At 38.7% G+C, this 288358-nt stretch overlaps 1 protein-coding gene across 1 annotated transcript; it reads left to right on the plus strand.

Moving 5' to 3' along the window:
- The first annotated feature begins 28706 nt into the window (after window positions 1–28706).
- ABCA12 (ATP binding cassette subfamily A member 12) lies at window positions 28707–218346 on the plus strand. The gene is made up of 53 exons (XM_003406079.3): window positions 28707–28994; window positions 48796–48889; window positions 97446–97599; window positions 108486–108577; window positions 110875–110972; window positions 113802–113987; window positions 115830–116008; window positions 122226–122338; window positions 127748–127823; window positions 131101–131219; window positions 132217–132323; window positions 134745–135001; window positions 135097–135209; window positions 136592–136716; window positions 138509–138682; window positions 145079–145243; window positions 145578–145788; window positions 146803–146942; window positions 149120–149239; window positions 152942–153032; window positions 155169–155348; window positions 155906–156221; window positions 159665–159779; window positions 167788–168117; window positions 169266–169335; window positions 169424–169558; window positions 170825–170971; window positions 172005–172191; window positions 174305–174523; window positions 175746–175942; window positions 177266–177426; window positions 179415–179651; window positions 180066–180216; window positions 182771–183023; window positions 183607–183693; window positions 184514–184607; window positions 186953–187080; window positions 188634–188721; window positions 190423–190528; window positions 195574–195628; window positions 196189–196366; window positions 197838–197953; window positions 199006–199165; window positions 200245–200498; window positions 203335–203539; window positions 204482–204591; window positions 205075–205216; window positions 206123–206257; window positions 210674–210777; window positions 211890–211982; window positions 213067–213172; window positions 216043–216180; window positions 218239–218346. The coding sequence occupies exons 1-53, from the start codon at window positions 28926–28928 to the stop codon at window positions 218344–218346; spliced, it is 7788 nt and encodes a 2595-aa protein (XP_003406127.2). The 5' UTR covers window positions 28707–28925.
- The last annotated feature ends 70012 nt before the right edge of the window (window positions 218347–288358 follow it).

A 288358-nucleotide genomic window follows, 5' to 3' on the forward strand; every position in this document is an offset into this window, starting at 1 on the left:
AAAAAACAAAGATGGAAATTGAGACCATGAAACAAAGCCAGTATTCACTATTATATATATATTACAAATGGGCACATCCTGGTTCCTTGAACCTTAACCCCTTGAGTTCTGTTCCATCTCGACCACTTGAAAAACATTAACCCCTTAAACATTGGATTTTAGAAATTCGATGCTGGTAAAATGTAATTGTTTTTAAAGATAACAGAATATTTTCTGAGTTTCCATCTGCATCTCAGCTTTAATTACATACAAGCCAAGTTCCCTGGAGTAGTATAATGAGAGGATCTTTACAGCAGGTCTCAAGTTAGAAACCCTTGCAGTCTCAAGACCCATCAGTGTGCTTACTTCTTCAGCAGGCTCCAGCCCACACAGTGCTTTCTTTGCAAGCAACCCTTGGTTGTTAATAAGTCTTGCTATGTGGATATTGTTATCTGTAAAGTACAATATTAAAACTCTTTTTCTTGTTACTCAAGAAGTCTCATATATTAGGAAACACCTAACAGCTTCTATGGAGCTCTGGTGGCCCAGTGGTTAAGAAGTTCTCTGTTGCTAATTGAAAGGTTGGCAGTTCAAATCCACCAGCTGCTCTGCAGGAGAAAGATGTGACAGTTTGCCTCCATAAAGGTTTACTGTGTTGGAAACCCCAGGGCGGTTCTACTCCATCCTATAGGGTTACTATGAGTCGGGATTGACTTTGATCGCAACGGGTTTGGTTTTGGTTTTTAATAGCTTCTTTTCCTTTTGCTTGAACATCTTATGTAAAAATACGACAAGAAGTTCTCAAATCTCTTGTATGTCATAAGGGTTGTTTCTGGTGGAAGAAGAATAGTAGGAGGGACCCGCTGTCTTTCTCTTTATGGCCAGTATTTCTGCTGTATTATGCTGTTCTATTATCACTTTCTGAACACAAAACTGAAAAGTGTGAACAAGATATCACAGGCATCTGATACCTATTTGTGCAGAGCCTTTATTGGGTTTGTCTTGTTGCCCATGACAACTGAGTGACACTTTCCTTACTAGTTGTCTAGCTTATATTTCTTTAATATAATCCACAATGGTTTTCTCTTTTTTGAGACCTAGAAATCTCTTGGGAGGCAAACGAAACAGAAGCATTGTTGAATTCATCATTAATTCACCAAACCTAAAAAAGATTGATAATATTTTTTATATATTCAAACAGCTAATGTACAAGATAGAAATTCAATAGTATCACTAGCATTTTAATTCATATAATATCACACATTTTGGGAGAATTATAGCATGATATGATATGATTCAAGAAAAAGGTGTTCAACAACATGTTTTCTAGAAAAAACTGTGTGCCTAGGATTCATAACTTGTCAAATTGCAAAAGTCTTTCATCTTTAGCTATGGACAGTGTTAGGCAGTCCACAGCCTTTTCTGTACATTTTTAGTCTTCTGAGACCCTGAACTATTAGAAATTGTTTTCTTAAAAAAAGTCATCATAAAGCCTGTTGTTTTGTACTTTGATTAATGAGAACAAAATGGGTTTGGGGTGCCTCATTTATCTTTAATATTTTCTTCCAGAAATGGTTTTTATTATGACATAGCAATGCCTGTGAGGATGGCGCAGGCCCAGGCAGTGTTTCGTTCTGTTGTATGTGGGGTTGCTATGACACGGAACTGACTCGATGGCACCTAACATCGTTATGACCAAATCAAAGAGAATATATCAGAGATATTTTTATACACAGTGTTAGAGGCTTTTAATCTGTTGAGTATGAAGAAACCGAGTTGACATTTTACTTTTAATTCTCCATCACAGAATACGAAGAATTCCAAACTAAGACTTTTTCTCGAAGTATCAAGGCCTCAGTGTAACTAAATAGCTAAAAGTTAAGTGTAGGTCTTCAGGGTTATTTTATTTAATGTTACAAACAATACTACATTCAGCACTTCTATAAAGATTAGGATCATGATATAACCTGATCTCTATTAGTCTTTCTTATATTAGCACTTAATTTTTTAAAACATTTTTTGGGTCAAGAAGTATTATATTTGTAACAGTTATCTATTACTACATGACAAATTACCCCAAATTTAGTGGTTTAAAAAATAGACATTTATTATCTATACAGTTTCTTCGGGTCAGGATTTGGAATGTCTGATCTGAGTGGTTCTGGCTCAGGGTCTGTCTTGGGATTGCAGTCAAGGACTTCAGTCATCTGAAGTCTTGGCCGGGGCTGGAGGATCTGCTTCCAAGATGGCTCACAAATGACTAGTAAGTTGGTGCTGGTTGTTGGCTAGGAGCCTCATTTTCTCCCTACGCGAGCTTTTCCACAGGCTAGTTGAGTGTCCTCATGCATGGTGGCTGGGTTTCCCCAGGACAGGGGATCCAAGAAGGAGCAAGGTGGAGCTGCAATGTCTCTTTGGCATAGCATCAGAAGTCACACACCATGTAATTATTGTTTACAGGGGTCAGCCCTGTTCAGTGTTACACAAGGGCATGAATACCAGGAGATGAGGGTCATTGGAAGCCATGTTGGTGGCTACTTACTACAACAGTCTTCCTAAAGGTAGCAAGCTTGTGCATTCTCTCTTAACATTCATATTAATTGTCAATCTATTTTCCTATTTAACTATTTCAAAGTCCTTAAAAACTGTTTTTGTACATTAAATGAACAATGTTCAAAGCGTACCATTGTAGCAACATTTTATACTTGCATAATAAATGTAAAAAATATTATAGAGCCCTGGTGGAGTACTGGTTAAGAGCTAGGCTGCTTACCAAAAGGTCAGAGTTCAAATCCACCAGCCGCTCATTGGAAACCCTATGGGGTAGTTCTACTCTGTCCTATAGGGTCACTATAAGTTGGAATCTACTCGATGGCACCTAACATCAACAACAGCATAATAAATATTACAACTCTGGTGGTACAGTGGTAAGAGCTCAGGTGCTATCCAAAAGGTTGGCAGTTCAAATCCATCAGCAACTCCCTGGAAACCCTATGGGGCAGTTCTACTCTGTCTTATAGGCTTGCTATGAGTCGAAATTGATTCTACAACAGTGGGGTTTATAATAAATATGGAGTCCCTGGGTGGTGCTAACTGAAAGGTTGGAAGTTTGAGTCCACCCAGAGGCACCTGAGAGGAAAGGCCTGGTAATCCATTTCTGAGAAATCAGCTATTGAAAACTCTATGTAGCACAGTTCTACTCTGATACACATGCGGTCGCCATGAGTCAGAGTAAACTTGATGGCAACTCGTGGGGTAATGCATATACATTTGTATGTCAGTTGGCTTATAGAATTTCAACAAAATAAGCACAAAAACAGATATTGACTCCAAGTTACATCTAGAAATTTTATCAATATTTTAGAGGAACAATTCAGATAATAACAATAAATCCAAATGATATGTCTTATTCATATTACTGACAACATAATTCTGGTTAGATATAATGGTAACACACATGATGACACAACCATCAATCACGTGCAGATTTAGGGACTTTCGAAACAACATTAACTTAGATATTTGACTCTTCATCTTCTAATGGCTAAGGCCATAGAGCAGACTTGGCTGAATAATGCAGCCAAAGCCAAACATCAGTACGGCTCTACTACATAAGGCCTTTGGTGAATTCTGGTATGACTCTCCATTTCCTCCTCACGAAGGAACCAGTGCTGGACCTACAGGACCACAGATGTCTTATAGGGGGGTCGCCCTGGATTGTCTGTCTTCTCCCTCCAAATTTGCTCTATGCCAAAAGGCTTCATGTTTAAGGTTTCTAAAACTGTAACTCTTGATTATAAATGATTCTTAACCTTTGCTTGGTAGGGAGAACACTCCTGTGCTTTCAATTTTATGCCACATGTTATCATCTGGGCATCAAGGAAACTCTGCTTGTACTCAGAGCTTACCAAAATTTTTGTGAACATTTCTGTCCGCTTTTGGCCCTCAGCCCTGTAACATCAGTGACTCAAACTCAGTTTAGGTTGTCCAAAAATAAACAGATGCCACGTATTCCTTCCATTATCTTTCTATTCTATCTCATCTGTCAACTAACCTCCTCCCTCCTGTCATAGTTACAAAACAAAAACGGTAGGCATGTTCCTGGGCACTAGTTGGGGAGCAGGTTTGGAGAATTTTTTGACACCATTAGTACCTCCATCCTATTCTAGTTAAAAAAAAAAAGCCAGAATACTTGTATAGCAAGATTGCAAATTGATTCGTAGAGTCATTAAATTGCACAAAGAAATGCAGCTGCTTTATTTCCTACAATAGATTGGAGCTTCCTTACCAGATTTTATTCAGCTGGGTAACATGGAGGAAAAAACGATTTTATAAACTTGCTAATTTGTGCTTTAACAGTCTTTTCCAGTTTACATAATCTCTTACGATGGCTCAGTGTCTTTGGTATCGGTTCTTACTGCCCGTGATCCTCTTCAAGAATGTGACGGGTTTATTGAGGGGTGTTTTTATGATCTTGAAGTATCAGTGTCCAAGGTATCAGTGAGGTTGGGGAAATGGGAGCCTTACAGATTCACCTTCATTGGGATCTCCATTGGGCTCCACTCTAATGACAGAGCTTTACCAGTTTCCAGACAAGGAACTGCTGTGATAGTGCTGCCTGATGTTTGAAGGGATAGTTTTCAAATACAAAGTTCTGCTGGATGCAAATATTGATTTGAAATCAATTCTTTATGATTGCTGTACATCCACGTGTCATCAGGTCATTGGTGCCCTGTATCAATTAAGGTTCAACCACAGAAGCAGAACCAGTAAAAAAAGTAGGAGGTGAATATTAAGAGGTTTATTGCAAGGAATTGCCATATGAAATTGGAGGGGCTGGCTAAGCAAGTATGAAATCTGTAGGGCAGGCCGTCAGGAAGGGCAGGTCTTTGGGAAGGGCAGGCTGGAACTCTTGGACTGAAGCTGCCATCTTCATCAGAGAAACCTCGGCTCTGCTCATCAACCTTTCAGCTGATGGAATCAGGCTCATCCTCATTATGTGGGATAATCCTCCTTACTTACAGTTAACTGATTATACACTTTAATCACATCTACCAAATACCTTTGCAGCAACGCCTAGTTAGCTTTTGACTGAGCAACTTGGGACTGAGCCTAGCCAAATGAACACATCAAAAGACTACCACAGGCCCCTCTATGTTTGTGCCCAGAGTTTCTCTATGTTGCCCATGACCCGTTACCTGGTTATATGCCCATCAATCCCTTTAGTCGTAGGGGATCACTGTCGTATTTACTCAATGTCTTGGCTATGTAAATGGATTGATTCTAACCTATAGGAAGAGTTAGTATAGTCAGTATATTCTAAATGTAGAAAATGCAGGTTCATATAACTGGTACGTATGGTATTGATGATTTTAAGGCTTTGTTTGCTAATTCAGTCATTACATTTAACCAGAACCTTCCAGGGAGCAGTTTTATGTGGAATTTAAGTATAACCGCAGATAAGAAAACTTGTTTTTGTTTTTTTTTTCAGAAAGTCATGAACAAGTTATTTACTGCTGATTCCCTTCAGCAGTCTGATGGCTGACTCCGTGATAAAATTACAAATTTTTTATAACGTTTGAGTTGTGCACTTGTCTGGAGTCTCTGGGTGGTGCGAATGGTTAATGTGCTTGGCTGCTGACCAAAAGGTTGGAGGTTCGTGTCTACCCAGAGGTGCCTCAGGAGAAAGGCCTGGCAATCTACTTATGAAAAATCAGCCATTGAAAATCCTACGGAACACAGTTCTATTCTGACACACGTAAGGCTTTCATGAGTCAGAATGGACTCAATGACAACTGTTGCACTTGTTCAATACTGCTGTGTATGTATCATTTCTGTCTTAAGCCCACCTCATGCCCCCTTGAAATTAAAGTGGCATTTGCTTTGCTTCACTATGTCATGTTAATGATGTCAAGTCAAAGTCTTCATATATAAAATAAGAAACATTGCAGTTATGAAATATCATTACTAAAGGGAAGTATTTGCTTTATAACTTGTAAAGGAATTTAATGATTGTTTTGAACTTGAGTTACACTAGCAGGTGTATAACAATTGCTATCATTTTCACATAGGGACATGAGCGCCTAAGTGGAGCCAGATAGGCTTATCAATTCACTTAAAAGTTAAACATTTCTACTACAGATGAATTAGGAGCCCAGGTGGTACAGTGGTTAAATGCTTGGCTGCTAACTGAAAGATTGGTGGTTCGAAACCACCAGCCACTCCATGGGAGAAAGATGTGGCTGTCTGCTTCCGTACAGGTTACAGCCTTTGAAACCCTATGGGGGAGTTCCACTCTGTTCTATTGGGTCATTATGAGTCAGAATTGACTCGACGGTGACAAGATACTGTAGATAATCAGAGTCTCTGGATGGTAAAAATAGTAAATGAGCTCTGCTGCTAACCAAAAGGTTGGAGGTTTGAGTCCACTCATAGGTGCCTCAGAAGAAAGGCCCGTTGATCTCCACTTCTGAAAACTCAGCCATTGAAAATCCCATGGAGCACAGTCCTACTCTGACACACACGGCGTGGCCCATAGTCGGAGTCAACGTGGTAACTTTTTTTTAAATAGATAATCACTTGGTATTTTTTTGTTCATAAATTGATCACTGCACATGAAGCAGAAGAGAGCTACTTTAACTTTTTCAAAGGCTATCATAAATGTGAAAACAATAAAATGTTAAATCTTCAAAGAGAATTTACAGGCCCCTGAGAATATGCCGCAGATCCCAAAGGGTCTGCACTTCTATTCAAACTGTGGAGACTATATGGGAAAATAGAAAGTGACAGTATTTCAGGTGTCTTGATATGTAATTGAATATTGCTTTGAGTTTGAAATAATTGCTGTGGATTTAATATCGTTATCTTCCTTGATTGTCATTGTTCTGAAGGTTCCAAGTGATCAAGCATTATTTTAGCCGGTAATAATAGTAATTAACTGTAAGGAGTTGCTAAAAGTTTTATCCTCTTCAGAGCTGCTACCAGGGTTTCTCATGGGGAGAGAGCAGCCCTCTTTCCATGGACTCCAAAGGTGCATCCCTCTGGAGTCGGGAGGTCAGGAGGCACTGAAACTTTAGAGAAAAGGATAGGAACTTAATTGTTCAGAAAGGTTGGAGGAAGAACAGATCGACGAGAAGGAAAATATAGGAGGGGGAGAGAGAAAGAGTCCATTTGATTAGTTTGTGAGAGAACACATACTCTACCACGTGTGATTCTGCTAATCTCCAATAAAACCCATTGCTGGCCAGTCGATTATAACTCATAGTGACCCTCATAGCTAACCTCCAATAAGGGCACTTAGACTTACCAAGCACTTTGTGTGGGTTTTTTGCTTTTGTTTGTACATACCACCAAGGGGTGTTTTCTCATCTGGCTTGTGTAGAGTGTTAACAGAAACATCACAACAATGGACGCAATAATTGAGGGGCAGAGAGGCCTTAGCTAACATCTAGGTTATTTCCATTTGTTTAATCCTATAGTTTAACCACCCCACTAATCTGTGTACTTGGCATAACTATTATTCCCACTTTCCAGATAAAAGTAATTGAGCCCTAGAAATCCACCAGGCCACAAAATGGCAGAGTGGCCTCAATACCTATCTCCTTACTAGAGTCGCTCTGCTCTTTCCCTCTCAAAACTCTCTGCCTCTTCCTTAGTCAAAGCAATCTCCCCTTAAATAAACCATTGTGGTGTTTTCTCTCCTAGCAGGAAGTTACTGCCTTCTCTTTTGACATGATTTGATGTTTCTTACATGGCTCTTGGTTTAGGGAATGAAGTTACTATGTCAAAATGGCACCTTGCCAATGACCTCCTAAGGCTACAGACCCAAAGAGTCAACAGAACTCCATTTCTTGGGCTCCTCACACTGTACAAAATGCTTTTGTTTGCTCTAAGCAATGAACTTTGATTATTGAAGGAAGGCTGAAGATTTGAGGGTCAAGTAGTAGGTGAGAGCGGGACTGTTTTTCTTAAGAGCCTTAGTGGTAGGAAAGTTCGTGCAAACCTCTTGGAGAGTTTTTGGACAAATTTCTTCTTTATTATAGCCTATATATAGATCACAACCAGCTTTCAAAACAAGTCCAAGGTCCCGAAAGAATGTATGGGAAATAATAGAATGGGCAAGATTAACTTCATTACTGTCATTTGAATTGTTGTTTTAGACTGAGATATGTTAATTTTGTATTGTATGTGATGCTTCCCCCAGGGAGAGGGTTAATGTATAAACTTGATGTTAGTAGTCAAAGCAAAGAAGTAATTTGTGGATAGTTATGTAATTTAGAATGGTTTTGAGTTTGTGTGTTTAGAAATATACTGTGGGTGAATCTATTAGCTACAAAATTCTTTTCAAAAGATTCGTTCAGTTCTCTGTAGCCTGACTTTACTAATATCATGGCCATATGCTCTGTTTGTTACATGCTATCATTAGAACACTCATTAAAATGCATATTTGGAGGGCCAGATGTTTCCTTTTTATTATATACCATTTTCTTCACATTTACAATCCATGCATGCTTATGTAATGTATAAAATTGTGTGGAAGTGTGTTTACATACTTATGCATTTGTGTCTGTATCTCTAGCTACACATTTGTTAAAAGAATACGTGCATATATTTATGCCTGTGTAAACAATACAAAAATGCATGTTTTCGAGCGTGGACTTGTGAATTCTTGTTTTTGTAAGGTGCCATCAGTTGATTTTCGACTCAGGGCAACCCCATGTGACAGAGTAGAACTGCCCATAAGGTTTCCTAGGCGGTAATCTTTTTCAGAAGCACTTTGCCAAGTCAATCACCCAAGGAGCTACTGGGTGGGTTCAAACCAGCAACTTTTTAGTTTGCAGCCAAGGGACAATTAGTTATTCCCTTCCGGTTTCCCCTGAAATCTCTCTTCTCCTTTGTTCAAAAAATTTCTTGTAGGGGCCCTAAAAAGAGGGTGTGCTATTAAATGAAGCCATTAAAAGGGACATGAAAAGAAAGACTTTAATTATTTGCAGACTGGCCAAATAGTGCTTGAATCATCAGACTCTTTCAATTAAAATATTTTATTATTGATTTGAATCCAGATCATTGGCTAGAGTTTCCTCCCCAGTCTTATCCTTTTAAAGTATTTTGGTAGCAATTGCTCATAAAAGATCTATAGAAAAATTGTGTGTTGTTCAAAATTGAGGCGACAGACAATTGAGTGATTATTTTCTCATAATGAAGATTTTTAAACTTTAAAATGTTGGAGACAATTATTTTATAGCTTATTTAAGAAAACTCAGTATTTCTAAGATAGTAGCTATTGTGTTCTAGAGAATTCATTGTTGTTAGTTGCCATCAAGCTGATTCCATCTCATGGTGCCCCCATGTGTGCACAGCAGAACTGCTCCATTGGATTTTCAAAGCTGTGGCTTTTTGGAAGATCATCAGGTCATACTTGCAAGGTGCCTCTGGGTGGGTTTGAAATGCTAACCTTTCAGTTATTAGTTCGGTGCTAAATCATTTGTGTCTCCCAGGACTCCTGAGAATTCATGCTGCCATGTAAATGTTGTTGTAGTTAGGTGCCGTCAAGTCGGTTCCCGAAACAGAGTGAAACACTGCCTTGTCGTGCGCCATCCTCACAATCGTTGCTATGTTTGAGCCTGTAGTTGCAGCCACCGTGTCAATCCATCTCATTGAGGTTCTTCCTGTTTTTCACTGACCCTCTACTTTACCAAACATGATGTCTTTCTCCAGGGACTAGTCCCTCCTGATAATATGTCCAAAGTACGTGAGATGTAGTCTTGCCATTCTTGCTTCTAAGGAGCATTCTGCCTGTACTTCTTCCAAGACAGAATTGTTTGTTCTTTGGCAGTCCATGGTATATTAGATATTCTTTGTCCAAAGGCATCAATTCTTCCTGGGTCTTCCTTATTTACCATCCAGCTTTCTCATGTATATGAGGCGATTGAAAATACCACGACTTGGGTCAGGCATGCCTTAGTCTTCAAAATAGCATCTTTGCTTTCCAACACTTTAGAGAGTTTTTTTTTTTTTTTTTTTGTATCAGATTTGGCCAATGCAATATGTCATTTGATTTCTTGACTATTGCTTTCATGGGTGTTGTCTTTGGATTGAATTAAGTTTCCCCAAAAGTGTGTGTATCAATTGAGCTGGACCATGATTCCCAGTATTATGTGATTTTCCTATATGTTATAAATCCTGCCTCTATGATGTTAATGAGGATGGCATTAGTTGTATTAGTGAGACAGGACTCAACGTACAAGACTGGATTGTGTCTTGAGGCAATCTCTTGAGATATAAAAAGAGAGAAGTGAGTAGAGAGACAGGGGGACTTCATACCACCAAGAAAGCAGCACCAGGAGCAGAGTGCATCCTTTGGACCCGGGGTCCCCATACCTGAGAAGCTCCTTGACCAGGGGAAGATTGAAGACAAGGACCATTCTCCAGAGCCGACAGAGAGGGAAAGCCTTCCTCTGGAGCTGACACTCTGAATATGGACTTTTAGCCTAACTTACTGTGAGGAAATAAATTTCTCTTTGTTAAAACCATCCACTTGTGGTATTTCTGTTATGGCAGCACTAGATGACTAAAAAAAAAACCTAAGACAGGTGTTAATTGTGGTTCCAAATAAAATGAAATCCTTGACAACTGCAATCTTTTCTCCATTTACCATAATGTTGTTTATTGGTCCAGTTGTGAGGACTTTTGTATTCTTTATGTTGAGGTGTAATCCATACTGAAGTAAAGGCTTCAAGTCCCCTTTGCTTTCAGCAAGCAAGGTTGTGTCATCTTCATATGGCAGACTGTTAATGAGTCTTCCTCCAATCCTGGTGTCCTGTTTTCCTTCGTATGGTGCAGCTTCATGTTTAATATTGAATGATGCAGGAAGCATCAAAAGAAGATGGAAAGGATGCACAGAGTCTCTGTACCTGAAAGAACTTGTCTATGTTCAACCATTTCAGGAGGTAACATGTGATCAAAAACTGATGGTACTGAAGGAAGAAGTCTGAGCTGCACTGAAGGCATTGGCAAAAAACAAGGCTCCAGGAATTAAGAGAATACCAATTGAGATGTTTCAACAAGTGGAGGCAGCACTGGAAGCACTCACTTGTTTATGCCAAGAAATTTGGAAGATGGCTACCTGGCTAATAAAGTGGAAGAGATTCATATTTGCACCCATTCCAAAGAAAGGTGATTCAACAGAATGCAAAAGTTATTGAACAATATCATTAATACCACACAAAATACAGTTTTGCTAAAGATAATTCAAAAAGAGTTGCAGCTGTAGATCAACATGAAACTTCCAGAAATTCAAGCCAGATTCAGAAGAGGACATGGAATGTGGAATATCACTGCTGATGTCAGATGAATCTGGGTAGAAAGCAGAGAATACCGGGAAGATGTTAGATTATCTGAGTTTTATTGACTACTCAAAGGCATTTGGCTCTGTGGATTATAATAAACTACGGATAGCATTTCGAAGAATGGGAACACTTAATTATGCTCATGTGGAACCTGTACGTAGACCAAGAGGCAGTTGCTCGAACAGAACAAGGGAATACTGCATGGTTTAGAGACAAAAAAAATGTGTGTGTCAGGGTTGTATTCATGAAAACACAAAAACCTCTTGTATTTGTGTGTACCACCAAGCCATGATATTTTCAATCACCTCATATACCTGTGAAAGGTGGACAATGAATAGGGAAGACCAAGAAGAATTGATGCCTTTGAATTATGGTGTTGGTGAAGAATACTGAACACACCATGGACTGCCAGTAGAATGAACAAATCTGTCTTCAAAGTACACCCAGAATGCTCCTTACAAGTGAGGATGGTGAGACATCATCTCACTTACTTTGGACATCTTATCACTTTGGACGAGTCCCTGGAGAAGGACATCATGCTTGGTAAAGTAGAGGGTCAGCAAAAAAACAGAAGGATTCTCAAGGAGATCCTCAGTGATCACAAGGGATCAAACATGGCAATAATTGTGAGGATGGCACAGGGCAGGGAAGTTTTTCTTTCTGTTGTATATAAGGTCACTATGAGTCAGAAGGAAACTCTGGTGGTGTAGTGGTTAAATGCTACGGCTGCTAACCAAAGGGTCAGGAGTTCGAATCCACCAGGCGCTCCTTGGAAACTCTATGGGGCAGTTCTACTCCATCCTATAGGGTCGCTATGAGTCGGAATTGACTCAATGGCACTGGGTTTGGTTTTTGGTTTGGTTATGAGTCAGAACAAACTCAATGGCACCTAACAAGAACAACAATATATGTGTTATTCTTTTTTAATTGCTTCTGGAACCAGGTCGTGCACATTTTTTTCCCCCCATAAGACAAGAAGAGATACTAGATAGAAACGGATTTCTCTTTTAAGTAAGACCACAGCCTTCAGTATGGATTGTACCTTAACATAAAGAAAACAAAAGTTCTCCCAACTGGACCAATGAGCAACATCATGATAAAAGGAGAAAAGATTGAAGTTGTCAAGGATTTAGTTTTATTTGGATCCACAATCAACAGCCATGGAAGCAGCAGTCAAAAAATCAAAAGACACATTGCACTGGGTAAATCTGCTGCAAAGGACCTCTTTAAAGTGTTGAAGAGCAAAGATGTCACCTTGAAGACTAAGGTGCGCCCTACCCAAGCCATGGTATTTTCAATCGCATCATGTGCATGTGAAAGCTGGACAATGAATAAGGAAGACTGAAGAAGAATTGACGCCTTTGAATCGTGGTGTTGGCGAAAAATATTGAGTATACCATGGACTGCCAAAAGAACGAACAAATCTGTCTTGGAAGAAGTACACCAGAATGCTCCTTAGAAGCAAGGATGGTGAGACTGCGTCTTACACACTTTGGACATGCTGTCAGGAGGGATCAGTCCCTGGAGACGGACGTCATGCTTGGCAGAGTACAGGGACAGCGGAAAAGAGGAAGACCCTGAACGAGGTGGATTGACACAGTGGCTGCAACAATGAGCTCAAGCATAACAACGAATGTGAGGATGGTGCAGGACTGGGCAGTGTTTCATTCTGTTGTGCATAGGGTCTCTATGAGTCAGAACCAACTCGATGGCACCTAACAATAACAACAGGTTTTGTAGTTGTGTGTGTGGAGAAGGAAGACAGAAGTTGAGAAGAAAAACAAGAGTAGTTTTCATTTTTATTTTTACAATTTTCACAGTAAAATAGAGAATAGGTTAAAATTTCCACTGGAAAATTGGGGGACAGGGTCTGTGATCTTTCTTCATACCCTTCTTCAATTCTTCCCTTGAGTTTTAATATGTTGGCCAAAAATGTACCAAATTTTACAAGCTTCAATTATTTCTTATCCCCAGAAGAATATAGCAACACATATAGTAAAATTAATTAATTCAACATACTCTACCAGTTTAACCAAGCAAATTCTTATCCTGGGCTAGTAGGTGAGCAATTCTTTGCAAGATTGTAAATCACTCTGAAACTCCCAGACTCACACGGGTCAATGGTAAGTAAGATAATCAGTCAGATAATTGCACTGGCTCTTGTTACAAGACTGTGGTATTTGTGATGAGGAGTTCTGTACGTTTGGATTATCCTGTGAGTGAGTCTTGTTTAAGCCTCCTTAATATATCTTATTTCTTGGTTTTTTGGATCAGATTCTTACCAGTTGCTTCGTGACACAGTTCTCCTATCATCATCATCTTTGGAGTGCTGATAAAGCACTTGAAAATCCTGAATCTGATACCTTCCTCACACCTACCTGCTTCATAGCATAGGCTACCACCACCTGACATCACAGGTAGATCTTGGGTAATGAGGGATTAGCAATCGATGCCTCATTATGGTAAGCCTTCTGGTGGAGTCCCACCCTCCTTGCAAAAGAAGGATGCTGTTATTTTTGCCATGAGTTAGCTTCAATTTCCCAACTTATTCCACATTTCCACCTGGGTTAAATGCATACACTTGCCATGTTTTCTCATTCGTGTTTGCCTTTTGAGGGTGTAATGGAGAAAAGCCTTTTCTCTAGACACCTAGGTTCTAATCTCTATTCTGACATTCATTTGTTGTGTGACTCAGGGGCAGGTACTTGACACGTGCTTCCTCATCTATAGAGTGAGGATAGCAATGTCAACCTCATGGATTTGTCATAAAGATTAGACCCTGCATGTGAAGACCATACCATAACACCTTAATGGAAAAGTCAATTAATGGTGAAAAAATAGTAAATTGTCACTTACATTATGAACAAAAACTTGCTTGATCATGAGGGAGTAAAATTAAAATTCCATTAAAATTAAAATACCCAAACAATTTCACTGTAGCATTGACTCAATTCCACATCTCCATTCAAAATAGGGGTTTTGGTTTTCAACTTTCAATAATCTCTACTTCTATGAACATTTTAATCTTCCACAAGTATCAGTTTTATAATACTCTATCTTTTTACAGAGAGCATTGGTGGTTCAGTGGTAGAATTCTCACCTACCATGTGGGAGACCTAGATTTGACTCCCAGCCAATGCACCTCAGTGCAGCCACCACCCATCTGTTAGTGGAGGCTTGCATGTTGCTATGATGCTGAACAGGTTTTAGCAGAGCTTCTAGACTAAGACAGCCTAGGACGAAAAGTCTGGTGATCTAATTTCAAAAAATCTGTGAACGAAAACTCTATGGATCACGACGGTCTGACACCATTGTGCATGGGGTTCCCATGAGTCAGGACCATTTTGACAGCAGCTAACAACAACATCTCTTTAGAAGACTTGACAGGAACTTCCCACATTGAGGATTTAGTAAATTTAGGACAGTTTCCTAATTCCTCTGCTCTTTAGTGTCAAGGTCTTCAACTTTATATTCTACTACTTGAAACCAGCTCTTATATCTAGTCAGGTCAGATTCCTCACCATTCTTCAGAGATATAGAATTATTCCCCAATTCTTGACATTCCATAAGACACAGTTCCTGTCTTTAGGTTGCTCAGAGCGTAGATTGGGAGACAGACTGAGTATAACAGAGTGTAATGACGAGTCGACTATCTTTAGGAACAAAATTCACTGTGAGAGCAGATGAAGGGGTGATTAATTCAGCCAGGGGTGGGGACGTGGTAGGTGGAAGGGCTGGAAAGGGCTTCAGAGAGGAAGTAACACTTGAGTCAGTCATTGGAGAATGAGCATGATTTCCTTTTGGGCAGAGGGAACAGCATGGTCAGAGCCTGAAAGTGAGTTGTCCTTGTCCAAGGCATGACAACAAGACAGCAGGAGTGGTAGCCAAGGGTGAGAGACATACCCGATGAAGCAGTCAAGGGCCAGGCTGGGGAGAACTTTCATGCTCTACCAAGAAGCCTAAAAGAGGACTCTTCCTGAATTCCTAGAACATGTATTCTTGGTGTACTCATTTTGGCATTGATTTGTAGCCCTCTGAAGAAATAGAAAAAAAACCTGAAATTTTTTTTGTCCTCCTCAGAATGTGGAACCTGGATTGGAGGCAGCACGTCCAGAGATGAAGAGTACAGGCAAAGGGCTTCAATTTTCACTCTACCCTTTCCACCATTCCCACTTCTAACTGGGTGAACTTAGGCAAGTTATGTATCCTCTCGGAATGTCACTTTCTTCCTCTGAATCTGGGGACGATGACAGTTTCTATGTCACACGGCTCCTGGGAGGGTCCAGTATAAGTGCTTAACAAATGTTTGCTACTCAGTTATTCAATGAGTATTGATTGATCATGCACTATGGAGCAGGACCTGTTTGAGATTCCTTTTATATAGTGGTGAGTTAAACAGATAAGGGCATTGTAGTCTAGTAATTGTTATTATTATTAATGTAGGGCTCTAATAAGTACCAATAAAATGAGTCAGTGTGTTTTAACCACACAAATGACCTCTCTGTGGTTGAACTCATTCTCTCTTGTTGGGATCCTGGTCCTGCCATACCCTTTGCTCATGGAGCACAACACCACATGGTTGTGCAGCCCTGGCAGAGCCATCATCCTAACTGCCTTCAGTAGGCAAGGTGACCTTGGAAAACTGGAAACGAGGCCAACCTTAGGAGGTTGATCCTGTATGCTCAAAGCTAGCCTTGGGCATGGCTTAGCTAAATCCATGTTTGCTGTGGTATTCTCCAAAACTTGTGTTTACTGGAGTTCAGGAAAACAGAACTCTGGAGTCCTGGATTAACTATTTTCTGTGCAGGCTATTCCTTGATAAAGCTGTATGTTTATTTTTACTGCTGACAAAGTGAACACATAAAAGCAAACATACCCTCACTTTAGGCAGATGTGATAAAGGGATGTACCTGTTGATCTTCAAGAAGGAAGCTTCTGTGGGAGGGGGCCAAGATGGCTGACTAGGTAGACACTACCTCGGATCCCTCTTGCAACAAAGACTCAGAAAAACAAGTGAATCGATCACATACATGACAATCCACGAACCCTGACCAACAAACACAGATTTAAAGAGTTGACCCGAGTGACAGAGACCGAGAACAAACAACTACGCAAAGCAGCAACTGTTTTCGGAGCCAGCAGCCAGTGTTCCAGTCAGGAAACCTTGGCACTGGGCTTTGGACTGGGCACAGGGGAGCTGAGCAGGGCATCCTGTCACGGTGCAAACACGGGGTGCAGCCCTACCCCCCTGAACTGATCGCTGGAGGGGGCGCAGCCGGTCCACGAGGGCGGCGTGGTGACCCGGCTGGCAGGAGGAGAAGTCCCCAGGAGGCAGCGACTGGTTTCGGAGCCAGGAGTGAAGTGTCCCAGGTGGGGAACCTTGGCACCGGGCTTTGGACTGGGCGCAAGAGAGCTGAGCACCACATCCTGTGATGGTGCAAACACGGGGCTTAGCCCCAGCCCCCGGAACTGACCTGGGGGGGCCCAGCTGGTCAGTGCGGGTGGCGCAGTGACACGGCTGATGGGAGGAGAAGTCACTGGGAGGCAGCGACTGTTTTTGGAGCCGGGAGTGCAGAGTCCCAGCCGGGCAACCTTGACGCTGGGCTTTGGACTGGCAGCGGAGGAACTGACCGCGGCTTCTGAGACAGCGCAAGCACGGGACGCGGGCCTGACCCTCGGGGGCAATCTCTACCCAGCCAGGGCACACAGGCAACGCGCCCCTCCTTAATCTCAGATAAAACAGTCATCCCAAGCAAGATAAGTAACTTTGTCTATATTCTGGGGTGCAACTCTCTCCTGTTTTTCTGAACCCTCACCTCCCCTTCCGAGGCGGCTTCATTAACATTGGAATTTCCTGAGCCAGAGGGAGAACTGCTCCGCGCTTTTATTGTTTTTGTTTTTTTTGGTCTTTGCCTGAGAGAAGCAACCACAAAAAACCTGGGGACCAAAAATCCTTCGCTAATTGGACTAAAAACACAGAACCAGCTCCAGCCAAGCATATGTGATCCACAGTCTCAGGCTTTCATCCCTACAGGGAACAAGGTGGCTATTATAATGCAAAGGCAATTCTGATAGGGATCTGACTACATTTTTTTTTTAGCGGATTTACTGGAAAAACAAGTTTCCCAGGTCTGATATCTCTGCGCATTCAACAGAGCCCTCACTGACCCACAACAGGGAACTGAGGGCTGAAGCTCCCCCCAGACCACCTAGCCTCCTGCCTTAGGGGTCTAAGGAGGGTGACACCTACCAATCTGTAGAGGTACTTGCATTGGGGGCCTAAGGTACAGCTGCAGAGCCCACCCACCAAGGTGCTTTAGGAATAGAGACACACCTACCTCACTGACACTTGGGGGAAGCCTGTCAGCATCCTGCCCTCCCTGGAGTGTGAACCCTAGCTGCTAATAGAATCTGGTGCACACAACTATCACCACTACTTCTCAAGGTGGATAGGTGAGAGGGTGCATCACACACTTGATGACCCAAAATCAGATTCTACTCAAGAATAGTGAATGGACTCAGGCATATATATCTGGTAACAGCCCAAACCAGCTGGTAATAGGTCATAAGTAAGTCAAGGGCTACAACAATCAAGACAGCACAATCTAGTAGCCCATCCACATATACTGAAAGAAAACAAAACAAGATAAGACTCAGCGAGCAAATATAGAATAAATCACTACAATATCTTAGTGATGGCTCAGAGACAGCAGTCGATATCAAACCACGTAAAGAAGCAGACCATGACAGCTTCTACAACCTCCCAAACAAAAGAATCAAAATCTTTCCCAAATGAAGATACCATCATGAAATTATCAGATACAGAATATAAAAAACTAATTTACAGAATGCTTCAAGACATCAGGGATGACCTCAGAAATGAAATAAGGCAATCTGCAGAAAAAAGCCAAGGAACACACTGATAAAACAGTTGAGGAACTCAAAAAGATTATTCAAGAACATAGTGGAAAAATTAATAAGTTGCAAGAATCCATAGAGAGAGAGCATTCAGAAATCCAAAAGATTAACAATAAAATTATAGAATTAGACAATGCAATAGGAAGTCAGAGGAGTAGACTCAAGCAATTAGAATGCAGAGTGGAAAATCTGGAGGACCAGGGAATTAACACCAACATAGCTGAAAAAAAAAACAGATAAAAGAATTTTAAAAATTGAAGAAACCCTAAGAATCATGTGGGACTCTATCAAGAAGGATAACTTGCTTGTGATTGGAGTCCCAGAATAGGAAGGGAGGACAGAAAACACAGAGAAAATAGTTGAAGATCTGCTGACAGAAAACTTCCCTGACATCACGAAAGACGAAAGGATATCTATCCAAGATGCTCATCGAACCCCAGTTAAGATTGATCCAAAAAGAAAAACACCAAGACATATTATCATCAAACTTGCCAAAACCAAAGATAAAGAGAAAATTTTAAAAGCAGCCAGGGATAAAAGAAAGGTCTCCTTCAAGGGAGAATCCCAGGGATAAAAGAAAGGTCTCCTTCAAGGGAGAATCAATAAGAATAAGTTCAGACTACTCAGCAGAAACCATGCAGGCAAGAAGGCAATGGGATGACATATACAGAGCACTGAAGGAGAAAAACTGCCAGCCAAGGATCATATATCCAGCAAAACTCTCTCTGAAATATGAAGGCAAAATTAAGATATTTACACATAAACACAAGCTTAGAGAATTTGCAAAAACCAAAGCAAAGTTATAAGAAATACTAAAGGAAATTGTTTGGTCAGAAAACCAATAATATCAGATACCAGCACAACACAAGGTCACAGAAGAGAACATCCTGATATCAACTCAAATAGGGAAATCACAAAAACAAATTCAGATTATTTAAAAAAAAAAATGCTCAAAACAGGGAATCATTGAAGTCAATACATAAAAGATCAAATCAAAAAAGAGGGACTAAATACAGGTGGCATAGAACTGCCATATGGAGAAGGATACAAGACGATATAGGACAATACAAGTTAGGTTTTTACTTAGAATAATAGGGGTAAATATTAAGGTAACCACAAAGAGGTATAACAATTCCATAACTCAAAATAAAAACCAAGAAAAGCATAATGACTCAGCAAACATAAAGTCAAATACTATGAAAATGAGGAACACACAATTTACAAAGAAAAACGTCTCTGCACAAAAAAGTATGTGGAAAAATGAAATTGTCAACAACACACATAAAAAGGCATTAAAATGACAACACTAAACACATACTTATCTATAATTACGCTGAATGTAAATGGACTAAATGCACCAATAAAGAGACAGAGAGTCTCAGACTGGATAAAGAAACACGATCCGTCTATATGCTGCCTACAAGAGACACACCTTAGACATAGAGACACAAACAAATTAAACTCAAAGGATGGAAAAAAATACATCAAGCAAACAATAAGCAAAAAAGAAGAGGAGTACAAAATTGATTTCTGAAAAAATAGACTTTAAACTTAAATCCACCACAAAGGATAAAGAAGGACACTACATAATGATAAAAGGGACAATTGACCAGGAAGATATAACCATATTAAATATTTATGCACCCAATGACAGGGCTGCAAGTTACATAAATCAAATTTTAACAGAACTGAAAAGTGAGATAGACACCACCACAATTATAGTAGGAGACTTCAACACACCACTTTCGGAGAAGGACAGGACATCCAGTAAGAAGCTCAGTAGAGACACGGAAGACCTAATTATAACAATCAACCAACTTGACCTCATTGACTTATACAGAACTCTCCACCCAACTGCTGCAAAGTATACTTTTTTTTCTAGCGCACATGGAACATTCTCTAGAATAGACCACATATTAGGTCATAAAACAAACCTTTGCAGAATCCAAAACATCGAAATATTACAAAGCATCTTCTCAGACCACAAGGCCATAAAAGTGGAAATCAATAACAGAAAAATTAGGGAAAAGAAATCAAATACTTGGAAACTGAACAATACCCTCCTGAAAAAAGACTGGGTTATAGAAAACATTAAGGAGGGAATAAGGAAATTCATAGAAAGCAACGAGAATGAAAATACTTCCTATCAAAACCTCTGGGACACAGCAAAAGCAGTACTCAGAGGCCAATTTATATCGATAAATGCACACATACAAAAAGAAGAAAGAGCCAAAATCAGAGAACTGTCCCTACAACTTGAACAAATAGAAAATGAGCAACAAAAGAATCCATCAGGCACCAGAAGAAAACAAATAATAAACATTAGAGCTGAACTAAATGAATTAGAGAACAGAAAAACAATGGAAAGAATTAACGAAGCCAAAAGCTGGTTCTTTGAAAAAATTAACAAAATTGATAAACCATTGGCCAGACTGACTAAAGAAATACAGGAAAGGAAGCAAATAACCCAAATAAGAAACTAGATGGACCACATCACAACAGACCCAACTGAAATTAAAAGAATCATATCAGATTATTACGAAAAATTGTACTCTAACAAATTTGAAAACCTAGAAGAAATGGATGAATTCCTGGAAAAACACTACCTACCTAAACTAACACAATCAGAAGAACAACTAAATAGACCCATAACAAAAAAAAGAGATTGAAACGGTAATCAAAAAACTCCCAACAAAAAAAAAACCCTGGCCCGGATGGCTTTACTGCAGAGTTCTACCAAACTTTCAGAGAAGAGTTAACACCACTACTACTAAAGGTATTTCAAAGCATAGAAAATGACGGAATACTACCTAACTCATTCTATGAAGCCACCATTTCCCTGATACCAAAACCAGGTAAAGACATCACAAAAACAGAAAATTACAGACCTATATCCCTCATGAACATAGATGCAAAAATCCTCAACAAAATTTTAGCCAATAGAATTCAACAACGTATCAAAAAATTAATCCACCATGACCAAGTGAGATTTATACCAGGTATGCAAGGCTGGTTTAATTTTAGAAAAACCATTAATGTAATCCACCATATAAATAAAACAAAAGACAAAAACGACATGATCTTATCAATTGATGCAGAAAAGGCATTTGACAAAGTCCAACACCCATTTATGATAAAAACTCTCACCAAAATAGGAATTGAAGGAAAATTCCTCAACATAATAAAGGGCATCTATGCAAAGCCAACAGCCAACATCACTCTAAATGGAGAGAGCCTGAAAGCATTTCCCTTGAGAACGGAACAAGACAAGGATGCCCTTTATCACCGCTCTTATTCAACATTGTGCTAGAGGTTCTAAAAAAAGAAAAAAGCTTTTTTCTTTTTTTTAGGTCTTAGCCAGAGCAATTAACCTAGACAAAGAAATAAAGGGCATCCGGATTGGCAAGGAGGACAGATGACATGATCTTATACACAGAAAACCCTAAGGAATCCTCCAGAAAACTACTGAAACTAATAGAAGAGTTTGGCAGAATCTCAGGTTATAAGATAAACATACAAAAATCACTTGGATTCCTCTACATCAACAAAAAGAACATCGAAGAGGAAATAACCAAATCAATACCATTCACAGTAGCCACCAAGAAGATAAAATACTTAGGAATAAATCTTACCAAAGATGTAAAAGACCTATACAAAGAAAACTACAAAGTACTACTACAAGAAACTAAAAGGGACCTACTTAAGTGGAAAAACATACCTTGCTCATGGATAGGAAGACTTAACATAGTAAAAATGTCTATTTTACCAAAAGCCATCTATACATACAATGCACTTCCGATCCAAATCCCAATGTCATTTTTTAATGTGATGGAGAAACAAATCACCAACTTCATATGGAAGAGAAAGAAGCCTTGGATAAGCAAAGCATTACTGAAAAAGAAGAAGAAAGTGGGAGGCCTCACCCTACCTGATTTCAGAAGCTATTATACAGCCACAGGAGTCAAAACAGCCTGGTACTGGTACAACAAGAGGCACATAGACCAATGGAACAGAATTGAGAACCCAGATATAAATCCATCCACATATGAACAGCTGATATTTGACAAAGGCCCAGTGTCAGTTAATTGGGGAAAAGATAGTCTTTTTAACAAATGGTGCTGGCATAACTGGATATCCATTTGCAAAAAAATGAAACAGGACCCATACCTCACACCATGCACAAAAACTAACTCCAAGTGGATCAAAGACCTAAACATAAAGACGAAAACGATAAAGATCATGGAAGAAAAAATAGGGACAACCTTAGGAGCCCTAATACAAGGCATAAACAGAATACAAAACATTACCAAAAATGACGAAGAGAAACCAGATAACTGGGAGCTCCTAAAAATCGAACACCTATGCTCATCTAAAGACTTCACCAAAAGAGTAAAAAGACCACCTACAGACTGGGAAAGAATTTTCAGCTATGACATCTCCGACCAGCGCCTGATCTCTAAAATCTATATGATTCTGTCAAAACTCAACCACAAAAAGACAAACAACCCAATCAAGAAGTGGGCAAAGGATATGAACACACACTTCACTAAAGAAGATATTCAGGCAGCTAACAGATACGTGAGAAAATGCTCTCGATCATTAGCCATTAGAGAAATGCAAATTAAAACTACAATGAGATTCCATCTCACTCCAACAAGGCTGGCATTAACCTAAAAAACACAAAATAATAAATGTTGGAGAGGCTGCGGAGAGATTGGAACTCTTATACACTGCTGGTGGGAATGTGAAATGGTACAACCACTTTGGAAATCTATCTGGCATTATCTTAAACAGTTAGAAATAGAACTACCATACAACCCAGAAATCCCACTCCTCGGAATATACCCTAGAGAAACAAGAGCCTTCACACAAACAGATGTATGTACACCCATGTTTATTGCAGCTCTGTTTACAATAGCAAAAAGCTGGAAGCAACCAAGGTGTCCATCAACGGATGAATGATTAGATAAATTGTGGTATATTCACACAATGGAATACTACGCATCGATAAAGAACAGTGGCGAATCTGTGAAACATTTCAGAACATGGAGGAACCTGGAAGGCATTACGCTGAGCAAAATTAGTCAGAGGCAAAAGGACAAATATTGTATAAGACCACTATTATAAGATCTTGAGAAATAGTAAACCTGAAAAGAACACATACTTTTGTGGTTACGAGGGGGGGAGGGAGGGAGGGTGGGAGAGGGTTTTTTACTGATTAATTAGTAGCTAAGAACTACTTTAGGTGAAGGGAAGGACAATACTGAATACATGGAAGGTCAGCTCAACTGGACTGGACCAAAAGCAAAGAAGTTTCCGGGATAAACTGAATGCTTCAAAGGTCAGCAGAGCAAGGGCGGGGGTTTGGGGACCATGGTTTAAGGGGACTTCTAAGTCAATCGGCAAAATAATTCTATTATGAAAACATTCTGCATCCCACTTTGAAATGTGGCGTCTGGGGTCTGAAATGCTAATAAGCGGCCATCTATGATGCATCAATTGGTCTCAGCCCACCTGGAGCAAAGGAGAATGAAGAACACCAAGGCCACACGACAACTAAGAGCCCAAGAGGCAGAAAGGGCCACATGAACCAGAGACCTACATCATCCTGAGACCAGAAGAACTAGTTGGTGCCCGGCCACAATTGATGACTGCCCTGACAGGGAGCACAACAGAGAACCCCTGAGGGAGCAGGAGACCAGTGGGATAGCAGACCCCAAAATCTCACAAAAAGACCATACTTAATGGTCTGACTGAGACTAGAGGAATCCCGGCGGTCATGGTCCCCAAACCTTCTGTTGGCCCGGGACAGGAACCATTCCCGAAGACAACTCATCAGACATGGAAGGGACTGGACAGTGGGTAGGAGAGAGATGCTGATGAAGAGTGAGCTATTTGTATTAGGTGGACACTTGAGACTGTGTTGGCACCTCCTGTCTGGAGGGGGGATGGGAGGATAGAGAGAGTTGGAAGCTGGCAAAATTGTCACGAAAGGAGAGACTGGAAGAGTTGACTCATTAGGGGGAGAGCAAGTGGGAGTACGGAATAAGGTGTATATAAACTTATAAGTGACAGTTTGACTTGATTTGTAAACGTTCACTTGAAGCTCAATAAAAGTTAATAAAAAAAAATGTAATTACAATTTGATAAAAGTTAAAAAAAAAAAAGAAGGAAGCTTCCAAGGGCAGAGAAAGGGAGTGGAGGCAGTTAACATGGATAGTGATTTGGAAGTTGTCCTTAAAGAGAATTTGGTTTATCGGCCTCTGGCAGAAGCCCTGGAATGAATGACCAGTACAGCAGAGTCCTGCTAAATACAGCAACAATAACTTCTTAGTACAACTCTAAAAATAAAACCTGTGAACAGCTGGCAGGTAAACCTATTCTTTATGGATTGTGGTGGTGTATCTTAAAAAAGCCTCTGTTTATTTGCTGCTCAGTTTATGTTTTTGGTTAAATTTTTTTTTCAACATCTATGCACCCTTATTATTTCTGGATGACCAAGTTATTCTCTCTTCCCTCAAGGAGAAAATTCCAAGATGTCTAACAACTGCACCCTAATCTACAATCAGGAACAGGTACAAATTGACATCTTCTTCTCTGCAAAAAAGATTTACTATCTTTAATCTCTGTGCAGATTCTTTCTCCCACTTCCTTTCGGTTGGCCTAGTAATTACTTTATGTTCTGTTCTGAGCAGAGGTTATGTTTCCTGCTTTATGTAAGTTGTAGCTACCAAGATTAATGTTAGGCAATGCCTTTTCTACATCAGAATTTCTAAAAATGCTTTTTAAAATTGCCTTTTAAAAGAAATTTTCAAACCTTAAAGGAGGTACCTAAAGAAAATAAGGCCAATCTAGGTGCCCAGATATAGATATTCAGAGTGGGGCAAATTTTTGTATATCCCAATTTAAACTCTTTTGTATTATGCTTTGTAAAAAATTGCCCTAGTCCCCAAGGAAGTATGTGTGATGTTTTGAGTAGGCACTCCAGAGAGCAGTGACAGGGTGTGCTTTCAAGTATAAAAGCAGATCTTGAGTATGTTAAGCACCTAATGTATGGCTTTGAAGAATGAGATCTCCTGGGAAACTATGTGCTATAATAAGATACATTATCTTCATCAGGAAATTAGAGGTAGTGGATGAGGTGTCTAAGCAAGGAGACAGCCCGAGAGGAGAGTCTTTAACCAAAGCTAAAAAAACAACAACAAAAAAATACACACACACACATACCAACTCAATTTCATGATTACACTGGAGGGGTGACAAGCAACTGCTAGGAGAAACCACTTGGTATTTTTTGAGCTGACCTCTCACCTGCATTGGCCCTGTGTGAGTCAGTACTTTTTAACCTGAAGTACCCTGCCTGTGGAAAACCTGGTGGCATAGTGGTTAAGTGCTACGGCTGCTAACCAGTTCGAATCCTCCAGGCGCTCCTTGGAAACTCTATGGGGCAGTTCTACTCTGTCCTATAGGGTCGCTAGGAGTCGGAATCGACTCGACTGCACTGGGTTTGGTTTGTTTTTTTTTTTTACCCTGCCTGAATAAAGTGATTCTGTGCCTGTAATGTTCCTCAGCCATGTACACTCACACCCCCAAATCCCACCTTGCCATCACAACTGAGTAATGTTTATTTGTGAACCAAACCATTAGTGAATCGTAGACTGTGAGGAACACAGAAGGTCGGGGTGGGGGGAAGAAGGCAGGGAAGCAGGAGCTGAAGTGATCCTTAAAGCTTAGAGAAGCCAGAAAAGTCTCAGACACAGCATTCCAGGGTAGCAAAGGAGGGCATTATCTTGGAGGCCCTCAGCTGTCTGAAGAGCACCTTTTCTTTAACCTTGTCTGAAAAAAATTAAAGGGCAAAATTCTCGATATTCAGGACTGACTGCCTCATGGGGGTTGGAGAGCTACATCCCAGTACGGACAGAGCCAAGGTTGAGGTAATGGGCATGTGCCAACACGGCTCCAGTCAGCACCAGGCTGGCTGCCATCGACAACACAGAGTCTGCATGGAGGTCAGGAAGCTGAACCAGCATCGCTGCACTTTTGAAGGGAGAACTCCAGCATTCCTTTAATTTATTTCACGGGTAGAGTCTAGATCAGCTGTGGCAAGGTGTCGGGGTTGAAGGAGCTTGGTTCCAATAGTATATTCAGTTAACTTCAGTAGCGATTATTGAGTACTATTCATGTGTAAAGTACTGTGATACATAATAGTCCATGCTGTCAAAGGATTTACAATCTAGTGGGACAAATAAGATGTACAAAAGCAACAAAGCAAAAATATAAGTTCCTTGAGAGAGATATAAACAAGGAACTATACTGGATTCAAAACAGAAGATAGCATATCCTATTTAAAAAGGCTTCATGGAAGATGTTAATTTAGGGATCATTTTGAGAGGTAGGGGTCTAAGATTGGAGGCGGACTCATTGGAGGAAGACTCATTAACAACCAGTGATACACAGATGACACAACCTTGCTTGCTGAAAGCGAATAGGACTTGAAGCACTTACTGACGAAGATCAAAGACTACAGCCTTCAGTATGGATTACACCTCAACATAAAGAAAACAAAAATCCTCACAACTGGACCAATAAGCAACATCATGATAAATGGAGAAAAGATTGAAGTTGTCAAGGATTTAATTTTCTTTGGATCCATAATCAACACCCATGGAAGCAGCAGTCAAAACATCAAAAGACGCATTGCACTGGGCAAATCTGCTTTAAAAGAACTCTTTAAGTGTTAAAAAGCAAAGATACCACTTTGAGGTAAGTGCTTCTGACCCAAGTCATGGTATTTTCAATTGCCTCATATGCACGTGAAAGCTGGACAGTGGATAAGGAAGACTGGAGAGGAATTGTTCCCTTTGAATTATTATGGTGCTGGTGAAGAATATTGAATATACCATGGACTGCCCTGGTGGTGCAGTGGTTAAGAGCTACAGCTGCTAGCCAAAAGGTAGGCAGCTCAACTCTGTCCCATAGGGTGGCTATGAGTCGAAATCGACTTGGCAGCAATTGGTAGGTAGGTAGCCAAAAGAATGAACAAATCTGTCTTGGAAGAAGTATAGCCAGAATGCTCCTTAGAAGCAAGGATATGTTATCATGAGGGACTAGGCCCTGAAGAAGGAAATGCTTGGTAAAAATGTCAGCAAAAATGAGGAAGACCCTGAATGAGACAGATTGACACAGTGGCTGAAACAATGGGCTCCAGCATAACAATGATCATGAGGATGGCATAGTGTTTCATTCCGTTGTACATAGGGCCACTAGCTGGATGGCACCTAACAACAACAACAACAACAAGAGGGATGCAGAGAAGGAGAAGTGTATCCCAGGTAGAGGAGAGAGCATAAACAAAAGCCAAGGACCAGAAAACAGAGGTTATGTTCAATCATTGTAACATATACCAATTTGACAGGTGGCCAAGCCTTTGTAACAGACGAGGAAGATAAGATTGGAAAATTAGCTGGAGCCAAACTGTGAAGGCATTGACTATCAGAAGGAATGGGTTGTCATTGAAGGTGTTTAAGCAAGTTTACTCCTAGAAACCTTTATGCCACAATTTTCATTATATGTCCCTTTAAACCACAATTAAGAGCACTCAGTTATAAAGCACTTTGAATAATTCAAGCATGGTCTTTTTTTTTTTTTTGCCCTGATCTACAATAGTTTTCCTTTGCCAAGGCAGATTTTAAGTGCAGAAGAACACCGTTATATCACGAACTAACAAATATCCTGAGTCAGTCTATGTATCCTGTAACCATAAAAGCTTAAAACAATAGGCTTTCCTATAAAAGAGGCATAAGTCCCCATCCCCGATAGGAAATTTCCAATGTGTCATTTATATCACCTACATCCTTCTTTTAATTTCTGCATCATGCCTAGCCTGATACTGTGATAGACGGTGGACCCTAGCCAACCTAGTCATTTTCTCCAAAATCAAAGCAATAAACTTTAGGCTAAAGATCAAGACTTTCTCTAGTATATCTAAGAATGGGTTCAAGTTCAGAGCTCTACAGCTGAGCTCTGGGCTTATTGACTTAAAACATCTTAATGACACTTTAGGTATTATGAGAGTCACTGGAGCCAGAGACTATGCCCAGAGTCTGCGAAATGCTGTTTGAGTCCTGCCTCTCCAAGAGCAGACACTATGTGTGGTAAAGAAGGCAAGAGAATTGTAAGACAAGTTGTACTGGCCTGGCAAGGGTCCCACCTAATTCCTTATGACACATTATGATGCATCCGGTGCAGGTGACATGTTCTCTAAGGTGTGGATAGGCAATTAATTTCATGAAGAGTAGGAGGTGTAGGTTTAACTTTTTTGTTTTTTTTTTTCCATTGGGGCATTATCTGATTGACAGTCATTCTGCCTGGAGTGTGGACTTCATGCAACAAGCAGCAACTGGATGTTACTATAAATAAGCAAAACCCACTGAAGATCCTGAACTGGGTCCTGGGTTTGGAGGAAGGCTTGGTTGAGAAGAACCTCTTGGTCAAAAATTAACTGAAGGGAAGAATTTCAGCAGGAAGAGAAGAACTGTGGCTTTCTTACCCCAACCCTCACAAAAGCTATGCCTTGAAAAGGCTCCCGACTCATTGCCAGACAGCAAGTTGGATAGGATACCAATTCTTGTGTTGTGGAGCGGAGGAAAAGAGAGGAATTATTTTGTTCGGGGTATTTAAAGGATGGCTTCCCAGCTACATCAGCTTCGGGTCCTGGTCTGGAAAAATTGGCTAGGTGTCAAAAGGCAGCCGGTAAGTAAAAGAAAAAGGCTGGGGGTGCTGAAGCAATACTCCTAGGGTAACCGAAAATGTGATGTTAATGAGAGGTAAAAAGAGAAGAGATTTTTGGCCTTTTCTAAAGCAGGAAGTAAGTTATTTAGAATTCATCCCTGCTTTTCTGTCTTATAGCTATTGGGGCGAGTCTAAACGTGCCCCAAAAGCAGCCTCTTGATTTCAGTATATTAAAAGAGTAAACCAGGACATGCCCTGGGCAAAGAAAAGGATGCACCTTGTTACTGGTTGAAATGTAACTAGTGTTGAATTCTGGGCTCAGGCCAAAATGCTCTCAGAACGTTTCTTAATGAATTTTGTTAAATATGGGATGATGGAAAGCCAAGTATCAGATCAAAGATACAATGAACAGGGGGAAATGTAGTTGGAAACTGAAAAGGATAGGTCGAAAACCAAGTTATAGAATGGAAATATTTTGTAAGGAAAGGGCATGAAGAAATTTTAATACGTAAAAATAATTTACTAGAAATGTCAAACAAGAGTCAATGTATGTGCCTTGCTTCAAAAGTATGGCTTAATCACTTTAATGCTACAACCTGTGTTCTCTTTGTTCATTGTAACATCTTTTCTGTGCCCTTACACTGATGTTTGCTGTATAAATCACAAAGCCAGTTATTATATCCTCCCCAGAAAGGATCCCAGGAGAGTGAGGAAGGTATTAACTTCTGTTGGTGGGTTGCCACAGATTCAGAACAATGTTTGAAAACCAGGGAAATCTGAATAGGCACTCAACATACTTCATTTTAGAGCGCTAATTCCCAGCCTCAAATGAATAATATAAAATTATGCAAATGATATGCATCTTGGAAACTAATGTTTTATCATATGCACCTTATCTCACTCTGGGCTTGCCTGTAGTTCCTGACACCTTATTTACTTGCTTTGATGTATATATTTAGAGAGCAAACTCAATGTTCACTTACCTTTGTCAATTTGGGGGGTAGGGTTCAAAACCATAAAACATTATGTGATTGCATGGGTATGGGGTTTGGACTTAAAATTATAATACTGTTAATATTTTTGTTTTATTTTTTTAATTTTATTGTGCTTTAGGTGAAAATGTACAGCTCAAGTTAGTTTCTCATTCAAAAATTTATACATATATTGTTTTGTGTCATGGGTTGCAATCCTCACAATGTGACAGCACCCTCCCCCTTTCCACCCCAGGTTCCCAATGTCCATTTGTCCAGTCCATGTCCCTTCCTGCCTTCTTGTTTCGCTTTTGGGCAAGAGTTGCCCATTTGGTCTCTTACATTTGATTGAACTAAGAAGCACATTCCTCACGTGTGTTATTGTTTGTTTGATAGGGTTGTCTAGTCTTTATCTGAAAAGTGGGCTTCAGGAGTGGTTTCAGTCCTAAGTTAGCAGAGTATCTCGGGGCCATAGTCTAGGGGGTTCCTGCAGTCTCTGTCAGACCAGTAAGTCTGATTTTTTTCATGAATTTGAATTTTGTTCTACATTCTTCTCCTCCTCTGTCTGGTAATCCGTTGTGATCCCTATCAGAGCAGTTGGTGATGGTAGCCGGGCACCATCTAGTTCTGGCTTAGGTTGGTGGTGGCTCTAGTTCTTGTAGCCCTTTAGTCCTTTGGACTAATATTTCCTTATGTCCTTAGTTTTCTGCATTCCATTTTGATCCAGACAGGATGGGACCAGACAGGATGGTATCTTAGATGGCTGCTTACAAGCTTTTAAGACCTCAGATGCTACTCACCAAAGTAGGATGTAGAACATTTTCTTTATGAGCTGTTATGCCAATTGACCTAGATGTCCTCTAAGATTATGGTCGCCAGTCCTCAGCAGCTCTGTCCCTCAATGTGTTTGGATGGTCAAGTTGTTCTGACTTCCCCTATATAGTGTGTTGTCTTTCCCTTCACCAAAGTTAACACTTGTCTACTATCTAGTTAGTGATTTCCCCTCCCCACCCTTTCCGTAGCTCATAACAATCACATTTTTTTTTTTTTTTCTGTGTGTAAACCTTTTCTTGGGATTTTATAGTACTGGTCTCTTATGATATTTGTCCTTTTGTGATTGACTTGTTTCACTCAGCATAATGCCGTCCAGATGCATCCAAGTTGTGAAAAGTTTTGAAGAATCATCATTGTTCTTTATTGTTCTGTAGTAATCCAGTGTGCATATGTATCAAAATTTGTTTATCTATTCATCTGTTGATGGGTGCTTAGGTTGTTTCCATCTTTTTGCTCTCGTAAATAATGCTGCAATGAACATGGGTGTGCATATGTCTATTTCTGTGACGGCTCTTATTTCTCTAGGGATTGCTGGATCATATGGTATTTCTATTTCTAGCTTTTTTAAGGAGGTGCTTTATTGTTTTCCATTATTTGTTTTTTAACTGGAACAAACACAAAATAAAAACTTCCAATAATCATTATGTGGTAGGTTCTGTGTGTAATGATAGTGAGGATGGCACAAAACTGGGCAGTGTTTCATTCTGTTGTATATAGGGTATTTATGAGCTGGAACCAACTCGATGGCACCTAACAACAACAGGTTCTGTGTGGATTTAAGCAAGGAAAGCATTCTGGGTAGGTGGATGGGATCAGAGGACAAGTTAGGCTTCTGGCTCTGCTCCTCACTGGCTACATGACTTAAGTTAAAACACACACACACACCAAACCCATTGCCATTAAGTCAATACTAACTCATAACAACAGTATAGGGCAGAATAGAACTGCCCCATAGGGTTTCCAAAGCTATAAAACTGTACAGGAACAGACTGCCACATCTTTCTCCCTCCAATGACTTGAGTAATATACCACAATTTCTCTGAGCACTGGTTTTCCCATTTGAACAATGAGCATGTTGTTGTGTTAGGTGATGTCGAATTGGTTCTGACTCATAGCAGCCCTATGTGCAACAGAAAGAAACACTGCCCAGTCCTGTACCATCCTCACAATTGTTGTTATGCTTGAGCCCATTGTTGCAGCCACTGTGTCAATCTGTCTCGTTGAGGACCTTCTTCTTTTACCTGACCCTCTACTTTAACAAACATGATGTCCTTCTCCAGAGACTAGTCCTTCCTGATAACATGTCCAAAATAAATGAGACGAAGTCTTGCTGTCCTTGCTTCTAGTGACCATTCTGGCTGTACTTCTTCCAAAAGATATCTGTTTGTTCTTCTGGTGGTCCATGGTATGTTCAATATTTTTTGCCAACACCATGATTCAAAAGCCTCATTTCTGAGATTGAAAACACTATGGCTTGGATCAGGCACACCTTAGTCCTCAAAGTGTCATCTTTGCTTTTCAACACTTTAGAGAGGTCTTTTGAGGCAGATTTATCCAATGCAATGCATAGTTTAATTTCTTCACTGCTACTTCCATGGATGTTGATTGTGGATCCCAGAAAACGAAATCCTTCAAAACTTCAATCTTTTCTCTGTTTATCATAATGTTGCTTATTGCTCCAGTTGTAAGGTTTTTTGTATTCTTTATGTCAAGATGTAATAAATACTGAAGGCTGTGGTCTTTAATCTTCATCAATAAGTGCTTCAAGTCCTCTTTTCTTTCAGTAAACAAGGTTGTGTCATCTGCATATTGGAGGTTGTTAATGAGTCTTCCTCCAATCCTAATGAGGTGTTCTTTTTCATATAGTCCAGTTTCTCTGATAATTTTATCAGCATACAGGCTGAATAAGTAAGGTGAAAGGCTACAACCCCGATGAATAACTTTCTTGACTTTAAACCTCACAGTATTCCCTTGTTCTGTTTGAACGGCTGCCTCTTGGTCTATGTACACGTTCCTCATGAGCAGAGTTAAGTGTTCTGAAATTCCCATTCTTCCCACATTTATCTATAACTTGTTATGATCCAGACAGTCGAATGCCTTTGCATAGTCAATAAAACACAGGTAAAAATCTTTCTGGTATTCTCTGCTTTCAGCCATGATCCATCTGACATCAGCAATGATATCCCTTGCTCCATGTCCTCTCCTGAATCCAGTTTGAATTTCTGGCAGTTCCCTGTTGATGTGCTGCTACAACAGCTTTTGAATAATCTTCAGCAAAATTTTACTCGTGTGTGATATTAATGATATTGTCCAATAATATCTGCATTCCATTGGATCACCCTTCTTTGGAATAGGTACAAATATGGATCTCTTCCAGTTGGTTGGCCAAGTAGCTGTCTTCCAAATTTCTTCCCACAGGCGAGTAAGCGACTCCAGCGCTACATCCATTTGTTGAAACATCTCAATTGGTATTCCCTCAATTCATGGACCCTGTTTTTCACCAATTTGCTCAGTGCAGCTTGGACCTCTCCCTTCAGTACCATCAGTTCTTGATCATATGCTACCTCCTGAAAAGGTTGAACATCAGCAAATTCTTCTGGGTACAGTGACTCTGTGTATTCCTTCCACCTTCCTACATCATTTAATATTTTCCCCATTGGATCCTTCAGCATTGCAACTTGAGGTTTGAATTTTTTCTTCAGTTCTTTCGGCTTGAGAAATGCCATATCTAATTCATAGGGTGGAAAGAGCAAAATGCGCAAATGTTTTTCAAAGTGCTTTGTAATTGGTGGCGCTCTTGGCAAATAGACTATTGAGGAGTTTGGGGCAATGTGTGTGTCATATTTTATTCAAATAGCTGTTGAAAGGAAACCCAGGAGAAGGGGATATTGGCAAGAGGAAGAAATTTATATAAAGTTCTTAAGTCCTTTATCTATTGAATAGAAATTCAAAAGGAGAAGGAAGGACAATCTTAATTGGAGGGTGAGGACAAAGAAAGATACATTGCCTTCATCATATTTTTATCTAGAGCCAGCTCAATCTTTTGGCATTGGAAAGAAAACTTGAGAACACAGATGGAAAGGATATATCTGTGTGGCAGTGTTAAATAAGAGGGAGGAATGAGAAATCAAGAGGTTGGAAAGTTAGAATTAAAGATCTAAAAGGTGAGAGGATTTTTAAAAAATGTGAAAAGACAAAATACAGACAAATTAGAAGACAGGGAATGCAAAAAGAAGGTGTGCATAAATTGAGAAGAGGACATAGTCTTTATGTAGTGACTGGAATATGTCATCCATGAAGCAATCATTTAAGGCGCAAGTATTTTTAGTCTATATGTTTATAATTGCTCCCAAAATTGTTGTTGTTGTTATGTGCAGTCGAGTCAGTTCCGACTCATAGCGACCCTATGCACAACAGAACAAAACACTGCCTGGTCCTGAGCCATCCTTACAATCGTTGTTACGCTTGAGCTCATTGTTGCAGCAACTGTGTCGATCCACCTCGTTGAGGGTCTTCCTTTTTTCTGCTGACTCTGTACTCTGCCAAGCATGATGTCCTTCTCCAGGGACTGATCCCTCCTGGCAACATGTCCAAAGTATGTAAGACATAGTCTCCCAATCCTTGCCTTTAAGGAGCATTCTGGATGCACTTCTTCCAAGAAAGATTTGTTTGTTCTTTTGGCAGTCCATGGTATGTTCAATATTACATCACCAACACCACAATTCAAAGGCATCAACTCTTCTTTGGTCTTCCTTATTCATTGTCCAGCTTTCACATGCATATGATGCGACTGAAAATACCATGGCTTAGGTCAGGCACACCTTAGTCCTCAGGGTGACATCTTTGCTACTCAACACCTTGAAGAGGTCCTTTGCAGCAGATTTACCCAATGCAATGCATCTTTTGATTTCTTGACTGCTGCTTCCATGGCTGTTGATTGTGGATCCAAGTAAAATGAAATCCTTGACAACTTCAATCTTTTGTCCGTTTATCATGATGTTGCTCATTGGTCCAGTCGTGAGGATTTTTTTTTTTTTTATGTTGAGGTATAATCCATACTGAAGGCTGTGGTCTTTGATCTTCATTAGTAAGTGCTTCAAGCCCTCTTCACTTTCAGCAAGCAAGGTTGTGTCATCTGCATAACGCAGGTTGTTAATGAGTCTTTCTCCAATCCTGATGCCCCGTTCTCCTTCATATAGTCCAGCTTCTCAGATTATTTGTTCAGCATACAGATTAAATAGGTATGGTGAAAGAATAGAACCCTGCCGCACACCTTTCCTGACTTTAAACCAGTCAGTATCCCCTTGTTCTGTCTGAACAACTGCCTCTTGATCTATGTAAAGGTTCCTCATGAGCACAATTAAGTGTTCTGTTCTGGAATTCCCATTCTTCGCAGTGTTATCCATAGTTGTTATGATCCACACCGTCGAATGCCTTTGCATAGTCAATAAAACACGACTCAAAATGAGAAGAAACAGCTGCAAACATCCATTAATAATCGGAACCTAGAATGTACAAAGTATGAATCTAGGAAAATTGGAAATCATCAAAAATGGAATGGAATACATAAACATTGATATCCTAGGCATTAGTGAGCTGAAATGGACTGGTATTGGCCATTTTGAATTGGGCAATCATATAGTCTACTATGCTGGGTATGACAACTCAAAGAGGAACGGTGTTGCATTCATTGTCAAAAAGAATGTTTCAAGATCTATCCTGAAGCACAATGCTGTCAGTGATAAGATAATATCCATACGCCTACAAGGAAGACCAGTTAATACGACTATTATTCAAATTTACGCACCAACCACTAGGGCCAAAGATGAAGAAATAGAAGTTTTTATCAGCTGCTACAGTCTGAAACTGATCGAACATGCAATCGAGATGCATTGATAATTACTGGCAATTGGAATGCGAAAGTTGGAAACAAAGAAGAAGGATCAGTAGTTGGAAAATATGGCCTTGGTGATAGAAATAATGCCAGAGATCAAATGACAGAATTTTGCAAGACCAACGACTTCTTCATTGCAAATATCTTCTTTCACCAACATAAACGGCAACTATACACATGGACCTCGCCAGATGGAACACACAGAAATCAAATTGACTACATGTGCGGAAAGAGACGATGGAAAAGCTCAATATCATCAGTCAGAACAAGGCCAGGGGCCGACTGTGGAACAGACCATCAATTGCTCATACGCAAGTTCAAGCTGAAACTGAAGAAAATTAGAGCAAGTCCACAAGAGCCAAAATACGACCTTGAGCATATCCCACCTGAATTCAGAGACCATCTGAAGAATAGATTTGATGCATGGAACACTAGCAACCACGGACCAAACGAGTTGTAGAATGACATCAAGGACATCATCCATGAAGAAAGCAAGAGGTCACTGAAAAGACAGGAAAGAAAGAAAAGACTAAGATGGATGTCAGAGGAGACTCTGAAACTTGCTCTTGAGCATCGAGCAGCTAAAGCAAAAGGAAGAATTGATGAAGTAAAAGAACTGAACAGAAGATTTCAAAGGGACACTCGAGAAGACAAAGTAAAGTATTATAATGACATGTGCAAAGAGCTGGAGATGGAAAACCAAAAGGGGAGAACACGCTCGGCGTTTCTCAAGCTGAAAGAACTGAAGAAAAAAATTCAAGTCTTGAGTTGCAATAGTGAAGGATTCCATGGGGAAAATATTAAATGATGCAGGAAGCATCAAAAGAAGATGGAAGAAATACACAGATTCATTATACCAAAAAGAATTAGTGGATATTCAACCATTTCAAGAGGTGGCGTATGATCAGGAACCAATGGTAGTGAAGGAAGAAGTCCACGCTGCTCTGAAGGCATTGGTGAAAAACAAGTCTCCAGGAATTGATGGAATATCAAATGAGATGTTTCAACAAACAGATGCAGTGCTGGAGGTGCTCACTCATCTATGCCAAGAAATATGGAAGACAGCTTCCTGGCCAACTGACTGGAAGAGATCCATATTTATGCCTATTCCCAAGAAAGGTGATCCAACCGAATGTGGAAATTATAGAACAATATCATTAAAATATCACACATAAGCAAAATTTTGCTGAAGGACATTCAAAAACGGCTACAGCAGTATATCGACAGGGAACTGCCAGAAATTCAGGCCGGCTTCAGAAGAGGACGTGGAAGCAGGGATATCATTGCTGATGTAAGATGGATCCTCACTGAAAGCAGAGAATACCAGAAGGATGTGAAAAAAAAAAAAAACAAAACAAAACCCACTGCCGTCGAGTCGATTCCGACTCATAGTGACTGTATTGGACAGAGTAGAACTGCCCCACAAAGCTTCCAAGGAGTACCTGGTGGATTCGAACTGCTGACCTTTTGCTCAGCAGCCATAGCACTTAACCACTATGCCACCGAAGGATGTTTACCTGTGTTTTGTTGACTATGCAAAGGCATTTGAATGTGTGGATCATAACAAACTATGGATAACCCTGCGAAGAATGCTCCCAAAATAGTACTTTTAAAATATCTCTTATACTCAGATGTTTTAGTCATTTAGTGCTGCTATAACAGAAATACCACAAGTGGGTGGTTTTAACAAAGAGAAATTTATTTCCTCATAGAAAAGTAGGCTAAAGGTCCCAATTCAGGGTGTCAGCTCCAGGGGAAGGCTTTCTCTATCTCTCTCAGTGCTAGAGGAAGTTCTTTGTCCTCAAACTTCCCCTGGCTGAGGAGTTTCTCAGGTGCAGGGACCCCGGGTCCAAAGAATGTGCTCTGCTTCAGGCACTGCTTTCTTGGTGGTATGAGGTCCCTCTGTCTCTCTGCTCGCTTCTCTCTTTTATATCTCAAGAGATTGCCTCAAGACACAATCCAGTCTTGTAGACTGAGTCCTGGCTCACTTACACAGTTGCCACCCATCTTCCCTCACTGACATCATCGAGGCAGGATTTACAACATACAGGAAAATCACAGGATACTGGGAGTCATGGCCCAGCCAAATTGATACACATTTTTTGAGGGACATAATTCAATCCATTACACCAGGAAACTAGAAATTAAGTTGTGAGTTGCTAGAACTGTATAATGCTTGTTGAATGGTAAGGGAGAAAAAAAAAAATGCCAGTATCACCACCACAATGACCTCTACCACTTTGCTTTTAAAACAAAAGGTGGTGAGGAGAGTCTATAGAGGAAAACATTAGGAATCTCTTGATGGAGAAACAAATAAGATACAAGAAAAAGAAATCAAATAGAGATACGGTAAAAATATTGTCAGATTGGGAATTACTAATTAAATGTACTTACTATAAAAATATATGGTGGGATAGAAAGTGAGAAAAGATTACAAACAGCTATAAAAAATAAAACAAAACCTGTTGCCATCGAGTCAATTCCAGAGTTCCCAAGGAACACCTGGTGAATTGGAACTGCCAACGTTTTGGTTAGCAGCCATAGCACTTAACCACTATGTCACCATAGTTTCCACAAACAGCTACACAGCCTGACAAATAAAATGACAATGAGATAAGCCAAATGCTGAATTTTATTGCAAGAAAGAGAAGGCACCATCCCTAATTTTTGAGGTACCCAGAAAAACCCAGTGCCGTCGAGTCGATTCCGACTCATAATCTCCCTCAAAATTGTTCTTGGAGCCTCTTTCTTTTTTGTAAAATTAAATATCGAAATTTTACAATATTTGGGATTATCTAACTGCCTTAATTTACAGTCCCAGGGGGCTCAAGGGACTTGTCCAAGGCCAGACCGTAAATTTAAGGACTCAAAATCAGACTTTCGCAACTATGGGCCTATTCTCTCCATTACCTCCTGCTGCTTTTTTATTGCTTCTGAGTTAAGTTCTCTTTTCCAACATTCTGTGATCCCTGCTTAGAGTTTAGCCCACTAAGGAAGAGACCCTATAGCTGCTTAGGAGGCCTTAGAGACCACTGTATTTAAAATACTAGTGGCAATTTCAATTCTCTATTATGTTGCAAAAAATGAGTACTAAAGGGAAGCTAAGAAAATACATTAAATACCAACAGAACTGTTAGGTACTATAGATAATTGCAGTTGCTACCCTGCTGGGTTTGTAATTTAACTCTAAAAATAATGGAGAAACAGGGATACGTTCCACTGGAGGTGGTTAGCAACAGAGAGGTTCACCTAATGAGACGCTAGTTAAGGATGGCGGGAAACAGCCCTGGGACAGCAAAGAGGCTGCAGGTTGAAAGACTAGATAGTGCAAGAGAAGAGTTCATCTTCCATTAAGAAGAGGGGTCCTAAACAGGCATATCAAGAGTGGCCTCAAATCTCTATAGAAGTGGAATCTGATTCCAGACTCCTAAGCTCAAGAAGACCACTTAACTTCAGTTGTTTATTTCCCAGTGTAATTCTACACCCAATGGATCAAGCTTTACCTCAATCTATGACAGAACTAGCTCTTCTATCACAGACCTTCCCACAACTTGCTAAACTTCTGATACTTTGGATTAAGTTTGACACCCTCCCCCCATCTCCACCTTGCTCCTATAACTTCCTCTCACATGCCTAGAAAAAGAGGAAGCCTTAGCTTCAAAATGTTGGAGCAGGTTGGTTTATGCTTTAAAGAGAATTTTTAGATTAAAACTACTTAGTATTAAACCCTAATCCCAAATTTAATTCTAAATCAACTTAACATAAATTAAAAACCCAAAACCAAACTTGTTGCTGTCAAGTCGATTCCAACTCTTAGCAATTCTGCAGGACAGAGTAGAACTGCCCCACATGGTTTCCAAGACTGGAATCCTTATGGGAGCAGACTGCCACATCTTTCTTCCATGGAGCGGTTGGTGTGTTTGAACCGCTGACCTTTTGGTTAGCAGCTGAATGCTTGACCGCTGTGCCACCAGGGTTCCTTTAACACAAATTAGGTCCTGCACAATTAACTCAGCTATGTGCTCACGTGTTCCAGGATCTTTTACTTCTCCTGGATCTAAGCCATTTATTCTCTTACTCTCTTTAATTGCTCACAAAGTTTAGATCTACTTGTTAATTATGGTGCCTGGCACATAGCAGGCATGCAGGTTCCATTAATTTAATCAATCAATAAAAAAAATGGAATAAAGATGTTTCAGATATGAGAGCAATAGAGTAAGATATTGACTTAAAATCAAAGAAAAATGTATTGTTTCCACATACATCATAGAAAATTTATCAATATCTAAAATTTATTATACTCTCTAAGTGCAAACTTGAGAAGACTTGCTTGATCCCAGTTGCTGAGGGGTCATTTATATGGGTGGCAGTTTTGTATAGCAGAAAGCCCAATTAACTCTAAACCACTTTTATTTCCTCATTTTGGGGCTCAAATCCTCTTGTGACCATCATGCTACAGTCACTCTTGACTTATAAGACAACACAAAAAGAAAGGAATGGAAGAGGAAGAAAGAGACAGTCTACAGGCAGTCCCTGGGTTATGAATATCTGAGTTATGTCATTGTTATGTGTATTTACCCTCACTTTGAAATGATTGAGCCATCTCCTACTGGCAACAAATTCTTCATCTCAGTCACCTTCACTTGCTGCATGTGCATCATTTAAATCATTGAAAAGGCTTCGAGCCTTTTCTTGCACTAACCCAAAACCAAACCAAACCCACTGCCGTCGAGTCGATTCCGACTCAGAGCGACCCTATAGAAGAGAGTAGAACTGCCCCGTTGAATTTCCAAGGCATGCCTGGCAGATTCGAACTGCTAAAGTCTTGGTTAGCAGCCATAGCGCTTAACCACTACGCCACCAGGGTTTCCTTCTTGCACTAAAAAAAAAAAAGTAAGGCTAAATAAGAACTGTATGTACCTGTTCCGGCTTACCTATGTATTCTTAAAGACACACTCAGGAATGGATCTCGTTTGTAATCCGGGGACTGCCTGTATTTTATTTATAGAAGGTTGGCCAACTTTTGTTTACAAATTTGTAATAAAAAGTTATGATTCATGGTTATATGAGGACTTTAAATTGACTGCCAGTGCTCTTACAGACTGAACTAATAAAAGTATCATATTTAGATCAAAGAGAGCTAATACTCTGTTTTGTAGTGGTTGGGCTGTATAGTTTAATGGTTAACTGTACAGGTGCTAAAGCCAGGCTCCCTAGGTTCAAAGACCAACTCCACCACTTGGTGGCTGATGAAAAGAGGATATTTGCTCTCTCTAAGATTCTATTTTCCCATGTATAAGAGGGAATCAGGGTATTGTGTTAAATGAGATCATATAACATTCTAAACAGTCAATAAATGTTAGCTATTATTCTGAATACTATTTTCAATACTAATACTATTTATAAGAAGACTACTTGACAAGTAGAATTTATCCTGAGGAAGATATTTTGAAATTGTATTTAACAAAGAATTGTTGAAGGAAGTATCAATTTGTCTCTTCTCAAATACTTGTAGGGTTTTCACGTGGAAGAAAAGACCAAACTAAGAAAAATGAGTAGTAGTCACAGGCAGGAAGATTCCACCTTAACATATGCAAAAATAGATAATATGGGTTACCAAATAATGAAGAAATCTTGTAAATTTTTTAGAAGTATTCAAGTAGTGACTGGATAACATATGGCAGAGATGTTTTCCCTAACTCTCCATGTGCCAGTCCTTTTGGACTTATTTTTCCTCCTGGAATATTCCACACTCTTTTCCACCTGTGTGTGATTCTTCCCCCATGTTTCCTCTGCTTGAAAGACTCCCACTTCCTTCTCACAGTCTGTCTAACACTCATATGCCTTTCTTCTGCTTGACCCTTTTTCATCTTTCAAGTCTTAGACTCAGTTAGGTCCTCTTGCTTTATTTTCCTTTCATACCCTTGACTTCCTATGTCATAGCATTATCCATTACTTTCTGTTGTAATTATTATTTTAATGTCTCCTTTCCTCTAAAGACTGAAACTTTAATTGCTCTATCCCCAGTGCCTGGTAGATAGTAGTTGCTCAAGAAATTTTGGTTGTACTAATGAATGAATAAAGTTTACAGAAATGATTACTGTATGTGTATTTAACTTTGAGTTTCCTCATGAATCTCCAACTCTATGATTCCATAAGGGGAAATGGAGATTCTTTATCCTAACAATTTACTTTTTTTTTTCAGAGTTAGGCAAAAGATCCCCACTGAAATTTGAAAATTGTACCAAAATTCAGTATCATTCATTTCTGATATAGTCAGTTCCAAACCACGCTAGTGCAAGGGGCACAAACTCAAATGTTTGTGGGGGCAATACAGGAAATGTAACTGCATGAAGTGGATCAGGCACAAGACAGTAGGAAATAGTGGAGTCTTACGTGTTACAGGGTAGAGCTGCTCCATAAGGTTTTGTTGGCTGTAATTTTTATGGAAGGAGTTTGCCAGGCCTTTTCTTCCATGGAGCCTTCCATGGGTGGATTCAAACTACCAATGTTTGGGTTAACAGTTGATCACAAACTGCTTTCACCACTCAGACTAGAAAATCCTATGGAGCAGTTCTCCTTTGTAACGCATGGGCTTGCTGTGGGTCAGATGCGACTCAATAGCAATGTGTGTGTGTGTGTTTTTTTTTTTCCCCATGATGAACTGGAGTGTGTCTAAAGGCGTTGAAATTCCATTAACAGCAACAACAAGAGAAGCCAAAGAAATATGTGTACCGTAAAGAGAACACCTCCATGATTCTAATCTGGCCTGTCCACTACTGGTCTGGGATCTCTGCTTTATTCATAAAGCCCCCAAACTATGTTTTAAAGTGGTTTCCTCAAATTTTTTTTTAAATAGGAAATCTTTTTCATTTAAAATTTATCTGTTTGACTTTCTTGTTTACCTTTCAATGAAAAAGATAATGAAATAATGATAAAAATGTTAGGCGCAAATAGAATCAGATGAATAGCAGGAGTTGGAAAAAAGGGTTCTGACTTGGTATTGGGGACGTGAACGTTCTAAAGTGAAAATTCTGCACTTAGCCCAGGTTTTTCAGATAATTAGGAGATTTGTGAGGTTTTTAAAGGTTTGAAAGAGTAGCTAAGATAGAGGCAAATGTTTCTAGGTAATTCAGTTTTGCTAATGGTACTACAGATCAGCGCTAAATGAAACTTTTGTAGTGAAATTACATCCGATTCATTCAATGAATTGCTTAAGATTTCAACTTGTGATATCGCACGATGACTTCACTAAGTGCAAAGTCATTGAGATGTGTCTGTCATGGTGATTCTCCAGAACTGACCACCTGCACACAGCAGGACAGGGTTCCTGGACATGAAGCATGTTTGTTTCTGTCTCTTTTCCTGGCCCTTTGTCCTTTCTCTTCTGTTTCCTTTTTAAATTGGTTCTGGATTTTCATAAAGAAATGCAGAGATCTTCCTTTCTTTTCAGAGATCTTTGAAAACAATTTCTCAAACTTTTTATTTTGAAACAATTTCAGAGTAAAAGCTGCAAGAACATTACAAAAAAACTTTTTCGAGCCATTTGAGAGTGATGTCCAACTACCCTGAATACTTTAGTGTTCATTTTCTACAAATGAGAACATTCTCCTAAGTAACCCAATACCACCATCAGATACTCAGAACACATCCAAGTTTTACCAGTTATTCCAATAATGTCCTGTCTTAACAAAAGGATTTAGTTTTGAATCATATGCTGCATCTAGTTTGCATGTCTCTAGCATCCTTCAGTTTGTAATAGTTTCTCAGTCTTTCCTTGACTTCATGACCTTGACACTTTTCAGAGTCAAGACCAGTTATTTTGTAGAGTATCTGCTGTCTCCTTAGCCTTAGACTCAAGTTATCCACCTTTGGCAGGAACGCTGCAGAAGTGATACTGTGTTCTTATTCCATCCTATCAGGCAGTCCACAATGCCAATTTGTGCCCTTTTTTGGGGGCAGGAGGGATATTTTGAGACTCCGTACACCTTCCTTTCCTCATTAAACTTTAAATCATTTATTTGTTTGCTTATATATTTATTTGTATCTGCATGGACTCATGGATTCCTAGTTTATTTAGTTAAATATAATCTCTTATTACCATAATGCATTTTGATGCTTCAATTGTCCCAGATTTGACCAGTTGGAACCTCTTCAGGCTGGTACCTGAGTCCTTTTGACAAGTCGTCATCATTCTCCAACATTCTCTGAGCAGCTTATCTATTGTCTCCCACCTCTTTCTTTCTCTTCCTCTCCTGTCTCTCTGTCTCTTTTCCTCTCTTTCTCTATCTTCTACATATATTCTTCAGCTTTGTCCAGGCTTGGAGGCAATGACACTCAATAGCAATGAGCACACCTAGTGTCCAGATGGCCATTAAAAGAAACCAACATTTCTTAGACTAGTGGTAGATTTCAATGCTGAGGCAGGGAAGATACACAATGAGGCTGAAACAACTTGTGGAAGCAGAAAGTAAAAAATGAGGTATGTACTAATTATCCACACACATACATTTTTATGTGCGTGTGCATATGTGTGTGTGTATTTTATGCCTGTTTATACATTTCAAAAACTAGAAGTTTATGCCCATAACTTTACTTCTAATCTACCATTGCAGAGTTCATTTTTGTTTCCTCCTTTTCAAAGTTTATAATTCCCCCTGTGGATAGCAAAAAACTTGACTTCTATTATTCTCAGGATGTTTACTTATTTGTTTAAACTCTTGTATGAAATCAATCACCTGCCAATGCCTCTGCCCCTCCCCCTGCACAGATACCCTCTTCACCCCACTTGGGCTCTGACACCGCGTACCTGCCCACCACACTGCAGGTGTCCTCTTCACCCAGCTAGAGTTCTACCTCCCTTACCAGGACCCTGCGGCTCCCCTGGTCCCAGCAGGAACGCTTACTTTGCTGGGCCCTACCTACCTAAGGACTTTTAGACTCAATTTTTCAGGAAGAAAAGGGGAAAAGAAAGTGAACAGAATGAGACATCTGAGTAAAAAATAAACCCTGGAGAAATAAAGGGAGGCAACTGCCATGACCTACTGAGCAATTGCAAACTCTTCAGTGTGTATAAGCTCTTAAATGTGAGGAATGCAGGTGGGATGGAATGCAAACGAGGTCTCAAGGCAAGAGTGAGATACTTAAAATACTAGTAAAAATACTCAGTTTTAAAAAACTACTTTCTCCAAAGTTTTCAAGTAGCCCCTACATCTGTATGTGTGAAATCAAATAATAGACCATATCTCCAAACAAACAAAAAGATGTCATGGCTCAGTATTCAGATCCTGGACACTGCATTTGCTTCTAGGTTGTTTGTGATAATAGAATGAGCTGAGAGCAATCCTGCTGCCTATGAAAATTTAAATTTTGTTTATTTCTTGCTTTTGTGATTAACTTCTCAGCCTTAACATTCCCAAGACACAGTGTAGTGGGCTTTGTATTTACCATTCCTCTAAAACGCACTGTGTGGAAATGTTCTCCAAACTTCTCTGACCTGAAATCTTGGGTGGAAATCTTGTGAGGGTGGATTTGCTTACGGACTTGCTCTGACTTTTGCCTTTAACGGAGTCTACATTTTCGTAAACTGCTCTGATACAGATTACATTTTGTCTGCATATGAAACATATCTAAAATGGATTTCAAAATTTAGCAAAGCATCCACATAAAATCATCAGATTAGGTTGATCATCCAAAAGACAACTTACAGATATTCCAAAGCATCTGTCCCTTCTTTGGATGTGGATGTACATTTGTGTTGCTGTCGTTGGTCTTAGTCATGGTAGTCTCATGAGTTTGGCATAGAAAATGAAGAGATGTTAATGAAAGCAGCTATAGGGTGCTAAAAGGAGCCCTGGTGATCCAGTGGCTAAAGCGCTCAGCTACTAACTGAAAGGTCAGCTGTTCATAGCCACTAGCCACACTGTAGGAGAAAGATGTGGCAGTCTGCTTCCGTAAAAATACAGCCTGGGAAACTCTATGGGACAGTTGTACTCTCTCCAATAGGGTTGCTATGAGTTGGAATTGACTCGATGGCAATGGGATGGGGCACTAAGCCTGCTCAGGTGAGCACTTTTTAAAAAGAATAACTGTGACCTCAAATATAAAACCAATATCCAGAAGCATTCATTTTTTTTTACCTTAATTCCATTCATTTTTTTTTTACCTTAATTCTTTATTTAAAAAAAAAAATCAAACCTGTTGCAGTCAAGTCAATTCCAACTCATAGCAACCTTATATGACAGACTAGAACTGCCCCATAGGGTTTCTAAGGAGTGGCTGATGGATTTGAACCGCTGACTTTTTGGTTAGCAGCTGAGCTCTTAACTACTATACCACCAGGGCTCCACACTAATAAAAAAATAGAAATGCTAAATTTCAGTTACAAGCTAGAGAAAATAAAAATGTAATTTTTTTTTTTCTATACAAGTTTAACAATGCCCTGGATTCTATCCAGGTAAAGAAAACCTACATTAGAGAATCTCGAAGCACTTTCCAACAAAAATATTCAGGACTCTATCAACAATCCTGCTAATTTGGTAGGGTGGCATGCATCTAAAATATTCCACGATCTATCAACGATCCTGCTAGTTAGGCAGGGTGGAGTGTGTCTCAGTTTGCTCTACTCAAAGTGTGATCCATGGACCAGCAGCATCTAACTGGGACCTGGCTAGAAATGCAGAATCTCAGGCCCCACCTTGGACAACTGAATTGGAATCTGCATATTTATGAGATCCCCAGGTGATTCTGTAGGCATACCAATGTTTGAGAAACGCTGCTTTCTGTCTGGGTGTTTTCCGGCTCCAAGAAAACTCAGTGCCTTAAAAAAAAAAAAAATAGCATTCCTTAAATCCACAGTCAATTTCTTCCCTTTCTTAAAACTTGTCCTTATACCCAAAGGCCAAGAAGTTGGTGATAGACCTGCCAGCAATGAAAGCAGAGCTGTTGGACACACAGCAGAGGATTTAGAAGAAAATTTAGGAAAGGAGTTACTTAAGGATCAATAATTGAATAGGTTCGGATTATTTTGGAGAAATGAAGAGCCCCAGGCAGACAGTTTAAGATTTGACAGAAGCAAATTGTGTCTAAAAAGCGGTGAGGAAAGAGAACGGGTCTGATTGAGTAACCGGATGGAAACATAGTTTCAAGATTAACTGTATTAAATCCTTTCATTATCATCAGCTTAAACCGATGCCAGCCACTTTTAATGCCTCTGGATCTCAGAATTAAGGCGTTACTCCAGTTCTAGTGCGTTTAGCGTTGAAGTAGGTCCCTTTTGAAATGCACAAAGCTCAGCAGACCGGAGCTGGAGCCTCATTGTTGTGTAGGTTGAGTGTTCTATTAGGTGATGCTCCCTGGATGTATTAGCTTTGTAAACTTTTGCCTTTTTTCCCTTTATTTCTGTGAGATAAGGCTTACAAGCATAATTATGGCTTTCCCGTGTGATAGTTAGGGAGCCCTGATGGGTTTGTTTTGGCTTTTCTGTGTCATGTTTGGAAACCCAGAGGTTCCCCAGGTAACCTAAAGGCACCTGCAATAAATTGTCTACCTGGTTCTCAGTGGCGTACTGTCATGCCATACATCAACGGCGCCAAAGTGCCACTTGCTTCGTTGGTAGCTTATCTTGCCAGATCATATCTCTCAAAGTCCATATTACCAACCGAAATTTTAAACACATTCAATTAGTAAGCATGCATTACAATACCGAAAACACATGCCATCAAAAAAATTTTTTAAAGAAAAATAAAAGTTGGGTAATGAAAGGTTAACTATAGTCAAGGTTTGTTCTATGTGGTCTGGCTTGAGCACTCTAACTACATACCATATGAGTACGGGTTTTTCATGGCTCTGGAGACAATTTTATAGGTGTAGCAAATATTAAGCAGTTAGTGACTTACTAATGGAATCATGTCTACATGAGAGAGAAGCTGCACCTGAACTGCCTTAAAATGAAATCCTCTATAGAAATTTCAGTACAGTATGTATTCTGGGGGCACCTATTTATACCAAACAGTGGAAATACAGGGATGAATAAGACATTGCCTTCAAGGAGCTCAGAAATGCTCGTGGTGTGTGTAGTGGTTAAGAGCTATGGCTGCCAACCACAAAGTCAGCAGTTCTAATCTGCCAGGCACTCCTTGGAAACTATGAGGCAGTTCTACTCTGTCCTTTAGGCTCACTATGAGTCAGAATCGACTCGAAGGCAACAGGTTTTTTTTTTTTTTTTTTTTAAGGAGTTCCCAGTTTAGTTGAGGAGTCAGGCAAGAAAACTGTTGATGATAGTGTGTTAGGTCTATGAGAGAAGCAGATGCAAGATACAGGAGGGTTTTACAGAACTTTTAAGTTCCTGTTTACATTCATTGACTCACTATGTTTTCATTCATTTATTCATGCATGCATTTGTTCAACAACATTTATTGAACCATTACCCAATGTTAGGCATTGTTTTTTATGGCCGAGTGTGGAAAACCAACGATGGAAATGCTAAGATATGGCTTGTTGTTGTTTGTTGTTAGGTGCTGTTGAGTTGATTCTGGCTCATAGGGACCCTATGTACAACAGAATGAAACACTACCTGGTCCTGCACCATCCTCACAATCGTTATTTATGAGCCCTTTGTTGCAGCCACTGTGTCAATCCAACTCATCAAGGGTCTTCCTCTTTTGCACTGACCCTCTACTTTACTAAGCATGATGTCCTTCTCCAGGGACTGGTCCCTCCTGGCCTAAGTTGAAATTACGTTGGATTTTGTATGTCCTGATTAGAGTGTTCTTATCCAACAGACAACTGGGGAACTATAAAATATTTAAGGGAGTGAAAGATCAGATTTCATTTCTAAGATAACCCACTCTTGGAGCAGTCTTGAGAGGCGACTAGAAAGGAAACTTCAGATGACCGTTTCAAGGTTTTAAGCCTGGAAGTCATTCTTGTGTTCACTTAGAGGTCTCTTGCATTCTAAAGATCTCTTGACCCATTCTTATTAAAAATACTTTAAAAAAAAAAAAAAAAAGAGGTTGTCAAATATCCAGATTGTATAGCAATATTATAGTGTGATATGCCTTCTTGTAGTCAGGCTTTTTGTTTCAGCAATATAATTAACATTTTTACTATCTTTATTTTACAGCTTTGGACACTTGTCTTGATTTTATGGCCAGTGATTATCTTCATAATTTTGGCTATTACCCGGACCAAATTTCCTCCAACGGCAAAACCAACTTGTAAGTTAATGAAAACTGTTTGTTTCCCTAACTTTTTGAATTTGAGTTAAAACTTATTTTGGTACAACTTTATAATGTTTCATTGTAAAATTTATTGTTTTGAATAGCGTTTTCATTTGGAAGTGTTTGTATGAATACTTTTTTTCCACGAAGTTTTTTTTTTTTTTTTAACTATCTAGTAAGTTGAACCAGGAATATTTATCTAGAAAATTATGAAGCATATAGGAGCCAGAATATATTTTAATCTCCATTGAAAAAAAATCTTTTTATGATTCATATCATAAATCTCACCATATTATATACCACAGAAACCAGCAGCAATCTCAAGCTAGATGAGAAACCATGCTCATATTTGAGCAATTGAACAAATGGAATCCAGACTACAATAAAAATCTCTCTGCAGGTCTGATAATTGAGTGGCGTAAACGTGCCAATACCTTAAGAGAGGACTGTTTTCCAATTAGTGTTGTTTCAGTTACATCTAGTCGTTGTCAAGTTATAAAATGGGCAAAATGCCCAACTCAGTTCATTATTTTCTTTTGGATCCAGAATGAAAATGCAGAAAGGATTCAAGAAAATTTCTCACAACTGTGGGAGATGGGCTTTTTACCCCCGTTGACTTGGCCAGCGCTTTTGTTTTCTTTCCTTTGGAGCCAGTTTTCTTAGTCAAGGAGGAAAAGCCGGGTCAGATGTTTCTTATTTCAGAAAGCAGATATCTCCTAAAGAGCTTCTTGTAAATCAAATTTCTATAATTCAGATTGTATTTCAGATAAATTATGGTAATTTGCCATATAAAAGAATACGATGTTGATTTTTTTTTTTTTTTTTTTGTAAACAGAATAATGAGCTATGACTTTTTAAAATAAGCCTGGTATTTTTCAATCACTCCGTCAAAGAAATCAAATGAGAGGCAGGGTGGTGTGTACTTGAATCATACACAACAGGGTCGTTCAAAAGAAAATATCACCTCAATTAGGATAAAGCATTTAAGCTCTTGGAGCAAAAATAACTAATTCCTTACATTTGAATAACACCTTATCATTTCTAAAGTACTCTTGCTTAAGTAATTATATAGCGTTGTTGATGAGATTGCATTAGGTTGTTTATTAAAATAACATAATTTTGTTCTCTTCATATGGTTTGTATATAAAGTCTTTATAACCCCATTGTGTACAGTTGGAATTTATGTATTCTTGCATATCTTAAGTAGAATGGATTTCAGAAGTAATGCTTTCAGCACATAAATGGAACAAACATTCTGTGAAATACCACTGAAGAAGCTGTGCTAATTATCAATTTGCCAAAGATAGTGACAGGACTTCCATAGTTTACTTTAACAACTTCTCTTTAGAAATTTCACCAATTTCTTCTCTTTAAGGATTTTTCAGTTATGCACAATTTATCTTATAAACTTCCAAAAGAGGGATATAAAGTCTCTAGACAAATTAGTGCTACCTGATAGCATTTAGAGATTCATGGAGAAAATCACAGAGAACACTTATAATTTCACTAAATTAGAAAGAAAAAAATGAGAAACAACATGGCAGCTGTCTCACAGACTTAAATCTAAAAGACTCTAAAACACAATGCCCAAAAGAAGATGAACAACCATTTTAAAAAAAAAAAAAAAACCATTGCCTTCGAGTCAATTCCAACTCATAGCAACCCTATGGAACAGAGTAGACCTGCCCCATATGATTTCCAAGGCTGTAAATCTTTATGAAAACAGACTGCCACATCTTTCTCTCGCAGAGCAGCTGGCGGGTTCAAACTGCAGACCTTTTGGTTGGCAGATGAGCACTTTAACCACTGCGCCACTAGGGCTCCTTAAACCATTATTTACTGTGAACCAATTATTTTATTCTAATAATAGTTAGCTGTGAGGCAATTTATGTTTGAAGGCAGGAGATCAAAATTTTAGGATAGCTCTAACGTTGAACGTGTATTTGCTGGTCTCTTAGACCTTTTTTTTTTAGACCTTATAAGAATCAGTCTAAAAATAGCTTATTTATTTTGTTTTTTAATTAAAACTGGAAGGGACCTTCTCATTTTACAGGTGATGAAATTGGAACCAGGGAGATTGTAATTTGCCAAAAGTCATGTATGTGGGGTAGGGGAGAGCAGGTATTGGAATCCATGTTTCCTTGTTCTTTGTCCATGAAAGTTTGTATTGCACATACAGATTCCTTCTAGGTCTGGAAACTTTTATTCGAATAAATAAGAGCCACATGCAAATTATGTCCAGAAGTGTAACTCATCCTGTAGTCAGTGGAGTATATAATATAATTTTATAATTGGAGGTGCTGTTCTGTAATTTAGAGAATCTAAGATTACTATAGAAGCAGTTGCTTCTTTCCCCCCCTTTCATGGTAGAAAGGAGCCCTGGTGATGCAGTGGTTACAGTGATCGATTGCTAACCAAAAGGTCAGCAGTTCGAAACCACCGGTGGCTCTGCGGGAGAAAGATGTAGCAGCCAGCTTCCAAAGAGATTTACAGCCTCGGAAACCCTATAGGGTCGCTATGAGTCAGAATCTACTCGATGGCAGCGGGTTGGTTTGGGTTTATGGTGGAGAGGAAATTGCTTTGAAATGACAGCTTTGATTTTAGGTCTTTTTATTCTTTTATTGTTTTTTCTTACACTTATCTATTATACTGAAAGATTAAAATTGGCAAATAGTAATAAGAAGAAAAAAAAGAAGAAATATTTTTGATGTGATACTGTGTGCCAGGCACTTGGCGAGGAAATCAGTGCACAGAGAAATTGAATAACTTGACCAAGATTGCAGTTAATATGTGGTGCCAGGATTTGAACCCAGGCTGCCTGGCCTCAGAACCTACTTTCAAGCTCATGAACTTAACATTTCTTACAGCATAGCAGTCAGTACTAATTTTTCATTACTTAGGCTTGGTGAGATAGACTAAAGAGTTAGAAACTAGGAATACGAACACCTTTCTTTCTGTCTTAACCATGAAATCCAAAAACCAGAGTTATCCTAAATATTAGTATTCAGTGTAGATTGTTACCTCTGTTCAACTAGTTCTGGATTAGTTACTACGGTTGTAGCATCATAGGAATCCAGCCCTGCTTACGAGAGTTGAAACCCTGCCTGGGCTGCTGTGACTCCTTCAGTCAGTGCTTGCTGGGCAATAGAGAAATGAAGATGAAACTCTAGACTATATCCGTCGCTGAAACTCAGCTATGGTGAGAGCAGGAGTTGGAATCCCATGGGCTCATTCTGCTCCTGGAATAGCCAGGCAGGATTTCATAAATCATTCAGAACAAATATAATTAGCAACTCAAAGGACTCTCTCAGTAGTTGTCTGATTGATGGGCGTCTGGAAAAGTCTGGACTGTTGGTGAAAAAAGAAACGGCTGCAGTCCTGCCACAGTGGGCTCCAGTCCAGAGCAAAATGATTGTTTTTGGCATCATCTGCCTCCAATCGTTTCCTTTTGTTTTGCCACAAATGCTTAGGTAACAGCCTCCACAAATTAAAAATTCAAAGGAAAGAAGGCTTTCTAAGCCTGGCAGGTTGGCCCTGATGCTTCTCGTTCATGGAGGGAAGAAGTGGGCTGAGGCGCTGGTAATCTCCATATGCAGTCAAGAGACAAATTTTAAAGCTGAAATACCACGCTTAGGAGCAAAAGTGAACAAAACAAAACCCCAAAACACATTTAGACTAAACTAAGCCCCGCTATAATGTGCAGCACGTTCATTTTGTCTCCTTTTAACACCTACGTACCCAGGAAAATGTAGACGAACAGTTCCCCACCTCCAGGGAAGTGGCGAACTTTCAGGAATAGTAAACAGAGCCATAATGAGAAAAATACTCCCAAAAATGCAGTCTGTAAAACACAGTCACATTTTTGTGAAGGCAATGAAAAACAATTATTTTTCAGGTGGTTGAAAATATCACTAAAAGCACAATGGTACAGATAATGGAAATTACACCGTAAAAAATACGACTATACTAAACACAAATATCTTGAGGCTGTCAAATTCTAATACGTCTGCCTCTTCAGAGGACAAGAAATCCAGCCCATCGTCCCACATTTGAACAGTAGCTGAGTGGAGCGCAGGAGCCAACTGCTAAGAAAATCGTAATCAAATTTGTGTTATCATAGGGTTATCCTTAATACCAGGGTCCCTGGGTGGTGCAAACGGTTGAGTGCTCAGCTACTAACTAAAAGTTTGGAGATTTGGATCAACCCAGAGCTACCCTGAAAGAAAGGCCTGACAATTTATTTCCAAAAGTTACAGCCATTAAAAACTCTATGGAGCATATTTTTGCCCTGACATACACGGGGTCACCATAAGCTGGAATCGACTCAATGGCAACTGGTTTGTATTTTTTTTGTTGTTTTCTTTTGAATACCACCCATCCATATGTGACTCAAGAGCTTTGGTAAATGCAAAGTAACCCTGCATTCTTTGCACATCTTTTGATCTCCAAAGCATTCCTTTTGTCTTCAGGGATGCAATAAAAATAATAATAGGAGTGAACATTTATTAAACCCTTTACTATGAATCAGATATTGTGTTAAGTGACTTGCATATGCTGTTGTTGTTAAGTGCCACCCAGTTGGTTCTGACTCCTAGTGACTCCATGTGTGACAGAACAAACACTTCCTGGTCCTGAGCCGTCCTTACAACCCTTGCTATGTTTGAGCCCACTATTGCAGCCACTGTGTCAATCCATCTCATTGAGGGTCTTCCTCTTTTTCGCTCACCCTCGACTTTACCAAGAATGATGTCTTTCTTCAGGGACTGGTCCTTCCTGATAACATGTCCAAATTACGTGAGAGGAGGTCTCACCATCCTCGCTTCTAAGGAGCACTCTGGCTGTACTCCTTCCAAGACAGATTTATTCGTTCTTCTGGCAGTCCATGATATATTCAATATTGTTTGCCAAAGCCATAATTCAAAGGCACCAATTCTTTTTCAGTCCTCCTTATTCATTGTCCAGCTTTCGCTTGCATGTGAAGTGATTGAAAATACCGTGACTGGGGGTCAGACGCACCTTAGTCCTCAAGGTGCCATCTTTGCTTTCTAACACTTTAAAGAGGTCTTTTGAAGCAGATTTGCCCAGGGCAGTATGTTCTTTGATTTCTTGACTGCTGCTTCCATGGGTGTTGATTGAAATCCTTGACTACTTTAATATTTTCTCTGTTTATCATGATGTTGCTTATTGGTTCAGTTGTGAGGATTTTTGTTTTTTATGTTGAGGTGCAATCCATACAGAAGGCTGTGGTCTTTGATCTTCATTAGTAAGTGCTTCAAGTCCTCTTAATTTTCACAGCAAGCAAGGTTGTGTCATCTGCATAATGCAGGTTGTTAGTGAGTCTTCCTCCAATTCTGATGCCACATTCTTCTTCATATATATCCAGCTTCTCAGATGGCATATGTTAATACTTAGTCAATACTCATCTCTTTAAACTACATAATATGATTATTCTTATTTTCAGATGAAGCTGAGGCACAGAAGTATTAAGTAATTTATCAATGTTAACGTGGGTGCTATCAGCTGGAAGTTGAATTTTAACCAGATAGTTTTTACCTGCAGATGGAGTGGTTCTATGCCAGGTCGTGGTGTCAACAATGGCAATCCTAATTTCTGCTTCATGTTAGTTTACAACAACTTCTTTTTCTTCCTTACACCATCTAATAGTGACATCATAGATTGAACACAGCTGTAAAAGTGAGTTCAATTGGTTTTTCTGTTTGCCAGCAGCTCTTGACAAATGTGAGACTGGAGATTAAGATTATTAATTGGTGGTTTGTGGGATCCATGCATGTCGTTCAACCTATAGTACCTGGGTTGTTAACAGAAAACCATTTTGTAGCCTTATGTTGAAAGGGCCTATGAGGTATCTCACTGGTGAGGGCATGAAAACCAGAGGCACTCTTGCTGCTGACTTTTCCTGGGGTGTGTTTCTATGGAAGTGAAGACAAGTGAATGAGAGCAGGATTTCAAGACGTGCTGTGCTCTCCAGCACATCTTTGATTTAGTGGTAAGAGTGGAGGGACCCAGAGTAAATAATTACCTTTTCTATCTTGATTAGCTCACAGTTAATGTGGGTTTTTGTTCTGGGAAGCTCAGGACTCATCATCATTTATCTTTCTGGCAGGGATTGCTTCATCTAATTTCTCCATTCTCATGAATGCCAGCAACACTAGTTCTATCTCTCACGTTAGAAACATCTGAATCATTTTTGACTCCTCCCTTTTCTTCACCTCCTATAATCACTAGCCTCCAAGTCAGGCTTCATATTGTGAAATGTGTCCGGGAGTTACCCGTTCTTTTCTATCCTTCCCGACACCCCCTGTTTCCAGATCTTCTTGCCTTGTGCCTAGATTTCTTGGAAAACTTCCCACGTATTATCATCAGGTTAACCCCCATAAATACTCCTTAGGCCTATCAAATTTCAATTCCTCTTTGCCTGACTTTTAAGAGCTTCATAATTAGAATTAATATCGTTCTTGTTCTTTCTGTTCTTCAGTAGGATGCCTGTGCAGTGTCTGAATGTCCACACATCCCATGCTTAGTACCACTTAGATTCACAGACTCATGGCTTATCCTACCAGTGCTGGTTGCTGTTTAGCTATGACTCATGGCAACTCCATGTGTGTCAGAGTAGAACTGCGCTCCATAGGGTTTTAAGTGGCTGGTTTTTCAGAAGTAGATCACCAGGCCTTTCTTCCAAAGTGCCTCTGGGTGGACATCAACCTCTAATTTTTTGCCTAATTTTTTCCACCACCCAGGGACTCCACATCTCATTCTAAATGCTTGTTAAAAATCTAGCCTCCATATTCAAGGTTCCCCCTTCAGTGTTTCCTGATCACTCAGACTCCAATTATCTCTTCTTTATTTCTCTGTTGTTGATGTATTGGCTTATAGTGGTCTTTGAGCGCTTTATTCTTTAATCTTGACCCACTCTTTAGACTGGAAATACATTCACAGCAAAAATCACATCATAACAACATATTCATATCAGATACACATGATTCCCAACATGGAAACAGTCTAAGAACATAAAGTATTGGCTATAATTTGATACAGTTTGGGGTGTTGATACGGATGATTAGATTGCAGAATTGACCCAAAGGTGAATTTAAAAAAGAAAAAAAAAAAAACAATGTGAGTCTGAGATAAGCAAAAGGCAAGGAATTAGCTTGTTTTTGGTTTGATTTTCACTTCTCAGATCCAGGTAAATTGGACTGTACTACCAAAAATGTCTACAGTACTCATGTTGGGAAAAGAAACACAAATTCTCCAGCACAACCCACCTGGGAATTTCCAATATGAATGCCTAAGAGTTCTCCTCAATGCACATGAAAGATTTTTGTGTGGGAGAGATTTACAGTTTGCTTCTTGTTTAAGAGGTTCCAGAAATTGCTGGAACAGCTGTTGGATTTCAGAGCCAAAGCGCAATCATTTACCTCTTCCTCTAGCAAGTCAGCAATTAATGACTTTTTAGGAAACATTACTGACCCTTTATATGGCAACATGGAAATAAATTCTGTGAAACTCATAGAAACTGAGATTGGGGTTAGACTGTGATTTTGTTTGCTCTAGAATTCTGCACAGAGCTATCTGAAACAAGGAGAAGGACAGGGAACGTGAAGGTGCTTACCTAGGGATGGCCACAGCTTCTGCTGGTGGGGCTGCCCGTCTCCCCCAGCTCCTAGCTTGCAGTTCTGCTATTCTCTCATGCAGTGCAGATGGGCACATCCTAATACCAGGTAACATGACAAAAGGATTTCTCACCTACTGCCCTCTTAGGTTCAGTACACAGAGTTACTTCAGAGAACCAGAAGTACCTTGAGGTACAATAAAACTCAATTTAACAAGGGTAAACATAAAGAGCAAAGGATAATTGCTGATTGCATGGTGGGTTTTTCTTGCCCTCCCTTGCCCTTTCTGCATCATCACTTTAGGTGATATGCCTTGCAAACTTCCAAGAGGTGCCTGCCTCACCAAAGTTGGCTATGGGAGCCATGTGTCTTCTCTTTTTTTACTTCTTTCCTTTCCCTCCCTTCATAAGGAGCAGAGTGGCTCCTGTTAATCTCAGATAGGGTGCCTGAATACCCACATCGATAACATAAACAGTTGGCTATTCATAACGTGCTCATAAGTGTAGTAACATTACTTGCTGAGGTTGCCAATATCAGCTGTTTTCAGTGTCATTTTGAAATTAAAAGCTGGCATCAACAGAGTAATTTCAGCCGATTCACCTTGACTTACCAGGGAGCACAGAACTCAGACACAGGCTCAGAGGTGAGGGTATAGCTACATGGTTGGCTGACTGTGTGGCTCTCTGAGTGACTGTTTTATTAAACCTTCTTCTAAGTATCACGCAACCTGACCTGACAAACCTTAGTCATTTAATGCTACTTTCACTATTTAAGTTTTCTCATTCTCTTTGATTAAGTCCTATTGTATCCTTTGTCCTTGATAAGTAAAACAGTTTATTTTTACTGTGAAGCAGACTTCATGGAAGAAATGCCACAGCACACAATATTCTCTGGCTTAGAATTAGAATATCTCTACTGTTTTCCCATTAAAATAATAAACCCTTTATTTGTTTTGATTGTATATTTAAACACTTATATATAACATTGTTATTGTGAGGGGCAATATAGGGTTAAAAGGATAGATCCAAAATCCAGACTCCCTGGGTTCAAACACAAACTCCCTGGACAAGTCTGTTAGATGCTCCAAACCTGAGTTCCCACATCTGTACATTGGTTGTAATAATGTACCAACCTCATAGAGCTGTTGTGAAAATTAAACAAGTTAATACTTGTTAAATACTTAGAAAAGTGGCTGGCACATAGTAGGAAATATATCAATGTTAGATATTGTTTTATATTAATTTTTTTAGTGGCTATAGCATCAATCATTGAGTATGATTTAGCACCTCATCCTTATTTGACAGATGAGGAAACTGAATCTCAGAAATTTTTAGAGGTTCGAGCCAGGTTTCACAACTTTTATTCATGCCATCATCACATATTTAAAGGCACCTGCTATATTTATGGAACCGTGGCACAGTGGTGGAGAACTTGGCTGCTAACCAAAAGGTTGGCAGTTTAAACCTACCAGCTGCTCCTTGGAAACCCTATGGGGCAATTCTACCCTGTCCTATAGGGTTGCTATTAGTCAGAATTGACTCAGCAACAATGGGTTTGGTTTGGGGTTTTGGTACTATGTTTATAGGAGAGAAATACGTGTATCAGAATCTATAATGCAGTGTGATAAATCTCACAGTGGAGGTAGGTCCAAGAAACAGAAGCCACAAAGAAGATGGCGCCATCAACTTTGCCTGGGGTCAGGGCTGGGACAATGGTAAGGAAAGTGTAGCAACACAAAATTTAAGTGGGTGCCAAAAAGTTCAGCTATCGGCATTGATCTTATTGCCAAGCAATATTTAAAAAAATCAAAATTATTGCAAAAGTCTGTGATGCACAAAATATCAAAATTTTAAAGAAAGGCAGGACCAGTATTACTGATTATTCTTTTGCCTCAGGATCCAATAAGGCTTACATAGCACCATTTGGGCTATCAGGAAGGCTTCACGAGACAGTCCTTTGTCTCAGCATGAGTCTTAAAGAATGAAGAGGATTTTGTCAGCTGGCCAGTCAGTGTCTTTTCCTTCCTTAAAGAGAGTGGCCAATATGAGTGATACCAGGCATGAAAGAGTTAGCCGTGCCAGGAATTTAGAGTCTGTTTTATCTGAAAGAGGAGGGTGCCTGTTGAGAGGGGTGGGAGATGAGCCTACTTGGACAAAATTATTGGACTTTATTGTGAAGGTGATGGGAGGCCAGTGAAATTTTTACCAAATTAATTTTATTTTAAAATGTTTATATATATTTTAAATATATTTTTCAATAATGAAATACATGTTCATTATTAAAAAAAAAATTAAATACTAAAATTTAAGTATGCATCTTGTAAAAAGTGGAAGCCCTACAAAATATTGTCCTCTAATGTTAACTGCTGTTAGCATTTCAGTGTAAATCTTAGACGTCTTTTTCCGTGCATGTACCCTCCCCAAACACACACTCACACTCACACATACATGCAATCAGAATGGGACCATTGGGATCAGATGATGGTTTAGAAAGATAGCTCCTGCGGCGGTGTAGAAGGTGGTTTAGAGGAGTAGTAGCTAGAGACTGGATCGGGCATGGGATTCTGGTTTTAAAACTCCCACTCAAATTTCCCTTTTCATGATCTCTTGATTGCTTTGGAGATGCTATGGAGCTGACACGTCTGTTAGGCTTCTTTGTTCCAACTAGCTATTTCCACAGGTTTCTTTACATCTTTTACTTCAATCCCTCACTTCACCAAAACCCACGTTCTTACCCAGGTTTCTTTAAAGAAAGTAATTCCTTTTTATAGTATGGAGGCTTTCAAAGCAAAGCCAACCATATCCATCCAATTTCATATTAACAATTAAGACAAATTTGAGCAGTGGAAATACAGTCAACTAAAGAAAAATAAAATTAAGGAATCACATGAAGTTACCAATATTCTTCTCTTTGTCCTCTTTCTTTGTGTTTTACAAATAATTGAATTGCACTTCTCTACCTTCATCAAAGTCATCTCAATATGCCTGTTGGAAACACAGATACAGATTCCCAGGCCTTAGCATAGGCGTTTTGAATTGGAATTTGGTAGTGGTGGAAGTACAGGTGGGGGTGGAGGTGGAGGTGGTAGAGATGGAGAAGATGATTGTGGTCATAGCGGTGAGGAGGGAGATGTTGAGGACCAGACAGCTTTGATTGCCAAGTACTCCAGAGGTCATTCTTGCACAACTTAAAGTTCGAAAGGCTACCTTTTTCTTTGTTTTCAATTACCTTTTCTTATTTTAGACCAGTTGCAGTTTTAACTAGTTCACAGCTGTTAGAGGGAACCAGAGAATGAGTTTAATTCTTCTAATAATTCCAGGGAAGAACTTGCTTTCACCCGAGTCACCTTGCAGCATTTAGATGATTACCAGTGTTGTCTACTTCGTTGTAGCACTGAGTCTTCGACTGCGAACCACGCCATGTCAGAAGTTTTGCACTATTTTTCATGTCTTACGTTGAAGACAACATTTTCAGGACAGTTGAGAAAAGGAGAAAGCCTCCTCTCAGAGAGGATTGACAGACTGGTGACTAAGGAAGTATGTGTACATAGTGTCCTGAATCTTTATACACAGATCTTTCTCCAGGATGATTTCATGGTTAAGTTACACGACCAGGGGAACCCACTGCCACTTAAATGTAAGAGCTTCACACTCTAATTTGCTATCACTGTGTTTCTGTTGTTGTTGTTGGTTGCCATCATGTTGGCTTTGACTCTTGGCGATCTTGGGCATAAGAGAATGGAAAGTTGCCCAGTTCTGCACCATCTTCATGGTTATTGGGTTGTTGTGTTTGAGTCCATGGTTCTGGCTATTATGTCAGTCCATCTTATTGAGGATTTCCTTTGCTTTCACTGACCTACTACTTTACCAAACATGATGTCCTATTTGCTAAATATAAGGAGAATGAGAAAACGTCAAAATCTTTTCATTACTTTGAAATTGCTGCCCTGTATGGGGATGACGAAAAGATACTTTCGTAGATTCATATTCTACAAGGATGTGCTCAGGGTTGGGAGTATGAAATGGTTTCCTGTCCTCAAACTGCTTACAATCTACAATTGTGAGATGAAGAAACACACGCTTAAAAGTTTATATACCATAATAGGTCAAAAAAGTTAAAAAGAGTTAAATATAATAAAGTTATAACTTTTTGATGTATTACTTAACTTTTTGCTCTATTAAAAAGTCACATATAGCTCTTGGCACAGTGCTTTGCACATCATAGGTATGCACATATTTATTGATTAAAAAAAAATTTTTTTTTTTATATGTACTTAGGGAAGTAAGTATTAAATACTCAACATTGGCAAAGAAAACTATTGGATATTTAAAATGGAGAGACCGATAGAATTAGAGTAATTAAAAATTACGCCAGGACTTAAATTAAGCTTAAGGAGCCCTGGTGGCACAGTGGTTAAAGTGCTTAGGTGCAACCAAAAAGTCCGTGATTCAAACCCACTAGCCACTCTGTAGGAAAAAGATGTGGCAGTCTGCTTCCATAAAGATGAACAGCTTTGGAAACCATATGGGGCAGTTCTATTCTGTCCCACAGGGTTGTTATGAGTTGCAATCAACTCAACAGCACTGGGTTTAGTTTTTTTGGTTAAATGAAACTCATAAAGAAAATGATAAATATACAAAAAAAAAAAGTAGGTGACCTTCAAGGTAGAGAAAAGGCATGGTCAAAATCTTGGAAGCAGCAATGCTCAGGAGGAACTGCCTGAATGTAGGTAGACTAGTATGGATACAGTAGAGTGTTTGTGCTGGAGGGTAGAAGGAGATCAAGTTTCCTGAGGTCCAACTGTGTAGGTTTTTCAATATTGGGAATTTGGATTTAATCCTGTAGCAATATAAACATTGGAAATCTGTGAGGAGTTATTTATTTAGTTTTGCTTTTTCCAACATGCGTGGTAAGCTAGAGGAAATTTGAAAGGTTTTCTACCATAATCGTTTACATTCATCCTGACATTTTTCTCACATGCTATATTAGTTATCTATTGCTATAAAAGAAATTGTTCCCCCAAAAGTTAGTGGCAACAACCATAAAGCATTTATTATCCTCCAGTTCCTGTGGATTAAAAATTTGGCAGTGGTTTAGTTGCACACTTTTGGCTTGGAGTCTCTCCTCAGGTTTCAGTTAAGATTTTGGCTACGGTTGCAGTCAACCCAAGGTTATGACTAGGCCTGGAAGACATGCGTCCAAGGTGGATCACTCTTATGACTGGCAAGTTGGTACTGGTTGTTGGTGGGAGGCCTCAGTTTCTGCCCATGTAGGCCTCTCTCCAGGCTGCTTGAGTGCCCTCCTAACATGGCAGCTGGCTTCCCCCAGAGTGAGCAATACAAGAGACCATCAGATGGAAGCTATCCTTCTGACGACCTAGCTTTGAAATTCTCAGAGCATCACTTCGGCTACCTTGTATTCATTATAATCAAGTAACTAAGTCTGAGCCATATTCGAGGACAAGGGAGTTAGGCTGCACTTGTTGAAGAAAAAAGTGTCAAAGATTTTGTGGACACATTTTAAAGCCACTACCCAGATTAACAAGTTCCAGTGGTACAATCATAACGAGTCAATTTCGACTCATAGCAACCGCACGTGACAGAGTAGAACTGCCCCACAGGGTTTTCTTGGCTGAAGTCTTTATGGGAGCAAACTGCCAGGTCTTTCTCCTGCAGAGCCTCTGGGTGGGTTCAAACCACCAACCTTTTAGTATAGCAGCTAAGTGCTTAACCATTGAACTACCAAGGCTCCTTATATCACGCAGTAAACATGCTTGAAATATTCAGCTACCCTGTGTGAGCGCCCTGAACAATACAGGATGGGTCCTGGCTGCAAAAGACTCTGGGGGAGAACCAGAGTACCTGAGTGAGCAGGGCTTTGGCCTGGAAAAAACCTACCGAACACTTGACTTCATGGTAATGTCAATTGAAACCCGTTAACCAGTACAAAAAGAATCCATCCATCATAGATTAGACTTTTTTTTTCCTGGTTCCTCTGCATGTAAGGACTAGGTATATGAACCCACACCCCATATTGCCCTGTTTGAACCTCTACCCAGGCGATTCTTGGTGCTTTGTTTGCCCATTGACAGATTTCCGCACTGACCTCTGTAAGTTCCCCAATAAAAGCTAGATCTGATCAGCCTGGCTTTTTCCTCCTCTTTTTTTGGAATTTGACCTGACCCATTGGAGCCACTTCTGCCTCTAGTCCAGTGGTGTGCAATACTCATGGCAGAGATCTTATCTGCTTTGGGCCACGCTTCACTTCTAGTATACAGCGCAGTGCTTGGCACATAGAGCCACTATTTAAGTATTTTTTTAAACCAATTGTTACTGTTTGTGATGGTTAGGGTTGTATGTCAGCTTGGCCAATTCTCAGTGATTTGGCAGTTATGATGTAGTTTGGAAGTTATGTAATGATATAATCAACTCCATGATGAAATCTGCTGTGAGCAGATCATAGCCAATCAATTGAAAGGGAGTTTCCTTGGGGTTGTGGTCTGCCTCCAGTATATAAATAGATATTCCAGCAAGGCTCTCACTCTGGATCTTGCATGCCCCTCATCACTGTCTGACCTCTAGTTCTTGGGACTTGAGCTAGCAGCTTAACTGCCAGTCTTGGGATTCGTCTGTCTATGAGGCAATGGACTGCCATCTTACCTGCAGATCTTGGGATTTGTTGGACTTCAAGGCTTGAAAGCCAGTGGCCTGCCATCTGACCTGCCAATCTTGGGTTTGTCAGCCCGTGCAGCTATGTGAGTCAGGAGATGGCTCCAGCCTGACATCTGACCCATGGACTTGGGACTTGGCAGCCTCTACAACTACATGAACCACTTCCTTGAGATAAATCCCTCTCTCTTTATATATTTATATTTATACTTATACTTATATTTATATATACACACATGTATACACACTTCACTGGTTTTGCTTCTATAAGGAACCCAGTCTAAGACACTATTTTGTAGATGGAGACATTTATTTTCAGATATTGTATTTTATTTTTTTACTATTAAAAAAAGGTTTATTAGTTACCGGGGAAGGTAAGGGGAACCTACTGCTTAAGAGGGACTTTATTTTCTTTGCATTGATAAACATTTTTTGGAAATAGATATTGGTGACAGATACTGGTGAAGATTGCATAATATGGCAATTGTGGTTGATGTCACTAAATTGTACACTTGAAATTTGTTTGAAACAGAAAATTCCTTGCGAAATATTTTATCACAATAAAAAAATACAGGCCACCTGGTTTCTAATTAGATTATTCTACAAAAGATGTACATTGGTCATGGAATCATACGTAGGTTTGTAAACTAGAACCTAATATATAAAGGAACATAAATATAATTATTATTTTATCTAACAACTCTTCAAGTTCTTCATCTGTAGCTTCTTTGTTACCTGCACGGAGTTTTGAATCCACATACTTTGCTAGAAGCTCAGCTGGTTTGTTAGGTCATTTGTTAATAAATGTTTCAAATGCTTCTTCCATAGCAACAATAAACTTCTCATTCTTCAGAAAAGAAGTATCAATAATAAAATCACTCTTATCTTGAAAATCCAGAAGTTCTTGCACCATTGTCTCATCTTTCTCAGGATTAGTAATTATGGTACTACCAAATTTCTGAAATAGAGACCTCTTTAGAAACAAACAACCGAGAGAATCATGACACAGTCTAGTAGGCTAGAAGTCCCAATTCAGGGTGTCAGCTTCAGGGGAAGGCTTTATCTCTGTTGTCTCTGGAGGAAGGTCCTTCTCATCAATCTTCCCCTGGACTAGGAGCTTCTCTCTGCAGGAACCCCAGATACAAAGGACAAGCTCTGCTCCCGGTACTTCTTTCTTGGTGGTATGAGGTCCCCCCTATTTTGAGATATTTTAGTGGCAGACCTCACTAAGTAAGCATTGAAGCCAAGATTTAATTTCATTCTTACTACCCAAGTCCTCTTTCTACTCACCATGCCATCTGTTGAATAGAATTGCTCATCACTATTAGAAATACTCACCTTGCTGTTGGCATAGCTAACAGAATCATTCTCTGGAATATTGCCTGGCACTTAGTAATTACCCAACAAACCTTTGTGGAACAAAGGAATGAATTTCGGTGCAACAATAAATGAAGGCTAGTGGTATGATGAAGTCTGTTCAAATTTACTTACAAGTCAATGAAAAACTCAGGAATATAGATACAGTGCTTGCCTCTTATGCAGGTTATTATTTTGTCATATTGATTGAAAGGACAATGAATATACAAAACATGGAGCTCCTGTGGTTTGAGAACCTTAAGATCTGATGACCACACACAAGGGTTCTATGGAGAATGAACTTTATATCATTGCACCATTGTTTCGAATATAATTGCTTCAAGAGTGAGAGTGCAATGAGGAGAAATAACTGTGGATCAACTGGAATTCCTCACGTATGAGTAGCATTATACTTTGACATGTAACCCACTGACAAAGGGAAACAAGTGAATTACAATACCACACACCATACCTAAGCTTTCACGTACCTCTCTACACAACTCTAACACGATGTATTCTGGCAAAATTTTGTACCAAGCTTGAACCTAATCTACTATTGTCTTAGGCTAGGTTCTCTAGAGAAGTAAAACTCGTGAAGCATGTGTGTGTGTGTATATGTATATATATATATATACACACACACACACACACACAGAGAGAGATTTGTCTCAAGGAAATGGCTCATGTGGTTGTAGAGGCTGGCAAGTCCTAAGTCCATGAGCCAGGCATCAGGCTGGAAGCTTCTTCTCACTCACATGGTACAAGAGCTGACGAACCCAAGATAGGCAGGTCAGATGACAGGCTGCTAGCTCATGAGCTACAGATGCTGATGAATCCAAAATTGGCAGGAAAGATAGGAGGCTGTTGGGTCACAGGCTGTGGAGGCCGATGAATTCCAAGACTGTCAAGCAATATGGCAGGCTGCTGGTTCTAGTCCCAAGAACCAGAGGTGAAATGATAACGAGCCAGATGCAAGATCCAGAGTGAGCAAAAGCCAGTGAGCTTTGCCAGAACGTCCATATATACCGAATGCAGGCCGTACTCCCCAGGGAATTCCCCTTACAGCTGATTGGCTGATCACATTGTGGAGATGATTATATTATATCACAAAATAAAGGGTAACTATATCATTACATAACTGCCAAACCACTGAGTATCGTGGCCTGGCCAAATTGACACACAACCTTAACCATCACAACTGTGAAAACTTCACTTACCTCCACTGAATTCTCTTAGCTTCAATGAGCCGTTTTTAAGACCACATGCTAAACAGATCTCTGAAAACCAGAAAAAAATATAGAACTTTGTTACATGGATTATATTCCTTTCATGGGCCTGCCAAGAGCTGACGTTTAAGGTCTTTATTTTGTTATTTATCTTTAGTTTTATGTGGAAATATGGCATTAAATATATAATCCAGAAGGTAAATGACAGGGACCAGTGGATTTTGTAGGCAGGTTCATTTCCTGGGCTATTATGAATTCCATGATGACATTAGTTCATGTAGCTAAACCTCTAGAACAATAATCAGTTTTTTTTTTCAGCAATATTAATGCAAAGAGTATCAAATTTTCATTCAACTAAAACCTAAAGCAAATGAACAGCAGTGAGATTAGGCTATCTGAGCATGAAGAAAGGTTACTTAAGGTATTGGAGCAGTGATTCTGATCCCTACTTTTGTTACGAAGATTTCTAGACACCTGGATATGCACACCTTCTGAACACTCAGTTATTCCTTAAGCAAAACACTCATTTATTTGAGCACCATGTGGAATCTAGAGGGGAAGAACACAGGATCCCTCAATAAAATCACCAACAATCAAGTCGGGGTGGCAAGACATACCATACCTGAACCTAAAACTCAAAGTCCGTTACATAATCATCTCTGATAGCAGGAACAAAGAAACACAAATGCGTTAAGATTTTCTGAAAGGAGCACTGGTGGCTCAGTGGTTAAGAACTCGGCTGCTAACCAAAAGGTTAGCAGTTCAAATCTACCAGCCGATTCTTGGAAACCCTATGGGGCAGTTCTACTCTGTCCTTTAGGGCCACTATGAGTCAGAATTGACTTGACAGCAATGGGTTTGGTTTTCTTTTTTTAAGCTCTTCAGTGGCTTGAGAAGTTAGGTAGTATAGTAGGTAGAATTTAAGATACATCCTGAGGAAGGTTAATAGGATAATTGAATTTGCATGGAGAAAATGGGAAATCTTAAAGGAAGAAAGAGAATGAACAAAGTCTTACTTTGAGTGGTCTTGTTTTGCTTCAGGGAACTTTTTCTGAACCCTTATGCTCAGCTAGTTTTTATCCCTCCATTACCCCTCCCTTGTAATTATAATTCACTGAATATATATGTATTTATTTAATGTCTGCATGGCCCTTCTTTCCTTCACGAGGTCCACGCCCAAGCCTACCTTTTCCACCAAATATCCACAGCACCTAGCATACAATAGGCACTTAATAGATAAATAAATGGCCTAAATAACTTTCATTAGATTCTACTGGGAAATGAGGTTGAATGGGTAAATTAGAACCCGAGTCTCAAATGCTATGATGATGATATTGGAGTTTTTTAAATCTGATAAGCAATAAAGGAATAAGACATGACAGTAAGAATGTGAAACTTTGTGCATATTGATCAGAGATTGTCAGGAAGGCTAGATGAGGTTGAGAAAAAGCTAGAGCAGGTAAAAGAAATGAATAGTTATTAAATTATAAAAAACGGCAGGCACTCACCCTAACACAACTGAAAAAATAGACAGGAAGAAGAATAAATAAGCCTTAAAGATATTGGGAAGAGAGATTCAGTAGGACACGGTGGATATTGGATTTTTTTTTAATGATTTTTATTGTGCTTTAAGTGAAAGTTTACAAGTCAGTCTGTCACATATAAGCTTATATACACTTTACTAATACTCCCACTTACTCTCCCCCTAATGAGTCAGCCCACTCCCTCCTTCCAGTCTCTCCTTTCGTGACGTTTTTCCCGGTTTCTAACCCTCTCTACCCTCCCATCTTCCCTCCAGACAGGAGATGCCAACACAGTCTCAAGTGTCCAAGTAGCTCACTCTTCATCAGCATCTTTCTCCAACCCATTGTCCAGTCCCTTCCATGTCTGATGAGTTGCCTTCGGAAATGGTTCCTGTCCTGGGCCAATAGAAGTTTTGGGGACCATGACCACCAGGATTCTTCTAGTCTCAGTCAGACCATTAAGTCTGGTCTTTTTATGAGAATTTGGGGTCTGCATCCCACTGTTCGCCTGCTCCCTCAGGGGTTCTCTGTTGTGCTCCCTGTCAGGGCAGTCATCGTTTGTGGCCAGGTACCATATAGTTCTTCTGGTCTCAGAATGATGTAAGTCTCTGGTTCATGTGGCCCTTTCTGTCTCTTGGGCTCATAGTTATCGTGTGACCTTGGTGTTCTTCATTCTCCTTTGATCCAGTTGGTGGATATTGGATTTGGGAGACAAAAATAAAGGTTCTCGCCTGGCTTTTGACCTAGAAGTCTGAGAGAACAGAACAGCAGTAACCATAATTGCAACAGTGATCTCTTTTATGTAATGCTATCTTTTTTTTTTTTTTATCTTTTAGTCATGTAACAATCCTGTGAGATTCACAATAATGATTTTACAGATGAGAAAATAAAGACTTGTAAGCAAATGGAGCCTCATGGTCAAACCCACTGGCCTTGTGGTCACGATGTTCAATTCAAGCCCTATTTTGACCTTTGTGACCTTGGGAAGTCACTTAACTTCTCTGTGCCTCAGTCTCTTCATCTCTAAAATGGGGATAGCCAAAGTATCTACAGCTTAACATTGTTGGGGCTTTAAATAACACAATATATCTCATAAGATAATATGTAATAAGATAATCTATGTTATCACAGAGTAGGATGCCTGGCACATAGTAAGTGCTCAATAAAAGATTGTTCTGATTACGCAGCATGCCCAAGATAAACAGCTAATAACTGCCAGAGCTTCTGACGTGAACCTAGGTCTTCCGATGCACTCTTTGTACTATTTAATGTTGCCACTGGAGGAATAAATAAATAAAGGCACAGGAGTAGGTAGAGCTATGAAGAGACTTGTTTACTACCCAAAGGATGGAGCTCTGGTGGGCAGTGGCTAAGAGGTCTGCTGCTAACCAAAAGGCCAGCAGTTCAAATCCCCCAGCTGCTCCTTAGAAACCCATATGGGGCAGTTCTATTCTGTCCTCTAGGTTCATTATGAGTGAGAATCGACTTGACAGCAATGACTTTACCCAAAGGATACTGCTTGCTTATTGTATTCCATGCTTTAAGAGTCACTGATGGGATATTTGGAGGGGGAAAAAGTAAAAGATCTTCTCTTAGTTCTGCCCATCTATAGTATTATAAGATTTGGGAAAATCACAAATTGTTCTTTGGTTTCTCTACTTATATACCTACCACACCCATTGCCATTGAGTCAATTCTGACTCACAGAGACCCTATTGGACAGAGTAGAACTGCCCTATAAGGTTTCCAAGGAGCAACTGTTGTTGTTGTTAGACGCTGCTGAGTTGGTTCAGACTCATAGCGACTCTATGTACCACAGAATAAAACACTGCCTGGTCCTGCACCTCACTCACAATTGTTGTTATGCTTGAGCCCATTATTGCAGCCACTGCGTCAGTCCATCTCATTGAGGGTTATCCTCTTTTCTGCTGACCCTGTACTTTACCAAACATGATGTCCTTCTCCAGGGACTGATCCCTGCTGATGACATGTCCAAAGTATGTAAGACACAGTCTAGCCATCCATGCTTCTAAGGAGCATCCTGGTTGTACTTCCTCCAAGACAAATTTCTTCATTATTTTGGCAGTCAGTGGTATATTCAATATTCTTTGCCAACACCATAATTCAAAGCCATCAATCCTTCTTCAGCCTTCCTTACTCATCATCCAGCTTTCATATGCGTATGATGTGATTGAAAATACCATGGCTTGGGTCAGGCGCACCTTAGTCTTAAAGGTGACATCTTCACTTTTTAACTCTTTAAAGAGGTCCTTTGCAGCAGACTTGCCCAATGCAATGCATCTTTTGATTTCTTGACTGCTGCTTCCATGGCTGTTGATTGCGGATCCAAGTAAAATGAAATCCTTGACAACTTCAATCTTTTCTCTGCTTATCATGATGTTGCTCATTGGTCCAGTTGTGAAGATTTTTGTTTTCATCATGTTGAGGTGTAATCCATACTGAAGGCTATGGTCTTTGATCTTCAGCAGTAAGTGCTTCAAGTCTTTTTCACTTTCAGCAAGCAAGGTTGTGTCATCTGCATAACGCAGGTTGTTAATCAGTCTTTCTCCAATTTTATGCCCCGTTCTTCTTCACAGAGTCCAGCTTCTCGTATTATTTTCTCAGCATACAGATTGAATAGGTATGGTGAAAGGATACAACCCTGACATACACCTTTCTTGACTTTAAACCATAATGGAGTCCCTTGTTCTCTCTGAACAATTGCCTCTTGATCTATGTACTGGTTCCTCGTGAGCACAATTAAGTGTTCTAGAGCAGCTGGTGGATTCAAACTGCCCATTCCTGGTTAGCAGCCACTGAGGCTCTTTACTTATATATATATAAGTATATAATGGTTTATATATATATAAACCATTGCCATCAAGTCGATTCCGACTTATAGCGACCCTATAGGACAAAGTAAAACTGCCCTGTGGAGTTTCCAAGGAGCACCTGGTGGATTTGAACTGCTGACCTTTATGGTTAGCAGCTGTAGCTGTTAACCACTGCACCACCAGGGTTTCCCCTTACTTATATAGTGGATCATATATGTGAAAGCGTGCCAAGAGAAACATCTTCTTCATGTAAAATTCGTCCTATAGTCTTTTGTGACAGCCGCTGTTAACAGAACTTGTTTCTCTTCCTGACTCTGCACTTTAAAACTGAAGGTGATAAAGATGCTACATCGACTGTTTACACTTGTGAGGCCAAGTACATTTTAACAAAACCAATATTCAAAAGGATTCTCCCCTCTCTAGGCCCCAGAAAGCAATCACACAGGAGAAGTAAATTGATCAGAAAATGTTTTCTGAGCACAGAAGTGTTCAGAGGTTTTCTGGTCTGTCCACTAATTAGTAAAATGCTGCCCTCGTATTATCATATTCTTGCTATTATTTGTCTTGCTTTTCTTAATATAGGAATTCCCAGTACTTTAGGGTATTAACAGTTACTTTTCCTTTTGACATGCTCTTTTCCAATGCTTAGAAGAACGAACATGAATTTCATGAAACAAGAGCATGAGTTTTAGCGAGAATGAATCCAACCAAACCAGAGTAGGTGTTAATCTGCTTTAGTTATTCCTGTCATATCTCTTGGGTTTCTTATTTGTATAGCGTAAGCCTGAAGTATCAAAACCTTTAAGTGTTCTGACCAAGGTTTGATTTTTTTTTTTAAATTTGGGCAAACTCTCCTAGCTCTTCTAGTGCGCATGACACTTAGCAGATGCTTAATAATTATTTATTAGATGGATGGATGGGTGGATGGATGGATGGATGGGTGGATGGATGGATGGATGGATGGATGGATGGATGGATGGATGGATGGATGGATGGACGGATGGATGGACGGATGGATGACTAATAGAATGATTGAATCAATGCATCAGAGAAGTTTCAAAAAAAATTAACTTCCGTTTTGCTACTAAAACACATTTGGAGAGCCATTGTGTCATATTACCAATATCACTCACCATTACCAATGACAAATACGTGATTGTAACTAGAAACTAACACTCCCTGTTTTTCAGGAACAGATGTCTCCATTCTCATTTCCTTTACCATAATGAAATCAATTTAGCCTCTTCTCAGTTATTAAAATCCTAATTTGGGTTGGTGACAAATGAATCTAATCAACTCAGTTACAGCTAGTGAAATGTAATGGTTTTACATTATGTTAGACTAACCCAATTGCAAAGGAGCCCTGATGGTGCAATGGTTAAGTGCTTGGCTACTGATGGAAAGGTTGGGTGTTCAAACCCACCCAGATGCTCCTTGGGAGAAAGACCTGGCAATTTGCTCCTGTAAAGATTACAGCCTAGAAAATCTTATGGGGGCAGTTCTACTCTGTCACTTGGGGTTGCTATGAGTCAGAATCAAATTGGCAGCGTCTAACAACAACAAAATGCACTGGGTTTGGGGAACAACAACAAAAAACCAATTTGCAATGTCCAAAGAAAATATAGGTTTATTACAAGTTTTTAACACATCTAATACTAAACTATTTTCCTTTCCCCAAATTAGACCACTTCATAATATGGGGTATAGAGCCACCATCTACCTAGCCATCCCAAGTAGTTCTTACCTTCATTCTGTCTTTCCATCATACCTGTAGTAGCTTTTCATTGGTTTCCACGCCTCTTGCCTAGCTTCCTTCAGTCTATCCTTTATAATGCTACCAGAGTTATTTTTCTATACATAAATGTGTACATGCTACTTCTCTGCTTAAAATCCTCTGACTCAACATTATTTTGGGGATGAAATCTAGACTATCACATGGCATGTAAGACCTTTCATGATTATGCCTTGACCTTACTCTTCAGCACTCTCTCCTGTCTCGATTTCTCTCCCCATCATTGGCAGCTGCATACTTCACACATCACGTGCCGGCCACTTTCAACAAACTACAGAAATGTGGCCATAGAATTATAAGTGGGGTCCAGAGCACTCAATCGTATAAAATTCAGGAACTTGTATTTCAAGGATAGTGAAATGACTGGGTGAGCCAATAGCTTTATATCTGAATTCAAGTTATTTCATTATCATCATATTTTATTGTAATTCAGGCTCCATGAGCTTTCTTACATTTGTTCCTTTGCATACATTATTCTCTTCTCTCTGTTTTGTTATTTTGGCTAGCTCCAACTTGTCCTTCAAAACTCATTGCAGGTACCACCTTTTCTAACTAACCCCAACTCCTCCACTTACCCCGTGCCACAAAATCATATTAGAAGTCCAAATTTCCTGCTTTAATAACATACCCAATGCATGACTCTATCATTGTCACAAGCATTGTACCGGTTATAATTGCTTCAATAATGCACTTATCTTTTCCTCTTGACTTCCTAAACCTCCCACCACCCAATGTCTATGCACACACACACATGAAATTTGTACGCCCACTTTGGGTAAGAATTTTGTTTTTTATATCTATATTTGCTCTTAAGACCCAGTGGCAAGCACAAAGAAGAAATCTGTAAACTAAATGGAAGCTAAAAATCTGTATGTGTAGTAAACCATTTGAATATTTGTCACTTGAAAAAAACCAAAAACCCACTGTTGTCAAGTTGATTCCAACTCATAGCAACCCCATAGGGTTTCCAAGGCTGTAAATCTCTGCCACATCTTTCTTCCATGGAGCTGCTGGTGGTTTTGAACCTCCCGCCATTTGGTTAGCAGTTGCTCGCTTTAACTACTGTGTTACCTTGGTGCTTTCCAATCTGTTAGGAAATGCTAAGCCAATTTGGCCATTCATAATTATGAAGTAGATAATATTGGTTGTTGTTGTTAGGTGCCCTCGAGTTGGGTCCAACCCTATGCACAACAGAATGAAACACTGCCCAGTCCTGAGCCACCCTCCCAATTGTTGCTATGCTTGAGCCCATTGTTGTAGCCACTGTGTCAATCCATCCCATTGAGGGTCTTCCTCTTTTTTGATGACCCTCTACTCTGCTAAGCATGATGTCTTTCTTCAGGGATTGATCCCTCCTGATAACATGTCCAAAGTATGTGAGACATAGTCTTGCCACCCTTGCTTTTAAGGAGCACTCTGGTTGTACTTCTTCCAAGACAGATTTGTTCATTCTTTTGGCAGTCCATGGTATATTCAATATTCCTCACCAATACCACAATTCAAAGGCGTCAATTCTTACTTGATCTTCCTTATTCATTGTCCAGCTTTCACATGCATAGGAAGCCATTAAAAACGCCATGGCTTGGGTCAGGTGCATCTTAGCCCTCAAGGTGACATCTTTGCTTTTCTACACTTTAAAGAGGTCTTTTGCAGCAGATTTGCCCAATGCAATGCATCTTTTGATTTCTTGACTGCTGCTTCTATGGATTTTGATTGTGGATCCAAGTAAAATGAAATCCTGGGCAACCTCGATCTTTTCTCCATTTATCATAATGTGGCTTATTGGTCCAGTTGTGAAGATTTTTGTTTTCTTTATGTTGAGATGTAATCCATACTGAAGGCTGTGGTCTTTGGTCTTCATCAGTAAGTGCTTCAAGTCCTCTTCACTTTCAGCAAGTAAGGTTGTGTCATCTGCATAACACAGGTTGTTAATGAGTCTCCCTCCAATCCTGATGCCTCATTCTTCTTCATAGAGTCTAGCTTCTTGTATTATTTTCTCAGCATACAGATTGAATAGGTATGGTGAAAGGATACAACCCTGATGCTCACCTCTCCTGACTTTAAACTATGAAGTATCCCCTTGTTCTGTTCAAATGACTGCCTCTTGATCTATGTACAGGTTCCTCACGAGCACAATTAAGTGTTCTGGAATTCCCATTCTCTACAATGTTATCTATAATTTATTATGATCCACATAGTCATTAAAACACAGGTAAACATCCTTCTGGTATTCTCTGCTTTCAGCCAGGATCCATCTGACGTTAGCAGTGATATCCTTGGTTCCATGTTGTTTTCTAAACCCATCTTGAATTTCTGGCAGTTCTCTGTCAATATACTGTTGCACCTGCTTTTGAATCATCAGCAAAATTTTACTTACGTGTGATATTAACGACACTGTTCAGTAATTTCCGTATTTGGTTGGATCACCTTTCTTGGGAACAGGCATAAATATGGATCTCTTCTAGTTGGTTGGCCAGGTAGCTGTCTTCCAAATTTCTTGGCATAAGCAAGTGAGCACTTACAGCACTGCATCCGTTTGTTGAAACATCTCAATTGGTATTCCATCAATTCCTGGAGCCTTGTTTTTCACCAATGCCTTCAGTGCAGCTTGGACTTCTTCCTTCAGTACCTGATCATATGTTACCTCCTGAAACGGTTGAACATCGACCAGTTCTTTTTGGTATAGTGACTCTATGTACTCCTTTCATCTTCTTTTGATACTTCCTGCATCATTTAATATTTTCCCCATACAATCCTTTGCTATTGCAACTCAAGGCTTGAATTTTTTCTTCAGTTCTTTCAGCTTGAGAAATGCTATGCATGGTCTTCCCTTTTGGTTTTCTATCACCAGGTCTTAGCACATGTCATCGTAATACTTTACTTGGTCTTCTGGAGCCGTCCTTTGAGATCTTCTGTTCACCTCTTTTATTTCATCATTTTTTTCCTTTTGCTTTAGCTACTCGATGTTCGAGAGCAAGTTTCAGAGTCTCTTCAGGCATCCATTTAGGTCTTTTCTTTCTTTCCTGTCTTTTCAATGGCCTCTTTCTTTCTTCATGTATGATGTCCTTGATGTCATTCCACAACTCATCTCATCTTCAGTCATTTGTGTTCAACACATCCAATTGGATGGTCTCTAAATCCAGGTGGGATATACTCAAGGTTGTACTTTGGCTTTCGTGGACTTGTTCTAATTGTTTTCAGTTTCAACTTGAAGATAATATTAGTTAATATTAATAATTTTCTAATAATTAAAAGTAGTGAGCTCTGTGGTTCTCCTCCCCTACAACCTTGCCTGCAGTTGATATATTTACAGTGAAAGCAAACCTCATAGTTTGCCACACATAAAAACTCTTATTAGTAAGCACACACAAAAGCAGTCATATGAACCTGTATGTGTAAGCTCGACAAAGTCCCAGCTGTTTGTTCTTGTGGACACTCTCACAAGAATCTTGCTCAAAAGGTATACTGGAGGCATATGCAACAGCAATACATTAGCAGCAGTTGGCACCGGCCCCAGAATCACCTAGTCATTGGTGGAACACAGGACCGAACGGGACTATTTGGCCAAGTGTGCACTCCAAAGGTAATTAGGCTCCTAGTTTGCTGATTCTTAATACCCTGTTCACACAAAGGTAGTGATGCCTTTAATATTTCTAGCCACTCTGCATTAACTTCAACAACATTCATTGCACCCATGAAAACGTGCTTCTAACATCCCTTCTGGTACCTAACGCATTTCCCAGGGCTGACAGAAGAATAGGCAGGAGAAGTATTGGCTTCACAAAGCACACCCTGCCTCGGTTTCTCATTGAATCTCTCATTCAGATTTAATTATCTTGGACTATGCGTTCCCGATCTGGGAACTTCAAAAGTCAACTGTCTCTGGATTGCAGATTTAAAAACTTAACCGATAGTTGCTAGGTTACAGGTTAAAACTAATGTCCTTAACTCATTCTATCCTAAGTAAAATAAAATACAGGCAACATGCCACCGATGTACTCACGGATTCTTTGGCCTCCATGAAGGTTGTTTCCAGCCCCTCCTAATGACAGTTCATTATAAGTGCTGCTGGAACAATGGATGCTGGCTAGAATGACTGCAGAGCTGGGCAGAAAAAACTCCCATCATAGCTGAAAGTATTTCCCATTCCTCACTCCCTCACTGTGCCCACCTTCAGTATGAGCCCTCTCTCATTGCCTTGTCTTCAGTCCCGGGGTCCTGACTCCCTCCACCACTGTTATTACCTTTTATGCCTTATATAAAAACTACATGATGGCCTTTCCACTTACGTTTGAGGTCAGCCAATTACATAGTACTACTTGACTTGCCAAGTGCCTGTATGTTGAATTTCCTTGTGGAAGCAGATTGATGCTTTGTTGAGTGTTTCTGCCCTTCCTCCTTCTCTCCTTTCCCCTCCCTACCTGAGTAACTCTATTGCCCAGTACACTTACGTACAAGTACAAAGTGCTAAAATAAATTTCATTATAAAAAATATTTATGTAGGAGGAATTAGCATTTATTGAGAGCTTCTCATGTGCCAAGCATTATGGCACATTTTTTATATAAAATGTCTCATTTAATATTCACGGTATCAGCCTGAGGAAGATACTTTTGTCTTCTTTTTGCCCCTGAGGAATAGGGGAAATGAAATCAGTGGGCCAAGGTCATACTTTATAAGATAGAAACAGGCTCTGACTCTAGGTCTGCGCAAACACCACACAAATCTTTTTATAACATATCGCCAGAAATATTTTAAAAGCCTGATCTGGTTCACTTAATTTCAATGAATATTTAAAACAGTACAAGTCTAGTCAGCACATCTAAAGAACAAGGAGCTTATTGTAATTGAGATTTGGACTTTATTGTACCGACTTCTTACATTGTCACTGAGTACTGTGCCGTTCATTCGTTTGTCCATTTGTCTATTCAACAATAATTTTTTGAGCTCCGACTTCCATCATATTACGACAGATCTATACATGGCATAGTGTACATAAAAAACCTTGCCGGTAAGGCAAATTGACCTTCATGGAGAGTTGTAAGTATCAATGTATTCCTGGATCAAATGAGCACATCGATCTTTATGCAGTTGGGATAATAGTTATGAGAAGCTTCTGGCCAAGCTCCCTCTTTTGACTGTTAAGGATTTCCATTCGGCCTTGGCAGTTGAAAAACTTTAATCTTAGAGCCATTTCAGTGCAATAGAAAGTTGTCTTTGAGCTTAGCATCGGTAGTTCCTTCTTGAGTTTTCCATCTATTGTTTTTAACAATAAGGGAAACAGGTGCGCACCCATTTTGTTTAATTTGGGTAACAAGGCAATCAACCATTTTGACTCAGATTGACATTTGACAAACAATCATTGCACTTTCTTTTATTTGTATCTGAAATAACACAGTTTATAACCATAAGCTGTGATTTATGAGGCAATTGTATATTGATATCTTGGGTACAGATTGAAAATATTCTTCATAAGAGAGAGAAAAGTTAAAAAAAAGAGAAAACCTATAATGGTAAATATGAAAATCGTAAAGGCCAAATCATAGCAAAAGTATTTTCATTTTTGAAAGGATGATTCAAGGGGAAAATATGCGTATCAGTTAAGGCTAAAGCACCCAGAATGACATACCACATATTTTTGTCTTTGGATCAAATACTTACGATAAGCCTCTTGTCAGGCCTTGTGAGCCACTCTGCCTCAGTACATCCATTCACACTATGGGTTTTTCTTCATTGTCCCCAAGAGAGTGCCGTAATGATGAATGAACTGCATAGAACTTTTAGTTACTGTACCCTAGAGAAACAATGAAAAGCACTATTACATTTATCCTAAAGACAGCTGGATATGTGGCTAATTTTTTTCCTCTGAACTTTTCCCCTGGTCATTCAGTGTAAATAAACTTTGACATATCTCTTATGGTGCCAAGAGGCAATTAGTGTGTTCAGACCAGGCTTTCTCTTGGCTAACATGTGTCCAAATCCTCACATATGCCTTTCTTCTGAACCCTGACATCTAGACCTCTCGCTCTGATCTTTTTAGAGATAGTCTCATGCTCAGGACATTTTCAGTCTCCTTTCCCTATCAAACCTCTATCAAACTTTCGCACTCCACTATCCATCACCACAGTCACCTGTTCTCTGCTTGGTGGCTCCAGGTGTCGACTAACAGGCAGTAATCCCTATGGATATGTCAGTTATCCAATGTCTTACCTGTCCTAGGTAACATAATCTGTTACTCCACCTGTAATGTACACATCATTAGAGAGCCCTTACTATATGGAAACGCCCATAACACTGCCATGTGAGGGAAGAGGTTTAATTAGGGGAACTTCTATCAGCTTTTAAATCACATAATATAAACAGAATTACATTGCGGAAAGAGTATGGGGCTTATAATCACAAGTCCTTGTTTAAAATTCTAATTCTGTTACCTTTAAATGCCTCTGAGATTTTATTACCTAATCCATGAAAGGGGGAAACGATGCTTACCTCCCATGGTTATGTGAATGAAGCTCAAATGTGATGTTATTTGTGAAAGTACTTTTAAAGCTAAAAAGCATTAAAATACATTGTAGTTGCGTAGAGTTATGTATGTTAATATAGGAATTGAAAGAGAGCTTTCTTGAGCAAACTCTTCAAGGAGATGTAACAGATTATATGCCTTTCAAAAAAACTACAAGAAGACTGGCTCTTAGCAAGGAGGTCATATGTGAAATGGCGGAGCACAGACTCTGACAGTTGTGTATCGGCCTCCGTGTCTTATTGCAGGATATAAACAAAAAGATTCATTTAGTAGGTGGGACAGACATCCTGTTGTTAGAAAATTAGTAAGGGGCCAGCGGCTGGCAGAAATCCTACACAACGCTAGGATCTGAGCTTTCTCCTGCAGGCAGGAGGGCTGCTTTGAAGAGCGGGCCTTAAAAAAAATGGAACAGCTACTGTGTAATGTGTAAGGAAAATTAACTACGTAATGACTTGGGAAGAGGGATCACACTTTAACGTCTCTACAATTTATATAACTCTGTTAATAAGGACAATTCCAAGAGTCCAGTAACAAAAATTTATCCAGTGTTCTTTAAGTAGGTTTTGGGTTAGAAATGCCAAAATCCTATATTTATTTCATAGGAGAACAAAAACTCTATTTTGCATCTTTTCTTCCTGAACTCCCCTTTCATCCCTTGTCCCAACCTACTTTCTTATCTTCTCTTGGGCTTTCCTTTAGACCTGTGTATTGTGTATGTATGTGTGCTTGATAATCATAATGATATACATAAACAAACAAACAAAAAAACAAACCCATTGCCATCAAGTTGATTCCGACTCACAGCAACCCTATAGGACAGAGTAGAACTGCCCCATAGAGTTTCTGAGGAGCGCCTGGTGAATTTGAACTGCCGACCTTTTGGTTAGCAGTCATAGCTCTTAACCACTATGCCACCAGGGTTTCCAATATCTGTATATGTATACATACTTAAATATATAACTTTAAATACTAGCTCTTTGATGATGTATAAAGTAAATAGTATGTATTAGAGCATTCTTAGTGAATTAACAAACCCAAGGGAGTAGTAAGAGCCAACAGGTCAAAAGTGGGGGGTCCTGGGAGCCCCTGAGCTAAAGGCTGGCATCTCAGGGGTAGAAGGATCCCCCAAATTTGTAGCCAGCCGGTTAGAAGTGAGGGTGTTGAGGGACTTCAAGCTTGCTGCTGGTATCTAAGATTGTGGGCAGACTTGGCAGTCTGGAGGACTGTGTCCTTTAGCTTGTGAGGTCTGAGCTCACTTCTGGTAATTAGGGTCAGAGGAAAAATTGCCACATGTGCAGCTGGTGTCAGGACAGAAGAGGGGCAGAACTGATAATAGACTGCAATCGATCTTTGATGTTTGGTGTCAGGTGAATGGGAACTGATTTGATTTTTCCCAGCAGTTACCAAAAGAAGTAATTAAAACAGTCTGGTGCTTATGGGGAAATCGGTGGGTATTCCACAGCAATAGGCAAAAGCTGGCAACTCATTTTATTTACCTCGATGACACAAAATAAGAGAGGCAATGGTCAGGGAAATAGAAAAATTGAATTAGAAGAAATTAATGGAATTTACCCCAATTTAACTGTTGTTTTCAGTGTGGTAATCAGTTAAAGATGAAGTTACCTCAAATTTTCTATTTGAAAACTGGAGGTCAGTTAGGGCGTTCAAGTATCTTCCATGTTTCCTTTCTCTTATTTTTCAGTGTTTTCCAGGGCTGGCACTCTGGAATTGATCTTAAATATTTAGCAAGGCTCTCCCGTTTGCACTTTATCGGCTCAGAGCCAAAAAAGAAAGTGCTGTGATCTCCAAGTTCTAATCCTTCTTTTTTATATAAAACCCAATGCAGTCGAGTTGATTCTGATTCATAGCTACCCTAGAGGACAGAGTAGAAAAGCCCCATAGGGTTTCCAAGGAAGGCTGGTGGATTCGAACTGCCAGCCTTTTGGTTTGCAGCCGAATGCTGAAGCAATGTGAGTTTCCTATGGTAAGGAACATTTTTCTGAAAAGAAGCCCACCACTGACTACAGGGGAATTTTCATTGTATCCTACAACACAGCTCCCTGCTTCTTTCACCCTTTCCAGGGATTGAACTAGGAGCAGAGGATGGAGGGGGGTCAATTTTAGCACCTGTGGTCTCTGAAGCTGAAGCACATGAAGACTTTTTCACATCTTTCTGTTTCTCTCCACGTCATTAGGCTAAAAGACCGAGAGCATCTATTTGCCTTAGACGCAAAGGGGAGTGCTACTAAGTCCACTGAACGTTCATCCGAAGGGACAGAAGGAAGAAGAAAAATATGCTACGTGACTCACCTAGTTCCCATGGTGATTCACATTCTAGTTTCTTTCTTTTTATTATTGTGAATATAAATATAACACATTTGCTGATTTAACCTTTTTCGAGCGTACAATGTAGTGACATCAATTACATTCAATCATGTTGTGCAGCCATCACCAATAATTGTTGCCAAATTTGCCGTCATCATAGATAGAAACTCACTGCTTCCTAAACAACACTCCCCTTTTCCCTTTCTGTTGCCCCTGGTAACCGCTAATAAATTTTGGTCTCTATACCCTGGTGGCTCAGTGGCTAAGCACTCAGCTGCTAACTGAAAGGTCAGTGGTTTGAACCTACCAACTGCTGTGGCCTTGGAAACCCCATCGAATGGTTCTGCTGTCCTATAGAGTCACGAGGGGTTGGAATCTCTCAACGATATTGGGATTTTGGGGGTTTTGGTATCCATTTGCCCATTCTAGGTATTTGGTATGAGTAAGGTCATAGAGTGTTTGTCCTTTTGTGACTGACTTACATCGCTCACCATAAGGTTTTCGAGGTGCATCCATGTCGTAGCATGTGTCATGTCTTCATTTTTCCTTACAGCTGAGCAATATTCCATTGCATGTATATACCACAGTGTGTTCATCCATTCGTCTGTTGATGGATAATTAGATTGTTTTCACCTTTTGGCAATTGTGCATTGTGCTGCAATGAACACTGGTGGGCATGTGTCTATTTGAGTCGCTGCTTTCAAGTCTTTCGGATATATACCTAGAAGTGGAATTGCTTCCATGTTCTTATGATTACTGGATGTATGGTTAAGGTTTAATTTCATTGTTGCATTAGAGAAGTCTAACCCTGGAAGCACAGTTCCAAAATAGGAAAAGAAAGGTGATAGCCTGGAAGTTACTATGTCAATTAGATATAATTCTTGAGTATTAGTGACTCATAATAAGGATATGGTGACTGGGGTTTGTTTTGCTATATGATGACCCCTGCATTTTTGTATTTCTCAATCTCTTTAAGAGTAAACAATTCCCTAGTCCGTTACCAGTATCGCCATGTTGTGAATATAAAAGGTGTTAGAGAGCTATCTGCAAATTGAGTGACTGAAAAATGATGATGCATTGCTGGTGTAGACACACATATTAGATGAACATCTCCTAAAGACAGGACAGCAAAGGGCATATTTATCAGCTGGAATTGCATAAGAACCAGGAATTTTGAAATTGAGAAGAAATGTGAAGACCTTCATTACCCATAATCTAAAAGAGTAACAAGAATTCTATGAAGCTTAAGATCAATAATATCCATGTAGTAACATTTTTTTTTTTAGTAACATCTGATGAGTCTGTTAGATCAGTAGTCTCTCAAAGAGACAACCACGGAGGACAAAGGCTAAACACAAGGCTGCAGGTTCTTGCGCTACTTTTCTCTACATGGTGGAGACAGTGACTTTTTGTCAAAGAAAGATGTAGGAATCTGGTGGAATGAAATGATCTTGCTTCCCCTGGCTATCATTTTTTTTTTAAATCTAAAGAAACCGCAGGATGAAACTAAACTATGAATAAAGCAGTATCATTTATCATTAATTGTGAGAATATCTTTAAAGAGTTGCCAGCTGGCTAATGGCTAACAGGTTTTTTTTTCTTAATGTGAAGAAAGAATCCTGGGAATTCACAATTAGGTGCAAGCATATTTTTCATTTAGCAGGATAAAGAAATGACCACCCAGGCAGCTTACTTGCTATAGTTTTAATAAAAATAAGTGATGTCTTTCTAACCTGCTGTCATGCCTCAAAAGAATTCACTGAACGTTAGTAATTAGAAAAAGCCAGTGGTTGGCACTTTTTGTGATCTCCCCGAAAGGCTCTGAACCAAGGTCCCATTAAATAAATAGAGATATGACTTAATAGTAGATAAATGGTCAGATCCCGGGATAGTTCCAAAAACCAGTTAAGGTAAGCAGATAAATAAAATGAGAGCCTGGTATTCAGTTTGAACAGTGAGTTGGCTTTTAGGAGCCTAGAAATATTTTAAAAACATATTTATTAATAATTCAGAAGTGATGCAAATAAATGGTACCTATTTGTCAATAAACAAGTTTGGAGGGTTATGAGAAACTCTTGAAGGACTTAATTAAGCTTGGTAATGGGGTAAACACAATAGCAGATGAAGCTCAGCGGAGACCAGATTGAGGGAATATATAATGGAATAGTTTGGTTTTGTGCATTTAATGAGTTCAGAATTAGCCTTGCCTCTCAGAAGAGAGATCCCAGCTAGTATCATAATAAACAGGGCAAGGAGGACAGTGAGGGGAAAAAAGAAAAAAACCTATGTCAATCAGGTACCCACAAAATTTGTGAAAAATAGATGGAATTTGTCAATCCAGAGAGCACCATTATAAAGCAAATTGTTATTTGTTGAACCAGTTTATAGGTAACATCAAATTATAATGGGATTTCTCTGGAACTTTAGTAACTGAGCAGGAGACAGATGTTGCAGTCTGCTTTCATAAAGATTACAGCCTTGGAAATCCTATGCGGCAGTCCTACTCTGTCCCACAGGGTTGCTATGAGTCGGAATCGACTTGACGGCAATTTTTTTTTTGTTTTTTAAGTGAGGCTGCAAAAGCAAGTCCTGGTGATCTGCTTCCATGAAGAAGGCTAACCAAAAAAAAAAACCCAAACCCGTTGCCGTCGAGTCCATTCTGACTCATAGCAACCCTACAGCCAAGAGAACCTTATGAGCAGTTCGACTCTGTAACACATGGGGTCTTCATGAGTTGGGCTCGACTCAATGGCAATGGACTTGTGTGTGTGTGCTCAGGTAGATGTTTCTCTAGGTATAGAGCGAGAATTATCCACGTTTTAAACTTTCTTGGGTGTGGCCAAATGCTTTTCGTGGTGATTTTACCAATTTACACCTTCCTTTTTTTTTGCTAGTGGATGAGAGTTCCCGCTGCTCCATGTCCCCTCCAACACTTGATATTCTCAGACTTTTTAAAATTTGGCCTGTCTGAAATCTCTTGGTTTTAATTCGTAATTTTCTAAAGTATTTTCTTTCAAAAGAAAAAAGAACTGATTCTTAAAGTAAGAAAGATATTAATTGCTATTTTAATTTAGGAAAAATAGATCAATTTTGACTCTACAACTTAAAAAGCATCACTGGAAAATTTGCTCTGCATTCTTTCTTTTTTCCTAGCAAGACAGTGGTTTTGATGAAAAGTCGTTTTGCAGAGAAGGAGAGAGAAGGCCGGTGATACATTGTGGGTTACAAAGCAAGCCACAGGTCACACAAGTTGTCTCTTTGTGGCTGGCAGAGGTCTTCGTAAGGGGATCTTCTGTTTGGGAGAAAAGTTAAGTCTGACAAGAAGATGGGGTTGCTACCTGTCAGCAGTGCTGCTTGAAAGAAAAGGTTGTGACATACATTTTCCACTGGCAGGCTGTCATGCATAGCATTTGTAAGCAGATGGAATATGAATACCAAAGACCTAAATATTACACAGGCAGTTAAGGAGTGATAGCATCCAGAACCAGATCCTGGGCTTCCCAAGAAGACTGTCTGTTGAATTAGAGAAGTGACTAAGCTTCTGCCTTTATAGGGTATATTTTTTTTCTATAGAAGAATCCTGGCAATATATTTCATTGGCTTTTATTTTATAACTGTAGCCCACAAAATTCTCTGTGATAATAACTGAGTTGGATTCCCGAATGAAAAAATAGTTGTAGGCAGCAAGCCTGGACAGCAGCAATTGCTGGCAATCTTTTCTCTATATCATTGATCTTAATGGATTATTGAGATCACATTTTAATTTCCAAACATAGTTTTCATCTTAAGTGCTTAATACTTCAACATGTTAACTCTTCTCCTTTTACAGGAGATTCTTCTACTTGTAATAGTTGGGGTGGATGAATGGTCCAGATTTCTTTTTCCCTGCATAAGTGAGGAAATTGACTCAAGTAGAGAGCCATTGTTGCATTATAAATCATTTGCAAAGCTAGGGTTAGAATCATGCTTTTTAACTCTTGCTCCTGCCTGATTACTCACTAGACTAATTCCTGAAATTTATGCCAATATGTAGCTCTTGGCAACAACTTGGAGCTTAGCCCAGGTCACCAGAAAGGCAAATACTCGAGAAAAATTAAAGAGGACATTTTTCCGGCTAACCCCCAAACTACTTGCCACTGTTTTTATTATCTTGTTCACTGATCTGTTCACCAATACCACGATGGCAGTGCCCCAAATTGGCAGGCTCCCCTTTATCTAAGTGGTGAAAGGAGAAGAGCACCTCAACTTCTCCCCCATCTTTACCTTTCCATACCAAACCCCAACTGAAGATCAGTCATGGCGATGGTGGGCCACTTTCACGGATACTCCTGTGTTGGGTGGAGGCAAATATGGTAGGACACATGGAAATAAAGCTCTTGCTGCCTAATCCAAAAACCAGTTGCCATCAAGTTGACTGTGACTCATGATGACTTCATGTGTTTCAGAATAGAACTGTGTTCCATAGGATTTCAATGGCTGATTTTTTTAGAATTGAATTGCCAGGCCTTTCTTCTGAAGTATCTCTGGGTGAACTACAACCACCAGCCTTTTGGTTAACAGCCAAGCATGTTAATGGTTTGCACAACCCAGGGATTCCCTAGTGCCTGATAGGAAATGATTTCTCCTGGTATAAGAAAAATGGCATCTCTGCCAATACATTTATTTATTTTCATTATTTTATGGACACTATGAACTGGGTACCACTACTCATCTCTGTCAACATGAGTTGATAATTACTGGTGACTGGAATGTGAAAGTTGGAAACACAGAAGAATCAGTATTTCAAAATTATGACCCTGATGATAGAAACGATGCTAGAGATTGCATGATAGAATCTTGCAAGACCAACAACTTATTCACTGCAAATACCTTTTTTTCAACAATATAAATGGCAACTATACATGTGGACATCACCAAATAGAATGCACAGGAAGCAAATTGACTATATCTGTGGAAAGAAATGATGGAGAAGCTCAATATCATCAGTCCGAACAAGGCAAGGGGCCTACTGTGGAACAGACTATCAATTGTTCATATGCAAGTTCAAGTTGAAGCTGAAGAAAGTTAGAACAAGTCCATGAAAGCCAAAGTGTGACCTTGAGTATATCCCACCTGAATTTAGAGATCATCTCAAGAATAGATTTGACACATTGAACACTAATGACCAAAGACCAGACGAGTTGTGGAATGAAATCAAGGACATCATACATGAAGAAAGCAAAAGATCACTTAAAAGACAGGAAAGAAAAAAGAGACTGAAATGGATGTCTGAAGAGTCTCTGAAACTTGATCTTGAACAGAGAGGAGCTAAAGCAAATGGAAGAAATGATGAAGTCAAAGAGCTGAATAGACGATTTCAAAGGGCAGCTCGAGAAGACAAAGTGTTACAAGGAAATGTGCAAAAATCTGGTGTTAGAAAACCAAAACAGAAGAACATGCTTGACATTTCTTAGGCTGAAAGAACTGAAGCAAAAATTCAGGCCTCAAGTTGCAATATTGCAAGTTACAATATTGAAGGATTCTAGGGGCATAATGTTGAACGACACAGGAAGCATCAAAGGAAGATGGGAGAAATACACAGAGTCTCTGTACCAAAAATGAATTGGTGGACATTCAACCATTTCAGCAGGTAGCATATGATCAAGAACCAATGGTACTGAAGGAAGTCCTAAACTGCAATGAAGGCATTGGCAAAAAACAAGTTACCAGTAACTGCCTGAATACCAATTGATGCAGCCCTGGAAGCACTCACTTGTATATGCCGAGAAATTTGGGAGACAGCTACCTCACCAAGCAAGTGGAAGAGATCTGTATTTATGCCCATTCCAAAGAAAGGTGATCCAAAAAAAATGTGGAAATTTTTGAAGAATATCATTAATTTCACATGCAAGTAAAATTTTGCTGAAGATAATTCAAAAATAGTTGCAGCAGTACATGGACAGTGAACTGCGAAAAGTTCAAGCCGGATTCAGAAGAGGTTGTGGATCAAGGAGTATCATTGCTGATGTCAGATGAGTCTTGGTTGAAAGCAAAGAATACCAGAAAGATCTTTACCTGTGTTTTACTGACTACACAAAGGCATTCAACTATGTGAATCATAAAAAATCATGGTAACATTGCGCAGAACGGGAATTCCAGAACACTTAATTGTGCTCATGCGGAACTTGCACATAGAACAAGAGGCAACTGTTTGAATAGAACAAAAGAATACTGCGAGGTTTAAAATCAGGAAAGGTGTGCATCAGGGTTGTATGTTGTATCCTTTCACCATACTTATTCAATCTGTATGCTGAGGAAATAATCTGAGAAGCCAGACTATATGAAGAAAAAAGGCAGCATCAAGATTGGAGGAAGACCCATTAACACTCTGCTATATGCAGATGACACAGCCCTGCTTGCTGAAAGTGCAGAGGTCTTGAAGCACTTACTGATGAAGATCAAAGGCTACAGCCTTCAGTATGGATTGTACCTCAACGTAAAGAAAACAAAAATCCTCACAAATAAGCAACATCACGATAAACAGAGAAAAGATTGAAATTGATTTCATATTACTTAGATCCACGGTAAACACCCATGGATGCAGCAGTCAAGAATCAAAGGCTGTATTTCAGTGCGCAAATCCGCTGCAAAAAAAACCTCTCTGAAGTGTTAAAAAGTGAAGATGTTACTTTGAGGACTAAGGTACACCTGACCCAAGCCATGGTGTTTTCAATTACCTGATAATGTATATGAAAACTGGACAATGACTAAAGAAGACCAAAAAAGAATTGGTGCCTTTGAATTTTGGTGAAGAATGTTGAATACATCGTGGACTGCCAGAAGAATGAACAGATCTGTCTTGGAAGAAGTACAGCCAGAGTGCTCTGTAGACAAGGATGGTGAGACTTCGTCTCATGCACTTTGGACATGTTATCAGGAGAGACCAGTCCCTGGAGAAGGACATCATGCTTGGTTAAGAAGGGGGTCAGGAACAAAGAGAAAGGCCCTCAACAAGATGGATTGACACAATAGCTGCAACGACGGGCTCCAACATGGCAACAGTTACGGGGATGGCTCAGGACCGTGCAGTGTTTATTTCTGTTGTGCATGGGATCGTTATGAGTCAGAGTGGACTTGGCAGCACCTAACAACATCAATGAGCTGCGTAAATGATTGTGTTCCTTTAGTTTTTCCAGTTGCTTAGGTCATTTAGATCCAGATTTGCAACCAGCCTCTAAGAATGGACAGACCTTCAGCCTGTATTTTTGGGCTGGCTTTTTTCACTCTCATTTGCTCTCGCTCTGATCTCCTCATTACCTTGTTTTATCCTATTATAGAGTGCATACTTTTATAAGCCTCCTCAGATCTGTCTGGGATGAAATTCTCTCTTTAAGCAATGTCTTAGACTGGCTTTGCTGAAGGAATCCCACAAATGGTAGCATACAAAAGCTAAGGCGCTTGCTGAATTACCATACCTAATTTTTTTTTTTTTTAAGTCAAGTTAGTGAAGTGATGGTTTACAAGTAAGTTTTAATACTTTCAGACTGGACACCAAGATCTTTTCTCCTGTAAAAAGTTCCTTCAGATAAAGGGTGGCAGGGAAGAGACCCTTCAAATTCCCAGTCACTTTTCAGTCAGGAATATGTGAGAACAAAGATAAAAGCACTGTTTCCCAAAATGCAGCCCTTAGAATATTAGTTCCCAATATATTATACAGTGCTGCCTTAAAAACAGGAAGAAAAAAAAAATAAAAGGACAGGAAAAAATATTCTGTGGTCAGTTATGTGTAGACATGTGATATTAACCAAAGTTATTCAAAGCTTTTACTGAAAAACTTCTCAGAGTCTTTAATATACAAATATATTCTGGCTTTCCCAGAACAGAGGATAGAGAGTGCTGTTTCCTAAACTCATTTGGCCCCCGAGTCTGGCTGATGGAAGTCCCTGATGCTCCCGCCCCCATCCCTCCAATCCCCAGCATCCCACTGGAGATGGTAATGGAACAAGAATTAATTCTTCAATTCAGTATCTCGGTTAACCTACCTAGATGCCTGGGTGATATGCAAAGCAGTTAGCAATTAGTACAGCATTTTTCTCCAAAATCGGAACAGATGCAGTGGCCCTGGAGGAGAGTCCTAGAATACCACCTTCTTTTGCTAGATGTTAGCTGGTATTGCTGGAACAATGGAGAGAGAAGGGCTGCAGCCAACGGGACTTGGCACAGTGGCTCTCAACCCACCAGCATGCAGGTCTTTTGGTATTACGAATCAGCTCAACCATACCAGTGGTTGATTTATAACATCCCTGCCTATAGGCCAAAGGGCATTTTCCTTGGTTAATCACGTCTAAGAAGAATTAGGAGGCTAAGTTTTATAGAGAGAATGTCCTACAATGAAACAAAGGTCTAGGGTTCATTTTTTGCTCAGCTCATATTTAAATTTAGAGAGGAGAAAAATAGTTGTTAAGATTCTCTTAGCAAATGACCCTAACATGGATATTTAAAAATGCAATTGTAAATCATTGATACTAAAAGAAAAGCAAAATGTTGGTCACTGTTAGGCCCAACTAACAAGACAAACACACTGTGCTCACCCAAGATGAGCCATAGAACTCAGCATTCTTTGCCAAGTGAGAATCTTTAGAATACTATTAATGGAATGCTTAGTTTTGAACTTTTCTGATTTCAGTTCATGGACATGTAGGAGTTACTACTGTGTCTCCGGAGCCTTTAGTCAAATCACTTTGTTTGAAATTTAAATAGATCAGGCCCTGGCCTTTGGAACTTACTATCCAGCGGGGCCCTTTAACATTCAGAAAGGAGGGAGGTGTGTTTTGTTCTCCGCACACAGTGATGTGGGGTTAAGGAACACTCTTGGCCTAACCATCAATTCAAGTGTGTACTTGCAGGCCAAAGAGATAATATCCAAAAAAACCAGCAAGTCCCTGAGTTCAGATACCCACTTATCTTAAAAAAAAAAAAAAAAAAAAAGATAATAGTAATAAGCCAGGGATATAAAGAAGATAGAAATCTTTCCCCACCTCCTCTCACTTTGTAGTTTCATAACCTGAGTACTAAAATTATCTCAACAGAAACACTTTTTATACATTTCAAAACCTGTCTGACTGTGGTAGTTGGCAGCAACTCTAAAGGATGTGGAGGATGTGGGAAATAGCCAAGAATGTAGGTCACCGTCCCAAATAACCCATGAGGTTTCTCCTTGTTCTTGAGGGTGTAGCCTTTAAGCATATGCAAATGCCAATCTTAAGGAGTACAGATTCTCCTTAACCACTTCTTTAAGGATTAGGCATTTCACTTTACCCCTCACTTCCAGATACAGTCTACGTTTTTTCCATTGGATTTGAACTTGGAAAAGTACTGTGCTGTGAAGCAAGACTTGCCTGGGGAGAATGAGGAGGAATGTGTCATGTTGCCACATCCACTGAGCACTCAGTAATTGAAGTACTACACCAGTTGATACAGGTAGAGATTATTCATGACTAGGGAGAGAAACATCTTGCAATACTCCTGACCATTCATTGGCTCAAGGCACAGAAATGGGAGACTAGGTAGAGCAGCAAAGTCTCGGCCACTCAGGGGTAAATAAGACAAATGATGGGACAGCACCCTGATGAGCAATGGTAACTCATGTTCTATGGGACTTCTCATCTTCAGTATTCATAACACTTTACACAAGCTTTATCTGATTAATTTTCCTTGTGCCATCCGAAGTGTCAAGGCCCATTATCCTCAATTTGGTAGATGTGGAAATAGAGACACAGAGAGGTTAATTTACTCTAGGTGATTCAGTGATTCAAAAGCAAAATCAGAAGTGGTACCTGTTTTCCAATTCTCAGTCAGTTCACTTCAAGGCAGCCGAATGAAATGTTTCCATTATTGTCATATCTCATGGAGTTCTGGATCCATCTCTGGCATTTTATTGTTCATCTAACCTTGAGTAAATTGCTTTACCTCTTTGAGGTTATCTGCAAAATGGGTATATCACTTGCCCTGCTTATCAACAAGATTACCATGGGTTCATCTGAAAAGATAGATATGAAATTCCTTCAAAAACCATGGAGAATTTTTTACAAATATTTTACTACTTATTTTCAAACATATAGTTATTTTTGATGCATAGTCTTTCTGGCAGTTCAGAAAAAAAAAGACTTCTATATGAATTTTATTTAATAAAAGTGTGATGAGCTTGAGAACTAGGCTTTCCTTTCTCTCTTTAGGTAATAACACAGAGTTATATTTTTTAAAATGTTGAGATGGAAAATTTCTTAAGTGAAAGAATGAACGTTACTTAGCGCTTTACTCAGTGGTGCTAGGCACACAGTATCTCTTTCATATTAAACGGGTAGATTCACTTCATGGATAATAATTTCAGGTGGTTGATATTGCAGTTGATGTCAACGTGTATTAGATTTCCAGACAAACCAAGACCTAAAGAGCCTACAGCTCCACAAATAAAAAAAAAATTTTTTTTTGGTTGTATTATTCAATGTCAGTCTATCAACTTTTATGAGGCACATGAATACAGTGCACTAGACAGTCATCCAGGAATACCCATGCATATATATCTTAACTTAATGTAATATTAGGATAAAACTTGAAACTTTTCCATACAAGTAATAAAGATAAAGATAAAGATGTATATTGTATTAAAGCCCTAAATCATGTGATCTTCTTGTGATCCTCAGGGATTTGTTCATTCATTCATTTGTATATTTAATAATTGTTTTCAATGTGCCAAGCATTGTGCTAAGAACTATGCTATTTGTTTCTTTCAAGTACTTATTCTTTGTTTGCTAGGTGCCCTCCAGTCAGTTCTCTCATAGCAACCCTATACCCAAACAACCCTATAAGACAGAGTAAAACTGCCCTGTAGTGTTCCCAAGGGGTGACTGGTGGATGTGAACTGCCGACCTTTTGTCTAACAGCCAAGCTCTTAACCATTGTGCAATTTTATTGAATTAGAGCTTCCGTCTGAAGGTTCAAAGTCATACCAGTTTTAAGCCCTAGGCTAAGGTCACTCTGGGTTACATATATGCAGATACCCATTTTCAGATGGACTGGAATTCGGGAGAACTAGTCTCCTGGATTTTACCTAATGATGGGTTGGGAAGTAGGATGCCTCCCTTTGGGGAACAGCCTCATCCTTCAAATGGGAGGTGTATGTGAAGGAGAACAGGGACAGCCCTGTGAATTCCTGATACAATGCTATGAAATGATTTGAAAGGCCAGGTTTACGTTATTTACAACTTTAATTATGTCTTTAAAAATGGAATCACGAACATTTGCTTAAAACTACAATAGTAAAAAGTCCTTAATGAAGTATTACAAATATATTAATGAGATTTGTTTCCTCTCCCACATTTTCTTTATTCATATTTGGTTATTTAATTACCTTTGGTGATGTTTCTGGATAGCTTCTCTTCATTTGTGCTCTTGTCATAGTATTAAATTCTTGTTATGGTGTTAAACCAGAATAATTATTATTTGCATGACTAAATGGCCTGGTAATTATTCTGCCGATGTGAGTCTGTATCCAAAAAAATTAAGAAAAATAAAATGCCTCAAACAACTCCATATTTTTGAAAAGTCAGAATTTTCCTTTCAAGATTTATCATTCATCCCTTCACTGAGTTAAAGACCAATTCCTTTCACATGGAAACACAAAAATACCATCTAGGCTGGGTTCTGACTTGCTTTGAGAAAAGCACAAAGAAACGCAGTGGAAGTTCTTCAATTCTACCATTACTGTAATATCCACAAATGTCACCAAGGCAGCCCAGAGAATGCTCCTGACACTAATGATGTCAAATGGAAGTCGCTTCATTACTGAGAAGACTATGACATTTCTTTCCTCACTAATACAATAAATAGAAAATTGCACCCCTTCAGATCGTGCCAATGAGCAACATGGTCCTGAATCTATTATGAAAGTGGGTATAAATCCTTCCGTGGTGATGAAAAAGGCAAAGGAGTAAGGGAGGATGTTGGAAGAAAATCCATTACTGGCTCATCAGTAAGTAAAATGGATGCAGCGTGAAAGAGGAATAGCAGAAGAAAGAAGGGAAAAGAAGAATTGGAAATGTGTAAAAAATGGATGGAGAGTGGCAAGGGAAGAAGACTGATAAATAGAGCAAAAGAAATATCAGATAGTTTAGAGGAGATGAGGGAAGAAGAAAAAGGTGAAGGAGAAAGTGAAAATGAGAAAGGAAGAAAGGAGGCAGAAAAGGGAGAGGGATGGGCTTAAGAAATGTTATGTTCCCAGGAGTTGGCAAATTGCATCCCATGAGCCAAATGTGGCCTGCCACTTGTTTTTGTAAAGAAAATTTTATTGGAATACCACCAGACCCATTGATGTACACAGTGCCAATGACTGTTTTTAGGCTACAATGGCAGAGTTGAGTGATTGTGATCGATACAGTATGGCCCACAAGCCTAAAATATTTACTATCTGGCCCCTGCTGAAAAAGTGTGCAGTCAAATTCAGCAGTTCTCAAATTTTAGTTTGCATCAGAATTACCTGGAGGGAGTGTTAAAACTGATTACTGAACCTCACCACCATTATTTGTAATTAAGTAGGTTTGGGGTGGGATCTGAGAATCTGTATTTCTCTCAAGTGCCCATGTGGTGTTGATGCTGTTGGTCCCACACTTTGGGAACCAATGCTCTACTTTGATGTTGTGTCACACTAATATTGTTCTGAGCAAGGACTTTTGTGCTGGAAGGCAAGAAAAATAAAACTTGATCCCTCTTTTAGGTAACATAGATACATTGGTTGATATCACAATTGTTTGCAAAGTATGTTGTTGTTTTTGCTGTTGTTGGGTGCCGTGGAGTCCAACTTATAGTGATCCTATGCATAACAGAATGAAACACTGCCCAGCCCTGTGCCATCATCACAATCGTTGTCATGCTTGAGCTCATTGTTGCAGCCACTGTGTCAACCCATCTCATCAAGGGTCTTCTTCTTCTTGCAAAGTATAGAATTTTAAAAATTCTTGGAACTGAATCTTTTTATAATGCCAATTTCATTCTTAAAACAATGATAAAATGAATTTGGTTTAGTTTAAAACTTAACCAATTAGTGGTTTCTTTCTAAAAGTTTTGCAGTTTGGTTTGAGACAAATCCCTGAAATAAACTTGGATTGTGTCAATGTATAATGGGACTGCGTCTATAACATGGACTATATCCATTTTATGGGAATGACCCCTCCCCATCCATGGGTGGCTGCTCAGATGACCTCACTGCCTCTGTCTGGAGATCCTGAGAAACTAAACCATGTATAGCTTGAGAATTTGCTTATCCTAACCCCTTAACCCCTATCCCTCAACCCCCTGCTCACCCTACTCACCCCATTTTCAGACTATGCTGGCATCTTCTCCCAAGTTTGACCACATCTTGTGGCAATGGCCCGTGAAACTGGCAAGTCCTTCAATAGTTTTTCTCTTGGAGATAGGTATGAATCATGCCCTGGGTGTGAAGTCTTTGGGAATTAAGGTAACGTGGACTTTATTCTGCCTGAACACTCTGTTCCAAGACCCTGAGATCTGATTTTTGCCTGGAAGTGGCACCAGGGTTTGCACAGTTAATATCTCCCTTTACTTGTATCCTTAACTCTGTGCTCTGGCTGTGAACTGGGACAACAAATTTATTAGCTGTAGCTTTGGGTGTTCCAAGTTGGTCTACGGCAGATTTGTGAAGGATAGAGAAACGTTTTTCTTTTTCCCTCATCCTGGCATTTGGGAATATAAAGGGAAATATAATTTTGGAACCTGAAAGTGTAAGAGACACCTTCAGGATAGAATGAGTTCAAGTTAAAATTAACAACTCTAAAATGTGTGATGACTTGATTCTGCCATTGCTCTGGTTGGTTACTTCCTTGCATGCATAAGCAAAATGGACAGAATATTGAAAAATCCATCTTTTTTCCACAAGAAAGCTACGGTGAAGTTAATTCTATTTAATTCTAACTTGTTAGTCCTAGAGGGTTTCCAGATTTTGTGAAAAGTCCATGTGCATGGGACAGTATATGATGGATGTCAAGGAAGGATGAAAGATATGAAAGTCTGTTTCACACCTAGCACAGTACCTGGGATACAGTAGGTGCTTAATAAATCATTGCTATTGTTCTTGTTACAGCATTTGTTTAAGAGATGATGGTGAAGTAAATAATACTGGCAGTCCTTATTTTGCATGGTACTGTGTTAACTGAAACGTGTGCATACCTAAACCAATTCCTTATTTGCACCGTCCCCTGGTTAACAGTCAAGTTTTAGTTATCATGAAACTGTACAAAGTGAGGACTGTGTACTTTCAATACCACGGAAGCTTGTTTTTAAAGAAACCCTGTGATGAATTCTCCTATACAGCAGGCATATCTGTAGTTAATTACATTAAAGAATATTATAGGTTTCATTGTAATTCTTTCAAAATTTTCTCAAATCGTTTGAAAAGTGTGATTAATTTTACCAAGGAAGGTAATATTGGATACAAATTGCCACCCCTTCCATCTGTCCTTCCCATGATGCCTTTGTCCTCTTTTCCCTTTCTTTGTGTTGTGACATGGCTTTACTTGAGCTTCTGGTTTTCACGCTGCCTGGCACAGCCGCACCGTCACCCTGATATGTGGCATATAGCAGAGCACTCTTGCTGAAGGTGGGGTCATCTGTTTCTTTGCCTTCCTGTCTGCCTTCCGTTCGACTGAGCCACAGCATGTTTGTGATGAAGTAGGAACAAGCCCATTTGCAGACGTACAACCCTGAGTCAGGATTTGTGTAATAGAGTGGGTTCCCATTAGTGGTGAAATTCCACTAGAGAATTGTAAAGGTCATGCCACATGAAGTTCACCATGGCAGAATTGTGTGACAAAAGGATGATGTGAAAAGCTAATAGGCCATTTGACTGCTACTCTCTGGCTTATTTGGGGGAATTGCACTGCAATGAAAACATCAAAGGGAATAATTGATTTACTGCAGTTTTAGCTGGAGCTTAATATTAAGAGACGCAGGAGTCTTTCTGGTAATATTAGAAGGTAGCACTGTGTAGTTTGGTGGGCTAAAGGTTTTCTGAGTTTTCAAAGTTTTCTTGACACTAACGTTAGTTTCTTTATTAGTTTCCTATTTTTTTTTTTTTAATTGCTTAGCAGCTTAAAACAACACAAATTTATTACCTTACATTTCCAGAGGTCAGAAGTCAAAAATTGGACTCTGGCCTAAAATCATGGTGTCAGTAGGGCCGCGTTCCTTCTAGAGGCTCTAAGGGAGAATCCATTTGCTTACCTTTTTCTAGTGTCTAGAGGCCATCTTCAAAGCCATCAGCATATCACCTTCTAGTCTCTCTCTTCCTTCTTTGTTTTTCTTCTGGTCAACTTTTGTATTTCCCCTTCCCTTTTGTTTCTTTTTTTCCTTTGTGCAGATCTGTATTTAAGTTATTTGGATTAAATATCTATTTATTATGTTCATTACTAATACAGTAGTTCGTACTTTGCCATTTTGCCCTTACCATTTTTTTGCTTTTCCTTTTTCTCTTTAAAATGAAAACAGACCTGTAGTCATATTCTTCTTACCTGATTTTCAGGTTTGTGGGGAAATTAAGGCCTTACTTCTTTTACCTTTAAGTTTGATAATTCCCTCATAGTTTCTCAACCTACCTTTTTTGAATTTTTGAGAATTTATTATCTACATATTCTCCAAAATGGAGAAAACTAGTGTTTTTATACCAAACCTGATTATGGGAAGATTTCCATTTCATAGCTTGACTATTGTCTTAACTTGTGTGTATAATATTCTGTAAAGCAAATGCTAAGATTACAGAAATCTTTACTATTATGGTTCATGCTTTCTGTGATTTTAATTATTGGGAAAGTCTGCATATTTGGCTATACCACTTGTTTTTGGTGTTTAAATAGGAAAAAACTACTGTGTGCACAGGAGAAATAATTTAGCTATTATGTTAAATTTTTAGAAGACTAAAAATATTTCCTAATATCAGGAAGATTGGCTGCAAGCATAAATGCTTTGATTTCAAAAGAAGACATACACACTGTAGAAAAATATTCATATGTAGTCAAAAAGAAGTCAATAAAATTAATGTGAAATACACTACCAAAAAAAATTTTTTTTTTTTACACTACCCAGAAAAAAAAATTTCAATAAAATTTTGGTGGTGTATCCTTCTATATTTTTAAATATACATATTTTTGTAAGTTTGGGTTATTCTATACTGATGTTTTCTGCCCTACTCTTTTTAAATTAACAGCATTTTATAAACATTTTTAGCATATTAACAAATAAACAATGACAGCATTTTTATTGCTGCAATATATGTCCTCATATAGATATACAGATTTATTTCCTAAATTATGTAGGCAACATCCTTGCAGCTACCCATATGTCCTTAGGATAAATTCCAGGAAGCGGGATTGGTGGGGCAATAGGCCTCTAAAACCTTTTAAAACAAATTAGCAAATTAAAAAAAATCCGGTTAAACAAAAGACCGTCCAAGCTAGCTCCTAAAAAAAAAAAAAAACTCAGTGACAAATGTTAGCTGCAGTGGCAGGACATGTTTGAGGACCTATCAGTAACACGCCAGAAGGTAATTTCGCATAATGGAGTTACTGTACTTCTTTCTTTTCCCAGGACAGATATGCCATAGTGATGTGATTATTTGTTTTTTAATTTCAGGTTACCTTGCACCTCGAAATCTTCCTAGTACTGGCTTCTTCCCGTTCCTGCAAACCCTACTCTGTGACACAGACTCTAAATGCAAAAATACGCCCTATGGGCCACAAGATCTGCTTCGGAGGAAAGGAATCGATGCCACAGTTTTTAAAGACAAGTAGGGGCATTTCCTCAATGTGGTCCATTTTTTTGAGAGATCAAATTTTGTTTCCTTATGAGATAGCTCGTAAGCCATGTAAAGCTAGATGTACAATTTTATTTTCTGTGTTTACAGGTGTGGTGAATATAAAAATGAGTGAGCAAGATGGGAACAAACTGGAACTATGCTTACGTGGAATTAAGCATAATCTACTTACTGAAACTTTGCTTTTTAAGATAGGTGGCCAAGGCAGTGCTCCTTTATATCCCTCAAAGATTCTCTATTCCATCTCAAATTGACCTCAAATTACCCTCAAATAGCCCTAAGACTCAACTGTGATCATAAAATTTAGGGCAGTGTCAAGGTATATATAATCTCCCGGAAAAAGACATATTTATATTACTTTATGTGGTGATTCCAGACATGATAAAACTAGGAAATGCAATAAGGAAATTCAGAAACTAGAAATTAAAAATACACCTTCTCCTCACTTAATGACTGTCTTATTATTCATCATATTGCATTTATAACAATAGTTAAAATCTACTATGTGACTGTTTTGCACATTAATGTCATATGTCTGGCCATAATGAACACTGAGGCACCAGGCAAGGCTAATGCTGCCTATGATGATTAAGGATATGTGTCAACTTGGCTGGGCCAAGATTCTCAGTGGTTTGGCAGTTATGTAATGCCATAATTCATCAGTTATGCAATGATGTAATTTGACAGTTATGTAATGATGTGGTCATCCTCCATTTTGTGATCTGATGTAATCATCCTTCATTTTTGCATAAAGATTTTCACACAATGAGCTGGTCTTTGGAATATAATCATGTCGATAAGTGATGAGTGGGTGTAATAAAGTTGAAAATATGCATAATTGAACAAAAGCCTTTAAATGAGGTTATTGTTTGTCCTGTTTTATGGCATGAGAAGCAGCTGAAAAATAAAGATAAAGAAATGGGATCATTTACAACTTGGTCACTTGGAACCTCAAGTTTTGGTCCTGGGATTCTAAATCTCAAGAGATTTCCAGGAACCTACCTGTCTGTAGACAAGAAAACAATCGATCAATCTTGAATCAACTATGAGTTAATTTTCTTAAAATTTTTTTTAAATGGCTCTTAGGAAAAGAGCATATTTATCTATAATCAGATATTTTTTGTTCCCACATTTCCGTCATAAAATATTTAGCATGTAGCACCATTTCTCCTTTAACACAGTCCTCATGATTTTGGTCATCAAATAAAATCAGTGATACTCTAAAAGAAAGCAGCTGAAAGCTCTTTGGTATAACATGTAAATATGTCAAGAATTGTTATAGGAAAAAATTTGGGATACCCATAATTGTTGGGTTGCGAATTTGCACTGGTTTTGTTATTTTAATAAGGTAACTGGGCTTGGTGCTTAAAATAACCTGATGTTCATTCATTCACTTACTAGTATATTGAAGAAATAATAGCTGAGAAACTTCCATGTGTAGGTACTGTGACACAGAGGTGAATAAGACAAATTCTTCTTTTGCTACTTTCATTCTAACAGAAGAATAAGAAATAAATGAGTAATCAAATAAACATTATGGATGATGGTAAATGTGATAGTGAGGAAAAAAAAGCAGGCTAAGAGATAGAACTTGAAAGGGAGGAATTGGAGCAACATTTTTGATAGGATGGGGAGAGAAGGCCTCTGTTAGGAGGTGACATCTGGGTAGGGCCCAACAAAAAGGACAGGGAGAAACTGGAAACAAAATGTGAACACCTGGAGGAAAGTGTTCTAGGCAAAGAAACAGCAAGCGATACTATCTTAGTTACCTAGTGCTGCTGTAACACAAACACCACAAGTTGGTAGCTTTGAAGAACAGAAATTTACTTTCTCTCTGTTCTGATGACTAAAAGTCCAAATCAGGGTTTGACCTGGTTGATTCCTTCTTTGTTGGTAGCCTGAGCATTCCCTGGTTCCTTGTGTTGTAGAGAATCCTTACAGGACCTCTGACTTCCCCTATATGTCCTTGTCTCTGTGTCTAATCTGCTCCTTTTGCAACTCAGAAGTGATCAAGTTTAAGACACACCTTACGTTGGTAAGACCTCATTTACATAACACTAGATTGCATCATGCAAGGTCATTACACTACACCCACAGGTATACAGGTTAGGATTCCAATACATATTTGGGGGGAGACACAATTCAGTCTATAACAGATGCTGAAAACAAGGTTCTCTTCAAATTTAAATAGGAAAAGCTCTTTCACCTGGGGTAATCACGCAAATCTTCATGAAGAGGTTGTACTTGAGATGGATATTCTGCGAACCAAGTGTTAGTGGAGATAAAGGAATAATTTATATCCATCATTTGCAAATTGTATTACAGTTCTACCTGGGGCACTCTTCTTTAGTACTTTTTTTTTCCATAAAGAACTATGGATGAGCAAAATAGTTAACAATATCTGGCGGCATAGTTGTTAAGTGCTATGGCTGCTAACCAAAAGGTTGGCAGTTCGAATCCACCAAGTATTCCTTGGAAACTCTATGGGGCAGTTCTACTCTGTCCTATAGAGTCATTATGAGTCAGAGTCGACTCGACAGCAGTGGGTTTGGTTTTTTGTAAGAAATATGTAAGTATACCTTCTCAAAAGGAGCATTTTTTTATACCTTCTCAAAAGGAGCATTTTTTTTTTTCTATCTAATGTAATAGTGAAACAAAGTGATGGATTTACCTGAGATGAGAAGTTGAGTTAGTTTGGGAACTAGGATCAAACTCCAGATTATTTTATCCTCTGTTGAGCATTCTCTAGATAACTGATCACGTTTGCTTTTCTTAGTTTCATTCTAACCTCCAGGTCGTTTGTCTAACCTCCAGGTCCTTTGTCTAGCTCAAGCTTTCCGTGGCTGTATTTTCTCTAAACGATGCTGTAATTGGAACTTAATTTAGAAAATTATGTACAATAATAAAATTGCATTAATGATATTCCCCACCATGCTATTAACTTTTATGCTTTATATAGCCACGCAGTGAAGCTGAGGCATGGCTACTGAGTAAACGATTCCTCCAAATGACTTCTCTTTGGTAAAAGGAGATTCACCAGCACAGCCCCATCAAGCAACCAACAGCCATTCATTTCTGTTTTGTAAGTGAGGAAAGAAATGCCACCTTTGGCATCATCAAAATAGGCTCACCATGTTTATTTTAGTAGAACAGTCTTCTGAAAGTCAAGATCACACTGCAGTCACTACTTGCTGGCTGTCTGCCAAGTGTTTTGATGTGGTTTTTTTTTTTTTTTTTTTTGCATTGGCACCAGCCTGCTGTTATTAAATTCATACTTCTCTAGGCATTAGCTTCAGGAGGAGATGCTTTAAAAAAAAAATCCAACATTGCACTTAGCATCAACTCTAAATACCTGTCTGAAGAAAAGAAAAGATTATATTTACAACTTTCTAGCTCATTTGCACAAAGGATGATCCAACATCACAGGACTTACCTTTGATGTCCTTCATTCTTGCACTGCTTCTAAGAATACACCAGAACAGTGGGAGCCGCTGCCTCTGCCATTGCTCACACAGTTGGTAAAGGGCGAAGATCATCTCCCAGAGCTTACTGGGTCATTATTTGGGAAGGTGGTTCAGCATTCCTGCAGGTCCAGTGGGAGAATTGCCTTTATGGATTTGCTCCCAATTTCTGTCATGCTGACATTCATCCATGACCCATGGATTCCAAACTCATACCTCAGTCCTATTCACGGCTCCTACAGAGCTTGAAACATAGCTGATCAGATTTTATTCAGGGATACCTTTAAAGCATCAAGGCTTTTGCTTAGTTTTGAAAAATAAGGATGAGTTTTAAAACTGACCTAGAGATATTATAGGTGATGTAAGGCAAGTGGAAGTAGAAAAGGAAATGGACTTTATTTGACTATAAAGATGAAATAGGGCAGATAGGTCTCGTATTGTATAAATTTCAGAGTAATTTATAACCATGGAGTAGCCATTTTATCTAGGATTAGGTAAAAAGAAAGGTTAAAATTTCATTTATCAAAAAACAAAGTTGAAGAATGTCTTAACTGCCATGAAGGCAAAATTGTTAATTCATTCAGTAAGCATGTATTGAATATGCACAGCCTGCTGGAGACTACATAAGTCCTTGTAGATACCAAGATTCCCTGCCCTATACAAACTAGTGATCTAGTGGCAGTGGGATAGAGAAAAGTAAACAAATTATTATATAGTATGGCAAATGTGATGCATATCTGTTCAGATCTCATTGTGCCCAGAATATTAGACCGCAAATGGTTAATAGTTACATAGGCACCATAAGACATGGCTTCTGCCTAAGGAATATGGATCTTACTGTTGGATGTTATTATTGGAATACAGGTTGTTTGAATGGGGAAATGTCAGCAGAGTTCACTCAGGGGCCTTTAAGTGTAAGGTCATTAAGGACAGATATGGTGGTGACAGCTACCAGACTAGAAGAAGGTATATTTGAGATGGACCTTGAAGAAAGAATCCCAGGATTTCATGAAAGAGAACTAGATTGAGGCCCTTGCATAGTTGGCATACAGGAATAGGCAGTTAGCTTTGCTACTGACTGTGATGGAGAGATTACAAATTTCCTTGTAGTGCTGCCAAGTTAATCTGCTTGCTTTAGGGCTGGGTAGAACTTAATGTGTACAGTGCCATCCTCAGCCTCCTCTCCCATATTCTGTATGTCTGTAGCACACAGCTATCCGTTAAAACGTTTCCTCATCTGCCCATCAAACTACCTTTAAATTATACTTCTAGAAATATATTAGTTCGGGTATATATTACATCTTCAAAAGCCTTCAGACAGGACAACATATCCAGGTATTTCTAAATCTTGACATCTGAGCTGATGTAGATTGTTGGATTGATAACTGGGCTACCAGTAAATGTCTGGATATGGGACAGAAGAAGGGTGTGTTTTGAACATGGGCAGGCAGGGATTATATTTGAAGGGATTACATTGATGATCCCTGAGGAACGAAGGTCAGGTTGAAATACAAGAAAAAAATTAAAATGTTTCTATGAATGGCTTATTGTTGGGGCTAACTAGAAAGAACAGACTGCATCAAATTACTGAGGGGGCCTCAGTGACCATTAAAAAAAAAAATTCATTACAGCATCATTATTTGTAGTTCAAAGTCAACAATGAGTGCTGTTTGGAACTGGGATCAGAGATGGGCCTAGAGCTTTCTCACATCTTTCCAGGCATCCTACCTACCCATATAACTGTAATTCTGGAAGGGAGGGGAAAGTTTTTTTGAAGTTGAACTAAACCTAAGAGACAAAAAGAAATGTCAGAGTTTTCTTTCCGGGATTTGCCATATGTCTCTTGCCTGGTAGAAATTCCTTTTATAGGCAGAATTTACCACAGCACACGCAGACACCACCTACACAGGTAGTCTTTCCTGCTCACAGGAAATACAAAGACACCAACATAAGTGCATAATTCTCTCGTTACTATGATATCTATAAATTTGGCACTTCCCAAATGTAACTGTTGGTAGATCTGTCTGACAGAAAGTAAAATCTACTTCAGGCCTAGTATTCCTCCCAGTATAATGGAATTCTTAAATCTAAGGTGTTTCTCTTACTGGATTCAACTCCAAAATAGAGCCCTATAAACGCCACTGAGGCAGAATCTATGTCTTTGTTTTCTTAGAGGAGAGGCCCTTAGCCATCTTCATGGGTCTATAATGCATCTAGGGCCAATAAAAGTTAGTTAAATAATGCCAGGGATAATTTGGTGATTTGATTCAGGCTTTCTTGGATCACTCCAAGGGTTGAATTTTCTGGAATCATTTCAGCCTAAATGCTAAATTCAGAAGGCATCTAAGTTTTGACTAATGTTTGCGTATATGAAGAAAGGAGTTTATGAATAGAATTTTCAGTCTCCTGAGTTGGTCCTGAGACCCTGGTGGCACAGTGGTTAAGAGCTCGGCTGCTAACCAAAATGTCAGTAATTCAAATTCACTGGCCGCTACTTGGAAACCCTGTGGGGCAGTTCTATTCTGTCCTATAGAGTCTTTGTGAGCCAGAGTCAACTTGACAGCCACGGGTTTGGTTTGGTTTTTTTTGGAGTTGGTTCTCGGTTGTATAAATTGGGATGAGTTATCATTAAATAACTCCACATATCTATGATAAGCTAATATAGGGTTTCTCAGCCTTGGTATTGTTGGTACTTGGGGCTGGATAATTCTTGGTTATGGGGGCTGTCCTGTGCATTGTAGGATGTTTAGCAGCATCCCTGGCCTCTACCCACTAGATGCCAGATGCCACTTCCCCTGCTCGTGACAATCATATGTGTCTCCAGCTATTGCCAAATGTCCCTGGTGGGGGGTGGCATAATAGCCCCTATATGAGAACCATTGGTCTAGTGAAAGGATGAAGGAAAAAAATTAATGTAATGAGAGGCTGGGATTAAGGCTGTAATTCTAAGGAGCTTGCTCTATAAAAAAAACAAATGATAACTGTAGGCGTTGCTGGCCTGTGTCCCCATAATCCCCTTAGCTCTTACCATTAATGTGTTAATGTATTGTAATTACTTGGTTTTTTTGTTTGTTTGTTTTGACTTGCCCACTATATTACATTTAACTTTCATATTTACTATGAAAAGTCTAGCCCCCAAAATAACATATAGTGTAAATTTAATACATACAGGCAAATGAAGGAATGAATAAATACAGTAGGTTCAGTGTAAGATCATACCAGTGGTTTGTGGAGCCATCCTTGGTGCTTCGTCTTTCAAGGATCTTTGCAGAACCAGGTATGCAACAAAAGAGAACCAAACCAAAACCCACTGCTGTCGAGATGATTCTGACTCATAGCAATCCTGTAGGGCAGAGTAGAACCGCCCTGTAGAGCTTCCAAGGAGGGACTGGTGGATTTGAACTCCCGACCTTTTGGTTAGCAGCTGTAACACTTAACCACTACATCACCAGAGTTTCCCAAAGAAGAACAGGCAGGTCTATTTAGAAAAAGATGCTCCCTTAGCTATCAGTGGTTCTGAACGATATTCTTTGTTATCAACTATTCAGTGTTTGCCATGTGCTAAATGTCCTACCATCTGCCAAAACAATGCTCTGTAAACTTCCTAGGCTTATAGTCTAGAAAGGGTGAAATTGATCATTATTACAAACAAAAATTTCCTCTCATAAACAGGTAAAGAAATTAAATAAGCCCATAAAATGAAGGAGGGGTTGCAGAACCACAGGTGAGGTCCTTTATCTTATTCTACCTTACCAGTCTGTAGGTTCCAGATCTAGAAAATAATGGGGGTATCCAGAGTTCTTGAAGTTTCTAGTATTCTAGAGGGATTACAGCTGGAGCACAGATGGCTGCGTATGAGCTCCAGCTCCATATTGATGGTGAAGGCTGAGTCTTCGCATCGTCTTTTTTTGAGCGTACTTTGACCAAGAGCTAATAATAATGGTGAATGCCTGTGGTGACAGGGGCCGGACAGGACCGATACAGACATTTCATATAATACAATAGCCTTGCAAGGTAGATATTGTCATTCCCAATTTGTGGATGAGGGAGCCAGTTGCTAAGTTCTTTTAGGAAGAGGCAGACTCAGGATTCCAAAGGCATCTTCAAACTCCAAAGCTCTTTCTGCCACACTCCAGCAATACCTTCTCTTTGATTCAATCAGCAGTAAGATCTTATGGTGCAGTACAGTGTTAGGTGTTAGGGATATAAGGATGAGTGAGACATGGTACCTGTTCTCAAGGATGGCACAGGCTGGAAGGGTGAAGTGGCAGGAATAAGTATACAAACAAACATAATGTATGTGATAAATGACAGAATATTTATGTACAAAGTGCCTAAATTGTGTGAAATAATGAAAAGGCCGCAGTTTTGCACCCATAGCTATACGAAACATCTAGTACTTTATCTATAAGCATAATCATTCCAGTGGCATCACTAGGGTTAGTGTTACCCAGTGAGGTAGCTCATGGTGTCACCCCCCATGCTAATTACCACAGTATTGTAGCTAAACAGCCAGAAATTTTGACAAAGTCTGTGACTATAAAAACGCCACCACAACAAAAATAACAGTGCCTGCTTGTAGCGTGTGCAAATGAAACCACACGATTTGAGGTGTCTTTGTAATCGGGTAATAATGACAGCTCTGACCAGAGTGCATTAGAAGGTTCAAAAAGTAAATTAACATAGAGTTTTAGCCTTGTAGGTATATTGATACATGTAGGCTGGGCTTATGAAAACAAAAATTCTGCTGTTTTAACTAACTACGGGGATTTTGTTTTTTTATAAAAAGTAACAAATTTCTGCCGAAACACTGCACAAAAATTTTAAAGACAGTCATTTTGGTGTTGCCCCCTCTGACAGTGTCACCTGGTGTGGTCTGCACAACCTGCATCCCCCTAGTGAGGCCACAAATTATACATCTTAGAAAGTTCAAAGAATACCATTAACTCAGTAAGCCTAGCTGCCGTACTAAGGCTCTCCTTTAGAAATTTAATAAGAGGGTCATAGAATTAATTACCTTTGAAGTTACCCTAGCTTTCATTCATCTTTTTACCCACAATACTCTCTGCTGTACGTTTATTTTGTGATTTCTATTTTAAGAGTTTTAATAGAACAGTTTGGGCAAAGACTACTGCCTCACATAAACCAAAAAAAAACCAAAACAAAACCCAGCCCTGTCGAGTTGATTCCGACTTGTAGTGACCCTATAAGACAGGGTAGAACTGCCCCATACAGTTTTCAAGGAGCGCCTGGCGGATTCGAACTGCCGACACTTTGGTTAGAAGCTGTAGCACTTAACCACTACGCCACCAGGGTTTCCCTGCCTCACATATTAAATGCTAAATAATGTGATAAAATTGGGGAAAATTTGTAGGCAGAGAAGCAGTAAAACACACGGTAGCCCTGCTCTCATTACCCCCACAGAAAGGTATGCTGAGACCACAGACAAGGAGATGGACTCCTCGCTCTTGTGACAGGCGACCCTGTAACCATGGGTCAAGGAAAGGTCCTGTTAGAAAGGGGGCCTCCAAAGTTCCTTGTCTGCAAGCAGCAAATTTGCTATTGAGCAAACTCTAACCTGCTGAGCCAGCTATTTGCTAAACTGCTAAACTGAGAAGCAAATGAGCTTGTTTTTGCTTGGTGTTTAAAGAACGTTTGCCGGTGTGGCTTGGGAACATGGGCAAGGCGTCCTCTGTGGAATAGATACGGCTTTTGCTTCTCCACCCTATCTTAGCTTCCTTTCGCCTTGTCTTCCTTATTCCGCTCCCCCCCCCCACTCCCATTTATTATCCAGTCTCTGTCTTGCTCCTTCTTTGCTCATTTTGATCTATGTCATCCTTCCTCTGGTTTTTGTCCCTGTCCTTATTTCTTAAAAATTTTATGAAGGTACTTTTTCCCTTTATTTGCAACGGATGTTGATAATTCAGTAGTCTTCCTTAGAGCATTTCGAGCTGAACAAAAAAGCATTGAGAAAAAGAAAAGTAAGCCTGGCTTTCTTCAACTTTTTAGAACTTCTGTTTGAGAGCAGGGATGAGGTTCAGGTCAGTTCTTATTTTTATCAGAACAGTTCTCTCATCCAAATAGTCAGCATGCAGAACGTAAAAGGATTTAGGGGAATATAGTCATGGTCATGAATAATTCAAATATGCATTAAGAATGCAGAGCTTTGGTAACAGCCAGTACATTTTATGGAGAATATTGGAAAAACACTAGGGAGTGAAAACAAACATCACCTCTCCTTATCATTTTTATAAAAATGATGTATGCACGTACACACACGTACACACGCACGTGCACACAAAAATCCTTAGATTTTCTCCTATTATAAATCACAAAGCACCCTGGAACTAAGATGTAGATCTTTTCTCTAAAGAAGCAGTCAAATTTAAGCACAGAAAAAAAAAATTTTTTTTTTTCTTTTTAGTCAGCAGAATTTCTTGTTTTTCCAGTATTACCTTTCTATTTCCATCTTTTCGTGCCTTTGTAACTCTCACAAATGACTGAACAAGATTGATCATCTTTTAGGAATCCTGAAAAATATTCAAACTTAGGCACTTGGACTGATTTCCATTTTGAAACATATGCATTTTAGTTTAGGTACTTTCTTTTAGGTACATCCGGTTTTCAAGAAAACAGGAATTTCTTCATTTGCACAATAACTAATTAAAAGGGGAGTAACTTAAAAATTAAAAAAAGAGGGCTACCAAATTGTGGAAAGGTCCAATTGTGTCTCCTTCCGAAAGACGGGGTGATCACATTACACAAGGATTCCTGGCACCCCAATGCTATCATTACCACTTTGACATATTGGGTACACCTGAAAATCTGCTTCTATGCACCTGTGATGACCCCCTCCAAAGTTCTTGGCACAGCCTAGATAGTCAATAAATATCTGCTCTTTATCTTTTCCTTTTAATTTATTTTACAAATATTCATCTTTTACAGTCATCAATATTCCATTTATGATTTAACCCACAAAACATATTTTTCGTTTCCTGTTGGCAAATAAGGAGACCTTTGTTTCGGTTTCCAAAGCACCTTTGGACTTTCATCTATTTGAGATCATCATCTTATGAAAGGAAGGAAATTGTCACAAATACTTTCAATATTTATCTTGAAAGCCTTTTTAAAATAGTTTTCTTTTGACAAGATTAAAGTAAAAATAACTATTTTAAAACTCATGCTGGACCATTTTTGCTGAAAAAAAATTTACCTTGTAGGAATCTTTGTGTATTCACTGGCATCTGGTTAGGTGAGCTCTTCCATTAAAATTTTAGAAAGTAGATAAAAAACTTGAAAGCCCTAGGAGAGCCCTGGAATCTGCTACGTAACACGTTGCTGTAACTAACTGAAATTAATGGGGGTGAAGTTACAGAGTTCTTGCTGTTTCTTCTCCAGTGAAATTCTGACAAAGTCACCCAGTCTGGAGGAGGACAGCAATTTATCACTCCAGAGAACTAAAGTTCCAGGAAGCGGGCACACATCAGCAGGTAAGTTATTCTCTTCTGTAGAGTTTAGAACAAGCCATTGGAACAGCCAGTGAAAATCTAATCTTTAAAAGGTTTATACTTTAAATTTCCAAACCAATGCCTAGCATATGCCTAAAAGACTGAAATGTTCCTATGGTTTCCTGAATGCAGTGGCACAATTACGCAAAGTTCTTAAGAATAATTAGAATTTACGTTCTTACTGAAATACTCCGTAGGCGCAAAGAATCTATATGGAACTAATATGTTGTTGAGAATTGCTCTCTTTTCTAGAACTGATTAAGGACTCTTTGTTGTGGTTTTTGTTAGCTCTTGTCAAGTTGGTCCTGTCTCTTAGTGACCCCGTGCACAATGGGAAGAAACTCTTGCGATCCATAAGGTTTTCTCTGATTTTCAGAAATAGATTGCCAGGCCTTTCTTCCTAGTTTACCTTAGTTTGGAAGTTCTGCTGAAACCTGTTCAGCCTCAGAGCAAAACACAATCCTCCACTGATAGATGGGTGGTGGCTGCACTTGAGATGGTTTGACCAGGAATCGAATCCAGATCTCCTGCATGAGAGGGCAGAACTCTGCCAGTGTTGTCTGCCATTAGATGGTGGTGCTGTGACTAGCAAGAACATGATAAAAAGTACTGATAGGAATCTCGGAAACTTATCCAGACTTTACATTTTACAGATGAGGAGTGTGAGGCACAACAACGTTAAGTGTTGGGTTTATGCTTGTAGTGTGAATTGGTAGCAGAACTGGGACTAGAATGACTGCCAGGCCAGTACTGTTTCTGCTACACTCTTCTTCCTCCCACTCAATGCTCAGTATCATAGTCATTTTGTACTAGCTTCACATCTAACCTAGTGACTTCAGACTTTAGTGTGCAGAAGGCCCTCCTGAGGAGCTCCTTAAAAATGCAGGCTCCTGAGCTCTACGCCCAAGTGATTTTGATCCAGATGTTCTTGAGAAACACTGATTAGAACCTAAAAATTGAGGTAAAGTGTTGAAACAGCAAGACTGTTTTGCATTCATTCAACAAATATTTATCGGATACCTGCTACCATCTAGGCACTGTTGTAGGTACTGGGGATATATTTGTGAACAAAGCAAGGGTTCTCGTTCTCATGGAGCTTACATGCTAGCATGTATGTTAGTACGTGGCTTGTGCTTTGGGGGAAAAAATAGTAGCATCTTCAAAAATGCCAGGAAATATCTAAGATTCTATGATATTACATAACATTCCAGTAGAGGCTGAGGAACCAAATGAGAAATGTTCTGTGTTAATGTAGTAGAATATGGTGGTGAATGGTTTTGAGGAGTTAACGATCAGTTGTGAATGATCTGTGGTTATTTGGCTGAGTAGGTTAAAATGGAGTAGAAATAAGGTCATGGTCTTGTGGTCCAGTAAGCTTTGCTCTGCTCAATAGCCACAGATTACGTTTCTCACAGTGGCCAGTCATGTCACAAATGTATTGCCTCGGTCCAAAAGAAATCAGATGGGAAGAATAAATTCTTAAGTCTTACGGGTGCTCAAAAAAAGCCCAGGCTCTACTTCTGACGATGGGTCACTGGTGGCTTTGAATATTAGGATTCTTTGCTGTGAGGAAAAGAAGGTACTTCTGTCTGAAATTGAAAAAAGTTAACATGCTGAGTTAGTGAACATCCATACATATGGATCTAGTCTTCTAGTGAATGGTTCAAATCCAGAAAATTCTGCCACATCACAAATAGTACTAGTTAAGACTACTGTGGGAATTACTTAATTAGGGTCTAATATAGTCCCGACTAATGCTTTGTCCCAGGTATATGATCTGAAATCTTATTCAGAAACCACTTTGGAGAGGAGAGAATTTATGATCCTAAGCAGATTTCAGCCTCCCAATTGAGTAATTAAAAAGAAAATCATTATCACCAGATGTGTGTTGGCAGATCCTCTGAGCAGATGTTGGACATGATGGATCTGTGGAGCTATTGAAGGCACCTCACATCCTCTAGGCCTGTACAGAAATGATTCCTTTTATTGGGCAATAATACTGGCGATGAAGTTTAATGACACAAACTGGAATGAAAGCAAAGGATATCTAAGGAATTGGAAAGAAACCAAGAGCAGACCAAAACCATCACAATTATATGTGAAAAGAAAAAGCCAGGGAATTTGCCATTTTTCCAGTATGAAACTTTCACAGAAGATGAATATTTGAGCACATACTTGCTGAGGGGTATATAAGGGCAAAAGTAATATATGGATTCTTATGTGATCCTGCCCTTTCTGTGTGTGTTTGGAATGCTAATCTGTTCTTTTTCTTATTACAGCCACAGTGTTTCCCATTCCGAGTCCTGATTTGGAAAGTACTGGAACATATACTTTCAATGGCAGTCAAGTGCTTGCACGGTTCCTTGATTTGGAAAAGGTAACTTCACATTGTTTTGTAATGGGCAGATAATAAAAAGCAGTTGAACAAAGACCTTATAGGTTAATAGGGAGATGCCCCCAAATTGTAAGAAATTTGGAACACCTTGCCAATATGAGTAATAACTCATGGAGATTATTTTTCATAGGAGTGCTTTAATAAAAAACCTTAATTCTGAGATATTTTGAATTCCTTAAGTTTGTAGGTATTTATTTACTTTTCTGCTGAATTCCTTAATCAAACTTAATATTTTCATTTAGTAAGACATAGGGTGGTGTTATGTGTGATCTTTTAGTTTTCTCAAGCTACAAACCTTCTGCTTCATCCACACTAATGCCTGTGGAAAATACCTCCCCAGAGTAAAAAAATCTCTATCTTTGGCATAGTTCAGAGATCTTACCTGTAGATTTCCTTCTGTTTACTAGTGAACATCCATTTTAAGATTTCCTGGGTTACAAGATAATAAACATAATTTCCATCAGAGGCATAAGTTAAATTTATGTGTTTGTGTGCACGTGTACATCCAGGAATTCTAAGAAATTGAATTTGAATGCCTTTAGGCAAAACGAACATTCTTCTGTTAACCACAATTTCATCTCTCCTTGTGTTGTTTCATCCAGCCAGATTTATACTTTTAAGTTACTTGTCTAGCCCCTCAGCACTTTGAAATAGAGAGACTGTATCTTCTTTCTCTGTCTCATTAAAGCCATTGCCTTGCCATCGAGTCAGTTCGGACTCACAGCGACCCTGTAGGACAGAGGGGAACTGCCGTGTGGGGTTTCCAAGGCTGTAATCTTTATGGAAGCAGACTGCCACATCTTTCTCCTTTGGAGTGGCTGGTGGTTCAAACTGCCGACTTTTCAGTTAGCAGCTGAGTGCTTAACCACTGCACCACCAGAGCTCCTTCGCTAATTACTATTCATCTCTATCTATCTAGGCACACGAACACAAGCATTTCTAACAATACGGCCATGTCTTTTGTAGTAGACATTTCTTCCATCTGAACCACAGGGAAAAGTCTCTCATCTTTAATCATTATTCCGGTGACCAACACACTGCTGGTCTGCTGGCTAGTATGTCTCTATTAGTTACCCTTGAAATAACATTCCGGATAATGAGGCATCTCAATAAACTGGTCTATGTAAATAAGCCAAAAAGGACAATACAAAACTAGATGCCCGAAAAAGGCACCATACTTATCAAGGCAGCTCTGCCAGTGTTGGCAAAAATGTAAGGTTTTCCCATTCAGTCAAGTCTCAATGTTGAAAGTCTAGTTTATATAATATTGGTGGTCCCTTTTTTTAAGGCACCCTGTGTGGAATAAGAAACCCTCCAATATGCCCAATTAATTCCAGTCTAAAGCCTCCCCAAATCAGGCCAGTATATAAACTAGGGGCAGTTATTCTATCCCATTCTAATGCTCACATATTGGTTCCTAGAAGCAGAGAGTCTTACACTGGACGAGATAAATTATTTGATATCCAGAATAGCAATGCTATTCTCAAAAACACCACTTTATTGTATTAAAACTCCCAAGTTCTCTTACTCATAGGAAATAAAATTTCAGAATTTTGTGATGCAGCACAGAGCCATATATCCAGTGATGATAAGTCAAAAATGAATGTTCTATGTATAGACACATATTTTTAGAGTAGTTGGAGCAGGGAAGGGATGTAAAAATTAGGATGACATATTGATGCCTGTGTCAGCACTCTGTCTCTGATTCCTCTTTCTTTCTCTTTATGGCTTTCTGCAACCCTTGCAAGAATGAGTAGAGAAATCATTTTGGAGTGAGTTTATGTATGACGTTAGGAAAGAGATATGAGTGAATCATTGGAAGACCTCACACTTATAGTATAACCTAGAATAAATGAGTCCTGCCTCCTACCTTATTCCATTACATTTAGAGGTTGAGTCTTTGGAAAGCAAAGTGTGAATTTTGTGGTGTAAACTGAGGGGGTGGACAAAGTTAACCTTCATCTCACAAGGTTATAAGAATTAATCATTAGGAGGGAGCCCATAAGCATTATAACTAATTTGGGTCTATAAATGCCTAAACTACTTAATAATGGGGAATGTGATCAATATTATAGCTGAAAATATTGCTGTACCTGTGACTGACCTGCAGTGTGAAATATGGGGGAATTATCATGATTCTATAATGAAAATGCTTTTTAATTATTGCTTTTGGTAACTATACTTACTTTAACACACACACACGCATACACATATATATGTTTTTCTTGTCTCTTTCTATGCATAAGACTTTAATGGAAGAATTATTTTGCAAATGAAAAATAGTCCATGTTTGGCTATTTTTCTAAATAAACACTGTTGGTCCTGAGAATACGTAGATCTCAGCCTCCTCCATTTTTGGAAGTCTTCCAAGAAAATCACAGCCAATCTCCCATGAAGCTTCACAAAAATTAGGATTGCCAAGTCTCTGCTGCTAAATGTCCAGGAGAAATGAACAGGATTTTTATGCTTGACGTTTTTTGTCAGAAAATATCTAGAACATTTAGGTTTTCTCATCAGAAACCACAAATGAGATCAGTTAAGCAAGTCTTGTATGAATCATTTAATTTATAACCATGACAAGAATTTACCACAGTAGCACTTTCTCTTGGCACCTTTTCGTGGGCAAACCCAATGTATTTTACTGTTAAAATATTTTAATATTTTATTAAATAGTTGTTATTTTAATAGTTGGTACAATGCAGGACCTTAAAATGGCTATTGTGAAGACAGGTCAGTTTAATTGAAGATTAGAATACTTCAGTATCTATATATATTAACATCATTATCCTATTTTTGTCATGCATTTTTTAGCTGTTAAAACAAAATTCAACTTCAGAAGATGTGCGAAGAGAACTCTGTGAGAGCTATCCAACATATATTGCTGATCATACCTTCTCCTGGACCACTCTAGGAAAAAATGTTTTTAACAAATTTTGCCTATCCAACATGTCCCTTTTAGAGTCTTCTCTCCAAGAACTAAGAAACCAGATCTCTCAGGTGAGTGTGGATGTTTTAATAATATGGCCAAATATATCTCATGAAACAATAGAAGGAAGTATATATATTGTTTCCATTCTTGCATCCATAAAGTGACTCAACGTGAATCAAAGAGCAAGTTCATGGTCCCCATGGATCAGGAAATGCTGATGGGAATATTTGCTCACCTTTGGCGTGGATTCCTGACATAGAGGAATTTGCACACCATGTCCTGTCCTAAGTAATGCCCACTTTTCAGTCTAATGTGCAAGACTGAAGCAATTTCAATGCTGAATGAAATATACTGCGTTACGGTTAACGTGGCTGCAGCAGTGGGCTCAAGCATAATGATTGTGAGGATAGCACAGGTCCAGGTAGTGTTTCTTCCTGTTGCGTATAGGATCACTGTGAGTGGGAACTGATTCAATGGCATCTAACAATAAACAGCAACAACATGGTTATTGTAGACACACCTTTGGAAATTCAATATGGCTTTGCTCTATGGTGAATGAAGACTCACTGTTTTCTTTGACATCATTCAGGATATAGTGTAAGCACAATAATTAAACTATCAGAGCCATATAACCACGAGCAGTTGGAATAATGTATAATCCATTTTTATTTTTCTCACTGACATCAAACTTAATTTGAAAAGCTGACTTCTGATGAAATAATATATCCCTCTCCCCAAAATATTATACATTAGAGCCAAGAACATTCTACTATGAGATGCCAGTGACCATTAATATATGCTAGTCTGAAACTACAATGGTGAAAATAAGACCCAGATGATCCAAATTTAACATTTAAAAAACCTCAAAACTCAAATAAAATGAAAAATCCCCAAAATATTAAGAATTCTCTTGAAAATTTATAGACAGGAATAAATAAAACATGTCCACTCCTAATATTTCCCCTTGATTCTCTAAATTTTATTGTCAGTGATTTTTATCAAGTACAGAATGCTTAAGTTACCTTTCAGTAATCTGAATTTTCTGAGTGAATTGGATTAGAGACACTTCTAATAACCCCAGTCAGACTGTAAGTGACTTAAAATCCTTTCTTAAGAAACTAGCAGTTGTGGAGAGTGGAAAGTGTGGTCAAGAATACATTGTTCAAACTCATAAATCTTAGCATGCAAGACCTTGAATTAAGACAGATCAAAAGCCTGTCTTTACTAGTATGAATGAGGGAATAAAGAAAATACTTTGTCTCTGAAGGTGTTGGCTGGATTTATGATCCAGAGGAAGATAAAAAGTCATAGTTTTTGCTTACCTTTTTTTTATATAGTATACCCAGTGCCGTTAACGTATAAAAAAAAATAGGGTATGATTATTACAAGGAGTAAGACAAAAAAAAATTATATTGCTTCATTCATTGTAAACCATTTACTATAACTGAAGTTCCTGGTACAGCAACAGAACTTTGGAAATTTTTGCGTGCACTAATATATGTAATTGTAGTACTAAGTGTTTTCATGGACATTCAAGAATATATTCACATAACGTGTATTTATGTATATGTGTGTGTATTTACATGACTCTGCAGTTAATTTTTTTTGGAAAACATTTTCAAATACACATTTTAAAAATATTTTGTATGAAGACAGACTTGTTAACCAAACTTTAAATCTGTCAATTTCTGGCACTATAGAAAAAAAAAAAAAAAAAAAACCAATTATGGTTAAGAATATTCTAAATGGTTGCAGTTTTTCCAAATAAAGATGAGTTCAAACTTAGTGAAGATCTGAAGAAATTGCTTAAGTAAAAAATCTAGACTTTTGATATTTTCAAAGACAATAACCTACGAGATTACAAATGCTAAAATTTCAATTTTGACCTCTTTGTGGTTTTATGTTTTAAGATATCGAGTGACCCCAACAATCAGAAGATAGTGTTTCAAGACATGGTCAAAGCGCTGTCCTTCTTCTCACAATTGCAGAAGCAGACAGCTGTGTGGCAGCTTCTGTCTAGTTTTCCAAATGTGTTTCAGAATGCCACAACACTAAGCAATCTATTTGGTGTTCTCCGAAAGGCAAGCAGGTAAGAAAATGTAAGAATTAGGTGATATGTTACTGTTCACAAAGAATTTTTTTTTTTTTTTATGTTAACTGTGAGGGCTGCCATTAGGTGGGTAATTCAAACACAAAGCAAAGAATTCTTCAGCATCTTTTTGCAGATTTTAGCAATCAAGTGAGTGTATTAATTAGGCAAAAAAGAAACACACATTCCGGTCATTGGGGTATTACAGGTGTACACGAGGAAGTAAGGAGGAACTCTTATCTTAACAGTTGTATTGTCACTAGGTATCTCAGTGCTGCCGAGAATGAGGTGTATAGCAGGACCGATGGTAGATTGGAACAGTGGCTCAGGCTCATTCAAGGATAACCTGAGTCTGTGCATATGGCATTTAAACTTCTGAAGAAGAAAAGACTTGATTGGGTATTGGTTGGCACAGTCCAATATAAAACAACTCTGTTGGTTAGAGTTTTACATCTTAAGTTACATCTCTGGGGCATTGGCCTCCCTCATGGATAGCCAGCCTACAATCTTTCAAAGCAGCCTGGGTGGCACAAGCAGTTTGCACTCAGCTGCTAACCTAAAGGTGGGCCATTCAAACCTACCCAGTGGCTCCACAGAAGAGAAGCTTGATGGATTGCTTCTGCAAAGGTTACAGCCAAGAAAACCCTATGGAGCAGTTCTACTCTGTAACACATGAGCCACCAGAAGTCAGGGACCAGTTTGAGGGCAGCTATCAACAACAGCAAAAACAATACACCATAAAAATTATGAATTATATATACAAATAAATTTTCAAGATTTGTGTATTGGGTTGGCTTTATTTCACATCCATGACACAAAACTTTAAAAACATGTGCAAAAGAAACCCTTTTTATGTCCTTTCCTCACAAAAGAGCTCTGATAATGGCCGGCATTTAGAGTTTAATAGATTCATATTTAGTACTGAGAAACACATGGACAAGATTTACTTTGATTGTCCTGTCCAGTTAATTTGAGACTGTTCATTAAAAGAAAACAACAACACCACCATCAATAACTATCAATTATTGAGTGCCTATTACATGCCAGAGACTTTATTTGGCCTTTTACGTACATTATCATATTGAGTCTTACCATAAACCTTATTTAGTTTACAAATGAGGTAACAGAGGGTCATAAAGATTAAGTATTTGTTGATCATTCAGCTAGGAGGGTTTGAACCTAGGTTTCCTAACTCCAAAACCAAGGCAGCTTCTCTAATATGTCATTAAGAGCATGGTGTATCCCATTTTAACTGTCTGATGCACCAGAAGAGACTGTTTTCATCTTCCTTGGAAGAATTCCAAGAGCCTATGTTTGTTCAGAGACCTTAAAATAAACCCTTATATTGGTGTATTAATCTCATTCAATTCTCACAACAATGCTTTCAGATTGAGACAACAGATGTTCCTATTTTACAGAAGAGCAAACAAACCCTCATGGGAATCAAATGACCTTCCCAAGGTTCTCAAGTGTAAATGGCAGATCCAGGACATGAACTCAAAAAATCTGAATCCATGTCCTCTGCTCTTTCCGTAGAGCATGCTGTAACTAAAGTACAGAAGAATCAAGATAGCAGTAAGCTTTATTCTCTAGATAGGTCCTCGTTTTAGCTCTTAGGAAAATTTTCACTCTCCCAGAATCTTGACACTTGATCCTGTTCTTCCCATTTATATTCTGTCTTAGAAAGCAAACACATGGATCAACTGGAAGAGAAGGAATCATTTGAAATATGTAGTGTAGCAATGAAAAAAATTGTTTGGAATAATATTCAGACTACAGTGAGATGCCATTACAGACTCATTAGAATGGGTAAAATTTTATAAGGTGGACCAATCCAATCCCAAGTGTTGGCAGGAATGTGGAACTCTCCTATATTGCAAGTTAGAAGACAAAATGATATAACCAGTTTGGAAAACAGTGAGACAGTTTCTAACAAAGTTGAGTAATAGATCCATATGATCCAGCATTCCACTATTCTATGATTAGGTACTTACCCAAGAAAATAAAAAACTGATGCCCACATAAAGACTTATATGCCAATATTTGTAGCAGATTTATTCATAATAGCTAAACATTGCAAAAAAACAAAAACCCATTGTCATCTAGTTGATTCCAACTCGTAGCGACCCTATAGGACAGAATAGAATTGCCCCATAGTGTTTCCAAGGAGTGGCTGGTGGATTTGAACTGCCAACCTTTTGGTTAGCAGCCAACCTCTTAACCACTCCATCACCAGGGCTCCAATATTGGGGTGGAGGGGGGCAAAGATTCATCAACAGAATAGCCAAAATTATGGTTTATTCTACAGTGGAATTCTACTCAGCAATGTAAAGAAACAGATTACTGATACACACGGCATATATGAATCTCATGAATATTACCCTGGTAAAATATCCAGACAAAGAAAGAATAGATGCTGTATTATTCCATTATATGAAGTTCTAGATGGACAAAATTAATCTATGGTGATAGAAATCAGATCAGTGTTTCTTGGAACAATTGTTGGAAGCATGAGGAAACTGTTTTGGGGAGATAGAAGTGATCTGAGTCTTAACTGGTAGCTACATGGGTATATATATTTGTCAAAACTCATTGAGCTGTGCATCAAAAATAGGTGCATATTATTGTATGTGAATTATGCCTCAATGAAGTTTGATTAGAAAACAAACAAAGACAATTAAAAAAAAATCCCCAAATAATAATAGTCAGTAGAAACTAGAAGATACAAAAAGCATCAGGCATTATTTGGGTGGAGTAAATTACATAGGAAGAACATTGCACTATGGCTATTTTAGTTCACTTAAAATTTAAAATAAAATTATTGCATATGATAGCACTATGCAATAAAATATGTTGTCAGGTAATGATTATAAATGTAAGCGTCTGTATAATAATAAGAAAGGGAAATATGTTTTGGATAACTTCCATGCTGATATGATTAAAACAGAAAAAAAAAATTTGTGGAGTAAAGGTTTCTGGGTGGAGTAAAAGAAATATATTTTGATAGATGTTTCAAGTGACTTCAGAGAGAGTGGGGGCCAGGAGTTACTTTTGAAGCCCTGTTCTGTTAGAAAAAGACACACTAAGTCTATTGCCATTTTATTAATGCTATTAGTAACAATAATATAGACAGTTTTAATGAGATTGTCAAGAATTCAGTCTTTGAAGCAGTTAGTTAGGGACACGAGATCAGGTGAATTGGGCAGAGGGCCAGGCTGGGCGAAGGAGGGCAGAGCTCTACCACCTGAGACAGTTTAACTGGTCTCCATAGTTGCCAGGGTTCAGAAGCAACTCACAGTTAGAGGACCAGGAGATTCTTAGGGCAAACCTGAAAATGCCTGAAGTCTCAACTGTCATGTATGCAAAGCAGAGATGAAAAAATTCAGTCATGCCTCAAGAGCAGAGGCAGGAAAAGTTTGGAACACAGAGCTTGGATAATACAAGTTAACAATGCTTGTGGGTTCTGGGTGGAATGTCCTATCTTCCTTTGCCGCCATCTTAGGGTAAAGTTTCTGTGCCAGAAGCAAGATGATAGATGGAAAGAACAACCTTTGGAATTAGACAATTCCCTGCTCTGCTTATTATTTACTCCATAACTTTATGTAAGTTATTTAACTTCTTTGAACTCTACTTTTCCCATTTTAAAACAGGGCAAATAAAATCTATTTCCTGGAGTTATTAGAGAACTAAGTAGAATTACTTACATATGCCTGTATATATATATGTACACGTACACACACACAAAGCATATGTGGATCCTAATACACTATAATACCACAATCAACACCCATGCAAGCAGCAGTCAAGAAATCAAAAGGCACATTGCCATTAGGCAAATCTGCTGCAAAAGACCTCTTCAAAGTGCTGAGAAGCAAAGATGTTACCTTGAAGACTAAGGTGTGCCTAACCCAAGCCATGATATTTTCAGTTGCATCATATGCATGCATAAGCTGAACTATGAATAAGGAAGATCGAAGAATCGATGCCTTTGAACTGTGGTGTTGGTGAGGAATATTGAATATACCATGGACTGCCAAAAGAACAAGGAAATCTATCTTGGAAGAAGTACAACCCAGAATGTTCCTTAGAAGCAAAGATGGCGAGACTACAACTCACATACTTTGGACAGGTTATCAGGAGGGATTAGTCCCTAGAGAAGGACATCATGCTTGGTAAAGTAGAGGCTCAGGAACAAAGAGGAAGTCCCTCAATGAGATGGACTGACACAGTGGCTGCAACAACGAGCTCGAGCACAGCAAGGATGGCTCAGGACTGGGCAGTGTTTTGTTCTGTTGTACATAGGGTCACTATGAATAGGAACTGACCCAACAGCACCTAACAACAACAACAACAATACACTAGAAACTAACTGAAACCAAACTCATTCTGAATGAGTCGATTCCAACTTACAGCAACCCTGTAGAACGGAGTAGAACTGCCCCATACAGTTTCAAAGGAGCTGTTTGTGGATTCAAACTGCCAACCTTTTGGTTAGAAGTTGAGCTCTTAACCACTGTGCCACTAGGGCTCCAGATACTAACTAGAGGACACGAAAGGTTTAATTCTCTAAACAATTTTTCATTCATGTTTAGGGAGATAAAATTAAAATGCTCTTTAAATAAAAAAGTTCCAAAAATATTATAGAATATCATGAAATGATATACACATAATAAACCAGAAAAACCAAATCCAGTGCCTTCGAGTCCTTTCTGACTCACAGAGACCCTATAGGGAAAATCTGTTAGCAAATCTAACCACACAGTGGTAGATTGTTAACAGAAGGCTTTTGCTCGAGTTACTGCTCAAGCAAATTAAAGCATTGGCATGGCCTTGATCATTGGGTATTAATCATGGTATTTGTGTTATTCACATGTACTTGTGCAATGCAAACATTTTTTAAAAATTACTAGTGACTTTTATAAGGTAATAGTAGTAATTTTTAAAAAGCGTTTGCCATAGGAAACCTTGGTGGTGTAGTGGTTAAGAGCTACAGTTGTGAACCAAAAGGTTGGCAGTTTGAATCCACCAGGCGCTCCTTAGAAACCCTATGGGGCATTATGTTCTGTCCTGTAAGGTCAGTATGAGTCAGAATCAACTCAACAGCAATGGGTATCAGGTAATAGGGTCCCTGGTGGTGCAGTGGTTAAGCGTTTGCCTGCTAGCTAAAAGGTTGGCAGTTGGAATCCACCAGCCGGTCCTTGGAAGCCCTATGAGGCAGCTATACTCTATGCTATAGGATTGTAATTAGTTGGAATTGGCTCTGCGGCAGTGGGTTTGGTTTTTTTTGGTTTAAAAGGGGTTAAGAAGGCATTTCTTAAATAACTAATTACATTTTGAAAATACAGAATGGACTAAAGCCAAACTAAATCAAATCTGTGGTCATCGTGTTGATTCTGACTCATAGTGACCCTGTAGGACAGAGTAGGACTGCCACATAGGGTTTCTAAGGAGCAGCTGGTAGAAACAAGCTGCCAGCCTTTTGGTTAGCAGCCAAGCTCCTAACCACTGTGCCACCAAGTCTCCAGAATGGACTACAGCCTGTGTAAGTCTGCTCATTGTCCGTCCCCAGTGTAGACTTCCTCATCTTATTGGTTAACAAAAAAATCACAGGAAGGCAATGCCAGCCAGTCAGAATGTTAATTTTGAGCTACTTTTGTGGTACTATCTATGAACCGCTTAGGGGATAAAACCGTTTTTAATTAGGACAAGTGCTTTCTTTTTTCTTCAAGACTTTACCATTTGTACAGCAGAAGGTAAATACTTATCAAATACTTAAATAATATCTATTCCTCAAACTGTATCCCTTATCTGGATTTGGTCTTAATGAAAATAATTTCCAAGTTTTTATTTAATTAAAAAAAAAAAAAAAGTATCCCTACATTGGAAAATGCTTTTCCTAACCACTGAAGTCTTAACAGAAAAATATCAAACTGACCAGAAGTTGCTCCACTATTTTAAGGCCCTTAAAAAAAAAAAAAAAGAATCTTGAGGCTTTAGACTCCTGGAAATGTCCAGTGTTCTGTCCCGGTTGGAGAACGTCTTGTTGGGGTTTTATGCATGAACAGCAAACAAGTAATTAAATTACAAAAGCAGCATCTTGTCTTTTATGTTATAAAATAATGTTGTATAGTGTAGCTATTTTCTTCTTGAGTAACTTTTTGTTTCTGTCTGCAAACCTTGAAATGCAATCTGGTTTCACTGTTTTTCAACTCCTTAGTGCTCTGCTGGTCGTGCAGAAGGTCTATCCACATGTCACAACAAACAAAGGATTCAGAACCCTCCAGAAGTCTGTTAAACATCTGCTGATGACTCTGGACTCCACAACTGAAGGTATTCTATTTCCATCTTACTCTATGAAGTTTTTTGTCACAAAGCCTGTTAAAAATATGAAACAGAGTACAACTGAAATAATCATTTATAGGTGATGTTATTCTTAAACCAAACCAAAAACCCATTGCCGTGGAGTCAATTCCTACTCATGGTGCCCCCATAGGACAGAGTAGAACTGCCCCATAGGGTTTCTTAGATTGTAATCTTTAAGGGGAACCCTGGTGGCGCTCTTGGTGGTTAAGTACTATGGCTGCTAACCAAAAGGTTGGCAGTTCTAATCCACCAGGTGCTCCTTGGAAACTGTGTGGGGCAGTTTCTACTCTGTCCTATAAAGTCACTATGAGTCGAAATCCACTTGTCTGCAGCGGGTTTGGGTTTTTTTTTTCTTTTTTTTGGTTTTAATCTTTAAGGAGCTCTGGTGACACAGCGGTTAAACATTGGGCTGCTAACCAAAAGGTCAGTTGGAATCTACCAGCCGCTCCTTGGAAACCCCATGGAGCAGCTCTACTCTGCCCTACAGGGTCGCTATGAGTCAGAATCAACTTGGCAGCAACCAGTTTGGGTTTTTTTTTTGTTTGTTTTTCATCTTTATGGAAACAGATTGCCACATCTTTCTCCTGCAGAGTGGCTGGTGGGTTTGAACTGCCAATCTTTCGGTTAGCAGCCAAGCACTTACCCACTGCAACCACCAGGGCTTCTTATATACTATCCTTAGGTGGGCACCTATGCTGTGACTAAATCTGGATCTCCAGCTAATCCAAGTGCAGGGAAAGGGAGAAGCAGCTGGAAAAGAGGCTGTGACTTTCCAGAATTTTTATTCGGGTGAAAACGATCTCCCTTGGCTTATAAAACTATGCTTATATACCTTAGTATGAAATATAAACACAGGGGGTAAGCCTCAACAAATAGATTTCCACCACAAGTTTTTGGAGCAACAACCCAAACCGAATTGCTGTATTCCTGCCCTCATTTCCAATCTGTGACTTTTTAATCAGGCAGACTCTTTCATTGGTAAAAGTATAACTGCTTCCTGCCATCTTGAAAATGCATGAAGGTCATCAGAGTGTGATGAGTCAGTGTAAATCCACTGTCATCCCTGCTAAGATAAGGGGTGGCTTGTTTCTAGTGATTCGGAAAATGTCACCTTTGCGATGTAGAACAGCATGTATGCTCTATACACAGACACATACAAAGATTTAGGGGTATAAGGAATAAATCTCTACTTCCGAAGTAATATATTTGATTAGCATTTATCTTTCCTGAATGAATTTAGAATTATTTTCTCTATCAGCTGAGTTCAGCTTTAAAATATGTAGACTTTTCCTTTGGGTTACCAAGTAAGCATCCAGTAATGAACATCACAAGCTGACTAAGCCAATAACTGACACAATAAATGTTACCTAATGGTTTTCATATGAAAAGCAGGTTTGGAAAGGCTTGGAAGAATTCTCAGTGGAGGATCCAACTTACTCTTGGATACCAGTTTCTGTTCATCTAAAGCGTGTTTTATATCTACGGTTATGGAATTAATGACTAGCTTTAGCAAGACTGATAGTTGTTAAATTTAATGGTCTTGATAAACACTAGAAAAAAAAGCTTTACTCTTCCAAAAAACTTCAGACCAGAAAACCAGACAGTACACTAACAAATACTAATTATTTTCTCTGTATTTTTTTTAATATTTGCATTTTAAAGACTCGAGAACTTCAAGTTTCCCCGTATCATTCTTTTCCTTTTCACCTTCAAACTCACACCTTATAATTAATATAAAGTGATAAAGTTAAATTTTTTTTTACAAAGACAAAAATTCAGAAACTCATCAGTGCTTCCGAAGCCAGAGATGCAAGCAGCATATACTTTTAACTGAGACAGCAAAACACTTTTCTTGGCGAACAACACAACTCACTTTTCCATTTTTAACAATAACCAGGTCTCATGTCTATGAATATGCTAATGATTTTGGCAAATATTAAAACACATTCTTGGATGGTCAATATGACAAAGAAATATATCAGAGAACTGTGTTTTTACTTATAAAATTTGATGTGTTTAACTTTTGTTCATTTTTTTAATTTCATACCCTTGTGACTGAGGGTAATGCAGTCATACTAATGTCAATTTCCAAAAACTGTGAGGTAATGTGGTCATACTAATGTCAGTTTCCAAAAACTCATTTAGCCCCAAGTCCCACCTGCTTGAGCAGAAGTTTCGAGAACTTTGAAAAATTCTCCCACGTATTTTTGGGAATCCCTCAGGGAACTCATACTTGTCCTTGAAGGCTAACCAGTGACCCTAGTTCAACGTATAGATACCTGCCACATTGCCCAAGCCACCCCACGCCCAGTCTTTGCGTTGTTTAGCAGTATCTTATGATGTGAATGCATTTTCTCCCTCATTTTACACTTAGTTAAGCAGTGGTGAGAGATGTCATGACAGAATTACTTGGGCCTCCTCTAATGTATAACAGGGTTAAGATAGCACCCGTAGGTCTCACACAACTCTTTTAAATAATGAAAATAATAGATAACATTATTGTGTCGATGCTAAGTGCCTCATTTTCTTAAATTCATTTTATCCTCAAAAAAACCCTATGAGGTACAGTTAATATCCCATTTTACAGACAAAGAAACTGAGGCATAGGGAGGCTAGGCACTCTGCCTCTGTTACAGATCCAGCATGTGGTGAAACTGAGATTCTCTCCCCAAAATCAGGTCTCTTGAGTGCTTTTAAAGACTGCCTCACTCACACTTACTGTGACATATACACACTTGCTTCCAGGGTATCTAACTGGGATGTGCAAGCACCTGCCACCACGAGGCCTCAGAACAACCGCCACTTCAGTCACTGATGGAGTTTGGCTCGTCATACCTGACTTTTCCCCACGATAACAGTTTTCATAGCCACTGCCCCCCATTCCTCTCTGCACCCTGATTTCTACAAACCTCCCCTAACCCCCATCTCTCTCTGAGTCAACCTCAGTTGTGAATACACCTCAAGGTCTGTATGGCCCTTCCTCAGCAACCAAGAGGATAGCCCTGCTGACCATGGAGATGCTAATAGACACTTGGGAAGAAAGTTGTCTCCTAACTTCCTGTCTTAAAGGATCCAGCTTTTAGCCCTGTCCCAGCCGGGGTCACTGTTACACAGTTAACAAGCTTTAGTTTCCATTTATAAACACTAGAGTTTTGAGATCAGGGATTACCTTTCTGACCCAATGAAGTTAGCTTTTTTTTCCAAGTAGTGAATTATTTGAAACTACGTTTTATATAGAAAGCCACCTTTCCTGATGAAAAGAGTTTATCTGTGCATTAGATTGCTATGTGTCCCGTTTTTAAATATGCCTAACCCTACAATTAAAAAAAAAAAAAAAACCATTGCCGTCGAGTCGATTCTGATTCAAAGCAACCCTGTAGGACAGAGTAGAACTGCCCCATAGAGCTTCCAAGGAGTGCCTTGCAAATTTGAACTGCCAACCTTTATGTTAGCAGCCGTAGCACTTAACCACTATGCCACCAGGGAAAGAAGTAAAATCTCACTTTTAAAAATTCTGTAATATTTTCTACCTCATTAAAGCCTATTTAGTACAGTATGTCTTTCAAGATACTTTATAGTCCACAGTGGACTGAGGGAAAAGTCTTAGCTTCAGGGTCGTCTATCACTGATATGTCTGAAGTTCACTTTTGTTAGTTACTCATTTTAATAACTTGATGAGAAAGACAAACTCCATACCTACATGGTATACAAAAGCCAATTAACTTGCTCCGGCATCACATAGGGGTTCAAAATGGAGCAAAATATGATCTTAGAAAAGCTCTTTTATGTATTTTACATGGCAAAAGCATAAATCTCAATATAGTTCCTTCTTTGAATATTCTATACATAACAACAACAACAAAAAAAAAAAACCAGTGCCATCAAGTTAATTCCAACTCATAGCGACCCTATAGGACAGAGTAGAACTGAGTTTCCAAGAAAGGAATGAAGATGACACTAAATAATAGGTATTTAAAAAAAAAAAAAAAAAAAAACCCGTTGCCATTGAGTCAATGCCAATTCATAGGGACCCTATTTTTTTTTTATATAGGTATTACCATTATTAATGATGTTTATTTATTCTGGGTGTCTGCATTCTTGGTCCTTTAACCTGCAGATGCAGTGCTATGGGTAGATGTCACAAAGGAGCAGTAATACTCAACTGCACCTGGGAAACTGCTCTGTTGAACAGGAAAACTGAAAAAGCTACTATGCCGTTTGCTAGGGACAGTGCAAATGTTATTTAAACAGAACTGATACAGGATGCTGGCAAGGAGGTTTTAATTTTAAGACAGTCTTTTTTACACAGTGCTAATTTAAGTAAACTAAACGATCAGCACCAGAAAGATGTGGGATGCTTGAATAGCTTGGGACTAGGATCTTCTAGAAGGCTTTAGAATGTACTAACTAGAAACAATGAGAAAACTATTAAAGCTGGTAATAAAACATTCCATTGAAAGATGTTAGGTCAATATTAAAAATGACAACATTGAAACAGACCAGTTTACTTTTAAGGAATGGGTAGTGCCTGAAGAGAGGACTGAAAGAAGTGATTTCATTTCTCTAAAAGGGTTGAATTTATGGTGTTTTTATTTATGCAGTGGCCACTGAAAGAATTTTTATTTCAATTTTTCATGAGAATGCTGTTGCACCCTTATTCTTTTATAATATAACCTATATGGCAAGCTGAATTTAACTTGTGGGGCAATTCAAGGTGTTGAACCAGACCTTCACATACGGTTTGCATTAGACCCAGCTCAGTGATTGCCTTCTGCACTCTACACCTTCACTTGATTTGAGACCACTCAGGAGGGTTGTGTTAACATTAGTTTACATTCATAGCTGCATTCAATTGAGTTCAGGGGCTGCCACGTGAAAAGTGGAGACTATAGATTAGTGGTGGCAGTTACTTCCTAAAGCTACATTCCAGGCAACTGAAGGCAAAAAAAAAAAAAAAAAATTCAGTGACCCATGAGGCTGAAACTGGCTTCATTTGATTAACAAATCACGTGTTAGTCCATCTTCATTATAGTATTCTAGAGTCATTCATGCATACAGGTTTTAGAATAAAATAATGTGACAATTTTATGTGTGGAGAAAGAATTTGTTAGAAATGCATGTGCTTGGCCATTGAGATTATTTTTATTAGTAGACACCTATTTCCTATAAATATCCTAAATGTTTCCAACAAAAAGAGCACAGCTATCTTTTGTAAAACCCTTTGGAAAAAAAATTCTGGAGATTTTCTGTATTTTCTCCCCCTTCCTACCCATTCATTTTACCTGAGATAGTTTTTGTTAAGTAAAAACAACAACAAAAAACCCAAATTATTTAACTAAACCTGATTTTTCACCCATATAAATGTTACCCACCTAGGTGGCTCTCATAATACAACACATCTGTGGAATGAGGATGATGGACAGACACTATCCCCGAGCAGCCTGGCTGCACAGTAAGTTTCTCTATTTGCCTATGTTTCTAAACTGGTAGGTAACTTGGCTGGCTGAATAAAACAATCAAAGCAATTCATAAATATAATCTTTTTCTCAGTGTGTAAGACCATGGAAAAGAAAATTCGACTGTTGGCTGACCAGAGAAAAGGATATAGTTGAAGTACAGTAAATTCAAAACTTATTTTTTGAAATTATTTGATGGTATTTTTGGATAATACAGCACAAGGATCTCTTTTTCAATTCTAAGACTGCATAGCTAGATCCAGTTCCTGGATTGGTTTCTTTGTGCCTGTGAGGAAAATCTAGCTGGTGGTCCAGCTTCCAACCATTTTATGATCTTTCTCCATGAAAGACAGTCATGTGCCCGATTTCTCACATTACTGTTATTTCCTTCTGTTTCTTAAAATCAGAATATTTTTGTGCCCAATGTAATGCCAAATTTGTTTGTGTCCAGGTAGGCTAAATGGTTTGTAGGAAATTTCATTCTGGACTGATTGAGTCATGTAGATTTGACATCTGAGGAATAGGCAGTGGAAGTGATCTTAGCAGCTGTGGCTCCTAAAGACCATTAATATAAGGTCAAGTCTCACTGACACGTCTGAAGTTAGTTTCTATTGGTTACTCATTTGAATTCCTAAAGTAACTGTAGTAATTATGGTGGGAAACTCAAGCAGTTGCCCGTAGTAACTGGAGTAGCTGATGGAGGTAAATTCCTGCAGTTCAAGGCAAATGTGGAGACTAGATGGCCTGTTACCTGAAGGTTGCACTATTGAAATTCTTTGACATTTGTCCTAAAGGATACACTTCTGTGTTAACCGAGGTTTGTACAAACGAGAACAAACAGTAGGGCTTATTTTTAACCACTTCTTTCTTTTTTCTAAAATGGAACTACATAGTTGTTTACATAATTTTTATTATTTAATGAGAACTTCTACCCTGGGTAAACCCTAGGCAAAATCCTTACATAAACACCACTTCTTGTTTCTGCTCCCACATCCTTTAAGGTAGCTGAACCAGATGCTTCTCTCTTGCACTTAGGGGTTCTCTTCTCCTGGGAGTGCCAGCTACCAATGCCGGGTATGCTCGAGCAATCGAGAACCCTTGGGAAATTTTCCCTGAGCCAGGTTGCCGTGTTCCAAATGCCTAGTCTTTTAAACATATTCCCTATATATCCTCCAAAAAAAAAAAAAATTTTTTTTTAATTGAAACAAACAAACAAATGTTGATATCAAGTAGATTCTGACTCATAGTGGCCCTGTGACCCTATAAGACAGAGTAGAACTTCCCCATAGGGTTTCCAAGGAGCAGCTGGTGGATTTGGACTGCCAACCTTTTAGTTGGCAACCTGAATGCTTAACCACTGTGCCACCAGGGCTCACTGCTTATTCCTGAAGCCAGGTATCTTTCCCGGTGCCTTGGGGGATCCATTGCATTGATGATGCCAACATTTCAGACCTGCGAATTCTGCAGCAAAAGTAGTTAGTTGCTGACAGCTAACTGACAGTTTATTAGGGAGTATTCAATATTGTTAAGACAGCTCTTGTTGAGATTGATGAAATTAAGGGATTTCTTATCTTTGGACTTTCTATTGCTGGTCTAAAATAATCGCAGAGTGGCCGTATTGGTATAAGATAAAGTTTTAGGTCTGGAATTTTCTAAAGAAAGATGCTCAAAAGTACTTTTTCCTCGTAGCCCTTCTCATTATTTTTATTTTAAGGTCATCCTTTTTATTGTTTTATGTGTGCATGTGGGTGAGATCACACGTGCGCTCATGCTTTTTGTTACAGACACCCTTGGGAAGTAGGTAAGATTGTGTATAAAAGATACATAAACTAAATCATTTAAAGGAGTAGTTGGGTGTATATGCCAGCACAGTGCTGTATAGGTATGGAATCCTAATTTTCAAAGTTTATTAAATCCATTCTCCAAAATCCTGGCAATCAAATGTTCTTTATGAAAATAAGAGAATGGCTTAGATGATGTCTCAAGGTCACTTCTTGCCCAAGAGACCTCTATTTTAAGCTTGACAGTTCACCATGGGAAATTACTTTGGCCATTCCATCTGGAAGGTTAAACCAATATTTTGCTGTTGAACACTGCACTTAGATGGAAAATGCCTCTATGATGTAATAACTATGACAGAGAGGGAAGTAAGCACAAAAGAAGGAAGGGCAGTACCTGTAAGAGTGGGGAAAAATGAGCAGGAGGTAAGACAGAGGTGAGAAGGGAACCATCCATCCCACACGTGCCAGTCCAGAGATGCTTCCTTGGCCACTTCTCACATAAATGCCCAGTATCTCTAGAGCTTCCTGTATCTCTTCTACCTACGTGTTTTTCCTTTCTACAGATACTAACTAAAGTCTATGATATACAAAACCCAAATGCTAAGTATTCTGTAATGGGGTTAGGGTGGAGTGGCCAGAGCATGGGATAAAAAATGGATCATTCTTTCTAGTTGTTCACAGGAGAAATAAGTTTATCTTGAAACCTCTACTGATCATTATAGCCAAATCAAATAAATTATTGTAGCCAAATAAAAATCATTCTCCCAAAAATAAAATGGATCTCGTAGATCTGTAGTTATTCCCATAGCTCCATTTCCCCTCCCTTTGATGTTTTGGACTCCCAAATTTCATCTCTAATTTATCTTTAGAGCCGCCTTCCAAATTGTTTCTCCTGTCCCTCCGCATTCTTACAGCTATTCTATATCCCTAAACACTCGCTCAGGGTTTTTTGTCAAAAGACAGTGCTGTGAATACATTGGAACTACAAAAGATCATTATTAAAGCACAGATTTAACTTGACTCATGGACGGTGCCACAGTCTGCAAAACGTAACTCAATGTAGGCATGACTTGATATGTTATGGCTGACCTGTACAACAGGGTTAGCTTTGTCGTCTATCCCACTGCTGTTGGGTTTCTCTGATAGTTTCCTTTATTTAAGCTAGTAAATTTAGTGTAAGAATATATTGTCCTGTCTTCTATTTGTGAGTTGATATATGGTATTGATTACACACAAAGAGGCTTTGATAAATAATGATGTTCTCTGTCTAAAAACTCAAAAGTCTAAAACAGCTGAATGTGTAGTATAATCAAGGGTCTCTGGCCAAGGAAGTGTCTAAGCAAAAGCAAGAGACCTTTGGGAATGGGTGTTATTCTTTTTAAAAATACTGAGGGTATGTATTTAGGTGAGGGTTCATTATCCAGCCAATTAGCTGTGCTCTGACTGCCAAGTTAGAGACTTCTTACTGTTGATTTTTTTTTTTCCCTTATAGGCTCCTAATACTCCAAAATTTTGAAGATGCTCTCTTAAATATATCAACAGATAGTCCTTATATTCCTTACCTAGTATGTGTAAGGAATATCACTGACAATTTGGCCAGGGGATCACAAGGTAATATTCATTTTAATAGTCAATTTGTTGTTCATGGTTTCTAATTCTGTTCTAAAGTAATAAATCTTTTAAGACATTTGCTGAAAAAAACAAAGAAAATAGAAAAATCTTTGTTTCCCTATGTAAGTTTCATACTGGTGATTTGATATATGAAGGGAATATTTGATCATATTATTATGTTACTACCTGCTGCTAGAACTATAACTGCCACCTGGACAAACTTTCCAAGCATCCAGGGTCATGAGGGCCTCATATAAGCCCCTTGTGACACTTTTCTGTGCCTTAATACTCTTCGTTGTCAAAAAATAATGAAAGATGGTAATATAAGTTTCCAAAAACAGATATAAATTACATAGACAAAGGAATTTTTCTGGCAGACAATTTTTACTTCCTGTCCTCACACTCTTTATTTTCAATTTTCTGCTTATTTGGACAACTACGAAGGCTCATATGTTTCTTTCTGGTTTTTTTAGTTAAATTTTTTTTTTTCTAGGACATACACATTCTCTCTCTCTCTTTTTTTTTTTTTAAATAGCAAAGCAGTTTTTTCAAGACTTAGTGGCAAGCAAATAGCATAACAAATATTTAAGTCTGGTCTCTGTTTACCAGCCATGAATTAATCAAGGTCAGAAAGGCATATTTTTGTGAAAGTGATTATACAACCTATTTTCCCCAACATACTTCAACTTAGTGGCAAATCCAAAGAGTCAAAAATAAAATAAAATATATTTGTTTCACAAAAAGCCAAAATTGTGTAGCACCATTGCTAGAAATGTTCTGTCTCTAAGTAGAATATCTATGAATATTTTAAAAATAATGAACTCTGTATTATCCATGGTTCAAGGAAAGGTTAAATTTTTTACCTGTCTTATATTCAGATGGAGCTAGGCTCTTATCTTAGAAAATACTTAGCAATAAATCAGGATAAAAATGTCTTTCCAATGGGCTTCCTTGCAGTCTTCATCATATAAAGTAACTTTTTCTCCCTCCTTCACAGAAAATCTAAGACTCCTGCAGTCCACAATTAGATTTAGAAAATCTTTTCTTCGAAATGGTTCCTATGAGGATTCCATCCCTCCAGTTCCTGAAATCATGAAATCAAAAGTAAGCCATGAAATAAAGGAATGAACCTCAATCCTTCCTATAGTACTCTGGCACAAGATCTTTTTAGCTTAATTTTAAATCTGTATCTTTGTAAATACTGGTCCTATCTGACTGTGGATGAATGCTTGGTAAAGGGCGAGAAAAGCATTCTGGTGCTATATAATGGTATTCTGTTTTTGCTCTGGGGAGAGCTGTGCATATAAGGACCCATAAGAGCCAAATGACAGTATGCACACACATAAAGGAACAACTAATAATCTAGTTCTCTCATCAAGTTTGATCATTTGAAAAAGTATTCATAATATGACTTCCAATTTGAGAGCTCCTTAGTTTTCAAACTATAATAGTGATTTTGAAAACTGAGGTTTTAGACTTCACAGAGTACAAAATCCCAGAGGATGAGTCATTTTGTTTTTATTATTGTCTTCAGAAGCAGAGACTAATCTGTCGTATTAGAATATATGATACTGAAGAAAGGGGAGGGGGAAGCAACTGTCTTAGTTATCTAGTGCTGCTGTAACAGAAACACCACAAGTAGGTGACTTTAACAAACAGAAATTGATTTTCTCATAGTTTAGGAAGCTATAAGTTCAAATTCAGGGCTTCAGCTCTAGGGGCAGCCTTTCTTCCTCTGTGGGCTCTGGAGGAAGGTCCTTGTCTTTTCAGCTTCTGCTTCCTGGTCTCTTGCAGATCTCCATGTGTCTTGGCATCTATTTTACCCCATCTCTACTCAGCTTGCTTGTTTAACCTCTTTTTACATCTCAGATGAGATTGACTCAAGATACTCCCTGCACTAATCCTGCCTCATTTACGTAACAAAACAACCAGTTCCCATATGGGATTATAACCACAGGCGTAGAGGTTAGGATTTACAACGCATAATTTTGAGGGAATGTAAATCAGTCTATAATAGCAATCTAAAACAATTTAAAACTCTGAAGTTTGTCTGAATTGGCTCATGTTTATCTATTATACCTTTTTTAGCTCATGCATATACCAGACAGGTTATCATGAAATTCAGTTTATCTCTTAAATAACCCTATTAAATCTTGGAAGCAGCTTTCCTAGTAAGAACAGCAGTTTAATTGGATTTATGTAGCCAGGGACAAAATAAAATTAGAACTGGTTTATTCAGGGCAAGCTGAATAACTTGCTATATACTCAACATGCTATAATTATGCAGGCAGGCAAAACATTACGTCCATGTATATTACAAATAAATATGCTAGTTAGAGCACCTATGTTTTAGCCATCGTTTTCTACATGAATCAAAATTTCTAATGTACTTAATTTAGCACTACCTTAATTGGTTTCTGCAAATGAGAAGGAAGTTATGCATTCTTCTGGAAAATTCCTACTCATACTTCAAGGACAAGTTTCAATGTCATTCCTTCTGTAATGTTAAGTTATCCTCTCTCTTCCTGTTTCCCAGTCCAGCTAATAACTTTGTCATCTGTGCCTCTATCATATTCATCCATCCGTCCATTCCATTCATCATCTCTGTTCCCATAACACTAACGGCAAAGTGCTCATAATCTAGTGGAGGCGACAGAAAACCAGCCCAACAATTATAGTGAGATACATGCTGTGGTATGTGGAGGGACAGGATTCTCTGTGTGGAGGTGGGCTATCTAACTCAGATCGCAGAGGATGGAGGTGGAGAGAAGAAATTTCATGGAGGGGATAATGCTTACTCTTGAGTCTTGGAGGCTGTGTAGGATTGGGTTGGTGATGTGCATTCCAGGCATAGGAACCAGACTTTGTAAGAAGACAGAGCTATGGACCAGAATGGCAGATGTAGATTACCTGGGGTCATGGACCTATTTAGCCAGAGCAGAGGGTGGGAAAAGAAGTAGGGAGAGAGATAGGAAAGAGGGCTGCAGAGGGAGGCTAGGCCCTTTTTATGTTTAGTCAATGAGTTTGAAGTTGATCCTGAAAGTTGTTAATTTGAGGAAGGTGAAATTTACATTTTAGAAAAAGATCTCTCTAGGAGAACTTTGGAGGATAGATTGGAGGGAAGCCAAGTAGTCCACTTTTGCAGTAATCTAAGGAAGAAGTGATGACAGCCTTAACTGTGCCAGTGGCAGAGATTAGAAGGAAGAGACAGCTCCCAGAGTGATTTAGGAGACTGACACACCATGCCACCTGAAGAGATGGGGCATAAGGAAAAAGGGTCTCTCATGACAGTGAGATTTCTGTCTCTTCTATCCTTTTCTTTCCAGTCTTTTTGGTGGGGAGAGAAATAAACAATAAACTCACGTGGCAAAAAATAACACGTGTAGTAAAACCAATGCCGATACCAACTAACTAAACATATATGCACGTTTTTTGAAGTAATAAATTTTGTTTGCTTATTATCAATTACTAAATACTTAGAATAATGTAACTAATCTATTTCTCAATCTTTCTTCCTCTGGAAAGCTGTCTCAACTTCGAAACTTGACTGAACTTCTTTGTGACTCTGAAATGTCCAGTTCAATAGAAAAAACTTGCCAGCTCTCTAATATAAGCTTTGGGGACCTGTGTGAAGAGAATGCGTTTCATGTACAATTCCTTGAAGCAGCAGAGCTTGCCACTGAAATAGCGTCTGGCTTACTGTACCATGAAAATGTCATATCTGAAAAACTAAGGAATTTGCTTACTGGAGATCCAAGTAAAATTAATTTAAATATGGATCGGTAAGTTTTTCCATTATCTTCTTTCTTGGTGAAATCCCTTCTCAAAATATTGATATGCCTAGTTAAATTTCTTCTCTTCTTCTGTTTTGTTCCAGGTTTCTAGAACAGGCATTGCAAATGAATTACTTGGAAAATATCACACAGTTAATGCCGACCATAGAAGCCATGCTGCATGTCAATAACAGTGCAGATTCTTCTGAAAAACCAGGTGTTTTCCCATCCATAATTTAAATGCTGTCTTCTTAGAATGCATGTGATTCTCAGGCTGCAGTTTAAGAAAGGTTTTTTTTGAAGTTCCCAGCCAAACCTGCTTTGCTCTCTGCCCTAAACCCATTGCCATAGAGTAAATTCCGATTCACAGGAACCCTATAAGACACAGCAGAACAGGCCCATAAGGTTTCCAAGGCTGTACTCTTTATGGAAGCAGACTGCCACTTCTTTCTTGGGAGGAGCAGCTGGTTGGTTTGAACCACAGAACTTTTGCGTAGCAGCCAAGTACTTTAAGCACTGTGCCACCACATGGAAACCTGAAGCTTTCAAATATTGTTACTTGTCTAAAGTAAACATACTAGACAACTAGCAGAGAAATTTAAACCCACAGCAAAAAAATCTTCAAGTATTTGGCTAGTTAGCCCATTCACCTTTGTTTCTCTCATATCCTAAAGTGCCTTAGATGGTCAGTTGCAAGAGCTGGGCTGAAAATTTGTTTGCTTCTGTGAGAATAATCTGATTTTAAAAAAGATGCACTGCTGTCTACAGAAATCTCAATTCAGAATGTTCTTCAGTTTTTCTGAGCGTGACTCTTCACACAATATGCCTCATCTTTGCATAATACCTCAATACTGAAAAGAAAGGCATTTAAAACTTTGGTCAACACTATAAAATTGGAAGGCCACTAAGTCCAAAATTAAAAGAAGGCACATTTGCCTGAGGGATATTTAATAAAAGAAACCAAAAGATATTTGCAGAATGGAGATTGCAACCTGCCAAAATAAAATCAAAGTATTGTTTGTTATGCATTGAATGACCCAGATATGAAATAATTATAACCATTGCCCTGAAAAAGTTTGGAATTAGACATATTCTATTTAAAAATGAGGTAATGATTGTGAAAGCACTTTATAAACTTTAGTGTGACTTGCAAAGTTAAGGACATTGGCATTATGTTGTGGATTTGGCAAACCTGGCCCTAAGTGGACAATATTATATGATCCAAAAAGCATTTTGAATTTGTGTGGCTTTAAATCATAGGGACAGATATTCATTAAGTGCATTATGTGACCAAAATCTGTGAGGAAACCATATTTTTCTTGAATCAACCTTGAGCTGTAGACATCTAAGGAAAATTTATAACCCAGAGCAATCTGTTACCTTGGGCTAATGATATGATAACAGGAACAAGTTTAAATCAGACAGAAATAGATCCTAAAGATGCAAAGATTGCCAAAACTGGAAGACATCTGTTCCTGACATACAGCTTATCTATTGAATATGTGTTAGTCTAGAAGATTTCTCTATGTAAGTATGACCAAAAAGATTTACATTGTAACCAACATGTAGTTTTTTTTCTTTTTCATTTTTCTCTTACAGGTCAATTAATAGAAATGTTTAAAAATGTTGAGGAGCTGAAAGAAGAACTGAGGAGAACTACAGGAATGTCCAACATGACTATCAACAAGATGTTGGCCATTCCTATCCCAGATAACAGAGCTGAGGTGGGGTGTGATGTATCTGTACTTACATCCATTTTTAAAACTTAAAATAGCATTTAATACATGTTGGGCACTGATCAGTCAAACAATGGAAAGTTGCAGGCAACTCTAGTGAATTTCCTATGCAAATGATAAAAGTAAAGACCTGATTCTTAAGTAAAGATAGAAGAGCAATTCTGAACCAAGAATGTTGTCACTGTGTCTTCCTTTCCTTCTGTTTTTCCTTTTCCTTTCCCTAGCCCCCTTTGTCTTCTTTTCCTTACCTCCAGATGGCTGTCTGAAATCAACAGTACCATCAATAATTCTTTATATGAGCTATCGCAGTCACAGTCTGAAGAAAGTTGCACATACTATTATAATGATATCAAAGTCAAGTTTCCGTAACCTAACTGGGGGGAGAGGGGCAGAACAAACACATAATGTGTTGAAACTAAAATAAAAATGAATACTCATTTTTTACTTCTTAAAAGTCCCAAGATATGTAGACAAGACTCATAGTGACTCTACAGGACAGAATAGAACTGCCCATAGGGTTTCCAAGGGGTGGTTGGTGAATTTGAACTGCTGACCCTTTGGTTAGCAGCAGAACACGTAACCACTGTGCCATCAGGGCTGTAGACAAGACTTAACCTGCAAAACAGATGTGGTCAAAGGAACTCTAGGTAAGTAAACATTCTTTGGTGTGAAAATGAATAATGTCATTTCCTTAGAGGCTGATAATAGGGTTTTCCACTTGAAATGCCTTATCTTTTATCCCTTTTCCAAGTCCATTGTCTGGAACTGTCATAGAAATTTTCCAAAAGAGCCGTAGTGCTTAAGGCCTCATCCATTCAAAACCTGCATGTGACAGTTACACTCCAGTGTGGGATAAAGTCTTTAAACAGTCTTTAAGGCTGCCTTTGGAAAGAATGTGTGTTTACTGGTGTCATTTTAATTGGTTCCCCCATATAAAAATTGAAACTACTTTGCCATCACTTTTCTGCCTTTTGTTCTAGCAAACAATATTCATTTGCCTTTTCCCTTTGATTTCTTCTTTTTGCTCATTTACTCCTAAGATCTAATTTTGTCAACCATGTTTTTGACTTCTGACAAGTGGGTTTATGCTGATAAATAAAAACACATCAAAAGAGAGTGTAAATTCATAGTACTTTCAAAAGGAAAGAGAGAAAAGTTTCTACAGTCTTCAACTTGATAAACTTTTCTCCTTGTTTCAACTCAGTGACAATAGGTGATGCCTAACTTCCCATATTGTCACTTTACTTTCCACACACACACTCCTGTCCAAGATGGTTGGTTTGTATTATTGCGTGATAGTTCTCCGAGCTTATTTTCTTTGTCTTTCATCTCTTGATCCACAGAGCTTATTGTACAGTGTCACAACTTAAAATGATTATAAAAATGAAATGTAATTTGAATTGACCAAGAGTAAAATATTAAAGGTGGCATGAATCTTAAAAAATATGTACAAACCAAACTTATTCCAAACCAAATATCTTTCTCGGTACCACTAGTCACCCAGTCGTTCAAGCAAGAAATGTAGGAGTCATGCTAGACCCTCACTCTCATTTTCTCATCTCATTTCTTAAGATTTCCAGTGAACTATGGACTCTATATAGTTTTACTAATAACAATTAATACTTTAAATAAAAAGTATTTGGTTTTTGAGGATAATTTGTCCTACTTTTAAGTGTCATACTTTTAAATGAAGTCTAAGAGTATAAGAAATGCATCTCAAAATGGGCAGGTGATTCTAAAATGTTGCGCAGCTAAAATTGTTTCTTCCTCCAACTTGCAGATTATTTCACGTGTGTTCTGGTTGCATTCTTGTGATGCTAATATCTCCAATCCCAAACTGGAAGATGCAATGAAGGAATTCTGCAACCTGTCTCTTACAGAGAGGTCCCGTCAGTCTTACCTCATTGGACTCACCCTTCTGCACTACTTAGATATTTACAACTTCACATACAAGGCAAGTTGCTGTTGATGAGATCTTTTTATATTTGGGGCTTAGTATAAAAAATATTTGCACATGTATGCTCTCTGATAACATAATGAATGAGATCCATTTATACAGCTTTTGGAATTACAGCATTATTTAGAGTTAAATGGGACGTTAGAGATTATATATTCAATTTGTTCATTTTACGCCTTATTAACTCTCAGTTTATGTATCCAAGACTAGGAATTAAATTTAATATATACTAAAGTGTAAAATCCCCCACATGTCTGTCAGTTTGTCGTACTGTGGGGGCTTGTGTGTTGCTGTGATGCTGGAAGCTATGCCACCAGTATTCAGATACCAGCAGGGTCACCCATGGAGGACAGGTTTCAGCTGAGCCTCCAGACTAAGACAGACTAGGAAGAAGGACCCGGCAGTCTACTTCTGAAAAGCATTAGCCAGTGAAAACCTTATGAATAGCAGCAGAACATTGTCTGATATAGTGCTGAAAGATGAGCCCCCCAGGTTGGAAGGCACTCAAAAGATGACTGGGGAAGAGCTGCCTCCTCAAAGTAGAGTCAACCTTAATGACGTGGACGGAGTAAAGCTTCCGGGACCTTCATTTGCTGATGTGGCATGACTCAAAATGAGAAGAAACAGCTGCAAACATCCATTAATAATCAGAACCTGGAATGTACGAAGTATGAATCTAGGGAAATTGGAAATCATCAAAAATGAAATGGAATGCATAAACATCGATATCCTAGTCATTAGTGAGCTGAAATGGACTGGTATTGGCCATTTTGAATTGGACAATCATATAGTCTACTATGCTGGGAATGACAACTTGAAGAGGAATGGTTGCATTCATCGTCAAGAAGAACGTTTCAAAATCTATCCTGAAGTACAATGCTGTCAGTGATAGGATAATATCCATACACCTACAAGGAAGACCAGTTAATACAACTATTATTCAAATTTACACACCAACCACTAGGGCCAAAGATGAAGAAATAGAAGATTTTTATCAGCTACTACAGTCTGAAATTGATCGAACATGCAATCAAGATGCATTGATAATTACTGGCGATTGGAATGCAAAAGTTGGAAACAAAGAAGAAGGATCAGTAGTTGGAAAATACGGCCTTGGTGATAGAAACAATGCCAGAGATCGGATGATAGAATTTTGCAAGACCCATGACTTCTTCATTGCAAATACCTTCTTTCACCAACATAAACCGCGACTATACACATGGACCTCGCCAGATGGAACACACAGAAATCAAATTGACTACATCTATGGAAAGAGACGATGGAAAAGCTCAATATCATCAGTCAGAACAAGGCCAGGGGCTGACTGTGAAACAGACCATCAATTGCTCATATGCAAGTTCAAGCTGAAACTGAAGAAAATCAGAGCAAGTCCACGAGAGCCAAAATATGACCTAGAATATATCCCACCTGAATTTAGAGACCATTTCAAGAACAGATTTGATGCATTGAACAGTAGTGACTGCAGACCAGATGAGTTGTGGAATGACATGAAGGACATCATCCATGAAGAAAGCAAGAGGTCACTGAAAAGACAGGAAAGAAAGAAAAGACCAAGATGGATGTCAGAGGAGACTCTGAAACTTGCTGTTTAGCATCGAGCAGCTGAAGCAAAAGGAAGAACTGATGAAGTAAAAGAACTGAACAGAAGATTTCAAAGGACCTCTCGAGAAGACAAATTAAAGTATTATGACACATGCAAAGAGCTAGAGATGGAAAACAAGCTCGATGTTTCTCAAGCTGAAAGAACTGAAGAAAAAATTCAAGCCTCGAGTTGCAATAGTGAAGGATTCCATGGGGAAAACATTAAATGATGCAGGAAGCATCAAAAGAAGATGGAAGGAATACACAGAGTCATTATACCAAAAAGAATTAGTCAATATTCAACCATTTCAAGAGGTGGCATGTGATCAGGAACCAATGGTACTGAAGGAAGAAGTCCAAGCTGCTCTGAAGGCATTGGCGAAAAACAAGGCTCCAGGAATTGATGGAATATCAATTGAGATGTTTTAACAAACAGATGCAGCGCTGGAGGTGCTCACTCGTCTATGCCAAGAAATATGGAAGACAGCTTCCTGGCCAAGTGACTGGAAGAGATCCATATTTATGCCTGTTCCCAAGAAAGGTGATCCAACCGACTGCGGAAATTACAGAACAATATCGTTAATATCACACGCAAGCAAAATTTTCCTGAAGATCATTCAAAAATGGCTGCAGCAGTATATCAACAGGGAACTGCCAGAAATTCAGGCTGGTTTCAGAAGAGGATGTGGAATCAGGGATATCATTGCTGATGTCAGATGGATCCTGGCTGAAAGCAGAGAATACCAGAAGGATGTTTACCTGTGTTTTATTGATTATGCAAAGGCATTCGACTGTGTGGATCATAACAAACTATGGATAACACTGCGAAGAATGGGAATTCCGGAACACTAATTGCGCTCATGAGGAACCTTTACATAGATCAAGAGGCAGTTGTTTGGACAGAACAAGGGGATACTGATTGGTTTAAAGTCAGGAAAGGTGTGCGTCAAGATTGTATTCTTTCACCATACCTATTCAATCTGTATGTTGAACAAATAATCCGAGAAGCTGGACTATATGAGGAAGAACGGGACATCAGGATTGGAGGAAGACTGATTAACAACCTGCATTATGCAGATGACACAACCTTGCTTGCTGAAAGTGAAGAGGACTTGAAGCACTTACTAATGAAGATCAAAGACCACAGCCTTCAGTATGGATTACACCTCAACAGAAAGAAAACAAAAATCCTCACAACTGGACCAATGAGCAACATCATGATAAAAGGAGAAAAGATTGAAGTTGTCAAAGATTTCATTTTACTTGGATCCACAATCAACAGCCATGGAAGCAGCAGTCAAGAAATCAAAAGACACATTGCATTGGGCAAATCTGCTGCTAAGGACCTTTTCAAAGTGTTGAAGAGCAAAGATGTCACCCTGAGGACTAAGATATGCCTGACCCAAGCCATGGTATTTTCAATCGCATCATGTGCATGTGAAAGCTGGACAATGGCTAAGGAAGACCGAAGAAGAGTTGACGCCTTTGAATTGTGGTGTTGGCGAAGAATATTGAATACACCATGGACTGCCAAAAGAACGAACAAATCTGTCTTAGAAGAAGTGCGGCCAGAACGCTCCTTAGAGGCAAGGATGGCGAGACTGCGTCTTACATACTTTGGACATGTTGCCAGGAGGGATCAGTCCCTGGAGAAGGACATCATGCTTGGCAGAGTACAGGGTCAGTGGAAAAGAGGAAGACCCTCAACGAGGTGGATTGGCACAGTGGCTGCAACAATGAGCTCAAGCATAACAACGATTGTGTGAATGGCGCAGGACTGGGCAGTGTTTCATTCTGTTTTGCATAGGGTTGCTATGAGTCAGAACCAACTCGACGGCACCTAACAACAACAACAAAGTGTAAAATGCAAATGTTATAATTATTTTTGTACAGTGTGCATGCATTAATTTGGAATGATAAAAATAAAGATGAGAACAAAGATGTTATTTTTTAAAAATTAAAGACACAGTTTGGGGTTTTATTTGTTCTTTTTTGGGGGGATGTTTGTAACAAAAATTGTCATGTTTTTATCAGATTAGATAGAGGCTACCATAACTTTACTTTAGAACAAAACAAGCGGTCATTATAGGGCTTAGTAAAGTCAGCGATGACACCGTCTTGCAGCAAGTGGATGCTTTATAAGTGTTTATTTAATAAACAACTAAATGAAAACTTATATGTCAGAAAACTTAACACCTATGTGTATCCAAATCTATACTTGGGTAAAAAATATTCATATATTCTTGAAAACACTGAAAAAAATGTTTCTCTTTTTAAAGTAAGAAAAACCAGATGCAACAAAGCTACCTTACACTATTGAGACATTACAGTAACGGGGATGAAAAACTTGTAGGACAAGTAGCATCACCCTGCACCTATATTTCTGCAATGCCTCCCTAACTGGTTTCCCTGCCTCCACCCTTACTCCTTCGGCCTTTTCACCCCCCAAGAAGCCAGAGTCCTCCTTTTAAACTTTAAGTCACATCACTACATCCTTCTGCTCAAAACCTTCCAGTGGCTCCCCATTTTATCCAAGTGAATTTCCAAACCCTAAATAACCCCATGATGAACACAGCATCTTATCTCTAAAGTCTCATTTTTGCTTGGCTGCTGTCTGGGCCCATGGCTGCTGCATGGTGCCACTCCAGGAGGCAACCTTCATGTCATTAGTGTGGCTACTTCTCTTTGCTCAATCCTGACCTTCTCAATGAAGCTTACCCTGACCATCCTATTTAAAATGCAACTGATCTCGGCCACACTATGAAACCTCCTTTCCTGCTCTATTTGTTTTCAACTGCATTGCCAGCGTATTAGATATTTCACTTAATTTTCATGTTTATTATCTGTCTATCCCCACTATTACATAAGCTCAACAATTGACATCTTGGCTCACTAAAATATTGCAAATACATAGGAGAGTGCCTGGTTCACGGTGGAACTTAGCAAGCACCCACTATGTAAACACATGGTTACGTTACATAAACTATAACCTAAAATGCATAGGAAGGGAAAGTATTAATTTTGTTCACTTAAAATTTTAATTCTTATTTTAAAATCTTCCACAAGGCGGGAATCAAATGAAATATTTCTTATTGAGTAATTAAGCATGTGTTTTTGACAAGCAAGACCCTTCCTAATTCTTTTAGACATTGCAAACAAAAATAAATATTTCCAATCACTTGCTAATTTATTTCGCATCAACCTAGGAACTCCTAGAATTTTGGCGGAACCATAAGGAAAACAGAAATGTTGATTCTAATTTATAAATATTTGATTGCAGTTAGTAGCCGTCCTATTGAGACGGGTTTGTCTCCATGAGTGAGGGCTATACAGTGAGGGGGATATGAGTACAAGGCTACCTTTCCAACTGAATCTTGTGCTTACCATGGTGGTCTTTGATTTCCTTGGGCACACCAAGAGCTTTTCCTCCTTAGGCCCCTCACGCATCTTTTCCCCTGGATCCTTTCTCTCATTCTTCCCACGGTTTGTTCTTTCTCATCCTTTTGTACTGTACCTTGGAGAGACCTCCTTTTGTTTCTTACCTAGGCTCTCCCCCAGCCCACCCCATCTCCTATTCCTCAGCTTTTTTTCCTTGACCTGCTTGATGGCTGTCCCTCCTATTAGACTGAAACTCCACGAGTGTGGGGATGATACCAAATTTTGCACCACAGGATACCCATCACCACACCTAGTGCTGGCTACATAGTAAACCAAACCCATTGCTTCTAGTTGATTCTGACTAGAGCTGCCCCGTAGGGTTACCAAGGCTTTAATCTTTATGGAAACAGACTGCCATATCTTTCTTCTATGGAGTGGCTGGTAGGTTTGAACCACTGACCTTCTGGTTAGCAGCAGAGTCTTAACCACCGCACCACCAGGGCTGCTTGGCAACATAGTAGGCACTCAGTGTTTGTTGAATAAATGAATAAATGAATGAGACAGTTAAATTACTTTAAAACATTTTCAATATTTCTTCCTGCAGCATATAAAAAAATAAAAAAAATAAGCATTATGTTATTAAAAAGATTAACCTTGATAAATGACATGGGCTTTTCGATGAACCTTTCTGATTTTTAGGTGTATGTTATATAATTTTTGAGCAATAGTATCCATGAAGAATTACGTGGTTTACTTCATCGACTTTTAAAATCATTTTTAACAACTTTATTGAGGTATAATTTATACACTGTAAAATTCATTAGTGTGCAATCCAATGATTTTTAGTCAATGTACAGTGTTGTAAAACCATCACCACAATTTAATCTTAGAACTTTTCCATCACGCCAAAAAGAAACTTCATGTCTCTTTGCAGCCAGTTCTTACTCTGATCCCCAGCTCTAGCCAACCTCTATTTTCTGTCTGTAGATTTCCCTTTTCTAGAATTTCATATAAGCGGAATTTTGCAATATGTGGTCTTTTGTTTTTTGGCTTCTTTCACTTAGCATAATGTTTTTGAGGTTCATACATGTGGCAGCAGGTATCAGCATTCCATTTCTTTTTATTGTCATTTAGTGTTCCTTTGTTTATCCACTCATTTGGACTGTTTCCACTTTTTGGCTATTGTGTATAATGTTGCTATGAACATTCACATACAAATCTTTGAGTGGGTATTTGTTTTAAATTCTCTAGGGCTGATACCTAGGAATGGGATTTCTGGGTTGTGTGTTTAACTATTTAATAAATTGCCGACATGTTTTTCAAAGTGATTGCACCTTTTTTATGTTACCATCAGCATTGTATGAAGGTCCCAGTTTCTTCACAAAAGTCATTTGCTTGTATCATTTCTGTTAGGTGTTTTTCCCCAGGCAAAATCAAAAGCCAGTAGAAAAGATGGTAGAACTCTTCATCAGGCTGAAGGAGATTCTTAATCTGATGGCTTCCCGGACGACTTTGCTGCTAGACAAAATGAGACCACTGAAACAAATGCATCTGCCCAGAGGTGTTCCACTTACTCAGGTAGAGAAGTTGCCCAGAAATGGTCTTATTGTAAAATGCCTTTTGTCGTATTAACTTCACTTCAGATTAGTTATAATATATTCAGCTACAACTTTAGTAAATTAAATATAAATCACCTATAGGAAAACTCTTGTACTTGGACAACATTATTTCCCACTTAAATTGGTGAAGCTTACCATTATGCATTTACATTTGGAATACAATGCACATTTTAACTGAATTATGGAAATCTTAAGGCTATGCTAAGCGTTTTCAAGATTTTTTCTATAATGTTTTCACTAGCATCTGTAGTTCATATAATATTAATAAATCAGGGATTTTTTTTTTTCCACAGGGAATATACCGAGGCAACCGAATGAACACACCCCAAGGATCATTCAGTACCATCTCCCAAGCATTGTGCTCCCAAGGAATTACCACTGAGTATTTAAATGCCATGCTTCCATCTTCCCAGAGGCCAGAAGGCAACCACACTAAGGATTTTTTTACTTATAAATTAAGTAAAGAGCAAGTTGCTTTGAAATATGGAATTCCCTTAAATACCAGTGAGTATACTTCAAAATAAGCATGGGAATATTATCTAACAACATTGTCTATTACATATTCTCATTCCATAGTAAATGAAGCAGTAATTTTCCCAAGAATAAAAATAGAAAACACTTACACAGCACACACCACATGCCCAACATGTTATGTTTATTAACTTATTTACTCTTTACATCAACCTTATGAGGTAAGAACTACTATTATTCCCATTTTACAGAAGGAGAAATGAGGCACAAAAAAGGCTAAGTCCATTGGCCAAGGTCTTCCAGCTTGCAAGTCTCAGAGCTTTGATTTGAACCTAGTCAGCTAAAAAGTCTATCGTCTTAACCACAGCAGTATACTTAGAATTTTTGAAGCATAACTAAGTCTCTGCCAGCAGATAATACAAAAATATACCTTGAATCTGCTGTGGTCAATATTTTTTCTTAATTTTCTAGAATTAGAAATTTATATCATACCAGGTAGAGCTTCATGAATGCAGCAAAACTATAAATGTTTAGTGGTACATTAAAGCTTTTTACTTGATCCATAAACTTTGAGATGGAAAATATGATCAGCTGAGCTCTTCTCAGATAATATTTGTGTGTTCAGCATAGCAGTTGGATTGACTCATTTATGTATCTTTGTATTCACTCAACAAACATTTATTGAACTCTCTTACGTATCAGGTACTATCCCAGTAACAAGGTTTTGTGTCGTTTTTAAATTAAATGCTTGTGAGGTAGATCTGTTGGAAGCAATTCTGAAATGCAGTTTTCAATCTTTCTGTCTCCTTTTGGCAAAATGCCATCACTCATTCTGGGCTTGCTTATTGGCTTAAAATCTCACACCTAAAAAGATTTGTCACTGTGCTTTCTCAGTATGACACTAGATACCTCGTATCTGTTAATAATATAGGAAGTACTAAGACATGCATTTTAAGGTGTGATAATAATAATCTGTGCCAATTTCCCGTGAGAAAATAGATTCAGAATACATATATTAAATGGTTTTATTTCACTTTTTCCTTTCAGCCCCGTTTTGCTTCTCCCTTTATAAAGACATCGTTAACATGCCTGCTGGACCTGTGATTTGGGCCTTCTTGAAACCTATGTTGTTGGGAAGGATTTTGTACGCACCATACACCCCAGTCACAAAGGCAATAATGGAAAAGGTTTGACCATTATATCTCAAAGTTTCTATTTCGCGTATTAAGATGATTTTTTAAAGTAGTCAACTTCAAATTTACTTTGGCTCACTTGATGACTTTATATCTTACCTATTATTACCCCTGGCTTTCTGAACTCTTAATAATTCTCAACTTTTGCCCTGCATATGTAAAAGCAATGTGGGTTGGATGGTAGCCTTTGAATAAAAATGGATCATGTTGGCAACTGAGAAGGAGGTTAGGTTGAAGCAAGACCTCAGATTTTTCAATTTATCTCAAAAAGCAAAAAATAAGTCCTGTAAGACAAATAATAACACACAAGAGGAACGTGCTTTTTAGTTCGATCAAGTGTACAAGACCAAATGGGCAACACCTGCCCAAAAGCAAGGAGGAGAGGGCAGGAAGGGGCAGAAAAACTGGGTGAATGGACACGGAGAACCCAGGGTGAAAAGGGAAGGGGAGAGAGTGCTGACACATTGTGGGGATTGCAACTAATGTCACAAAACAATTTGTGTATAAAATTTTTGGATGAAAAACTAATTTCTGCGTAAACTTTCACCTGACACACAGTAATTTTTTTTTTTTAAAGAAGCAAAAAATGTTTCTACAACTGGTGTCTAAAAGTATTTAAAAATAATGTCACTAGAAAAAAATATTGGGATATTTTATAACTAGTTTGAACAAAAACAATCCCCAAAGTATATATTCTTGGCTTCATATTTGATTGAACACTTTAATATCTTATGTTTATATAGAGGATAGATGTGAAGAAAGGCTGGTGAATTCGAACTGCCCACCTTTTGGTTAGCAGCCAAATGCCTAACTACTGTGTCCAGGGCTCCTAAGAAAGATAGTATTATTAATAATAACTATACTTATTACCTACCTAATTTAACCATGGTCACATTTCCCTCTCACTTTTAAAATTGACTTTAATGATTTGAATTAAAAGCTTAATACTTATAAAATGAGAGATGAAATTAAAAAAACAAAATTTCCTATTTTAGATTTTTACCATTACTTGGCCAGTAAACGATAGTTTATGTGACTGTAACATTATTTTTATGTCTATATAAAAAATAGACATGAGGTTATCACCAATTTCTAGTATATTCTTTGTTTTCATTGTTTATGTTTTACTACTTAATTTGGCTTGTTGGCCACGTACTTCTAAATAATTTTGCACAGATGAAGTCATATACATGCTTATTTTTTAAATGAAGTCTTTTTTCTTTTTCTTCTTTTTCCCCTTTTCTTTTCTGCTTGGCACTCAGTTCCCCTTTTCCTCCCATCTTGATCCCACTTTTCTTTTTCATGCAAAGTCATACAAGTTGACCTTCAAGGATATGTCTTCTTATAATTTCTCTACATTCCCTTAATCATTTACAGATACTATTCATTCATATGCAGAGTTCTTTGGCCATTGTTTGCATTATTAAAATGAGATTGCAGCAGAATACTTTCCTACATATTGCTTTTCTCACACAACAATATGTGGGTGAAAATTCTGCCAACTCAGTCGGTAAAGTTTAATTCATTCTCTTTAAAGGTTGCATTTTTTTTTTCCCCATAGCATGGAATTCTTTCAGTTAATCCTCAGTTGTTGGGCATTCATTTTGCTCCCAGGTTTTATTTTTTTTGCTAATATAAACAATTTGGCAACAAATTCTCTTATGCATATGGTATTTTTATTTCAGTGAGATAGATGTTCAGGATTGAAGGATATTGTATTTTCTTTTATTTTAGTATCTATTGTCAGACTGCTTTCCAAAAAGGGTGTGACACATCTGTTTCCACCAGCAATGTAAGAGAATATTCTTCTCCCTATGTCCTTGAACTAGGATGTTTCTTAAGTAGTAAAGTGAAGGGTCTCATTGGTAAAAAAGACTAACTTGCAAAAACTCAAGACGGCTTGCCTTCATTTTGGCTGTAAATTCACTGTGGGTAAGAAGCAATCCCTGACTTGCCCAGGATTTTTATAAATGACCCTAATCCTATTAAAGCTGCCATTTAAAACTTTTGACCATGTGGGGAATTTGTCTTTTTTTTTTTTTTTTTTTTACTAACTCTACCTTTTAGAGCTACTTTTAAAAGTTCTGTAATAAAGCAACCTTAAAATACATTATTTGAAATACAGGAAAAATGCTAACAGACCAGTTCTGTTTTCTTTCTTTGTCTTTAAGTCTAATGTAACTCTGAGGCAGCTGGCGGAATTAAGGGAGAAATCTCAAGAGTGGATGGATAAATCGCCGTTTTTCATGAATTCCTTCCACCTGATAAACCAGACAATTCCAATGCTCCAGGTATGAGATGGTTCTGCCATTCAACATAGCAGGAATTATAATTATTTGAGATTTTAATGTCATCATTATGTGAAATGGTAGATAGTGAATCCATATTCAACAGATTAAAATTGCCTTTCCTCCAGAGACAGAGTCTGAGGCAGGATAACAGACCTGTCCCTCATGTTTATAGTCATCCTCACGTCTTGTGTTGCAGCTCCTCTGTAATTCAGAGATAAGCCATTTTACAGGTTGATCTTGAGACAAAACTAGTAGTGCAAATCTATTTCACAAAAGTAAAATGCTATAAAAAGTTGCTTTAAAATATGCTTATTTCACTTATTGCTCCCCTTTAAATTATGTTTTTCTATTTTAACTAAACCACAAATCTTAAATTAGTAATATCCTGGAGAACACTATCTCTGGGGAGTCCCTTGGGTGAAACATAATGACGTGTGTATTATCAAATACCAAATTTATTCTAACATTGTACACAGGGTGTTCTCACACATGTAGTTATCTAAGTGTCTTAAGTTCAACGTCATTTAAAGAAACAAACATTATCATAATTGGAAAAAGTGTTCTAATGAATTGACCTCTTCAAAATGTAGTCCCCAAACAATCCTCATGCTTACTCTAGCTTAGGTTAAAGAATTGACAATGCAACTGAAATACTACGCATCTTAAGTGCTAAGTGTAATGTGCAGTTCTTGTAAAAGATATGGTGTTTTCTGAAAACGATGCAAATAACGTGGGGAGATGTTTCCATCGCAAGCAGAGCTATTGACAGCTAACCATAGAAGAGCAAAATTAGATGAGTTATTAATTGGAGAAAAGAAATTGGAAGGAATGGTGTCAACATAGGAGCTTCAAGGGAGAATGGCTTCCATATCAAAGAATTGAGAGAGGCTCTTAGAAAATTGACGGAGCCCTAGAATATTTTTGCAAAAGAAAAAGAAAAGTACCCTTCTTTATAATCATGCTCAAGAAGTTAAACATAGAATGAAGGGTATTGTATCATAAAACTTTCTCTGAAAAATTACACCCAAAAGATGTTTTACTCATTTATTGTGACTAAAAAATAGTGCATAATAACAATTACAACCTGAAGTTTATTATAGATGATAAAATAAATCTCTAAAATAGACATTTAATAGTTTTAATAACTATAAAATAAATTTCTCATCAAACATCTTCCTCATAATTTACTATTAAATTTTGATTCCAATTTTATGTACTTTTTTCCAGTGAGTCTCAGATAACAAAGGCTATGTGGGTAGTAGTACTTTATCGACATATGTATTTTCCTAAGTGAAAGATTGCTCTTTTCTGCTGAATTTTTTTTTTCTGTGCACAGAAAAAATGCTAATTATTTCATCAAGGAAACTTATGTTAGCTAATGTGGCAAATTAACAAAGAAAATGCTCGATGCATAATAGTTCCAAAGTGCAAGTAATTTGCTAAGAGAGAATTCTGTCACCATGTTGATAAAGCAGTCATCAACTAATGGAAGTGTCTTTATTCTGTTAAGGACAAAATAAACTATTATTCTCAATTCTTGAGGAAAATCTTAGTTCTGCAAGCATGCAGAGAATTTGAAATTTCAAGTCCTGAGCGCAAGATCTGAGTTTTGGCACTGTGAACACCTTAGACAAATAACTTAAAATACCTGAGCTGCGGTTTAGGAATCTCTAAAGTAGGTATATTGATAACCATAGACTTGTGAGGATCAAATAACATCATATGTGTGGAAGCATTTTTAAATAGGATCATATATGATATAAACCAAAAAGAAAACCAAATCTGTTGCTGTTGAGTTGATTCCAACTCATAGCAACCCTATAGACCCTATAGGACAGAGTAGAACTGCCCCATAGGGTTTCCAAGGAGCACCTGGTGGATTCTAACTGCCAACCTTTTGGTTAGCAGCTGTAGCTCTTAATCACTCCACCACCAGTGTTTCCTCCATATGTGGTATACAGGATTAATAATCAAAGGAGTAATGGGAGAAATGGAGATAGGGTTTGATGGATCATCTATGATTTGCAACTAACACAGGCTTTGCTGGTTAGTAACACTCTGACTCCCTGATGTGCGAGTTAATTTCTGGTAAACAGTTATATTTTAGAGGACTCAGATTATCACAGTGTGTAGCTGTGTAATAGCTACCAGTCTCCATGCTGCCAATTACTCTTAGGACCCTCAACAGTTACAGATTTAAAAAATTAATTCTATTATGTATGTGTCCTAGTAATATAAAAAAAAAAAGATTCTTCTTATTCATCTATCTTCGTGATAACCAATATGATCACCATTTGGACAGAGTAGAACTGCCCTACAGGGTTTCCAAGGACTCAAACTGCCAACCTTTTGATTAGCAGCCAAGCTGTTAACCACTCTGCCACCAGGGCTCCTCATGTCAACAAAGCAGAAAACATTGGTAAGAAAGACAGGCTCATACAAAGACAAGACCATGAATTCATAAGATGAATAAGCGTGTTTTAATCAAGCTGAGTGCTCAATTTTCAACTTTCCCTTTGGCCCTTACAAATCATATGTTTTTGGATGAATTTATATAGTTTCTTTAGGCCCCAGCTCTGTTATCTCTTACCAGGAGATAATAAGAGTACTTACCTCAAGGTACTGTTGAAAACGAAGTGAGAAAATCAAAGTAAACCATACAAGATAGTGCCCAACACATGGTAAGAGCTCAATAAATACTAGCTAGTGTTTTTTTTTTTTTAGTAGTACTCCTATACTACCAGAAGTTCTATCTCCTAATTTAGATGACAGTTACAAATGACTCTATATATTAAGTAAATTTTCAAATTTTCTACCATTTCATGGAAATAGAGTAACTGACTGATGATGAATTTATGTTTTTGTATTCACATATTTGCCCTTATTATGGCATGAGACAATACTATACTAATTTATATTTGAGTATTCTGCTGAGATAAGACACTCATCCCTACTCTACAGAAAAAATAACCTTAAACTGAAAAAGGCTGGGTGCTTACTGGAAGCCTCCCAGCTAGGAAGTGGTAGAAGTAGAATAGAAAACCAGTTCTAATCTCAAATTCTGCATAGATATCACACTTTTTAAAAGTTGTTTTTGTTTGTTTTAGGTAAACAAATCTATGAGCCACCAAAATTGTGTATACCCAAAAAAACCCATTGCCATCTAGTCTATTCTTACTCATAGCAACCCTATAGGACAGAGTAGAACTTCCCCATAGAGTTTCCAAGGCTGTAATCTTTACAAAAGCAGACTGCTACATCTTTCTCCCATGGAGAGGCTGGTGGGTTTGAACCGCTGACCTTTTGGTTAGCAGCTGAGCACTTAACCACTGTGCCACCAGGGTTCCTTTAATTGTGTATAGCATATGTTAAAAAGAAATGATATAATTAATAATAATGAGAAAAGCATTGTTAAATAGAATATAATAAGTTCCTAATGGTGATAATTATGGTCATATCTGGTCACTTTAGCATGCTGATCCATTTATATCCGTAGACAAATAAAAATTCAACCTTAGAAGTCGTTACCAGCCACACACTTTTCTGTCTTTCTCAAGGATTTCTATGTGAGCCTTTGTAATATGGTACATCCTTAATGGCCAGTGGTGGTTCCTTCATTTTACTGTGGGCATTATTAGAGAGGCAATGATTAAGCATGCTTTCTTCTTGTACTGAAACTTATTTCCTATTATTATTGGTTAGAATACTCTACGAAACCCTTTCGTGCAAGTGTTCGTAAAATTCTCCGTGGGACTCGATGCCGTTGAACTATTGAAGTCGATAGATGAGCTTGGTGAGTCCAGATTCACAGAAACGCTTATTCAGTAGTCACATTGGAAATGTGAAAACATCATCCCACGTTAGAATATTTTTTCATTTTCATCAATATTTCATTTCTGTCTAGTTAACCTCAGAAGACTAAAACCCTAGGTATATCTGTCTTCTTCTCCTACTTAGTTGCACAATTCTAAGTAGTAATGATTATTTGGGTACTCAGATGGTTGATGTCTGCAGTTAGTTTTCAACAGTGGCAATGCAACGTACTCCATATGAATGCAGTTTTGCTTTCAATCATAGGCAGGTGGTTAGATATTCAATCATAGGCAGGTGGTTAGATACCAAAGATATATATATATATATATATATATATTTGGTAACTTGATGAAAAGCAAGTCCTTCAGGACAAGGGAAGATGAAATGGTTTATTTCTGGCTACATTTTATCTCCTCAGTATCATCTTGACAAACTCAGCATATAATTGAAAGAGGCAGTTACAGAGCTAGCAAAAGCAAGACAAAGGCAATGCAGAGTCGCAAAAGAAAATAAATCTGAATCAGTAGTCAAGGTTAGGTCCTCCTTTCATGGTCATTTAGAAGGAACAGACTGAATAAGATCAAAGGAACTGTCTGAACTTACGCATTCCCTGTGCCACATCCCCACCTTCAACCTAAGGGATACAAGACATCTAATTCAGTCTCCGTCTGATTCACTGTTGCTATGCAACCATGGATATGAGGAAGGGATTGAGAGCATCAGAATTTGGCATCAGCAGACCAAATGCCCCACCTCCTCTCAGGCAGTGCTGGGAAGTAAGTGAGTTAGGTTGTGAACCAATGGGGAGGAATTATGCCTAGAGTTGCCTATCCTATCATTGTATGCATTTGATGATAGTCAACCCAGCTTTATAAAGAAATGTGTTAGTGGATTTATTCTCCAAAAATATCATTTGGGTAAGGGACCATTTCATTAAAATATCAGAGACATACTCAAAGTTCTTCTACAAATGTAATTATTCCTAACTTTAGAAATAGGTGATAGAGTGTACAATTTAAAGTCAGATGAAAATTAATATAGTAGTGAGACTGATATTTGTACTACCATCTGTGTAACTTAGTATCTGAGAGATTATAGCTTGAATTGGGGAGCCACTGACCCTCACAGCTCTTCATGATCCTGTCTACCAGCCTTTCTAAAGAATCCTTTGGTGTTGTGTTGGTTTCCAATGGCTGCTGGAGGCCACTGTTCAACCACAATGTTACCCCTCCCCCACCAACATCTCTATCAAGCACATTTCACTTTAAATTCTAATGAGAACTGCATTTAAGAAATTGCCCTCTGTGAAAAACGTAGTCTTATTTTGGACGATGTAAGAAACATGTTTTTGTTCTGTGAGGAGGGATTTATGATATTCCCAGGCTTCTCCATAGTCATAGTGAAAATTTAATTGGCCAAATGATTTATTAACTTGCAATTTCATATTTACCCTTTGTCTCAGTTGATTTCCTTACAAGGAATCATTAAATTGAAGCACAATTAAGTCCTCTTTCTTCCGGAGTGATTGCCTAGAATAAAATCTTGATAATTTTGTCTAAATTAATACAGATATTTTTATCAATAGAGATAACTCTCATAAGATTTTAAATCAAGCAAAGTTGAAAAGTTGTAACTGTGTGGCATAGATTCTCATAGTCCTTTAAGAAATATTCTGTAGCACAGTTTATCAAATGATACAGCTCATTTCTTCTATACACTCTACATAGACTCTCCTTTGTTTAAGTTCTTGTAATCATTCCCTGTAATATCCAGGCATTCCTGTTTGGTTTGTTCTAAATTTTCACCTCTAGTTTATAGGTTTCTTCCCACCACATGTACATAGAAATTAAAAAAAAAAAAAAAAATTCAGTCTCACTCATTGGTTAATGAAATTGTAGCAGAATATACTTCTAAATTATCTTGTCTCTTTCTTTGAACTTAGGTTTACTGCATTTTCCAAGGATGAGTGTACTAGATATTTTTAGAGTAAATTCCACAGCCTCCTCCTATTTATAACCTAGTTTAATGTTCAACATTTACCAAAAAGTCAGTATTTTTCATTGCTTCTAGAATCAAGACTATAATATTTTTTTGTCTATTTTGCTCTGCTTCTTAGATACCTTAAGGATAAAATTAGAGAACCACATGGACATCATTGATCATCTTAACACGCTGTCTTCCCTGACAGTAAATATTTCTTCCTGCATATTGTATGACCGTATTCAGGCAGCAAACACCATAGAAGAAATGGAGGGTGAAGCTAAAAGGCTCTACAAAACCAATGAACTCTTTGGAAGTAAGCACTATTTTTTGAGATTTGAGATTCTCTTTGTACTAAAATTGGCCAAATTCTGCCCTCACCACTTTCATTCAGAACTCAGAAGGATAGTCAAGGGGTCACTACCCCTTCTGATGTCTTTAGAAACAAGAACCTTTTCATGTAGTCAACCGACCATCTTGCCTAAGTATGAGGAGACTTCAACACAGCTCTAATTTTGTTGACATAGTTAAAATTAAAAATGAAAAGAGTTACATAGTTATCGAGTGACGTTGAGCCCATCCTCATAATCAGTCAAGATTATTCATTTAAAAAAACTTTTTTTTCCTTTTAATTTCAGTAAGTGGCCTAGAGTAACGTATTGTGTCTGGCCACTTAGTTTGTGATTATAGTCTCAAACTCTGGCTTTGAACCTCCGAGGCTGTCACTTCCTATTAACTGTCTTTTCTGTAAATTAGGAGCCTGAACCTTCTGTCAATGGGCTGTTTGGCTGCCCCCTGTGTATGCCCTCAAACCAATGAATAATGTCAACCATAAAATAACCTTTCTGCTGTTGTTGCCATTATATTTTTTAGGTGTTATTTTTAAGCTTCCTTCCAACAGAAGATGGCAGAAAGGCTATGCCTCTGAAAATGTCTCTCTTCCTCCTGTCATAAAATATACCATCCGCATGAGTCTCAAGACTGCACAGACTACTAGAAGCCTAAGAACCAAGATTTGGGCCCCGGGACCACACAATTCTCCATCACACAATCAGATCTATGGCAGGGCCTTTATTTACTTACAGGATAGTATCGAAAGAGCCATTATTGAATTGCAGACTGGAAGCAACTCCCAGGAAATAGCAGTCCAGGTCCAAGCCATTCCTTATCCCTGCTTCATGAAAGACAAGTAAGTCTGGGTGCTTTCAGCCGTTTTTAATGATGAACCACTTTTTTGAGAACTCACTTCTGCTCACTTAGATATATTAAGTGAAAGAGATAATTTCCCCCAAAACTTTGTTATGTGCTTGTTCCCAGGAAATGGTCCACTCTATAAGGCACAGCTCCATAATAACCCTGCATGTTACCAAAATTATGGTAAAACACCTTAGCATCTAGTCAATTTCGAATCATAGAGACCCTATAGGACAGAGTAGAACTGCCCCATAGAGTTTCCAAGAAGCGAATGGTAAATGATGCAAAAGTGCCTAGCAAATGATTCATGTTTCCTTTATCATAACCCTTAGCTCTCAAATACCTTTGGTCCAGGAATTAGGAGAACTGGGCTCCAGTCCCAAGTCCATCATTGATGACCTTTGATGTTACCAACTCTCTACTAGTCTTACCTTTTCTTAGTCAAATGATGTATTTGAGCAAAGTAATCTTAAAATCCATTCCAGCTCCCATATTTGATTTAAAAAAAAATCTATGAGTGCATAGTCAATTTTAGTAAAAAATACTGGAAAGATAGATGAAATTGCGAACACATCGTTGATGAACTCTCTAAGATAAATACTGTGCTATCTGAAATATTTCATGTACTGTCAGACCATTCACTAGGAATCTTCTTTACTAAAATTGGTTTGCTTCATGAACAAAAAAAAAAAAAGTAAAGTTAATGTCCTTAGACAAACGAATTTGAATGTTCAAGAAATTTGTCAGTTGGGTACTACTAAATGGCTCCTCCATTTGGACCACAGTTAAAAAATAAGATTGTGGAATTACATTTTTCAAACTCATGTTCTTACATAAAAGCTTGAGGCTGATTATTACTTTAAAGAAATTGTACTTATTATTCAACCCAGTTACTGTAGTTTATATACAGTTCAGACGGTTCTGGCTTTTTTTGTTTCTTCTTTCTTTCAATGCTTCTGTCTCCCTTGGCTCTTTCAAGAGCTGTAGGTGAGATGAGGTTGTAACTCTTTGAGCGACAGTGATGGGGAGACAGACGAGAATTCCACTGAATGAATTGTCATGGGTGGCTGCCTATTTCAGAGACTTTGCTGCCTGAACTGTGTGTGAACTGCAAAGGCTTTCTTGAATAGTAAAGACGTGTGGGTTCAATTAAGTTAAAATTCTCATCTATTTTCCTACTTACATTTTTTCACCGTGTAAATTTTGGTACCTAGCTTGGTGGGTATCTGGATGTTTTTCTTAAAGAATAAAAGTAGACTCTACTCAGTTATCTTTATAAGGTCATGATTGTAATACCTTTCATACACAAAGTCTTTGTAACATACACAGTACTTTCACATATATTCATTTGTTCTTACCCAACAATCCCACAAGATCTGATTATTCACGCTTTCCAGATTAAAAAAAAAAAAACTTAAATCCAGAAAGGTTAAGTAATTTGCCCAAGGTTGCATTTCTGGTGCCATATCGAACTTTCTGATTACAAGACTAGCATTTTCTCCTTTATACTATACCAATCCTGAAGTATACAATCACTTGGAAGAAACACTATAGGGAATTTGTTTTTAATGAATGAAAGCCTTTGCCTCATTCTAGGGTCAGAAACAGCAGCAAGACTAGATTTAGCCCAAGAAGAAATTCATTCTACAAATATTCTTTAAGCTCTTACCTAGTGCCAGACAATTTCCCAGGAACCAAATTATTGGGTATGGTCCCAGCCCCAGTCTTCCCTCACCAAAAAAACCCATGGTTTTATCTCTGAGGGTGATAAACTGTTGCATGCTAAAATGAATGATAGTGATGTCATGTTTCCATTAATATTTGCATTTTTCTTGGGAACTTGGAGGTGATTCCTCAGTCTTATGGATTAAAAAGAAGCAGCCCTGGTGGCACAGTGGTTAAACACTCAGCTGCTAACCAAATGTCAGTGGTTCTAACCCACTAGCCACTCCGTGAGAGAAAGATGTAGCAATCTGCTTCCATAAAGATTTATAGCCTTGGAAACCCTATGGGGCAGTTCTACTCTGTCCTATAGGGTCACTATGAGTTTGAATCAAGTTGATGGCAATGGCTATGTAGATTAAAGGCGAAATGGCCTTGGGACATTTCTCCAAGTGAAAGCTTCAGTGGAGGCCAATATGTAAAACAGATCAACTTAGAGTCCCTCTCATTGAAAACCACTGTCCAGGGAAGGGCAGCTAATATCAGAACAGTGGTTCTCAGAGTTTGATCCCTAGACCAGTAGTATTAGCACCACTTGGGAAGTTGTTAGAAATGCAAATGCCAGGCCCTGCCCCAGATATACCAAATCAGAAGTTTATGGGTGGGACTCAAAAAAGTGTGTTTCAATAAGTCCTTTAGATGGTTCTGGAGCCCTGGTGACGCAGTGGTCAAGAGCTCAGCTGCTAACCAAAAGGTCAGCAGTTCAGATTCACCAGTTGTTCCTTGAAAACCCTACGGGAAAGTTCTACTCTGTCCTATGGGGTTGCTATGAGTCAGAAATGACTCAACGGCAACGGTTTTGGTCAGGTGGTTCTGATGTGTGGCCAACTTTGAGAACCAATGTGTTTGAATTTTCAGGCATTATGGGCAGACCACTCTAACACATTTGGGGTTCGATAAGGTCTTCTTGCAACCCTCCAGTCAAGTCATATAACCAAACTTCAAAAAAGACATTTCTACGTTATTTGTGAACCATCTCCCGGGACATTTCTTTGTGGAATACAAGTTCTTTGCATTTTAAATGGATTGTTTTGCATTTTATTTTATTTCATTTTGAGAAATACAGTGTAATAATAACTGTGAGCTCCCAAAGAGTAGATAAATACAGTAATTTTGAAAGATACAGCTTTTAACCAGATAAACCCATCACCACCTACTTTTAAATCTCCCTTTTGGATAAGAATTTAAACAGAAGTGTTTTGAGCGTTGCAATTATATATATATATATATATATATACATATATATATAAAATAATTATTTTCCAAGGTGGGACATATTCAAACATACTTTAAACAGTTTGACAATTTTATCTAACAGTCCAAACCAAACCCCAACCCACTGCCGTTGAGTCGATTCTAACTCATAGCGACACTATAGGATAGAGTAGAACTGACCCATACAGTTTCCAAGGAGCGGCTGGTGGATTTGAACTGCCGACCTTTTGGTTACCAGCCATAGCACTTAACCATTATGCCACCAGGGTTTCCTCTAACAGTCCAGAGCTGTTTTTCGCTCTTGCAGGATTACAGAGAGAAAACCATTGGCCTACTATTAAGTCAGCTTCATGCTTAATAAATAATGGGGGATATTAATAGTTATTATCAACTTTAAATCAGGAATATAATTTCAATGTAAGAGAGGGTGCTCTTTATGCATTACAGTCTGCAAGTGTAGCATTCGTTTTGGTCACTGGATTTTTGTTTTTGTTTTCACAGCTTCCTAACCAGTGTCTCTTATTCTCTTCCAATTGTGCTCATGGTTGCCTGGGTGGTATTTATAGCTGCTTTTGTGAAAAAGCTTGTTTATGAGAAAGACCTCCGTCTTCATGAGGTATGTTGACAGTCCTTTCTTTTTATGAATAATTCTTATTCTTAATATAATTAATCGCTCTGATTTTCCTCGTGCCTATACAAACTCGGAAAGCCCAAGCTATACCTTGTAAATTAGATAGAAGAAAAAAACATTTTGCAGTCACAAAGACAGTGATAAGGCAATCCTTGATTTTCTCAAAAAGTTACATAGCAGCCATTTTGAGAGCTTAGTCAATACAGAAATCTGAATAATTGCAATTTATGATCATAAGAGTAATTTTTGCTGAAGAAGTTACCTAAAGGATTTAGAATATAATAGAGGAATTCAAAAAAACAACAATAGTAACTAATAAGGCAAGAAGATTGTTGGCATGGTAACTCAACACGCCTAAATTTAGATGTAGATATGAAACTTATTTCAGCTCTGAGAATCAAATTCTCTTTCCACTATACCTTGTCTTCTTCAATTACCTTCTCCACCATCTCTCACTGGCTCCTGATTTGTAGAGACTGATAGTTTGGTGTTATGCTACAGATTAGGTTAATCATAATATAAGGATGGGAGTGAGGCCCTGATATGTAAAGCATGGTCTCTCCTTGAGCACGTTCTTCACCATTAACTCCAAGTCCAAAATATCTTCTTTATAGAATTGATGACAAATCATTGTGTGATTTTTAGATTACATTGGAATACAAAGTATTTTATCCACTCATCCCATAATGAGTCCATTCTTGCACTCACTTGTGGAGTGGAAAGAAAGCAGAACCAGTCTAAGCTGAGGCACAATAATCATTGCAAGGCCTGGCTGACACTCAGTACTTTTCAGACTTACCTTGCCATTGCTTCTAGGCAATTGATTATTTCTTCTTACAAGATACAAATTGCTGCTTCATACTTTTGTGTGTACAGCACCAGGCTTCCCAGGTTGTCCCAGTATTTGAATCTACATGGGTCACCATCTCTGTTTAAATTCTGGTTGAACCTCAAAACTACATTCTTATATTCCAGTTACTATTTGGTTAATGTCTAATCAACTAGTTTGAACCCCCATTGTGTTCAGGGACAATGCAGTGGTGTTCTGGTTCGAATTTAGAAACTTGAATTCATGCCCTGGACCTGGATCTGAATTGCAAGTTGCTACCTTATATTTCTCTTTCAGATTTCTGGTACTCAGAAGTGAATCTTCACAGAGAAGTAGAATACATTGAAGTAGAAAATTGATAGAAACTGAGTTCTCTTCTACTTCAAAATAAACTTTTACCTTAAAAATATTACTTATGATAGAAATGAATAGTAAATATAAGTGTGTGTATATGCCAAGAAATATGGAAGACAGCTTCCTGGCCAACTGACTGGAAGAGATCCATATTTATGCCTATTCCCAAGAAAGGTGATCCAACTGAATGTGGAAATTATAGAACAATATCCTTAATATCACACACAAGCAAAATTTTGCTAAAGATCATTCAAAAATGGCTGCAGCAGTATATTGACAGGGAACTGCCAGAAATTCAGGCTGGTTTCAGAAGAGGATGTGGAATCAGGGATATCATTGTTGATGTCAGATGGATCCTGGCTGAAAGCAGAGAATACCAGAGGATGTTTACCTGTGTTTTATTGACTATGCAAAGGCATTCAACTGTGTGGATCAGAACAAATTATGGATAACATTGCAAAGAATGGGAATTCCAGAACACTTAGCTGTGCTCATGAGGAATCTTTACATAGACCAAGAGGCAGTTGTTCAGACAGAACAAGGGGATACTGATTGGTTTAAAGTCAGGAAGGGTGTGTGTCAGGGTTGTATTCTTTCACCATACCTATTCAATCCGTATCCTGAGCAAATAATCTGAGAAGCTGGACTATATGAAGAAGAACGGGGCATCAGGATTGGAGGAAGGCTCATTAACAACCTGCATTATGCAGATGACACAACCTTGCTTGCTGAAAGTGAAGAGGACTTGAAGCACTTACTAATGAAGATCAAAGACCATAGCCTTCAGCATGGATTGCACCTCAACATAAAGAAAACAAAAATCCTCACAACTGGACCAATGAACAACATCATGATAAATGGAGAAAAGATTGAAGTTGTCAAGGATTTCGTTTTACTTGGATCCACAATCAACAGCCGTGGAAGCAGCAGTCAAGAAATCAAAAGACACATTGCATTGGGTAAATCTGCTGCAAAGGAGCTCTTTAAAGTATCGAAGAGCAAAGGTGCCACCTTGAAGCCTAAGGCGCTCCTGACCCAAGCCATGGTATTTTCAATCGCATCATATGCATGTCAAAGCTGGATAATGAATAAGGAAGACCGAAGAAGAACTGATGCCTTTGAATTGTGGTGTTGGTGAAGAATATTGAATATATCATGGACTGCCAAAAGAACAAACAAATCTGTCTTAGAAGAAGTACAACCAGAATGCTCCTTAGAAGCAAGAATGGCGAGACTGCGTCTTACCTACTTTGGACACATTGTCAGAAGGAATCAGTCCCTGGAGAAGGACATCACGCTTGGAAGAGTACAGGGTCAGCGGAAAAGAGGAAGACCCTGAACGAGGTGGATTGACACAGTGGCTGCAATAATGAGCTCAAGCATAACAACGATTGTGAGGATGGCTCAGGACTGGGCAGTGTTTCGTTCTGTTGTGTACAGGGTCACTATGAGTTGGAACTGACTTGACAGCACCTAACAACAGCAGCAACTATATATATATATGTATATATATATATATATACAAACTATATTACTTTGTTTTTGAAAATGGTGCTCTCTGAATGAATTTGTGAGTGTGACCAAAAAGATTAAAGCATCATGACGAATCCTTTTTCAACTGAAGACATAAAAGGCATGTTTTTAGTAGTGGAGCAGTTTCTGCTTGGTAGCTCTGTCTTCATTTTACAGGCATCTGCTTTCAAAATATGACCACCTCATCGTTGGGTTAGTCATACATAGTGACAGAACACTCAGCTTGGAATCAGAGGATCAGACTTTGAGTCTTCCAGTTCTACCAGCCATATGCACTTGGGGCCAATCCCTTAAACTCCCGGAGTCTTGTCGTCTAGACTCCACTCAGCACTGTATTCCCAGAGCAAGCTTCCTCACTGCCTTGGCACAAAGGAAGTGTTTAATTACGTGGGTTTTATCAATTCTAAGATACAGATTTTTTTTCACACTTTAAGCTCTCTGAAATTGGGATGCATCTTACAATTGAAAGGGTGTCATAATTTGTTTGGCAGCAATTTTTCTTTCTTAGTGGCATGTAAAATAATGGTGCGTCTTCGGTTAAAATCAGCAGTGTTTTAAATTCAATGGAATATGGTATATTTGTGGAGTGAAGTACTGGAAGTGGATGCAGACTGAGTGGAACGTCTCTAATACCTCTTTTCAGCCTCCATCCACTGCCCACAGAAAGGGCCGCAGTGGCTCTGTGGCTAAAGTGCTTAGCTCCTAACCAAAAGGCGGTGGTTCAAACCCACCAGCTGCTCCATGGGAGAAGGATGTGGCAGTCACCTTCCATAAATATTACAGCCTTGGAAACCCTGTGGGAAAGTTTTGCTCTGTTCAATAGGGTCACCATGAGTCAGAATCGACTCAACAGCAATGGGTTCCACTTCCCACAGTTGTAATCTGAACTCCAAGTGAGAGAGACTTGCTAAAGACTACAGAGCTAGTTAGTAGCACAGCTGGGACTCAAACATCTTGACTTCTAACCAACCTTTTTCCATATCATAACTACTTTCCCTTATACAATCTTATTTTAATAGCCTAGACTTTTATGGACTTTTGATGATGATGATAGACAATTACTTAGGTTACAAACACTCAGAAGCACTTTTCATTGCCATCTTTTATGTTTAGCTAAGGTCTAAAACTGCCTGTTCCCTACTTCCTTCTCATTCAACTTAAACCAAAAAAGATAAAGAGGATCAATATCTTACCCTTTTACTTCTTTGATCATTCTTGAATCTGGGCCAAACAAACAAACAAAAAATAGCACAAATACTAATGCCCAGTGTGGTTATTTATGAAATTAAGCCTATAGTTAAGAAAAAAAAAAAAAAAACTATTTCAGAAATGCCTTTCACCTGTGGTTTGTTCTGTGTTCCTTGCTTTCAAAAATTAAAATATTAAAACTATACAAAGGTTGATGTTCTAACACAGGGAATAATATATTTTTGCTCATAATTTTCTTGATTTATAGGTTAGTTTCATCCATTTGATCTAATATAAGTGATGTCTGGGGTTTTTAGTATTTATATTTTGTTAGGGATAGAATTTTGGAGTGGTTCTCTCTCAGTTCAGACAGGTAGCCTAAAATATCTGTGGGCTGTAGGGATGTTACCAAGAATTAATACAAGAATTTTTAACCCACTGGTGCTTCACATTAGACTATTTTTTAATGCTTTCTTGACATACGCTATCCATCCCATCAATGAGAATTTGGAGATGTTCAACACACCCTTTACAGATTACTGTTGTTGTCGTGAGCAGCCTCCAAGTTGGCCCCCACCTCACGGAGATCCCCTGTGTTACAGAGTAAAATTGTTCTACAGGGTTTTCTTGGCTGTAATCTTCATGGAAGCAAACCACCGGGCTTTTCTTCTACGTAGTCACTGGTTTGGTTCGAACCACCAACCTTTTGTCTAGCAGCTGACTGCAAACCACTTGTGCTACCCAGGCTCCTTTATCATACTCAAAAACAATAATATAAGTATCTATTATTTAGACCATTTTTAAAATGAGGTAGAAAATGTGATTCGTTCTTTAGAAATGAGTACTTTATATACTTGTCGATTTAAGTAAAGACATTGCTGTCAAGTAAATATATGAATATTTATAACTTCTTTTCCTGACAGCATGAATGCTAGCCCCTATGTGTAAACTTCTTTTTAATGTGGCAACACATTTGTTCAAAATCTTTGAGAATCTTTTTCTTCTCATGAAACCAAAACCATTGCCATCAATTCGATTCCAACTCATAGCAGCCCTATAGGTTCCCCTATAGGGTTTCCAAGGAGCAGCTGGCAGATTTGAACTGCCGACCTTTTGGGTAGCAGCTGTAGCTTTCAACCACTACACCACCAGAGTTCCTTTCTTCTCATCAGTCTCTGCCATAAACTAGTGACAAACAATGACCACTATGCAGAGGGGTTTTCCCTGGACAACAGGTTACCAGATATTGATGAATTGCTCTGGCAAGTTTGGGAGGCTTGAGACAAGTGACTCTTTGATTACAGAGCTGGCACCTGACATCTATCACTCTGAGGAAGAACTAACAACATCCAGGAAAGTGTAGCCAGCCATCCTCTGTGGGCCACCTTTCATCAGCAAGTTTCATCTTGTTTGTTACAACAAAATTGGCAGTGAATCTCGATAATTTATGGATGGCTTATGTGCTCTTGTTGCCCTTTCTCTTTATGAAGAGCAGCTGTTCTCCTCCTGGCACAGAATCCTGAAGTTTAACACTGAAGTTTTATGCTAGAATGTTTAATAATAAATACTTATGGAAGTACCTAACTCAGTTTATTTCGATAAAAAGCAATAATCAGTCCCCCACTTTTATCAACTCTTGGCTCTTGGGAATCAAAATCTGATCTGATATCTCAAAATTTTGACTATTTTAATGATAAACACCTTTAGTCCTAGTCTTCAAATTTGTCAAGTTATTTTTTAACAAGACCATGGATGAAATATTTATATGCACACACACACACGTATGTTTTATATGGTAAATATCAATTGTCAGGGAAGAGAAATAACATTTATACACATGAAGATGGCTCTATTTCACGGCTTTGATACAGTCCTAGATATTTTGCATCCAGCTTGTGAAATATGGAGCTCTGGTTGTGCAGTGGTTAAGAGCTTAGCTGCTAACCGAAAGGTTGGCAGTTTGAATCTACCAGCTACTCCTTGGAAACCCTATGGGGCAGTTCTATGCTGTCCTCTAGGGTCACTAGGAGTCAAAATCAACTCAGTGACAACAGGTTAGCTTTGGTTTTTTAGTTTTTGAGAAATATATGGATATTATCTACTACTGACATACATGGCATACACTGCTGTGGAAAAAAAATATTTTTTGTATATGGCCACATGAAATTAGAAGGTAAGAAGCAGCTTTCAGTAGTTATAGGGAGTCTGTAACTTCCTATTTAACTATATTCAAGTAGGCATAAACTCGGCAAAACCCCAAAATACAAATAGCAGGAAAGGCAAATAAAAAAGACTCATGTATCATAAGCATATTTGAATAAATGAGTTTCTCTGAAACTCAGTCATCAAACATTACACAATAATTTTCTTTAGTTGGGTGGGGTGCAGGGAAAGAATTTCTAGAATAAGAGCTCTGAGATCTTTTTCCACACCAAATTGTCATTTTGTTTTCAATGACAGTGGGCATTGCCATTGGAGGAAGTTTTCCATAATGAATCTTTGCTCCGTGCTGTTGTTTTGCTTTGAGCTTCCATTCCTGTGGAAACATAGGTTGAGTCTTTACTGCAAAGAGTGACGAAGCCTGGGAAGAGAGAAACAATGGGGAGAGAAGAGGGTGAGGAAGAGGGCAAAGTTAAAAGGAAAAGTCAGAGGCTTCTTCTCAGTGGTGATTAGATTAAGGCCCATAGCTTAGATTTTGACAGTCAGGTAGCTGTTTCCATGGTAACAATAGGAGCAGCAGAGTTATCAAAATGTGACAAGTTGCAAAAGCAGAAAAGTGAAAATTCACTATTGTGCTTGTAAAGCAAAAGATCCAGTGTGTTCCCCTCCCCCTTCTTTTCCTAGGCAAGTTAGGTTTAAGAGGGGGAGAGAAAGGACACTGAAAATCCTTGATTTTACAAAAAAATACTGGATTATAAAACTGTTAGTGGAACATTTCTTTTGTTCTTTATTGTTTGATGGAACAATAGGTTCTGAAGCTTAACATTAAAGAAGAATTGTTAAACCTAGAAAACAGGATATCCAGGTTCTCCCAAGGTACCACATGTCACCAAATTCAGGGCAACCAAGGTCTGTGGGACTTTAGATCTTCCAGAATCCTTTTGGAGTTAATGCACAAATAGATTATGCTGGTCTGTCATTCTACCTTGGTGGAATGGCTTAGCCTCTAGGGATATCGCTGAGTTATCAAAGAATATCATTTGAAAGAGAGGTATAGAGCATCGTACATATACACATGAATTCATTATGTGTGTTTGAGTATCTTTCTGGAAAACAAGGATGCCAAACTTGACCTAGACTGCAAGTGAATTTCAAGGATAGGGAAGCTGTGGCTAAAGACAGAAGGTCTTCCTCTGATGTTTTCATGTTTTAAATTCTTAGGAATCAGATTTATTCTGTTTCTCTCAGGAACATGAATACTGATTGTGTTGTTCATTAATGTTTAGTAAAAAAAAAAAAAAAAAGATGGAGTTTTATTATCCCAGACTCTACATTAAACTTGAAATAAAGTTTTTCACCAGCTTGAAATATTCATGCCTGCACAAATGTCAAACTCATGTTGTAAAATTCTGCAGGAGGTACTATAAATCTAACGATCTATTGTAAACTAATTTAATTTGGAGACATCAGTTAGGTACCAGTTATAAGTGGACTTGTAATTAAAAAAAAAAAGAACCTCACCATTCAAATACTTCATTACATCATTATATTGGGGGATTCTGGGAGCATACAACCTAAGATGAATCAGTTTAAGTGGTTCTATTAATTTTACTTAAGAAGTGTGGACAAGTAATTCTCGTAAATCATTAAAATGCCTCGTCCAGTTTATATGATGACTCTCACAACTATTTGGGCACTTTACAGAAATAATTTGGGAGTCTATCAGCTTAAGAGGAGCCCTGGTAGCACAGTGGTTAAGAGCTATGGCTGCTAACCAGAAGGTCGGCCGTTCAAATCCACCAGGTGCTCCTTGGAAATACTATAAGGCAGTTCTACTCTGTCCTATAGGGTCGGAATCAACTCGATGGCAGTGGGTTTGGTTTTGGTTTATCAGCTCAAGAAGCAGCTAACAATTTTTCTTTCTTGCAGTACATGAAGATGATGGGTGTGAACACCTGCAGCCACTTTTTTGCCTGGTTTATAGAGAGTGTTGGATTTTTATTGGTTACCATCATCATTCTCATCATTATACTCAAGTTTGGCAACATTCTTCCCAAAACAAATGGGTTTATTTTGTTCCTGTATTTTTCGGACTACAGCTTCTCAGTTATTGCCATGAGCTACCTTATCAGTGTCTTCTTCCACAACACCAACATTGCAGCTCTCATTGGAAGCCTCATCTACATCATTGCCTTTTTTCCATTTATTGTTCTGATTACAGTGGAGAATGAGTTAAGCTATATAGTGAAAATATTCATGGTGAGTCAACTATGGGACTAGCCAGTGTGTGCGATGAATGGACCGTTTTTTTTAGATTCTCAGAGACTTCACTTATCTGAATTTAACAGTTCAGTGATAACAAGATAAGCTTAACTGCCCTAATGATAGTTTTTTTTATTGTTGTTGTACACCATACAAGTATAAGACTGTGAAAAGAAAAGCTTTTCCTGCGATTTCTAAAACCATAATATATGATCCTGTTAAGCAATTGTTCCTGAAGGGAAAAAAAAAAAAACAGTTAAAATACAATCGATCATGTTTTAGAGATTGTCAAAAATTCCGACTTCTCTCTTCCAATTCCTTAAACATCTTAAACTCTCTATTCCTGGAATTTTTCTCCTGTATGAATTATACGCATGTTTTTCATAATGTACAACGTAAGTTACAGGCATAAAGATAAAAGCACTGAGAGCATATAATCAGAGCCGAATTCTTTTCTGCCTTTTCAATTCAAAAGTACTAAATTAAGAATTTTAATGAAAGCTTTAAGATTAATGGCTTTAAAATCTGACAAACAGAAGCAAATCTCATCTTTGAGAGTCATATTGAAACAGTGATGTTGATGAAAATAAAAAGTGATAACTAGCTTTCATCTCCCATTGACTACTTTTTTATTATTATTCTAGCGTTGACTACTTTGGGTTTAAACAAAATTCAAATTTGTAATTCATTGCAATATTAAGTATTCAGGTTCAATCAATTGATATTTTAGTATACGTTCACTTGTAGTACTTCCATTTGTCTGAAATAAATTTATGAAGTGAAAACGTCATCTGTCCTCTAAAGTCTTTGAAATTTTAGCTTTAGCATTCATCGCTCTGTTGCATTCTCTATATTGCTGAGCGACATTTGATGAGTTTAGATTTATGTTTTTGAGTTTTGACGGATGTTTTTCAAGTTATAATTATCCTGCTTTTGTGTTCGGCGAGTTTTCACCTCTATTCTCTCTCCTCTTCTTTCAGCATTGTAGCCTGCTTGGTCAGGGACCTCCATATTTTAAATATACTTAGAGAGTGAATATCAATTTTATCTGTATGAGTGTCCAGAGTTTTGAGTGTTTTAAGATCCTTTGGGATGAAAGGTGTGGCATCTACGAGAACTATCATTGCCCTTTACTATCTTCACAGAGCCTGCTGTCTCCAACCGCGTTCAGTTATGCAAGCCAGTACATTGCACGGTACGAGGAACAGGGCATCGGTAGGTTCTCTGTCTTTAAACTGGATTTTCATTGTTCACAAGCGTGACATGTCACACAGAAGAATACGTATCTGTGTTCACTTTTTAGGTCTTCAGTGGGATAATATGTACAGTTCCCCAGTTCAGGATGACACCACCTCATTCGGCTGGTTGTGCTGCCTAATCCTAGCAGACTCTTTCATTTATTTCCTCATTGCTTGGTACATCAGGAACGTTTTCCCAGGTAAGAACGTGTTTCCTATAGATATATTCTTTTCATGGTTGTAATTACACAAGAGGACTATATAAGAGGACATTAGTGATTCAGTGGTAGAATTCTCACCTTCCATGTGGGAGACTTGGGTTCTATTCCCAGCCAACGAGCTTCATGCACGGTCTTCACCCATCTGTCCTGGGAAGCTTGAGTGTTGCTTTGATGCTGAACAGGCTTCAGTGGAAGTTTCAGACTAAGATGGACTAGGAAGAAAGGCCTGGTGATCTACTTCTGAAAATTAACCCATGAAAATCCTACAGATCATAATGATTGTATCCACACAGTCCACAACCCATCACAGGAATGGTGCAGGACCAGGCAGCATTTTATTCCCTTGTGCATGGGGTTGCCATGAGTTAGGGGCTGACTCGACAGCAGCTAACAACAACAGCAATCATTATAAATAGGCTAAAGTATCTATTTTTTTAATATTTGATTTGCAATGCATGATATCTTAAAAGAAATACTTGAATCTGAAAGCTAACCAAAATTTTCTAGGATAAGACAATGCACTAATGAATTTCCTCTCGGATGGTCCTTTAAAAGGTGGGATAAATCAGGAAGCACGAAATGGTGTCAAATCAATCCAGCCTTTCCATATGGGAATATGAGATGTGATAAGATGAAAACAAGTTTCTTCATTTTAAGGAGAACTTACCAGATTCTAATGGAAGAGGAAGAGTTTGGGCTCCCCCTTTTAGGTCTCAAGTGACCATCTCTTTTTAGATACTTAGGTGTTTTCCCACGAAGCTTTATTATATTTGTACATTTTTCTGATGCTGTAAAAATGAATAAAAATGTTTCATTTATAAGAAATTCTGAAAAAGACAAACATGCAGAGACAAAAAGCATATCTGTGATTGCTCGAGGTTTGGGGTGGGAGCAGAAGTTATCTGCAAATCAGCATAAGAAAACGTCTGAGGGTTATAGAAATGCTCTAAAACTGGATTGTGTGATTTTTATAGATTTATTAAAAGTCACCTAACTATACATTTACAGTCAGCAAGTTTTATGATATGTAATTATACCTCGATAAGTCTATATAAAAATAAGTATAAAAGAAAGGTTTACTTTTTTTTTTTTTACTTTACCTTGGAAACTGAGACCATTCTTCAGTTTTACATGAATATCAAAAAATTGAAAATGCTTTCTGAACCATATATAGTATATTCTATCATTTAAATGCTGTTGCTTAATGTTAACAATCAATAATCTCTTAATACACATTTATTACAGGGACATACGGTATTGCAGCTCCATGGTATTTCCCAATCCTTCCTTCCTATTGGAAGGAGCGATTTGGGTGTTCAGAAGTGAAGCACGAGAAAAGCAATGGCCTTGTGTTTACTCATATCATGATGCAGAACACCAACCCATCTGCCAGTAAGACAAGTAGGTCAACAACATGCATTATTATGAGAGAAGTGATATAAAAATTACATGACTACTGATTTTAATTAAGTTTCTCTAAATGGCAAAGTTATCCTTTTAGTCATGGATGGATATGTCTCCACATATGTGTTTGTACTCTAGTGGGGATTAAATTGTGGCTTTTTCTGGGCTCATTACCTCAGTCGGTTAGCATATGGCACTAATTAGGCCAAGATTGCAGATCCTTTTGTGGTCCAGTTAGACTCACACAGTGACAAATTTTGTTCCTTGGCCACACAGTCTGCACCCCTAACTCCAGCCATCTGTCACCAGTCACAAGGAGTAACCAAGTAACAAGTACGGATAATTTAGCATAACCCATTACCAATATTGGAAAAATAATTCAAAACCCTTGTCCTACTGACATTGGGTGAGTAGCTTCATCTTTAGAAAGTAAGTATGACCCATCTAAGTGGTCCTTTTGCGATGCCTGAAGGAAAATCAGTTCTGACACATAGTGACCCTATGTACGACAGAACAAAACACTGCCCAGTCTTGCGCCATCCTCATAATCGTTATTATGCTTGAGTCCGTTGTTAAAGGAGGCATAGGTAATAATTAATAAAGTTTCAGAGCTAGCCTTGTCACTGTAATATCACTCCTCATAGACATTTATTTTGTAAGTCCATATTATCCTACCTAAATGGTAGACCAGGCATTAGGCTTTTATTTTGAGTATGTGAGCTCTGTAGACTAAAGGAGAACTCATAATTGTGGCATTGTATTCTGGGACTGCTTTTTTTAACATAGAAGGGTGATATAAGCCTTAGAGAATGTGGTTCCCCCACTCGTGTTTATTTAGTAACCAAGTGAAAAAGGACTGAAGACTATAACTGATCATTTATTTCTGGAAAATTTTTACTTAGAGAGTTGTATTTTAATAGTCTTTAATTTTTAATTAAGGAACAGTATTTTTTTTTTTTTATAACTGTACTGACTTTCCTCCATTTATGAGCTTACAACTGGTCTCTTGATTTCTCTCCAGGTCCTGAATGCATGTTTCCCTCCAACATTGAGCCTGAACCCAAAGATCTCACGGTTGGGGTTGCCCTACATGGGGTCACAAAGATCTATGGGTCAAAAGTTGCTGTTGATAACCTCAATCTGAACTTTTATGAAGGGCATATTACATCCTTGCTGGGGCCCAACGGAGCTGGGAAAACTACCACCATGTATGTTACTTTTCAACACTTACTGTCACTGATGCATATTACTTAATATTTCCCTCCCTCTCTTGTAAAACGTGAAGTTATTATATATCCTGGATGAAGTAAGATGGCACAACCAGTCTACTATGGAGCAGTCTAAATCAAAGATCCCAAACTGTGAACCCAAAGGCCGTATCAGAGCCAGCAGATAGGTTTTATTTGGTTTGCCTAATGTTGACCCACCTATTACCGCTTAAGATTTTTAATTCAGGGCCAGTATTTTTAAACAGGGAGATTTCTAATAAAAATAAATGCACTTGGCCTCTCTTAGATGATAGTAATTTCTAGCAACATTGAATCCGCAGTCTTAGATAGAACCCAATGGCTGGAGCTTATTGGTGACTGTTCTCTTAAATGGTACATCTGCTTTCTGATTCATCTCCATTCCCTACTAGTCTGTACCACCTCATACACCCTGCCACTTCAGTTGCTTGTATTTCCACCCTGGCCCATGTATACTTTTGAGTTTGGTATAAGCACATTCTTCCCCAGCTGCTCCATCACAGGAAACCCATGCCTTGATTCAAAAGGAAACAAAAGAATCACTAGCTATCAGATATAGAACAAACAGGCAAGGAGATACATGGGTTGTTTCCCTCCTTCCTCACTTAACTAGCATTTTCCCGTGTCAGAATGAAGAAGGGATTCAAATCTGTTTAAAGTGACATTCTTTTGCGTGTTTCCGTGATTCTCCTTCAACGCTTCCTGTCAGCTTAGCTACTGAGTCAGCTCTAAGATGCTGTTGGCACTCTAGCCCTTATTTGAGAAAAAAAAAAAAAGAAGCTCAGCTGCTGCGTATCCTATTTAGTATCGTCATGAGTAAGGTCGGTGACTCCCAAGACATATTCAAATCAAATTTTTTATTTGTGAATTAAAGGGGACAAAGCAAGGTCATGAAGTGAGTGGCAGGTGGCCCCTCTCATTACATAACCTATGAACATTTAGAGTTGACTTTCTAGTGAAATTTGTGTTTCAAAGGTGGGATTTCAAATAGACAATGACAGACCAATGAAGAAAAGGGATAAGAAAGGCTTTCGAAGAGGCTTTGATTTTTAGCCGAGAAAGCACCATTTTATTTTTCTGCATATAAACCATTAATATAAAGAATTAAGTATGTTATTTGTAATTCTATGTGTTTTTATGAGAAGAGTTGAATATTGCATTGATTCCCTGTTTAATCCTCAACTGTTTATTGAAGGCCTACTATGTGCGAGGCATTGAGTTAGACTCTGGGCTAGAGTAGTGAGAAAACAGAGCCTCTCTCTGATCTCATGGAGCATATTTTGTAGTGAAGGAGACGGATGTTAAATAATTGCCCAGTTTCTAACCATCTGAAAGATGACTGGGGATTATCTAGGTGAGACCATGCTGGCCACCATGTGGAGGAGTGACTGGAGATGATCAAAAAGCATGTGGGAAGTAAAGCTAATAACCTACAGCAGTGGATTAAGCAAGTGGTAACTGGGGGTTTGGACTATGGTGGTGGCTGTAGAAATGGAGAGATTTGAGTAAAGTCTGGAGACTAAAAGAGGAGGAGGGTATAAAAATGATTCCTGGATTCAAGCTTATACAACCAGTGTATGGATTTATTATAAACTGAAATAGGAAACATCAGTGAGGGTGCAGGTTTCAAAGCAAAGATTGTGAGTTGAGTTTGAGGACCCTGTAAGACCTCTAGAGGAGAAGTGGCATTGCCTGTTGGATGTATGGAGCAAGCCTTGAGCGAAGTGATGTGGTCTGGGCTACAGATATGAATTAGGGTCTCATCAGCCTACAGATGCTATCTAATGCCAGGAAAGAGCATAAAATTGTCCTAGAAAATTGTACTCACAATTAAAAAGCCCAACAATTTCTGTCGTTATTACCATCACGATCACCATCATTTTCATCATTATCATTATGTAGTGTTTCTGTGACTCTAAATTACTAACAGCACAAAAGTAATTTTCTTTATTCCTGTTTAATATAATTTTGTTTCATAATTTGACCTTGCCTGAGGAGATATGTTGTAACAATATTTCTAACAACTGAAATATATTTAGTCCTAAAATCTAGCTTATCTTTTCTTTATTTCTAGTTCAATGTTGACTGGGCTGTTTGGGGCCTCAGCAGGAACCATCTTTGTTTATGGAAAAGATATCAAAACAGACCTAAACACTGTACGGAAGAACATGGGGGTCTGTATGCAACACGATGTCTTGTTTAGTTACCTCACGACAAAGGAGCACCTCCTCTTGTATGGCTCCATCAAAGTTCCTCACTGGACTAAAAAGCAGCTGCATGAGGAAGTAAAAAGGTGAGTTGGGACAGTAACAAGAACATGAGTTGGTAAATCCTCTCAAAAACCTATAGCTTGGTCAGTCAAGCTATGGTAATCATACCAGTAGGAAATATTTTCTCACAAACTATTGCTTTTTAGTTTTTCTACCTCTCTGGTATTGTATACTCTTAATGTCATTATCCCTACCAGCCTATTCTTATATATTGGAATTGTTTAAGTTTCTTTATCTCTGGTACCCATATTGCCCCAAATCCTCTGTTTCTAATCTCCAGGACTACTATATTGTTCCAAGCCTCCGCACTAGACTCCCAACTTCTATTCTTCTTTCATACAGCCTATTCTTCAAAGAGCAGCCAGGGTAATTCTTTTAAACTGTAGACCAGGCCATGTAACTCCTAGGTTCAAAACCTTCTAATGGCTTCCTACTACACAGTGGAAAATTCAGTAATGTTCTTATTAAGGCCTACAAGGCCCTATGTAACCTGCCCCCCAGTCCCACTTCTGATGTCATTTCCTTCCACTCTTTCCCTCATTCACTCGGCTCTAAGCACACTGGTCTAGGTGCTGCTCCTTGATTATGTTAGGCCTGCTGCAGCCTCAGGACTTTTCACTTACTGTCCCCTCTGTTTACAGTGCTCTTCCCAGATAGCCACTTGGCTTCCTCCTCCACTTTCCAGTTATCTGCTCAAATATCACCTTCTCTAAGGTAACCACTATATATAAAATAGATGCCTAAAATAGCATGCCATAGGCATCCTTATCTTATGTATCCTGCTTTATTTATTCTTTATTTTACTTGTCACCACATGACATATTATAAACTTACTTGGGAATATGTTTATTGACTGAATTTCCCTTGCATCCCTTCCCATACACACATGTTACTAGACCATAATCTCCTGTGGGTAGAAATACTATCTGCACACTGCTCTTTCCCCAGCACCTAGAACAGAGACTTATGCAAAGTAGTCAAGCACTCTACAAATGCTTATCAAATAAATGAATAAAATAATGAAATATATCTTCTCTTATGTTGTTTTCTGAGTATTAATTTTGGACCTCCAGCTACACAGTACATAGTAGAAGACTGTAGGTTTACCTGTCATCAAAAGTTCTTTGTACCTTGCTGAGCACATTATACTTAGTGAATACGTATCACTTAGGGTATTTATTATATTTTTCCTATATTCAAATATTCTATCTGTAAATTATAAACACCATACACTATTTTCTGAAGGACTTTAAAAGACACTGGACTGTATAGCCATCGTCATAAGAGAGTTGGAACATTGTCGGGAGGAATGAAGAGGAAGTTATCCATATCCATAGCTCTTATTGGTGGATCAAGGGTGGTCATTTTGGATGAACCATCAACTGGAGTTGACCCATGTTCTCGCCGCAGTATTTGGGATGTTATATCCAAGAACAAAACTGGTATGAATGCTTTCTTGTAACTCCTCCACCCCACAGTCACAGTTTTGTCCTCTGGAATACATAGCAGCAAGAGGAACTTTTTTTTGTTTATGATATCCTTTAAATGTCTATGATTGTCTCCCTCTCCCAGGTCATCTTTTCTCCCAGGTAGATTTCTGGACCAATTAGTTAATGTCCATCTAATGCTAACCAAAATGTCGGCAGTTCAAATCCACCAGGCGCTCCTTGGAAACTCTATGGGGCGGTTCTACTCTGTCCTGTTGCGTCACTATGAGTCAGAATTGACTCGACAGCAATTGGTTTGGTTTTTATTTATTTATTTTTTGAGTGTACACTGTGAGTTGAGCACTTCACAGGCCTTTCAATGCAAAAAAAAAAAAGTTTCAAATCCTGCCTAGAGGAGCTTAGAATCTAATTAGAGATACCAAACATACACAAATGAAAATAAACTGAAAACAGACTAAATAAGTGCTAACAGGATGTGAAGCAAAGGAGCAATCAGAGTGGAGTGGATTAGAGAGGAATATTCAAAAAGTCTTTAAAATTACTGCTTTTTTATAGTGAGGAAAGATGACGGAAAGAAGAAAGGGAGGGGGGAAGAAGGGGAAAGGGAGGGAGGGAAGGAGGGGAAATGGATGGAGGGAAGAAGGGGAAAGGGAGGGAGGGAAGGAGAGAGAAAGGAAAGGAGGCAAGGCGGCAGGGGAGAAGCAAGGAAGGGAAATGAAGCCAAGGAAGCAAAACTCCGCCAGACTGCCAGGAATATCCAATGTCCATACTACAGATGATGGACACTTAGCCATACAGCATAATAAATACTTACTTGCTGTCAACTTATATATAAAACACTCCCGAAGATCTAGGGACACCCTTTCTGAGTTTCTCTTTGATCATTATGGAAGCTCCTTCTGGTCAGTTGATTTTCAGTTACCTCATAAAACATGACTTTTGTCCTTACGTGTGACAGGACATATGCTTTTTTAAAAAAGAATTGTCAAAATCTGTATAACACAATATTTGGCAATTCACCATATTTCACATGTACAATTTAATGATATTGATTACATTAATCATGTTGTGCAACCATCACTCATAATCTTGGCCAAAATTCCCATCACCATGAACAGAAACTTACTGCTTCTTGAACAATGGCTCCCCTTTCCTCTCCCTCCCACTCCTAGTTAAAGAAAAAAAAAAAAAAATTTTTTTTTTTTTTTCTTTAACCCATTAATAAAACTTTGTGGCAGAATACTCTGGCTAATTGTATATATCTTTGGAACTGTGTCTTCATTTTTCATACTTTGTTGTTTTATCTGTATTTTTAAGCCAGAACAATCATTCTGTCGACACACCACTTAGATGAGGCTGAAGTGCTGAGTGACCGCATCGCCTTCCTAGAACAGGGTGGGCTTCGGTGCTGTGGGTCACCATTCTACCTCAAGGAAGCATTTGGGGATGGGTATCACCTCACAATCACCAAGAAAAAGGTTTGTAGAAGAGAAAATACACCTCATTATGGGGTCATAAGTTAATTTTTTTATATAAAACTGAGGTAGTGTCTCCCCAAATCCATTGCTGAAATTCATTCTTATGCTAGATCAGTGATCCTCTAACTTAAATAAGCATCGGAACAATCTGAGGGCTTGTTAAAACTCAGATTGTGGGCCCCATCCCCAGAGTTTCTGATTCACTAGGCCCAGGGCGAGGCTCCAGAATATACAGGTCTAACAAGTTCCTAGGTGATGATGCTGGTCTGAGGAGCCCATGTTGGGAACCTTCGTGCTAGAGAAAATATCATCTACATCCTAAGGTACAGGATCAGCCTTTGGTTCCCTATAACATTTCTATCTATAAGCCTAAAAATTAGATGTTCTGCCTTATCAAAAGCAAATAAAAAGAATATGAAATTATATATTCATTTTCTGTCGGTACTCCTCAAGTGACCGTGTGGAAACCAATTTGAATGTGCTAACAACGCTTTTACACCTTTTGAAGGACAAAAATGCTGAGTAAAGATCCTGTACCACCTAAAATAGAATATGATTTAACACTACGGTGTAAGATTTATATCAGGACTCCGAACCGGTTCATGCTGGTTTGAACCCCGCTGGGAATTTGCATTTCTAACAAGTTCCCTGCTGAGAATTTGTGTTTCCACCCCAAATATACTGACTCAGGATCTACAGTTTAATAAAAAACCCCAGGTTATTCTTACTTACGCCTTCCTGGGAACTTGTTAGAAATACAAATTCTCCACAGGGGTTTGAACTGCAACAAACCAGTGCGAAGCCCCGATTTATATGCTGTTGAGCAGATTTTGACCACTACCATTTATTTTATAGCTGACCAGCCTGATGAGACTTCCGAAGTATAAAAAGTGGTTCATTGTTATATTCATTAATTAATTAAAAAAATTATTTATTAGGTGTTTACTGGAGCCCTGGTGGTATACTGGTTAAGAGCTAACTGCTAACCAAAAGGTCGGCAGTTCAAATCCACCAGCTGCTCCTTGGAAACCCTATGGGGCAGCTCTACTCTGTCCTATAGGGTCGCTATGAGTTGGAATCCACTCGACTGCACCTAACAAGAACGACAGGTGTTTACTATGTCTTAATATGTGCCCAAGCACTATTCTAGACACTGGGGATATAACAGTGAACTGAGGATATTAAAATCTCTGCCCTCATGACAGTTATATTCTGATGGAGAGTAAAAAACTCAGGTGATAAAATCAATAAGGATATTATTTAGTACATTAAAAACCAGTTGCCCTGAGTTGATTCTGACTCATGGCAATCTGACTGAGTGTCAAAGTTGAACTATACTCCATAGGGTTTTCAATGGCTGATTTTTTTTTTGGAAGTAGATTATCAGAGCTTTCTTTCAAGGTGCCTCTGGGTGGACTCAAACCTCCAACCTTTTGGTTAGGAGCTGAGTGTGTCAATCATTTGCACCACCCAGGGACTCCATTTGGTATATTAACAGGTAGTCATTGCTATGGGTAGAAATAAATAAGGGGAGGGTGACTAGGGAATGCTGAGAAGTACAATTTTAAGTTGGATCTCAAGGAAGGTGACTCTGAGAAGATGACGGTGGAGCCAAGACTTGGAGTTGGTGAGGGAGTGGCCCATGTTGATATCTGGGGGCAAAGAAACTGCAGTGGCAAAGGCCCTGAGCCTAGAGTGCTGTAGCAACTGGTAAGAGACCAGTGTTGCTAGAGTAGAGCAAGTGAGGGGGAGGATGGCAGGCAATGAGGTCAGAGAAGGGACAAGGTGGGGTGGGAGAATGGAGCTGGTAGCCTAGTGACTTGTAGACCACTGTCGGGTCCCTGAGTGGGAGAGAGGGCCACTGGAAGAGAGAAGTGTGATTGAACTTAGGTTCAATGTGGCCTGAAGAACTCGGTACCCTCTGAATCGGCCCCTGGCCAGTGCAGTGTAAGGAGAAGCAATGGTTTAACTTCCGTTTTTATCTCTAGTGTCCAAATCTAAATGCGAATTCAATATGTGACACAATGGCTGTGACAGCAATGATCCGATCACACCTCCCCGAAGCCTACCTCAAGGAGATTATCGGGGGAGAGCTTGTTTATGTGCTTCCTCCATTTAGCACCAAAGTCTCAGGAGCCTATCTGTCACTCCTAAGAGCGCTGGACAATGGCATGAGTGGCCTTAACATTGGGTGCTATGGCATTTCAGACACCACTGTGGAAGAGGTATGCCTGAACATTGCTCTTTTTTTTTATAATACTGATATAATTTTCTGTTTCCTTAAAAAAAAAAAACTATGTGTACTTTTGAAAATCTATTTTTTAAAGAAATATTTCACAAATCAGAAAGTCTTAAAATTATCTCAGTGCCACTCTTATGTAAGACAGACTTCTGAGAATGAACATGTTGCTCCAATTAGAGAAGACATTTTCTTTCCATACAAAAATATTCACTGAAAACCAGATGGGGAATAAATAGATAATATTTATTTATTTTATTTTATTGTATGTGTATATTTATTTACATTTATCCAATAAAAGTAATAAAAATTCCAAACGAAAATTGAGCTGAGAAATTGGAAAAGGCATATATATATATATATATATATATATATACATAAACCTGGCTTCTCTTTCTAGGTCTTTCTGAACTTGACTAAAGACTCACAGAAAAATGGTGATATGAGTCTTGAGCACTTTCCACAAAAGAAAATTGGAAATTCCAGTACCAACGGCGTCTCAACTCCAGACGATTTATCTGTGAGCAGCAGCAATTTCACAGACAGAGATGGTATAAATTTAATGTGGATATTTTGCTTAATTCCAATACATGTTATACATGTGAAAATCTCAGGACAGATTTTTATATTTTTAATTCAACTTTAGATGTTCTTTCTAAATTTAAAAGGACTAAAGAGATGTAAACCAACCAACCAACCAGTTGCCATCAAGTTGATTCTGCTTATGGCAAGCCTATGTGCACTAGACAAAATACTCATTAAGTCAGATTGAATTCTCTTTTTCAAGAATCTTTTGAAGAGTGTGGATGGACTTCCTCGATAGGATGGTGATCAGTAGCCTTTCTACCCACCAGAAATTGCATTCAAGATATAACTAACTACAGTCGTACATTCGGGAACACATTAAAATCCTTCTTATAAATAACGTTACCGTTGAAGGTCGTTCACTCCCTGTCATTAGACTTGTTCAAGGGGAGGCAAGGGTCACAAAAAAGTAAAAATATCTAATCGGAAAAATGTCTAATCTCTTTCCATTCTGGACTCTGCAGGTGGTGACAAAATGCTTAAAGCAGTGGAGGGTCTCTGCGTTAAAGAGTTTGCACTTGATGGCTAGAAACTTATGATAATAGGTTTTTCTTTTTTTCCTTCCAATTCTTCACACAAGACATGTTGGAAAAATCTTTTTTTTTTTAATACAACTTTGAGGGTTTCAAAAGGTCCACCTTTTGGAATTGAAAATAACTTACGTTGTCTCTTCTTTTTGACAGCTAATTCATATCTTTGGAAATACTATTTACTTAAAGCAGCATATTGTAAAATGATATATAAATTACAGAGTAATCATTTCAACAGTTTGCCTAAATTGGCAAAAATCTGCAGGAATAGAACTTTTAATTAAACATTTGCTTGGGTCTAAAACTCAAAAAAGAAAAAAAGATAGTCTCTGATGTTTGTAGAATTCCAGAACTTGAGTCTGATATGAACTCTGCCATGACCCTCATTGGCAATCTTTTGGGGAATATAGTTGTGGAGTCCATGGACTCAAGGACTTTGATTAGAATGGGTTCATCTGCTTCAGGAAGTAAAAGTTATTTAGTTGCCTCTGCATATGTCTCATAGTTTGAAACTATTATTCAGTCAAAATGTTCCCCTCATTGACATTATCTTTCAGAAAGCACATTTACTCCATTTGATACACCTGTAAGTCATCCACATGTAATTTCTCAAGAAACAGAAATGCATACTAATTAACTTAAAATATTCAGCTTCTTCTCCAATTCCCCTTTACGGCGATAGGCATTCGTGTTTAAACTTGTTCACTCTGTTTAATTGGAATTCATTTTAAATTAAGCAGCTTTGTATTTTTCCTTATCAGCTAAATGAAGATCATGATTTGTGCACTGCAAAACTTGTGATGGAGAATTGAAAACATACAGAGGGCTGATGAATACTGCCATCTTATCACACATGAAGTACTTGGCAGCAGGCCTTCAGAGAGAATGTTATATTTGAACCTATTTTTAGAGGGGACTGTTGAAATTATTAGTTAATAAGAGTTTTATTGAGGAGGCAACCATTTATGGCCTCAAAAGCGGCTCTTACTCTCAGAAGTCATGAAATTTTTCTCAGCACCTGAAAAGCTTTTCGAAGTGGGGAGAGGGTAGACATTTTTTCCAATGCCTTCTTTCCTGTGCCTTTAATAGTAAGATAGGAGTCCCTTGATGGCACAAATGGTTAAACGCTCAACTACTAACCCAAAATGTGATAATTCAAACTCGCCCAGAGGTGCCTTGGAAAAAAAGTCCTGGTAATCTGTTTCTGAAAAGTCACAGTCTTAAAAACCCTATGGAGTACAGTTCTGCTCTGCAACATAAGAGGTTGCCATGAATCGTAATCGACTCATCGGCTACTGACAATAGTGAAGCTGGCATTTTGAAACACTAGGTAATTATCTCAAATTTCTAAAAACAGTGTAATGAAGAAGTGTTTGAGCTAGAATTTTACTCTGGAGGACAGGTTATTCTTCTTTCCGCTTTAAGGGCAAATTCATTGGACCCCATGTTAGAATCAGAACCAAATAAACATACAATCACTGAGTTAGTCACAATTGGAACTAGTTCTTAGACTAGACTGATGTTTTAGTTTCTATTTATTTTATTTGAATTCTTACTCTTGATAGAAGCTCTCTCTTGACTATTATAGTAATATAATTTGTAACTAGTAATACATACTGAGTTTGTATTGAGTCTTTAGAGCTTAGGGACAATATTCATTTATAAAATTTTAGACACCTGACTTTTAAATGTCAAATTACTATGTAAATGATTAGTAATATCTCTTGAATCATGATTTACAATTTTCAAAGCACTTTTACGTGAATGTCTATGAGATGTGTATTTTGGCCTTTACTTTTCCCAATGGAGAAACTGAGGCTCAGGCCCAAGGCTGATAAGTGAAGAGCCAAACCTTAAATCCAAATCTTTAGAATATAAGCTTTCCCCACTACACCACAGTATACTGTCCATCCATAGTTTCTGAAGTTACTTTATTCCTTGACTTATCAACATTCTTCAGACCCATATTGAGTCTCTTTTTCATAAACAGACAAAATCCTGACGAGAGGAGAGAGACTGGATGGCTTTGGACTGTTCCTGAAGAAGGTAATGGCTATACTCATCAAGAGGTTCCACCACACCCGCAGAAATTGGAAGGGCATCATTGCTCAGGTTATCCTCCCCGTCGTCTTTGTAACCACTGCCATGGGCCTCGGCACACTGAGAGACTCCGGCAACAGTTACCCAGAGCTCCAGCTCTCCCCATCTCTGTATGGCACCACCGAACAGACATCCTTCTATGCGTAAGTTTCTTTCCTTTATTAGAATGGTATTTCCCAAGCGCTTCCAGGGCTCTTCTTGTGTCTCATTCAATGTGAGGAATAAAGAACTCAGGAGCCATAGTATCTGATTCTGACGAAGGAATGGGTGGTTTGATTTATGGCAGCATGACATTTTTATCACTGACAAACAGCTTTTAAAGAGTTTTTGTTCATCTAAAAATAATGTTTTAATAAATATTTATTTTTAATGACTCGACTTTAATCATGTTAGCCTGTAACCTTCCAATCTGTTGTGATATAGGGCACATAGCTTTTTGTCCATCCTACAATTACTGAATAGTTACGTTATAATTCTGTATAACATAATTTTATATTCACAATAGGTGAATGCTCAATGCATGTGACAATTAGAATAACAAGGCAGCCAAATAGAGATATATACGTATTTTCCCCTGATATTTTTTTCGAGAGTCTTTCTTAGATTTTTAAGAAAACAGTTCTATAGACAGTGTGTTTCATTTCCTTAAAAATTTGTGAGCGTGAGTTTAATATGAAAGACTAATAGAAAGATTATGAATTTGTTTCTCTCTTTTTCCTACGGCAGGAATTTTAACACAACGACAAAGCCACTGGTCTCAGCAATGTGGGCCTTCCCTGGCATTGACAACATATGTCTGAATATCAGTGATCTGTAAGTGTTTCCTGCTCCTTTTCTTTCCTTTTCAACATGTCCGTTTGGATATAAGCATGTGTGTGTGTGTGCGTGCGTGTGTGTGTGTGTGTGTGTGTGTGCCTGGAGAAGGGCAGTACTCTGATAGAAATCTGTGTTGAATAGACTTTCCATAGCTCCTTTAATCCACTCCATGGCTATGCTACCCTGTAGTAATGAAGTAATAAACATTAGATGTTTCAAAATTTGTACAGCTTTTTTGTATGCATATTTCACTTAACAATCACAGCAACTCTTTGAATTATTCATCCCATTTTACAGATAAAGAAATTGAGGCTCAGAGGGACTAGGCTACTTGTCTAAAGAAGTCTAGATAGTAAGCTGTATAGCAAAAACTGAGATTCAAGCCTTCTGACTCTAAATCCCCAAATTTTACACTCCAAGGTGCTGCTTATTCAAACTACCAAGACAGTACATAGCTTATGTAACCCTGACATTGGTGTGTTATTATGCTAAAGTATTGCCTACTCGTCAGAGGTGAGAATGAAAAGAACAAAGAATAAGAGGACAGAAAGTCCTATCTGTCTCATTAAGATAATTCAATGAGCTTTGGTCTTAACATTGTTTAATCAGTAAGTGCTCTCCCTCAATCACCCACAGCAATATGTTAAACTATTTGAAAATGGTAGTGCAATGTATAGTCCAATAATGAAAAATCAGTAAAATTGTAGCTAGGACTATGTACCTGAATTTAATACCAAGTACTTGCTAATATGCTCATACATAAACATTAGAGCACACACTTCATTTCAATATCATTTTTTTGTTTGTTTGTTTGCAGGAGATGTTTAAAGGAAGGCAGTCTTGGAGAATGGAACACCAGTGGAGAACCTAGCACTATTTTTAATGTCTGCACCTGCTCAGAAAATGTCCAGGTAAGATGGAATTAAGTTCCAGGGAATAGAAGAAAAAAAAAAAGGAGGAAAAAACATCGAAAGCTGAAAAATCTATCTAGGTTACCAAAGAGTCAGTATAATTTCACTTTATGGAAACTCGTAGCTCAGAGATGTAGACCTGGGCAACTCAAAAATATTGACTTTGAACTTCAGGTCACTGTTTTGAATCTATCTTACAACAAATTTCCAAAAGTTGCTAGTTCTATCTTTGTGGAAACCAACTGAAAAAGAATTTTTGGTCTCAGTTCTGTTCTAATTAGAAAGCTATATGTTTTGCACAACAAAATGCCACCATGACTGCTATATGTGAAAATACTGTGTGGCTGCCACAGTAGTGGTCAGCTGGGAAGTCAGTAATGCGTAAGTCTAGAACAGACTTCATATGTCTGAGCTACATACAGCTCTAGGCTGCAAGAGAAGTCCATTTTCTGAGAAAATTATAAAAAATTATCCAGCCATCACTTACTTTGTATTCTATAGATACACACCTGGGTTTTCTAGGCCTGCTAATTCACCAAACTTTTAAGAGTGGCAAATTCACAGGGGAAATTAAAGATTGTTGAAGAAAAGAAGTCACTATGGGACTAGGAATTCCACTCCTATTAAACACCCATCAGAAATGTGAATATGTTCACCAAGAGACATATACTAGTATATTCATAGCAACACTATTTATAATAGCCAAAAACTGAAATTACCCAAATGCCCACCAACCATATAATGGGTAAATCAAATGGAATATCTTCCAACAATGGAATTCTATACAGCAAAATAAGAACGATGATTGATCATACAACATATGGATGTTTTTGCCAACATAATGATGAGTGAAGAAAAAAACAGACAGACGAGAGTACATATTATATGATTCTGTTTACATAATATAAAAGCAAGCAAAACTAATCTGTGCTGTTTACCTTGGGTGGCGTATTGATAGGAAGGGAGCATGATCAGGGGACTTTTCAGGTACTAGCATTCTGTTTCCTGACCCAGTTGCTGGTTCCACTGGTGTGTACAGTTTCAAAATTCATCAAGCAGTGTACTTATAATATGTGCACTTTTCTGTATCTATAATAATTCAATAAAAAGTTAAAGCTAAAATAATTGCACTGCATACCTATGGGTGTCTTCATTTAATTACAATATTTGTGGAACCAGTGCATTCTAGAATGTGATCTTCAAGTTGATACAACTACAGGACATAAGGCAAAACCCAGCATTCATTTTTTTAGAGCAACCTGCAACTTTATGCTCTTGGGACACGCATGTGGTGCTAGCTCTGGGATGTAGTATGAAGAGCTAGGAGGAAGAACTGGGAAAGTGCTAGACTTATCCCAAACAAAATATGATGGCAGTGAAGCATGAAAATCTACACTGAAAAGCAAGTGGTCAGGAAGTATAGAAAGATACGTCCATAAAAATAAAGTGTTTAAAACTAAGCTCTGAATTCAGTTAATAGTACTGTACCAGTGTACTTGGTTATGACAAATGTACAATGGTAAAGTAAAATGTTACCAATGGGAGAAACTGTGTGAGGGGTATACAGGAACTCTCTGTACTATCTTTGTAATTTTTCTTTAAATATAAAATTTTCCAAAATAAAAAGTTTATATAAAAACCAAAAAACCAAACCCACTGCTGTCGAATCGATTCTGACTCATAGTGACCCTATAGGACAGAGTAGAACTGCCCCATAGAGTTTCCAAGGAGCGCCTGGTGGATTTGAACTGCCAACCTCTTGGTTAGCAGCCATAGCACTTAACCACTACACCGCCAGGGTTTCCAAAAGTTTATGTATATATATATATATATATATACACACACACACATATATATAAACAAAGCACTGTCACCTAAGTTTTGTACCTAAAACTAATAAAACACAAACTTTTTATCCACTGCTCTCAGTCCCTAAAAAGTTTGTCTGTTGAGCTTATCTTTTCAATTTGGAGACAAACATACTTCCTTTCCCTCTGAATTATTGAGGGAATTTTGAATCATCTTATTGTTTAATGTTGTTCTCCAAACATATCAAACTTTGTCAGCACAGTGAAAGGAAGGTCGCACATTAGTTAACCTGTGTTCTTTTGCAGCCTGTAATCGAACCCTGAACTCATGCATACGCTCCACTTTAGTAATAGCTTTTGTTCTAATTTCTTGGCAAAATGATTTCTCTTGCAAAGCTCTTTGGAGTTTGGGAGACAGCCCCATCACACTTCACCAGTTACAGTAATAGACAAGTCATGGGTCTGAAACTCCTTGACTATTTGACTATTTGGTTTGCATAGCTTTAGCCAAAAATAACGTTTTACTTTATTTTTCAGAAATGTCCTGAATCTAACTATTACCCACCTCATAGAAGAACTTATTCTTCCCAAGTAATTTATGACCTCAGCGGGCACCCCATTGAAAATTATCTTATATCAACTGCCAATGAGTTTTCACAAAAGAGGTATCCTGTGTATATTTAATTTAGCTTATCTTGCTTTCTAATTCTGATTGCCTTCTGAACTTGAGACAATACAGACAATAGATGCAAATTTTTATTATTTACATAGTTAAATTCTAGTTTAAACAGCTTCATGTATTGAAATTTTAGTAATGATTCTAATTTAAGATTCATTTCAGCAAATTAGAAAAGCATTTGTTTTTTGTTTTTTAGGCCTCAAAAATGTATTTTTAAATTTGTACATATTATTTTTTAAAGCAAAGGGAAGTTATTGACTGAATTACAACAACTCAGATAGTTTTAAGCCATGGCTTTTGATGATAATCAGCCTCAGTTCCAATATAAATGACTTAGAGCGTGATGTCTGCATGTGTACAAAATACGTTTGTGTGTTAGCAAAGCCGCAGGCTTGTACCTTAGCCACTTAATTATTTATCATGGATGTAAAGCTGATAGGCTTGCAGTAGCTACTGTTTTCTCCTTCCATCTCTTTCCTTTTTCGGTATACATAAATGATTAAGGTTCACTGTAAAATAATTATAAACGCCATAGAAGTAAAAAAGAAGAAAGAATAGTACCTCTATACCCACAAATAATCACTACAGGTATTTTGGTGTACATGCTTCCAGAAATTTCCTAGTCACAGATATACATACAATTATTTTCAATAAAATCAGGTTTATTATGCAAACTATTTTAAAACCTGCTTTTTTTTTTTTTTTTTTACATGAACTATACCCTATGGCTTTCTTTGATGTCAAAAGTATAGCTCCATATCATCACATTTTGGATGCTAGTGAAAAGATTACTCTAGTGTGACTGTACCATGTAGTGTAACTTGACCCAGATTGGTGGACCTTTATGCTAATCTATATCAACAATTCTTGTTATTAAGGAGCCCGGGTGGTACAACAGTTAAGGGCTTGGCTACTAACCAGAAGGTTGGCAGTTCAAATCCACTCAGCCACTCCACATACAAAAATATTATTGCTACTTGGATTTTTTTTTAAATCAATTTTATATTTTTAGCATACCATGAACTGATAAGTAGTAAAATAGACTCAACTGCAAACATCCAGGAAGAGAAAAGCTATGGCACTAGGGGGCGAGCTAGAGCAAACAGTTTGGGGAATAGAAGACATGGCGCTATTTAAAAAGGATAAGAGCTGATGTTATGTCATCTTCATCTTAATTGCCTAAAAACAAAGAAGCTTAGTTAAGCACTAAAATCTTAAGATTTTTAACATGGTATGTGTATCAGTTAAGATGGAGGGAATGATTAAATTATATGTCACTCATTTTTAGAATGATCACTCCATATTTGCAATAGTTTAGAAGGACTTTTTACCTCTCATTATATTGTACACTTTAGACTAAACTATGATAAAGGGAATCAATAAAAATGTAAAATATTTGCCAGACTGTATTTATTTTATACAATAATTGCGTTTCTAATGGAAAGAGGAAAAAAAATTGAGTTCCTACTTAAGTACTTTACATCTATTTATGAAAAGTTTTTCCATTAAAACTAATATAAATTTTATATCTCCATGCAGATACGGAGGTTGGAGTTTTGGGCTGCCTTTGACTAATGACCTTCGTTTTGACATAACAGGAGTTCCTGTCAATAGAACACTCGCCAAGGTAACTTAGGATCTTTCTTCCAGGATGTTATATAAATGAGAATGTGAAATTGATACGTTCAAGCTTTTTCTTGACATGAAAACAACGAGTACAATCAATTTGAAAAGAAGTTTGGCATTTTTCAATAAGTTGAAGATATGTGTACCACAGAGCACGGTATTCCAGTCCTGTGTATATACCCTAGGGAAACATGCACACGTAGTGCCAGGACACTTGGGCAAAAATGTTCGTAGTGTTATTTCTCATAATAGACAAAAACACAATTCCAAATGCCCGTATATGTTAGAATAAGTAAATAAATTGTTGCATATCTATTCAGTGGAACTTTCAGCAATAGAAATAAATGAATGATCTCAGCTCCATATACCAAATAGGCTAAATCTGCCAGACATTATTAATTAGCAAAAGAAAAGACAAAAAAAGACTGTATAAAGTATGATTGCATTTATGATAAGCTTTGAAAGTAGACAAAACTCCACCGTATCCTTTAGGGTGGAGGGAGGAGATTGTGATTTGGAAGGACACGGAGAGTCTGTGAGGAGATATTATGGGTGTTGGCAATATTTTATTTCTCAGCCTGGGTAATGGTTAGATGTATGTGCTCTACTGATAATTTTTTCAAAACTTTATACATTTATGTTTTATGCATTTTTCTTCAAGTATGTGTCATAATTTTTTAGGGAATAAAAATAGGTGTATTTAATCTTGATATTTAAAAAACATGGCAACTCAATTGAATTTGGTGGAGATAAAGAACCCTGCTGGCTATTTTTCCTCTAGAACTTACCTAGACTTTGAAACAAGCTAAAGTCACTGAATCAGACACATATAATTAACCATATGATTGATGGTAGTCTTAAGAATTTGGAATTGGTCTTTGCATGTTTTTCATTTGACAGTAAGGGACGTATACAGAGGGGGTGGGGGGAGTAGGGAAGCTGATATTCGTTAAGTGACTATTATATGCCAAGCACTAGGATCACCTTATACACAAGCTACCTAATTTCATCCTCACAACATCCTTATGAAATAGACATTGGGTCTATTTTAGCTGATTTTTACAAGGTTATACAGAAAGTAAATACTGCTAGGGATTTGAATGCTCTCTTTTTCTTACCTTCTCCGCTGTCCACACACAGAGTATATATTCTGTATAAACAAGGGTGTTTCTAATATAAAATAATTTCTCTCTAAATCAAATTTGTAATTTAAAATTATCAGCTAGGTTTCTTCAAATGAGACAGACGATTATTAATCTAGATTCTAGAACACAATGTTTTATATCTGTATTTTATTTCTATAGTCTGGCCTATATACCATTTGTTTTTCTTATTATTATTGAGGCCCAGAAGACCTTAGTTTTAGACCCAGAATCACCATGGATCAAACACAAAAATTGAGACAATGGTTTTTCTAGTTTACCTCAGGCTTTGCCTATGGAGAAGATCCAGAATAACTAACAACTTCGTGCTATCACCTGGAACAACTGTCTTTCCAATCTCTCTGCTCATCTCTAAGTTGGGAACTTAGAGGCTTGTGTTCAGCCCTCTGGGTGATGGTTCATAATCTTCTAAAATGAAATAAGTTATTGAGAAACCGGTACTCTTACTTTAAGTATAAATTCTGTAGGCTGTCAGAAGTAAAGGCAACATAATGTATTTGAACCCAATATTGATCTTGCCTTCTCTTGGAATTTGACAGGTCTGGTATGATCCAGAAGGCTATCACTCCCTTCCAGCTTACCTCAACAGCCTGAACAATTTCCTCCTGAGAGTTAACATGTCAAAATACGATGCTGCTAGACACGGTAAAGTTACTTACACAGAAGCTTCCTGTATTACAACTTTTCTGCTTTCTGTAAAGAACTGCACATGGGATCATGTTTCCTTGCCAATTGCATGCATTTTATGGCTTCTAAATCACAGGTCTTTAGAAGGAGTATGGAAGCAGTAACTACTGCCAGATGGAACATTCTGGATAATACTCTTAACTTCAGGTTAATTTAGTGTCCTCATTTATCAAGTCAGGGTAATAATGCTGACTTTGTGTTCATGTTGGCTCTCATACTTAGTAGTTATACCTCACAGGAGAATATTTGATAACTATTTATTTGCATATAGGATAACAAAATTTAAAAAATAATTCATGTCAATAAATGTCCACAAGTCAAAACATTAAGACAAAACTTTTAAACTAAGAAGTCCTACACCTGAGCAAAAGTGCCACCACTTATTGAGCACTTACCATATGACACATGCTTCATATGAATTATTGTCACTCCTTACAGCACCCCATTAGGATGAGTATTATTGTTCCCTACTATTATTTTTCTGAGGTTCGGAAGTGAGATTTGAACTCAGGTCTGTCTGACTCCTGCCCTCTTTTTTTTTTTAATACTCCATACTGTTTCTCTGGACTTAGCCAGGTCTTCTTAGGTTGGGTTTCCTAAGAGGCTTTCATATAGTTTATAAAACAGCATTTGGAATTTGAAAGAGACTGATTCATTTTTTTTTCTAATTCAATTACTGTTCATCAGAGCATTTCATCCTGAGCCTCGCTCAAATTCTTTTCCCGTATTGATCCTTAAAAGAATATTAATAATAAAGATGGAGAAAAACTAAGAGTAACACCGTTGCTGGTCAACGCTGAGTGTCTAGCCTAGTGGATAGAACTCATACAAGGGAAAAAGACAAAGTGTATCTTTTAGAAACGTCAGTGTCTGCTTTTCTTTCCTCCTTTCTGTTGGCCATAGTAGTGTGTGCTAGACATAGTGGTGATTGCAGACATAAGCTGTAGAGACAAATACTCATTCTGGCAACAGAATCTTGAGGAGTTTGCTTTTCAGAGAAAGCAGTATTTTTCCCAACTGCTTTGCCATTTTCTTAGCAGGAGGAACTGTGAAGAAAATAACAAGAATGATAATCCTTTGATCTGGGGCATCAATAAAGGACACAGTCAAAAGTAGTAAATTAAACTAAATGGTGACTAAAGCCAGGTGGGTCTAGTGTAACCTGGTTTGAAATACTATTGGACACTTGACTTTCAGCAGGATGTCTTATTCAGAGCAAAGAGGCTATCTGTTGCTGTGACACATAATGAAAGTATAAAAACCAAAAACCAAACCCGTTGCTCTTGAGTCAATTCCGACTCATGGTGACTCTATAGAACAGAGTAGAACTGTCCCATAGGGTTTCCAGGGAGCGCCTGGTGGATTCAAATTGCCGAGCTTTTTGGTTAGCAGCCGTAATTCTTAACCACTGTGTCACCAGGGTTTCCAAATGAAAGCATAGGAACTATAGAAACGACTAGGGGGAAATGCAACAAAGTTGTGTCGGTGAGAACAAGAGATTGATGTCACTTTTGAGGGGGGTCAGCTTTTTGAAACCTGTGTTCAGGTTTCCATTATTCTTAGTGCTCCTTAAGGCAAGGCAATCGGAATCACTCCAGACTCTGGTAGGTTTGTTGTGGCTCCTACCATTGTATTTTTAAGTTACAGCATATAAGGAATTAAGAATTCTACAACATAAGCTATATATTGACCCTAAAAGGAGATTTTTTTTTTAATTTAAAAACAAGGCTTAGCTTGAACTATATAGCGATCGTTAGCAGTGTAACTTCTATTCTTTATCAGCTTTTCTTATATTGACTTATGATGGTGGTAGCTGTCCCCCCTCTCTGAAGCAGTTTGAGTTCTTTCAAAGAAGAAATCTGTGTCATCCTGAACTACTTCAATCGTTTCCTAATGCATGTATGGGGTCCACCATGGTAAAATTACTTGTCTTTAAAAATCAATCCAATTTCACCACAATAAAAATGAAAAAACAAAACAAAAGCAAAAAATCAACCCAGTTATTCTCCTGCCGCCTCCCCCATACCCTGTTTCTCTTAAGGCGTCTTCGTTAGAGTCCGCATGAATTGAGGTTTTGCTTTAGCTGTGAAATTGATTTGCTTTGAATTCTAACATGCTAATAAAAATCTTTTAATTAGCTTTCCTTTGCAATGTCAATATCTATTATATTCATGTGGTTCCCCCTAGTGGTTAATTTAACATGAAAATTCTGTTTTTGCTTCCAAAGATTGTAGCTTGGCTGGTTTTCCCTAACAAATATCACACACTTAGGTTCTTTATATTTCAATGTTTATACTTTTTAAAAATATTGACAAGTTGCCCCCTCTCCCCCAGTGTTTATTCTTACCATTTGTTGCACTAGTAGCAATGGTCAATGCAGTTAGGAAGCATCTCGCTTTAGATTTACAACTGTAGAGACAACAGAAAATGTCTTATTTTTAATACATACCGTATGTAGAAGAAGTGTTAAGGTTCGATTCAATTTAATAAACGTTATTCGACCAATCAGTGGACTCAAAACATGATACTGGATGTTGCAGAAACCACAGAGAAGATTGTGATAGAGGTCCCTAACCCTGTCACTGTCGCTTGATCTTTCAGCTAAAGATATGTATGAAAACAACTAGATAATTATCATGGTTCAGCAGCAGTTTACATAATTATCTAGTTGTTTTCATACATATCTTTAGCTGAAAGATCAAGCGACAGTGACAGGGTTAGGGACCTCTATCACAATCTTCTCTGTGGTTTCTGCAACATCCAGTGTCATGTTTTGAGTCCAGTGATTGGTCGAATAACATCTACTAAATTGAATCGAACCTTAACACTTCTTCTACATATGGTATGTATTAAAAATAAGACATTTTCTGCAGTTTACATAGAAAAGCAAAATGTATTTGCAAAGATTCCTCTGGAGAAAGAGTATTTCTTGATTCTGAAATACAAAACAAACAAACAAAAAACCCAGTGCCCTCGAGTCGATTCCGACTCATACAAATACAAAGCAAAAGTAAAAGAAATGTTTTCCCCTGCTTACATTATAATTCAGCAACAGGGTTTAAGTAGGGCCCCAATGAAAATGGACTCTCAGCAGAAAGAGAGCTTACTATTCCACTAAGAGATAAAACCACATCCCAAAATGATCTGATTAAAAGTACAGGTCAAATTGGTTATTGTGAAGGTTGTTAGTTTATTTCGAGTTGACTATATATTTTTTTCTTAAACGTGCAACAATTATAGAATTCTGCCTCAATATATAGCCCATGCTACTTAATAAGTATTATAGATTTAAGTCCACAGGAAGAATATAACTTTAGGGTAATCTATAATTTTTGGATGTTCTGAAATATGGACATATGCTATATAAACAGCAAGTGAGAAAGTTTTCCCTCAGCTTATGACTCTACAGGAATAAGTATTTAAGGGGTATCTTCATTTCCATAACCTTTTCCAAAGTTTTTCAGATGGTGCAGAGTTTTTCTTCACCCTGTGGTTACTTTAGGAAAATGGTGTCAGCCTGTTTTGACTCTGTGTAACCAAAGTCTTCTTAGGGAGGAGAGAAAAAATTCTTGCTTCTGTTAACGCAGAAAGTGTAATCAACTCTGGGAGATCCTAATGGTTTGGGACTGTGTTGGAACTAAGTGAATATTTTTCTGAAACCAGCCAGTATCTCCGAATCCTCCTGGACCTTTAGGTCTCAGTGAGAATCTTTTGAGGGTGGCTGGAGCTCCTGTGCAGTTCTGTGGTGGGGCACTAGAGCAATAGGCATCTTAGAAGAGGTAAAGGAGAAGGAGGGATCCTCCCAGGCTACAATATTTCCCCAACATGCACAATGACACAGAAAGGACAAATGGGCGGGGCTAATGTCTGTTTACCAGTACCAATACCAGTTGCCGTCAAGGTGGTCCCAACTCATGAAGACCGTTTGTGTATCAGAGTAGAAGTGTGTGCTGTAGGGTTTTTAACGGCTGATTTCTCTGAAGTAGATTGCCGGGATTTTCTTCTGAGGCATCTCTGGATAAACTCTTACCTCCAACCTTTTAGTTGGCAGTCAAGTATGTTAACCATTTGTACCACCCAGGGATTCCAGTGTCTGTTAAGGAGACCCTTAAATAATTAGTCCCCCTTTGAGGTGTTTATTTAAGTCAGATACATTTCTTTAAAGTGTTAAAAATCAAAGATGTCACTTTGAGGACTAAGGTGCACCTGACCCAAGCCACGGTATTTTCAATGCCTCGTATGCATGCGAAAGCTGGACAATAAATAAGGAAGACTGAAGAAGAATTAATGTTTTTAAATTATGGTGCTGGTGAAGAATATGGAATGTACAATGGACTGCCAAAAGAACAAACAAATCTGTCTTGGAAGAAATATAACCAGAATGCTCCTTAGAAGCAACTTTCTCCCATGTACTTTGGACATGTTAGCAGGAGGAACCAGACCCTAGAGAAGGACATGATGCTTGGTAAAGCAGAGGGTCAGTGAAAAAGAGGAAGACCCTCAACGAGATGGACTGACACAGTGGCTGCAACAATGGGCTCAAACATAGCAACAATCGTGAGGATGACAAAGGACTGGGCAGCGTTTCATTCTGTTGTACATAGGGTCTCTGTGAGTCGAAACTGACTCAACAGCATTTCTGAAGTGCCACTAAAATACAAACACATAATGACCAGATAGAGAGAAGGAAATTGGAAAGCAATTATATTTAAATGTAACAGAGAGGGGAAATGCTGTATAAGAATTGTACATTGTTGCTCCTCCCCAAAGATTCTATACACAATGTGAAAAATGTGTTTTCTTTTTATGTGAGTACTAATTTTTATGGAGTTGATGGGAAAAAGATTGGTTTGAACTTTGTTCATACTTTAATAGATTATTCCAAGTTAGAATTTTTAGATCCTAGCAGCACAAGGAAGAAAGTATTTATGAGTATGCATCTAAAAATTGATATTTCTGATTAAGTGAATACCTGTCAATGAAGAAACTGTCTCTTGTTTCAGGCATCATCATGTATAGTCATCCTTATCCAGGAGTGCAAGACCAAGAACAAGCCACGTAAGCAAATATTTTTGGCATGAGTACTTTCTCCTTGGTGCAGCTGAGCTTCTACATAAAGTGCTGTAATTGGAAACCACAGTTGTATCTGAATGAATGTCAGTCTGGAAAAGCTGGTAATATATGTCACCGACTGATATAAAAAGGAAGCTATTGAAAGAGTTTAGAGTGGAGTTGCCAAGTAGAGCTTGTTGACTGCAGATTCACAGAGTCGGGCACTTTTATAAGTCGAGTTCATAAATACTTCATCATTTTAACTTCCCTGCATAACATTTAAGTACTATTCCTATGCTCAAGAACTATATATGCATTGCATGCTCCCTGTAACCCTTGGAGAGCGAGGTTTTCCTATCAAATATCCCCTGTCAATTCAGAGGTGCTAGAGCTACATTTATTCCAGGGCCACAGCAGAGTCATGGAGAAGATATTATCTGGCTGCATTGCAGGAACCTTATTTGTGTCACAGGCAACTGTTGTACTGTTTTGTTGATGGCTTTAGTCATGAAAAAAAGAGTTCCATAAACTTGTGTGTGTTTTCCTCTCCCTATTGCTCACTATAGAATCAGCAGTTTGATCGATATTTTAGTGGCACTGTCCATCCTGATGGGCTACTCTGTCACCACCGCCAGCTTTGTCACCTATGTCGTAAGGGAACATCAGACCAAAGCCAAGCAGTTGCAGCACATTTCAGGCATTGGTGTGACATGCTACTGGGTGACAAACTTCATTTATGACATGGTGAGTAGCTTGTGTCATGGCAGGGACATTAGTTTCATTTTTGAGATGTACTTGTTCTGGTTTGTTCAAGTCAACACCACAAAGTAAAATTTAAAAAGAAAAATTTTTTTTCAATCAGTCTTATATTCAACCAGTGATTGGTAAAGAGAAAGCCACTTGCTCTCTGCTGTGTGGTCTGAGGACCACCTGTGTCAGCTTCGCCAGAGCACTTGTTAAAAATGCAGATTCCTGGGTCCCACCCAAGATCCCATATCTTGGGAGTGGAGACTGGAGAATAAAAACACCACGTGGTTTAACAAGATCCCCCAGGTGATTTTTAAACATACTGAAGTTTGAGAACCACTGCAGTGAAGAGATAGAATTTTAGCAATACGGTAGAATAGCCTTGCCCAATGGTGCCAAATAATCAAGTCTACAAAAATTTAATCAACTACTTTGAAAAATCCAAAGCAGCAGCCCCTGATGAATGACACATTAGAGAAGATTAGTAGAGGAAAGATGGGATGCATTTCATTGATAGCTCCCTCTTTTGCATAAAATGGTCCCAAAGTTCAGATGGTTTTTCTTGACTCCAAACGGGCTAGTGTTGGCCGACAGCCCAGGATGGGTATGCATTTGCCTGGTGATTATGGTGGAATTGCCTGGGTTGCTGTAAAGATCATTGGCTTGAGGAGTTGGAGAGTAATTAACTGCCTATCCATTTTGTTAATGTATCCTGTGAAGTCTGAAATGTATATGTTGTAGAAGTCAAAGTCTTTTAAGAATGGTAATGACTGCTCTGAGCTTAATAGGAGCTTTAATGTGGACAAACCATTACGAAAGCTTAAAGCACACATTTCTGTGAAGGGCTGCTTACTCCTTACAGATTCTGTTGTCATGTATTTGGTGCTCATTCCAATTTAGGAGGTTTTCTTTCTTCCCCAAATTAAGTTACCATTTCCTTCATGTGTGCATCTTGCTGCAAACTCCTGAGCATTTAATAGTTCTACTTGTTGATAAAATGCTGAGTTCTTTGTTTATACACCTGTGATTCCAAGAATGTCTGGGATCCGCGGCCCTGCTGTTTTGTTACAGAGTGGCTCACACTGATAACCAAGCCTAGCATTCAAAATGAAATCAATACTTTGAGGACTGAATCTAATATCAAGCTGCCTGGCTGTCTTATCTTTCTCACTGACCCTCTGCCATCAGATGATCCTAAGTCTCAAAACCTGGAGGCAGGAACACCAGGGACTCCTTGTATATCTATAAATATGGAGACTGGTTTGACCTCATATTGGAGGAGACAAGTTCTAAGGTGAAATCAATGTAAAATAAGCTGAACGTTATTTACAAGCAACAGGGGCATAAATAAAAACTCATTTCTTCAAATATTTCTAGCTCAATTTGTTGCAGTTTTAAGCTAGGTGGGTTACTGATTTTAAAAAAAATACTTGGTATATCTTAAACATTGTTTTACATATTCCTACAGGTTTTCTACTTGGTGCCTGTTGCATTTTCAATTGGTGTCATTGTGATCTTCCGGTTACCTGCCTTCTACAGCGGAAATAATCTTGGTGCTGTCTCTCTCCTACTTCTGCTGTTTGGGTAAGCTGCTGATTAAGCGGTGAAAAAAGAATTAACAGAATTAAATGCTCCTAGCCACAAATAGGGGCCCAATCTCATTAGCTGATTTACAATTGTCTTGGGGTGTCATTTGACATGAGTGATAACTAACGATGCATTACACTTGCTAGTCCGCGGTTTATAAAGTATAATACTTCTGAAAGTTAACGTTGTTATTATTAATAAAACATAATACCTAACGCTAATGAGCATTTATTGGTTGCCAGGTGTCATGCTTAGCAATTTACATAAGTAATTTAATTTACATAAAAATGGAGGCTTTAGAATGACCAGAAAAACGTGTATACATGTGACTTTATGTCCTGACAAACTATGAGTAAAAGTAGCGTTATAACACATACGTATATGCATATGTATTTACTTTTATTTATCCTTTTATAGATTTCTAAGAATATATATTTAGGATAATACAGGTTGATATAAACAATGTTTAGTGTAGCAATTCTTTCTGCCCCAAAGGCATGGGTAGAGTGGTGAGCATAGTTGGTATCAATTTAGTTAGCAACTGTAGTTGATGCAGAACATCTCTGTCCCTAGTTCTGCCTCATTGCCCAAGGGTTGCTCAGGTCTTTGCTCAAAACAGGTTATTCAGCTTCTAAACTATTTAGCTAGTCTATGACAATGTCATTTTTTCTTCAACTTTAAACTATTAGATTTGTACTAATTAAACTCATATTTCTGAGCAAATCAAGGTTTGTTATGGGGAATAACACCAACACCAGGGAGCATTAATTTGTAGTTGTAATGATCTAGGAATACTCAAGGTTCCTTAAAATAGAGTCTTCTTTCCATCATTTAAAAAAAGAAATTTTTTTTTAAGTTTTGTTTTGCTTATTATTATTATTATGTCAAATAGAAGAATGAAAAAGAGAGATCTAGCTACCAGGCTTGGCAATTTCTCTCTTGTGTTTATTTTTACTTTGGAACCCCATCTGAGTTTTTATTTATTGATTTGTTTTGTAAAAAAGAACAATTAAGGCATAATTCTAATTTTTTGTCTTATTAACATATAGGTATGCAACATTTTCTTGGATGTACTTGTTGGCTGGGTTCTTCCATGAAACTGGAATTGCCTTCATCACTTATGTCTGTGTCAACTTGTTTTTTGGCATCAATTCCATTGTTTCCCTGTCGGTGGTATACTTTCTTTCCAAGGAAAAGCCTAATGATCCGGTAAGGTTCTTTATTAGTCTGCTAACCTTCCCTCAATGTGCCAAAAGCTTCAACATGCTCAAAGTAGAAATTTTTTCTCCTTAAATAGAAAGGGAGAATTTCATTTGCTTCTATTAAATGTAGGAGAGTGAAACTACAGCTTTTTAAAATTCTTTCTTAGGCTCAATCTGAATTGTGTTTGGCCAGTGTCAAAACTATTGACATTTGATAGGGCTGGGCTGAAGAGATGGCGGTGAAATCAGACAGAATATACAGCACAGCACCACGTCAACCATGCAATCTTACCTCTTAAGAAATCGTTGTGGTTTGGTGGTGACAAAGACAATGGCTTGGTTATGTGACTATGAGTTAGGAATCACTTGAACATTCAGAGGAAGAAGCCTAATTCGCTCCCTTTCAATCACACATTAGAGTCTACTTCGCTATGAGCATCACTTTCCATTCAGAGCTGACAATTATGATTAGTGAGAAGAGAAGCACTTAACTATGCCAAGCAATTGAATGAAAAAGAATAGAGAGGAAATGAAGTGAACTGAGGGATAGACAAGCACACTCCAGGAGGAAGAAGAAAATTCAGGAGGTGGAAGTGGTTGGCCCCAATTTTGACTACCATAAAAATGAGTCATTTGTTCCTCACTGAGATAGGTTTTCTCTCCCTCCATCTCATTTCACCATTTTAGTCCCTCTCCAAGTAGGGATTACCTCAGGTTCTGAAACTTACTGTACTAAGTACCTCCCTGGCTTAGACACCTACCCTTGCCCTGTATTGAAGTCCAACACCCTGATAGTCCCTACTTTCCTGGGGTCTAAGGCAGGCCTAGAAGTGATTTCTGTCTTCAGTGTTGAGCCTAAAACCTTAGGTCACCCCAAGAAAAATATAATCCTTTCCTGCCTGTATTTCAGTGATCAACCTCCACAATTTGGTTAAATATTTATACCTAAACTCAGCAGGCTTGTGAAATAACTGACAATCTAGATAAGCTTCTAGGGTTTTAATATTTGCCTATGTCTAGTTTTAAATTTTTGTCACTTTTTTGGGAACATAACACTGAGCTTCATTTATATTTCTCCTATTTCAGACTTTAGAACTTATCTCTGAAACCCTCAAGCGCATTTTCCTGATTTTCCCGCAATTCTGTTTTGGCTACGGTTTGATTGAACTTTCTCAGCAACAATCAGTCCTAGACTTCTTAAAAGCATATGGAGTGGAATACCCAAGTGAAACCTTTGAGATGAACAAACTAGGTGCAATGTTTGTGGCTTTGGTTTCTCAGGGCACCATGTTCTTTTTCTTGAGACTCTTAATCAATGAATGGCTAATAAAGAAATTCAGGTAAACATAATGGGAAGAAGGTATTTGGCATCCACGAGGGAACTCGATTCAAAAGATTCGGGGGGCGGGGGTCAAAGGCCTAAACATTTACGTTAATAATATGGAAATGTTTTGTTCAAAAACACTTGTAAAAAATGTTAGTAGAATTCTCTACTCATTTCATTTGGTAAATACTTATCAAATATTCCTGTATGTCTGCAAGTATTGCTGTAGAATAGGGGAGCAGAATTAAATAAGCACAGTGGTTAGATTTAAAAAGATTGTGATTCAGTGATGGGGAGAAAATATGTGCATAAGCAGATGATGTCTTTGAGTTGAGTTTAGAAGGATACAAAACACTTTCACAGGTTGAAATGGGGAAAGAGGATTGAAGGTGTAGCATGTTAGTGACGGGGTGGGGAAAAGGAGATGTAGATAAGCTGAAGAAAGAATCATAAATGAAAAAATACACAAATATCGTTGACCTAACAATTCCATTTCTAGGAATTTTTCCTACAGATAAACTCGCACGTATGCAGAATTATGAATGTATAAAGTTATTCACTGTGGCACCATTCCTAATAGGAAAAGAGTGAAACAACCTAAATGTTCTCCATTTAGGGCCTGGTTAAAAAAATTATACATATACATTCATAAAAGAAATACTCTGTAGCCATTAAAAAGAATGATGCTGTTTTCTATGTATTCTTTGGAATTTCTCTAATATTTACTGTAAACTGAAAAATGCAAGGCTTAGAAGAATTTTGTATGCAAGACATATTACCGTTTCGCTTAAAATGAAAAGAAATAGTGTATATAAATTTTGCCTATATATGCATAAACTATTTTTTCATTGTAGTACTTCTGCTGAAGAGAATCGTAAATCTACTTTTACTTTATAGTCTTCAGTATTAGTTAACTCTTTATAGCACGTGTATGTATTACCTATTGAAAAGTAAATTTTAAATAATAATAGTGAAAGGAAAGACAAGAGCACAGGTAGAAAAAAGTTTTAGACATATGTGAGAAATGAGTAGTACACTTTGATCAGAAGGTAGAATAAATGTAATGAAATCATCGAAGCTCAAGTTTAAAGTGTAGGTGGGAGACTGTGGAACCTCCTGAAGGCTTGATTAAAGAGCGATTGTTCAGACTTCATTCAACAGACAAAACGGTGATCCAGTGAAGATTTTGAAACAGAGAGCAACAAGATGAAACAGTGCTTTAGATGTAATTTTGTGGAGATTTTGCTGATCGGAATGGAAGAGTCAGAGACACTGTGGCATTCTGAGACCCCTGGAGGAACAGAAATAGAAAATAATCAGTGACAGGAGGTGTGTTTAGGCATTTCCAGCACTGGTAGACTGACTGGATAAGTAGATTTTGGAATGAGGAAGATTTAAAGAAACCCCCAATACTATGGCCTCCGGACAGCCTGTAACTAAGAACGGAAACCAATCCTGAAATTCACCTTTTAGCCAAAGATTAGACAGGCCTGTAAAACAAACAATAACACACATGATGAACGTGCTTCTTGGGTCAATCAAGCATATGAGACCAAATGGGCAACATCTGCCCAAAATCAAAGACAAGAAGGCAAGAAGGGACAGGAAAACTGGACAAATGGCAACAGGGAACCCAGGGTGGAAAGAGGGAGAGTGCTGACACACATTGCAGGGATTTTGACCAATGTCAGGGAAAAATTCGTGTATAAATTTTTGAATGAGAAACTAATTTCCTCTGTTCACTTTCACCTAAAGCACAATAAAATAAAAAATTATTATATGTTCAGTGAGTGGAACAGACCTCCATTAAAAAAAAAAAAAGACTCAAAGAAAATATCACAGTTGGAGTTTCAGGAAGATATCATTAAAGGAAACAGAAACGTTAGGAGGAAGACCTGGATTGATTGGTTGGATTTAAAATTGTGTTCAGTTTGCTAGGAAACCTGGTAGCATAATGGTTAAGTGCTAGGGCTGCTAACCAAAAGGATGGCAGTTTGAATCTGCCAGGTGCTCCTTGGAAACTCTACGGGACAGTTCTACTCTGTCCTATAGGATCGCTATGAGTAGGAATCAACTCAATGGCAGTGGGTTTGGTTTTTCGTTGTTATTGTTGTTGTTCAGTTTACTTTTCTTTGGTATTTTTTGGGCAAGATATCGAAGTGGGTTTGGGACTTGGTGAGTTTGCACTGCTGAAAAGCTTTAAAAATATTGACTAGATCCTGGGTGAGGCATTCATGGTACAAAGCATCCAGGGTAGCATTTGCATTATTCATGATAGAAAGGATGATAGAATTTTTACAGAGGTGATTACTGATCTTGGGTTTGTGGGTGCTGAGTCTTCTAATGACTCTAGACTATCTGTTTGAAAGTATCTTTCAAACCCATACTGACCTCCTTGTTATTGAAATTAGGATTGTAAAAGTGGATCTCTAAGCATTGAAGGCGTGGAAATCAAAACCTGTTTCCCAAAAGTACTAAATATGATGAAGAACGTACATACTAATTTCTTTTATTTGAGTAGCATAGTAAAGAAAAAATTTTTAAAAAACCTAAAATCCAACCCACTGCTGTCAAGTTGACCCTGACTCACAGCGACCCCATAGGGTTCCCAAGGCTGTAAATCTCTACGGAAGGCGGCTGCCACATCTTTCTTCCATGGAGCCACCGGTGTTTTCGAACTGCCAACCTTTCGGTTAGCAGTCGATCACTTTAGCCATTGTGCCACCAGGGCTCATTAAAAAGCTAATATATGAGAGTGTATTTATAGTAAAGTAAGAACCCATGGATGCATATCAAAATTGAGTGGTGTCATTTCAAAATCATGATGCATAATCATTGGGGCCATTTTTTAGACTCTTCTTCAGAAAATTTAGTTCTTCACCTGTAATGGAGGTAGTAGATGAAGATGAAGATGTTCGGGCTGAGAGATTAAGAGTTGAGAATGGTGCTGCAGAATTTGACTTGGTCCAACTCCACCGTCTCACAAAGACTTACCAACTTATCCACAAAAAGATTATAGCTGTAAACAACATCAGCATTGGAATACCCGCTGGAGAGGTAAGGGAAAATGTTTTGTTTCTAATGTGCTTTTGATTAACATAAGTCACAAATAAAAATATTTATTTTTCCTCAATTTTTTTTCTGGAAATATAAAACATTCCGTATTAGTAAATGAAGAGTACAGTCAATCCCTGAATAGTCCATGAATTCTACAGGTAGAATTTACATGTGTCCATGTGTTATTTACACAGTGAGTCTTCCCTTTGGGCAGGGAGATTCACCAACCCCCCCTATACATCAAGTCCTAAGCTGCTTCTCAAGGTCCTGTCCTCTATGGGGTGGACATTCAGCCAAGAAGCCTATTCAGAGTGCTTTCTTCAACTTTCAGTTTCCAGACCTCATGAAAGGGCAGCTTAAAGAAATCAGTTTTCAGAAGTGAGGTCCTAGAACTGAATCCATTCCTATTCTTGCTGCTTCTGCAAAAGCAATGTTAAGGCAGCTTTGAAAGGAGAAAGCGAATGTAGGTATTTCTCTTAGTTTTCTGAGCAGAGCTGCAAACTAAATGCATTCAGTTTATTCAGCAGCATAAAGAAGTTATTGCTTCAGTAGCTTATTCAGTAGACCTGTGGTTTTGTATGAATAATAGGAAATCTGTAAATATAATTACTTTGTCAGGTTAGCGAAACTTACTTGTGGGGTATTTCATCATGTCACATAGAGCTGTGCTATTACATAATATGTGAAACATGCCCTATGGGTGTGTATATATACAAATGTTCAGGCAGTTACAGGGAAAAAAGATATGTAAGTGCCCATTTATTTTAAAAGAGTAAGTTTTGCCAACCTGCCAAATGAACACTACAATATCCGTGAATAATTCCAGTGATTCATTTTTCTTGGTAATTTGTTTCACCCAGGGAGAGGTAGGAAAGAGATACAATAGCAACACATCTTTGGTTTGGACTAAGGTTTACATCTTTTTCTTTTTCTCCAAACCAGTGCTTTGGCCTTCTTGGGGTGAATGGAGCAGGAAAGACCACTATCTTCAAGATGCTGACTGGAGATGTAATTCCTTCAAGTGGAAACATTCTGATCAGAAATAAGACGGGGTATGAAAAATGAATGAGCACAATGTAATCAAAGGAGTAAAATAATTAAAATGGGCTTTTTATGTTATTTTACAGTAATATTGTTGAATTCTGAAGGGGTGGAAATTAGCTATCAAAGTGAAGGGAAATTTTTAAAACTATAAGTATGACTGTGATGGTGGAATTATTTTACCCCTGTTGTAAGGGGTGAAAACAGTTAACGTGATAGGCTGTTAACCAAGAGGTTAGAGGTTCAAGTTGACCCTGAAGCACCTCAGAAGAACGATCTGGTGATCTACTTCTAAAAAAGTCAGCCACTGAAAACCCCGTGGAGCACAGTTCTACTGTGACACACACAGGGTCACCATGAGTCAGAAGTGACTCCACAGTAGCTGATTTTTATCAGAATCACCCACCACCGTGGCCCCAATGGAGTTACTTTCCCAACATTTGGCAACAAGGGTATCTTTTGAAACTCAGTTGTGTTTTTGATTCTCTTTTCAGATCTCTGGGTCATGTTGACTCTCACAGCTCATTAGTTGGCTACTGCCCTCAGGAGGATGCCTTAGATGACCTGGTAACTGTAGAAGAACATTTGTATTTCTATGCCAGGATACATGGAATTCCAGAAAAAGATATTAAAGAGGTAAGTACCAGTGTGAATCACTAGTTCATTTGAAAATCATTATTGTTTCTTTCCCCTGTCCCCCACCTAACCACCCAGAAGACCAACTTGACGTCTGGAAAACTATGACATTTTCCACCTGGCAGTGACGACGGATGTAGGTAGTAGTCTTAGCTTGAGTGTGCGTATCATATCCACGTCCTATGAACTCAGCTTTAGAAACTCCTTGACCTGTGCTTGTTCAGTTACTTTTGAAGATCAGATAGGAGATCACACTCGCATTAAGCTCGTGGTTGAGCATCTGTTGATGCTGCCTGCACATGTCTTTAGTGTTCAGGTAAGCAGTAAAACTTGGCATTAACAGCAAAATGCCCATGTAAAACAGAATAGCTTCCATTTTGATTTTTTTATTTCCAGCTTTGTACTTCACTGCAACTATTTGCTTGTTAATCAATGGCCAATCCTTAGGGCAGTTTCCTCTGTTTTCACAACTCTGGGGACCTGTGGTACAAGTTCATCTAGAATTTTGCTCTTTGTGAGGTCTACTTAACAATAGAAATAGCCATCAGAACCCATGATTCCTTAGCTAATAGGCTAAAAGTTTGATACCAGGTAAGTTTATGTGATCACACGGCATAAAGAATAATCCCACAATTGTAAACACTACTTACACACACATTTGGATATCCCATTTTAAAATGGGTCTCTAAGGAATTGTTTTTATCTCTTGAAATGAACTATTAATTTTTTAAATAGTCTTTTGAAAATAAAAATAAAACCTATGTTGAATTTAAATGTTTTAATTTTTTTGAGGCATACATTTCTTCATTATGTAACCTTCTTTTCTCCAACAGATTTTTTTTGTTTGGTGTATCAAGGGTTTTTGGCAGGGGAAAGTCAACCTAACTTCTCTTTTATTGCCCACAGACTGTTCATAAACTTCTTAGGAGACTTCACCTGATGCCTTACAAGGACAGAGCTACTTCTATGTGCAGCTATGGCACAAAAAGAAAATTATCCACTGCACTGGCCTTGATAGGGAAACCTTCCATTCTTCTGCTGGTAAGAGAATCACTATGAAAACCCTGTTGCAGTTGAGTCATTCCAACTCACAGCGACCCTACAGGACAGAGTAGAACTGCTCCATAGGGTTTCCGAGGAGAGGCTGGTGGATTCAAACTGCTGACCTTTTGGTTAGCAGCCAATTTCTTAACCACTGTGCCACCAGAGCTCCATTATGAAGAAAAGATCCTAAATGATTAGGACCACATACCCAGCTGTGCGTGTAACATGTCATCGTCATTATTGCAGTAAACATGCATTGAGATCTTAGTATGTGCTTACCGTTGTACAAAGCACTTTACATACACTATCTCATATGGGAATTTATATGAGCAAATAATTTGTTACAATGACAATATGTCCTCAAAAATGTTCATGTTTGATGTTGTGGCTCAGCAAGTTTCAAACAAAGCACTTGGCATAGGAACGGACAGTAATTCAGGATATTCAAATGAGTAAGTAAAGTTACTTCAGCCTTCAGTATGGATTGCACTTCAACATAAAGAAAACTAAAATTCTCACAATTGGACTAATAAGCAACATCATGATGAATGGAGAAAAGATTGAGATTGTCAAGGATTTCATTTCACTTGGATCCACAATCAACAGCCATGGAAGCAGCAGTCAAGAATCAGAAGACGTATTGCATTGGGCAAATCAGCTGCAAAGGACCTCTTTAAAGTGTTAGAAAGTGAAGATGCCACCTTGAGGACTAAGGTGTGCTTGACTGAAGCCATGGTGATTTCAATCGCCTCATATACATGTGAAAGCTAGACAATGTATAAGGAAGACCGGAAGAAGAATTGAAGCCTTTGAATTGTGGTGTTGGAGAAGAATATTGAATATGCCACGGACTACCAAAAGAATGACCAAATCTGTCTTGGAAGAAGGACGTACAACCAGAATGCTCCTTGGAAGCAAGAATGACGAGACTGCGTCTCACATACTTTGGACATGTTATTAGGAGGGATCAGTGACTGGAGAAGGATATCATGCTTGGTAGAGGGTTAACAAAAAAGCAGAAGACCCTCAGCTAGAAGGACTGACACAGTGGCTGCAATAGTGGGTACAAGCATAGCATCAATTGTGAGGATGGTGCAGGGCCGGGCAGTGTTTCATTCTGTTGTGCATAGGGTTGCTATGAATCAGCATCGACTCGACAACACCTAACAATAACAACAAGGTAAAGTTATAGAACACGGTAGAATTTGATTCCTAATATTGAAGAAATCAAGTCTCTTTTTCTATTAGTAACCAGTAAGGTAAACTAACATATTTTCCAACTTCTACTAAGGAGGATAGATGATTTTTAGAACAATGTGTTGTGCTAAAATTTTATTTCCTTCGTAGTTAAAAATGCGAATCACATTGGATTGTGATCAGTAATATGCCATTCTATTTTATCTGAATTAATTGGCGGCAAGGAAAAATATGCACTGCACATTGTCTTAGTTATCTATATGTTATATGCTGTAACAAATACCACAAGTGGGTGGCTTTAACAAACAAATTTATTTTCCCAGAGTTTCTCACAGAAGTCCAAATTCAGGGCACTGGCACTAGGGGAAGGCTTTCTCCCTCTCTGTCCACTCTAGGGGAAGGTCCTTGTCTCTTTTCAGCTTCTGTTCCTAGGTTTGCTGGTGATTATGTGGCGTGTGCCTTCTCTGTTTGCGCTTCCTAGCTTGTTTAATCTGTTCTTTTATATATCAAAAAAGGTTGATTTAAGATACACCCTACACGAATACTGCTTCATTCACATAACAAAGAAAACCCATTCCTGGAAACAACCTAGATGCCCATCAACAGAGGAATGGATAAACAAACTGAGGTACATACACACAATGGAGTACCACACAACAGTAAAGAACAATGATGAATCTGCAAAACATCTCACAACATGGATAAATCCGGAGGGCATCACGCTGAGTGAAATAAGTCAATCACAAAAGGACAAATATTGTATGAGACCACTACTACAAAAACTCTTGAAAAGGTTTATACACAAAAAGAAACAATTTTTGATTGTTATAGGGGGGCGGTTAGGAAAACTTAGGTAATAGATAAGTGGAAACTTTGGTGAAGGGTAAGACAGTGCACAGTACTGGGGAAGCCAGCACAACCTGTACAAGGCAAGGTCACGGAAGCTCCATAGACACACCCAAATTCCCTGAGGGACCAAATTGCTGGGCTGAGGGCTGTGGGGACCGTGGTCTCAGGAAACATCTAGCTTAATTGGTATAACATAGTTTATACAGAAAATGTTCTACACTGTGCTTTGGGATCTTAAAAGCTTGTGAGCAGCCATCTAAGATACTCCACTGGTCTCACCCCTTTGGGAGCAAGGAAGAATGAAGAAAACTAAAGACACAAGGAAAAGATTAATCCAAAGAGCTAATGGACCACAACTAACACGGCCTCCACCAGACTGAGTCCAGCACAACTAGGTAGTGCCTGGTTACCACCACTGACTGCTCTGATAGGGGTTGCAATAGAGTGTCCCAGACAGAGCTGGAGAGAAATGTAGAACAAAATTCTAACTCACAAAAAAAGACCAGACTTAATGGTCTGACAGAGACTGGAGAAAGCCTGACAGTATGGTCCCCAAACACCATGTTAGCTCAGTAATGAGGTCAATCCTGAGGTTCACCCTTTATCCAAAGATTAGACAGGCCCATAAAACAAAATGAGACTAAAGGGGCACACCAGCCCACGGGCAAGGATTAGAAAGAAGGTAGGAGGGAACAGGAAAGCTAGTAATAGGGAGCCCAAGGTAGATAAGGGAGAGTGTTGACATGGGGTTGTAGTCTTGTTAACTGATGTAATAAAACATATGTGTAGTAACTGTTTAATGAGAAGCTAGTTTGTTCTGTAAACCTTCAGCTAAAGTAAAATAAAATAAAATAAAAAAGAAAACTCATTCCCAAATGGGATTATAGCCCCAAGTGTAGAGGTTAGGATTTACAACACATATTTTTTGTGTGTGGTGTGGGGGGGAGGGTCACAGTTCAATCCATAGCACACATTTTTGTTTTGGTTAAGGCTGGAAAATTAAGTTGATCACCTAGAAATATAAATTACACATAAGGATGATTAGGTAGCATTCTGCTCCCAGGGCAAAACACTGTAAAAGGCGTTCTTTTCAGAGAAACACGCTTGCCCTTATTTTGTAAGATCCCCTTCATTCAAGCACCCCCAAACTCAGAAAGAGCCTTAAAAATATGAAACAAAAACCCAGTTATAAATCACCACATTATCCTATGTATTAAGCTATAAAAAAAAATACAGTGGATTAAATCATTTCAACTGCCTAGATGGACTGATGCACAACCTGTCCTTCTATAAGACCAAAAGCTTACAACACATTATATCCCTGCCAACCGATGCTTATAATGGAATTCTATTGTAGAAGTGTGTCTTAAATTGAACAAAACAATCCTTAGGCACCCCTGTGACATAACAAATGTAAAGCACTTCAAAATGTTAAAAGCGCTATGCAAATGTTATATACTGATGAGCTGAACTGAAATACAGACTATGAGAGAAGGAGAGTATGTTTTCTTCTACATGCATTCACTCTACAAATGCTAAATCGGAGCAGGGATGGTATATCCCTTACTGTTTTCTCAAGTTAATATTCATTCCTTTCTTCACATCTAACTTTAACCCCTTACTATAAAAACAAGCCTCCAGTTACTCTATGGACATACTTTCCATTACAGTTTTTCTTTTCATTTTTGCCCAATCTTGACCTATAATTTGTTTTTGTTTTATCATCTGTCAAGATCTATTATTGCCTCTTTAGGTTATCCACTGCTGCTTTTCTAATTTTATGACTGAACAATTTTTCAGAACACCGTTTATAAAAAATAATTTTTATGCTTCTACTTGGCAATTTCTGAAAATCTTATTTTTGTTTCCCCAAAGAGTATTAAATTTCAATTAATAACATAAAACTAAAAATACACCTCAAATGTATTAACTGAAAAATCAAATTGTGTTCTTTCAGCTTCACGTAGCATATTGTCATTCATAGCCACAATTCTGCTATCAGGAGCGGGGTGGCAATCTCATTGATGTAGCTTCAAATATATATGTGACAATGTAGTATTAAATGTAAAAACTTTGCTTTGTCAGTAATTGAAGCAGATTTTTTCCAAAGAAATGTAAGAGACAGGTGTAAAGTAACGGGATGTCAACTTCACTCAGATGCTTTTTCAAATGGATTGACAATTTTAAATGATTAATTTGGAGCTTTTCGACAGCCACAGAAAGAAGCCTATTAAGTGTAAAACAAGTTAGTCACAGGACTTCACAAAGTGATTTCTGTTCTAGGGAAGTGAGATGTGATGATTCATGTAAAGAACCTCCTCAAAAATTAATTAATTTGATACATTTTTCTTGTAACTTTTTATTCAGGATGAGCCAAGCTCTGGGATGGATCCTAAGTCGAAACGGCATCTCTGGAGGATCATTGCAGAAGAAGTACAGAACAAATGTTCCGTCATCCTCACTTCTCACAGGTAAACTGAGGATGGGAACTTTCAAACCAAATAACACAAACAATTGTATGATAATATATGGGAAAAGGTAATTCTGTGTAATGTTTATAGGTAGTGAATGCCCACAATTTTATTAAAATATATTGTTTCTAGTAGTAGTAAGGCACATTTCATAGTGGAATTCAGCTGCTATAGGGTCGTTATTGTTGTTAATAGGTGCTGCGGAGTCAATTCTTACTCATAGCGACCCCATGTGATGGAGTAGAACTGCCCTACAAAGTGTTCTTGACTGTAATCTTTAAGGAAGATATAAATTCATCAAGTCTTTCTCCCACAGAGCTGATGGGTGTGTTAGAACCACTAACGTTTTTGTTGGCAGCCAAGTCCTTAACTGGGATACAGGGCCTAAGCAGTCTATTGAAAAACAAATTTCTCATGAATTACAGCCTTCTTAACTCATCTCTGGCCCCCTGTTGCCTGTCAAATAAAGTTCACAATCCAATCCTTAAGCTTAGTATGCAAGGCCTTCCATTATCTGGCTTCATCTAAGTGTCCAGTCTTTTTTTCCCATGACACCCTTTCATATTAGTTAATCTAAATGACTTGTGGTTTCACATACACATGCTCTCCTTTCCTATATGTTCGGGAGCCAATCATTTAATTCTTCTTAACTCTTATATGGACAGGATTATACTGAAAATCTTCTCCCATTATCATAGTCCATGAAATTAGAGATTATATAATCAACTACAGATTAACTAGTTATAAAAACCAACTGGATATGAGCCAAGAGGTGTAATGAAAAAAGATTGGTATTATTTGGAATTTTTTTTGGGGGAAACATAGGTCTTAAGTCAAAGCTTGAAATAAGTGCTCAGTTTGAGCATTCCAGGGGAGAGAGATGGCATCAAGTATGTCATATTGAGAAGAAAGCAATAATCTAACTTTATCTGAAGACATTTAATTTATATGGAAATTTTTTGTTGCTGTTCTCCTTCAAGGGCAAGTCATTTTAAGGAACTAAAACAGTATTACTAAAGTACAATAATGCAACAGCTAAGCTTAAGATCATGTACTGAAGCCCAATTTTCTGTGCCTCAAATGCTAACGAGACTCTCTGCTCTGTCTTTCAGCATGGAAGAATGTGAAGCGCTCTGTACCAGGCTCGCCATCATGGTGAATGGAAGGTTCCAATGCATTGGGTCTTTGCAACACATAAAGAGCAGGTGAAGAACGATATGTTGTTTAACATATAGTGTTGGGCGAGAAATCTAATGGCACTATAATCCTCTTCAAGTATTATGTATTGCAATATAGAAGAGCTATTTATTGACTTATCTTAAACTTAATTTTTTTTTTTTACTAGAGTTCGATGTATTTTGAGTTAATAACCCAACAACTTAGAAGGCCTAAAGTGAAAAAAAAAAAAAAATTATTCTACAACTAAAACACTCTCAAGAAGCAGTTTCAAGAATTTACTCAAGAACAAACTTGAGCCTTGACAAGTACATGAAGTCCTCAGTTTTTCTAGCATGTGTATTTGCCATTTGCACAGGCTTTCAGCAAACTAACATTTTCACCATATTGAAAACCTTTTAATCAATAATAGAGAGAATGGCATAAATATGCTATGAATATCAAATTAAAATTAAATTAATAGCTTGTATTTGACCAGAGTTTATATGCATTTATACATATGCACGTTAACCTCCAAACTTTAAGATGTTGCTTTTTACTTTTATTTGTACAACAGTTTTGCTTTCTTATAAGGTAATATTAACCAAGATAAGAAAAAAGATGAAAGAGGATCCTATAGGTTGCTCATAGGAAGACTGTCATTACTTGTTTATAAATTCTATTCTTGGTGCTAACGGTTAGCTGGCGTATTGATTTATTATTTATTTTTTAAAAATTTCAACAACATTAACCTTTACTGTTGACACCAAATCCCCAGTGACCTGTCCCTCAAGACCGTGCTTACTTTAAATTATAACATATTTAACCCCCCAAATTGACATCAATTGCCAAATCGTAGATGTCAAAGAAAGTCAAGATTTTATGTTCTCTTTCTAACAGAGCTTTTGCCCAAGGAGTATGACTCTATATAGTGGTAGAAATAAATAAAAAATTATGGCACTGTACTATTTCCGGTTTGTAATATGCTCTGATCTTTTATGGCAAAATGACAGTCTTTATATAAGAAAAGGGATTGTAATGGTCAGCTTGGGTCCTGTTTCATTACCTAGAATTCCAGGGGAGCTATTTCAACACAATGTAACTCATATCATATTTTGCACTTTTTCTTTCTAGGTTTGGACGAGGATTTACTGTCAAAGTTCACTTGAAGAATAATGAAGTGAGCATGGAAGCCCTTACAAGGTTCATGAGGCTGCATTTTCCAAAAACGTACTTAAAAGTGAGTAGGATATCATCCCGGCATTTATCTTGATTGGTTTTAGTAGTCATAATCTAATATCATAGTGGATGTTTGCCATTTTCAAGTCTATCATAGCTTTATTATTAATCTTCATATATTTATTAGTCTAAGACACATGAGATACTATGAAGCATACTTAGCATGAACAAATAGAATCTTCAAATTAATTATATGTATATGTATTAGCTATTTAAAATTAACATAGTCCTTTCGCATAGATGTATTCATTTCTTCCTCACGAAGGTGTTATGACCATCTGTAATGCTTTTCAAGTTGTATATATTTACTGGAGCCTTGATTGTGCAGTGTTTAAGCACTCAGTGGCTAACCAGAAGAGCAGCAGTTCGAATCCACCAGCCACTCCTTGGAAACCCTATGGGTCAGTTCTACTCTGTCCTATGGGGTCGCTTTGAGTCGAAATTGACTCTGTGGTAATAAGTTTTTTTGGGTGTACATTTACTAATGAGCACTGGTGGTGCAGAGGTTAAAGTGCTCAGCCACTAACTGAAGGGTTGGCGATTCGAAATCCACCAGCCAGCCGCTCCGCAGGAGAAAGATGTGGAGTCTACTTCCATAAAGATTTACAGCCTTGGAAACCTTAGAGGGCAGTTCTACTCTGTGCTCTAGGGTCACTATGAGTTGGATTCAACTCAATGGCAGCGGGTTTGGGTTTTTTTTTAATATGTATCTGCAGGATGGACATGCACACGCATATATGTGCACATATATCTCACATAGTACATACTTAAAATAAATGTACTTGACAGAAAAAAAAAGATCACATCAATAACATCTTTGAAGTACAAGTAATTTGTAGAAAATGATTGTAGCAACTGAATGATTTTAAAAAGAAGTTGGAAAGACTTGGGCTGAGGTCCAGCTTTGCTGTGTGATTTCCAGCAAGACATTTAAAGTCTCTGAGCCTCATTTTTCTCATTTGTATAATAGGAATAATAACATCTACTTCACAAGATTGGTGTGAAAACTAAATAAACTAAAGGTCCATAAAGATACTTCATAAACTATAACGCACAATATTAACATGAAGTGATCTTAGAGAACAAACTGGAATACCTTTTTAAAAACAATTCTTTATCTCTACAAAATACCTTTGCCTTGGACTCCCCAAGGCATGGCTAGCCTCTCCAAGAAATAATAGTTTTTATGATTCTTATCAAAGCCCATTTTCTATCATCTAAATTAAAATCAAATTTAAAAATTAAAGGTCTCCTCGCTTGCACAAGTTGCATTCACCGTAATGTTTTTTGTTTTAGTGAACGTCTGGATTGAAATCTGTGTTTATTCACTGAGTGATAAGATTACATGCTCCTTTGGTCTGTTCCTCATGAGACTGGTGCTCTACAAGGCAAATGCAGTGATGATAAAGTTTGATTTCTCTCTAAACAGGCTATTACTCACAAGTCTGTGGTGGTTTCTAGGCCTCTAGAAAGAAATAGCAAAACAACAATTTGGGAGTAAAAATAATCTGTCACAGTGATAGACTGCAATGCAAAAACTAGTCCATGGGAGAGGCAAGGCAATGTGAAAAAGGCGAGGAGGGGAGTTTCCAGTAAGGAGAAGCCTTGAATACCAGGATGAGACACTGGGTCTAAGTCTGATCCGTAATAGGCTGCAGGAGTAGAAAACATCCAGATTAAAGTAGTGTTTATGAATGGTTATTCTAGCTGCTTTGTGCCAGTATATGAGTGTATACAGTTTCTAGGTTTGTGAAGATGTGGTGCAGTAATTCAGATATGGAATGATGAGAGTCAAGTTAACAATCTTGTTGGTGGAAATAGAGAGGGGAGTTTCAATTTGAGAATTATTTTAGAAGGAAGGTCCTGGCTGATGCAAACAGTTAAGGGCTTGACTACTAGCCAAAAGGTTGATGGTTTGAATCCACTGAGAGGCACCTCCAAAGACAGGCCTGCTGATCTGCTTTGGGAGGGTCACAGCCTTGAAAACCCCATGGAACAGTTCTACTTTGCACACATGGTATCGTGCAATGGCAAGTAACATCAATAACATCTTAGAGCCCTAGAGGTGTAGTGGTTAAGAGCTCAGCTGCTAACCAAAAGGTCGGCAGTTAGAATCCACCAGCCACTCCTTAGAAACCCTATGGGGCAGTTCTACGCTATCCCATAGGGTCTCTATGAGTGGAACTCAACTCAATGGCAATGGGTTTGGTTTTTGGTTTTAGAGGAAACGAAAAGGATATGGTTTATGGTAACTGATTAGATATGCAGAAGAACAAGATGTTAAAGATACTCCAAGGAAATAAGAATAGATTACTAGGTAGATGGTGATACTATTGACTAAAATAAATTGGAAAGAATTTTAGTGAGTTGACATTGAGAAAGAATGAGACATTATTTGAATGAGGTTTCTCCTAGATTATGCTCTTGAAATCTGGTGTGTTTAGCCAATATACACTGAGCAGCTAATTCCTAGCATTCTAAAACAATTTTAACATTAAGTTGAAATGTCTAGAAGTGAACTCTGAAAAAACTCATGTGAGTGAGAGTAATCTAACAAATGAAATACCATTCCACAATTATTTACTTTTTTTCCAAGTAAGATGATAATGACTTTCTAAGTGTGCACAAATGTGGAACACTTTGGAATTTTCATTAGCTTTTTAATTTGTTTTCTCTTTGACATTCATAAAATTTTTCATCTTGTCTTTGCAAGCTATTAGCTTCAAAACATACCCATTATTTACACTGTAGCATCATTTCCAGTGGAATGAATTTCAGTACTTTCCTTAGCTCTTGGTAACGTTATATCTAGTCAAGCCAGTATTATCTGACGTTGCAAAATAAATATCTTTTTTCCTTGGTTTCCCACAGGATCAGCACCTTAGCATGCTAGAGTATCACGTACCAGTCACAGCAGGAGGAGTAGCAAACATTTTTGATCTTCTAGAAACCAACAAGACTGCCTTAAATATCACAAATTTCTTAGTGAGTCAGACCACACTAGAAGAGGTAAGATGGATACTGTAATCTATGTATGCAGGTAGTCCCTGCCTTACAACGGGGCTCTATTACAACAACTCCTGCGTCAATTGGTTCTAACGTTAAGTCGAATACCTTTTTTTTTTTTTTAGTTTTCACTGTTATTGCCTTTTATTATCAGTATCTTTATAAATCTGATCTTTAAACATCTGCATATCTGCCAGTGAACATCTAAGAATGCTAACATTAGCACATTACATGTTGCAACATTATATTTAGTACATGTTCCTCAAGATAAGACGTACAGAAAAAACCCAGACAGTCGTTAAGTGTGGTTCACCATACCTCGAATCCACTATAAGTCAGGGACTGCCCATACAATGTCACATATTAATTACTATACATCCTGGTTATTTCTTTGTAATGATATTCAATTTGTCACTGAAGCAATATCTAATCTCGTATCTGTAAAATTTCGCAAAGAGCTTATTTTATTTCCAACTGCATTTTGGGCTTCAAAAGGAGATATGAAAAGCATTAACTTTTTTAATGAAGAGATGAATACGTTTCCATTCTACATGACATCTCTATCCCTCAGGTTATATATATGTGGAAAACAAAAAATATTATCGCCCATAAAACAAACAGCTGGTAATGTTTTTCTTGCTTTCCCCTTGGTAGGCTCCTAAAAGAACTATTTCTGTTGATTGGCTTCCTGGATTAGGGTGGGATGGGAGTATCTAGAGGGAATTTTGTGCCAGGTCTTTAGATTTGCTCAATTCAGTCAATTACGGAGGCAAATGCAGAATTCTTTTGTTGTATTTGAAATCATCTGTCTTAATTGCATTTATAGTCATAACTAGAAGCTTCATAGGTCTTCCTTTGTCACCTTTGCACTCTTTTAATTTTGTACAACTCAACCACCCTACATACAGGACGTTTGCATCCATCATTGGAATGACTCTGAAAGTGAGGCTGTTGGGGTCTCCAACTATGAGTCAGTGTATGATGCTGCATCAAATGGGCAATTTTTTGATGGGGGTTTTAGGAATTTTAATAGGGGCTTTAGACAATTATGGCTTTGTGACACTGAAAATTTAGTGGCCATGTTAAAGTTCCTGTCCTTTCATAGCTAACAGGTTTTGACTTGTGACCAACCACCAGTGCCATGCCTAGCATAAAACAGAGCCTCAATAAATCTTTCTTGGATGAATCTGTGATTAACAGACATAACAATTTTAAGAAAAGTAATGAAGGTCGGCCTGTGAAACAACTGGCTTACTGAATGTAATGTTAATAGGGCTTTCTGTACAAATTTTATTTTAGTGCATTAACTCTTGAAACTAGTGAAATTTCTGTCAACATTGTCATACAAACATTTGATAAGAGTAGAGCTTGGGTTTCTTGTTTATACTTGATAGATGTATCGATTTAGGCAATATAGATATAGATATGTGGCTATGGATATTTAACTATAAAATGGAGCCCTAGTTAAGAGTGGTTAAGAGCTCTGTGAGTAACCAAAAGGTCAGCAGTTCAAATCCAACAGCCGCTCCTTGGAAATCCTATGGGGCAGTTCTCCTCTCTCCTATAGAGTCGCTGTGAGTCAGAATCAACTCGACTGCAATAGGTTTGGGTTTTTTTGGTTTAGATTTATGTTATGATTATAAACATAGTCATAGCCACAGCCATAGACAGAGATATGATTTTCAAACCCCAGTTAAATCTGAATATCTGAAAGAAGGACTCCTATTGGGAATGTGCATATGCACCCACCCTCTGCCATCTAGTCAATCCTGACTCACAGCGACCCCATAGGCTTTCCAACGCTGTAAATCTCCACAGAAGCAGACTACCACATCTTTCTCCTGTGGAGCTGCTGGTGGTTTCAAACCGCCAACCATCTGGTTAACAGTCAATCGCTTTAACCACTGAGCCACCAGGGCTCCTTTATATGTGTCCACCATGCTCCTATAAAGTCCAGCTTTCTTATTTGCTCTTCCACTGTGTATGCATGTGCATCAGTTAATCTTATTTCTTCCTTTGACTTACCAAGCACTAACTGCTTTATTTTCATTGAAAAATCAGGTTTTCATCAACTTTGCCAAAGATCAAAAGTCTTATGAAGCTGCTGATGTCAGTAGCGACGATTCCACTATAAGTGTTGACTCACAGGATGATCGAATCGAGTCTTAGCGCCTCCCGGAAACTCAGTCTCATCAAACGGCCAGTGGCTTCCTTTTGAGGAAGAGCCACAGAAGATACCATTTCTTCAATATTTCTTAATTTTTAAGTATTGTATTGTATGGAAAGTTACAATTGTGTAAGACTAGCAAGTAACGATAAATGGAAAGTTTTCTTTCTAAGGTCAGTAAGTGTTGCTGCTCAATTGAATTCCTGTATACCCAACACTGTGAGCATGTTAATATATTTGCTGGATTCTTATGCAAAGGTGATACCACCTAAAGATGAATGTTTTAATTTATTGCTTTCAATAAAAAGACAGTTTAAAAGGCATGGTGATTAATAGTTGACAAGTGAAAGTGAAAAAGAAAAGTAAGGCAGTATGGGATAGTAGATAGTAAACAAACAAAATAATTTATTTAAAAAAAATAACAGAATGAGCCTCATCATGAATACATGACTGTACTGTGATGTGTCAAGCCTTAAGAGCCAGATTGTCATTGGCAGTAAGCAGTAGCCACAAGGCCTACAATTTATATGCATGTCATTTTCAGTACTCGTAAATACTTGGGGGTATAATATACCCCAAAATGCACCTTTCTACAAGAACCCAGAGCAGTTTACCCTGGTGGTAGACAGAACTCAGACTCCTTCCTGTCATGCCTTGGCCAATAGTAAGGCACAGGGCGGAGCAAGAAGCCGTTCCTCTTCAGAGACAATGGGTGTGTCAGCTGGGCAGATACTAACCCTGAAAACTGATAGAGGATTCATGTGCAGGCAACATTTTTAAAAGCTCTTACAGAAACCCTCATATTCCAGGTCTCTTCCAGGGAGACATTTCCTGGGGAGGAAAAAAGAATATGAAGGTAATGTTCAGCTAATTACCTGGGTTGATCCAGAATCATGTATATGGCGATGGGATAAAAAAATAGACATTCTTAATAATGCCAAATTATATGGTCCTCATGGAAAGTGCTTTATGTAATATTTGTGTGTGTATTGTATGTTTGTGAGTGTGCATGTGTGTATCTATAAAAGTTTGCCAGCTTTGGCATGACTGTTTCTGTTTCAAAAGTCAATAAACTCAGAGTTTAGAAAAAAACAACTGATGAAGTCATTTAATTTGTTAGGGAAGAGCCAGGAACCTAAAAATGAGAGCAAGGTGCTCCACAAGGTCCCATGGGATCTGGCTCCTGCTTACTTCATTCCCTTGATTCTCCTCTTTGCTCGTTAGGATTTAGTCATGCTGGCCTCTTTTCAATACTTCCAGTGTGCTGAACTCCTACCCATAGTAATTACATCTTTACTTGTTGCTGTTAGTTGCTGTCAAAAAAAAAACTCTATGTACAACAGAACAAAACGTTGGTCCTGCACCATCTTCATGATTGTTGGTATGTTCGAGTCCACTGCTGTTGCCACTGCGTGGCTTCCAGTCTAGGGGGTTCAGCTTCCAGCACTGTTTTGGACAATATTCTGTTGTGATCCATTTGGTTCTCACTGGCTAATTTTCAGAAGTAGATCACCAGGCCTTCCTGCCTAATTCGTCTTAGTCTGAAGCTCTGCTGAAATCTGCCCATGGGTGACCCTGCTGGTATTTGAAATACCGGTGGCCTGGCTTCCAGTGCCATAGCAATATGCAAGCCGCCATGGTAAACAAACTGACAGACAGGTGGTGGCCATCTTTTTTAGAGTGTTTAATACTTCTCTCCCTCATTAGACTTGAAGCTCTATAAAGACAGAAGATCTATTTTGATCTTCCTAGATCTCCACTCAGTTCTTGGCACACAGACTAGGCGCCGAATAAATATTTGTTGGTTTAATAAATGAATGAATAAGTAAGTGAGAAACAAAAGAGAAGTTGGCATGGTTGATATGGAAACCAAACATCCGTATTCTGTTTCAATCTCTGAAGCGCCGGGGGAGTTTCCCATGAGGTAAGTTATTCGTGGAGAAGAAAAAGAAAAGTTAATATTTGATTCCACATTACAGATATCACAGTGAATCTACTGGGAGGGAAGATTCTGATATCTTCTTTGGAATTAGAATTCTAATGTTTTGCTTTTGTACATTTCTGCACATTTATTCCTCTTTGTCTTTTTTGTCCGTAAGAATGTACTATCAAATCTCTTCATGGAACCCTTTAACATATAAGTGAGGAACACACAGGAAAAATTATTTGAACTCATATCCATTTTTGCTTCTCTGCAGTAGAGAAAGTGTGTTGAGAACTCCCAGTTCTCCCAGGACTGCCTCCACTCTGGATAAAACGTGTTAAATCTGCTTTTTTTTTTTTTTTTCTTTTATGGGTAACCTGAATTGCCTCTGAGGATTGTGGCAATTTTCACTTCAGCTAGAAAACCCAATCTTCACAATATTAAGACAAGTGCACAAAATCAGAACAGAAAAAATGTGCTCTCTGCCAGATTGATCCACTTTTCGCCTTGGAGATTACAACCCCCCTATAAGGGCAACAAATGCCAACTTACTCAAGGATGTGGGTGACGGAGCAGGCTTGTGTCCTCTTACTTCCACCTGTCCCTACGAACCTAGATGCTTTGTTAATTTAAGCTTTTCAACATACATTTTTAAGTAATAGCAAACTAAAAGAAAATGGGGAGTCCCTGGTGGTACAAATGATTAGCAGGTTTGGCTGCTGAGAGGTTAGAGGTTCAAGTCCATGAAGAGGTACCTCGGAAGAAGGGCTTGGTGATATACTCCTGAAAATTCAGCGGTCGAAAACCCTGTAGAGTACAGTTCTACTCAGACACACATGGGGTTGCCATGAGTCAGAATCAACGGCAACTGGTAAGTGGTAAAAGGAAAGGATATTTCCTTTGGCATCATTTGTTAAAAGGTTAATCTTATTCCCTTGCTTGTAAACCCCAAATGACTTTCCATAATCTATAGAACTGGAAACTCTTTAACTGGTGCTCAGTGTATTTCATACTCTGGCCCCCACCACTTCCACTTTTCTCCGCTGTCTAGTCTATGCTCCAACTGCGATGAATTTCTTGCTATTTCTTATTTGGATCAGATCCTTTCTCAATTCTGTGCCACTTTGCTCACACTACTTTTTCCTTGTGGAAGCCCTCTTCGCCACTCCCGCTTGGCTTTTATCTGGCAACTTTTATTCATCTCCTCAAGTTTATATGTCTTCTCTTTAAGGAGACCTTCCCAAAGAGCCTCAGGCAGAGTTAATTGTTCTATCCTTTGTTACAAATGCATTTTATGCTTGTCTCTGGAGAAGCATGCTCATGATGGATTGTAATTTATCCCTGTACATGGCTCTTTTTTTTTTTTAATGGCTCTATCTCCAAAAAAAAAAAAAAAAACTCCCTAATACACTCTAAATTCCTTAAGAGCAGTGACCTATTTTTTATTCATCATTATATTTCTTGTATCCAGCACAATATCAACATGAAGGACCAATCGAGCGTTTCCATTTCCACAAGTTTTGCTTTAACTTTTTTTTTTGCAATTACGTTTGTTTTAGTTCTAGAAGATTAGCTATTAAAGTTTAAAGATAATTGTTAGTGGGAAAATGTGCAGATGACCAGCATTTTAAGTTAAAATGTTGATTCTCTATAAAGCATGCTTCATTCATATACCAAGCATTGGATATGCTAGTATTTTATTAACAGTGTTACCTAATACAGCATTTTATCCAAGGATATTAAAATACAGATCCTATTTAAAATCAAATGTTTTTACGAAGAATGAGGTATGTTTAATCACTCTCGTTGTACAAGTGGATAGAGCCCTGGATGGTGTAGTGGTTAAGAACTATAGCTGCTAACCAGAAGGTCAGCAGTTCGAATCCACCAGGGCTCCTTGGAAACCCTATGGGGCAGTTCTACTTTGTCCTACAGGGTCACTATGAGTCAGAATAGACTCAACAACAGTGGGTTTTGGGTTTTTTTTTTTTTTTTTTTTGGTATTATACAAGTGGAAAAACCAAGGCAATGCATAGTTGTAGTTAAAATAACAGCAGCTACCACTTACTGATAATTTGCAATGTGTGAAACACTGGGGCAAGTAGGCCACATTTATTGTCTTCTTATTTCATTCTTAAAACAAACTTTCAACTTCTTATCCCCTCCTTTCTCTCCCTTTTTTCTTTAAGGAGGAAACTGAAGTTTTAAATATGGTGTCTTACCTACAATTAATCAGGGGCAGTGGTGATTTAGTGGTAGAATTCTCGCCTTAGAAGCAGGAAACCCAGATTGGAGTCCCAGCCAATGCGCCTCATGAGAGGTCACCAGCTCTCCGTCAGCGGAGGCTTGGGTGTTGCTATGATGCTGAACAGGTTCCAGTGGAGCTTCCAAACTAAGACGGTCTGGGAAAAAAGTCCTGGTGATCTACTTCTGAAAATCAGCCAGTGAAAACCCTATAGATCACAACAGTCCAATCCACGACTGATCATGGGAATGGTGGAGGACTGGGCAGGGATTCCTTCTGTTGTGCGAGGGGTCCCCATAAGTCGGGAGATAATAGCAACAACAACAGCAACCTACAACCATACAGCAAAAAAATGGATCTGACTCCAGAGACTGTATTTTGACACAGAAAAGAAGAATAGTTGACCTGCATTTGTTGACTTAGATACATATCTGTTGCCGTCAAGTCGATTCCAACTCATAGTGACCTCATAGGACAGAGTGGAACTGCCCCATAGGGTTTCCAAGGAGTGCCTAGTGGATTTGAACTAATGGCCTTTTGGTTAGCAGCTGTAGCTTTCAACCACTATGCCACCAGTGTTTCCCCAGGGCTCTTAGATACGTGAGCTGTGTTTATATCTGTGTTGGGTTGGCAAGGAAACCACTGGCCCAGTTGGCCCAGATTACTGCTCCCTTGACTATGCCAAGTATCTCCAGTACAATTCTTTGGCATTATCCAGAAGTCTTTCTCCCTGACTACAGCCTTCCCCCCGAAGCCCTCAACAAGGGCCCCACCCTTTCATCCTAACCTCTCTTGAAATTCCTCACAAAGAAACCCATCTTCCCTTTCTTCCACTGGCACAGCAGTTCGCCCTTAGCTCAAAGTTCATCTAGTCCTGCCAGGGAAGGTACTGTGAGAAGAATGCTGCTCTCAAGTCAATAAGTGCCACAGGCAACTGAGGGTGGCTTGGGAAAGCTGAAACCAGTGTGTCCTTTATGTATTGGCCTGCAGCCTAGTTTACTCTGAAGTGGTTGTGTTCCAGAGTGGTAGATGGCAGCTTGCCTTCCATTTTAACCTCATTTAATGAATATTGAACACACGCGGACACACATACTTTCAGGTCAAAGCCAAGAGAGCAGAGAACTAGCACTTATATTCAGTCTTCTCTCTCTCCCTTAGCTTGCCCTTCATTCCTCAAGATGGACAGCTGATAAGCTCCTCTACATCTGATCCTCCTTCTACTGAAGAACCCAAATCTAAGAGCACAGAGAATATTTTCTTTACAACATAACTCTGTTATATTGAACTCATTCCCTAGCCCACCAGGCTAGACTATTAACCTACTAAAAGGGATGGAAGAGGAATATTTTAAAGAAATTTAGCAAATCCATTCTTAAAACAATACCCTGGCCTTCAAGGTTACTTATCATGCTATATACTCCTATTTTGTTGGCCATACCCTGAATACTAACTCCATTTTTCTTTCCACATTGTTTCTGAAAATTACCCAACCCCCTAACTTTCCCACCCATACTACTTTCCACTACCGGCATATTAATGCCTTGGGCCACAGAGTAATGGTATCGTAGTCAGAAAGGCAAAAGAGAAATGGCTTCAAAGGCCAGCTGCTGCTGAGGGGGGTTATCCAGACTGGGCTCTCTCAGTCAGTACTGTAGACAGCCATCACCTTTTACCAAACTTCAGCTTTGCAGGCTCTGAATCATGACAACAGCTCAACAGGGATACACCTTTCATGGGTGGACTCACATTAAAGTTAAAACACCTGATGGATAAAATCTGAGTGCCAGATTATTGATTTACAATGAGAATTTTAACTGAACACTCCTAATCCCCAGCCAATGCATTTTCTCTCCTGGCAGGCATGCTACGTAAGAAGTTAAGCTTTAATCAGAAGGTTGCTCGCTGAGCAATTCAGGGCAAGTTGAGTTAATTAGATGATTCCAACGTTTAATGTCATCAGGCTTCGGGAGCCAGAAGCATCCATCTCCATAGCAGGATACACCTTCAAGGTACATCCTTGAGTCTAGAAACTTTCTACCCTCATCAGATCTGAATGGGCCCTGAGCTATGCCATTTGTCTTTCAGAAACTGTTTTTCAGTGCTTCTATGGACAACCAACCCTCTTAATTACAACAACATGTAGGGGGAAAAAAAAACTGGCATAGACAAGATAATATAGTACTTTCAATCAAGATACAGTTTTTCAGGTGTACTGATTTTCTGTCTTTATTATGCATTGATTTTAAAACTTAACTCAGAGCAGTGTTTCCAAACTTCTCTAATAATAAGAATCATTTAGGGTCCTGATAATGCTGAATTTTACAAATCTTGTGATACCGGAAAACAGTTGAAAGAAATCCCCACCTTCCCCCCTCACCACTTGTGTTCAGGAAAATTGTTTACTGTAAAAGACTACCTTTCCCATATGGCTTAGGGGGCAGTGTTGGCTGAGTGGTAGAGTTTTCACCTTCCATGTGAAAGACCCAGGTTTGATCCCTGGCCAATGCACTTCATATGTAACCATCACCCATCTATCAGTGGAGGCTATGTATTGCTACGATATTGAACAGATTTCAGTGGAGTGTCCAGACTAAGACAAACTAGGAAGAAAGGCCTGGCAACCCACTTCTGAAAATCAGCCCAAAACCCTATGCAGCTGACTGGTCCAATCCATAACTGATCATGGAATAAGACTCCATGTTCACCTATGACAATGCCAGATTTCCCCAAATTCTTATTCCTTGCCTCAGGATTGACTAACTGAATTGCTTGTCCCCACTGATAAATCAGAAACAAACCACTTGTTAGCCAAAGTTTGGTTAAGCTGCTTTCTTCCTCCCCAAGTCCCTAATTTTGACCACCTTCAGCCTGAGCCAACGTAGAAAACCCATTGCCGTCAAGTCAATTCGAACTCATAGCAACACTATAGGACGGAGTAGAACTGCCTCATAGGATTTTTAAAGCTATCTTTACAGAAAAAGGAGCCCAGGTGGTACAGTGGTTAAAGCTCTCAGCTGCTAATGGAAAGGTTCGCAGTTCAAACCAACCAGTTGCTCTGTAGGACAAAGAGGTAGCAGTTTGCTTCTGTAAAAATCACAGCCTAGAAAAACCTACGGGGCAGTTTTACCCTGTTCTATAGGGTAAAAAAAAAAAAAAAAAAAAATTTTTACAGGGTAACTCATAGAGTTACTACGTCAGAATTGACTTGATGGCAACGGGTTTGGTTTTTTGTTTGGGTAGGGTCACTATGAGTTGGAATCGACTCAATGGCAAAGGTTATAGGATCGCTACGAGTCAGAATCAATTTAACAGCAGCAGATTTAGATTTGGGGTTTTAATCTTTATAGAAGTGTGCTGCCACTACTTTCTCCTGGAGCAGCTGGTAGGTTCAAACCACCTACTTTTTGGTTAGTAGCCGAGTGCTTAACCACTGTACCACCAGGGCTCCTCAGCCAACATATCTCCCCCTCTTTAACAGCCCCTCCCAGAGAATAAGCTGGCTTCTGCATAAAACATTCCCACTTATTATCCAATGATGTCACCCTTACATCCCGCTTCCCCACGCTTGAGTTTTCTCTAGCCTTGTTTACTCTCAGTCTTTATGAAAGTTTACTCAGAGTCTCCTGAACCCTGAGATACTTGCAGATCTTATGGTCAGTGTTCTCCCTATTGCAGTAGTCTCCCTCCCCTATTACTACAACAACCCCTTACCCTCTTTCTTTCTAAATACCAGGTGATGTTTTGTTTTATTCTTTGTTTTTTTCTGTTATATATTAAGCCTACTCAATGGTAACTAATAATAACAACAAAGCCTCTCCCTGTCAAAGTCCAAATTTGGTTTTTTGCTTTTATTTTTATTTGACAGCCCCTTAAAAAAAATAAAAAGCTTCCCAGGCCTTTCCCCTGGAGATTCTGATTCAGCAAGTGCATGTTAACTTGTATTGTTAACAAGCATGCAGTGATCCTTATCTTCGGGGAGGTTGAAGGCTCTTTCTCTTAGAGAGCATCTAACGTAAATTATTTCCATGTTCTTGGCTGAGCGCCTCACTGTGGCCAACATATACCAACAAAATGCTCACTAAATATATCCAGACTCTTATAAGCAGCTCATTCTTCTAAAATATGATCATGTCAGATCTGAGAAGCAGCATAACAGAGAGAAATCCTCAAACAAATATTATGAAGGAATCACCCAGGAATTTCATTAAATGCATGTGCTGATGAGCAGGCTTGGGCCAGGGCCTGAGATTCTGGATTTCTAAGGAGCTTGGAGGTACTTCTGCTGCTGGTCACCAGACCAGACTTTGAGTAGCAAGGTTACAGGTTGGCCTTTGGACCTGAGAATTTGCTTGCAAGAGTCACCTGGGGATTTTATTAAAATATAGGTTCTGATTCAGTATATCTGGGGTGGAAATGCAAATTCTCAGCAGGAGATCAAAATGGAATGAACTGGTTTGAAGCCCTGGTTTGAGGTTCATCTCCCAGTTGTTCTAGCTAGGTGAGTTTGGGTATATTGCTTAACCTCTCCAAAACTCAGTGTTCTTGTTTTTAAAATGGTGGTGCGATGGTTAATTTTGTGTCAACTTGGTTAGGCTATAATTCTCCATGGTTTGACTAGACACTGGACTGGTTACTGTTCCATAATGTAATGTAATATAATATAATGACCTTCTAAGATCTGATGTGATCAACCAATCAGTTGAAAGGGCATTCCTTTGGGGGAGTGGTCTGCCTCCAGAATATAAATGGATATTCTGGCACAGCTTGCTCTCTCTCAACTCTGCTTTCTTCTTGCTGCCTGCCTCACGTTATCTTGGGACTTGAGCCTGCAGAAGTCTTACCTCACAGCTACTTCACAGGATTATTATGAGGATTGCATGAATAACTGCTTAGAAGAGGCCCTATGGTGAGTGCTGCATAAATATAGATCTCCATTATCATCTCAGTGCCATGGCTTGGTTTCAGATAGGAGGACCAATAATGAATGCAGATTTGAAGAGACAGTTGCTCATAGCGTACCTTCTGAAAGAAATATCCTAAAAGCACAAAGTTTCCATGGATGATGAGGGAACTATATTCATTTAACTTAACAGTCTTTTGATGAACTTTCTGCATTTTATTGATTCCAGGAATCCCCTTAACTGGGTTTCATTAAACCCATTCCCCTTAAAGTATCTGCTCAAACAGAAAAGGATCACAACAGAAGATCTTTAGCTAACAAAGCAGTTTCTATCTTATTCTGATGGCTAATTGTTTAAAAAAAAAAAAAAAAACCATGATTTTTTCACTTTGATCACTTCAGGTTAAAATCTCACAAGAAAGGATCAAAGTATAGTCTTGTCTTCAAAAAGATAATTTCCTTAATTTAAGATTATAAACTTAACTCAGTTTGGCACATATTGAAACTCAGTAAATGCTTGGTGAATAAATGGATAGATGGAGAAATAAATGTAATAATTTATAAAAATCCTATTTCAACTTTTAACAAATTTTAAGACGAGTCTCTCAATATAACATTTCACAAAGAGAAGAAAATTATTTTAGGCATAACTTCTCCATTATGGTATTTTCCATCTCAATGATTCTCCATTTAGGCTGCACAATGAAATTATTTGGGGAAAATATTTATTCCATGGTTCCACCTTCCCTGGAAAATTTGATGTAATTGGTCAAGGCGCAGTGTGGCCATTGGCAGGCTTAAAAGTTTCCCAGGTGTTTCTAACATGCAGCCAAAGTTGAGAGCCAGAGTTCTCTCTGCTATGGATAATTGATATCACATTGAAAAAGAAAGTTCAAAACTAGTATATAACTCTTTGGAGTGTTATTGAATTTATATTAGTCTTTGGTTCACCGATAGAGTTATAAGGTGTACTACCTCAATAAAAATCCCCTTGAAAACTTGTATTATAATCATGCCACTAAAATTAAAATTAGAAAATATTGTAGTTGTCAAGGATTTAGTTTTACTTGGATCCACAATCAATGCCCACAGAAACAGCAGTCAAGAAATTAAAGGCCATATTGCACTGGGCAAATCTGCTGCAAAAGACCCATTCAAAGTGTTAAAAAGCAAAGATGTCCCCTTGAAGACTGAGGTGCACCTGACCCAAGCCATGGTATTTTCAACTGTCTCACATGTGTGTGAAAGCCGGACAATGAATAAGGAAGACCGAAGAAGAATTGGTGCCTTTGAATTTTGATGTTGGTGGAGAATATGGAATATACCATGAATGCCAGAAGAATGAACAAATCTGTCTTGGAAAAAGTACAGCCAGAATGCTCCTTGGAAGTGAGGATGATGAGACTTCATCTCACATACTTTGGACATGTTATCAGGGGAGACAAGTCCCTGGAAAAGGACATCATGCTTGGTAAAGTAGAGGGTCAGTGAAAAAGAAGAAGACCCTCAACAAGATGGACTGTCACAGCGACTGCAACAATGGGTTCAAATTAGCAAAGATTTGAGGATGGCTAGGCCTGGGCAGTGTTTCATTATCTTGTACACAGGGTCACTGAGTAGGAACTGACCCCACAGCACCTAACAACAACAACAAAATTAGAATTGGAAAGAAGGGACTTTTAGGCATTTGATAAAGTCCAACACCCATTCCTGATAAAAACTCTCAGCAACATAAGAGTAAAACGGAAATTTCTCGACATAATAAAGGGAATCTACACAAAACCAGCAGCCAGCATTATTCTCAATGGAGAGAGACTGAAAGAATTCCCCTTGAGAAGGGAAACCAGGCAAGGATGCCCTTTATCACGACTCTTATTCAATATTGTACTGGAAGTCCTAGCTACAGCAATAAGACAAGAAGAGAAAATAAAGGGCATTCGGATTGGTAAAGAAGAAGTAAAACTAGCCCTATTCACGATGATAGGATCCTATACATAGAAAATCCCAAAGATTTTACAAGAAAGCTACTGGAACTAATAGAAGGATTTGGTAAAGTAGCAGAATACAGGATCAACATACAAAAATCAGTTGGATTCCTCTACGCCAACAAAGAGAGCTTCGAAAAGGAAATCAAGAAAACAATACCATTTACAATAGCCGCCCAAAAGATAAAATACTTGCGAAAGAATAGCCTTTTGGGAGAACAAATCATGGTTTCAAATGATGTGAAAATCAAGTTTTGCCCTAGCCCTTTTTCTTTTAAACTTATATTTAAAACCTAATGCAGCTGAAAAAAATTTTTTTTAAGAAAAAATGGATATGTACCCAACAACCAAATACAAGAGGAAGAAAGAGCTAAGCCTGGTTAGGATCATTATTTTTCAAAAGAAACTCTTTCCAAAAACTATGCTATACAAAATTAACATGATGAACATTCCTGAGCTTTTTAAGCCAGGTGGTCTACAATACTTATAGGTACCAAAATAGCTTCCAAGGTATTTGTTCCATCTGCTTTTGAAATTGTTGCTCTATTCTTTGTTTTCTTAAAATATGGCACAGAATATGAATCATGTTGAGCTGTTCTTAAAGTGGAGGCTTTGTCTCAGCATCATATATGAATGACTTAAATCCTACCAAACAATCCAGTTAAGGCGTTAGGACCTTATGTTGTATATCAGTGGGTAAGAACTGCCACAGAGAAATGAGTTTTCTTAGTAAATTGATTACTTTAAGAAAAATGGTGACACAGACGTATACTCCTATCTCTGCAGATCTTAGCAATGGAGAAGTAAATGGTTCATTACAATACTTCACTAAATTATACTTTGTGAATGATTCCCCAGTTTTTAAAATTTAAGCATCCTTTAATAGAAGTGAGAAATGTAATAATGTAAAATATATTCTTAATATATTTAGAACTCCATTAAACGAATATCACATACATAGACAGATTAAGATTTAACAGGGACAAAATCGTGCTCCTAAGTTAAAAATTAAAAAGACTAGAGCAGCGAGCATGTAAAATGCTTCCTCTAATTGTCGTGGTGTTTTGTTTCATAAATGTTTAAGTTAATTTGAAATTACTGGGTTGATGTTTTTCTACGGTTTCCTTTAAAAATTAAAATATTACAGAGAAGATTAAAATGATCTTTGACAACCACTCCCAATTTGGGATCCTTCCTCATCTCCCCAGAGATAACCACCATAATGAGTTTGATGTGTTTCACTCTAGAACTTTTTAGGGTTTTAAATAAATTTACAAATGTACATGCTAATACAAAAATAGAGAAGCTGGCTCTAAATCCAATTTCTGCTGGACCCACCTTTATGGTAAACAGAAAAAAGTAGCAGATCAAATATAAAAGACGAAAACAAAACCAAAACTGGACTCGAAAACAAGGTAAACAGGCTCGTGGACAATTAAAAGAGCCCTGGTGACGCAGCGATTAAGAGCTTGGCCGCTAACCAAAAAGTCAGCAGTTCAAATTCACCAGCCCCTCCTTGGAAATTCTATGGAACAGTTCTACCCTGTCCTACAGGGTTGCTAGAATTGGCTGATCTGCCACGGGTTTATGGACTATTAACAGAGTGGAAATAAAAGCCACAGGTTGCTGAGACTTGAGATCTTAGTGGCCCAGAGTTCTAACCCTAGAAAGTATAAAATACAAACAAACAAAAAACCGTTGCTGTTGAGTTGATTCTGACTCATGGCAACCCCACGTGTTACAGAGTAGAATGCTCTCTAGGGTTTTCTTAGTTGTCATCTTAATGAAAGCAGATTGCCAGGCCTTTTCTCTGCTGTACCACTGGCTAGGTTCGACTTGCCAACATTTAGGTTAGTAGTCAAGCACATACTGTTTGTGACATCTACTCCAAATTTGAGTGGGTGCCAGAATTCCAGGTACTTAATGGAAACCCTAGTGGTGTAGTGGTTAAGAGCTACTGCTGTTAACCCAAGGGTTAGCAGTTAGAATCCACGAGGTGCTTCCTGGAAACCCTATGGGGCAGTTCTACTCTGTCCGATTGGGTTGCTATGAATTGGTATCAGCTGGACAGCAATGTTTTCTCATTTGTTTGTTTGTTTTTAAGGCATTGTCAGTAAATCCTTCTTCTTTAAAGAAAAACAAAGCATATTTTAGCATATGCAGAAAATTAGACCCAGAAGGCGAATACAAGACAATTTGCAAATACCTCCAATGAAAGTGAACAGTGGAAGTATGGAAAGGGTCACAAGTGTATATGCACACTCTTCCTCAATCTGTTTCTTTTTATTTCTTTTTTTACTCCTCTTTTCCTGATCCCCCATCTAGGGATGGGCAGTGGAAGCACAGACAAAAAATTGAACTCATGTGTAGAAAATTTTAAAATAATAATAGAACAAATTAAAAGGCATTTTGCTTTTTATTTTCACCATGCACTAGCAATTATGAACAAGGTCAGTAACAGTCCTATCCGAAAAAAAAATTTTTTGGTTTAAATTCTAAACAATTGATGCTGTCATTACCGAGAGTTAGTAATGTATATGTAAGCTTCAAATTAGCACTTTTAAAAATTATTTATCCTTTGCAAAACATTGTATTCTACTTGGAAGATAATTTGGATAACACCCACTTACACAGCTGGCCCCTGACAATGGCAGACTCTAGGTCTCAGGGATCAGAATCCTTCCAGCTTACTTTCTACCCCCAACGCGATTTCTTCCCCCAATGCCTCTCAAACTATATATTCTTGCAGTTAAACAGTAGATTTTTAAATTATTAATGATAGCACAGTGATTGTAAAGATGAGGAAACCAGAGTTACTTCAATTCTGTCACTCTTTGTGACCACTTTTAGTTTTCATTTGTGTTTAAAATTTCATTACTGCTTGAGGACTAGGGGCCTTAGTCTCGGGGGACATCTAGGTCAATTGGCAGATCATAATCCATGTAGACAATGTTCTACATCCTACCTCGGTGAATGACTGGGGTCTTAAAAGTTTGCGAGTGGCCATCTAAGAGACAACAATTGGTCTTTTCCTGTCCAGAACAGAGTGATGGAAACCAAAGACTCAAGGAAACAGTTAGTCCAAAGGACTAAAAGACCACATGAACCATGGCCTCCACTAGCCTGAGATCAAAAAAACTAAATGTTGCCCACCAACCACTACTGACCACTCTCATAGGGTTCACAATAGCAGGTCGTGGACAGAATGGGAGATATACGTAGAGCAAAATCCAAACTCGTAAATAAGAGCAGGCTTACTGGTCTGATAGAAATTGGTGGAGCCTCCAAGACTATGGCTCTTAGATACCCTTGAAACTTGGAATTGAAATCACTCCCAAAGATCATATTATAGCCATACAAAAGACAGGCCTATAAAATGAACAATAATACCACTGAGGAATGCACACCATACAAGACCCGAAGGGCAACATTTGCCCTAAAGCAAAGTTCAGAAGGATGATAGGGTCAGGAAAGCCAGGCAAATGGACACGGGGAACCCAGGAAAGAAGGGTGGAGAGTGCTGACACACTCAGGGGCTTGCAACCAATGTCACAAAACAGGCTGTGTATAAATTGTTGGTTGGGAAACTAATTTGCTCTGTAAATGTTCACCTAAACCACAATAAATGATAACAAAAACAATTTTTTTTTTTTTCATTACTGCAGAGACACTTGAAAGCTACTAGAATCAATCCCAAAGAAAGAAAGACTTGGAGAGTATTGGATTTCTGGAATTTATTGTGAAATGAGATTTTTATGAACCTCTGCCAAACTTATCCTTATGTTTAAGACTTTTCCAAACTATTTGTATAATTGTGGTTCATGTGAGAGAATTTTTTTTTAATTAAAATTTATAAAAAATGTTTCTTAATCAACTATGACCAAAGACAGATTAAACAATCTGGCTATACATTCTGGTAAACTTAAATATATAAAAGTCAATTTTGATAAAGCCAGCAACAAATTTGCAGAAGGTAAGGTTTGAACGCAGAAACTGTAAGGTTACTATTCGTTTCAGTGACAGACCAATAAGCAAGAATAAGTCATTTTCCCTTTTTCCAAAAAAATGCATTAAGGTAACTAAAAAATATCAATTTATTACTTTTTCCTTTGTTGAACATAATATTTATTTCCTTTTCTAATTTTATTAATTTTTTACTAACACAATTATCTATATGAATATCAGTAAAAGATAAATTTTCACTGTTTGGATTTCTTTTCTGGCAACTATTATTTATTTTATTTAATGATAATTATTTAAGATAATTTTGTCATATACCCATTGCCGTCAAGTCAATTCCTACTCATAGTGACCCTATAGGACAGAGTAGAACTGCTCCACAGTGTTTCCAAGGGGCAGCTGGTGGATTCAAATTGCCAACCTTTTGGTTATCAGCCTGAACTCTTAACCACTGCACCACCACAACTCCTATTTTGTCAAATAGAGGAGGAAAATCACTCTGGAAGTCAAATATCATATTTTTATGCCAATAATGTGAAGAATGGCAATCCCAGAACACTTAATTGTGCTCATGCAGACCCTGTACATAGACCAAGAGACAGTCATTTGAACAGAACAAGGGGATACTGTGTGATTTAAAGTCAGGAAATGTGTGCATCGTGGTTGTACCCTTTCACCATACTTATTCAATCTGTATGCTGAGCAAGTAATCCAAGAAGCTGGACTATATGAAGAAGAATGTGGCATCAGAATTGGAGGAAGACTTTTTAACAACCTGCATGATTTGCAGATGATACAACCCTACTTGCTGAAAGTGAAGAAGACTTGAAGCACTTATTGGTGAAGATCAAAGACCACAGCCTTCAATATGGATTGCACTTCACCATAAAGAGAACGAAAATCCTCACAACTGGACCAATAAACAACATCATGGTAAACAGAGAAAAGATTGAAGTTGTCAAGGCCTTCATTTTGCTTGGATCCACAATCAAAGCCCATGGAAGCAGCACTCAAGAAATCAAATGACGTATTGCATTGGGCAAATCTGCTGCAAAAGATCTCTTTAAAGTGTTAAAAAGTAAAGGTGTCATTTTGAGGCCTAAGGTGTGCCTGACCCAACCCATGATATTTTCAATCACCTCATATGCCTGTGAAAGCTGGACAGTGAATAAAGAAGGCTGAAGAAATGATGCCTTTGAATTATGGTGTTGGTGAAGAATATTGAATATATCATGGACTGCCAAAAGAACGAGCATATTTGTCTTGGGAAAAGTACAGCCAGAATGCTCTTTGAAAGTGAGAATGGTGAGACTTCATCCCACATGCTTTGGACATGTTATCAGGATGGACCAGTCCCTGAAAAAGGACACCATGCTTGGTAGAGCATCAGTGAAAAGAAGGAAGACCCTCAACAAGATGGATTGACACAGTGGCTACAACAATGGGCTCAGGCATAACAAAGATTGTGAGGATGGTACAGGACCAGGAGGTGTTTTGTTCTGTTGTACATAGGGTTGCTATGATTTGGAACTGACTCAAGGGCATCTAACAACAACAGCAATAAACTCTAAATATCTTGGATGGGGAGGGAGAAAGCTTCCTGTTGTCTGAGGAATCTTAATTCATCTTCAATTTGAGACAGTGCTTTAGAGGTAGGGAGAACATGAATCCTGGTTTTTGAAGGACTTCCTGGTTTATATTTGTAGACCAAGCTTAGTTATTAATAATGTTCCCTTATACTCTCAAAACTGTACAATAAATTATATGGTCAATCATTTAGTTAGAAGACTTCAAAAAAATCATATAAGGTATTAAGTAAATTATATTTTACAAATTTTAATTATACGGTTACCATAGAGGACAATAAAATATCATATTACAAAATAATAATGTAAAATATCATTAATCAAATGCATCCTAATGTTAAATGAACAAAATATTTTAAGGAAATTATACATTTCCTAGTAACTAGCGACTACGTTCATCACATCATTGGTCATTCGCTTTGACAGGGAATGGGCAGAAACCTTGAGGATGAAAAATAAGAACTTGCTGGTAGAAAAGGTTACGAGCACTAGAATGTGTGAATAAAGAAGAAAATAGAATTTCCTTCCATGGACTATTTTAAAAATTGGATGAGCTACCTTGGTTGAGGCTCTGTAGCAGATTTTATCTGGGGCAAAAGCATGTACTTTGGAGATGGAATGATTAATAGTTGTTTGGTGATGGCAAACCTTATAGTTTGAATATAGGGATTTAAGGGGCATTTTAAAACCTGGTGGCACAGTTCTTAGGACTTTGGCTGCTAATCAAAAGTTTGGCAGTTCGAATCCACCAGGCGCTCCTTGGAAACCCTGTAGGGCAGTTCTACTCTGTCCTATAGGGTCACTATGAGTCGGAATCAACTGAACAGCAGTGGGTTTGGTTTGGTTTTTTGGTTCTGAGAGCTTAAGAGAGCTGTACACAGGAAGTCTGGGAGCTAAGTAAAGGGTTCGCTGAGCTATTTGCTCAGTTTCTGTAAGTGACTTCCAGATCATCAAACCACTTCCTCAGCCGCCAAACTGGAAAGGGAGTAGGTCCTCAAGTATCTGTCTCCATAGACAAGATCGAAATCCAACTGACCACTCCATCCTGCAACGCAAATCCACAGTCACCACGGGCCAAAATTCCAGCTTCTCTAAATGATCTGTACAAAATTCTTGTCGAACCATGATCTAACTTAAAAGCAAGTTCATTTTGTAGAAATAACAGCTTGTAGCCCTTTATACCTCCAAATAGACAATATAACGGAAAGGTCAAATGGCATTCTTTAAGAACAAGCGGTTTCCTGGAAAGGAAATTCTCTGCAGAGGATATTTTCTCCCTGGATCAATATCATGTGTTTTAACCTCTTCAAAGTATATAACCTTCACTAAGACTTCCAAAATATAAAAGAAATATACCACAGGTAATTTCAAAGCAGCGGCATTCAGGGTGTAAATATGCTAACTGAAATATCATGCTCCTCTCCTGTCCATAAGAACGGCCATCAGAAGACTGGAAAGTGAAACATAATTAAGTAGAACAAAGATGATAAGAACAATTAAGGTAATTGAGTTGGGTGTGATTTTCATAACTGTGCTTAAGTCTCTTAGTAGGTGGTTCTAGTTTTTGAAAATAAAGGGAATTAACTCACATATAAGTTTTCTAACCACGTGGGAGATTTGTATTCTCATCTCCATTACTACCCCATCGTTGCTGCCATTAGCCTTACAGAAAATCCTGTTGCCCCTTCCCAATAACATCTCCCCTTGGTGAGTAGGTTCTCCAATAAAGAGGTACATCCTTAAAAAGTGTTTGATATTCTTTTTTTTTATAAGCTACAAAACCTAAATGGTGTAATTCTTTTCATTTTTAAAATATACAACTAATGTAAATGTTTTCCATTAGGGCTTATCCTGGATTAAAATTTTAGTAAAAATCCTGTTTACTAAATTATCTTAAGTAATTATCTCCAAAGAAAAAATTCCATTATTTAAGTATTTTAGAGTCCAATTTCTATTCATCATTTTTCACAGATCCGAAAAGTTTCAGAATTAAAAGAAAAATAAAACTTGGTCAAATGTCTCTGATATCATCATCTGACTGTAAAAAGGACATAATGGGGGAAAATCTGCACTTAATTATATGAACACATGGGAGATGGCTAATTTTTTTCTTCAAAAACATAATAGGGAATTGTCTATAATACTTTCTATGCTTCAAGGCAGGAAGGATAATAGCTCTACTCAGAAATGGTGAGACAATAACATTATGTGGCATGATTTTTTCCAGGAATTACTGCCAAGGTCTGACATTTAATGCTGAGAGCTGGAGGAGTTAGACGGATAAAGAGGGGATGGAGGAAAGTATTCCAAGAACACCTAATGGGAATAAAACCAAAAGTGCTATCACTAAATGGCATTTGGGTTTCTTGCTACGAAGCAAGTGTTTTAATTTTAACTTTATAAAGCTTTACTGACGATATCTGTATATTATTTCTTGATTAAATGAAAGAACTATGTGTCCAATTTTCATTTGCTTTCAATCCATTTATTTTAATCTAAACCAGAGGAGAGGTGATGACTGGGAAATTAATACAGTTGGAAATATACCTACAGTGGTCCATAGTGAAATTTCTGTGATCTTAATCATCATGCTAGTTGACATCAACTTAGCTCCCACCGTCTTTTCATGCCACAACTAGGGGAGCGTTAAAATGGGAAAAATAGGTGGAGGCCTATAGTTGTAGCTTGAGGTAAGTGAGCCAGATCAACCCTGCTCAGCAATCTTTCCTTCCGAGATGCCTAAAACCACAATTTCATGGATAGTCCCAGTTAAATTGCAAATATCATCTTCAGAAGATGTACACATTAAGACATCACTTACCATTAACACCTTAAACCAAACCCATTGCCATCAAGTCAATTCCAACAAAGTAGGACCACCCCATAGGGTTTCAAGGTTATAGTTTAGGAAACAGATTGCCACATCTTTCTCCCACAGAGTGACTAGTGGGTTTGAACCACCAACCTTTAGATTAGCACCTGAATACTTAACCACTGTACCATCAAGGCTCCTCATTAACACCTTATGCTACCTCTAAATTCATCTTTCATTCAAGTAAATATTTTTCAACATGATACTGCAATCCATAAAAATTTTACCAAATTTGATTTGTTGCTTTTGTTGCTAGGTGCCATCGAGTTGGTTCCGACTCATAGCAACCCTGCAGGACAGAATAGTACTGCCCCATAGGGTTTCCAAGGAGTGGCTGGTGGATTTGAACTGGCGACCTTTTGTTTAGCAGCCATAGCTCTTGGAGTGTGTGTGTGTAGGGGGCGGCAGGGTGGAGGAAGTCAAGAGAGGTCCTCTTTAAAAAGTAATGTTTAATATGAAACCTGATGGGTATGACTATCATCTGCATGAATGTTCCCCCTCTTCCCCCTCAGATCCACTGGCATCATTGGAGAACCTTTGAAAACTAAGTTTCAGAAATCTCCACTGGATCCCAAGGAAAGAAGACTGGACGTTGAGGACAGAACCTACGATTTGTTCACTACTGCATTCCCAATACAAACAGCAGGGTATACTAGGTGTTCAATAAATATTTGCTGACTTACTGACTGACAGAAAGAATAATTAGATGCTGGGTTCTTCATGGCTGCTGCTGGCTCAAATACTCCACAAGTTCAAACCTAATGTCTTAGGCTCAACGAGGCTGCAATGAAATGGCTATTGGTTTTGCTGCATTATGTCTTAGAGGTAGAGCCATTTGTTACCGTGAAAAGACAGTGATTGTTTTAAGACTTTTGAAATGGCCTGTTAGAGTACGGCCAGCTCCAGCAACGTGAATGTGATGCCATTCCTGTTTTTCACGTTGGGTTCCATACACATTTTTAAAAGCACATAAAAAGTCTCTGTGTCCTGTCACCAAGCAAATCAGGGTAGACATAGACATAAATATTCATTAAAACCTCCCACCACCTAGCCTTAAAAACACTCTATTGAAATGGAGATTTTGACTTTTAGGATAATGAAGACCATAAAAAGCTTTTATTCTTAAAAAGAAAAAAAAAATAGGTTAATAAAATGGTATTTCTCTATTTTCATTAGGATGAGTTTTTCATTTTCAAGCCAGTTTTGATGTACCATGCTTGTTTTCATTAGAGAAGCACCTTATCTTTCCGGGGGTGGAATAGCTCCTTAATAATATGCTGTAATTTCTGTATTCTCTATTAATCACCAATTAAGCGCAGCCAGAATTGTATTCTTTTTGGTGCTTAGTGAAAACCTTGAAGCTCTCCTTTGTCTTTGGTTAAAATACAAGAGGCCTTAGGCTCCGTTCCGTTAGTTAGAGATTATTAAACATGCTGTCTTAAGTTCCCTTTCCAACTCTCAGACTTGTTTTCTTTTCTACCAAAAGGGGTGTTTTTGAGGATTCATGAATCCCTGTGTAGAGTGTTCTGAGTAATATTTTGCATTAAAGGCATATTTGTTTTGGGAAGAGAGCCTGTATTCCTTTCAGAAAACTCGAAAATTAGGAAAAGAAAATGTTTGCTTTCAGAATAATTCAGAACAGGACCTTTCAGAAGGACAGTAAAATTTTTATTTTGTTGGTTTGTTTTGCCTTGTTTGACTCCTTTTCCTTGTCCCTCCCTCCCTTTTTCCCCCCCCTGAATGGAATTGCCCCATCCCTGGGAAATCTAGGTGCCTCCCCAAGGAAGCAAGCCAAAGAAGAGAGAGGATTTACTGTTGCCCTCTGCCTCTCAAGCTCTGTCTGTAAAATCTAGCCTTGGTTTGCACAGAACAGGTGCCCTGGTGTTTTCAGTTCTGCAGCTGTTGTGGAACGTAATTATAGCATTCGATGTCTGTTTAATCTGATTGGTTCCCATTGTGCATTTGTCCATGTTCAGAAACTTGCTTCCCGATTATTTTACTAGTCAGTTGGTCTTTGCCATATTCCATTGAAAGAGTGTGATTTGGTTTCTCAATTCATCACATCCTATTGTTTTTCATTACTTGAAACTGTAGTATCACGACATGGTTTCTTTTCTTTTTCCAAGTATGTGTTTAAAAGGGACCCTTAAAATTCACTTGAAAGAATTTAAAGAGGGTTTAATTAGAATTAATCTACAAATCTCCTATAAGAAATATCTGTAATTTATTGATAAAAAACCCTTTGCAACAACCAAAGAGTTTACTTGAAATAAAATTGCATTTCATCCTTAGTAACTTTATTTTACAAAAACAGTGGGAAAATGTGATATAAGTTATTGGTAGACAGCTGTTTTCTTTCCTTTCCTTCCTCTCCTCACTTTTTCCTTGCTGGCCCAGATGGCATTCAACCATGGAGGCTCTAATGTCACACATCACTTTCTTAAGCCTCCTTGCAGCTATGTCATGGGCATGTGACCCAAAACTAGCAGATGGGACCCAAAAGAAAGTCTGCTGGGGAACTTCTAGGAAAAGGTTTTCTTTTCTATTAAAAAAAAAAAAAAAAATTGCCATCGAGTTGATTCCGACTCATAGCGACCCTACAAAAAAGAGTAGAACTGCCCCACAGGGTTCCTATGGCTGTAATCTTTAGGGAAGCAGGCTACCACATCTTTCTCCCACGGAGCGTCTGGTAGGTTCGAACTGCAGACCTCCCAGGTAGCGGCAGAGGGCTTCGCCACTGCGCCAGCAGGGCTCATTTCATGGCCAGGTGTTGTCTCATGTACATGTGATAGGTGAAATGCCTACTCATTTTTGCATCCAAGAGGTAATAAACCTAAGATTCAAGACAATACTCTGAGAATGGAGAACTGAAATAAATCCTTGATGATGTTACTAAGCTGTTAGCCAGTCCTGAAAGCACTCTGCCTCTAGAATTCTTTTTTAGTGAGATAATAATGTTCTTTTTGTTAAGCCATTTAAGTTAGGTATTCTGTTACTTGTAACCAAAAGATTGCAGTAGAAAATCACCCCAGGAACTAGTGGAAAAGTTGAGTATTCTGCAATGCAGAGCTATATCTGTACCAAATAATCTTTACCTAAAATTCTAAATTGCATTCATTTGAATGGCATCTACTATATTCTCAAATGCTGACAAACCCTCCTACTTAAGCTAAAGCAAATTTCACCATTAGCAATTTTTTCCCCTGACTTTGTACTAAAAATCATGTACCTATTCAGATTCAGATTCTAGCGACACTTTATTCTTTAACTATGGCACTGATAATTTGGCTGGAGTTCTTTGCAGTATGTATTTTTGTTTGTTTGCCACTTTGGGATGGGGCAGGAGAGATTTCTACAAAATCAAATATAGCTCAGAATTAGAAAACACTAACCTCTGATAATTTTTTTTAGTCAAGATACAGTAATGCCCTCTTCTTCGCAGGGGATACTCCCTCCCCCAACCTGTGAATGACTAAAACCATGGATAGTACCAAACTCTATATACATTATGTTGCTATGTTTTGTCCTGTATCGGCACTGGGTTAACTGGGTTATACATATGTATGATAAAGTTCAATTTATAAATTAGGCATAGTAAGAGATTAACAACAATAACTAATAATAAAATAGAGCAATTATAACAATATACTGTAATAAAAGTTATGTGAACGTGGTCCCCAGGCAGGATGGAGCCAGATGGTGGGAAATTTCATCACACTATTCATTTAACATTTTCCAGCTGTGATTGACCATGGGTAACTGAAACATAGAGAGCAAAACCGTAAATAAGGGGGGGGGTGCTACTATATTGTATAACTATGTAGTACTCCAGCAATACAAACTGCCAGTGATGCTCAGTTTTTAAAACACGCCCTAATGTTATTGTCTGACTATTTTCAAGTACACCAAGAGAAGTCCTATCTTACTTTCCTTACAACCTTTACTAACAAAACAAGTGGGTAATTTATAAGCCTATCACTTCCCCACACTGCACAGTAACAGAGTTACCTGGTTTCTTGCAGCAAGGTCAGAATAGAGTTCTAATCTACCGTGGGTAATCTGGATGAAGAGACTGGCTTTAGGAAGAAAGCAAACAAGCACTCCATTTTGGCTGATAGCCTAGATAAATTTAATGTGTGAGTGGAGTCACAGAAATGGGATAAGGATTAATGGAGAAAAAGAAACATGAATTTCACATTAAAAAGATTAGGAAAATCCCAGCCTTTATTATAAAATATCTCCGAGCCTATAAAGATGATTTATAATACTAGAAAAGCTTTAGATATGCTTTGGCTAATGTCCTTGGGAGGCTCAGAAAACATAATCCAATTTACTAGTGGCATACAAAAGAGACATACTTTAAAATAATTCCTGTTTTAACTGTAGCTTTCATGGAGCTATTGGCATCTAACCACAACATAAGGATTAGCAGAAATTGTTAAACTGCCACTTCAAAATATGCTATTTTTGTGTTCCACATCCCATAGCCCATGGCATGAAAAGCCAACCGTATAAAAGAATTGTTTCAACTAACGCACACACCTTTCCTTAGCCGAGTCACTTCAGAGGCGAGCAAAACAAACAAACTGGAAGTCACGAAGCAATATAGCCTCTTAATTAAGCTTTTTGAATCATCCCATTACTATCCTCTGGGAAAACCAAGCTGTGACCATTGCCAGTAACTTACGTTTTTGAAAACCTGCCCTTGCTTTTAGATTTTTTTTTTCTTTTTCTCCAGAACTCCCCAGGAAATTCAGGAGCATCTTAGTCCCAGGATTAATTGTGGTACTATACTAGAGCAATAAGGGAGATATATTTACCTGTCTAAGTTCTCAGGCAGTCTTATTCATCTCTGCACCAGTGGAAAAACAGGCTTCTTGGAGGATTTTTACATTGTGAATTACATTTTAGAAAGAAGTGGGCTCCAGAAATTTGACTTATGTCTGCTTTACTTTTACCCGGTCATCAACTTATGAATGTTTTTCTGCTACTGGCTACTCTGATTGTTTATTCCATTCTGACAGCCAGTTTTACAACTTACATATTAAAGTAACATCGAACCAGAGTCAAGCAATTCTGTCCTAGCCTCATTATTTGTGTGATGAACTCTTCGGTATTCAACCCAATACAGCCTTTAGTAAACAGCTTCTAAGTCTAGAAATCTACCAAAGCTGAAGCTCATTTTCATGGTCAATTTATCTGGAGATACTGGTTCACAACCAAAAAATTTTGGCAAGTAAGCAAGCGGCTGAAAGAAAACCTTAATATTCCTGAGCTTCTACAGTCCCTCTGACAACAGTCAAAGAACACATGTCAATATGGCAGTTTTTGAAAGAAGCTTATGATGGTCCTGTGTAAATTTACAGAAAAAGTTCAACTCCATTGATTATCTGTCTCAAAGTAATGCTCTGTCTTTGAAGTTAAGACCATAACATGAAATAAGTTAAATATAAATAGGATGTGTAGTCTTTCAACAAATATTGAGTGTCTTTCGTGTGTTGGACATTGTTCTAAACGCTGGAGACATATCTGAGCAAATCTACTCTTTACTAGTTACTATGTGTTCATAAGGAGTCTGTGGGTGGCGCAGTGGCTAAGCGCTTGACTACCAGCCCAAAGGTTGGTGATTCAAACCCACCCAGAGGTGCCTCTGAAGACAGGCCTGCAACCTGCTTCTGAAAGCTCACAGCCTTGAAAACCCTATGGAGCAGTTCTAGTCTGCAGTCATGGGGCCACCATGAGTCAGAATCAACTTGACAGCAACTAATGACAACAACGGGGAAGCAAAGGTTAATAACATGTTCACAGTTTAGTGGGAAGGAAATAAAATTATAACACTATCCAGCGTGTTGCCTAACAGAAGCTATGAGAAAGGTGCTGTAAGGCACGTGGGAGGAACATTTCACTTCACCAAGTCAGAAGGTAAGAGAATAAAGTCCTCCAGAAGGAAGTGACATCTAGCTGAGTCCTAAGAAACACAAGGAGATAGTCAGGCGGAAATAAAAGCGTTGAGAGATGGGGCAAGGAAGGTGGTACAGTCAGAAACTGCGCAGACATGGGAACAGGCAAGAAGGAAGTGGGAGTGTTCGATGTGATTGGAGCGTCGGAAGAAAAGTCAGGAATGGTAAGAGATGCAGGATAAGAAAGAGGTAAACTGGGACCATATCACAAAGAGCTTTCGTACATGATCCTGGAGGGTCTGGACTCAGGGCTGTGACCCAGGCCTAAAAATGGTGCAGTCACGCAGTCACAGGCAGGCTTTCTGTTCAAATCGGAGCTGTTTCAAATAAAGAAGGCAATGGTGTGGTAAGAAACACAAATGAGCAGGGAGCTTTATCATATCCTTTCTTACTCACCTTACTTCCTTGTATTAGCCAACCACCTAATGATGTCTTAGAAGGAAAGGGGAAGATGGGGCAATCTATAGCTCCTTTTCCTTTCAGTCCTTCCTTATTTATCATAAGCTGAAGGTAGAGAGTTGTAGAATGTGTGCGTATCAGCAAACGAAATAAAACAATTGCGTTGGTTTTGCATAGCATTCCCACATATGTGGGTACAAGCTACAAATACAGCTGGGCAATTTTGGTGATTCTGCATATGAGTCTTAACATTTCTTTCTAAAACTCATTGCACAATATAAAGATGAATGGTAAAATTTATGCTGATAATTTAAAATTTTAGTTTTTATTTGCTTAGAATGACATTAAATAGCAAACAAAAATGCCATGACAAGTCAGAAAAGACACCACAGAAGAAAGGAAAAAACTTTATACCTCAGCATGTTTAGCAAAAAATTTTTTTTCCTGCTTTTTAAACATGGGGCCCCATATTGTCATTGTGTACTGGGCCCAGCAAATTATGTAGCACAACCTGGATATGGAAACCCTGGTGGCATAGTGGTTAAGAGCTACATCTGCTAACCAAAAGGTCAGCAGTTCAAATCTACCAGGTGCTCCTTGGAAACTCTATGGGGCAGTTCTACTCTGTCCTATAGGGTTGCTATGAGTTGGAATCCACTCGAGAGCAATTTTTTTTTTTTTTGCAGGAGGGAGCTTGTCTGGATATGACTCTGAAGGGCAATGAGAGAAAAAGGAAGAATCACAAAAGGATATAAAAAAGATTAATATGGCCAGATTTGTGTTCTAGGAAGTGTACTCTGGCAGTGGTACGGAACATGGATTTGGGGAACAAATGTATTGGAGGAGAGGAATCCAATTAGAATGATAGCAGTAGGAATATAATAAAAGTGATTGATAAAAGGAAGTTGTGATATAAAGAATTTAACTTTACCTAAAGTAATGTGGTCTTGTCCTTGTTTTCTGAGAAGGTGACTCTAAACTATTATAATTTCCTGAGTAATTGAGGTATCTTTATTATCTAAAACCTCCAGACCGCACCTGAGGATTTGAGCTGATGAGTGGAAGACAGCCAAACCAGAAATATCACCTAGTAACCCGTTATCATTTTTTAACCCGTTATCAACTAACCTCAGAAGGAGTGACACATTTGCAATGAGGCCTCCATCATGATTACAGTAATGACAGATGCCAATGAAGGCTATGAACATGGAATCCCCAAAGCTTCCTGGTTGGCAAAGGGAGGATTATACAGCCTCTTTGGGATATAGAAGCATTGTGTTGGAAAGCTCTCCAGGCCTCATCCATATGTCTCTTCCTTATGATCACCCTGATTTGCGTCCTTTTGCTGTAATACATTTGTAATCATAAGTATAGTACTTTCTGTGAGTTCTGTGAGTTGCACCAGCAAATCATGAAACCCATAGTAGTGGGAGCCAGCAAGTGAAAGTGAGGGAGCCCAGGGAAAGTCCCTAAACTGGCCAGCATCTTGAAGGGGTAGTGGAAAAACCCTGAATTTGCAGCCAGTGTTTTTTGTTTTTTTTTAGGTAAGAAGTAAGGGCGTTGTGTGAACTCCTGAGTTTGTGACTGGTATCTGTCTATTTGGCAGTCTGAGGGACATTATCTTTTTACTTCATGAGCTCTGAGCTAGCTCTGGGTGGCTAGAGGCACAGGGGGAGTGCCATGTGAGCAGCTGGTATTAGAGAAGTGCAAAAGGGGGGATTTGATTAATCGTCACGTTTTGAGATTGAATTTATGTTGATTCTTATCCACAGAGGAATTGCCAAGATTTGTTGGCATACCTTTTGTTATTTATCCTACATAGAGATTAAAAATCCTCGAGCTTTCAAAATAATCCCATATCTCAGTCAGTGTTTTGGCATCTGTGGACTACTTAATGATATTTGGCCCCTCAAAAGACTACAGATTTGAGGTAAGCTTACCACCATTTCTAAAAAATAAAATAAAGTACACTATTTTTAAATCTAAAATAAGAAAAAATTATTCATATCAGTGCAAGGAATGATAACATTTGCTATCTTTACTAAGGTAATAATACTGTCTGGCTCCACGTTTGGTAACTTCAGCAACATTAGGTCAGACTCCACACTGTTTTTTTTTTTCTTTCTTTACTCTTTATCCTAAATTAGAAAATGCTCACTTGCACTGTAGATCAAAATTAGGGTGACTATTATCCCAGTTTCCCAGATTATACCTGTTGTTCATAGCACCCCTTTCACTTTCAATGGTCTAGCTTGGACATAAATTACATGCTCACCTTAGCCTTCAGAAATGGCAGCAAATGTTTGGTGACTTCCTTCAGTTAGTTATGGATACCTGGAGCAAACACAAATCTTATAATTATGGAGAGATTTCTTCTGCCTGAAAATTACCTTCTGTGCTCCACCAGAGACTAAGTTAATAAGCATAATATACTTAAAAGTTGTAGGGTCGAATGTTTCAACATAAGAGACAATGGCTGGAGGGATGCTGACAGTTATGGTCTCTGGTCCCTTTGTTAGCCCAAGATTGGAACCATTCCTGAAGCCAGCTCTCCAGAATGGGTAAGTTTGGACTGCATGAAGATAGACAATGATGCTGGCGAACAGTGAGCTTCTTGGTTCAAGTAGACACATGAGACTATGTGAGCAACTCCAGTCTGGTGGTGAGATGAGAAGGCAGAGAGGGACAGGAGCTGGTTGAATGTGCATGGGAAATATAGGGTGGAAATGAGGAGTGTGCTCTCACTTTAGGAGGAGAGCAGCTAGGAGAACATAGCAAGGTGTGTATAAATTTTTGCATAAGAGACTGACTTGATTTGTAAACCTTCACCTAAAGCACAATAAAAAAAATGAAAAAAAAAAAAAAAAGAGAGATGATGGCACATAGATTCCTAATCCAGTCTTTGTTTATTTTCAAACTCAAAGAGTGTTTCTTCCTGTTCTGTTGCACCATTTGGATGTGGTATTGAAATATGAGAGACCAATGTGGAAGAGATTTCTTTTAGTCACCTGATATCTATGTTCCCTCTTTCCCTTAGTAATGGAAACTCTCAATTTTAGCTAGGCACTTGGCCATCAGGAATAAAGACTACATTTCCAAGCCTCTTTTGCAGTTACGTAGGGCCACGTGACTAAGTTCTAGCCAATGGGAGGTAAGCAGAAATGGAGCGTATCACTTCCCAGAAGAATAATTAAAGGAGAAGAACATGTAATTCTTCACCCTTTCCTCCTATCTTTTGAGCAAATTTAACACCTATAAATGCTGCCAATAGTTGCCACAGAGTTGATTTTGACTCATGGTGACTCCATGTATACAGAGTAGAACTGCTTCATAGAGTTTTCAAGGCTGTGAGTTTTCAGAAGCAGATTGCCAGACCTGCCATACTTTTGGCTAGTGCTTAACTGTTTGTGCCACCCAGGGACTCCTTTTTAATGCCTATAAATGCCAGCACCTGAATACCATGACACTACATTAACTTACAGCAGAGATTGGCAAACTTTCTCTTAAAAGATCAGACAGTATGTATTTTAGGCTTTTAGGGCCACATGATCTTTGTTGCAATATTCAACTTTGCCCTTGTAGCCCCAAAGCAGCCATAGACGTGTTCCTAAATGGGTATGGCTATAGGGTCACTATGAGTCAGAATCGACTCAACGGCACTGGGTTTGGTTTGGTTTGGTTTTATGTTCCAATAAAACTTTATTCACAAAGTGGCCAGGCCAGTAGCCACAGTTTGCCAACATCTGACCTAGATCAGTGTTCTCAATCTTGTTAGACATTAGAATTAACTGGGGGAATTCAAAATGTACCAATGTCCTAGTCCGGAAATCCTGGTGGTGTAGTGGTTAAGTGCTAAAGCTGCTAACCAGAAGGTTGGCACTTTGAATCCACCAGGTGCTCTTTGGAAACACTATGGGGCAGTTCTACTCTGTCCTATAGGGTGGCTATGAGTCGGAATCCACTCAACCACGGTGGGTTTGGTTTGGGTTATTTTAATGTCCTGGTCCAGAGCTACTGATTTAATTAGTCTAGGCTGAGGCCCACATTTCTTTTTTTCTTTTCTTTTTTTAAATTCTTCCTGTAATTCTCATGTGATACTTTTTTTTTTTTTTTTTACCAGGGTAGAGAAATTCCCCACGACACTACCTTGCCTTTCAACTGTTACCAATGTTAGGCAGCTCTTAAAAGAAACTGTTCATTGTCCTCAACGATTTCTTTTTTTTATTTTCATGCATTTTTAATATCCCTACCTGCCCTTCTTAGAAAGGATTTTGTTTAGTTAGATTTTCAGTGGCCCAGAGGCTCTGGCTGCTAATAAGATAATTTGGCAATGAACTAGATTGATGCAATTAACAAACTGTCCTTTAACTGTGAGGTAATTGAAATTCATTTCTGAAGAAACATAGTATAGGAAACAAAGTTTATTTAGTCACCTGGTCAAACTTTTGGAAAAATGGAACTGATAGTTTTCCTCTAAGTTTTGCAAATGTTCCAGAAAAAAACAAAACCAACAAATTAAGTTTGGAGCTTCTCATCTTTAAAATGTCAATCTAATTCACTCACTTTGATTGTTGTTGATCCAAAAATTAAGTAGCATCAAAATTTTAAGCCTGTCATGGATTGAATTATGTCCCCCCAAAAATGTGTGGTGACTAGGCCATGATTCCAGGTATTGTGTGATTTTCTTATATGTTGTAAATCATGCCATTATGATATTAATGAAGGGAGATGGATGGCAGTTATGTTAGTGAGGCAGGACTCAATTTATAAGATTGGATGGTGTCTTGAGGCAATCTCTTTTGAGATATAGAAGAGAGAAGCTAGCAGAGAGACATGAGGACCTCATACCACCAAGAAAGCAGTGCTGGGAGCAGAGTGTATCCTTTGGACCTGGGGTTCCTGCATGAAGCAGCTCCTAGTCAGGAGGAAGATTGATGAGAAGGTCGACAGAGAAAGCCTTCCCCTGGAGCTGACACCTTGAATTTGGGCTGTTAGCCTACTTCACTGTGAGGAAATAAACTTCTCTTTGTTAAAGCCATTCACTTGTGGCATTTCTGTTATAGCAGCACTAGATGACTAAGACAAAGCTATATATAGAATTTTTTCTAATATACTTCAAAAACATATTGGTGTGTGTACTATACCCTCTAAAGATTTAGGTTTAAATTAAAGATGTGGTCTGACTCAATAAACCTGATGAAGAAGTGAATGGCATAAGACAGAAGCATTGTGGAACAAAGAACTTGGTTTGGCCCTTTGACTTTGGTTTCTGAAAATAGCCTGAACAATTAAGGTGTTCTTTGTCTTTCTAAAATAGTGGGATAAGTAGGGGCTTCACACCCAGGGGAACTTGAGGCAGGAAGCCTCCGAGCCCAACCGTTCTGAGAGAAACCTGCTCTGGCTTATCCTCCTGCACTGAGCAGGATAAGCCGCGAGTTCTTCAAAAATTGTCCTTGACAAGATAACCACAGAAAGGGCCATAGATGGCCTCAACGCGCCTCTGGGTGGAGACTTCACCTCTTAATGAAAGAAAATCAACCTCTTCCTCCAACCTGGGGAATCCAACCCTTGTCTAAAGAAAATGCATACTCATCCCCAAGTTCTGAGTGACTGCATGAAGGTCAATCTTGAATATTCATGATGAATTTGCATTTCTGCTCTCTGTAAAAGTTCACCTCCCTAAGCTGCCTGCAAGCTGTCTTGGAGGCAGCAGTTCCAATTGCTCCTTTCCTTGTACAACAAAATAAAGGCATCTTTCTGATCTCCCACCTCAACCTCTTGTTTATTGGCTGTAACAAGTCACACCAAGCAAAACTTGGGGCTTTCACCTGGCAACAAACTAACCTCAGGAAGGGAAGCAGCAGATTATATAACCCAGCTGAGAAGTAGAGTGTGCCCTGGGAGGATGGCTGGTGTCAGAATTGGTGAAAAGGTTGGAGAGCAGAGCTATGTCTAACCTCCACTTCATAGAAATCAACTTTGGACTGATGGTGAGTCTGTCTCCTCCTCCTGAAGTTACAGGACTTCAGGTGTTACAAGAACCTTCCAAACCAAACCCAACCCATTGCCACTGAGTCAATTCCAACTCACAGTGATCTACAGGACAGGGTAGAACTGCCCCATAGGGTTTCCAAGGAGCCGCCTGGTGGATTCCAACTGCCGACCTTTTGGCTAGCAGCCGAGCTCCTAACCGCTGCACCACCAGGACTCCACTAGAACCTTACACCTCCAAAAAGGTATGTTCAAATTCTAACACCACCCATCCCCTACCCGTAAGTGTGATATTATTTGAAAACAGGGTCTTTGCAGGTGTAGTTAGTTAAGATGAGATCATTAGTGTTTTTAGCTTCATGGTAAATTTGTCTCTGCCTAGCGGTTAAGAGCTACAGCTACTAACCATAAAGGCCAGCAGTTCAAATCCACCAGGCGCTCTTTGGAAACACTGTGGGACAGTTCTACTCTGTCCTATGGGGTCACTATGAGTCAGAATCAACTGGACGGCAACAGGGTTGGTCTGTTTCTTTTTCTAGAAGCTCTATCCAAGCCCCTATATGAATTACCAGCACAGAGGCAGTTCTGACCTTTTTTACTACTTTCCTAAAGGCAGAATATACTGATTTGGTAAAATTCAATTACAATTCTCTGTTGCCTTTATTTAGGATACAAAGGTACACATTTCTTCCTTGTCTATTTATGGAGATACACATTCAAAGAGAGTCAAGCCTAACAAAGGCACTTTAAAGAGGACAGTAGCTGCTACTCGTGCTCCCTTGAGATAAATATTCAGCATGTATTTCAGAAAGGAGAATTTTTGTGTAAGAAAAATTGAAAATCTGTTAGTTCCATTGGTTCTCATAAAAAGGAAAAATGATGTTATTGTCATGACAGCGTTCTCAGACTTCAATTGGAGATTTTCTCAAGGACCCCTGGTAAGTTTTTTTTCTTCTTCTTCTTCATGCTAGATCAGCTTTTTACTTTACTTCTCCCATGACCACCCGGTTCTACCGCTTGAGCTGCCCTCCATCTCCAGGAGAGAGTTCATCAATATTTGCATTTCTGTCATGGTAAGGTAGACAAAGCCTTCTGCAACTATCCTAACGTCTAGATAAAACCATTTTTATTTTTATTTATTTATTTGCTTATTTTGTACTACCTTTAGATTGCAGTCTTATCACTTCGCTTTATTTTTCAGTGTTTCTCCTCCTTCATTTTTTTATATTTGTGCCACTTATTGCCTTAATGTGTTTACATCTCTGACTCAAGGTTGTTTTTATTTTTCATTTTTTTCCCTGTCCTCCATACTCCCCACACTGTCTTTGATTCTCCATGGAGGCTTTCCTTCTTGTAGCTGACATTTGTCCTTAAGCTGTATTTTTATGTTTTCTTCTGTGGCTCTTTCTTCCAGTTGTTCTCATTCTTGGTAAGATAGGATAATTGGGAAATATATTTATATGCTCTTTAGGAAATGTGATCACTTAGGCAGTAATAGACTGGCTTACTCAAAGAGACCCTTTTCCCTATCCCCCTTACTTTATCCTTTTGGGGTGTGATTTGTCATTCACTTGAAAGCATTCTTTGGGTTACTGATGTTTTGAGACACAGAGAAATGCCATTTTGGAGGGTTTTTAAGACGATTTTTTTTTGGCTGTGCATTTATTTTAAAATACATGTTAAGACTGGCCAGAAACAAATAGCGAGCTGAAAAGGGAGAGTTCCCAATGGTGCTGTGTAGCCCTCAGGTGAACTCATTAAGATTTCACTCTTATGAGGAACATAGATATGCATGGCTACCAATTTGCTACTCTACACCCAGCATCTTGCCTGCTAATAAGGGATGAATGTTCTATTTCAATATTACAGAAATAAGCTGTTCACAATGTGTTTTCCTCTTCCATTCTCCACCCAGGTAATTCATGGCATATCATCTATCTGGGATATACATCAGATACTGGAGATAAGCTTATTGTATAAAATTAAGAGTAAGCTGTCTATTTAGAAAGGGTTTTCCAGGAATATGGTGGTGGTTGGTACTGTTTCTCAGGTAGTCGTGGTGCAGAGAAGTAGTGTTTAGTGGTGTGAGATCTCCAATCTGTTATATTAAGCATAATTGAACTGTGGCGCTGTTGTTGTTGTTGGCTGCCAACCAGTCAGCCCCCAACTCATGGTGACATCTCGTGTCACAGAGTAGAGCTGTTCCATAGGGCTTTCTTGGCTATAATCTTTACAGAAGCAGATTACCTGACCTTTCTTCTGCAGAACTTCCAGGTGGTTCAAACCACCAGCTTTAAGGTCACCAGCTGATCACAAACCACTGGCATCACTTGGACTCCTGCGCTGCTGATAATTATACGAATGAATATATGCATTGAATACTCAGTGATATGAGAAGCTGTAATTTTTTTTCCGCCCTGAGGCTTCGCCAAACTATTTTTGAGCATTGCCAGTTGTGTATTAACTGTATTTTCAGGGGAGTCAATTGGGCATGCTTGCAGTGACTGGTTTGAATTGTAATTCATCTTATGCACACATCCAATTACTTTTCATAGAAAGGGTTCAGAAAAACTCCCAACATACCAAAGCAAAGAATCCACTTAAGAAAATATGAATAGTTTGGTATTTTTTCATTTGTTTTTTGTAATTGACTGAAAGAAAAAATAAAATTCAGTCATTCTGGAAAAAAGTAACATGTTTTGTCAAGCAGGAATGACATTTTAATAAAGATATGTTTTTAAAACTCTTGCTCGTAATTAGTATATTTTCTCCAAAAACTTGGAACTTTGTCTCGAACTTTAAGAAAAAATAGGTAAGGTTAATTAGGATAACTCTCCTCTTAGACAGACATACTGAGTTACCAAAAAAAGTAAGCTAGAGTCTAGACCAGGCTATATTTCTGAGGTACAGCAAAGATTTAGTATGAACCAGTCAGAGGTCATGTCAGGAAGCTGTGAGGAATGAATTGCAATTTATTGGTAACTGAGAAAATGGGATTCAGGTCACAGCAATATACTATAGATTGGTTCAGAGGTTGGCACTCTATTTAGTCCTGAATGACTACCACAGAGTGGGGTAGAAAAATAAGAAATAGAAAGGAACATCAATTGGAAGATTGGAGAGTAATATAGACCACTGAGGAAAGGTGAGAGAGAAGAACATGGGAAAGGAAAAAATGTAAGGGTAATACGTGTGTAAAACTGGAGAATCATGGATTGATTCTGGTGTTCGAGTCAAAGTGTACCTGAGTTAGTAGTTCTCAAACTTTTCTGCTTGCTTACTTTCTTGTACTGAGTTAGTCCTGCAGGCAGGAAATGTTCTGATTTGCCAAATTCATAATCTCCGAATCCCTGGCATAGGTGAAGGGACGGTGCAACCCAAACCCTGGGCATTGACTTGCCCCCATAAATGAATGTGAGATAGAGGACTGTAAGAATCTTGCTGGTTCCCTGTCAGGAGTGCCATAGAATACATCCACCAAAGGTTTCCAGCAGGTACTCTGGCCAGGATCAATTCTGCCCTCCCTCCACGCTTGGGAAATCAGCATAATGGAGCTGGGAGTAGTCGGTATCCTAAGAATACATGATTTTTTGACTACTCCAGGTTTCTGCAATATTCCATGAATGGTGATAAGAGGTAAGTATATCAAATTTAGGAACACTTAATAGCAATTAGGGTAAAACAAGGATCAAAATGTGGGGTACCAAGGTCCAGACCATCTTTGCAGGAATTTTGTCTCATTCCCTTCATGGTGATATCTCCTATTCCCAGTGCATGGCAGCTTTATGTGCTCTCTCCTTCCACACTGTCGAAACCTTTCTTCTCCTCTAAGATATAATTGACTGGCAATCTGTTAAAGCATTGTCCACTCCAGAGGTATTTTCACTGTAAAAGGATCAAAGCAGTACTATAAAGAAGCCCTGGTGCCACAGTGGTTAAGAGCTATAGCAAGCTACAGCTGCTAACCAAAAATGGTCGGCAGTTCAAATCCACCAGCAGCTCCTTGGAAATCCTATGGGGCAGTTCTCCTCTGTCCTACAGGGTCGACAGAGTCGCTATAAGTCTAAATTGACTTGACTGCAATGCATTAGTAATATAAAGGAGGGTCATCAAATATACACGTGGATACCTTTCCTCTTTGGTCATAATAGACATAATAAAACGTGGAATTCTTTCCCACTAAGACCAGACAAGGCCACAGGATCTTTCTCAACATTAGTGTTCCAGGCAGCCATAAACAACTAAAATAAGTTAGTTAGCAAGCAACCTGAAACCTACTTACAATCCCAAAACATAAAATTCTATTGGTGACATATTATGCATCTGTCAAGATGGGTGAATACGGAGGATATATGAAATGTATGGAAGGGTGAAAGGATTGGGACTGAGAGGATAAAAAAAAAAAAAAAAAACTAAACCGGAAGTCTTCGAGTCAATTCTGACTCATAGGGACCCTACAGGACAGAGTAGAACTACCACATAGAGTTTCCAAGGAGCGCCTGGTGGATTTGAACTGCTGACCTTTCGGTTAGCAGCCTAGTACTTAAATACTACAGCACCAGGGTTTCCCCACATGATTGTGAATTGAGTCCTGCTGTTACATATGATACTGTCAGGAAAATATTAGAGAAATCAATAGCTAATGACAAAATTCGTTTTTAGAGTATCAGAAACCCAAATAGCTGATAACTGCAAAATGCGAAGAGGTCATACTCAGGATTATAGGTGTCGATTATCGAGCAAAACTGAAAGCATTGTTTGAAACCTTTTATTTAAATGTTTTGCTGTTATTGTTGTGGGATGGATGGCTATCATTTTCCGCATGCTTGGTATTTAATATGTCTCTGTTCTTCAAGAAACGAAGCAGAAATTACAGACCCAAATTGCTATATCCCCTACAAAAGTAGCTGCACTGACAGGATATACATTCATTCCAGCGGTACTGCCACACTTTTAAAACTCCTCTTGAGATTGCTTTCAGGGCCTGAAGCTAATTTCTTTGCCTATCCTCAATAGTGGCAAATCTTCGTCCTTGACAGGGAATTTGATTTTTTAAAGATTGCCGAAAGTCAAGATTACTGAATAAAGCAGTTGGTTAAATTGGATTGTACTGTTTTAGCTTTAAAAGAAGAAGGTGAGCTACCAAGTTATGAGCCTGGTTTTCTCGCAGAGCTCATAAAGCACTTGGGGAAGGCAATTACGAAAGGGGATTTTCGAAAGTCATTTTTTAGGTCCCTCCTCTTTTTTTTTTCTGTAAGATGAGTGGCTATCACTACCTCAGCTCAGAATTCCCTTTCAGCTTTATGAGTCTGTGATTCTGTAATTCATATAATTCAAAAACCTTTGAAAGATTTGACACTATTTTAAAGAAAAATATAGCAAATCACAATGGAATTAAATTTTTTTTTTTTAAATCTTAAAATAGCCATTCAGCATACTAACATAATACTGGCATATTTTATGTTCTTAAATATCACTGGAATTCATTTTTCTTTGCTGCAAAATGAAGAAGGGTCTTGGATAGATGATGTGTTAGGGTCCCTCTGGCTATATAATGCTATCTATATACTAGTGTATTCATCATCAATGGGCATGTAAAAAATCATTCCAAAACTTTGTAGTTTAAAATAACCTTTATTGTCTCAGCAAAGGACTGGCTTCTAAGCTCACTCATGAGATTGTTGGGAGTATTCACTTCTTCACAGGCATCAGTTCTTTGCTGGCTATGGGCTGGAGGCCACCCTTAGTTCCTTGTCACATGGGTCACTCCACAAAGCAGTTCATAACATGGCGAATTGCTTTATCAGAACACGCAAAAGAGAAGAGGCAGAGAAGGAGTCAGTGTGAACAAGACGGAAATCCCATCTTTTGTAAGAATCTCAAAAGTGACATTCCATTTCTTTTGCTGTATTTTCTTTTTTTAGAATTAGACACAGCCCACACTCAAGGGGAAGAGATTACACAGGGAGTGAATAACGGAATGTGGGAATGGTCGGGAACTATTTTAGAAGCAGCCTACCACAGCCTTCCCTCTGGTCCCCAGTAATTCACATCCCCTCCATATGAAAAATGTAGTTATCCCCTCCACAGGTGCTGCAAGATTCATCCCATAAAAGCATCAGATCAGAGATCTGAGTGGCCTCATCTAAATCAGGTTCAGGTGTGCATGAGTTTCCTTGAGTGTAGTTTCTTGAAGTTCAGCTTCAGAAGAACCGTTCCTCATGATCTCTGGACCAGTGAAACTAAAGAGAAAAGTTATCTGCCCACACACACCCAACATACAATGGTGAGATAGGCATAGGATACCATATAGATACCCCTGTTTAGAAAGGCAGAATAAATCTATTTGAGACAAGCCCTTCTCCACCTTAGGCTTCAGATGAAATGGGTGAGAGAAACAAAGCCCTTAAACCTCTTGGAGGCTCTATGGTTCAATTGAGATCTATGAGTCACACCAGAGACCCTGGGTGGTGGAAATGGTTAACGCGTAGCTGCTACCTGATTTCGGTGGTTTGAGTCCACCTGCAGACACTTTGGAGAAGACCATGGCAATCTAATTCCAAAAAAATCAGCCATTGAAAACTCTATGGAGCACAGCTCTACTCTGATATGCATGGGATCTCCATGAGTTGGAACTGACTCAGTGGCAACTGGTTTGGCTTTTTGACTTTGGTCTCACCTGTCAGGCAAAAATTCAACAATATATTCTGTTGGCTAGGTTGTGGGAAAACAGACTTTCTCGTATGTTGCCAGTGAGAATATAGAATGTTATAACACCTGTGGAGGGAACTTGGAAATACCTAGAAGAATTACATAGATATTTGCCCTTTGACTCAGCAATCCCAGTTTTAGGAACCTATTTCAAAAACACACTGGCAAATTACAAAATCCTTTTTATGCTGAATATTCTGTTTGCCTCTCCAGACCTATTTTCCACCCTTCTCCGGCTTGCTCTGTACCCTGAGAGATTGATCTTGTGGTCTACATCATTACTCAGCAAACAGTTTTTGTAAAGGGCCAGCTAGCAAATATTTAAGCTTTAAGGGCCATACAGTCTCTGTTGCAACTGCTAAATTCTACTGTTACAGTATGAAAGCATCCTCAGATAATACGGCTGTGTTCCAACTAATCATTATTTTAAAAAACAGGTAGTGGGCCAGGTTTGGCTGTAGGCCATAGTTTACTGACTACTGAAAACTCAGTGGGGCAGTTCTACTCTGTTCTATAGGGTTGCTCTGAGTCGAAATTGACTTGATACCAGCAAGAGATTGGAAGGCAGGAGGAGACAAAGTTTAGGTTATTTATTTCTTACCTACCTTCCTGTCAAGCCTGCATTCCTCTAGCTAAGGCCTAGCTCCTATCAGGCAGCCCCCTTCTACAGCTACAGTTACCACTTCGCCTGCAGCACTTTTCCAGGTTTTGGTAACTTTTCCCTCCTCTTAACCTATTCAGGCCAAAGAGGGAAAATAGCTCTCTGTTGTTGCTAACTTTTGTGTTAATATCCATCATTGGTTTTCCTTAAGCCTTCTTTGTTGTTGTTAGCTCATATGATCTCAACTCACGACAACCCATGCACAACGGAACAAAACACCACCCGTTTCAGAAGTAGATCACCAGGCCTTTCTTCCTAGGCTGTCTTAGTCTGGAAACTCTGCCAAAATTTGTCCAACGTCATAGCAACATGCAAGCCTCCACTGACAGACGGAATGGGAATCGAACCCAGGGAAAGCGAGAATTCTACCACTGAACCACCTATGTCTCTTTTAACATCTTTCTAGTCCTTCCATTAACCTCCTCTCAATAACTCTTTCTGAGTTTGGCTTCTGCTTCCTGCCAGGACCCTGACTGATATGCTCTCCATTATTTATAAAAAATAGCAAAATATTGAAACAGCATAAATGTTCAGCAGTAAGGAACTGCTTAAATCCTGCCCAATCCACACAGTAGAGCACTATGCAGCTATACAAAGGGGTGAGGAAGGTCTCTCTACACTGATATAGAATGATCTCCAGGACACATTCCAAAAAGAATCAAGATGCAGAACAATAAGTTAACTACTTACTAGAACAGACAAACAACGATTCTCAGGAAAAGAACAGATTTCAAAGTTGTTGGAATGTCCAGGTTCCACAAAGACTTTCTAGACTTCCAAAGAAACAGCAAAATATGATCCATACTCAGGAAAAAGAAAAGCAGTTAATAGAAATTGACTCCGAGTCAGCTCAGATGTCAGATTATAGAGGACAAAGTCTTCAAATTAGCTATTTACAAATGTACTCAAAGAATTAAAGGGATGTTCAAATAATTAACAGATAGCATGGTTTTAATGAGTTAATAAATAGGTAATATTAACAGAGAAATAGAAACTATAAAAATAGAAACTCTGAGCAGAGCCCTGAACTGAGCCCACCCAGATTTCTTAGCTGCAATTACCATCCCTATAAATTAAGACCATAAAAATTAACATAGTGGCTGATAAATGACTGAGTGAATAATTGAGCACTTAAATAAATCATGATTGAATTATAAACTCTAGAAAAGCCAATAGAAATGTGAAATTAATGCAGAAATTGCACTTTTAGTACATAATTAAAAACATGTAAATGTTCTTTATGTTTTGAAATTTCATCTTAATGATGAGGTGGCCCCTCAGACAATGATTTGAAGGAGAATGCAGAGTGTTGGGAGGGGAATGAAAACTGGCACACTGAGCTACTGTCATCAAGAAGAGAATGAATTCCTCAAGTCATGCCCTTTTAGAACACTACTTTCTTTTTAAACCTCTAAATTGATTTATCCTAGTTTCCCCTTCTCTCAAATAGCAGAATCTAGGAAGTCTTGCACTTGTACCAAAGAGATAGCTCCTCTCACCTTTCCAGAAGAGGTTGTTTTATGTCTGAAACTTCAAAGCCTTATTTAGTCCTCCATGTTTTAGCCTCATGCCTCTACCAGTACTGTACCTTTCTTCTTCATCTAAGATTCCTATCACTTCGACTACTGCCTCTTCCAATACTGCCTTCCTTTGCTCTCAGTTACAGAAAAATGGCAGTCCTGTGTTTGTCATTAGTGCTGCTCAGCAAACGTTTCCATTTTTCCTCCCAGGCACATTTTAAAGTTGTGTTTCCTCATTCCGCTTACCGTTATCTGTGGCCTTGGAGTTGCTTTGGACAATGAAATGTGAGTAGGAGGTGTCCCTGGAGAAGGACATCGTGATTGGTAAAGTGGAGGGTCAGTGAAAAGACCCTTCATGAGATGGATTGGCACAGTGGCTCCAAAAATGGGCTCAAATATAGCAATGATTTTGAGGATGGCTCAGGACCAGGCAGTATTTCCTTCTGTTATTCATAGGGTCGCTGTGAGTCAGAATGGACTTGGCAGCATCTAATAACAACAGGACGTGAGCAAAAGGAGAGAGTGTTTGCTCTGGGTCTAAGTGATAAAAGCCAGTATACAATTCATTGCTCTCTCTGTTCACTTTGGATGACTTGCAGTGTTCCAGATAGTGGTTTCTTGTTCAACCCAGGACCTGATATAAGGGCAATGGGGAGGACAGCCCCCTCCCCCGCCCGCCGCCAACTTGCAATGTGAACAAGAAATAAACCAAATAGTTTTAAGTCCTTGAGATTTTCTAGTTTTTTTTGTTACTTCAAAATAACCTAGTCTGTTCTGATTGATACCTGTGTTAGTATTTTTCTTCACATCTCTCGCTTACATTCTCTTATCTACCCAGAGGAATGATGGTATTACCTCTGTCTTTGAACCTGTGCCTTACATTTTCAAAGAAGATTGTTTTTTTCTCTGCCTGTATCTACTCTAATTTTCTATCTCTCTAGGTCAGTTGTTTAACAGAATGTTTAGTCATGAGTACTTGTATTCCTTTGACCAGACCAATATGAAACTATTGGATTACTTCTCTATTTAAAGGAATTCTCAGGCTCAGAATAGTAAGAAGCACCACAGAACCTATTTCTACATCCACCCCCTCAGCTACCACCCTTAATCAGTTATATCAATGTGGATGCCCGTGTTCAACCAACACTACATACTACACCCTTAGTAGATATGGTATATTAAGAGTGTACTTTTCAGCCCATAAGACGAAGTGTTTGTCTGTCACATTCCAGGTCACAGACATGATCTCACCTGAAATTGCATATAGGCATTTTGGGCTCTGCAAAGAAGGCTGGTGATAGACAACAATCACATAGCATACAAAAGCTGTCCGAGATTCTTTTTATGACAGATGATAGTATGTTTTAGAACACTTTGGCACAGAAATTAAGCTTTCTGTGACCTTTCCCAGCTCTACTTATGACAATTATGTTTCAACTTGCACAAGAAAATTGATATAAAACAGAGCTCCCAATCTCATCAAGATCCCCTAATGTGCCTTAAAGCAATAATATGTGACTTATATTCGTGCTCTGGAAGCTTAAATGTAAATGATATATCATTACCCAAAAGATTATGTTTTGAATCTGACAGATATTACCTTTCCTAAATCTTGTATGTCCTACGTAAGTTTTAATAAAAATAGTAAATTTTTCCCATGTAGAAGCTAATTTGAAATTGCCAACATTCAACAATTTTTGACCTATAAAAATGGCAGTTTTATATGGTTCAACCTAATAACTTTATACATATTATGTTGTTGCATTTTCCTTTATATACATGATGAAAATGTTCAAGAAGTAATTGGTCATTTCTTTCCAAATTCTGCTCCTATGTCTACATTCCTTATCTTCATGAATGCACCATTGATTACCCAGTTGTCCAGGTAAACCTGGGAGTTATAATTGAGTCTTCCTTCTTCCTTTCCTTCTATATCCAATTGGTAATGAACTCTATTTTTTCTTAAAATAGCCTAAAAATTCTCTGCAGACTCCGCTGCTACTGCCACTACATTGACTCAATTTGTAATCTGTCACAGATTGGATTCCCCAGGAAGTAGCTGAGATAGAGGCTGTGGAAACAGCCAAAGCCCACCCAAATAAGAACAAAGGCTGTTTATTCAGAGCTTGCTTTAGCAGGGGAATCAGCCACCATAACTTACATTTGGCAGAGACTCAAAGGCAGAGAGAAAAGTGAGAAAGTTTTATAGTGCAAATAAGGGAAGACTGCAGGGATGACCTAACTGGGAACGGTTGGAGTAGGGAAGCTAATGGGCTAACTAGAAGTGCCTTTTTATGTTATTGGTTATAGTCATTCTTGATAGGTGCTGTCAAGTTGATTTACAACTCACAGTGACCCCCATATGACAGAGTAGGCCTGTCCCCTAGGGTTTTCTTGGCTGTAGTCTTTACAGGAGAAGATCACCAGGTCTTCCTCTTGCAGAGCTATTGTGTGGGTTCAAACCGCCAACATTTCAGTTAGCAGCTGAGTGCTTAACCCCTACACCAGTGGGGCTCCTTTTATGTAATTGGTTAGGGAAGATAATTTGGCTTTCTCTAGTTGGTCTAGATTAGAAGCAGGGGCAAAAATTAAGGAAGCTCTCAGTTGTTAATCAAGACCTGGCTATTTAGGAACCATTGTTACAGGGTTAAGGAGCTCTGGTGACACAGTGGTTAAAGCATTCAGATGCTAACCAAAAGGTTGGTGGTTCTAACCCACCAGACGCTGAACAGGAAAGATATGGCAGTCTGCTTCCATAAAGATTACAACTTTGGAAACCTATCAGGTGGTTCTACTCTGTCCTATAGGGTAGCTATGAGTTGGAATTATCTCCATGCCAATGTGTCTGGTTGAGTTATAGGGTTCGTTGTTTGACTTCCTGAACTGGTTGCTGCAAATAGTAGTTCGTCTTCTTGGGCTAGTAGTTGTTGTAGGTTGTGGATCAGAGCTCTCTTTTCATGTATGGTCTGGCCGTTGTCCATTTGTTCATTCAGTCTGTCAAGATTATCTGTAAAAGATTGATTAGGGAAGGGAAGGGAAGGAAGCAGACTGGGCAGAGGGAAAAGTTGGGCTGTGATGCAACCTCAAGAAAAGTCTTAGCAGCTTCTGTGGTTGTAGGACTGAGGTCTCCATTTTCTGGCTGGCTGTCAGCCCGGAGACTCAGCAAAAATAAGCCTCTTGCATTCCTTGCCAGCTCCACCTTCAAGCCAGCAATGGCATGTGAAAACCTTCTCTTGCTCAAATCTCTGACTTCTCCAACCAACTGGAGAAAACTCTCTATTTTTGAAAAGTTCATTTGATAAGGTCCAAAACAAAACAAAATTAGTTGCTGTCGAGTTGGTTCCGATTCATGGCAACACCACACGTACAGAGTAGAACTGTGCTCCGTAGCATTTACAATAGCTGCGATCTTTCAGAAGTAGATCGTCAGGCCTTTCTTTCGAGGTGCCTCTGAGTGGATTCTAACCACCAATCTTTTGGTTAGTAGCTGAGCACTTAACTGTTTACACTACCCAGGGATTTCCTTTATTGGATTCAGCCTACCCAGATAATCTCTCCCTCTTAAGGTCAACTGATTTAGAACTTTTACTATATCCCTTCATAGCAATATGTAGATTTATGTTTGATTGAATACCTGGAAGAAGGTGTATGTATACCTGTAAAACTCATTGCTGCTGAGTCAATTCCGACGCATAGTGACCCTATAGGACAGAGTAAGACTGTTCCATAGGGTTTCCAAGGCTGTAAATCTTTACAGAATCAGACTGCCACATCTTTCTCTCACAGAGTGACTGGTGGGTTCAAATGGCTGATCTTTTGGTTAACAGCCAAGCACTTAACCACTGCACCACCAGAGCTCCTTGTATGTATACCAGCAGATGGGAATGTGAGTCTTGGGGGCCATCTTCAAATTCTGCATACCACAGGGACAAGAGGGCAGGGCTTTTTTATTCTCTTGCAACAACCAGTTATTGAATGTAGGCTGTCACGCACGCCTTTCATCTATTTGTGCTTTTAATTTATAAATGATATAAATATAGATGCACCTAAAACCAAAACCCATTGCCGTCAAGGTGATTCTGACTTGTAGTGACCCTATAGGACAGAGTAGAACTGCCCCATGCAGTTTCCAAGGAGCTTTTTCCTGGTGGGCTTGAACTGCCAATGTTTTGGTTAGCAGCCATAGCACATAACCACTACGCCACCAGGGTTTCCATAGAAGCACATTTACCCCGGATATTATGTGAGGACACCAGTGTCAAATTTATTATTACTAAAAAAGCTTAACTTCTTCTTTATTTTTTAAGATGCAAAATGAATATCAAAAAACCAGACATCCTGATATTTTCTTGTTCATCTGATTCTAGAGACCAGCGCTATAGACTCCAGGTCTGAAAACAATTGTCAATTTCATTTGGAAAAACAGACCATTTCTGTAACCTGCCTGATGGAAAAGCCCTGGTATAGTGCAGTGTCCCCAGCCTGATCTGAGGTGGTTCTGATTCCAGTGATACAAGGCATTCAGATGGGAAGGCTGCCTGAGGAACAAGATTGTTCGGGGATTTCTTTGTTCTGTGATTGTTCACCCTGGAGATTGTGAATGGAATTCAAATCATTTTGAGCAAGCAGCAGGAGCGCTGAATCACCTTGACTGTAGACTTGTAAGCCTGCAGCAACAACAAGGAGGGGGGCAAGGTTAAAACTCAGTGGAAATTTCTAATTATAAAAATGCAAAATTGAATTTAAAATTCTTTAATCATAATGAAGTGTAAGTAAGGAAGTTCTTCTTGCTGTTCTTGCGCCTTGTGATAAATCATAGGCAAAAATTATTAAGATTTATTTACAATATTAATATTTTTCAAGAGTTTCTATTTATATGTGAGATAAAAGCCCTTTTCATTTTGCTTTTTTGGTGTTATCATCTGAGTTTATCATTTTCATAGTATGAAACAAACATATAACCCTTTTTTGAAGCATATTTAAATGATGTCAAAATCTAATAAAATTAATGGCCCAGTACTTTGCAATTGTTCCACTATATCTCCTTTCTTAAACCAAAATTATGAGTAAAAATGCCATTTCTTTTAAAATGATTTCATGTAATAAAAATATGAAGTCTAGATTAAATTGATCTTTCCACTACTGTTCATTCTGCTATATTCCCTCTGTGAAATTGATGTTTCATGTTCAATTCTTTAATTTCAACTGAAATTGGGAGACCAAAGCAACTTAGCCTGTATAATAACAAAATTACTTTACATTGGTACAGAGTTTCATATTTTTCAAAGCACTTTCCCATTATTGAGTTTTATCTCACAACAAATCTAGTTATTATTATTTCTCATCTGATCTATGAAGAAAATGAGGTGCCAAAAGGTTAAGTGACTTGTTTTCAGTTACATCATTTAATTAGTTATAGAGCTAAGTCTGGAACTGAGTGTTTTTCTTTCTGCTGTGGACTTCTTTTCCTCTCTGACTATTCCGTGAGTGTTGACCCCAGAATCCTGGTATTTGCACAGAACTGAGTCAGGAGTAGACCCTCACCAACTAAACTCTGAGCTCTTCACTGCAGGCGTTAAGGGAGACATCAGTCTTTGGCACTCCCTTCCAATCCACAATTATGGAAACTACTGATACTGGCAATCTAGCCTTTGAGGGAATGATGTAGGTTCAAAGTTGTATCAGTCCAACGGGGTATTATATATATGCAGTATTATGTAAACTGTCAAGGTTGAATAAGTCCAAGAAACCACCTCATGCCTCATGAAGTAGCAGGCTAGAAATCAATGATTAATACAGTCTCAGTGGATGTTTTTCAGAAAGTAGAGATATTCCTGGAGGAAGATCACAGGCCTGAGGCAGAGAGAGATGGGCTGATCCAGGAGGGCCTTTTCTGTGCTCAGTGGCTGAAATAGCGCCCCCTATACAGCAGGTCTGTTCTATAAGGTCGCCATGAGTCAGAATCTACTCGAGGGGAGTAGATTTGGGTTTGTACAGCAGATAAGAAGCCCTTGTGGAGCAGTGGTTAAGAGCTTGGCTGCTAATCAAAAGGTCAGCAGTTCAAACCCACCAGCTGCTCTGTGGGAGAAAGATGTGGCAGTCTGCTTCCGTAAAAATTACAGACTTGGAAACCCTATGGGGGCAGCTCCACTCTGTCCTATAAGGACGTTGTGAATCTGAATCGACAGGATGACAACGGGTATACAACAACTGCCTACCAAGCCAACGCACATTTCTTGTGACAAAGAGACAAAATGGTAACAAATATCTTACTTTGATTTGGGGGTTTTCTTACCCACAAAAACAAATATTTATCTTAAAGGAATTCCTGACCGTAAGTAATCCTTCCAGCAGGTTTTTCTCTCATCCAAAGTCGCAAATCCTTTCTTTCCAGTTCCAGACCAGGCTTACTAAATTTGATTTTCAAAAGATATGGCTGAATGGAAAGCCAGAAACCATCCTGTGACCTGATATCCATTGAGCTCAGTAAAAGAGGAAGGCAGAGTTCAATCAATCTTGTTAGATTAGCCAGTGGCTGATAGTCTTTAGTTCTCCCTCCTCTTCTCTTCATGGAGCCCTGGCAAAAAAAAAAAAAAATTGTTACTGTCCAGTCGATTCCAGCTCACAGCTAGCCTATAGGAGAGAGTAGCACAGTCCAAGAGTTTCCAAGGAGAGCCTGGTGGATTCAAAGCACTGACCTTTTGATTAGCAGCCATAGCATTTAACCACTACACCATCAGGGTTTCCAAGCCCTGGCAGTACAGTGGAAACCCTAGTGGCATAGTGGTTAAAAGCTACTGCTGCTAACCAAAAGGTTGGCAGTTCAAATCCACCAGCTGCTCCTTGTAAACCCTATGGGGCCGTTCTACTGTGTCCTATTGGATTGCTATGAGTCGGAAATGACTAGCTGGGAATAGGTTTGGTTTTGGTTTTTTGGCTTCTCTTTATAAGCCTCTTTGTACCTAGCTTCTTTGGGCCATTTCCTTTTTATGGAATCAAAAAGGTCTTATATGCATATAGAATAACTGCTCAGAATAAACCTTACATTCAAATTTCACTTAGTTTTCATTATTTTTAATACCAGAAAATACAAGCATTTTCAAGGAACCCAGTACCATGGACTGGAGAGTAGGAATTTTAGATCCAAATAAAAATTTCTAGGTCTCCAATTCAAAATTATTCATGGTCTGAAGGCCTCAAATGTCTTGCAACCTCAGACAGGTTCTTGGATATGGATATTCAGGAATACGAAAATTTGCCAGGGTGCGTATATTGATTCTGACCATACAATTACAAGTAAGGGGCAAGGACTCTGACCATATATACTAGGTCAAGAGAGATTGTGTCGATGTTACTGGGAACTCTGGCCCTGCTCAGTATGACTCGGTCCAGGGGCCAAATAAGACAGAGTCCAAGCTAGGGAGATAAAAGGCAAGCTTTATTGGTTGGCCAAGCAAGGTGACAGTTGGGGCTCTGTGTCATCCAAGACTGCCTCTTTAAGGAGTTTCAGGGGAAGGGTTTTACCAGGTTAAGGGCAGGAAGTGGGCTACAACTCTTTTTCTCAGAGGCTGGGGTTCTAAAAATTTTGATTTAAAGGGCCAGGTCAATTTTTATTCTCTGTTGTGTTCAGGTGCACGGGAGGGGGGAGGTGGTTTAGTGCTGGTCAGACTTCTCCCTCTCTAATTAGGTCCCTGCTGTCTTTTTTCCTGAGAAAGTTTCTATCTTCTTCCAAATCAGGCAGAAGGTCACCTAAGGTATTAAGATAGTATCAGGAACTGGTTCCTGCTGGATTCTTTTGTTACCTAGTTCAAGGAAGTCTCAGCAAAGAAAACAACTTCAGGAAATAGGGCGGAGACAGAGTAGGAACTACCTTGTGAGCCCCATCTTACCAACACAGATGCAAATAAGGTGCCATGGGACAAATTTGGAAACCCTGGTGGTATAGTGGTTAAGTGCTACGGGTGCTAACCAAAAGGTTGGCAGTTCGAATCTGCCAGGCACTCCTTGGAAACTCAGTGGGGCAGTTCTACTCTGTCCTATAGGGTCGCTATGAGTCGGAATCCACTCGATGGCAGTGGGTTTTTTAGTGGGGACAAATTCAGAAAAAAATCCCGCTTTCTGTAGGTAGTTACAGGAACGATTTACAGTAACATTTTTCTGAAGAAGCTCAGATTTCCTGAGAGACAGAAGCAAGGAAGGAAAGGAGCCTGACAAAATTTCACTATCAAGGAAGATGATCTAGAAGGAGAAAAGAAGGGAGAAATTTGGCTGTGTTTGTCCTAGGGTAAAATCACCACAAAGTTATGGTAATGCAGAAAGAACAGTTTTATTCAGCATATGTTCAAAGAGGCAAGAGGAAAACAGACAAGCGTGCTGCCAGAGCCAAGAAGGAAACGGACAAGCATGCTGCCAGAGCCACGTCTGCCCGAGTCCAAGGAATATCACAGAATCATTAGTATATTAACGTTAAACATGAGTAAAATCATTGAAAGCATCACCTTTTCACAGATTGGCTAAAAATTGCCAAATCACTGTGATTCAACATTTTTAATTGTCTTTCTTAATAATCATTGGTATAGATTTCAGTCTTTTCTTTCTTTTCTGTCTTTTTAATGACTCCTTGCTTTTTCTTATGTATGATGTCCTTGATGTTATTCCACAACTCGTCTTTGGTCATTAATGTTCAACATGTCAAATCTATTCTTGAGATGGTCTTTAAATTCTGGTTGGGTATACTCAAGGTCGTGCTTTGGCTTTGACATGTTCTAATTTTCTTCAGTTTCAACTTGAACTTGCATATGAACAATTGGTCTGTTCTCCAGTCAGCCCCTGGCCTTGTTTTGACTGATGATACTGAGCTTCTCCATCATCTCTTTCCACAGATCCAGTCGATTTGGTTCCTAAGTATTTCATCTGGAGAGGTCCACATGTATAATCACCATTTATGTTGTTGAAAAAAGATATTTGCGACCATACTTAATGGTCTGACTGAGACTAGAGGAATCCCGGCGGTCATGGTCCCCAAACCTTCTGTTGGCACAGGATAGGAACCATCCCCGAAGGCAACTCATCAGACATGAAAGGGACTGGACAGTGGGTAGAAGAGAGATGCTGATGAAGAGTGAGCTAATTATATCAGGGGGACACTTGAGACTGTGTTGGCATCTCCTGTCTGGAGGGGGGATGGGAGGATAGAGAGAGTTGGAAGCTGGCAAAATTGTCACAAAAGGAGAGACTAGAAGGACTGACTCATTAGGGGGAGAGCAAGTGGGAGTACGGAGTAAGATGTATATAAACTTATATGTGACAGTCTGACTTGATTTGTAAACGTTCACTTGAAGCTCAATAAAAGTTAATAAAAAAAAAAAAGACATTTGCAATGAAGAAGTCGCTGGTCTGTAAAATTCTATCATGCGATCTTCTGCATCATTTCTATCACCAAGGCCATATTTTCCAACTACTGATCCTTCTTCTTCATTTCCAATTCTTGCATTCCAATCACCGGTTACTATCAATGGATCTTGATCACATGTTCGATCAATTTGAGACTGCAGAATTTGGTAAAAATCCTGAATTTTGTCCTCTTTGGCCTTAGTAGTTGGTGTTTAAATTCACCAGAAGAGGTCGACACTTGCTCTTGAACGTTGAACAGCAAAAGCAAAAGAGAGAAACATTGAAGTCAAAGAGCTGAACAGAAGACTTCAAAGGGCAGCTTGAGAAGACAAAGTAAAGTATTATAATGACAGGTGCAAAGACCTGGAGATAGAAAACCAAAAGGGAAGAACACACTCAGCATTTCTCAAGCTGAAAGAACTGAAATAAAAATTCAGGCCTCGAGTTGCAATACTGGAGGATTCTATTGGCAAAATACTGAACAATGCAGGAAGCATCAAAAGAAGATGGAAGGAATATACAGAATCACTATACCAAAAAGAATTTGTCAACATTCAACCATTTCAGGAGATAGCATATGATCAGGAACTGATAGTACTGAATGAAGAAATCCAAGCTGCACTGAAGGCATTGGCAAAAAACAAGGCTCCAGGAATTGACAGAATACCAGTTGAGATGTTTCAACAAACGGATGCAGCACTGGAAGTACTCACCCATCTATGCCGAGAAATTTGAAGGACAGCTACCTGGCCGACCAACTGGACAAGATCCATATTTATTCCTCTTCCAAAGTACAGTGATCCAACTGAATGTGGAAATTTTGAACAATATCATTAATATCACATGCAAGAAAAATTTTGCTGAAGATCATTCAAAAGTGGCTGCAGCAGTGTATCAACAAGGAACTGCCAGAAATTCAAACTGGATTCAGAAGAGGATGTGGGGCCTGGAATATCATTACTGATGTCAGAAATATGTTTACCTGTGTTTTATTGACTATGCAAAGGCATTGGGCTCTATGGGTCATAACAAATTATGTATAATATTGTGAAGAATGGGAATTTCACGACACTTAATTGTGCTCTTGAGGAACCTGTACATAGATCAAGAGGCAGTCATTCGAACAGAACAAGGGGATGCTGCATGGCTTAGAGTCAGGCAAGGTGTGGGTCAGGGTTGTATCCTTTCACCATACCTATTTAATATGTATGCTGAGCAAATAAAGCTGGACTACTTGAAGAACAGGGCATCAGGATTGGAGGAAGACTCATTAACCACCTGTATTATGCAAATGACACAACCTTACTTGCTGAAAGTGAAGAGGACTTAAAACACTTACTGATGAAGATCAAAGACCACAGACTTCAGTATGGCTTGCACATCAACATGAAGAAAACAAAAATCCTCACATCTGAACCAATAAGCAACATCGTGATAAACAGAGAAAAGTTTGAAGTTGTCAAGGATTTCCTTTTACTTGGATCCACAATCAACACTCATGGAAGTTTGTTGTTGTTAGGTGCCATGGAGTAGGTTCCACTCACAGGGACCCTGTGTACAACAGAACAAAACACAGTCTGGTCCTGCGCCACCCTCACAATCGTTGTTATCCTTAAAACCATTGTTTACCAACTGTGTCAATCCATCTCATTGAGGGTCTTCCTTTTTTTCGATGACCTTCTACTTCACCAAGCATGATGTCCTTCTCCAAGGACTGATCTCTCCTGACAACATGTCCAAAGTATGTGAGACATAGTCTCGCCATTCTTGCTCCTAAGGAGCATTCTGGTTGTACTTCTTCCAAGAATGGAAGTCAGGGAGGTAGCAGTCAGGAAATCAACAGATGTATTGCATTGGGAAAATCTGCTGCAAAAGACCCCTTCAAAGTGTTGAAAAGCAAAGGTGTCACCTTGAAGACGAAGGTATGCCTGACCCAAGCCATGGTGTTTTCAGTTGCCTCATAAGCATGTGAAAGCTGGATGATAAATAAGGAAGGCCAGAGAAGAACTGACGCCTTTGAATTGTGGTCTTGGAGAAGAATATTGAATATACCATGGACTCCCCAAATAACAAACAAATCTGTCTTGGTAAAAGTAAGACCAGAATGCTCCTTGGAAGTAAGGGTGGTGAGACTACGTCTTGCATATTTTGATCATGTTGTCAGGAGGGGTCAGTCCCTGGAGAAGGACATCATGCTTAGTAGAAGGTCAGTGAAAAAGAAGAAGACCCTGAATGAGATGGATTGACACAGGGGCTGCAACAACGGGCTAAACCATAACAACGATTGTGAGGATGATGCAGGACCCAGCAGTGTTTCATTCTTCTGTACATAGGGTCCCTATGAGTTGGAATCAACTCAATGGCATCTAACAAAAACAACAACAACACAGATTTCAGTAAAGACAGTAAAAAGGGTCTTCACTGGCCCAGCAAATCTTACTATTTACTAAATGCTAATTGAAAGAGATGAGTGGAAAATATGGAGGTCTTTTATGCTCTGCTTCACTAATTTATGTAAAAGATTCCCTAAAAGATGTTTTCCATATTATCCTAGCTATTGTCTTTATGCCTGGGGTCCCAGTTGACGTGTCCTTGGGAATCTAGCTCTGGCTAGGTCACGTTCCTTATGCTCAAGAACAGGGAATAATGGCTCAATATTATCTCCTAAATCGTTTCCAAGTAACAAAACCCAAAAGGTAGTCTGCATAGAGAAGTACTAGTTTAGACTTGGGGAAATAGAGTTAGTTGTTATGATCCAACCCCCTAATGCCAGTCTGATTGGCTATAAACAGATTTCCCAAAGTGAGGAAAAACAAGTCCCCCACTTTGGGCTAATGGATGCACAGAAAAATCTTCAGGCCCTCATTAGACTTTTCCCACTCATGTACCTGTGGTGTAGAAAGGAGAGGTGTGACCACCCCAAGCATTAATCCTTTAGTGTGTGGGGAAAAACAAGGAGTGCTAGGGACTTGGGCTAAACAACCACCGTTTGTTTCTTTTGTGGGGAGTACAGGCATCTTGAAGTAGAGTCCATGTATGAGGCAAATTCTATCCTGGTCCTTCAGAAACCAAGAACAGAAAACAAGGTGGGAAGAGAATCAAGGCATTCTGGCTTGTTAGATTTACCCATTTTCCCAGCCCTTTCCACCCTTCCTGAAGACAGGGGACCCTGGAGGAAGGAGCTGACATAAGTAGACTATAGATCTCAGAGACTTTGTGCGGAGGCAGTATAGGAACATGGTTCCTGGCTTTGGGAGAATTGCGAACCCAGCCTGGGATTGGCACCCGCTCTTCCAGGTAATCTCGTGCCCAAAGACTCCTGTGATGAATCAGTAAAAATCTATTGATTACCCATTTTTGCAAGATCTGCAGAAGAATCTCCCAGACTGGGAGGTGAGGTAGGGGGATGGGGAAGATGGCCTAGAGGGTGAGGGCAAAATATTTCCTATATCCACACACTCCCCCTGAGTTGAATAAGGCTGGACCTGAGTTGAATGAAGCTTGAGAACCACTTATAAACTGTATGTTTTTGCTTCCATTCATTCAACCTAAAGGGACAAAGCTCATATAAATGATTTGTTAGGATGGCAAATAGTTTCTCAGGGGAATATATAGTACTTGGAGAAAAACGTTCTCTCCTTAGCAGCTGGTAGCTGAATTCCTTTTTAGAAAAAGACATGGATTTGTTGCAAAGATGCCAGTCGTAGGGTCTCAGGAAGTTTTCTGTTGCCCCCAGTTTTCAGGAGAAGAAGGAAACTAATTTGCATGATATGAAGGGAGGATGTAAATGCTGGGAGGGGCAACTTTCCAAAAGTAGGTGACAACAAATTTAGCTGCCCAACTTAACAGAGCTTTGGGGAAAAGAGTCATTTCTAAGGGAGTATTAAATCCTTGGCTAAGTGACATATGGAGTAAAATTTCTCGACATCCTCTATGAAATTACTTGTAAATTCTGCACACCTCACTGATGCCTTCATGGGAGTCTTTTTGTTTGTTTGTCGTGTTTTGTTTTTTGTGGGAAGAGCTCAAAGAACTCATTGTTGGCCAAATACCTGAGTTACCCTGTGAGAAACAATGTGCTCAGAAATACAGCATTTGATCCCTGTTTGATCAAATGTTTATACACTGCCTGGCAGCTTTAAAAATGTTAACATAAAATCAGTATCTCACTTGTTTTTCACAATAAAATGGTGAGGATAAGTAAATATGGCAATGTCATTCTTTCCATTTTGCAGAGGAGGAATTGGATTTCACAGAGAATAAGTAACTTGGTGTAGTCCTTGGGTAGTACAATGGTTGATGTGCTCAGCTGCTAACCAAAAGGTTGGAGGTTTGAGTCCACTCAGAGGCACCACAGAAGAAAGGCCTGGTGATCTACTTCCAAAAAAGCCATTGAAAACCCTGTGGAGCACAGTTCTACTCTAACACACAAGGGGTTGCCATGAGTTGGAACTGACTTAGTCACAACTGGGGTAAGTAACTGACCACGTGATAAGTAACGAACTTTAATTCTTGCTGATGAGTTTTTTGCAAGGGCCAAAACCCACTCACACTTAGCTAAAATAAAAGGTCTCACTGGTCTGCTGGCAAATGTTTAACAACCAGCTCTCCAGAAGATTGCGGTGGAGGAGACCCTGGATTTATAGCATGTGCCTGGTTTCTTTGATGTAAATACTTGTCACCTATAGTTGATTTCAGAAACCCTGGTGGTGTAGTGGTTAAGGGCTATGGCTGCTAATCAAAAGGTCAGCAGTATGAATCCACCAGGCGCTCCTTGGAAACTCTATGAGGCAGTTCTACTCTGTCCTATAGGGTTGTTATGAGTCTGAATCAACTCGCGGGCCCTGGGTTTGGTTTCTTTTGTTTTATAGTTGATTCCAAGGAGCCCTGGTGGCACAGTGGTTAAGCTCTCAACTGCTAACTGAAAGCTTGGTGGTTCAAATCCGCCAGCTGTTCTGTAGGAGAAAGATGTGGCAGTCTGCTTCAGTAAAGATTACAGCCTTGGAAACCCTATTAAAAAGAAAAAAAACCTAAACCCACTGCTGTCAAGTTGATTCTGACTCATAGCGACCCTATACGACAGAGTAGAACTGCCCCACAGGGTTTCCAAGGAGCACCTGGTAGATTCTAACTGCTGACCTTTTGGTTAGCAGCTGAACTCTTAACCACTGCACCACCAGGGTTCCCTGTGGGGTAGTTCTGCTCTGTTCTATAGGGTCACTATGAGTTGGAATCAACTCGACGGCGCTGGGTTTTATTGTTTTTTTTTTTTTTGGTGGGGGAAGTGGGAGGGTATGGTTGATTTCAAGCCACCAGTGTGATGTCATTGTGAAGAGATGCCCACTACCAACAAGAGTGATAAGAGCCGACTGCAGCACACTACTCCGTGTTTTATAGTGAGGACATGATAGGCAATCTCAGTGAAATCTAAGGAAAGAAACAAGTTCAAGTTGGGCCTACTTTGAGAGCATTTTGATGAGGAATCTTGCACCCTTTTTGAGCTTTGCCTTTGACAGATTCACTGATCTGACTGCATGTGGGGCAAGTTTACCCTACTAAAGCAGGACTTGTGGAATCCAACAGAAAAAAAGAGAAATAGTGTGTTGAGTCATTTGCAATGTAATCTTTTTTCTTAGAGACTGCAGAGGGGACAGTTTCTAATGTTAATGGAGTACAGAGGTGGAAAATATCAAAGTTCTCCCATATAACTCGGATGTGCCACGAGGGACAGTCATTTGGTGAAATACAGTTCAGAAAAAAGCAGTAAGAAGAACTAAAACTCATGGGAGACTATTTCTCTTGTTACAAGCTTTGGAACTCCTATCGCAGCCATGGTGACTATTCTCTATTAAGATCTTTTTGGAATCTCCTGAGAAGGAATATATTCTCTATTGGAAAAGTGCTGTAAAGAAAAACCTAAAATAGGATTAACTATCTTGGAGACATTCTTTGACACTGGTTACGAAAATTAATATCTTGTATCTAGCACAGAGTTGGAATCAACTCAACAACACGTTTTTTTTTTTTTTTTTTCTGGCTTTATCTAGCACATGTTGGGACAAATAGTAGATCCTCAACAAATATTTTTCAATGGTTAATTTTTCAAATACTAGCTCATATGGGTATAAAATTTATTGAAATATACGATAGGAATTTAATGTGGTCAATTAAAATATTTTTTAATTTCACATATAACTTGACACAAATTATTTTTTCAAATATATAGCTTCCCAAGTCCTGAGTTAATTAATTTCTCTAATCAACGATGAAGTACACACTAAGAACCAGATTAAGGGCTAGCTGTTGCAAAGATAAGAATTAATAGAACACAGCTCTTTTGGAGCTCATAAAACCCCAAAACCAAACCCACTGCCGTTGAGTCGATTCTGACTCATAGCGACCCTGTAGCAGAGCTCATAGCCTAGCTTAAACCTTCAAATTAAAACCAAAAACAAGATTATGAGATGTTATTCTTATTTCAAAAATAAATTTGAACAAATCTCAAAGCCACAGTTTAATCATCTCGATTTTCTGTCTTTTGGTGGAAATATCTGGGGGGTAGCGCACTTTTTATTAGCTTTCCTTCTTTCCTTGTAAGGACAAAAGGAGTAACTCATGTAAAATGCTTAGCACAGTATCTGGCATGTCGTACACATTTATATATTTTATTTAACGTCATTATGAAGTGGTTACTGTTGTCAGCAACCGGTCTCAATACTGCTGTGGATTCTCTGAGAGAATGTGCGGAATACACCTCAAAATTGTGCCACTGAGGGCTAAGTGCCAAGCAACATCCTTCCCTGTTTTGTTGAGTTGCTCCTGGGACTAAATCTCTAGCCTCTCTGCATGGCATAAGCTGCCCCCTCTACTTCACTTTCCATTGCCTAGAGATCAGACAAAAACCTCTCCCCAGTCAGATAGCTCACAAAATGATGTTTGTCCTCATCTGCATCTGCCTTTCACCTGTCTCATTGCTTCTAGGCCAATGGCTGGGGTCAATTCTTGGCATGTCTCAAGTGTGGAATTACTATCCCTGCTAATTAGGGAAACAGAGAAGTCACCCAAGTAGCTTTAGAACCTGGTAAGCATATGTCAGCAAGAACCAGGAAGGGGTATAGGGGATGGGATAGGGACAGAGTATAAAGCTGAATAGGAAACAGTTTATTGATTTGGAGACACTTGTCTATAACTCAGATTTAACATCTTGACAAGAGCATCTGGAGTCAGTCAACTACACTGCTGGAATGGCTCCTCAAAACTTGGAAAAAAGATCGTCAAAGGTATAGATGCCAGAAATACCTCGGCCAAATATTGAGGAAGAGGCTGTAATGCTCAAAGATGGGCCTACAAGAATGGGTTTATTATGCAAGACGAGAGCACCCACCACCTGACTCTGTTCCCTGGAAGGACTGGAGCACACACTCTTCCCTAAATTTATAAGGAAATATACTGGTGAGCAGGCACTGACATCATTGAAAAACTAAGTGAAGCCTGTCATTTATAGGCCAGGGTTCACAGTAGGGAAGACGGCTAAAAAACTGAACTTCCTTGTGTTAAAGATGTTAGGATTCTGGGATAGCAGAGGCCAGGTGGCATTTTTAAACCTTCAGAGGTAAGTCTGGCATAATTTACTGTAACAGGCACAGGCCAGAATGGTAACCAAGGGAACTTAACCCACAAGGATAAATAGGAGTCTCATGTCAGTGCTTACCAGAGGGCATACACTGCAGACGAGTTGCAAGTAAACAGAATGATTCTTCCAGTCAATGTCAGCCAAACTCTGTCTTTGGCCCCCCAGTTCTTGTATAATGGTCCATAAAGACAGAAGTCATGGCGGCAGCATTGGAGCGTATGTATGAGCCCAAAAGTATGGAATCTCTCTCACCAAAGCTGTTAATGTCACTGCTGAATGTCTGGTCTGTCAGCAACAAAGACTAACAGTGACTCAATAGACTAATCTCAATATGGTACCCTCCCTCAAGGAGATCAAGAAGACTCTGAAAAAAAAAAAAGAGTAACTGTATATTGGACAAAATTGTACATTGGATAATTTCTACCCTGGAGGAAGCAGCGATTGGTCCTTGTTGATATTAGTACATATTTTGCATATGAGTTACTTTCACTGCCCACACTGCCATTATCAATACCACTATCGGAGGACTCATGAGTGTCTAATTTACTAACATAGGTCGCTGCGTAATATCGTTTTAGTCCAAGTGATCAATTTTATGGAGAAAGAGGTCCCACAATGGTCACATAACCGTAAGATTCATTGATCTTATCACATACCACATAACTCAGAAGCTGCCAAAGTGATGAAACATTACAATGGCCGCTTAAAACCTCAGTGAAAGTGCCATTTTGGGGACAATGCTCTGTGAGGCTGGGGCACTGCTTTTGAGTTGGGTATGTGTATACAATCAACCATCCTTATATGACGAAATATTCCTAATAGCTAAAATAAATGAGTCAGTGAACTAAGAAGTACAAATAGGATTGGCCTTCTAACTGTCTCTCTCAGAGACTCACTGGGGATTTTGTGATCCCCATCCCCAAAACTTTAGGCTTTGTGAGGTGAGAGTTCCTTGCCTGTAATGGCAGAATGCTTTGTCAAGAAACAGTAAAGTTGTCACTGGGCCTAAAGGTGTTAATGTTTCCTGGTCATTTTAAACTCCTCATGCAAGTGAAGGAGCAAGCAAAGAAAGAAGCTTCTATATTGGGGTAATCAACCTTGATTGTCAAGAAGATTTAGGGTTCTACATAATAGAAGCAATGAGAAGCATGCCTAGAACTTGGGGGACTTCCTGGGTGCCTTTTGGTACTTCCATACCTGATGATAATAGTAAACCTGAAATTGAAGAAACCATGTATCCACAGGTTAAGGTAATTAAAGGCTAAGACCTCGTAAAGATTAAGGTCTGGATCACTCCGCCAAGTAAGCAACCTAGATCAGCAGAAGAGCTAGCAGAGTCTGTGAGAGTACCTAATGGGTAGTACAGGATAGAAATGATGAACATGGATTGCAATCTTAGGAACAATGCAACAGTAGGGAATATACCTCATCCCACTGACATTCTTGTTGTCTTTTTTTAGGTACTATGACCAGCCACTACCTTAAAGTCAGTGACCTTGGGGCAAAAACGGGTCTGAATAGTTCCAGAGGTAGACTGCAGTTGATAAGGCCAGTGTCCTGCTCATAACATCTAGGCCTAACCAGAAAGTCACTGCAAACAGTTGCCACACGTGTCCCTCTGCCTGAGGGGATTCTCTGGTTCCAGGAACATGCTTAGCTGACATGTGGCAGAAAGTACCAGAAAGTTACAGGTCCTGTAGCAGTTCTCAATCATTGGGGGACAGGAGTTGGTGACAACTGTCTTAAGTTCCTTGTTCCTCAGTGACACAATTCAGAGACATGTTCATCTCAGTCTCTCAGAGGGTCCCCAACACTGTTGAGCTCCAGTGGGGAAATCAGTAGGGACTTGAACAACAGTATGGAATTTAGCTCATTTCACTGACATTTAACTTTTTAGCTACTTTTTAACACATCTCTTATTGGCTTTTCTCCTTAGTCTTTTCTCTCTACTACTCTCTACAGTGTTTCCTGGGATCTCCTCCTAAATAAATTACTCCAAAATTCTTGCTCAGGATCTGCTATTGGGGAACATAAAGAGAATGGACAAGGGTGGAAATAAGGAGAATAGTTACAAAGTTAATGCAATAATCCAGTCAGGAGATGATGATGGTTCAATCAGGGTGGTAGGTAGCACTATGGGTAATTGGACATGGTCAGGGGTTGTTGGAATCTGGATATATTTTGAAGTTAGATGTATAAGTTGTGGATATACTATGAAGGAAAGGAGGTGTTATGGATTGAATTGAGTCTCCCCAAAATATGTGTTATAAATCCTAACCCCTATACCTGTGGTTGTAACCCCATTTGAGAATGGATTTTCTTTGCTATGTTAATGAGACAGTATTAGTGTAGGGTGTGTCTTGAGCTAATTTCTTTTGATACATAAAAGGGACAAGAAACTGAGCAAGCATGCAGAGATGGAGTAGATGCCAAACCAAACCACATGAAGATCAACAAAGAACAGAATGTCAAACAAATCAAGGACCTTCCTCCAGAGCCAATAGAGAAAGAAAGTTTTCCCCTACAGCCTGCACCCTGAATTCATTCTTCCAGCCTCCTAACTGTGAGAAAATAAATTTGTTTATTAAAGCCACCCACTTGTGGTATTTCTGTTATAGCAGCACTAGATAACTAAGACAAGAGGAGTCCAGGATGTTTGCAAAGATTTTGACTAGGTTACTGGAATGATGGAGTTGCTTTCAAGAGAGATGGAAAAAGCTTCAGAAAGAGCAGATTTTCAAGGGACGATATGGAGCTGAACATTGACCACCTTAACGCTATGGGGCAGTTCTACTCTGTTGGACAGGCTCACTGAGTCAGAATCGACTCAAGGGCAACGGGTCAGGTTAGGTTAGTAAACATTCAAGAAGGAATTTTAAGTAGGCAGCTGGATACATGGGTCTCAAGTTTGGGAGAAAGGCCTGCACAAGAGATACAAATTTGAGAATCATTGACACATAGATGATATTTCAAGCTATGACACCAGATGAGCTCAACGAGAGAGGGAATGTAGCAAGAAAAAAGGACCAAGAATTTAGCACTGGAGTCTTCCAAAGTTAATAGGCTGAAACAAAGGGGAGGAACTGAAAAATGAGATTGAGAAGAAACAATCAGTGGGATAGGAGGAAAACCCAGGAAATGTGGTATCCAAGAGGCCAAGTGAAAAATAAATACATATTAAGGAGGTAGGGGTGATTAGCTACACCAAATGCTGCTGGTAAGTCTGGTGAAATAAGGACTAAGCGTGTATTATTAATGGATTTAGCAGTAGGAAGATCATTCAAACCTGATGGCAAGTTTTTGATGCCCAAGGGTATCATGGCAAACACAAAAACCAAACCCAGTGCCGTCAAGTTGATTCCAACCCATAGTGACCCTATAGGACAGAGTAGAACTGCCCCATAGAGTTTCCGAGGAGCACCGGGTGTATTCAAACTGCTGACCTTTTGGTTAGCAGCCGTAGCTCTTAACCACTATGCCACCAGGGTTTCTGGTATTATGATATCATCTCATAAATCCCATGAAGTTCAATGGATATCTGAAAATTCCTGGGGCAAAATATAATTCAGGCTTCCTCCAGATCATCAGGAAGGCATAGTACCTGAAAAGAAGGAAAACTCCTTTGCTGCCCTATAGGGTTTCCAAGGAGTGACTGGTGAATTCGAACTGCTGGCCTTTTGGTTAGCAGCCAAGCAACTAACCACTGTGCCATGTGGACTCCTCAAAAAGAAGGAAGGACTCCTAAAATCAGCTTGGGCTACTTCGTAATGTTACCTAGAGTCAGCCATGTCATTGGCAATAAAACACTGGGAATAATATGCACAGCAGATGAAAAAATTCCCTTTGGGGCAACAGTGGGGGCAAAACAAAACAAACAAAAATAACATTAGAATCTCTTCACAGCCAAGCGAGATTAATCTACTGTATGTTCTTGTGATGGATTTTTCCTGTAAAATAAATTGAATGCAACTCTGAAAGTGCTCACTTGTCTACGCCAAGAAACTTGGAAGACAGCTACCAGGCCAACAGACTGGAAGAGATCCATATTTGTGCCCATTCCAAAGAAAGGTGATCCAGCAGAATGTGGAAATTATCGAACAGTGTCATTAATATCACACACAAGTGAAATTTTGCTGAAAATAATTAAAAAGTGTTTGCAACAGTACATCGACAGGGAACTGCCAGAAATTCAAGCCAGATTCAAAAAAGGATGTGGATTGACAGATACCATTGCTGATGTTGAATGTACCTTGGCTAAAAGCAGAGAATACCAGAAAGATGTTTACCTGTGTTTCATTGACTATGTGGAGGCATTCGACTCTGTGGATCATAACACCTTATGGATAACACATTGCGAAGAATGAGAATTCCAGAACACTTAAATTGTGCTCATGCAGAACCTGTACCTAGACAAAGAGGTGGTCGTTCAAACAGAACAAGTAGATACTGCATGGTTTAATGTCAGGAATGAAGTGTGTAAGGGTTGTATCTTTCACCGTGCTTGTTCAATCTGTATGCTGAGCGAATAATCCAAGAAGCTAGACTATGTGAAGAAGAACACAGCATCAGGATTGGAGAAAGACTCATTAACAACCTGTGTTATACAGATGACACAACCTAGCTTGCGGAAAGTGAAGAGGACTTGAAGCACTTACTAATGAAGATCAAAGACCACAGCCTTCAGTATGAATTACACCTCAACATAAGGAAAATAAAAATCCTCAGAACTGGACTGATAAGCAGCATCATGATAAGCAGAGAAAAGTTTGAAGTTGTCAAGGATTTCATTTTACTCAGATCCACAATCAACACCCATGGAACCAGCAGTCAAGAAATCGAATGAAGTATTGCACTGGGCAAATCTGCTTCAAAAGACCTCCTTATAGTGCTTGAAAGCAAAGCTCTCACTTTAAGGACTAAGGTGCACCTGACCCAAGCCATGGTATTTTCAACTTCCTCATATGCATATGAAAGTTGGACGACAAATCTGAAGATTTGATGCATTTGAATTATGGTGTTGGTGAAGAATACTGAATATACCATGGCCTGCCAGAAGAACGAACAAACTTGACTTGGGAGAAGTACAGCCGGAAAGCTCCTTAGAAGCAAGGATGGCGAGACTTTGTCTTTGGACATTTTATCAGGAGGGACCAGCCCTTGGAGAAGGACATTATACTTGGTAAAGCAGATGGTCAACGAAAAAGAGGAAGACCCTCGACTAGGTGGATTGACACAGTGGGCAATCCACTGCAACAGTGGTATCCATCATAACAATGATTGTGAGGATGGCATAGGACCAGGCAGTGTTTCCTTCTGTTGTACATAAGGTCACTATGAATCACAACTGACTCTACAGCACCTAACAACAATAACACCAAATTGGACAGTAGATTCTATTGAATAATAGTGCCTAAAAATTTCAATTGCAGAGTGCTTTTTCTTGTTATAATCAACAAGAGTCCCCTAGATGACTTAGAAGTGACAGCTGGACTCGGGATGGTGCAGTCTCCTGATAATAATATCGAAAGTCACCTGGTAATAAGCCCTAACTATTCAATGAGAACCCTGAGGGGTGATGCCAAAAAGCTTTATACACAAAAAGCAACTGTCTTTTCAGAAAGTAGGGGACAAAATTAATCCATGTGATAATTTTGTTCATTCTCTATCTGTTACGAGATTGTTCTGTGTCTAGTTTTAACTTTAGTATGAATAATGGCTTAGGATAACATCTGAATTTAGTCCAGAAATTACCTTTATCTCATTCATCAGTACTCAATGTCATTTTTTCTCCTGGTGGAAAACACTGCCTATTTGGTCCTTGCAAGTCTCATCTACTAATTTTCTCCCATGGCAATAATCACACTTGGGATGGAAGTAATACCTACCTATAGGGCTATAGGAGCCCTGGTGGCACAGTAGTTAAGAGCTACAGCTGCTAACCGACAGGTACCCATTGCCATCAAGTTGATTCTGACTGATAGCAACCCTATAGGAGAGATGAGAACTCCCCATAGGGTTTCCAAGGAGCACCTGGTGGATTCCAACTGACGACCTTTTGGTTAGCAGCTGTAGCTCTTAACCACTATGCCACCAGGGTTTCCAACCAACGGTTGGGGAGGTCGAATCCAACAGCCGCTCCATGGAAACCATACAGGGCAGTCCTGCTCTGTCCTATAGGGTTGCTGTGAGTTGGAATCAACTTGATGGCCATGGAATAGGGTTGTAATAAGGATCATGTGACCTAATCTGTGTAAATCACTATGACAGTACTTGGAAAAGAGCTTGTGCTGTATGCATGAGTGTTCATCTCACTTTTACTCATAGTACAGCCCTACGACAAATGTGGCATATGGCACTTACCAAGTATTGTGAGAAGGAATACTTCTAATTCTAAATATATAAATGTGCAGCAATGAAATGACTTCCAAACCATCAAAAACCCCACAAATTCTGGAGATTAGGGTAAGTGTGAGCCCTCTAAGGTCCTGAAGGTTTGGATCAGACTTTGGAGTCTTAAGATCTCTCAGTCTAAGACAAGCAATTGACACGTCCTAAATGAATATTTACCACAATTTCATACTTCTAAGAAGACTAAGATACATATTCCCATGCCAACTCTACCCCCATCATTTACATTTTGGTCTTTGGCCAACACAGGCCACAAGAATAAGGCTTCTTCTTATTGTCAAAACTTTAATTTTGTTTGGAAGGAGGCTATGTTGATACTACACTTACGCACTGAGATCCCTGTCGGGGCTGGGAGCTTTGGTGATTGGGTTCAGCCATTCTTCTTGGAGCTCCTGACGCTTCCCTGGATGCAGTGAGGAGGAGTGCAGGTCCCACTACTTCCAGAACCCCAGATCACCAACCCTTCCAGGTCTAGGGGCCTCCTTCAGTTTTTTGTCATTTCCAGTTCCAGAGCAAGGGAAATCCCAGGGCCACATTCAACCTAAAGCCCAGTTGGGACTGAGATGAGTACGAGGAAGGAAGAAAATAGTTCTCATGCTTTCTGACCTATGTACAGCTGTGCAGACAAAACAGAAATTGATGTCTCAATGAATTATTCTGCCACATAAGTAATAAAGTGCGTCATGCCCATTTTTGCTTTTAACCTTCACATATGATATTTCTTCTGCCAGGAATACATGACTTTCCTTCTCACCTGGTTACTCCTACTCTCTCTTCAGATCTTAAACATCATTTCTCCCTGAACAATGGCTGAAACACTTTTTATTAGTGGCAAGAACCAAGGCAGGGTCCTGGTGGGAAGCAGCAAGGTGGTTGATTCATCTGGCCAGAAAAGGCTTTCCCAGGGCTGGTCTGTCATCTGTGCTTGCTCAGGCCAAAAGGGGGTCTCCCAAACCAGATCTTAGGTTTGGACCCTTTGCTTCTGAAAATCTTCCCCTAACCTTGGGCTGCTAATATTTGGTTCCATCTGGCAGAAGAAAAGTTCTGGGGTCATCCAGAAGATGGGGTTGATGGTTCTGTGCATGTCAGGTGGGGTGGATTTGGTCTTAACTGGTTCTGTGGTCTGCGACCTTAGCCATGTTTTTCTTACCTTGGGGAGGAAGTTGGCCAATTGCCTAAAAAATACCTGGAGAAACCAGTTAGGAGGGGAGTTGGCTTATGCTACTCTACTTACAAGTTGGGGTTGGTGATAGTGCTCAGAGGCTGTTGGCCTCAGACAGGTGGTAGAAACATCACTTAATCTGTTGAACCCACTGCCATTGAGTCAATTCCGGCTCATAGCAATCCTATAGGACAGAGTAGAACTGCCCCATAGGGTTTTCAAGGAGTGCCTGGTGGATTCAGGCTGCATCTTTTGGTTAGCAGCTGAACCTTGAACCACTATGCCACCAGGGTTTCCTCAAACATTATTGCAGGCCAAGCCTTCCCAGTTTGGAACTAAGCCCTGCCTAGGTTCTTGCCTTCTACTGACCAAGAATGACCAAGAGAGGCTCAGAGGTTCCACACCAACAAAGGTTTATTAGCAGCAGAAAGAGAGTAAAGGCTCGCGGGTGGGGAACAGACAGGGACCAAACAAGGCTAGCCTCTGTTCCCCAGAATAAAGGTTTTTCTTGGGCTTACATGGGTTTGGTGGGGAGAAAAAGGTAATATTTAGTAGGTTTCTTTCAAGGTGTGGGTACTTCTCAGAATGGCAGTACATACTAAATTAGGCTGCATGCACATCTGGAATCCAAGATGGAACCCGTAGTAAAGGCTCCTAGGACTGGGTGGCAGGTCTTATTATGGGGTGTCGCGCCTCCGCAGTCCCCCTGTACGACTGGTTCAATTCCTTTCACGGGAACTTGCATCAGGCGGAAGTCATCCGTCAGTCACCTTGTGGATGTCTGTGCGTGCTCCAGGGACCGGATCGGATTGGTCCTTCTGAAAAACATCTTACAAGGGAGTACATTGTTTGTTCTTTCCTTATCGCACATTCCAGGATGGGGGTTTTGCATTAGCCGAGCACATTGCACTGTAGGTAAGCTACAAGTTGCAGGTGTTGCGGGCCTCCTTGCCTAGGGGCTCAGTCCCTGTTTCTTCCCTATCTCAACATCACTTAGCAAATTTATATTACGCTGTGATTCGTTATTTTAAAAAACCAACACATTAAAGGTTTCAAGATCATAAACATACCTTCATATATGATCACCAGTATAACTTAAAGTGAGGACTGAGTGGTCTCAGAGGACCTGTGAATAAGGTGAGGTTTCTCTCCGAGGTCCTCTATTTCCTTTTCTGCAACCTCCTCCGTTAAAGAACACATTTTTTCAGGAGCTGTGTGCTACCCACACCCTTTTCATTACCACTTCCTAAAACCTTCTCACAGAAAAGCATCTATAATTACTCATTTACATCTTAGTGGAGTTGTAAATGGGTGTGTGAAGTCTCTGAGGGCATTTGCATGTAAAGCCTTAGTATTCTTGGGGAATGAGAGCATTTGTTACCAAGTAAAGTGGTTTTAAACTGCAGGGAGGAATCTACTTATTTCAGTACAGTACTAAGTGACTTTGGGCCTGCCCTAACCTCTCCCTCTCAGTAAAATTACACTAAATGCATTCTGATTTTCCCAAGGGTTATTCTGAAAATCAAATGAGATGATGTATTTGAAAGTGTCCATGAACTCTAAAGTATTACACAAATGTTAATGCTATTGTTAGTAAGTTTTACAAACTTAACATTCATTGGCATTCAATGCAAACCTGGAGATTCTTTATTCATGACTCCCAGATCTCTTAGACAAAGTTTATGTATTCTATTCTGTGTTCCCTAGAGGTCGCAATTCCACGTAGGGACAAGCTTACCAAACCAAACCCACTGCCGACGAGTCAATTCCGACTTATAGCGAACCTATAGGACAGAGTAGAACTGCCCCATAGAGTTTCCAAGGAGCGCCTGGCGGATTCGAACTGCCGACCCTTTGGTTAGCAGCCATAGTGCTTAACCACTATGGCACCAGGGTGTCTAGGACAAGCTTAGACTAGTTTTATAAAGCAGAGCAGCTGGTGAGTTCGAACCACCTACATTTCCATTAGCAGCCCAGCACTTAACAACTATCTTCAGGGCTCCTTTCCATCAGGGCTCCTTCTGTAGAGATTACGGGCAAGAAAACCCTATACAGCAGCTCTACTCTGTAACACATGGGATCATCATGAGTCGGTGGCAAACTCTATGGCAGCTAATGGCAGCCATATTCAAAGTTTGTTTAAATTTTTCTAAGCATTTCAAGTTTTCCTGTTAGTAGTCTATGTGAAATTGTTTTTCCCTGGAGCCAGAAACTAGTTTGAAAAAGTAGCCATACAATCCACCTACAAAAAAAGAAAAGAATCTTCCTGTTAAAAAGTGATATATCTAGACAAGGCCACTTGTGTGGCTAGATTAGAGGCAATGCCTTCTGAACCAAAATCAAATGAGCCATTGAGATTTTCTCATGTTGATGAACTAAGGCCAGACAATGCCTTTGGTAAGGAAGTAAATTAAAAGCAAAATAAATACATAAGCATATAAATCCTCAGATTCAGCCACGTACCTCATGGGACCATTTATGTATTACATAACTCAGAGTAACAAAAAGTAAATAGCATGTCATAAGTTAGCATTAGACTCTAAGAGTGTTGTCCATTATTTCATTCACTTATTCATTCATTCAACAAACATTTTTGGCCACTTATGTGCCAGGCCCCATTTAGGTCAACAAAGATCTAAACATGCAGGTGAATAAGAAAGACAGAGTCCCCTGCTTTCATGGAGATTATGGTCAAGTGAGAAGAAACAGATTCTCATTGTTCACGGTAGTTATGCCACTATAAAGCCACTGCAAACACTGAATTAGTAAATACTGAACCATGTCTCCCAGAGGAGATACAGGGTTTGGTTCCTGTGAGCCTCTGTTCACAATATTTTTGTTAACTGATTAATACATAAACTTGTGTTATGTGTGTTTCTGTTTAAAGACACTTTTTTAAATATATACTGTCAATTCATTTACTTCGAACTCACAGAGAACAGAAATATAATTCATGCCTGAATAAAACTTATCTAACACACTTTTTTTTTTTTTTTACAAAGCACATCACAGGCTTCTTGAATTTTGGAACACTAAACTATGGCAATTTATGGCTGCTATCAAAAGGTTGACAGCTCGAATCCACCAGCTGCTCCTTAGAAACCCTATGGGGGCAGTTCTACTCTGTCCTATAGGGTCGCTATGAGTCAGAATCAATAGACAGCAACGGGTTTGGTTTGGTTTGGTGTGGTTAGATAGAGCTCCAGCACTATGCATGAGGGTCATTTTAAACAGTGAAAACACCAATGAGAAGCACAAAAATCAGAAAAAATGTGGCACTAATTAGGCCACAAAAAGGATGCCTGTTTACAGGATTAGAGCTGAAACAAGAAGGCAAAGCATCACCTTGTTCAACCTCAACATGTGCGTCAAGACCCTCAAAATATTCCCCACTCTGTGCGTGTCTACTGTGAATGACCACAAAAAGCTCTGCAAGTATTGATTTTGGGGATTAAAAAAGAATTTTTAGTGAGTGGGCAAATTTGCCAATACAAATCCACAAATGATGAATATCAACTGTGTATCCGAGAAGGTTATCTGAGAAGGTTATTCAGAAGCAGTACAGTGTGAGCGAGACCAGTTGACACAGGTAGAGAGGGTGACTAATTTAGAATGGGTGGCTGTGAAGGCCTTCCTGAGGAGACAAAAAAAAATTTTTGAAGAGCTAAACTTAAGGGGGAGTGAAACATACAAAGAACTAGAGGAAGAATGTCCTTGGCCAAGGAAACAAAAATGCAAAGTTCCTAAAACAGAAGCAAACTTGGCCTCCTCAGTATTTCTACAAGAAGCCAGTGTGACTGGAGTTTAGTGAGGAGAGGAGAGAGTGGTAGGAAATGAAGTTAGAGACAGAAGTAGGGGCTACATGACATAGGGGTTTGGGTTTTACTCCAAGTGGAAGGAGAAGCCATGGAGAGTTTTAAGAAGTGGAGTAATATTTTCTATTTACATTTACAGCATCACTCTGGCTGCTGTATAGAAAATGAATTGTAAATTTATAAAAGTAGAAACAAGAAAACTATACTGAAGTTATTGCAGTTGTCTAGGTGAGAAATTGTGGTGGCTAAAAACATTTCTTTTTTGGGGGCCCAGGTAAAAGCAGAGGATATAGAAATGAGCTAATGGTTGTCTTAGTTACCTGGTGCTGCTATAAAAGAATACCACAAGTGGATGGCATTAATAAACAGAAATTTATTTCTCACAGTTTAGGAGGCTAAAAGTCTGAATTCAGGGTGCTGCCTTTAGGAGAAAGCTTTCTCTCTCTGTAGGCTAGGAGGAAGGTTCTTATCTCTTTGAGATTCTGCCCCTGTGCTGTCTTCACATGGCTTGGCATCTCTGTTCCACCATCTCTGCTTCTGTTGCTTGTTTAATCTCTTGTATATCTCAAAAGAAATTGACTCAAGATACACCCTAATCCTGCTTCATTAACATAACAAATATAACCTAATCCTCATTGACATAACCTAAACCTGCCTCACTAACATAACAAATACAACCCATTCACAAATGGGATTACAACCACAGGCACTGTTTGGGACTTATATTTTGGGTGGGCACAATTCAATCCATAAACAAGTTTTAATTGATATATTTGAAGGTAAAGCCAACAGTTATCAAAATATTATATTAGATATTGGGCAGGGGATGGTAGACAGAGAAAAATCAAGGATAGCTCCTAAATTTTTTAATTGAGGCACTGTGTTAATG

Source organism: Loxodonta africana, chromosome 6, assembly GCF_030014295.1.
Source record: "Loxodonta africana isolate mLoxAfr1 chromosome 6, mLoxAfr1.hap2, whole genome shotgun sequence".
Lineage (NCBI taxonomy): Eukaryota > Metazoa > Chordata > Mammalia > Proboscidea > Elephantidae > Loxodonta > Loxodonta africana.

Coding starts and splice junctions, on each gene's coding strand:
- ABCA12 (XM_003406079.3), top strand. CDS start 28,926: ATGGCTTCCCAGCTACATCAGCTTCGGGTCCTGGTCTGGAAAAATTGG. Junction 135,002..135,096: donor ATTAATTTAAATATGGATCG/GTAAGTTTTTCC, acceptor GTTTTGTTCCAG/GTTTCTAGAACAGGCATTGC. Junction 179,652..180,065: donor CAGACACCACTGTGGAAGAG/GTATGCCTGAAC, acceptor TTCTCTTTCTAG/GTCTTTCTGAACTTGACTAA.